This window comes from Chroicocephalus ridibundus, chromosome 6 (assembly GCF_963924245.1).
Source record: "Chroicocephalus ridibundus chromosome 6, bChrRid1.1, whole genome shotgun sequence".
Classification (NCBI taxonomy): Eukaryota; Metazoa; Chordata; class Aves; order Charadriiformes; family Laridae; genus Chroicocephalus; species Chroicocephalus ridibundus.
The window spans coordinates 19,425,028-19,713,385 of NC_086289.1; the positions used below are offsets into that span (position 1 = coordinate 19,425,028).

General features: G+C 40.7%; 6 protein-coding genes and 1 long non-coding RNA gene across 23 annotated transcripts; 4 read left to right on the plus strand and 3 right to left on the minus strand.

Moving 5' to 3' along the window:
• Window positions 1-62,405: 62,405 nt before the first annotated feature.
• On the minus strand, window positions 62,406-102,187 carry KIF20B (kinesin family member 20B). The gene is made up of 32 exons (XM_063338466.1): window positions 102,032-102,187; window positions 101,421-101,507; window positions 101,191-101,307; window positions 100,878-101,016; window positions 98,760-98,944; window positions 97,564-97,612; window positions 96,698-96,892; window positions 95,126-95,237; window positions 94,593-94,664; window positions 93,962-94,108; window positions 91,989-92,151; window positions 90,713-90,964; window positions 89,808-89,947; window positions 88,985-89,135; window positions 87,766-88,033; window positions 87,111-87,172; window positions 86,799-86,918; window positions 85,031-85,196; window positions 80,045-81,257; window positions 78,554-78,692; window positions 77,426-77,548; window positions 76,877-76,937; window positions 76,133-76,258; window positions 75,732-75,868; window positions 74,577-74,732; window positions 73,400-73,576; window positions 72,678-72,833; window positions 69,001-69,204; window positions 66,731-66,808; window positions 65,842-65,989; window positions 63,849-63,991; window positions 62,406-62,546 (listed from the first exon to the last, which is right to left on the minus strand). Exons 1-32 carry the CDS (start codon window positions 102,185-102,187, stop codon window positions 62,469-62,471), a joined length of 5,520 nt encoding a protein of 1,839 aa, XP_063194536.1. The 3' UTR covers window positions 62,406-62,468.
• Window positions 102,188-104,778: 2,591 nt separating this feature from the next.
• Window positions 104,779-152,965, plus strand: PANK1 (pantothenate kinase 1). 4 transcript variants are annotated; one of them, XM_063338483.1, is made up of 8 exons: window positions 104,779-105,019; window positions 118,710-118,822; window positions 133,361-133,713; window positions 142,650-142,903; window positions 145,194-145,370; window positions 145,773-145,896; window positions 150,648-150,773; window positions 151,411-152,965. In XM_063338483.1, exons 1-8 carry the CDS (start codon window positions 104,820-104,822, stop codon window positions 151,468-151,470), a joined length of 1,407 nt encoding a protein of 468 aa, XP_063194553.1. In that variant the 5' UTR covers window positions 104,779-104,819; the 3' UTR covers window positions 151,471-152,965. The 4 variants fall into 4 exon arrangements, with proteins under 4 accessions (XP_063194553.1, XP_063194555.1, XP_063194554.1 ...); XM_063338485.1 differs by lacking the exon at window positions 104,779-105,019 and adding an exon at window positions 113,595-113,685; XM_063338484.1 differs by lacking the exons at window positions 104,779-105,019; window positions 118,710-118,822 and adding an exon at window positions 124,332-124,771.
• A 4,151-nt stretch (window positions 152,966-157,116) lies between these two features.
• Window positions 157,117-163,738, minus strand: LOC134517060 (uncharacterized). The gene is made up of 3 exons (XR_010071544.1): window positions 163,550-163,738; window positions 162,873-163,192; window positions 157,117-157,722 (listed from the first exon to the last, which is right to left on the minus strand). It is a non-coding gene; the product is annotated as an uncharacterized LOC134517060 (long non-coding RNA).
• A 347-nt stretch (window positions 163,739-164,085) lies between these two features.
• On the plus strand, window positions 164,086-204,639 carry SLC16A12 (solute carrier family 16 member 12). 14 transcript variants are annotated; one of them, XM_063338130.1, is made up of 12 exons: window positions 166,498-166,749; window positions 169,016-169,174; window positions 174,389-174,578; window positions 175,461-175,581; window positions 176,598-176,665; window positions 187,737-187,957; window positions 190,020-190,123; window positions 191,341-191,484; window positions 193,902-194,493; window positions 195,589-195,848; window positions 196,972-201,274; window positions 204,509-204,639. In XM_063338130.1, the coding sequence occupies exons 6-11, from the start codon at window positions 187,848-187,850 to the stop codon at window positions 197,232-197,234; spliced, it is 1,473 nt and encodes a 490-aa protein (XP_063194200.1). In that variant the 5' UTR covers window positions 166,498-166,749; window positions 169,016-169,174; window positions 174,389-174,578; window positions 175,461-175,581; window positions 176,598-176,665; window positions 187,737-187,847; the 3' UTR covers window positions 197,235-201,274; window positions 204,509-204,639. The 14 variants fall into 14 exon arrangements, with proteins under 14 accessions (XP_063194207.1, XP_063194197.1, XP_063194206.1 ...); XM_063338134.1 differs by lacking the exons at window positions 166,498-166,749; window positions 174,389-174,578 and adding an exon at window positions 165,620-165,637; XM_063338132.1 differs by lacking the exon at window positions 176,598-176,665.
• LOC134517059 (interferon-induced protein with tetratricopeptide repeats 5-like) lies at window positions 202,560-207,327 on the minus strand. The gene is made up of 2 exons (XM_063338141.1): window positions 207,202-207,327; window positions 202,560-204,602 (listed from the first exon to the last, which is right to left on the minus strand). The coding sequence occupies exons 1-2, from the start codon at window positions 207,204-207,206 to the stop codon at window positions 203,165-203,167; spliced, it is 1,443 nt and encodes a 480-aa protein (XP_063194211.1). The 5' UTR covers window positions 207,207-207,327; the 3' UTR covers window positions 202,560-203,164.
• A 4,960-nt stretch (window positions 207,328-212,287) lies between these two features.
• On the plus strand, window positions 212,288-226,342 carry LOC134517003 (putative lysosomal acid lipase/cholesteryl ester hydrolase). Its single transcript, XM_063337985.1, has 9 exons — window positions 212,288-212,719; window positions 214,485-214,605; window positions 218,087-218,285; window positions 218,687-218,796; window positions 219,419-219,555; window positions 221,028-221,174; window positions 222,366-222,437; window positions 223,512-223,583; window positions 224,342-226,342. The coding sequence occupies exons 1-9, from the start codon at window positions 212,615-212,617 to the stop codon at window positions 224,573-224,575; spliced, it is 1,197 nt and encodes a 398-aa protein (XP_063194055.1). The 5' UTR covers window positions 212,288-212,614; the 3' UTR covers window positions 224,576-226,342.
• A 125-nt stretch (window positions 226,343-226,467) lies between these two features.
• On the plus strand, window positions 226,468-233,591 carry CH25H (cholesterol 25-hydroxylase). The gene has a single exon (XM_063337986.1). It carries the CDS (start codon window positions 232,228-232,230, stop codon window positions 233,050-233,052), a length of 825 nt encoding a protein of 274 aa, XP_063194056.1. The 5' UTR covers window positions 226,468-232,227; the 3' UTR covers window positions 233,053-233,591.
• The last annotated feature ends 54,767 nt before the right edge of the window (window positions 233,592-288,358 follow it).

The window sequence follows — 288,358 nt, forward strand, 5'->3', positions numbered from 1 at the left end:
GTATCAGGACAGATCTTGACAAACAAGCCTCCCAAACAAGTTTGATCAAGGGTACTACAGCAAAGGGAGACTACAGGGTGCAGATGTGTTGCGTTGACCAACACAGGGATCCTTTTTTGTCTTGTTTTTCAGTCAGCTGCAGAAACTATGTTAACTGAAAACGCTGCCCAAGCCTGTCAGATGTCACCCAGAGGAGAAAAGGACATACAAAGAGAAAGTCGCTAATGCCTGTAGCCTTTTGTTTAGTCAAACAACTGAATGCTTCCGAGATAAGTATCAGTGAGACAGGCTTTGGCAATTTATCCCTTGCATGCTCATATTGTGCTAGAAACCGTGCTGAAAAATTCAGTAAAGGCTACAAACCCCCCCGTATGTGGTTTCAGCTTTGCACTGATAATAGTTATTAACTCCTCAGGCTATGCAGCATCTGACAGAGTGATGTTTACCACTGCCTCGCTTCCTTATATATTCAATACATGCTTCATAAGGCAACATCTGCTGTGCCCCATGGATATACCATACACGCATTTATATTGAGGTTTTAAGATACATAACCTGGCTTGAAAATGCAATTAATTTACCACTCAAAGCACAAGTATGTCTCAGCATTTCAATCTTCCTTCTAGAGTGCAGTCCCTGAATACTTTTTCTTCAGAGAGAAGGGAGGAAAAAAAAAAAAAAGAGAGAAAAAAATCTTACATGGATTCTTCAACCAAAAAGGATTATGAAGTGTTTTTAAGCACATTGTCTATTAAATATTGCAGTGATTGTTGATTTTCATTTCTGCAATATAAGCTAGTCAGGAAATCCCTTACTTTCACACCAAAGGGTAGATACTTCTAGGCACTTGTCTCAATACTTCTATGCAGAAATCTCTATTTTTTCCCATACATGTTCTCCTGGATGTATCTAAGGTTATGGTCTGACTGAAAGACGGCTAGGAGGAAGAGGAGAGTAATGACAAGAGGAGGAAATATTTTCACATGCCAGACACGTTCAAAGGTTACCCTAGTCAGTGTTTCCCCAGTAGCAGGACGCTTCGGCTTGCCCTTGTTAGGTTACTCCGCATACACTTAGTTCACACTCAATCCTGCACATCAAAAGAAAAAATTTTTAGGAAGTATCCACATCACACACCACATCGTTACTGATTCTTAAATATCTACTGACTCGCCTCACCACTTGCCATCTTTTATGCTTCTGCAGGCTGTAGTAAATTCAGATAACGGATAATAAGCCAAGGTACGCACCTCCTGGCCCTGAGCAGCTACTGTTTAAAAATAGGCCAGAAAACATAAAAATAGATGTTATGCTTAGAATAAACATTGTTTCATGCTTTTCTTATTCTTCCTCCTGTTAGCCTTTCAGCTTGAAAACAATTTCCAAAAGCATTCCTAAAACCATTAATAGCAGACTAGAATGCAGCAAAAGTGGTCAAATTACCTTCACCACCTCTCACCCAACACATTGCATCCCTCTACTCAATTTACATTGCACGCCAAATAGCAACTATTTTGGAAGGTACTGCAGCAAGGAAAAATGCAAACAGCAAATATAAACAGAGGAAGTCAAAGAGCTGTAGGAAGAAGAGAATATCTTAAGGGTATTTCAGACAGCAGGCAGCTTTCTGCTCTCCATTTTGCTGCAAGCTCACACGAACACACACACGGAGAAAGGAGGAAGATGGACACATCCAGCCAATAAGCTCTAGCTGAAGCCAAACACAGAGTCATAATCACAAGGACTGGACACCCACACATCTGAAGAACGTTTTCAGCTGTCACAGTAAAACATTATTTAGATCAGGATTACACAACCATTCTTCCATCACTGAACTGTGGAATACTCTTGGATTCGCTACAAGCGTGGATGTTTTACTGGGGTTAGACAAATTCCTCAAAACAGACACAGGAAAGCAAGCCAGTAGAATATCTAATGATTGAAACATGATACAGAGCTCATGCCAATGACAAATTTTGCCTTCATAATTTCCACAACTTTAAGTTATGAATTAACTCATTCCTTTACTCCCGCAGCTTTCCTCAGCTACCAGACTACATCTTGCATTAGAACTTGCACATTAAAGAGTCTGACAAACAATTGTCTTTTCAACATTACATCGTATGTTGAAAAGTATATGTTAGTTGTACTTATATAATCAGTCTCCTTTATCTTCTAGATATTTCTTAAGCTAGATCAAAACTAGCAATACATTTAAAAGTCTAGAAGTTCTATACAGCTGTATAAGTGAACCTTAATGAAGTTTCAGTTTTCTTTCAGTGAAAAACAAAACACGTACTTTTTTCTTCCCATTAACAATATCGCCAAGCTATATGAATAGGAAAAAGTAATATGCTCCCTTTCTTCTAACACAGCACTAGAATATTAATCTTCTTTCCAGTGCATTATAGAGCTGTTCTGTTTTCTTCTTTCTTCCACGTAGGGAGGAAGGAGCACTGGAAAAAGCTTCCTTGCCTGCCTGCAGGTCTCAGCCAGGAAACCCAGCAGCATCATGAGTGCTGACAGCACCAATTTCCCCATGGACTTCTGCTTGCCAAAGGACCACGGGACAAGACGATAACTGCATAGAGCACTCCTCGCCCAACAGAAAAACCTGAGCTTTATCCTAATGCTGGCAAAAACCACTCTATGCTGCTACTTCACCAACAATTATTTGATCCTTATTGCTTTAAGCTCACAACTGTCAAAGTTGTTAGCGCTGCTTCAGTCAGCTTCTCCCGAGACACACGTGGTCTCCGCGCACAGAAAAGACCTGTGTCTTGGATCAAGAACCCAAAGATAAACAACTGTTTAAAACTTACACATAACAGTATAGAATAACACTATAAAACTGTCTCAGCCAGAACCAGGGCTCCCCCAAGAGCCCTAAAAGCTTAGATCAGAAGGTTTTTGGTGCCTGGATCTAGAGAAGAGGACTTCTTAGGGCTTCAGTTTTCACAGCTTGCAGTCAGCTTGCCAGACAGGCTGTTAAGAAATCAGCCAGCCCATGCTTCCCTTCCTTGCGCTGAAAGACTGCTGAGCTGACAGCAAACAGGAGCTACCGCCACGATTCACTCATTTCCATAGAGCACGTAGGTTTTTAAGAATTATCACAAACATTTTTGCGATTAAATAACATTGGTAGAAAATATTTCACCTGGCCAAACTGAAAAACAGGGCTCAGCATTCTCTTTTTTTTAAGATGTAAAGGTCAATTATGATAACATTAGGAAACATAAGGTCAGCTCTACATCTATTTCAGTTTATACAGGCTGAGATCCTCCCGCTTTTCCCACTGGCTCAGCTAGAAGTCAAATCCCATGCAGAAGCCTTCTGCAGTTGTTTCCATCATTTAAAAAAAAAAAAAAAAACACAACCAAAAAACCAAGATAAACAAATCCCACAAACAGCCAAACAAAAACCCCCCACCAGAACACTTCTTTATTTTCAGCATTGTACTATAATGAAGGGTGATGCAATGCATGAGTGCACCCACCTTGTAGGTCAAACTTGGAGAACCTGAGTTCATCGGTAACAGTGACTGATGTCTAGCTAGTTTCCTAAAGAACTAGAAAAAACACACAGTGTGATCTACAAGTATAAAAAAAAGCCTTTAACTATAAGCATTAACTACTTCCTGACAAAAAGTTTTCCCAAAAATCTTAATTGTGATGTTGTAATCTAATTCATTAATATCCATAGTATTCATTTAACACCTTGAAGTGATCTGTGGAGAAACACTTTAGAAGACAACATTAATGGAAGACTTTGCCTTATTTTTCTAGGTAACAGTTGCCATAGATGCATATTTCCTAAGCACTAACTTTGTTCCTTTTAAGAAGTTTGGATGATATGAAACATCGTGAAAATTATACTGTATTTTTAATACCCTTAAAAGCAATGTCTTCAACTAAAAATAACAGAATATAGGATGTCTACCAGAACCCACTCTTGGAATTCTTAAATACCAGGGCATGACATTTTAAAGTGGCATGTATTGAATAACTTTATAATTTATTTTTTTAGGAAATCACTAATATAAATCTAGACCTCTGCATCATTAAATAGCATGCCTCAAATATGCCTTTATTTTACAAGAAGCATTGATATTTACACTTCTGTTTATGAGCATATGCAGCCATCATAATTCTTTAGAAGCAAAATGATGGCACGTATTAGAAAATCAACATCGACAGTAGTTCCTAAGACATCCAATATCAGACTATCATAACAGTCTTTAAATATTATAGCAATACAGGAAGGGACTACTGAGATCATGAAATTGAGATGGTATCAGCATTTGTTCAAGGAGGCTAATACTTATTTCAGAAGAACAGAAGATCTGCTCCATGCACTGCACACTCTGCTTGTTAACGTTCTCTCATCCGCTGCAAATCTCGACAATGGGGAAACTAACCCACAAATACTTCGATGGTTTACAAGGCATCTGTTGTAAAGCCAAACACCAAAGTAAGTTTTTCTAGTATGGAGACACAGTGCAAACAAACAGCGCGCAAGCAAACAGGCTAAAATAAAGCACATGAATTCAATTGTTTCCTACAGTCTTCCTTTTCTCGTTATAGGAATGGTTTTGGTAAGTCAAGGAAAGGAGCTTGTGCACTTGAAAACAGAACAGTAACACAGACTTATTACTTATAAAACACATGAAGCAATATTTTAGGAATAAAACAGCGTACTTAATATCAGCTGCCTGAAAGCAAAGCAAGAGAAGTATCACTTTGACCCTTACTTATAGGATTCAGTATGAGAATCACTTTCAAAAAATGTTACTATGCATTCTGGACTCCAGGACAGCTCGTTCAAGGAAGATCATGCCTTGGGAGAAAAAGACCACAAAGTTGGTAACTACACAATATTTGGGAAATAAAATGTACTTTTAAAATAGACTAGGTCATTTTTCAGAATGAAACAATTTCATTACCGAGTGCTGTATTCTTGTAGTTATTTCAAATACATTTAACTTCAGTGGTGATAATACAATTTGGAACTAGCTTTTAAACATCAGTCCTGTATGCACTTGAAGGCACACAACTGATCCCGTTACCCTCTATCCAGCCATGTCTCGTTTCCATCTGCAGAAAATAAGCAAGTACAGATATGAAGATGTGAACAGGGCTGACACTTGACTGTTGGGCCTATCTCCATGATCACATTCATCATTAATGTATCAAACACACTACATTAACTTACCATACATTAGCATCGTTCAGAGCTTTCATCACCTAGACAGAAATTTAAATTATCGCCTGTCTTCCTTCTACTTAAGTAAATATGAAGGCACCTGTCTGCCTTTCTGTGGAGGGGCGGAAGATATAAATGCATTCAGCTTTTCTCATCCTACACACTGTACAGCAGCAAGGATTTACCTTAAAATTTATCAAAGAGACAGCTGATAGCAAATTTATGAACTAAGAATGGCTTAGCTTATACACTTCCATTCGCACTGAAGAGATGCTGCCCTCTGATGCTTCCACCAATATTCTCTTTACCAGTCTCTCCACTAGTCGACTACTGTCTTTGACAGATAATTCTTATTCTCAATATCTATCCTATTTAAGGCCAAAATATCAAGATAGGTACAACACAATACCAGCAACCAAGAGATTTCCCCTAGTGATTTTTTTATTTTTATATATATATATACATACACACACACAGACACAATACGCACAGCAATTAAAGATTTTTAAGCCCTGGGGTTCAATCCTAGATTTCAATCTAGCAACTCTTATCTGCAGTAACCTTGCCAGTCTTTACCAATCTCAGAGGAGCATTTGGGGTTTTTTTACTAGACAGCTCAACAGGACAGTGGAAATATATATGTGTGTGTATGTGCACGTGTATTATACGCATAGTTACAAAATAGTGTACTGCTATCTTCTTAGTAATGCATCACTTCATAACATATCAAGAATTTCAAGACAGCTAAAGAGATTAGAAAAGCATTAAGCAGTTCCTTGGGCAACTTAAGCTAGTTGTAGAGTCACAGATCACATTTGCAATCTTGGGTCACCAGAGGTACATTGTGTCAGTACCTCAAAATTAACATCTTAAAGGGGTTGTACAGGTGTGTCCTGGTTTGAGGTAAAACAGAACCTATTTTCTTTTCCATAGTTTTACTTTTCAGATAAACTTCTTCTAACTAACTGAGCTCTCTGAAGTTAATGGCATAGTTTTCAGACAATGCCTGCCTCTAGCAGAGAGAAGGTCTGCTTACACTTATTGCTGTAATAACCAAGGTCAACTAACTTTGTTATTTGCCCTGTTGAAGGGTTGGAAGTAGAAAAGCACAGAGGGAGGAGCAGACAAGGCAGGGGACCCAAAACTGACCAACAGGGATCTGTACAAAAGCTGAGAGACCAAAGGGGTCAGAGCCTCTTTCTTCAGTGGCAGGTGTCCAAGGAGGACTCTGTTTGTCTGCCTTTGATCCCACTCCGTGCGCTCCTGAATCCAGTTCCTGAGTTCAGCTCCCACCCTCCACAGAGTCCAGTCTGGGACTTCCCCAGTGCCTACCAGTGGGAGCTCGATATGGTTTTGCATATACTTCGTTATTTTCTTATTAATAATAAAAAGATATCAATTATTATCTCATTGAAGTAGTTTAGTTTCTTTTCAACTCGTCTCTCATTTTCTCTCCTCTCTGAAGGGGACAGAGGACAAAGAGAGCATCTGTCTTTCATTCGAGTGGCCCGTCCAGCCCAAACTACAACAAAGCATCTCAAATGCAATCACGCTTCACATTTACACGCCATTTTTATTCTTTCAGTGGCCATTCAGATGGTAGTGTTCAAAACTGACGCTGTCAAACAAGTCATGAAACAGTTGGAGAAGGGATGGAAGTCTTTGCTTTTGTTCACAGTGCATTATTTCTTATGTTGATGTATAGGAAGTAAAAACAAAAAAGCCCTTTGAAAGACTCTTGAAAATTTTTAAGGATGCCAGTGAAGCCATTCTTCATGGATTAAAGCATTTGTCTTTTCCTGAGAGAGATTTTAGTGATGTATTATTCAACTTCTCTCGCTTTAGTACCAACAGTAAATCCAACATTATGCATTGTTAACACAGTAATTACACTTTCCACTTCATAAACCAGCATGTCATCATCTCGAGATCTGCACCATCTGGAGGGCCAGCTGACAGCAGAGTCACCTGGGATCCAGCAGGAAGCCAAGCTCCAATCGCATGCCTCGCTCACATTGCATTATACAAGCAAATAACACATTTCGTCAAGCCATTCATAGTGCCTTGTATTGAAAACAAATTTCGTCAATTAAAATACAACTATGAATGCTCATTCACTTAAAACAAGAAATGAATTATTCATACTTTAACATTCCTTTTTCCAGACATTCTTTGTCTCTTCTCATCTAGAATCATTAGAAGTAGCCTCGACTCCCAGATGAAGGAAGGCTCTGCATGTTCTTATTCTTTTTGGTATTCCTGATGGAAAATAAGATTTTTTTTCAAAAGGACCTGCATAACTTAGAAACAGAATCTACTTCTGGAATTGGAACAGGGGCACACAGGCTGAATTAAATATTCTGGATTATTATACTCCCTTGTCAATAACAGATCTGGGAAATAACAATACATCCAAAAGAGTTACCTCCTGCACCCTGAATGCCTCCCCAACATTGCAATCTTCATGTCAATAACCAAAAAATTAACAAACCCTACTGGCAAGTTTTGAATCCTGCTGTAAGACAGTTTGACATTTCTGTATTTTTTTAATAACGACATGAAAAGTTATCATCATAACATACTTCCCAGTAGGATAAATCAATTAATAACTAAAAATAAAAAATCAGATTCAGAATTTGTCAACCCGTGCCTCTTTGGAACCCACATGATCTGCAAAAGCAGCTGTTATTATGCATGTTCTGGAAAATTAACTAGATTCCTCTACATATGCTTCAGTTGACAGTATAGCTTCTTTTTTTGTCCTCCTATTCTTCAAGTTCTGCATAAGACTATAAGAAAATTTCCTACGTGAAAAGCTTTTAACTGGCAAGTTCTGCTAAGCATGAAGAAAGTGTTGGAGTTTAGCCTTAGGTTACACCTAATTCACGAAATAATTTATGCTTTGGATTTTTAAGCTGATATGACTATATCCAGCCAGGAGTTGACCAAGCAGAAGCCAGAGAACATCTTTTATGACACTCATAGAACACCACTGAAAATTTATACCTGACCTAAAGGACATTGAAACATAGGAAGAATCTCCTTCCTAATCACTGAAGAGACCTGAACACACTAGTAATGATTTTAGGGTCAAAGTTATTCAGTTCAAACCGTAACTATTTGCTCCTACACATTATCAGTCACTATCCGTATTAAATAAGTCCTGTCTGTGTTTATAAAAGAATCGTGCACACTGATCTTTGCCCCAGACTGCTTATAACTTCTCAGTATCAGCAAAATTACTCTTAACTTCTTAAGCTTTACTGTAGACCAACTATTTCCAACATCCCAATAAATTCTCATCTCCTCCAAAAGCTGAGAACATCTCAGCTCAAACTGTGCAGCTTAATTAAACATCAGGAACTATTGCTAAAAGTTAAATACTTGCAAAAGCAAGATTTCAGAAACCACGATGGTCAGGACTGCATTACAGAGGGAGCTCCTTGCTGGGACAGGAATAGCCTGATATTAAACAGAGATGAACGCAAATAGACTGGTATAGCCATGCTTTGAACAAATATACTACCCAGAATAAACCAAGCTATAGTAATAAGGTTGGGGTTTTTTTGTATACCTGCAGCTTCATTAAGAGTTTCGTGAGCATAGGAATATTGATCATGATTTACTGAGTTTCCCCTAGGGAGCAGAAGGTAAAGATGAGGATATTGTCATTTTTCCAGAGTCACTCACAGCATATGCAAACAATTCTCTTGGCCAAAGAGGTATCAACTTTTTCTACAGAGCTCACAGCAGAAGCTTCAAGTAAGGCAGACTGCTGACATGTTGCATTCCCCTCTGATTCTCAGCGGGATGTCTTTAGTACAATTTCTTTTCCAGCCCTTCGGCAACCCAAGGTCTAAGACCACAAGGCAAGAAAGAGGTGAGACCGATTACCTGGTTCTCTTGTACATAACTGCTCTGCAACACGGAGCTTGCACTGTTCCCAAGGAAGGGTATTTCAACCTTTACCAACTGTGAGAGCAAGGTTCCCCCATGATTACATTACTTCTTACCATATGGATTTTCCTCCCTAGCACACCACTGTGATTCAAACTCCTTTAAAAAAAAAAAAAACCCAAAACCCTGGGGTGAAAAGCAAGCGATCCATCTCACGACCAGTCCTATTTTCCTGTCTGCCTTCTATCCCTGCTAACATATACACGTGTCACCACCTCTAGAAATTGCTGGAAGCAAGCTCATCGCTGTAGTACGCTCTGCCCAACATACTCACTGCCGACAGCTCTTACGAACAGCCCTGGGGAACTGTACGGTCCTCCGCTCTGAGCCTGCAGTGTTATAGCAAGAGCTTATTTTAAGGGCAAGATGTTTTCAGTCAAGCAGCCATTATCCCAGAAATCATTCTACTCAATAACTCTCTTGAATAATAGAGGTGTTTGTTTATTACTTTTCAACCTTAGGTTTTTCCTTAAGAAAAAAAAAAGTTCCATCTATTAAGTTTCATTCAATTTGGGGGGGGGGGCGGGGACGGACACAGATGGTGGGACGGGACAACTACTTTGAGAAACAGAGTGAATAAATGGCAATTTTGGTCTGCTTTTTTGATTATGGGTTCTATAGAAGTGTAAGATGAAAAAAGGAGGAGAGGAAGGGAGAATCTAATGATGTTACCAGACAGACATGTCTTTATTGCAGACTAACACCTGGTGAATTAATAAGTCACAAAGAGACTCTCAACTAAGCTGGATGTTCAGAAAACTTTTAGTCATAGATGTGATAGAAAATAAACAGGGGAAAAAAAATTTAGAGACCTCAGTCTTCCGATACATTCACTAATATTGACATTTCCTATAATATTTATTCCACCAGCTCAGGGCTTACTTTTCATGTTCCTAGTTTGTCTTTGGCATCATATTCAAGACAAGCAAGATTAGTCAGTTATTAAAAATAGAGAAGAATGCAGTCTTGGGCAGAAAGCAGTCTTCATATTAAGCATTTGCTGAATATTCAAAACAAGAATAAGGCCGATAGCAAGACGGGTGCCCAAGAAATACAAAGTAACATTGAAATTCCTTAGAAGTTATGATTCCTGACCTCCTTCTGTATAACTCAAAAATCTGAAGGGTTACAGTAGATAGGTTATTGACCCTGGATGTTCCAGGTACAGAACTTTTTACATTAGATTTAGTGAATTTTCATCAGTGAGAACTGTGGTGGAAAAAGACTACTGGGCAGATTTAGGAGGAAGAGGTGGAGACATGCTCTGGTAAAACCAGAGCGCACCATTAGATCTTTTCATAGGTTACCTTTAACATTGTAAAAAAAGTCTTTCTAATGGAGTATACCACAGGGGGGGGAAAGTAAAAAAAAAAAAAAAAAAAAAAAAAAAAATCACATTGCAGCCAGCTCCACAGATCCCATTAAGACAGTCATTGCTTTACATTAATAGTCCCTTTTCAGAGAAATAACTGTTTTGATAATGAATGAGAAAAGCCTTAAATTACACTGAAGGTTTTTTATAGAGCTGTGATTTGCCATGGTAATTAAATTTTACAAGAAAAACTCGCTACATTTTACAACAACTAGATGGCACTGTCCAAATAAACGGTTATGTTCATGCTCATTTATCTGCTCGTTAGACTGAGTTTTCTATTTGTTTAAGCAATTAGTTATATTTAGAATAATAATTGGCAATCTTCACGAGAAGAATTTGAAATAGGGATTTTTGTAATAAGAGATCCTTTGATAAAACAAAGGCTAAACCAAATTTCCTCCAATTTCGAGTATTGACATAGAAATTCCAGCCTGACAGAGCTCCATGGCAAAATTCCCAGGTGACTCGAGCAGAGCCAGGGTTTGACTCATGATGCCAGTGTTCATTAGTAGGATTATATAAGTTTACCCAGCCTTTGGCTTCTTTTAGTCCCTCTCCCCACCACAATAAAACACAGAAACGATTATAATATTGAAAGCAAGAAAACCATTGACATCACCCAGAACACAGCGGAGTTTGATCATGTTCTCTCTCCAGTATAAGTAAGGCAAGGTTCCTAGCTACTTTACTGGCAGCGCTGCTCAGCATTTTGGAAACTGCCTGTTAGGAAGAAGACAGACAACATAATGAATGAACCGCCAGAAACAATTTTCAAAAGCCTTCAAGCAGCAATCTGTACAATGGGATGGAACAAAAGAAGCTGGCACTTCTGGAAGGCCTGAAATTAGCAACGTGAGAGGTATTTTTGAAGAATAAATGTATCGTCTCTATTATTTTTCATATTTTGTGTCTATTTTATATACTTATGAACTTACATATAGGTTAGATTATTGCCTAGTGAGTAATACAGCAAACAAAGGACGGCATTTGATGCCCATGCACAGGATTTGGGAAAGCACTAACAGCAGATAGCTCCCCTTGGCGACAGGCTGACTGGATTGTTAAGTGTCCATCATCTTTAGCAGGAAAGTTTTATTCTATATTAACTTCCAACTTGCATACTTCAAAGCACAAAATACAGTCTCATGAATTGTTACAGTTATGACACACTGCTACTAAAAATTACAACACACCCACTAAAAAAGGTAAACTCAATTTAAAAAAAAAAAATCAACATAAACCTTAGAAAGGTAAATAACAGCTGCAATTCAGTCCACATTGCTCAATAGACCCCATCTCTTGTCACAAGCCTGCCACAGAGACACACAAACCACCCCCAGAACAAGAAAGGGCTTTGTGGATAGTCTTGACGGTCAGGCACAGGGAGGTCCCCAGCTCCCACGGTCACAACGCTCGCCAGGAAAACATACCATGCCTAATTCAGCGAGATAAAGCAGAGGAGGGAAAACCTGTAAGGTATTATAATGGTACTGTTATATTTATACAATAACTTTAGTTGCTCCACGGATAATAAGTATTGATCAATTTTGAGCAGCCAATCGTTGCTCACTGAAGTTTTGCACTGATCACTGACTGTGGCAAGTTTCCCAAAAACACGGAGTTCCTCTTTCTAAAGAGGACACTAGTAGTAGTGCTGTCCCCAGGTATCTAGAAGTCCCTCAGTTGAGGTAGTCGTGCATGTTGACAGAGGTATGAGCTGGGTTCCTTCCTCTGCTTGACTGGATTTGATCCCACATCCTCTCTATCCTGGAAGTGCCCTGACCGCAGCGATGCCGTAAGGTGTCCTGGCAAAATCTGCTTTCAGTATCAATGCTTCGCCTTTATGCTTGTTTACCTTCCCCAAACATACACATGTTGTCTAATAAAAGATATTTTTTCTGTATGCAAGCCAAGGTCTGTCAGGAAAAAAATTAAATACATAATAAAAAGCACTGGAGCAGAGAGTAAAAACCTTGTGTCCTATCTTGAGAGTGCATCCTTGCCAGCAGGCTGAAAAGCTATTCTTCTCTTGTTTTATCTCATCAGTTATTTAATTCTTCCACACAAGTTAGGACAGCTCTAACAGAAGGTTAGGGCACCCTCCTGGGCACTGGAAGGAGATGATTTCAAGTCCCCCGCTTGCCAGGTGGGTACCTTTGCTACCGGGTTATTACACAAAAGAGCAGCCTGTTCCTCCAGCACGGCAAACATAGATCTCAGTTGTCTTTTCTTGCAAATGCACCAACATAAGTTGTTCCACGTGCCACGAGAACTGTTTTTTACGCCAGTTCAGGACATAAAAATAGATTGATTCAAATCTGTTTTGAGTTACTGCCTTTGATTTCTTTTCCTCCACCCCACAGCAGATATAATGCTGCTGAGGGGCGAAGGAAAATAAAAACGTTTATTCCCATAGCCCCACTCACAGGACCCATGCAAATTTCTCTAATGAAACAAAACCCAGTTGGGTCTGCTGAGGTCTCACAGGAGAGCTGCGAGCCAAGGACTCAGAGTACAGTGAATACAATTTTATGGGAAAGAACAGGCACAGGCCTGTGAGCTAAAAAGTTGTATCCACACAGAGGCCACACAAAGGCTCAAAGAAACAGCTTGCCCTCTACCAGACAAATCACATCACACCGATTTGCTTCACTAATCCTTTTACAAACCACATGCTTTCAAATGCGAACACGGTGAACGTTTTAGGGGAACTCTGCTAAGAGTATCCATAAACCAAATACTTCAAGATATTATGTAGATCGCAAATTATTTGCATTTTGATTGACTAATCAGCTTCCTGAATGGAGCTCTCTGTATACTATGATTGCTGTCTTGATTGGAATTCAGCTTTCCCAACCTCCTCTATTTTAATAAAGCCATATATATGTCTTGAATAACAAATATTCTGGAGCTGTTGCCGTGATTGCCGAGTTGGTTTTTCCTTTAAGTTAAAAAAAATAATCATGTGTTGTCCAAGATCGGTAAAAGCTTTTATTTGATTGTGTTTAAAATTAAACATGGTCATATTTAGGCTGGCAACTCCTGTGACACGTTCACAGTTTGGAAAGCATCTGAAAGCTTTTATTTAAGAAGAGTGAATTTTCAGTTTGTACTTGCTTCTGCTCACAGCCCAATTCCGAGGTCCTTTGACTCAGCTCTTGTCAGAAAGAAGAGAACGTTAATCTAGCAGCACTGTTTTCAAATAACCTTCTCTCCTTGAAAAACAATGGCTTTGTAGGAGCAGCAGGCAGAGTGACAAGTGTTTGAAGTGAAATGGAAATGAAATGAGAGTTCCTACTAGCTCTAGGCACCAGGAGATCGAGAAACAGTCTGCACTGAAGAGCTTAGTGGCTCTGGTAAACGGGCTCTTGTTGATTTATCACAACGTTCCCCGCTGTTTACGAGGATATTGTTCATCTCCCTGAGAAAAGTTACCCTCATGCCAGGGCGAATGCTACCTAAGCAAAGCACACCAAGAAATATACACCAAATCTGCTGGAGCATGCTGGGGAAGGGGCAGGGACAACTGTACCAGTCACAACAGGTAAGAGCTAATTTTCTTGATGGGAGAGAACATTTATGATATAATTTGCATTTGCACAAAGCATTGAGTCGATACGTAGACTCCCTTTCCCTTATTGATCAGTCAAGTTACAAATAAGTAAATAAATAAATCAGTAGTTTAACAGTACCGCTGTCACCACCTCTCACGGATGCTCAGACTACTGCTGGGCTCACATGGGTGAATCCCTGCACCCGCTGAGCAGAATCAGGGAGATGATTCTGCACAAAGGAGAACCTGTTGTAGGAGCAGAATCGGGGACATGCCCATCTGATGTACTTTGCTCAGGCTTAGGGCGATGCAATGGAGATGCACGTGACACAGTGACTGCAGTGTTAGCAAAGCACGAACCCACCCCTGCAATTTTCAGAAATGCAGAGGGGATAGAGAGGATGGACTGAAGGGCTCTCGGCACTCTGATTTTTGCACAAAAGTTTTTGAAAAGAAAAATACTGTGTTTTTATTTTTTGTCAGGAAAGAATTAAATGGACACAGTCTGTCTAAAGCTTGAAAGCAGGGTGAAGGAGAACATCTTCTACCTAAAAATTAACGAAAAACCCCACCCCACATTCACAGTAGACAGCTTTTGTTCATAAAACACCAGGTAAATTTTTACACCAATGAAGGAGAAACTTCAGGCTGGATCCTTCTTTGTAGGACACTGATAAATGCAACCAAGTATGTGGAAAACACGGATCATTATCCAAGATATAAATGTATACCCAGATCTAATATCACAATGTCACCAACTTAAAAGCTACTCTATAGATGCTTAATTTCCCACACCATAGCCTACAACCAGCAGCCCTTCACAGCTCTCTTCTGCATGCTACAAACCTTGTGAGCTCCAACTTTCAGATTCTTTCCTGTGCCATCTCTCCCACGGGAAGCCTAAGTCCTATTCCTCTGGTATCCAAAAAAACCGACCAAAACCCCCAACCAACCACCAAAACAAAATAACACAACTTATTTCTGTCCTACCTTTGGTCATGCAGCTGTCCCTGCTGCCAGTACAGTGGGGCTGGCTTAACTAGCTCTTCTCTCTCTCCTGGAGACCTACTACCTGACGTTCTTAAGGAAAGTAGATGGATCGTCTTTCTCAGTCTTTGTTTTGCTAAGAAACAAACCGGGTATGGAGTGGGGAGAGGAGCTTTTTCACCAGGTCATGGCAGTAGCACCTGTAGCATCTCCTTTCAGAACAGTGGAGACATCGAGCAGCTTCTGAAATTTGGTTTGCATCATGAAAATTTAGTTGTCAATTTTCGCTGCAAGTGAAGCTTTTGTCCACATAGTCTAAAGGAAGTCACAGGGAAAGACCAGGGTAGGAAAGGAGAAAGCAGTGTAAAAAGGGAAGAACAGATCCTAACTGATACCAAGTTATTGCTTTAGGTCCTTTTGGGGTATCTCACAAAAAGCTAGGAAGACGAAAAGGAAAAAACACAAGTAAGCTCAAGTGTAGAAAGACAGACACAACAGCTACACGGCTCATCTGTATTAGAGCAGGACCAAGCTGCTCCATGACAATATGTAGAAAAAGAAAAGAACAAACAACAGAAAAGAGTGCTAGAAGCAAAATATTTTCATGAAAATGGGAGCTTTCTCCTCCCTTCTCTATTAGTACTGAGGAACACATCTGGCTTTCCTCACCCAGCATCGCTGTTGGGATAGAAAGACAGCAGTTAGAAAACACCATATTCTAGGAGACAATTCAGAAGGGGAAATTATATGCTGCATGTAAGGAAAAGCTAATTAAGTAAAAGCTGAGAAAAATAACAAAAGGTTCTATTCTCAGCAATTTGAAATAACACAAGTGACACTGAACAAATTAGTCACAGAAACAAGAGATGACCGGTTTTGGTTGCAAGAGAGCTTTTAAAAACCACTCTCAAACATCTGCTGTCGTTATATGATCACTAAAGCTGGAGAAAAATCTTTCCTTCCAGAACCACTTTGCTACATGGTAGTTAAATTACAGATGTTTCTTTAATTTTTTTACAGCATACCTGGATTCTAAAAGGAATGAAGTTGTCATTGAGCTATTTTGTGTTTGGGTTCTTTGTTTGTTTTTAGTTTCACTATTAAGATTTAAGTCTTTTTCCTTCAAAAAATTGATGAAAGTTTTCATAACCTTTGCCTGGCAGCTCTCCTCAAGGCCATGGCAAATTAAGTACAAAAAGCCTTTTTGGATGACACCAGTAACGACACGTGGAACCAAGCCAGCCGAGAAGGCAAACAGAACGCTAATTGTGGAAGTGTAAATTGTGTGAACAAAATGACAGACTTGTGTTTATTAACACTTGTCTACGCTTGGAATTTTATCAGAATAGTTATCCCAGAATAACTGTTTTAGTTGAAATTAAAATAACTATTTCAGAATAATTACTGAGAAGGTTCTTTTGGCATATTTCAAAATATAAGAAAAACCTCAGCTCTTTGAATCAGTTTATTACGATAGAAGATAAACAATTATTATTTTTTAATTCAATGTGTTTGCACATCCTCCAGTACAAGATTACCATTCTATTACAGCCTTTATTCATCCACTGATATAACAAGTAGCGAGACTTTCTGTAAGGGCTTACTAAAACGCACAAGCCGAAAATATAAAATAATTTCAACAGTAGAAAAAAGGCTGAAGAAAGCTTAATAAGAGTTCAAAAATATTTTATTTTACAATTGAGCTACTGAAAAAACCATGTGCATCTGGCATGTCTTCTCTCCCACCAGATCAGGTGCAACTAAAATAGTCTAATAAAATGAAATTGTTCGCAATATCTACAGAAAAAAAAATTGCTCCAGTAACAGCAGGTGTTTCCCCCAAATTGGGCACTGCAGCACTGTTGAAACAAAAAAGGAAGGAAAGTTTTGGCCTTTCTTAGAATTTTCCTGTGTTTTACCACAGCAACAACAAGATCTACCACTGTGAAAGCGTTTTTGTGTCTTTATAAAACAACTGTAATAAAAAGCATACAGAATGATGCTTTGGCTTATGTTTGGGATGGGGGTGGAGAAAGGAAATCAGTGCTACAATAGTCCTTTTCAAGATCAATAGCTTCCAACTGGCCCCCAGCAGAAGTCTTAACACCTCAGTCCCATTTCTACTTATATTTTCCCCACCAGCTTTGAATATTCTCTGAAGACAATCTATTGAACAACAGAAGCTGTGTTAATGCAGTCACCTCTGAAAAGCAAGACTTACCAACAATTGGCAACCCCTTTGTGTTTATTCTACAGTCCAAAGGAGTGCCCACTTTATAGAGAGAAAATTAGTCTGACAGTTGTTAAAACGAGATGCCTTGAAAGACACCAAGATGAGAAATTCTGTCTTGTAATTCTGCCCTAAAAATGCAGTATAGCCAGTGGTACGTACTCTGCTCAGTACAGGGTCAAAGTATTGCTGCCAATGAGGTAGGAACAATGCACCTTCTGCACCATAACCTCTGTATCCTAACAATTTATGGTACAGTCTCCAAACGGAAAACAAGAGATGGACCAAGCAAGTAGAGGTCTCACAGTGAAGTAGTCTGACCCTTGAAAAGACAGGGGAAAAGGCAAGAGTAGAAGAAAATTGGGGTTCAACTGACTAGTCTGAAAAAGCTTAACTTGTGTCACACTGATGAGTCAAATGCGAAGCGTGTTGAAATGGCCCTTGAGGAATGTCACATGCATGAGGAGAGTTTAGCTCTGTCGTAACTTGTCTGCAACTCATATGTCTGTTCCCCAGGAGATGGCTGCACGATGATCTGGGATTCCATAATTGATAGCAGAAACAATAAAAGCAGCAAGGTAAAAAGATTCAATCAACGAATCTCAGAATATCAATACATGATTAAGAGTTTCAAAATTACTTGAGCAGAATTATAAGCCTGTTCAATAGATTTGCAGAACCAGAAGAGCTACTCTCTTTTGTCTTCACTGTGGTCTTGACCTACTTTTGATATAAATATGCACGTTTGAGTTCCAGTCTAATGGTAATAAGCAGGTTACTTCAGGCTTCAAAGCCAGGTTGAACTTGTCTGGGGCAGTGGTGAAGGCCAGCTGGCTGTCTTCCTTGCCTATTGTTGTGCTTCCCTTTGCAGTTCCCCCTTTACAGGGGGGGGGATAAAAAAGGAAAAAAAATATTAAAATGTATATTCACTGTCTAATCAACTATTCCCCCCTCTGCTTCCCTCCAAAGCAGTGAATTATAAAAGAATCAGAATCGATGCCACTGGAACAGATCAACACCGACACTCAGCAAGTGATGCCCTGAACAACTGAGGCCGCTGCCATTTAAAACAGAAAATAACATTGGCAAAGTGTATGTACACCCGTGAGCATCTCTTATTTTGTGCGCCCATTGGCTTTGCTCACACCTGAGGCCGCCTTTGCTTTTAGCAGATTTTCTCCAGGTTGAACATACACATTACAGAGATGCAACCTTGAAGATATGCGCAGCACTGCACAGCTGGCGTAGAATAGAAACAAGCTTCCACCACAAAAAGCACAAATAACCTGCAGTTACACCAGGCCTAAGTCCAAAACTGAAAAGCAGTAACCAATTGGGAGATTTTATTTTTGTAGTTTCAATTAAAAACTTTGTACATTACTACACAAGTTTAAATAAAAAAAAAAGTTGCCAGAAAAACAATAAAAAATGTTATTAAAGAAATAGAAAGCTCATCAGAAAATATTTCTCTGATAAAGCATAGCTACGTGAAGTAGTTTAAAAATTGTATAACTAAGAGAGAGACAAGGGAAAAATATTTTGGAAGAGTTCAGTGTAGTCTGTTTAAAGGGAGAGGGGATGATCAAAGTCAGCAGGGTAAACCTATACATTTTAACACATTTTTCCCCCTCTCACATCACCTTAACCACACAGTCTCTACAGTTCTTTAAGGTGCTCTTCTCCTCAAGGGAGACTACTTTTTTTTGCTGCCCCTTTACTATTAGTCTTCATTTCTATTCTAACCATGGCTAGACATCAACTCCAAACGGGACTCTCTCGTGCTCGGCATCACAGACAGAACCGCAGATAACCTAAGCGCTCCCAGCGCAAGCGTATGGGAGAAATCGGATGGGAGGGAAGAAAGGAAGGCAGAGTAACAAATGCAATGAAGAAGTGACACACACAAAACTAGAGTTTGCTGAGGGCCAGACGTGGCTAAGAAGGCATAATAGAGCCACGGGAAGTGGATGCAACTGAGTGGGAACAGAAGGAAAAAGAAAAAAAAAGAAAAAGAGGGAAACGCAAAGCAAAGACGAAGTGAAAGGTTCAATTCTTGGCAATTCTCCAGCTCATAAACATATGGGCTATAAAACTACAAACCGTGAGTATAAACACCGCCTGCACACAGAAGCTAAGCCTCAGTTCCTATTAATCTCACCTTTTTCCATATCTACGGGACCCTACCTCTGCACAACTGCTGCTCAGACAATCCACTAATAAGTCATATTCACAGTATCCGGGTTGCTTGATAAGTTTGGTTTCAAACATTTCTAGTTTAATCCATTTGAAAACCATTCTAGCGATTATTGTTGCTAGAGTTTTCCCAAGTTTTTCCCTCATGCAGACTGTTTTCTTATCAGAAATGGACTGCCTGCCTCTCACCGTTACAGCTGTAGAACTGTTCTAAGCAGGTTAGAGCATATAGTCCTAAAAACAGAGAAAGAGTTTTTTGCACCTGAATTCTGAAGCCCAGAACATTGTGTTACTGTCTGTGCGGAAGTGGGGGCACCCAATTAAATAAGTTTAAAAAAAATAATTTAAAAGCCATACACGCACATGAGAGCTAGAGAATGGAAACAGTGATTATAGTCTTTTCCATGCCAATTTTAAAGCTTGAATGAGAACAGTACAAAATTCTTCCTGCAATCAACCTGCTATTCTACAGCTCCCTGTGAAGGGACTGGAATAATCCAACTAGTTTCACATCTGCGAGCAAGACCTGCTTGCCTGCGTTAGCCTTTCCTCGGAAACAACGCTGTCACCAGACTAGTCAGGAGAAAGTCATCTGAGGACATAAGACTTGTTCTGCCTACCTGGTACATTGGTTATTCTTTACGTTTGATGTTTCTTTTTTTCAATGGGATACCGTCTACACAAAGTTATGATCTACATCTGCCTTTTCAAGGGGGGGAAGTTTTGTAACGTAACTGGGGTTAAATGCTCTTCACACGCACGCACAAAACCAAGTAAGGGGCAAAGGCCAGATCATTCTCAAGCAGAAAACACTGAAACTGGAATATAAATAAAGTAAGCAAAACAGAAAAACCTCACATAACAGACTACGTTTTAAAGCAAAGAAATAATTTGAAAGATAAGATTTACAAAAGCTAACCCTAAAGTTTGCCTCTCTCGCTTTTAATAAACCAAACTCTCCCAGGATTACCTTACTAAGATGCGCAAAATCTGCTCAAACTTTCAGAGTTTATTGTTTTGCTGTTTGGTTTGGTATTGGGTTATTTTGTTTGATTGGCTTGGGTTTTATTGCTGTTATTTTCAATACATGCATTTATGAATCCTTAAAATGCCAAAGAAATACATCCACATTGAAATCCTCTAAGACTACAACTACAAAAAGCCAATTTCTTGACAATCAAAAGTGTAAGGAATAAATGGTCTTTTAAGTGCCTCAGCTACACCTGACTTAATTGAAAAAGTCACTTGGTAATAGCCCTATATAACAGGGTTTGTGGTTATCAATTAAGTTTCACAGTGAGACACAGTACAAAAAAGAAAAAAAAAGGACATTTGAACCAGAAAAGGAAGAATAATTTTCCAGTGAGTTGCATGGAATAGTGTATATCCAGACCAGACATCCAAACGCATATCCAGGCATAAGAGTGAGTGATATTTGCTGATATTATAGTCCTATCTCCTTAGACAAAATCCCAACAGAGCAGAAAAATCACTTAGAATAAATTCATTATTTAGGCAACACAGGTTAACTTTAATTATGAATTAATCCCCCAACATCCTTCCTTCTTCTGGTCCATTAACAGATAATCCACGATTCTTCACTTGAATAAATGAAAGCCTTATTACAAACCGGGGTGAAATATGTCAGATTTTTTCCAGTACTGTATGACTGAAGAGATGGATTCTGAAGTTAAAACAGTTCATTCTATTTTTCATTTATGAAATATTTTTTCAAGTGACTTCTAATAATTTTATATAAGTTTAATGTCAGCCATTTTACAGTTCGTCATCCTCTTCCCTTGTCATAAACCAATTACTTGGAAAGTGTTTAGAACTTGAAAAGCCTCTAAAATTATAAGTTAAACTATACAATATTATAGTTGATTACATGTGAACTGATTTTTTTTTGTTTTTAAGCAGTATTACTACTGGTTATATCTATTCTAAATGCTATGGTGTTTGAGTTAAAGCTATTCCTTAAAGGCATTTTATCTTGATGGAAGCCCGATATAACCTTTTCATATTTTCATTTTCTGAACTACAAAGAGCATAACAGACATGGGCATCCTTTCTCCTCAAACAGGGAAAGAGCAGAGGCCACATCCAGCCCCATTTAAGTCCATCTTTTCCTTGACATCAATAGGCATTATTGTAGAGGGGTTTTAATTAAAAAAAAAAAAAAAAAACAAAAACAAAAACACCACCCAACCAACCAACCAAACAAAAAAACACACAAGAAACACCCGAATCAAAAGAAAAACAACAAACCCAAACCCCACACTCCATACCCCACAGCCATATTAGTCTTCACATCCAAAGGTGGAAAACGCACCACTGCATAGAACTAAGCTTTCTGGGCATCAGCGAGTCAAGCCTCCGAAAAAAGTCTGTAGGCTATAATCCCATTTGTTTCAAATTCTTTATATAGATTTGACTCATTTTCCCAATATGTTTCCAAAGCAGATTTTTCTGCATGGTTGGAAGGGATACAATTACCGAACCATTTGTTCGGCTCAGCTGTGCAAATCTATTGTATTTCACTGGTTATTTTCAGCAACAGAAATATTCTCTGTTTGTCTTCATAACTCCAGATAGGAAGCAGAGAAGTGTTTGGCAAGGAATATTTGTCAAGACAATGACAAGCATAGCATGATCTTTTTCCACCTCCCAACTCTTGAGCATTAACACTCTCATCCGATGTCATAGTTAATGAAAGTCCTAAGTGCCTTTCCCATGCCCTTCTGAAGCAATAGCTTCATTTGCTAAAACATTCTGAGCCATCAAGTTTAACTAATCAGAGGGCGCATCCTGACATGCGGTGAGCTGACACTTTAAGATATCTGAGGTGGCAAATGTGGCATTGTATTTCAGCATCAATTGTTTTAAAAAATTCAGAGTCAAAGGCAAAACAATCAAAAAAGATTCCTGTGTCAAAACAGCTATTCAGAGCGGGATAACATCATAGTTAGTTTGAAAACCATTTCAGGAGACAATAGATTACAGCTTTATATATACACCTACAAAGCTGCAAGCGTTTCCCTTATCAATAGCCACAGGTTCAGCTGTGAAAGAGAAGCAACTTGGAGAGAGGCCTTTACCTCAGCCATCGATAGCAGCGCACACTTGCATTTACAGACTCGGCAGGGCTCAAACCAGCTGACACCTCACTTGTAGCACGTGCACTATAGACATTGTCCTCTACTGACGGCAGGGCCAGTTTCCTACACCCCATGGAATACTGATAGCATCACCTTTTATTCATGAAGGACTGAGGGAAAAGAAAGCCAACAATAAACAACAGATAGAAAGGTGTCTTTCAAGAACAAAGAGGAAAGTACAAGTACGTTGCAGGGAGCCTACAACAGCAGCCACAACCCTATCAGTAGCTTCTTCAGAAAACTTTGGTCCCTTCTTACACAGATCACAAAGGGTGAAGGCAGAAAGAGTTTTAAGGCAAGGCTTAAAGTTTCAGGGTTTGACACTCACTTTTAGTAGGTTCTTCAGGGGACTCTCCAGTTATTAGGCTATTAATTAATACAGTCAACCAAAACCAGGAGTAAAAGCATCAAAGGATCAGAGCAGAAATAATTTTCATTTCATTGCCTCCTGAAAAGATGCATTTCCAGGCCTACTTTAGATAAAAATCTGAGAAGGTCAAATTATGAAGTTTGTCGCATTCTCCTGAGTTTTCAACTATTGTTTCCAAGGAAGCATAAACCTAACCATCCAGGTAAATAATCCCTAGCTCAGAGCCACCAGAGCGCAGCAAGAGAGCTCTGGCAATGGCAAAAATAGCTGCAGCTTGTTTTGTCCCATGTAGCACAAGACCAGCTCCACCAAGAGACAGAGGAAGGAGAACGGGAAGCGACAGGTGAAAGAAGGGAAGATTGAACCCAGCAACTGAGAAGGCAGAGGAAGAGATTTAACATGTAAAGTGCTACATGAGATCTACATGATCTTATGTAGAGGTCGACATCTTTCAGATAGGCAAGAAAGCAGACAGGTGAAAATCAGAGGAGACGCAAAGAGCTGGCTGTGGTACAGAGGAGAAGTGACCACAATCAGAGTACGTTTGGGAGTATTAATAAGGGATTATAGCAAGGTATCAGAGATGAAGACACGCTTTACATATTAGTTCATTTCTACATTACTTCTACTACAGCCTGGGCTAAACTCACCGTGGCTCATTAACCCTTGAGAGAAGCAAGCATATGATGTTGCGTTGTGATAATGCAGGCCTTTGCAACAGTAAGTCAAGTCACGGATACCATCTTTATCACACTCCGCATGAACTCAGCTATTAGACTGTACAATGACTTTTAATCATAGACCAACCCAATGAGACAGGAGTGATGTTGAGAGGAAAGGGTTGAAAAAAGCAACAGCTAGCCAATTAGGACTTTTTTTTTTTTAAATAGACAGTAGGTACAAGGTAGTTCTCTTCCAAGTAATCGCTCATAACACAAGTCATACCTCTAGTGTTTAAAAGTTAGAGGTGGAATGGCTACTTACCCCCTCTCTCAGTGCTGCTCCCAGATGGCAATCATGTGACCATTTCCACCTTGCAGCAAATTTAGTATTTGTAAAAACTCTTGAAGGGAGACAGGCAAAAAAGGTGAATTGTATTATCAAGCCCTTTATTTACAGATGAAGTGCTGAGACATACAACAGTACTAGTTGTATATGGAAGTACCTTGATGGAACGTTTCCTTTTTCATGTTTAACTTTCCTACCCATCAAGTGATAAATTTTTTTTTTAAACTACCTCTGGAACTAGAAAAGTTAATAAAACACTTTGCCCTAATACCTGTGTCGTGTGCTAGGAAAAGTTTATCCATTTCCCTCCCTGACCCCGCTTCAGAAACATTATTCCCTCACCCCAAGTAGCACACAGAAGTATACCATTCCCCTTTCATTTCTTAGGGGAGTTAGATCTAGAAGTTTGACCATTACACCAGAAAGATATTTTTTTTCTTATTACTAATATACCGGCTCATACCTGTTTACATTACAGTTCTACCAGACTGAGAGCCAGCTGGCTCTGGACTTGTCTGCACCGGAAAAAATTTCCATAATAACCTCCTATTATCTCAGTGTGACTACTTATCAAGTCTTAGTACTAGTACTTTACTCATCTTTGATAGTATTTTTCTACCAAGTCATTTTGCAGTCATTTTCCAATTTGCAGTCTATTTTTCCTTGAGCTGACAGAGTCATATCAAAGAGTTAACTCTTATTGCGAGGATTTAAGATTTAAAATAATGAGATGTGTAGGAGGGAGCTGAAAAGAAAGGGAGTCTGGACCAGCAATATGACAAATGCCTTAGAAGACCTCATTGCAACTGATAAATTATAACTTATTAAAAATAAGTACCAGACAACAACTTATTTTTAATTCTGCTTCTTATATATATGTAGAAACGTGGAAGTTTTTGCATTGTGATGTTTTTATGGCTTACTTATTGAGTCATAGAGCCCCTTTAACAAGTACTTTAGAATAAGTTAAAAGAACAAAATAAAAGAGTACTCACATATGATAACAATCATTATGCAAGTTGGCTCTTTGTGCTATTATCTCCTACACAAAAATGAAGCAGAGGTGGTGAAAATTTCTGGTAAGGTTAAGAACGGAAAACATTGACAAAGTGGCAAATTGCTGAAATTTCTGCCCGCCAAGTGCCACATTCTGGTGCCAACAGCATCATATCACCCTCATCTCCTCAAAGTGCTTTACCAGCATGGGATAACATTCCAGTGGGGCATTGTGGTGGACAGAATTACTCTGAGGCAAGGAAGATTTGAGGAGGAAATTTTTGTTTCATTCTTTCTCATATAAGCTGAAAACAAAGCTCAGCAAGAAACATACAAACCTACAGACCTGCTCAAAATGGACATGAAGCCACAGGCTACCGGCTGAGTCAGAACCATGTTTGCAGCGTTACGTTCTCAGCTCGTGGCTCTTGCAGAGTAAAGTGAACAACAATAATCCTTTTCTATGATAAAGGCACAAGTCCTTACAGAAGGAGAAGGAGAAGGTCCTCGGTGTTCCATCTCGCCATGGTACAAGGTGTTTTAAATAGCACAAAATTTACATAAAGTACTAATAACTCATCATTTACATAGGAGGAATGGAAAATGGCTTGAGAGACCCCTCAGGAAGGCCAAAGCTAATCTTGGGAAAGTTTATAACAAAGCACCTTCTCGCTGCAAGGAGAGCACCCATAATAAAGAACAGCTTGCAAAGCTTCCAGTGACATCTGAAAGGACCAGAGCCCTGCTTTCACCCAGCTTTCTTCATTGACTGGAGTCAACCAAGACTTAAGACAGACCAATGAGTAACTGCTGTCTCCTCACGGGGACTATCAGTCCCATCCCTTCTCATGGCAATGAAGCAATGGATTTTAAAGGTTAGTTTCAGACTGATTAAACACAGGATTGTGAATAATGCGCAATACAGCAAAGACTGGGTATAAATTGGAGAAGACAGAATAGAAATTCCAGGCCAAGAGAAAATGGAACCATCATGGTATAAATAGATATTACTTGGCTGAGGGAGATGCACTTACTCAACAGGGCTAAAATCCAGAGTTATGATAGTAAGTCTTTAATTGGCACATGAGCCAAGCTAATATGTTATACAATTACACAGAGCACCCTCCACAGGAAAGGAAGATGGATATCACTGCAGAGTTCTCTGGTACAAGATGTCTAGAGCCCAAAGCCTTGTAAAACTACACCTTGTGCCTGCTGCTGGCAGGCAAAGAAGCCTTTCCTCATACCTACAGGGGTCCCAGCCTTAAGAATATCAAGGCAAGTTACTGGGGAGAGGGACATCCAAGAAAGTGAACTTTGGACACCAATAGGTGCCATGAGGTTGTCATTTTACCTAGAGCTGTACAGTCCCAGCCCTTCAACTCCTTCACTCTTTACCATCTCATTACTTTCTCTGATGTACAGGAAATCTCAAGCAGAGGACTCTGAGGATACAGGGGCGGAGCTATTTTAGGCATGAAAGAAAAAGGAAGGATCTTATTTCCTCACTCATTTTAATAACGCCAAAATTCCACGTAGTTTGCAACTGGAAAAAAAATGGCTTCCCAAACACAACCCCCAGTTGAAGTTCTTTGATGATTAACATTAGAGAAGTCATTTCCTAAGCTACTCTTGTGCAAAACTGCCAACTGTTATAGCCATGCTCCCAGCTCCATTAGAACTTTTAAAATATTTTTTTTTACTTTAGCAGTTTTCATGAAACACTCCAAATTATGATTTTTTCATAATTGGTTAAATTGAGATATTATTACTGAATACAGTGGTAGGTTTAATTTTATTTTATTGCATTATACTAACATAAATGAGGTACAAAAAAAATGACACAAAATTCATCAGGCACCATAACACTTCTTAGGATGAAGTAAGCACAAGGCAAAACTGAAGTTTTTGCCTGACTTGAGGACCAGGAACATGCAGAGCTAATAGAAACTCTGATCTGTCATTTTTGAGAGTTTAATTTTAGGAGAGAGATCGAAGCTTAGCGAGAAAGTTTTCAGGGGCATTACAGAGCTATCACACCTCAAAAGATAGCAGCCCTAGTCTCTTGGCAGAAAGGCACAGTGCTGCTGCAGGAGGGGAGGAATCGCGTTGGTGGATCCTCTACCATTTTGTAGCTATTGAAATCTCATAGTTCATAGAGGCATATGACTGCAATAGATGACAGACTTCCCCCCTCCGCCCCGCCCCAGTATTAGCTGTGACATACATGGACATAACATAGGTGATGGGAAGCTCTTTAGACAGTGACAGAGCAGAGCTGAATGGTTCTAAATAGGCAATTTACTTACAGGATATAATCAGAGGAATCACACAGAAAAATTAATGCACTTCAGTCAGCAATATCCAGAGAACACGCATTATAGAAACATGTATTACCAACATTTCGAGCCCAAATATAACAGCTTCTGCTGAATGATTTACACATTCAAATTATAGAACTTGAGCACTTGATTGGTTATAAAAATATAGATACACGCACTCTATATTAGCAGGCTGTCCTACTATTTGCATTTGAGCAGTGACAATGCTATGAAGCACAGCAGCAATTATTTACTTTCACCTCAGAGAAACTCTCCCTCAGACTTGTTTGCTTGCTTGCTTTCAATATGAAATTTTTGCCGAGGACATAAAGTTCAGCTGAAATAACTCAAGTAAACAAAGCCTCAGGAGCAGCAGCTCCAGCAGAGCTTTTCCCCCGCGCCCCAGACCAGCAGCCCCGTGGCACCTACAGAGCAGACTGGAGCACCGAGCCCTTCCCAGGAGCACTGACTGCTCTTGCCTCGTACTCCTACAAATCTTCAACAGGCTCGTGCATGTATGCCATCTTCCATAGTGGGGCAGAGGACCAGGAAATACTGACAAGACACAGACAGGAGAAACAAGGCTGAATCTCTATGCCCCAGTGGCTGCGCAGTGGGTGTTCTTCCTCATTCGGGAAGTTGCAGATTTGCGCCATTTCAGATCTTTGCTGCCTGGCCATGACCAACCATTCAGCTTTCCTCCAGCTCCCTGTACCTCACACAGCTGATAAACTTTATAGCTTTTTCTCCAGCTGCATTGCAAACGGTGCTATACTTGAGATGAAAAATGAATGCTCTTATGTAGTACTGATTTGCAGACAGAAAGAGTCAAGAAAGGGGTTACTGATACAGATCCAAGCAACTTCATCCCAAGAGGAAACGCAATCACTATAATTCCCTTTCCTAAACTTAATTAGATTAATTCTGTGTTTAGTAAGAATATTTTTAAAAAGCACCTGCTTAATTCTCTCACTAACAATCCCCAGCAAAACCATATGTATATTAAAAACATACATTGGTATGTGATAACCAGAAAGTTAAAATGTTGATGTGTCTACTTCCACCTCACGCCAGCACACTTGAAGACGCCTTTCGTTAGCCCATCAGTTATATTAGCACTCCTGTCATGCAAAGTCAGATGCCTAGAGGCATCCAGGTGAAAATAAGAGAAAAGGACATAGACAGAGAAATGAGGCCAATTCTAACATTTTAAAAAAACCGAAAGACATAAATGCTAATTTTAAGAGTCAATTAGAAGTATAAATAAATAAATATGTAGCAACAGTAAGGTCAAGTATCATTTAGAATCAGAGCTGTGAATACTGCAGTTACCTAGACAACATCTGCTTCTTTTTCTATTTAGGATTTCCCCCATGTAAAGTGGCATAAAAAGTAACTGAGGTTTTCAAAAGTTATTCGGGTCTCTTTAATGGAAGCCATTATAAATATATATATACACGCACACACATATATATATTAAGTATTGTCTTAAGGGGAAAATGTCAGTTTTCACACACAAAAATGTGCATTTAAAAAACCCCAAAGTACCACTTCACTAATTGAGAACGACAAAAACCCCACAACTTTAACGCACCTGAAGTTAATGCCTAGTCCAAACTAGTCACCAAAATCATTTCAATAGAGTGATTAACATTTGAATAATTTATGTCCTGGATAACTAAAGGCAATTCATGAATGAGTTTTATTCATCTTGGCATTTCAGATTTCTCTGAAAACAAAGAAAAGCCAAACCAAGAAATAAGGTTGCTGCATCATGAAAATCTGTTAGGAGCATCCAAGAGCGTGTCAGATTGGCAGGACCCATTCAGTTTCAAAATCCATCAGGGTCTGCGCCGAAATATTCCAGAGTTAATGGAACGGTCAAACGAACCCCCGCTTGTAACTTGCATAACGGAGCACTGTAGGCAGAGAAATGGTATGCTTAAATTCAGCTTCCTTCAACAGTAATATTTACTACTGTTAAAATCTTTCAGCTTAAAAAGAAAGTGCTCAAAGGCAAATTTGTATCCGGGAAGACAAATTACTGCATTAATTGAAATTCACTAATTTGCTCTTGCTGCAAAATGAAAAGAATAGTTATCAGATTGGAGCAAAGAACAAAATGACATTTCTGAGACATTAATCTTTACAAGATGTTAAATTACTTGTAAAACCTCAAGAAAAACAGAGGAGTTAGTCAGACTATCATTTTCTCAAGAAACGAGAGTGACTGATCTAATTGGATCATGTAACATACTGAGGACATAATTCTTCAGTAAGTTTGGTGAATGAGTCAGTGAGGTTCCATAAGGACAGCTGTCTTGTCATAGACAAGCAATAAAAAGAAGAAAAATACTATTTTTCTCTGTCACCTGTTAGTTCTGCCTATTTCATTTCCAACCTGGTCTTGAGCAATATCTTGCAGTGGTGAAGAGCGTATGAACAGGACAGTGCGTGGGCTTTTGGAGCAAGGTGATAGAAAGGATTTGACTGCAGAAGTTTATAGAAAAATCTCCCTAATTATGTGGAAAATAGAAGCAGCTATTTCCATATTGATATTAAAAATGGATAAAAACTTGGCTTATAACTATACCGGTGATCTCAGCCCATCTGGATAATCACTGTATATATCCTAAATCCAGGATAATCAAATTTCATTGCCTGGCTGTACTTCTAAATCTCAATTATTCATACCAGTCAAATCAGAGACTATTAAAACCTTCACTATGAACTAGTTTTATTTTGCCATTATGAAGAGAAAACACACCTGTCCTTTTTATCTCTTTGAAAAGATACCTTGCTTTGTGTTACTTAAGTGCAAATTATGGGTTGGAAATTGGCTCGTAATCATTTTCCGGTAGTCCTGTTCCATGATTTGTTGGTTGTTGACCAATGACGTTCCTAGATTTTCATTTTTTTTTTAAAAATATTAAGAGTTTAGGAAGCCTTTCCTCACCGCATCTGTTTATTTTCTTGAGACCTTTCATTAAGGATTTTTGCCTCATAGCGGTGTCAACTGTTAAAACCCCACTAGCCACAAGAGCCAGAGTTCCATTTGGGGAGAAAATGGTGGCTTTAACATTTGTTTTCATAGTCTGTCAGAGGGAAAAGGACACTTGAGGAGGAGCAACTTTCCCCACTTCTATGCCCAAAAGTATAAAGGCAAGGAAGTGGGAGCCAGGTGAAGGTGCCCATCTCCCTTTTCCCCCCACCCTGCTCTGCAACAACAGGTGCACCACATCAGCTGATGGCACATCAAAACTACCTCAGCAACGTCTGAAGACAGACATTTAGTGCCTTTCCTAGTCTTCATTTGCTCAGCTACTCAGCTTCATCCCCAGCCTAAAGCTAAGCCATGGCTGCCTCAAAGGGTTCTGTCAAACCACCAGGCTCCATGGTTACTTCCAAAGAAAACTCAGTGCTTCAATTTGGCCAATCTCCTAACATTTCAGAGATGCAAGTTATGTCTATGCAGACCAAACTTCCAGCTCCTGAATTGCAGCTGCACCTAAAATGCTTTGTATTTGCATAGAAAATTCTTCAGCCCTTGAGAGCGAGCAGGAGGCACCCAGGACCAGCCAGGCATAGCCAAGACAGTTACAGTGCAGCGTAGCCATCATATAAGACTAGATTATCGTCAAAACACAGAGGCGAGATCATGTCAGCAGCTTCTCTTACATGTGGGAGCATGCATGAGCATGGTGGGATATTTAAGAATCACAAAAATCACAACATTGTCACAGTTGCATTTTAACCTCACACATAGCAATGATTGACTGGGTGTATTTTCTCCATACAAGGCTTTTCCTTTAAAAGCACTGCCACAGAACCCTAACCAATCTGGCAGTGCAGTCACAGCCAATGCAAAGAGAACCCCCCGCACGCGCCACCAGCTTCAGAGGGTGCAGAGAGAGAGTTGGGCCAGTCCCCACAAGCTTCAGGATTTTCAAATGTTTGGTTCTTGCGGAAACTGATATCATAAATAAGTACAAGCTTTTACCAAAAACCTTTAATACATTTAATGACAGAGCTAGGGCAGATATAGTCAAAGAGCAAAGCATTTTGCATGCACATGTAGAGAGAAACAACCTGCAGGCAAAGGCATCCTTCTGTCAGATCCAGCTCCATCCCTCCACAGGGAGGCAGGTATTTTGGGAAACACACGCTACAGCTCTTAGCTGTATTTCTTTCATTTTGCATCATACACGTCTCAGACAGGTTTTGCTTTAGCCATCTGCTGAGGGTACCATCCACAGGTGTCATGATGGAAACACAGCTGATGAAGTCCAAAGTTTGAACAGAAACACCTGATTTTGTATTGGCAGGGCTCATACTGACAGAGGCCAGATCTACAGAAAGCAGTTGTGGCTTGTTGAGTGTAGCTGGCTTACAGGCAGAGCTTTCCTACCTGCCCAAAGGTTTAATTCCAGCTCTTAGCTGTTAGTACTTCTGCAAGTTCTTATGACACAAGTGCCACAGGAATCACACCCTTCACGCAAACCTCATGTGTTTCAACTAACAAATTGGGATTTCAGACTGCCACATTTCAAGGAAGACTGTTACTTCCCTCTCTCAGCGTGCTTGCAGTAAGAATCAAAGGAATTACAAAATTAAACAGGTTCGACTCAAATCTCAGCAGAAAACCACACTCAAAGTCACCTATGGATCCTCCAGTTCCTCAAGTCATTTACACTTCATGCAATTGTTTCAAGCACATTTCTCCCAGAGCAAAGCATTTGTTTCAAGCATGTCCTTACATTTTATTGTTCTAAAGCAAAAACATTTTGTATCTATACAAACACAAAAAGTCATTTGTCTGCTCAAACTCTCCACAAGGAGCTTCAGCTAACCTCAAGGTCACCTTTGATGTAGGCAGCCCATCGCTTGGCCTCATCTTGTCCACCTGTGTGACATCAGGCCAACCTGCCAGCCCCTACCCTCTCCTTCTAGCTTCTGCATTTGAGCCCTTAGGGAGCATGAGCACAACAATACATACATATAAAAAAAAAAAGTAATTATTTCTTGCCACCTTCCCCAGCAATATTAGAGATGAAAGCAAAAACCTGTGCACTATGCCAAAAAAAATAATAGGCACCACACCTACATCAAACCCACCATCACACAAAGAGAGGGACCTCGCAGCCCCGAGAATCAGTCTGGTCATGGCTGAACCTCACAGTGTTACAGAGAGCTTTGCTGTGCTAGAAACCACCTTTGATTGTTTGTGTTTCAAGACTGAAGTTCAAAACGTTTGGTAGTCACTTGAAGCTGTAGGGCTTGATTTTTGCCTATATTGTCAAGGCCTTGAGATTCCGAGTAACATAGAATTAATCCTTTAAGTCACCTAGTGTTCTGATTAGAAATACTGCAGAGTTATCCATGGAGGGATGGGAACGACTGTACAACTTGAGACTGATGCTGCAAAAACATTACATTTTTCACATTAAAATAGAAAATGCCTGAATTTTATTTGGAGCAACCACACAATTGGTTTTCATTTGCGGTTATGTGAGAAAAGGCAAAAAAGACATTCTTCTTAATATTTGGTTAAATTCATATCCTTTTATGTCTTAACAGCCCCATAACATTTACCTACACACTTATTTAAAAATCTGCTTGCTGAAATACAGACAAAAACAACATATTGCACTTGTGAAAGCCCAGAGATTAACACAAACTTCATGAAATTCTTAGTCAAGTATTCACTTCTACAGCACTGAACATGCAGACCGATGGGCCCGGAAAAGCACTAGGTCTTTTCATCTGTTGCAGAAATAACTGTTCTTTAAAACCGCTCACTTCAGTTCTTATGTAAGCAGAAGACTCTTTGAAGTGAAATAAAGTTTTACAAAACGTAGGCTAAATAAAGATCAGAGAACCTGAAAACTCTCTAGTATTTTTATCTCTTTCTGCACTACAGAAGATAAAGCCTACATCAGAAGCCACTTCAATAACCTCCCAGACAAGCAGCAGAAACGCTTTGCCATTGAGGAAAAATATTAACCTCTTGAGAAAAAGAAGATTTCATAGAAGACGCAAAGAAGAAAACAAGCACACAACTCTTACCTGACAAAGGGCTGAAGCTGCACTGGTTTGTTCAACGCCTTCAGCAGACAGAGCCCCAAAGTTGTGCTCAGCAGCGCAGACCTCCACCAGCTCCTCAAAATTTCTCCCCCATTCGCCATAGCACAGACCAAACACCACACATCCCTTCTCTCTGACCCTCGAAGATATGGCTAGCTAACGACTTCAGCTGCAATTAATGAGCAACTTCTCAGGCATCAGATTACCCCTGCAGAGACACCTGTGAACCCTCACACCTTTCATGAATTTACCTCAGTAAATAACTCTGCTGCGAGTCCCTAAGTAGTAGCAGAGCCTAGCTCGCTCCCCATGTGCTAGAAGACCTTATATTTACCTCCAGAAATTTGTGAGGAGAGTCTGCTTTTGTCTAGAGGTGGAAGAAAGGGACTTTTTCAACTTTTATATGGTTTTCCACTTTCAAACATGTAAACAGAAAGACTCCAAAGTCATACCTTAATCTCTAAATAAGCTGCACTTTAAGGCAGTTGAGCCGTTTGTTTTGTCAAGGCTAAATGTTTTGAACCAGCATCTTATTGAAGAAATTAAAGAAAAAGAATTTTTGAAATAAAAAACCCCAAACCCCAACTATTTCTTCACTGAAAGATCAGTTGAACAAATCACAGCTACCAACAGTTTTCCATCTCCTCATCTGGTTCCATGTGTGAAGAAAAAACTATCAGTGTCTTGGGATCGGTTTAAATGCAAACCCTCAGTCAGCTGTAACTCACACCTATAGAGGTTCAGCACTTGGTCCTAAAGAAAATGGCCCACTGAATTTCTGTTAAACATTGCTAATTCTAATATACTTCAGACTTTGGTGTGTCACTCAGTTTTTATTCCTTAGTGCAAAAGTCAGATTTTATTTCTTCCATTTTGATTTAAAAAAAACCCACAAGATCCTGTAAACTCTAAGTAGTTGTTTTGAACTGAAGGTTTTTCATTGTCAGTCTTCAGCAGAAGGCTGGTACTTAAAATAAAAAAATGCTTCATCTGTGTCTAATTGCTATTACATTACATCTTGCCCACATGAACTCCTCGGTGAGAAAGACTGACAGGTAACTGCTCGGAAAAGCAAGCTCTGAACATGGCACATCAGCAGCTCTGAGAAGGAAAAATATCGAGCCTGGGACTAAGGAAGGGAGTCTTACCTTCAGCTGTGGTAAAACCACATCTTGCTTTCCCGAATGAAATCATCTTTAAATGTTCCCACAAACTTGCTGAAGCATTTAATTCCTGATGGCAAGATTACAGTATAGATATGTATAGCAAGGTTTTGTAGTTGCTTTTCATGTCATTATTTCTAATGTAAGCCATTATTTTAGCTAACATACAGTCTAATGGGTTTGAAGCCCACTTATTGCATTAAAAAAAAAAGCTGTATAGCTATCTTATTACCAAGATAGGGTTTCTTCAATGTATTATCAATTGCAGTGATAAGATTCGTATGATTTACTGCATGGGGACTTTCATCTGTGCGGATTAGCTGGTAAGAAATGAGATCATCCTGCAGCCTTTTACTCTCTCCTCTGCCTGGCCGCCTACTTTCATGAAACCAATGAAGATGTAATAATTTTGACATGTCTGCCTATGGATTAAACAGTTAAGGTGCGGACACACACACACAGTACGGGCGTGTAAAGTCTTCTCTCTTCAGGAAACCAAGAACAAAGCCCCCACCATCTGCTGTATCAGGTTGCAGACATCAGAACTTACCTACAGCTGATCTTTGCCATGACTGCATCCCAGCAGAGCTGCAGGTAACTCCTGCAGGACCAGAGCAACGCATCTTGTCGAAAGGCAGATGTGTAAATCGACTCACCGGGCGAATGGACGCGACTGCCACAGTCACCCCACAGCCATCCGCTGAACATTGGGCTGTTGGGCTGCCCTCCAAGCCACCAGGCACACGTTTGTGAATTTTGAGCCTAAAGAAAGTCCAGGAGTGGTCCCTGACAAGGTGCTGTACCATGTACTGACAGGGGTTTTTAGGTGTCACAAGGAACGCACAGATCTAGATACATTGAATCACAAATATGGGATCTTTCCACACTGCAGCTTACTTTGCCTACTGAAGAAAACAAGAAGGGTTTTATTATTTCTTAGGCAGGCAGCAACATATTTTATGCTGTTTCTTCCTTCTGATGAAAATATATTTTAAATAGTTTTTATTCAAAAGTCAAACTAGGCTTTCAGTCTAAGGCAGAGAGAAAGACCTTAAAAAGAAGTATAAATTGTGATTACGTTTCATGCTCAGGAAATTTCCGCAGTTTGAGACATCTCTAGCGTTGTCTGGACTGACTTGCTGGAAGCTTTGCTTTTCTCTCTGTCAGTGTAACCGGGTGCTGCCCCGCAGCACTCCCCACTCACAACCCCACTACCTCCTGCAAGCAGATATTCAGGCACGAATCACATCGTAAGGAGCATCAGCACAGAGCCTGAAACGTTTTCTTTTGGCATCTAATTCACCCAGAGGTGAGAGGCTGTTGAATAAACTCACAACAACTGCACACCCAATTTTTAAAAAAACTTACTTCCCCGTCAATGAAAGCAACCTGCCAGTGGCAATTAATAATTATTGATATATATAGGTAGTAAATAAGGGATAGACTAACCATAATATGCAAAAACATGTCTTTTCCCTATCCTTGGTGGCACTTCTATAATGAAACTCCCCTCAGGACATTTTTTTCCTTCCTCTCTGTACCTTTGTACAAAAACAAGCCAAAAAAAAAACCAAACCCAAAGAAAAAACTTTGGGTTTAGTCTTGCAGTTTCTTTAGGGAGAGGTAGAAAGACATAGGATGTTTCAGTGCAGTCCTCTTGTAATTTGGCAACCTCTGCAAGCAGCGCTGACCCAATTCAGCCCTTTCAAGAACAGACAGCATTTTGTGAAGCTTTACAATCCATTACATGTGTTTTAGATAAACACGTAACAAAGAAAAAATAAAAAAAAAGAAAAGTCTCGGGTGGCACCTGAGGCCAAAGAAAGAAGCACTAAATGAAAGCGGAAAATTTACTAGAACCTCATCAAAAAGTCTCAGCTCTTTTTCTCTTTATGGAAGAGAATCATCCCCATATATTGTACTCAATTAAACTGTTTTTCAGCCAGCGTGAAAGCTCAGCCTCTTACTTAAAAAAAACCCTTTCATAGCTGCTCAGAAACTTCTCAAAGGAAGCCAGGATCAGCTGAGATAAGGAAATGTGAACATTTCCACCTGTGTTTTTCATCATTTCCCAGCATACTAAAGCCTGGTTCTCCTTTGGATTACCTAGTAAAATAGTTCTGGACTGGTCTGATTTGCCCTTGCTCAACCCAAGAGGCTGTCAGGGCACTCCACCAGTCCCTACAGCCCTGCCCAGCCTCCCCCGGGACCTGCTCCCAACCGTGACATGGGGTAGGCCCTGTCCCGGCATCCCCGGGATCCTACTCGGCTCCCGGTTTTTGCTACACCCCGGCAGAGCCAGCGGGGAGAGAAGAGCAAACCATTGCACTGTTCTGAGAAAGAAAATGCTAATAAAAGCGGAAGGGCCCATAAACTTATTACCAAGTCTTCCCTTGCGCCAGGCACAACACAAATCAAGGGGCTTTCATTCTGCAGAAGCACAGCTGGTTCTGCATCTGCAGTTTAATTTGCATCAAGTCGCTGTAGGTGTCTCACCAGAGGATGTGCCCATAGTGACCTCAAAGAGAGCAGCAAAACTGCAAGGACAGCTGGCACTGCTTTTCTAACTGTACCGTTCCCATCCCCATCCCTCCTTTAGACACCTTTTCCCACTGATTTTTAGATAGTTTTAATGACATATAGGTCCTACTCTAACAACATCATGAAGTGATAGGGCATCTGCCCCCAGGTTCACAGCTGCCAGAAGAACAGCGATGATGATTTAAATGGGAAAAGACACAAACTGATAGAAAAAGGTTAGTGGGTGCTGAAATTTGTAAATCTTACTGTCAAGGAACTGGTAAGTCACCCGGTGAGTGAACAGAACCGGGAGTATCTCTAACCCTGACAATTTCATGCCAGAAGTGGAAAGCAATGTTAAAAAGGGGCCCTTCAAAAAGCAGAATTTTGACAAAAGAGCATCACTGGATACCTGCACGTTGTCCTCTGTTGTGGACATTTCAAACCATTGAACATATGCAACCACTATGCTTGGAAGGTAACTCTTCTTGTGATTCACAGCAACGATCTACATGAAGATCTGGAGGTGGCCTGCATGACCTGCGCACTACCCTTCCCACCACCCGCGGCTGGCTGTCCGTCTGCTGTTCCTTCTCACCCCCACCCCTCCCAGGGAGCGTTTGAACCATCCTTGCAAAGAGGAAAAAAAGTCAATAGGACAAACTGAGAAGGGGATGGTAATTAGGTCTGGGTTGTTTTCAAATGCAGAAAACTAGTGAACCCATAACCACCAGTAAAGTATTAACTAAGGTGATCTGAGACGCGAAACCTCCGCTGGTGCCTCTTGATTTTGTAATGCTAGCCTTCTGTTTCCTTGGCTTTATTACAAATGCTCCCAAATCAAGATGTTCTGTTCTGTGTCAAGCAAAATATTTTCTTCTATGCAGAACAGTATATGTGCTTGTTTATTCCAGAATCAATAAACTCAAAACTGATCTTAGCTGATCTTATTATATTGATCTTCAAGGTGTTTTCACCCATTTGGCCCTCACATTATCATCACATTAATAGCCATATTATTCTTGCAACCTTAGTGCAGATTCACCAAGATATACTCCGTGAGTGTCCAGCTCAGTTAAAAATCACTCTGCCTGTTCATTTTCTTAACCTCAAGCAAGTACCTGACTGGGTCAAGGCCTAAATTGAAAAACAGGGTGATCTTCAGCGCTGGTTTAAGGATAACACAGTGAAACTATACGAAAAAGGAGGGAGGAAGAGAATTATGTCTTCTTCCTTTTACTAAAAAACGTAAAGCTATTTATAATTAAGAGCCACAAAATCTCTTGAAATACATGTATTTAAAAAGACAGTTATTCTAATTGCAGCTTTCCTTAAATAGGGAAGACTTTATATAGACAGTTTATAATATAGTCATTGACACAGAGAAAAATTGATTTACATGATAAAGAATTTATTTTAGTAGCACTTGCCAAAACTGTTTGGCTTTATGAATGTTATACTTGGTTATACCTTGACCACAGCAGGGAACAGATGCCTGCTGTCTTTCTGGTTGCGAGAATACAAACCTCTGAAAGCATTTTTATCTACCACAGAATAGCGGGTAATTTCAGACACATCCTTAATTCAAACTCCAGTTCAGAGAATTCTTAATATAAAATGATGCCTCTCAGGAGAACCTTTCCACCCAATGTTTAATGTACTTGCTAACGCAGTTAAACTTGTGTTTTCTAGACAAAATAATATATACAAATAATAGCTGTATACCATGGCAATTTAAACCAGTTTCTGATTTGTATGAGAAAGATCCAAAAGCAGAGAGCAGAAATTTGAATGAGGCGGTGAAGACATGCATGGAAAGTGTTGCTGCTCAGAAGCTGTGAAGAGTTCAGGACAGATGGATGATGAATAATTATAGAATTGTAGGATTAAAAGAGTTAGAACTTCAATACTGCTCGTACATCTGCCTGCTAATTCAGACTATCTCTCCACATACAGGTAGCCATCTGAAATGCAGACTTGAAAGGAAGGTCAAGGCCCTTTACAAGAAGACGTACAGGCTAGAAACAGCAGAATGATAGAAATGGCTATAATTCTTCTTTATACAGTATGCTCCTGTTCCAGTAAACCAAGTAGCTTGGTTTTCTTAATCACTATTCCCAGCTCTCATGTTTCTTGTGTTGCCTTTTCCACCTTTCATGGTTGTAGAAGACAAGTTCTTTGAGTGGCTTAAACTGATTTCAGCTCTTTGGAACTAGCCACTGATAGTCAATGCCGTGTCCAAACCTGGTCACTCCAGAGCTAACTTAAGCTATGCTTTTCTGGGTGTTGATGAGGCTCCTTTTCCAACTGCGCTGCAAATGCCACTTGCCCTTCTTACTCCCACCCAGGTATTGCTGAGTAGGATCATTTCTAAATATTATCACGTCACAGAATATCTTCTGTGGGCTTCTATTTCTTCTAGTGGACTACTTGAGATGGCACCATGTGATGCTCTGTGGTGACATTGCAGATAAAAGGAACACAGTTACAAGAGCCTTTGCTTAAAGGTCTTTTGCCATTTACCTGCTTCAGGTGTGCAGGGAGCCAAGGCCAGAGGGATCCATACGGAGATCAGACTGACCAGTCCCCTCTCAGTCCCAGGTTTCTTTGAAACTGTTTAGAAGAGGCCAAAGTATTTAACTGAACCCACTAAGTTGCGTTTGGCTAAAACATCTTTTCCAGAAAGGCCTGAGGACATCAAACAGTGAGTTTACCTGTTCCTGGAGCAATATGCTGCTTAAGCCTTCTAAGTCTAAAAAGTGATGCCTAGTTTCCCATTTGAATCACCTTGATCTCTGCACTCCTTATTGCTGATGCAGGTCTTGCATTTTTCATTAAACACAACATATTGGTGTCTGATACGCAACCCCGCAAAGCTACTCAGACACGGTATATTCCAGAAGCATTCCTCCCTTCCGTAAGTGTGACCTCGCACGCCTTGCTGCTAGATGCTGAACTTCGCAATTTTCTGGTGTTTAAAACACATTTCAGCTGAATGGGCTCAGCTTAGCTCTGTGATTTACCTCTCCACAAAACTTAAGAACCAGAAACTTAGTAACAGATTTCATATACCCTTCTCTGTTGTTTATAAAAAACACTGAGTTGTATCAGACCTAGCACTAGTTTTCACAGTTCCATTGGAAATACTGCAGTTCACTGATGATATTCCACTAACAACAACTTCTGGGGATCCGCCAGTCCGTAGACCATTTCTCCTAGGCTTTGCTACTATAGTGATATTTCTTTTTATTTGGTTGGTTCGGTTTGGGTTTCGGTTTTGTTTGTGTGGGTTTTTTTTTGTTAAGTGACACAGTCAAGTCCCTGAATACTTAGAAATTACTGGGATGCCTTTGAGAAATATTACTGAATAGCATCTCTAGCTCTGTTTACAGTCCGTAAGAGAAAGGCTCCTTCTCAGCATGTTCTCTCATATAAAAGTGTGTGGGTGTATTATGATGTAGCAAAATGCATGAACGAGGGGCATCTATAAAATCCCTCATTAAAACATTCAGCATCTAAGTGCTGCTACCACTTGAACCGCCGCTTCGGGCTGAAATTATCCTGCGAGTCCTACAGGCACTTTAACAGAGGACTTGTTACCTGATGATGATTTTGGTTTCGTGACAAAGGAAAACTAGACAGTGCACAAGGATACAGTTGAATTTCTGTGCCTAACATACTGGCACAAAAATGAGAAGTTAACCACCCCGGCTAGTGAAAATGACCCAAGCGTGGTGAGATCAGGCTGCCCCGGGAGAGGTGAGACTTTGGCACGACGAGATATCGAGTGTGGGAACCCAGTGCTGGAGCGTCGGCTACAGGAGCGACACCACGCTGCTCCATACTGCTCCACCTGGTACAACAATGTGCTCTGGCACCCGTGTCGGAGAGGCAGATTGGGAGACTGTCTCTCAACTGTGCAGGGAAACTGCCAGGCTGATCAGAAACTGAATCGAGATGCAATTTTTTCTCTACTAGGAGAATCTTGCTTTGCAATTGTACATCCAGTGATGTCAGATATAAGCTCCAGACTGGTTCTGTAAATTGCCATGTTTCCCCCGTATTTAATAGATTATACTATTAAAAAGTATAACGCTAATTGGTTTACGTTACAGACACTCCCCCAGAAAAGTTGATAATTCTTTGGTGTTTGGGATGAAGCCAGAATGTAACAGCTTCCTGCACCCTCAGCCCCGCTCAGGGCTACAGTGGAAGAAGGCACGTCCCCTCCCGCCTGGAAACGCGTGAGCAGCACGCAGCACAACAGCCATTCCGGACATTTCCTCACTGGCAGGAGTCATCCTGCAGACTCTCTGTGCCCTTCAGAGAAAGATGCACAGCAACGGGCTAAAATCCTCGAGGGATCAGTGCGGAAAATACAGAACAAAACCAATAGTGTGTGTTTTCTGCAAATCCAAAAGCACCCAAGGGACTGGTTGAAGAAGAGGCAACAGAACTAATTTCACACCATGAAGAAAACTCATGCACTGTTTGTGTCTTCCAACAGCCACTCTTTTTCATAAAAAAAATCTGTCTACCGTTCCTTGCATTTGTGTTTGGTTTGAATTGTACTTTGCCTGTTTAAAATGCGCGTGTGGAAAATTTCACTTGATTCTCTGATCCCCATTTCCAGCAGCACTAAGACCCTGTCAGAGCTAGAGGAAACACTGACAGGAAAAAATACAATTGGCAATAGGGCACCTTGGAGTCAATGAAAGGTTTTTTCCTTTCCCTGCACATGTATCACACTGACAAGATGTTCCAGACTCCTTTGTAGCCAGCTTTGGCCAAACACTCCATAGGACAGTGTCCATAGTTCTGACACTGAGGCCAGCAGAAGTCTGCATGAGGAATATCATACCAACACCCACCTTCTCTCTCCCATAGGGGACTCACTTCTGTGGCAGGTTCAAATCTAATTATTTTCCAGAAAAAAAATAGTTGTACCTGGAATTGTTGGTCCAGGATTCTCAAATTCACTAGCAAACAGTGAAATACCACAAAATGGGAATTCTAGATGTTACCAAAAAAGAAAAAAAGAGGTGCATTAAATTTGGAAAGAATTTATGATTTTCAGACAAAGTAAATTATAACACATAGTTACAGCCCCTTTCTAATTGTTTACACCTGATTTTGAGTTCAGGCTGCTTCCTCCTCCATGACATAGAGGGAAATTCTCCTGAAGATCCAATTATACCATATAGTGTAGCAGCTATAATTAAATGAGAGGAAGCCTGATCTGTGCTCTGTGACACTTGCTCGTATAAAAGATTTGTCAGTAATTGGCTTAACTGAGAACAGCTGTAAAATTATGCTAACAAATCAGACAGCAAAGATTCAGCTACCAAAACAGAATTTGGAGTTTAAAAGTCTTTTTCTTCCCCAAATGCACACAAACACACACTTTAATTTATTTACCTTTTTTTAAATGTTGAAACATCCTGAAACATAAAAAGGAGTAATTTAAAGAAAATTCCAATAAATCTTGCCCGTAAACTGCCTCATACTTTTGACACATCAACATTTTCCAAGAATCCTTTCTTCCACTCATTAATGGAGATCTGAATCTCATAATGGAGATTGAACTCTGTGGAGCAGAAAGTGTATCTGAGACTTGGGACTCTCCTAGATTTTTCAAAGGTAGCCTCATGTAGTTTTTCTAGGAGTTTTAGTTAAATTGAAATAAATCCAATTACTGCCAAAGGTAACAAATGATGCTATACCACACACACTTTTTATCTATTTTTTGGCTCAAAGATAGACTTTCTCCTATGTTTTTTGTAAGCTTTCTAAAAGAAAGATATTCACCAAGGTGCACACCTCAGCACACAACAGATTGTAAGGGAGCTGGAGCCAAAAAAGCGCTTTGTACATAAATTGTGTGAAGACAGAGACAAAGTAAGCCCCAAATCCTTTACTGGTGCAGGGGTTTGCATTATAATTTTATTTGTATACCACTTAATGCAAGCTTCTAAAAGGGAGATCAAACAGGCCGAGATGAAGGTGGAGCCATATGATCTCTTTTGGAGTATTTTTGCTTGCAGAGTGAAGATAAGATATTAGGAAAAATTACTTTACTGAAAGAGTGGTCAGGCACTGGAACAGCCTGCCCAGGGAGGTGGTGGAGTCACCATCCCTGGAGGTATTTAAGAAATGTGTAGACATGGCTCTTCAGGGCATGCTCTGGTGCCCAAGATTATTGGTTTGTGGTGGGGTGTTGTGTGTGGGGTTGTGGGTGTGGAGTTTAGTTAGTGGGTGCTTTTTTTTGTGTGTGGTTTTTTTTTTTTTGTGTGGTTGGACTTGATGATCTCAAAGGTCCCTTCCAACCACTAAGATTCTGTGATTCTGTGATAAGTGACCAGGGTCCACATTAGGGACAGTTGTTAGATCCACGTGAGCCCTTAATTTAGCATTGTTCCATGGGCACTAATATATTTGCCTTTTAAGTCCTCAGCTCAAGTAAACCAGCGACCATCAGTAGCTGGATAGAATGGACAGTCCTTGGCTTAACCTCGGTGTAAGGCCGCAGTAAGGCCCTTCAGCTGTCCTTTCCACCGCTCCACCTACCTGTTGGTACAACCAAGGAGAAGCAAAGCCTGTAACCAGGTAGCAACAGGGGTAGACGTATCCCACCCCCAGACACTATAATAGGGCAACCACTCAGCCAAGTGTTATCAGGCAACATCAGCCTTGCTTTGTGTGCACTTTCAAAATACTTAAAGTAAAGCAAAAACTGCATTTGAAGTAAAGGATTTTCTTTGCAGAGTTTAACGCACTTTCTCCCTCCTTCTGCATGTTTGTGTAGAAGGTAGCTCAGGAGACAGCTCTTGATTTATGGCCAGTATAAATCAAAGAAGGGGCCACTGATGGGCTGCACACAACCTAATTTGTCTGGGAACCCCAAAAGGGTTTGCCAAACACTAGAAGATTAGCAGTTCTCACTTACCCTAGGGACAAGAATATGCCTTCAGCACTGATAAATATTCAGAGACTACCCGCTGCTGACCGCCGCTTCTGCAGAACTGCCCGGATTAACTCCGCAGGGGGTCCGAGAGGGACACAGCCTTAAGGGATATAAAGTCTGAGATTTCAGCATGCTGCAGGGACCGAGCAAGCCACAAGTTTAAGAATTCAGGGAGACTTCTCCCCAAAACAGTCGTGAAGGGCAGTACAAACGCTGCACTCTCACAATAAACTGCCTGAAGAACATTCAGAGGTATCTTTCACCACAAATCTACAGTTTTCATTTGTTCATAGCTACATTTCTCTGTATATAATGTTTCTACAGACTTATCAATATATCGCTGCTTACCTGAAGAACGTAAGAACAGATGCTGGTGTCTGCCTCCACCTCAGAAACAGTGTCACAGGGTATCAGCTGTTCCAAGCCAGGAGCACATTAGCTCTCCAGAAACAGTAACTTTATTAACCATTTCAGCACTGAGCACTTTTTTAGAGTTCTTGTCCGTAATTCCAACCCGCTCCCCATAACTCCTGACACAGCAAGGGCACAACTAGTCATCCACCACCAGGAAATCAGCAGGGAAAATTTTTGTTGCCTTTTTTTGCATGAAGCTGTAACTGAAATTCTAGTATGAGTCACTTCAGCTATCTAGAGAGAGACATACAGACAGGAAAATAAAACCAGAGCTGAAAATTAAGTTTAGCCTGGCAAAAAGGGAAAGGGTACGAGCATTAGGCAGATCACATGATAACTTTCCAGGGCAAGGTTATTTCCACTGTCTTTCAATATAGTCAGCACACGCCAAGAAAAGGCTGGTAACACTGCAGAGGGGAGTGTTAGTTTTCACAGAAAACATGACTGATATGGGGTAATCCCCACATTACTCCACTCTGGCTTTTTCATCCTCTTTATATTTTATACCATTTGCTCCCTTGCCAGACTAGACAAATTTGGCTAGATGTGCCTTTGCTGCTGACTGTAATTGTCTTTGTGAAGCTCCAGCCTCAATTCAGAGGCAGAGGTCAGGACTGATAAGCAGAAGAAGACACCTCAGCTTTGTCCCCCTACACTCCTGGCTGCCCCTCTGTTCTCTTATATCACCTGTGGGGACCCATCACCAGCTGATCCTGCTCACTGAATCAGCAGAAACCCGCATCTCACGCAAGGGCACCCACAGCAGGCTATCAGCCCAAACGTCTGGCATCTCAGGTGTGACAAATCAGGATTTGCTTTGTAGGAGCACACTACAGCTGCCCAGAAAGATCCATAGCAGGGCTGCTATGTGTTCTGTGTCTGAAAGTAGAGACACGCAGTTTCTAATGCTGCTCCATCATTCATCTTCAGCTGAAGATGATCATTGAGGTGGAACCTTGTGGACCAAGACTTTGACATTAGTAAGACAAGTAACCGGAGCTATAATTAATAGGCTAACCTTGCCCTGTCCTAGAAGAGTCTGGTGACAGCATTTGCTGAGAACCGAATTTTTTTTCTAATGAAAAGATTTACCTCAAGTTTTATCTGCTAATATTGGAAAACTATGGCTGAAGCACATCTTGCAACTGTTCTTTTTTATTCTTTCTGCAGAGTGAAATTATACTCTGGTTTACACAAAGTAAAAATTCACCTCTTGATCAAGAGAATTTTTATGTTCACTTACAGATTTTATTTACTGTTATGTGTCCCTGGAGAGCCTGGAATCTCATAGTTAAAAACAAATGAAAATTACTTTCTTGGCTTTTTCTTAGAAGCACATAAATTTCATTCCACGTAGCAAATATTTGTCTCTAGAGAAAACACATTTAAACCTCCCCTGAGATTACAAAAGCTCCATTAAAGCAAGGAGCTATTCTGTCACATCCAAAATGACATCTGAGCCCATCCCAGTCCCCTGTGAAGTGGCCAATGCTTCTCACGCCCTCTGAGTTTGACCAGTGGCCCTGTTACACCACAGGACAAGACGTTGCCTTGGAGCAGAGAGCTCTGCCCCTACTCACCCTTTCTAGCCCATGGTGTCAGGCAAGGGATTACAGTACACTGGGAAGAAAGATGCCGGCAGCACCTCCAAATCAATGACCAGCATGCCTGGTCTCCAGCAAGAGCCAGAAACAAGTTGCTGACAGCCATCACTGTTAAATATTTATGTCAGCTATGCTGACACAAACATTTAGCAGCTATATTTAACTCAGCTATGCTGAGGTCCGGGCTGAAAGAGAGCACGGGGTACTGTTCCTCAGCACAGCTGAGCTGATGGACGGGCTCAAGGCCCCATGGACCACTGCTCCTTCTCCCCACAGGCCCTGCACCCAGCCGCATCCTCCCACACCTCTCTGCTCCCGCCACAGCTGTGGTAGTTTGTCCACCCCCTTGCCCAGACGATCCCCCTTCCTCAAGCCACAGAAAGATCCATTTGCTTTGTTCCCGGGGCAGTTGTCTGTGGCTCCCCAAATAGTCTGTTGGGTGCCGGCATCGGCACTGGAAGTGGGAGCGAGAGAGGGACAGCAGGGGCACGGGACTTCTGTGTCTGACAGCAACAGGCCACTAGATCTGCTTGCCTTCATCACTGGGTCCTGTCCTCTGGCAGGGTCAAGCAGAGTGGCCGTGAAGCGTGCATTGGGTCAGCAGAGGAGTTGTGCCCATTTCTCACCCAAGGACTTGTTGTTCAGCTGTTAAAGAATGAGAGATGACACCTGGCCAGCAAAGAGGCATTCACACCTCTGAGAAAAGCAGCATTGCTTAGTCCAAGAACAGCCAAAGCATCTTAGGTAAGGAAAAAACCAAAACAAGTCACAAGTAGGAGACGAGCCCCCCCACAACACTTCAAAAGGGGAAAGGTTGATATATTCTACCAGAACAAGGTTATTTATAACAAATACAAAAAAAAAAAAAAAAAAACAAAAAAACAAAACAAAAACAAACAACCAAAACATACCAGGCAAAAGCCTGGCAGAATCGTCACATCAGGGAAAAATCTCCAACCGGTTCATGAAGTGATGGAGATTCAGCAACTTCTGATTTACTTATGATTAGATCAGGCCTGTCCTTTCTATTTTAGATGTTTTATTTGTATTTTACCTTATCTTTGCTTGAGTTAAGAGTAATTTCAATGTAACTGAATAATAAGAAGCCCTTCCCCAACCATGGATCTTAACTGGCCACAATAAGGCATAAAAGCTCTAAATTCTCATGCAGAACAAGGATTACAGAGAAAATGTCACTTGTTAGACTAGTACAGAGGGAAAAATTAGACAAGCCTTCAGACATGTAAGCCCTTCTTGATGTTATAAAGACAGTTATATCCTTAGACATCATGGCTACTGCAAATCCAGTATATTGGATGGTATATGTGCTCTCTCTATATACCTCCATATGGCATAGAAAATAAAAAAAAATTCTGTACAAAGCTGTAGGTAAAAAGCGGGGCCTGAGTCTGTGTGGGCATAAGATTTTCTGATCTTTCCAGAAATATCTGTCAGCCTAAAAAATATCTGAAAGGTATTGCTTCTATTTACAGAATCTTGTTCTGCCTGTGTCTTTGGTCCTTCATAGGGACAGAAAAATATCACAAGATTTAGCACAGGCTCCAGATCCCCCAGAACATACCAGGCCGTGAAGACCTGAAGCAAGTGGAGCTGGTGCACGATGGTGACCAGGAGAGACCGATCCCTCTTCCCCAAAATGGGGAAAACCAAAGGAGAGAGCACACAGAATGAGCGGAGATCAAGAAAACATGATCTTTCAAGAAAGGCTGAAAACGAAAGAACATGAGAGGCCATCTTCAAATATGTAGAAGTAGTTATAAAGGGGTTAATATCCTATGAGGACAGAACGAGGAATAATGAACGGATATTGCAGCAGGGGCATTTACAGGGCAGCGAAATCTAAGGGTAAAGAGGATGAGCTCTGGGACTAGATTTCCAGAAGGGTCTGGACTCCCACTCTGGAGGACTTTGACACTGGATGGAGCTTTGGTCTGTCATGGATGCAGCGGAGAAACCTGATTCTTGGAAAACTCATCCAATCCAACCCTCTTCCAGTTCCTTATTCCTACAGCTTTTTCTTTTATCTTTCTTCTAGTTCTACACGCTGCCATTCTTTGGGCCATTTTGTCTCCACTCAGTAATCGTTTCCCTAACTTTTCATGGAGATAATCCACCGTGGTTTTCCCTTAGTTTTCAGTTGTTAAGTTTACTGAAACAATCAAAATACAAAAAACACATGAAAGGCAGTTGAAGTCAGCAAGATCAAAACAAATGTGAAACGTTTATACCTAGACATTTTCTGAAGTTTGTGTTGTTTAAAAGGGAAAAAATAAATTTCAGTGATATGCAATGTAGGACCTTTTCTGAAGATATTTAAAGTGTTCAAGGCCAGGCTGGATGAGGCTTTGAGCAGCCCGGTCTGGTGGGAGGTGTCCCTGCCCATGGCAGGGGGGTTGGAACTAGATGGTCTTTAAGTTCCCTTCCAACCCAAACCATTCTGTGATATTTTCCTGCAAAGGCTGACTGCAGCTACTGCTGAGGTTAAAAATTAGCTTTATCCTATCCAGATGTGTGCTGTTCTTTTGTGCTTGTGTTGTAGCCCTCCAAGAGAGATCACAGCTGAATAGCCTGCAGACACTGCTAAGCTCTATTATAGGAAAACTACCTCGTTGACTGAGAAAGCCTGATGGGCAACAGGCAGTATCACTTCAGATTTTTAGCCTCAAGTTCCTACCTTTCCTAAGCTCATGGGTAAATTAACAGCTTTCAGGTAATATCTTTGACAGAATACACATCAGACTGGGGAGAAGCAGGAATTCAGCTTTCTGCCACGCTGGTTTTTGTTCTCACTGGCCACTCATGGAGCTCCATGAGGTTTCTCCGATCCTGTTAGTGCTGACACCATAACTGTGAGCAAGGGAATGCTGATGCTGAATTGTGGAGACAGGCCCGTAGAACTGCATTTTTATCAAAAAGTTTGTGGTATTCACTAAGGGCAGGATGCTAGAAGTGTGGCAGTTTAATTAATTTGTTTTTCATCCCCTCATTGTTTGGAGTGCTACAAAGTGCTGCAGAGACTAAGCACCTGTTGATGAAAAACCTATTAAAAACACTTGTGGTAGTACAACATTTATATTTCTGCTAGTTTTGAGGCTATGCACTTAGTAGCAGCTGCTAACAGCTTCTGCAGTCCTCCTTTACACAAAATCAGCTTGGCAGCATTGGCCTGTCAATGAATCCCTGATAACCCCAGCAAGTAATTCAGTGCTTTAGGAGCTTTTCTTTGATCAGTGTCCACAATAAGGTAACTTTTTTATTGTTTTGGCAGACTCTAAGCCACCGTTTTCTTACTTTTCACTCAGAGGCTATACCTCCTCAAGTATTTGCTTCTCAATACAATCCCTCATGAAGCCACAGGGCTAAATTCTGCTAGCAGGCAAATTTCCATGCAAGCCAACACAGTCGCATACAATTGCATTTAAGGTCAGGTTTTGGCACACTGTAGTTAACATAGAAGTCAGTCAGGACAGCTTGAGTAATGTAGCAGCTCATACAGACATTGTATCTATCACACAGGCAATTTGTTCCAATCCAATTTATAAATTAAATTACCTTCTAAACTGGGATAGGACACACTAACAAAAAGGTACGTACATTCCCAACATAATGATGTAGTCTCCTCTTTCTGCTTTAGCTCTCAGTGTGCAGATCCTTGCGTCACAAAGTTGGAAAGCAAAGCTGTGAGCTATGAAAAAACATTTCCATTATCTAAAATTTTTAAATTGGTACATTCTTATATCAGCATTCTCGGCAATTCCCGTGGGCTAGTTTGTTATCCAAGGACCCAATGCTCTGCAGTGTCTCAGGTCTGAATGTATTTTTGGGGTTTTGTTGATCACTGCATCTATCATGCGCTCTTCCAAATCATCTGCAATTAGTCTTCCTGTTACATGGGCTCATGTTTCAAGTGTCTTTAGTTAACGCAAGAAAAAGTGACAGCAAGCAAGAAAAAAATTATGTCGAAAGAAAGTAAAAGGTAGCTTTCAAATCCTCTGTCCACGGTTTTAATTTAATTCACTGCTGTCCATGTGGTAATAAATTAATTCCTTTTCAGTCATTTGAATGTTGACATTAAAAAAAAATTCAATTTAATGACTCATTGCACCTGTAACCCAGTTTTTGATTTAAACAATAAGATTTTGTTAATAAATAGAGTTTACAAAATATGAAAATTATATGTTAAAAAGATGTGAGAAGTGTTACTGTGCTTTTCTCTAGCAATAAGATCTCTGCCAGAGAAGTTAAAAAGAAAATCAAAATTGATATTTTGATTCCCCATGTGGGCTGGAAGAAAGAGCGAAGTGGATTAACGTTACATAAAAGGGGAACTGAGAGTCACCAGCCCTTTCCAACTGTAATAAACAGGACCCTCAAGTGCTGCAGTCGATGTTTTATTGAACCACAAACCCAAAATACTAACGAAGAGCATAAATCTTTATAAGAGAACAGAATGATCTGTGGAATGACGCTGCCTCTATTTTGAAAGCGGTGGCATATTAGGGGAAAAAAAAAAAAAAAAGAGGGGGGAGAAGGAAGGGTAGAGAAGGTACCTACCAAGAAACTTGTTTCCTCTCAAGATAGCATGACTTCAGTACTTTATAGGCACCTTCCCTTCTCCCTGTCTACAGGGGCAGAACAGCCTCAACACTGTGGGGTTAGTTTGCCTCCCTGCAGCAATTAAAAGTGCTAGTCAAAAAACATTAGCCCTGTCCGGGAGCTACGTTTGGCGAGAAGCCTACTCCTTAAGGCACAGGACAGAGGTAAAGAGGGGAGGCTCCGTGAATGCAGTTGTTCGGACCGGGCAAGCACAGGGGTCTGGGGGCACCGCTGCAGCTCTGAGCGGGGAGTAGGTACCGCTTAGTGGCACAAGTTCATCAGTACAGCTATAACCCCTCTGGTGGTCCAAAACAAGTCCTGGGATCTTATGAACCAAACGTCCAAGCTGGCAAAAATTCAGGTACTGACCGTGCTGTAGCTACTTGAGTTTATGTAAGTTGAAGTCCCATGCCCAGGAAAAAGTATAAGCAAAAAGCTGAGATTCAAGCCAAATTCAGGACATTCTTTCTAGTAGCTTAAAAGATAAATGTCTAAATGCAAAACCCCTATACCTGGGGTTTACATACACCGAAATAATCTTCTCCAAGTCAGTGTTGTCACTGAGCGGCACACGCAGTTTGTAGTTTAGTTACTTAAGCAGCTCATAGCACCCCTCTCCCTAAAGCTTTCTCTCTCCATCTCTGCAAGTCATTTGGACTCCTCTTCCTTTTTACTGTCCTCCTCCCTGCCCCTCTGAGTTCCTGGTTTAACAGGACTCATGTTTGATTGACTTCTGCCACAACATCCTGGGGTGCATCAAGAAGAGTGTGGCCAGCAGGTCAAGGGAGGTCATCCTCCCCCTCTACTCTGCCTTGGTGAGGCCGCACCTGGAGTACTGTGTCCAGTTGTGGGCTCCCCAGTTCAAGAGGGACAGGGAACTGCTGGAGAGGGTGCAGCAGAGAGCTACCAAGATGATTAGGGGACTGGAACACCTCTCTTATGAAGAAAGGATTTGGGTCTCTTCAGTCTGGAAAATAGATGGCTGAGGGGGGACCTTATCAACACTTATAAATACTTAAAGGGTGGGTGTCAGGAGGATGGGGCCAGGCTCCTTTCAGTGGTGCCCGGGGACAGGACAAGAGGTAATGGGCACAAACTTGAGCATAGGAAGTTCCACCTAAACATGAGGAAGAACTTCTTTACTTTGAGGGTGGCAGAGCACTGGAACAGGCTGCCCAGAGAGGTGGTGGAGTGTCCAGCTCTGGAGACATTCAAAACCCGCCTGGACGCGTTCCTGTGCAACCTGCTCTAGGTGACCCTGCTCTGGCAGGGGGGTTGGACTAGATGATCTCCAGAGGTCCCTTCCAACCCTATGATTCTATGACACTGTTTTGGTCTCTTCACCGTGGAGAGATAGGTCTAGTGCTTCCTTTGCTATATAATTTACTGAGGAAGGCAGAAGAGTAGGTCAGGTCATCTTCAGCTTTAGATACTTGGGATCAACTTTCCCACCTTTGAAGAGAGAGTTCTTTGTCCGTTCCCATAGAGGCAGCCTCCCACACTGACTCCAAAGGAGTGGGAGCCAGCACAGGTGATTTCTTGAAGCCTCATCCTAAACCATCGCAGCTCTCCAGTATTAGTGGAAAACCTAACATTAGAGGGCTGCTATTTAAACCACAGGAGGCTGTAAACTCTTAACAGTTTAGGAGCATTTACCAGATCATTCAGCTGCCCCTGCTGCCAGGGAAGCAGGCAAGGGTGCACAACCAGAACTGGTTTCTGTGTCACCTGTCCTAGTTTAATTTGCCAAGGAGTAATTTTTTGGCAGTCGAACGAGTGGTGTCCCTATGGGAAAACCCTGGCATGAGAAGAAACATCCCAGTCTCTTCCGCTAATAGTTCATATGAGCTTGGTGATACTTCTGTTCATAAAAACCTGTCAGTCAGCGAAGGTGAATGCAGCACAACCCTGGTACCAGGTCTCAATCCAAGACTGATCCAGGTGAGCAATCTGCAGACAGCGCATACAGGAATGCTGTCAGACAAATTGGTCCATGTATGAAACGGGCTGCTTAAAGCTGTTCCATCAGCTCTTTGGAAATCTCTATTTTATGAATTTCCTCAAATAACACCACTACTATGCATCCTTAAAATCTTATTGCAAGAAATGGGCCCTTATTGACAGCACTAAGATAAAGTAACATTCAATAGGAAAAGCTGTCTGAAGATACAGCTGCTGCTCCCAGTATCAGGGCGGCAGACAGGCTTCAATCTCACTTCAAATTCTTGCTGATAGAAGCACAATTACTGAACAAACTCAAGAGTTCTAGTCGAAACCGTAAGTAGTCGCATGCTCCCATCAAGCCGTAAAGCAGCACAAAATATCAGGCTTGGGACTAAAACAGACACCATATCCTCGAATTCTACATAGAAGTTACTCAAGGATTATGAGGAGGAATATGAGAGTAAAAGCGTGCAAAAACAGTGTACAGCACAGCACTTAATGTCTAGGAAAGAGAAACCAAATGGAATGATGGAAATTAAAAAAATATGCGTAACATCAAGGCTGAACAGGTAACTGTAAAAGTGAGATGAGAGACAAAACAAAAAGGTCAGAAGAATGAAACGCAGTGAGACAGGTAGATATCAATACTTCTGAAAGGCATTCAAAAAGAGATATATGTAGATAGCATTTGATGCAAAATACAATCTTTAATACAACATTCTTGGCTAGGTTGGAATAGCCTATGATTAGAGAGCCCTCTTTCTTCCCCTAACTTCATTGTATTTGCTGGAGAGGTTAGAGAGCCCATAACCATACCAGTTAGTGTCCACCTTGCTTTTCATCTGTAGACCATTGACCTATAAACAAAATATTTTCCCTAGTGGCTATAACATTAAAGCAATGCAGTGATGAGAAAGGTCATTCTACACAGGATTTTGAGCTGTTTTTCCTAAAGTAAAAAATGAAATTTCAAAATTCTTTGGGAACGAAATATTATCAATGTGTTTCGGTCAAGCAGAAAATTTCATTTCTGTAAATCACAAATAATAAGCAAACACATCTTGCATTTGTCTCTCTCTCTCTATATCTATCTTGTACTGGAACATAGATTTCTGTTTCCCAGAACACTGAAATGTTTAAGATATGAAGTACTTAGCATTTTGGCAATATCTGCACAACAGAAATTTCCGCTTTCATCAGCTACGTTTATTGCATTAGCAAACAGGAGTCACTCCTTAAATGAAATTCAACTTCAGGATTTTTCTTTGAAAAGCTGTCATGAGAGACGAGGAGACTGACTGTACTTGCTATTTCATTTTTTATTACTCATTTGCATCACGAGAGTCTGACTACGTTTATGAAGTTTAATTTACAAGGAAGAGAAAATTTTCTTTGTGTGAGATTGTCCAAGAGATTTCCTGCTGGGAACTTGGTGTTCCAGCTTTACTTAAGCAGCATCCGCAGGAGCAAGCACTTCACCGGGCCTTCTTCCATAAGCAAAAAGTTTAACAGTCAATATTAGTGTTGAGAGTATCTATCTAATCATCTTAACATTATTAACAGACTCTAGAGGAAATTAATGCCATATGGCATTTCACACTTTGACATCATACACTTAAAAAGATGACATAAATTAACCTCAAAGCACTTTCTCCAGAATTTGTTTCAAAATATTGGAAGTCCTTGTTTAAAAAAAACAAGGATTATTGACATTTATTATTTGGACAACAGGTTTTAGCTGGCTAAACTGCTCAGAAAGACATCCAGAGCATCTTGCGCGCAGACTTCCCACAAAGCAATCCCTTCCCTAATTTCAGAATTAGTCATCAAACCACAGACAGCAAACCAACCAAGACTGTTTCTTAGTGACTGTGGGGCGCTTAGTGCTCCAGAAGCTGCATACCAGGAGATTTACGCTTCATAAGGGGAAGGCTTCAACAGGAGATTGGAAAGTAAAAAAGTCTGCTTTTTTCCTCACCTCCCACCACACTTAAGGAGAGACAGAAACACTTTAACGAGAGGGAAGCTGGTATGTGTCAGAGTAAAGCATTTCCTGGGATGTTCCTGTTGAGTTTTTTCCCCCCCCAAGAGGAACGTATCTTATTTAAGTACCCACACGAGCCTCACATTTAGTGATATCAGATCAGGGCTAGTGATATTACTCCCTGCCAAGAGAGGACTAAGTGACTTCTTCAAACACCTGTGAGCCTAGAGGTGTCCCTGTAAAAATGCTTTCCTCAGGAACTCAGTCATTGCCTTCCCTTCAACACCCAGCTACGCTCAAAGCATGAGCTAGATTGCTTCACAGCCACTTTTCAAAGACTTCCCTGCCACAGAAGCAGCCTGCTCCTTCTGTGGGGACCAAATGCACGGGCTTTTTCATCTTTTCTCCAAATACCTCTTCCTCCTCAACATTTTAAATCCCAAATACAAAGATACAGATAAAACACATCTGAATCGTCATGGGTGATAAAGCCAGAGTTTCTTGTGGGAGAAAGGGAGGATGTCAACCAGTGCAGCAGCATCTCAGCTGTCACTGAAACCTGTCTGTTCTCACAGATGATCACAAAGCTTTCTTCCAATAAGGAAACCCTTGGATCTGTGATCATAACATCCATTTCACAGGAGGAGGTTGCAACCTCACATGTGTGGAGCAAAGCCTGAGACCTCCGAACACCTCTCGCATTTAGAAGTCAAATCCCAGTTCCACTGAAGTCAGTGACACAGTTTAAATAATTAATCAAAAATGTGAAAAGTAACATCACGTTAAATGCTGAGAGGCTGGCGTAGCTGGGAGTAAGTGCAGGTAACTTCATTCCACTTACAACTTGGCAATAGGGAGCTCGGAGGCAATGCAGAAGTGACAAGCCAGGGTGTTTAACCCTTCCTCAGCTGATTGCTATGTGGTACCCGTGGCCTGGCTCTGGATGACAACACCGTAGCATCCCGGAGGGTTGCAGAGAGGAGCCAGCACTGACTAGTTTGCTAGGAACACCCAGTAGTAAGCGAGCAGTACCGAAAAATAGTTGTGTAGTAATAAACAACTCTCTCGCCCTCATCACCTCGCAAAGCCTCAGCTCAGATGGAACCCACTGACGACACAGTGTCTTAGAATATTTTCAATAGCTTTGAAAGATAACCCAGTAAGTCACAGCAATTAAATGCCAGAGGTTCTCAAACTGACAAAACTGCTATGTTAAATGTTTCAATTAAAAAAAAAAAAATGAAGCAACTTATTTTCCCTGCTTGTTGTGCATTATGAAAATGCACACAAATAATTGAGACTTACGAAACACAAAGTGACATTTTATAAAATGTCAATTTTGTAGCAATAAAGCACAAGGTCAGTGTAGTAAATGCACTACTGCCTTTTTTTTTTTTACACAGTGGAGGCTAGTGAATTAGGCCGTTCTCATGATAAAAATGCTATTTTCTTAAGAAAATGTTATTTTTTTAAGAAATAGTGCTTCTGTGATGTAATTGTGTATTACGAAGCATTGATAGAGATGAAGGCTCTTAACTTCTTGTGTTCCAAGTTGTTCATTCTCACCCTGACGATGCCTTTGCCTCTAATGTCAGACCGTCAGTAACTCGCAGATTTCTGCAATGGAAATATTTGCCCAATTTGCAGATTGCAGTTAATCAGAATCAGCACCAATGGCCTCACCAGTCTTTTCAAGATATAGTGTTTCATTTTGCAATCTAGTCCTGAGGCATTCTGCTGTCTTCTGGAAGCATTTGCCCAGGTCTCATTAATACTGGAAGGAGAAAACAGTCTTTATCTGATTGGATTCCTTTTTTTCTAGGGGGGTTGGAACTAGATGACCTTTAAGGTCCCTTCCAACTCTAACCATCCTATGATTCTGGATCATTCTATTACCAGCTGCTTTTAAAGCAATTCACTCCTGTCAAACACTCAAGTACTCACTTGTGTCAGCTTCCTTGGAGCAATTGAAGCCGTAGAAGATTGCATGGGGACATAGTGCCAGCCAAGAACATTTCAACTGGCTCATCTGACTACGCCCAAAGTCTTAAAAGGTCACCGAGGGGAAGATTAGTATTTGGGGTTTTGCACAGAACCTGTGCAATCATTTTTACTGTTGCTTTGAGGCATTAACACATGTGAAAGCAAAGATACTATTTAAGGGCTATTGACCACAGATGACGAGGACAGGACATCTAAATCTTCCTTGATGAGTCATGCACACACAAGCATAGCTAGGTAGCTTTCTCCAAACACAGAGTCAGAATTACACACTTTATATGAGGTCTCCAAGATGAAGTATACCTGCCCATAAGTTACACTACTTTAAGGGGATCTAAAGTAGACACACTGTTTAGTGTTCTGAGGTACGTTAGCCACACATCCCCTCCCTTATCCACAGAGGTTTTTTTCGCCAGAATTTTCTATTCTCTCCAATCTGACATGAAGCAGTACTGATGTATCACATTAGCAATTCATCTACAATTAAAAGGACTCCCTTTTAAAAGCCAAACACACTTTAAACAGTTGGAAGTGAACTGAAAGAGGCGCAGGCTCATTTTACTCAATTTTTCTAGCTAATTAATGAATTGAAAAAGCTGGTCTTTCAGTTAAACTCTAAAAAAACTGTCCCCAGATAAGCATTTCAAAACTCATCTTTCAGCAGCAATTTGAGGGCACACGGAGTCTTCAATCATTTTTATGTTATAAAATAAGGCAAAACTTGCTTTTCAGAATATTCCTAATTCCCGTAGATCGTTCAAAAAACAAAACAATGTTTAGCACGACTATATAGTACAACTTTATCCATCAATACAAAGATCTATAAATATTAAATCCAGCAACTTTGGAAGCAAATTCTTCCTTAATGAATCTGATCTCTTACTTTCTCTTAAGCCTTGGAGGACCTCTAATTCTGTCTAATTAATTTTTCAATGGAAATATCCTTTTTATCTTGTTAGAAGTATATAAGCTCCCGTGAAATATTAGTGTGCAGCAGTGCATGAACAGGTTACAGTAGACATCAGTGCATATAAACCAATACTTCACCACAGAATCCTGACCCAAGAAACAAAATCCTGTATGACAGAGCTGTATGCTGATTCCTTCTGCACATAAGTACATCATTGTAACAGGGGGAAAAAAAAAAAAAGATGTGGAGGACTAAGATTTTGAGAAGAGAGTCCAGCAAGGCCCCATTCTGGACTTTTTATGAAGCTTGGCTAAACGGGATGAAAAGGAGGTTAGTTTAAGACAAAAGTAAAACATTTCTGCCCCCTGTACCTGAAGCCGAAATTCTCACAGCGGAGTTTCGAGATCTTAAGCGGTGTCTCAGCGCCAGCTGCTGGGGATTTTGCTGTCATACACGAGACACGTTAACCGGCTCTGTAGAGACCTAAATAGGCACGTTTTATTAAAGTATTTTTATTTTTCTTCTCTTACAAGTTTGATCAAGTTTTAGGAACGTTCGAGTACTTGAATGATCTACAGGAAGCTACCCCGTCACTGAAAAAAATATCGCCCAAAAATATCCTGCTCCCTTTTCTCACTTAAATTCCAGAATCACCTTCAACTTCATGAACAGTCTGATCGAATGGTGCTGCGCTTCCTCCTTGTTTTTTTTTTTTGCTGAAGAGAAAAGCTTAACCTATATGAAGGAGTGTCCTCATATTTTCCTTCCAGAAGCCTTCATTATGTCTGTAATTGGAGTACCATGAGGACAGCAAGAGAAAAAAAAATGTTCAAAGGAGCCGAGGTTGAACAAGAAATAGTCTTTTCAAGATGAAGCTTAACAAAAGTTGGGGCAGCTTGATACTAGTATTGCATCGGCTATTTTCTAAGAATTCTGTCTCACAGCATGACATGCTCAAAAGGAACTACTCAAATCCAATAGTGTTGCTGTTCAAGGCACTTAGCAGAATTCAGGTGTTACACCAGAAATAGAACCGTCTCCTACTATGGAAGAGTTTCCTTCCTTGTATGGGAAAACAAAGCACCAAAGAAGTGAGGACAAGCCTTAAGAGTCTGTTATTAAAGTTATAAGGATCTAAGCTTATTCTCTTGGTAAAAGGAAACTTCACTTTAAGTATCATAAGTTTTCAATGCATAGAAGAGATTGATGCTGAAGTAGGTTGTCCTATTTCAAACAGTTTCAGAAACTAGCTTTACTCAAATTTGGGAAGGGGAGCAAAACAGTGGAAGTCATTGTTGCTACCCCAGAAGATTTATTATTTTTTTTTTTGGTCAGATTTGGGTTCTCTTTACATATCAGCGCTGCTTGACCTAATTTCATATACACAAGCTCCTATTCCCCTCTTCAGTCAATGATGCACAGCGACACATGCATCACACATCATTGTTGGCGTACAACTTTCCTACAGCCAAGAAAGTTCTGAAGAGAACAAGGAAAATTTAAGTATTATGAGATGTCTTCTCTGTGTTAAAATATAGGCCAAATTTCTATTAAATGGTGCTTATCTTAGTCCTGGCTAGATAAAGAATTGAGCTCTCCTCCATTAATGGACCGAAACTATTCTCTTTGCTCTCCAAGCAAATTGGTGAACCGTACACTAACGCAAGAATAAAATAGAGGAAGCATATTCATCCTCAGCTTTTAATTAGCTACAGTACTTACCAGGGAGAGTCAGAAGGCAAACTGTCCTGAAACACTTTTTGCTTTGTTCTCCAGAGGAGCTGCAAGGACAACACCAAGCTAGCCTCAGTCTTGACCAGGAAAAAAGTATTTCCCATTACTTCCAGAGAACTGAAAGTGAACACCTTTATACGTGATAGTATCAAAACACCCCTGCTTTTTTGGATTCGTTTTTTTCCCTTTCATATCACACTCATGTTGTTCCTCCTCAGGAAGTAATTGATAATTCCTGACCTAGACACAGAGTACGACTCATTTTCTAGGCTACCAACATATAGGCTCAAACTCCAAGAGCTGCGGGAAGTACAGATATCACAATCCCTTAACCAAAGCAAAGGGAGCATGCTTTATTTCTGTATATATTAAAAGTCTGTAACAATGGAGTTTGATAAACAAGCTTACACCTATGAAGGAATTTAACTCAGTGCAGTTCTTGCAATTGCAAAGGCTATTCTAGGGGCAAAAGACTAGAATAAGCAAAATAGACAAAGTTTTTGTGCATGTATATGGAGCTACTCTAATTCTCAGATTATATTGAAAACACCCATTCAAATGGCTTCTAGAAAAAAACAAACAGGTTTTCATATAGCCTCAGATAGCTCAGCAACACTGATAAAGTTTTCATACATATAAGAACTTAGAAAAGTTGGCAATAGAGATAGAATTATGTTAGCATTCCTGGGTGTCACAGTGGCTTGACTAAGTTGAGATACTGTACTTCCTAGTTAGTTGCAGAGATAAATAAATTGCAATTTACCAGAGTAATTGAAATGAACTCTGTTAAGTGTTTCGTCACTTGTTATTTACCCATGAAATCAGAAAGAAGCATAACTTATTTGAAACTACGAAGTTTTATATTTGATAGAGAGAAGAACAAACACTATCAACCAGCAATTTCAGAGACATCAAATGGCTGAAGATATTTCTATTACTTTCCACACACTTGAATCAATAAAATCATACATGCGACAATCAAGTAATTCAGCATTCTTCCAATCCTGCATTTACCTTGCAAATGTTTTCTTGGTTAAATAAGAGCTATAAGGCCATTTGATGATTTAATGATAAGCAATCAAACTGTCATTCAAGGCAACGCAGTGGCATACGAAATTCACTGCAGGCAAGCGCAAGGTTATACACAGTGGAAGGAACAATCCAGCTAAACAGGCACATGCTGATGGGTTCTAAAATTAACTCAAACTATTCAGAAAAAACAAGTTAAGGGTCAAGATGAACAGCTGAGAACATCTGCTAAAAATGGAAAAAACCAAAAATGTTAAGAGAAAGACAAAGAATAAATATTCTAAGTACTGTCCCATTGTTTAAGGCTTAATGTGACTTCATCTTATTTACTGCCTCCAGCTATAAGACTTCTATAAAATGAGCAATTTGCACCTCCATGAGATAAGAATCTTCACTGCCATGCTCTTCTATAGCCCTGAAAGAGATCAATCCAGGTATCTGGACCACAGATAGCAGAAAACAGAAGATCTGGGGAAGGACAAAGGGGCTCAAAGTATAAAATCTTACTTGTGAAGAGATATGAAGTGGCATTACATTTATTATTGTTTAGAATTATCAGATCACCACCTGTGTTTTACATTTTTGTACTAAAATAAAAAGAGGGAAGAAAGAAGATGGTAATACCAGGCATGAGCTAACGAAAAGAAAGCCTAAATTCTCATTCACACAGACAGAAGCTGAAGACACAAAGTTGAAGCAATGGAAGAGCTGAATGATTTCTGGATCAGACGCACTTTGTCACTTTCAAGTTAGAAAGAACAAACATCAATCTTTCTTTGTTAAGGACAAGATATGAAAGAGCTGGGTATAGGAAATGGGTACAACTCCACTTTACAGTCATGAAACTAGAGAAGCAACTTAGTGCGAGAATCTGATCTTACAAGTCGGGATCTACAGAACTGAACTACGCATTATCCTTCTGAAGGGACATGTCATGCTCTGATAATCTACTGAAGAACAATAGAGAAAACCATATCAGAGTTTGTTGCCACTAAACTGACTCACAGCATTGTTGTCCACATTTAAGCTATAGTCACATAAAAATTAAAGGAAAGCTACTTCTACTAAGGAAGCAACTAATGACCCATTTTGACACTGATTTGCATTTTTAAAGGTATCATATTTGTTATTAATGCTAAACTGCAACAGCCATTTAAAGTCACTTTTTTCTTTCAAGAAAAGCAATTTTAGTCTCAGTAATAATCAGTATAATCTGATAGTCCAAGCAAAAACAATGTTGTATGGTTGGCACTAATTCAAGAAAATGAAAATACGAAAGCTGCATGAGCACTGAATTCGAGTAAAGGATCACGTACTGGGATTGTCTTGCTTCGTCCAGCGCAAGAGCAGGTCATTGTCAAAGTAATCTCAGCTCTTTCTGAAAGATGACTGGTACTGTTCTTCGGACAATACAAAATCCTATGAAATGCAATCACTGCCTAAGTGACCTAAGTAAATGCTACATTGATGAAACCAAAAGTGTTTTAAATGTTTACTCAGTCACTGATTATAAGCTGAAGCCTTACTATCTAAAAACTAGCTGTTCTAGTTGAGCAGAACTGGATGGTTTGAATAAAATGTCAAGTTTCTATCTGAGAGCGGGTCACTTCTAATAGCAGATTAGAATTATTTGTGGGTATTATAATCCCCAAAGAATATTATGTTTAGAAATTACTTTATTTAGAAGAGTAAATAGAAGACAGTTAAAACCACCCAAGTGACAAAAACCATATTTCGTCACACAGTGCCAATTCCTTAATTTTGTCCCTTCACAGAATTTTTTTTGACTCTTTTAAAAGAATTTAAGGATATACAAATTTTGATAGACACTAATTTTTTTTCCCCACTCAAAGTTATGGTAGGTATACTGGCCACCTGAAAAAAGCAACTTAAATCATTCCACACAAGCATAGTTCTTACTGCACAATGGATAAATTATTAACACCTCTGAAGACACTACTCCTAAAAAAAAAAAGATTCAGAGACAAGCTTTCTTGAACAGTATTTCAGCTTTAATGGAGTCAGAACTGGAAACCATCAGAACAATTCGATACGTCTACATATAGACTTTGGACCATGACTAAGTATCTGTTGCCTCCTGTAATACAACAGAAATATGCCCTAAGAAATAAAAACAAGCTTTTGCAAGATTATTTAGCTAGTTTTGATCGTAGCCGTCGCTTGATGATTAGATGATCACTTTCCTTCTCTTTTTGTTCTATAAAGATCTGAAAAAGACAGTATTTCAAGAGTTATTCAGCATTTGTTCAGAGACAAGTGACAGGTACTTCTAGACCCAGGTACCCAACATGTTTTTTCCCAGAAGCTGTTTTCAGAATGAAATTTGGCTATTATCTTTTAGTCAGAGGTCTCCAGGGTAGAGAGACCGTTTTAGTGCAACATTATTAGCAACAAATACTGGGAACACAGAAAAACCTGGTTTTGCTGAAAAAAACAAAGTCCAAAGGAAAACATGATCTGAAAGCAGCTCTCACTTCTAATCTCTAATACTCATTTTGTGAAACAAAGCGTTCAGAAGACATTTTTAGGTTAAATTGCTTCAGTTTTCTCTGACTTTCCAGGGATTCAGTCTTTCACTTTTCCTTTCACTTCCCAAGCTTCTCAGCTTCTTTTGGTCTGCCATTTTCTTCACCTTCCTATGGACAGCATTTTAGTTTCTGCTGCATCTATTTATAGAATTTACAGAATACCCAGTAGGATATCTCAGTATGGACACAAACACTCACCACAGCAAAGGGAAGAAAGGGTTGAACAGAGTGAAGAGAGGTGCTGCCAACAGAGCAAGCATATGGTCAGCACTAGATAGGATAATTGTCAAAACCGTAACGTTGATTTCAGAAACAACACCTGGCCTATAAGACTTTATAGGCTGGCTTAGGGCAACACAATTTGCCCACCCAGAAGGCTAGATAACCCGTGCTTTGGAAAAGCATGGATATATCCACATCCTAAAGTAACCCAAATATCAGCTGGGCATCAATGGAATCGGAAACTACCTTAGGTGCTTACTTGCCCTGCAAAGTTAATTGTACATGACGACCTTTACCTTTAGTGTTTCAATCACACCGTTCCAAATCTATGGATCCCTTAATGGTCTCTATTTCTATGTTCCTTTTATACTACACTTAAATGAACACCATTTCCATACTGGAAAAAGCAAATTAAGACTCAACTGCTGTAGTAGAGGAAAAAAGTAATCCTCCACATACAACTAAGATATCTATGATTCCAAATATAAAGATCTCTGTGATTGCTGTATCACCTATACAGTAAGACAGCAGTCAAGTACAGAGAAGACAGGTGAGAAAAAAAGAGAAAAATTAAGTAAAACAGCAGGAAGAAAAGAACAAAAGGAATGGTTAGGTAGAATCAAGAAATAAGTCAGTACTTTCAAACCTCTTCCGCAACTTGATCATATCTTTAGGTTTGTTCTGTCCCCCTAATAGTTTATTTTAAGCCAAGATTATAGAAATGCAGTACAGTGGACAGAGCAGTAACTTATGACTTACTGAAGAAGCAGGGATATCTAGAGGGCAAGAAATATCAGTTGAATACAGTTTTCTCTTAGCTCGCTTTGGCTTGAGATCGGTTTCTTTCACACCTTCTGGTTCTGCAGACTTGGGAGAGCTTATTGTCGCAATCAGCTTCTTTGCTAGAAGAAAAAAGTTATTGTAAATCAACGTCTTACTGGTTTTGTGAGCCTCAAAATTAATGAATAAAGCAAACTGTATTAAAAACAATTTAAAGATAAACAGATGCAGCCTGAAGTTTAAATATAAAAATTCAGAAGTGGTATTTGACTGCCACAGTTTTCTGTAGCTTCAGTTGCCAAAAAAAAAATAATCAGTTAACATTCAGATTTCACTGGAAGTTTAGCACTTCAACAGGAGTTGAACAACAGGCTTAACTTCTGTGTGCTGACAGAAGCACAGTGTAGAGTCAGTTTTCTCCTTATACTTGGAAGGTTTTATCAAACTAGTACTAGCACTAGGTCTATAAAGAGATGAGCATATGCATATTATGAGATAGAGGAAAGAAGAAATCCCAAACAACTCAAATTGGTTGGATGGCTGCATCCAGAGGGTGGTGGTTAACAGCTGAATATCCAGATGGAGATAGGTAACAAGTGGTGTCCCTCATGGGTCCATACTGGGACCAGTACTGTTCAATATCTGCATCAATGACATAGACAGTGGGACCAAGTGCACCCTCAGCAAGTTTGAGGATGACACCAAGCTGACTGGTACAATTGACACACCTGAGGGACAGAATGACATCCACAGGGACTTGGACATGTTTGGGAAGCGTGAACCTCATGAGGTTCAACAAGGCCAAGTACAGGGTCTTGCACGTGGGGTCACTGCAACCCCTTGATATCAATACAGGCTGGGGGATGAAGGGATTGAGAGTAGCCCTGCTGAGAAGGATTTGGGGGTATTGGTGGATGAAAAGCTGGAGGCCAGCCATATTCTGGGCCACATCAAAAAAAAGCATGGCCAGCAGGTCAAGGGAGGTGATTCTGCCCCTTCACTCAACTCTGCCAAGACCACACCTGGAGTACTGCATCCAGCTCTGGAATCCTCAGCACAGGAAAGACCTGTTGGAGCTGATCCAGGAGGGCCACAAAAATCATCAAAGGGCTGGAGGACCTCTCCTGTGAGGTCAGGCTGAGAGAGTTGGGGCTGTTTAGCCTGGAGAAGAGAAGGCTCTAGGGAGACGTTATTGTGTCCTTCTAGGACTTAAAGGAGGCCTACAGGAAAGATAGGGACAAACTTTTGAGCAGGACCTGTTGCGATAAGACAAGGGGAAATGGCTTTAAGCTAAAAAAGGGAAGATATAGACTAGATATAAGGAAGAATTTTTTTTTTCCCAATGAGGGTGGTGAAACACTGGAACAGGTTGCCCAGAGAGGTGGTAGATCCCCCCCATCCCTTGAAACATTGAAGGTCAGGTTGGACGGGGCTCTGAGCAACTTGATCTATTTAAAAATGTCCCTGGTCATTGCAGGGAGGTTGGACTAGATGACTTTTAAAGGTCCCGTCCAACCCAAACTATTCCATGATTTTAAGGTAAGATTTGGAGTTTGGATTCAGCTCTTGATATTTTAGAGAGCAGTAGGGCAAGTTTCTGAAATTGCTTTTAACTGTTTTATTGTAAGGAAGAACAATGTAACTTGGACATTTTGAGCTTAACAGTTGTCATTGCTTTTATGATAAACTTATATGCACATATTCCATGCTGTGTCCTTTCATTCCACCTGGTTTACTTTTCACACTTAACCTAAACTTCAGAACTGTGTTGTCCTTGCAGTCAAGATAGCCTATTCTACTCTGCAAGATTCAATATAGCAGGCCTCAGTTCAGACCCCATTATTTTATAAATGAAGGAACAACTTAATGCAGCAGACATGTCCTTATACAACATACACATTAATAGATTACAGTAGGAAAAAGCCATTCTACAATGTGAATGTGAAATAAGCCTTAGTTATTCTGTACAAACCTTTAGAGTGAATAATAGTAGGAGAACTTTGGAAAAAATCTCCAATTTTTTGTAGTGTTCCATCTTTCTTTTTAGCTGACATTTTACTTGAAGTAGATTCTTGCTTTCTTAAGGAGTATTCTTTTCTGAATGACTGTGTAGTAGACATCTGTATAGAAATACAGGATCATTGCATAAGTTGAAAATTGACTTAACTTCAAGTTTAATTCCATTTTATTTGGCTTTCAAGCTGACACTGAGCTTTGCTACTGACACCTCTGTTCGTTATACTAACAATACTACCACCGCAAGCAATGCAGACAATCTCATTTTATACCCAGAAGAAAAAAAACGTCAGTTTCACAGAGTACATTTAAAGGCATAAGTAATATAAGAAAAAAATAGTTTCTTTAAAAAAAAGTAAATTCAAAGTTGTGGAGTATTTCATTAGACAAGCTGTTCTAGTTATAAATAAACAGGACAAGGCTGATGGGGAAAATAAATCTACTACCCACCCTCTGAACTTGCCCAGATTATTACTAAGGCCTAAAATCATCTTTTTACAATTGTCATGACTATACATGATGACATGCACCTTAGTTTTACTTTAAAGACGTTGCCTATAAAATCATATATACTATGTTCAAACTAGTCTTCATAACTATTCAACATACAACATCCTTCCCTTTGAATCATTGTGTGCTGCAGCTAGTACACGTTCTCAGCAAATACAGACTTACTTTACTCTCTTTGGTTAGCTTGTAGAGTTTAGTAGGAAACAATATAAGTGTTTAAGAATCCTATTCAATTACATAGATAAGATACTGCTGCATAAGAATGTTTGCTCCTTTTACAAGTCCACTTTTACAGAAAAGGCCAAATTAACTTCAAAAATAGAACAAAACCAAACCATTTTCTTGTTGCTTGTAGAAGGCGAATTACTCATAGCAGGTTTTGCATTTTTCTTGTTCTCACTTTTCACAAAATCCTAAGAAAATAAATATGACAAATTTTAACTAGGTTTCTTCTGGAAAGAACAACAATTATTTATATTATAGAAGCAGTCACTGTTTAAATGCTATGACTAACAGTAGGGAGGCATTGGCTAATACTGGATGGGGTAACTATTCAAGTGTGAATTAAATGCCAAAAAAACTTGTAGAAGGGAACTAGAAACACTCGTAGTTAAACCATTCTGACATTTACTATGTTCTTCTCTCCATTATTTCCAGTACTTTTGGCTTTAAGATATTTTGCAAGTGAACACACAAATTTAAATTAAGTCAATAAATCTAAATGTAAATTCAGATCTATGGTGACAACTATAAAAACAGGTTCGTCGTTAGCATAGTACCATTGTTAAACCGTCATTGTGAAGTGGTGCGTGCCCAGAGTTTTCAGATAACTGATAGCCATACCAACTGATAACAGTCAAAAAAAAAAAAGAGAAAGAGGATTTGGTTTTGTTTGTTTCTAAAAATACAAGGATTTTTTTGTTTTACTTTTTAAAGATTTCGATGAGTAGTACGTGGTTATTTTAGCACCACAGGTTTCCCCTCAGTCCTTAATTTTAGTGATGAAAAGTGTGTTTTCCAGTTTTAGGAAATTTAAGAAAAAAATTGTGTCTTCAGTAGACTTGTGACAGTTGAAGTTACTGAATCATTTTATAATCTATTTCTGTTTAACAGAAGTAACATGAAAATAGCATTTATGAGCAACACTCAGGTGAATAAACAAGCAAAAGCAATAAGATACTTTTAGATTTAGTTCCATGTTATTGAAAAGTTACTTAGATAAATGTTATCCCATAAGGGTAGGAACATGGACTACTACACTATGAAAGGATTTAAGTGGTTTGGTAAAAAAAGTCTTCTCTAAAAACTTGGGTAACTACGTTAGATGAAAAACATTGATCTCTAAGTAAGGTTCGGTACTTTTTCAGTGCCTTCAGAAGGGTAGTTATTTTTACACCTACATTTCCAGCAGCCTGGGAGAATATGACTCTTGAAGAAAATTGGTCCAAGACACAAGTAGTTTAAATGAACTCTGGATGTTATTCCAGAATGAAGTGTTGAATGCCAGTTGAATTAACTTACACAGTTTTTAACATTACTGTTGCAATCCAGGTTTAACAAAATGAGTTTATTGAAGTACTGTTGATGTACCAAAGATATTATTTTCCTCAACTATTTTACTAAGAAATTAAAAGAAAATATCACTTGGGAATGACAGAATGAGAAATGCTAGAAAAGCATAAGATGGTTCATTCCCCAGCTGAGAGAAGATCACACTCTGAAAGACATCAGTTACCACCTGTGACAGTATCACCTGTCAGCTTCAAAAGTCCTTAGAAGTAGAGAGATTCATAAGCCCTCCGAAGTAGAATTACAAGTACATAAGTACCACCACAATGTGGTCCTAGGGTTTCATAGCCTTTCTAAGTGTCTTAGAGATAGTTATGTTGGTGCTAATGCAGAGAAATGCAGAGAAAAGGAACATACAGTTCAGGTAGGAGCAGTGAAGATTCTTACCAACTTGAACTGCTGTGGAGCTTTAGTCTTACATGTAAACACTACTGCACATTAAGAAGGCTGGAGCAAATAATGAGCACAACTGAAGGAATTAAATAGGAATCATGGTTTATGGAAAACAAGAAAGCTCAGGTGCTGGTACAGTTACTCCCTTTACATACAAAAAGATCAAAGAAAACACAGGCTGTAGACAAAGTCAAAGGAAGTGGTCTTGAAACTCTGAAATGCATTGAATAAATCCAGGGGCTTAACTTGCAATTGCCTATTAGAAGAGATTATAATTGACACCAATGATTGCCTAAAACAAAAGGAGCAATTCTATAGAACTGGTCCATAATCCCACAGATCAAGGCCAGAGACAGGAATAAATCGTACCAGGAGGGAGAGAGAAATGTATAGGGTAAAGAAAAACTGCAAATAAGGGACAAGGGGCTAAAGTCTGGATAAATTGAAGTCTATGACCTTATTCAGCACAGGCCAGAGATCTACCACAGGGCTGGGGGCAGGCAGGGAGATGTTTCAGTATGCCCTAGATATATCCTTAGGATCTCAGTGAGAATCAGAAGATAAGGATAGGATTTCAACAAATGATCAGAGTAATACATCACAAAACTGCACAACATATTTTATCAGTTGGTCTAGAACATACCTCATCCATCTCTTCACTCTTCCGTTTCTTTCTTGGCTTGAGCATTTTAACTGTAACTGGTAAGGTGCTGCCCTGGTGTTTCACCTCTATCTTATTGGGTTGCAGAGGTGTGAACTGGATTTCCATCTCTGGTTTTGGGAACCGACTAGTTTTTCCATTTTCTGTGGACACTTCCAGAGAGTCAAGGACAACTTCTGAATGGTCCTGCAAGCATATGGAAATTTTTAGAAAACAAGTTTTAAAATAACTATGAGTTAAAAAACTATAATGCGTATTCCTCGCCAGTGGATTGCAAAGCAAGCATTCTATTTTCCAGTTGTTAGCTTTCAGGACACTTGTAATAGAAGTGAAGAAATCTACTTCAACTACAGCAGAGCTTAACTTTTGTTTTCTAAAACTTTTTTGTTAAATTTAAAAAAAAAATTAACATTTCTATCTATGATCACAGAACTTAGATTTCCTTGCTGAACTCAGCCTGGTACTTTGTTTCCAAGTCATTTTCCTCAGGAGCAGAGACAGCTAGTCACAGTATTCACAGCTAGCAGTAGTAGAATTGACACCATTTTCTTCATCTTAACTCTGCTGCTCCTTAGGAACTAGGCAGTAATAGGAGCTTTTGACAGGGAAGTATAGTCTTTCTCTAGCTTATCTTTAGGGAGATTTCTTTTCCCCTCCTACACTAGCCAAGTTACTTGTATAAGTAACAAGGTCCAACTGGCAAGCTACAAGCCAAATTCAACCTATGAGAGACTTCTACATCACTATCTGTTCTCTGGAGGAAGAGCAGGCATTCAGGCAGCACTGTTGCCTGCAAGCTGAAGACCTTGTCACAGCCAAACTGCAAGAACTGTGCAGCAAGGGTGGGATGGAAAGGTCAGTTCGCACAACTCTTCTTGCCCAGCAGCACTTACCTTCCACCATCCACCCAACCACTGTTTTTCCTTAGCAAAACCGGCAAGAAAGTCAAAGCTGTAGCCTCCCTGGCTCCCACACCTCTATGGCAGCAGTTCAGCTGCTGGCTGGCACACAAAAATGAATTCAGCAGCTGTTTGAGTGAAACCTGGAAGACAGGCTGCTGGGGTTGTTGGTGGTGAGAAATGGCAGGTGGCTGCTACTACTGCTGGTAGTAGGGTCCCAAACAGACTAGGGGCTGTTGCTTCTTATGCTGGTTCACCCTGCATGGTAACTTCCTCCTCTCAAAAAGGAAAATGATCAAAGCTCACGGAAAGCCAAAAGGTAGTCACCTTCTTCAACAGGCTTTGCTGGGATTCTGAGTAGGAATACCAACAAAACTGCATTCCCCAATATAGACTTGGCTAATAAAAAGTTTTCTTTATAACTGCTACTTCATGAGAGTTAGCAATCAGAAAGTTACATAGGAATGGTTAGTGTCATTAGCTAAATAAAGCTACACACAGGAATCCTGCAGTGGAAGAAAGCAAATCCAATTTCCCCTTCCATTGCTCATCCATTTAAAAGGGTTTATATTTTTTTATTTCAGGTGACTTATCTAATCATCAGCCATTTCATAAGCATTGGTGAGAGGTAAGTTTTCAAGAGCACACAGTTGAAGTCAGATATAATTATTCACATTGTTAAGTTATACAACTTTTATTTCCACCAAAAGTCACTAAATCAGGTGTTCTGATCATCAAGAAAGGGATTTGCAGAATAAAACTTTAGAATTATTCAGGCAACAGGACACATTTTCTTTCTTATTCTGCATTTAGCAAAATCCATACAACTGCATAAGATTTTCAAATTTAAAGTTTTATACCAACCTCACTTAATGAAGAGACACTGCTAGGACATAGAGATAATAAATAATTCTCTTTAACTTCATATCTTACTGGAATACTTTGTCCAGCTATAGCATTAGTTTTGCTTTGTTTTTCCATAAACTGTAAATATTTAGAATGAGTAAAGATTATGCTAGACTGTAAACCTCAAAATATTTTGAATTTTCTATAAAAGCTGAAGTGTAGACAGCTGATGAACACCTGGGCTGAAAGACAACACAAGATTAAGCCAGTAACATCTATTCACAATGTGATCATTAAGTGTGCCCTACTGGGTCTCACCAGCAGTCCAATATTCTGCCTTCAAGACTAGCAAGGGAGATGCTATTTAGGGATAACACGTGTGATCCTGTGGCTGCCTTGTTATCTGTTCCCTCCATAGTCTCCCAGCACTGTCAGTTGTTGCATCAGAAGTGTCAGAGGGTACATTTCTGCCTTATCCTCAGAGTACCCATTTATGAATGCATTTATAGATTTCTACTACAAATTTTTCTAATCACTGCTGGTAGTACTGGTTTCCACCACTTCCAGAAGAACACTAGCTGCTTCATGTAGGAATACGCTGTTTTAACTGTCTTAAAATTATCTCCCAGTAGTTTCATCAAGCGCTGCCCAGTTCTTGCAGGATCTTAGGAAGGACTGTTTTACGTTCTCTTTACCCACCACAACCATGATTTTGTAAGCCTCAGACCCATAACCCTCTGGTTGCCTTGACCTCTCCTATTCAGAGTGCCAGTTTCTTAACCTCTCCTCACAAGGCAGGAGACACATCACCTTGATCACTTTACCCCATTCACTTCACCACCATAACAGTTTCCTCACACGATAATCCTGTTAGCAGCCTCTCCTTATTCATAACATCAAATATTGTTGCTACTGGCTTGAGGCAAATACTTCATCACCAATTGTTCACGATGATTCTTCTCTATAACTAACTTTATAGCAAAAACCTAATTTTATGGTGCTTTCTTAGCTGTTATTACAAAGCTGTATAAAGCAGTAGCCCTTCTGAGCACTATTCTGTCCTCCCTCATACATCACAAGCTTTATCTATAAGGCACTAGCTGAATTGATGAAGTAGCAAGAAACTAGCCAGACGGTCTTATTTAGCAGTAGACAGGAAAGAGATAGAGATGCATTTTGGCATTCAGTCCAGTTCTGCAACAAGAGCAGAATTGTGTCTTCTAGCAGCCAGGGAAGGGACTCTTAGGAAATCCATGTTCAGCCCTGTTCATTGTTAATTAGAAATGGAGCCACATATCATTAATTCAGTTTAGCAGGAGAACTACCTCACTAAATACTGTTTGTGTAGCACACAAGGGTTTGGTCAGAATCAGGAGTGTCACTATGGTTGCAAGCCTTTTAGTTTTTGTTCAGGAAATATATAAAGTTGTGTAAGCTTCAAATATTACTTTGCTTTGGTTCTAAGTTGGATGCAAGATACTGTTTTGTTCTTGTGAACCCCATATAGGCTGGCAGCTGTAATTACAGAATTGTCTCTATTACCACACTATAGATGATATCATGAAAATTGTCTGAGCTGAAATTCCCTTAACAATGACATAACCCAACTGAGATCGCACTACAAATATTATGTCTCCAAATCTCTAGAATCTGGATTAGTTAACTAGCTTTTCCCTCAGGTATGTAGTTTCTATAGTGTATAGAGAGGTGGTATTCTATTAACTAAAGTACTTTTTTTCCTGAGAGTGAGTGTGAGAGAAGGAACAAGAACTCAGAACTGAAGATCTAGTTAAGTATGAAGAACTATGAAAAGAAACGCTTGTGATATTCCCATTGTTGCTGAAACACATACTGAGAAAACAAGAAAAGTTATTAACAACAGGTGAGTACATGCTTTCTATACAACAAACATACCTCTTTGTTTACAGACTGATCTATTTTATCCTGTCCATCAGGTACTTCTACCGAAGATTGAAGACTTTCACTGTTAATGAGTTGTTTCAATTCCTTTATAAAGTCATCTTTCTCAGCCAGCTGTTTTCTTAGTTCTTCTATAAGAGTTTCCTTATCCTAATAAACATAGCAAGAATTGCCACAGAATGCAGGATTGGCAAAAGACATTAACGTGCACAAACGTCATTACGATCACTTGGTCACATCATTTTTAGAACTGCAGACTAAAACAGTCAGCTATTCAACAAAAAACCAATAGTTTCACATATGAGTGGCCACTATTTAAAGTGAAGAAAAGTCATATAACAGCCTAGGAAGATTTAATGCAAAGTTTTTAATTTTACTCTATTTATGTAGGAGTTATAAGAAGTTCACCTCCCATTTGTTCATGAAGGCTATGGTGCTGTGAAAGAGGCAGCAAATGTGACAGTTTTTTCAGATTTCCAGTCCAACTTTGCAATTAAAGGATCAAATACACTTGAGTGTTTATTTGAACTACTAAATATTTTGAAGCTTCAGTTGCTGTTAGAAATAAAATTTTTTTAAGTTAGCTAAAAATGGTTTCAATATGACAGGGTTTAAGAACGAAAAATAAAGCCAAAATGCAAAGCGCAATATAGTGTTTTAGAGCATTAATGGATAACAAAAAAAAAAATCACAATAGACTGAGAAAGAGAGATGACCTTTTCAGAATCCTTTAGTGCAGCCTGTTTCAGTTCTGCTATTTCTTTATCTTTTTGTGTGTTGTTAGAAGCCAAAGTCTTGAGCTGTACTTCCAAAGCTTCTACTAATTTATCTCTTTCTTCACGCCACTTTTGAAGATTGCTGTCCTTTTCTACCAGCTGTGCAGTGAGTCTCTCCTAAATGGGGAAAAAATAGGTTAGAATTGAACACCACTTCTACATGCTATCTAAACTGTTCTGATAGTTTGGTTTCACATAGCTAGTACTATTTTATGCCCTTAGTAAACTTGAGAGTCAATGTAGATCTTAAAAAGCTCACATAGGACTAGCTTCACTACAAATATGCAAAGGCAAACCATGCTTCAATTAGAAAACCTGTGTCTATATTCATATGCTTTGTGAAGAGAATTTTTGGTAAGAACCACCATTCCTGTTTGCTCACTCTGTGATTTTATTACTAACAAGTCTCAGGCAAGCAAAGTAACAAAGTGAAAGTAGTCCTAAGTTCCTAAAATCCTCCTGCACTGATTGCAGGTCCAGAAAGTCATTGCTAACTACTTCTAGATGCAAATGTACTTTTAGATTTTGTAGATTCGTGTAAAAATTTAATATGCTTAAGAAATTACAACCTTGACGCAGTCCAGTGAACAGGCAAGGTATCCACTTTGTTATTTACTATCAGTCACTCTACTTTGAAAGCGATAAGGGAGCAAAACCACCAGCATTTAGACCAAGTATTTTTACTCTACACCTGGAAAGAAGCTTGTTTCTGTCAACTTCTGCTTGCTTTTAGCAAAGCCAAGCAACAAATCTTGTTTTTCAAAGTACGTTTTCTTAGCTTCATGAAGTAGCGATTCATTTAAGTGTAGGTTGCTTATTGGTGTTTTACACACAATACGAAGTTTGAAGAATTCATACTGAGGTGGTGGTGGGGATAGGATAGAAAAGAGTAGGCAGGTTAACTTCCATTACATACTAACTTTTTTCATTTTGCGACCCTCCCATTCTTCCTTTTTCATATTGAGATCTCATCTAGGCTTTGCCATGTGATAAAGTGAGGGGACTTTGATAAAGGCCAGCTACCCTCAAGCACCCACACTGTTAACACTTGACATGAAATTTGCTCTGTACTAAAGACTTACACTAGAGGACTCTGCTGAGACCTCCAGTCACTTACAATTTCTGCTTGTTGCTTTACATGACGTTCTCTGTCCTCTGCAAATTTTCTCATTTCTCTGTTGCGATGGCTCTCAGCTTCTTTTGCTTGACTTATGAGTGCCATTTTTTCCTCCAGCCACTTCTTTCTCTCAGTTTGATACTTTGCCTCATTTTCCTATTTTCATAAAATCAGAAATAAAACCACAGGCAGAGATTAAACAACAACAAAATCTTAAAAACCATATTACCATTAAATGGACTTGTTTCAAAAAGATAACAGAAATACCAGCATGGTTTTTACTCCAGCATATGCCCAAGTGCAAGTATTACATTTTCATTTGTTCTCCTCTATTGAAAAAAAAAAAAGTAACAATTTTCAGCACTTCTTATTCAGACTGGCATGTCTTCATGGAACAGATTTTTTTTTTCCCTCTCAAAAATGCTCTGGGTAAGTCACAAACACTATAAAAGTTACACCAAAAGTAATACTAAAGAGAACCTTTTAATTTACAAATTCCCGATCTTTTATGCTGCCTTACAGGACACATTAGAAAACTTACTTCTACCTCAAGACTGAAAGGCAAAGAATGCAGTAATGTTTGAATAGCAGGCAGAGATAGTAACTATGTAAGAACATCAATCCACAGCAACTTTACCTCCTGTTCTGTCACAATCACACCTGTTGTCAGACTTTTTCCCACATAAGACAGAAGGCACATGAAAAACTGCTTGGAAAAAGAAGGCTACTTTCTAACCCAAGGAGAATTAGAGGTAAATCCTCAGCCTAAGAGAAAGGACTTACAGGTCAACCAGCAAACACAAGATCTTGAAAGAGTTTGATTTAGTTGCCCAAGCAACTGACTGGAAAGAAATTCAGAATGGGTATTAGGAGTTGGACCGGTTAAGATAACTGTAAGAGGAGTCCAGCTACAGAAGCACCACCCATGGTAGCACTCCATTATGGGGCATCGGTGACGCCATATATTACAAGCACACTGCATCCAGACTTTGCTGCGCTGGTGCAATGCAGTTTTTGGAGGAGGCTTCCTTTACCAGTGCAAGAACTTACCATATCATGGCCTAGCTCTTGAAGATAGTGACAGAAAAAAATTTGAACTTCTAAATAAAAGTTACAGCTTTAACATAAAGTATAAGTTACGTCACCATATTTTACCTTCAGTTCTTTTTGCAGCTTTATTAATTCCTTATTTTCATTTATGTTTTTCTCCTCATTTTTGCTCATCTTTTGCTGCAAATCATCGTCACTCTGCTTATTCAGCTCTCCACACTTCTGCTTCCATGCTTCCAGTTCTAGTCAGTACACAAAATGAGGTTACATAAAGTGCAGTTTCAATGCATATTTGACCACGTTCACATCCTTCTACTAAAGTTACTTGGAGTTATCAGCTATGACCACAAATGAACAGAAGCCTTTAACTGTTAGAAGTTTGTTACATACTACATAAGATCAACGTCTAAATCCCAGTCAACAAATAAAAAGAGACATTTAAAGCAGCTATCACAAGACACCCAGAACAATTTTGCCCCCCCACTCCCTTTCAATGGAGAGATTACCCAAAACTAATCTGTTGGTCTCTTCTAATTTGGCTTCAAGCACTTGTTCTTGTTCAATCTGAGTCTGTTCTTGTTCTTCTAGTGTCATCCGCATATCTTCAATTATTTTTTCCTTTGCACACAGATCTGAAGATTTGAGAATAAATTTACAGATGAGACTCCTCCTAGTCCCCACCGTCCTCTCCTAAAATGCCTTCATTACAAGTTGTTTCCCCATTCCCTGAGATCAAAAGCTCTATCAGAAAGAAATAGGGCATCTCTACTGAACTGTCCAAATCCAAAATTCTTAAGTGATTCTCATCAGCTTGATTTAGGCAAGTGTCCCAGTTTTAACGTCAGTCAGATTATGGCTTGTATGATATGAGAAACTAACCATTGTTCAGCTGCTCAATGTTTATTAAACCTGCAGAAACTAGCACTATTATGCTAGGTCATGTTCCAGTGTTTGATTTCATTAAAACAGCCAACTAAAATGGCAAATACCAACATTTAATAAATTAACACAGCAAATACACACTTTCTCTTTTTCTTATTCTGAGACTGTTTCTTTGCTTTCAAATATACCTACTAACAATGATTCAATAAAAAATATTTCCTGACTGTAACATTTTAATGTCTGGGTTGGAGCTTCTCAGTATTTTAAAATATAAATATACAAGACTCTCCAAATTCGCTAATAACATGACAACTCATGATGTTGCTGTTTCACACCAAAAAAATTGAACAATACTGGATTTTGCTGACCTTTACATGTTTTCTCATACTGTTTGGAGATTTCTTCCAGCTTCTCATTATTCACCTGCTCCTAAATATCACATTGAAAGCAAATTAAAGAAAATGTTAAAAGAAAAATATACATGCTAGAAATTAGTAGCTTTTCATTCTGAGTTTTAATAAGTAATGAATAAAGTATTTAAGACAAACAGTCCAGAATAATTCTTTTTCATAGAACGTAAATAAATATTCAAGCTGATTCAAAAAAAGTTTAGAGGAAGATATTACTACTAACATATCAAAGTGTTATATATAATATATACACACATAATCAGAATATCTGCAGGTATTAAAGTATGTATTTACTAGGCAGATTACTCTATTTAAAACAATTTGACAATGTCCTGCACTGAGAAGTTCTTTAAACATCTTTCATTCATCCATTAAAACTTATTTCAGCTGGCTATTCTTATTTTTACCTCAATTTCTGTAAGCTTTTTTCTGGTTGCTTGGAAAGCTTGCCTCTAATGGATTAGTTAAAATAACTAAGAGCAAGTAAAATTCTAAAAAGTTAAATACCTTTTTAAGTTGCAGGATTGTGCGCTGTTTGATCTCTAATTCTTCACTAAACTGGTTCTTAATTTTCTGGAGTTCATTAATTTTGTTCCTCAGGGATTTCTCCTCAGACCGCATCGTACAAACCTGTCACCATGGACAAATACAGCAAGCAAAGCTATCATTTAGCAATAAGCCTTTTACAGTCTCTGCAAGCTATCAAAATAACCAAATACTTTTAATTAAGAGTCAAGTTTTTGCGAGAACCTTAGACAAATTTCAGGGGCAGCATTCTGTACATCCTTCCTGGAAGGATTTCCAGCATAGAGTATTACATTTGGCCAGGGAAAGGGGGGACCCACAAACCACCAAGAAATAGTCTAATCAAACTACAAAAAAAAAAGTTCTCTGACATGTGATCCCATCCAGTCCTTACTACTTCTCAAACAGAGGATTATACACTGAGTGTCAAGTAGGAAAAGGTCCTCAAATATTAGGCGACTGGGGAAGAGAATAATACTTTTTTTAAGGCTTAACTTTCAAGCACAAATTTTTGCAATAGTTTTTTGGATTTTAAGTTCTCGTGATATCACATGAGGTTCTAAAAAATCCTACTACTTGTAACTAAATACCAACAGTTGACATTAATAAAAGCTATTCCATTATTTCATTTCTTCTCCCTGAGCTTAATAGAAAACACAGCTCAGTTTTTAAAAAGTCTCTAGAAGTTAGTGTTTTCCTTTTCTGATTAATCCATCTTTTCCTCCCAGAGATCAGCATTTTCGACAAGTCTGAGGCTTTGAAGTCAGCACAAATAGCAACGTAATGCTACTGCTGTTATAAAGTCTTCTCCATAACCAGATCAGCCATGTTTTTCTTTTTCACAAATCCTTTTCAAGTATATTAATAAAACTTACATCCCCCTTTCAGTATCTGTACTAATCAGTGTTTTGACCTCTGGTCTTATCTTCAGCTTAGAGCTTCAATGGCAATACAACCTAAAATTCACTGTTACTCTAAATACATCACTCGAAATAACCTTATTATGAATCACTTTTAGTGTTTGTAGCTTGAGATTTGTGAAAAGAGGTTTTAATAACAGAACCCCAAGCGTAAACTCACAGAAGAAACATTTGTCCTATGGTTACCAACCTCGTTTTGTACTTGCTGAATTTGTTTCTTGGCATCAGAAAATTTCTCTTTCAAATCTGTATATTCTTCCTCTTTCCTCTGCAAATCTTTTTTCAAACTCTGTACAAGGGCAGAGCTCTCAGACAGATCTTTACGTAGCCTTGTATTAGAAATTAAGAGACATAACATTAGTGTTACACATTTCAAAGAAACTGCTTTTACACATTAACTCAGGCACTCTGACTGCTAGTTTTATTTATTAGTAGAATCTCAGATCCATCAGATCAATGACAAGCTTAATAATTTTACTTGTAGATTTCAGCTTCTTATTATGTGATCCTGAAGTAACAAACCACTCAGATTCACTTTTGAACACTGTAACTTTTTTTGTGTTATTTTAGTAGAGCAACCATTTTTATCATTATGTGACAAAGTAACAAAAGGAACAAAGTTAATATCAATAAGTTTAAACTTGGTATCTACATCCCAGACCTTGTAAGGATCAAAATAAACAAAAATCAAAAGAAAATTAAAAAGACTAATAACATTGCAACATGTACTACTGTTGTAAGAGCTACAAAGAAATTAAGAAGTTTGATGGGTTTATTTTTAAGTGGTCATATTTATTTAAGAAAAGTTTACGGTAAGACATCTTGGATTTTTACTTTAACTAATAAGAAGTTTTTTAGATTCTATACTTGACAATACAAAACAAGGCCACACAAAAGGAAAACCTTTCAAAGCTTTACAAGCTGCGGTCAGGGATCCGCAGACCTTCATGCTGAACTTAAGAGTATACGCAGGTACCCACAAATAGGGCACTAAAAAAAATCCCAGATCAGGAGAAGGGCTACATAGCATCTTAAAGCTATTTTTACATGATTGCTCTTTCCTTATGACATGGGAAATATAATCTCTCAGATATACTTAATCTTTTGTTTTTTAAAGATTTAAAAATTAGAGGGGGGTGGGGTAAGTTCTAGCCTCCTACACCAATTATTCCTTCAAGTTCTTACGGTAGACTGTGTTCACCTAGAACAGCTATTACCAAAATCAGCTGTTTACTCCCTAAGCTTTTTTTTCCCCTTTCTTCTTTTCCTTTTTATTATTCAGTCCTTTCCAAAGAAAACATTGCCTGCTTTTATGCAAGATACAGGATATAACATTAAACTGTATGTTATTTCCTCCAGAAAGGTTATGCAACACAAAACTATTAGAAATCCCCAAATAATTCTTCATTTCTTTGTTGCTCCCGTTTCCCCCTACAACAGTTCCACATGATTTAGATACATCTTTTTGAAAGAATATGCAAACAGGTAAGGAAAATAGAGCCAACAGAATATACAAATATAAAATTCAAGTATGTACTAAAACTTCTTAAAGAAGCAGTTTGGTTAATAAAGCTGATAAACATACAAGTGTGTTATGTCATAATAAACTGATGTTCACATAAGGTAGTTTTAACTTGCGTCTGTTCTCAGAGGGCTATGAGTTATCTCATTGTTTACTCACAATTCTATCGATTGCATTTGCTCATCCTCATTTTTCTCCTTTTCCTGAAGGGAGTGTTTCATGTTCTCCAAGCTACTCATCAACTGCACAACTTCCTCCTTCAGATTTGCTTCTTGATCATTTAATTCTTTCAGTTTTTTGTCTGAATTGGCACATTTCTTTTGCAGAGCTACTGTATTACTTTCTAGATTTAAAATAATAGATTCTTTTTCTTTAAGTACTTCTTCTAACTTGGTTATGCTCTCATCTTTAGCTCTAAAAGCCTCCAATCGGCATTCAAGCTCTCTTATTTTTCCCTTGTAGTTAGTAACTTCTTCCTCAAACCGTGAAATTACTCTCTGATCTCCTGCAGCCTGTTTTTCAAAATCCTGGGTTTTCTTCTGGATTTGCTCTTGTAACTGATTTATGAGATCTTTTTCCTTTACGGACTGATGATCTTGATTAGCAATCTCATTTAATTTTATTTTTAGTTGATTATTATAATTCTCAGTGTCATAAAGTCCCTTCTTTAAGTCTTCAACTTGTTGAAGTAGTTCTTGAATCCGCTGACTTTTTTGTGAAGAAGCCTTAATAATATTTTTGCATTCTTCCCAAAGGCTTTCAACACTGCAGCGAAAGGACCTCTCCTGTCTCAGATCTTCTGTAGAAGCAATTTGGGACTGCATGCAGACAGGACTCATTTGAGCTCTCTCTGGTTCATCTTTTCGAGAGTTTAAGGAATCCTTTAGATTAACTACATCAATATCCATAGCATAAGACTCTAAGTGACATTCATAAAACTCATCTACTTTGGACTGCATTGCTTTGATTTGTGACACTTTATCAATTATATTTTGTTTGGCACCTTCTACTTCGTTATTTAGCTGAATAATCTTTTTTTCTTGTTCCCTATTTATAGTTTTCTGTTTGTCCAATTCAGAAACAATCTTCTGATAGCCAACTTGACACTGCTGAAGTTCTTCGCTTAAGCCAGAAGCCCTTCCCTCAGAAGCAGAGAGCTTGAGTTGTAACTCTGCTATCTGCTCACTGAACTCTTCTTTTTTGTTTTTTTCTCCTTTGCATTGTTCTTCAAGTGCAGCAAGCTGACCTTCCAAGGTTTTAATTCTTTCCTTCAACCCTATTATTTCTTCACAGTTCTCAGAAGTATTTGTTTTCACGTATTCAGTTGTCTTTTGCTTTAGAGAATCATCTTCCCAATTCTCCTTCACATATCCTAAAAAACCACCACAACAAAACATACAGCTCAGGTTGATTAAAATCAATAACACAAGTCACTGGCAATACCAAATAGTAGTTACAATAAGAAAAACAGTCACCATCTGAAAGCCACATGCTCATATCATATGGCATTTTGAAGTCTTGAAATAGTTAAAGTCCTCTGAATGGTTTAACATGCAGTAGATGCCTCTTAGGCTTTTAGACATAGTTTGCAGCAAGAGGTGTTCACAAGCCTTGAAGAACACTTTGCTGCTGCTCTATTCCAGCCTTCTACACTGCACCACCAGTGGAAAAAACTAGCTAGGTTTACTAATATGTAGTAATACTTATGAGCTAGATAACATCCACAGCTATATCTAGTTTCCATCTTCACTGGTTCAACGATCCCTTTAATACAGCCAGCAATCACCCATTCTACATTTAGAAGAGCAATGGTATTGTATACTTGCCTGAGAAGTTTAATTGATACTCAATATCCCTTTAGTTTAAAAATGAAGCTAAAAATCCAGCACAAGCTTTTCGCTTAGTGTTTTGGACCTTCCTCTCTTCTTTTTTCAACTGGTTTCTAAACTAGATATAAGGATAATTATTTATGCTCACACCTAGAGTGTTGCATGTAAATTTCTCCCACAGAGACGTTCAACATTCCATCACAACCCCAAATTTCCATAAATATTTTATTAGCTTAAGACTGTTTTTTCCCTAAGTAGTGAGCAATTCTAACTAAAGTCACAGGTATTTCACCACCTTCCAAACTGACTCCAGCCGCATTTCACACAAGTGTTTTAGAATCCAGCTGTGTCCATTTAGTAGTATGCATGCTATGATTTAGTATTAAAAGTAAGCCTGACTAAGGATTAGCTCATCACAACTATGTACTCCAGGCAGATGCTACAGATTCTTATGAGTACTGCAACTACTCTAAGGTGGAGTTTGGCACTCATCTCACTTTGGGAGCATTAAGTGCATGGGTGCACTTGTACAGCACAGAAACATCCTCTGAACAGATCCAACAAGTTTTGTAGAGTCACTAACTATCACCAATAGTGTTTTCCATCTCAATTCAGATTTTGACTTTTGATTATTTTTAGAGTGATCAGATTCCACAGGACACTTTTTCCCTCCTGCTTTTTTTTTTCCTGTTCTAATTAGACATATCAGTTGCTCCTGCTAGGTCAGACACAACAACAGCTTTACTTTGTCCTGTAAAGCCATGCTTCTAAATCCTACAAGATTGACAATTTTGGATTGGGAGATGGTTTTCTCTGAAGCCCAGTTGTGTAGTCACAAGAAAACATATCAGACAAAGTACTACATAGTTCTCACACTGGACATGAAGTTTACATACTTCACTAGAAGGGAGAGGTGCTGGGGTATCTTAAGACATATTTTGTGATCTAAGGTGTCAAGATGAAAAAAGTAGCAGAGTTTAGCCCAACACCTATACTGAGAAGGGTATGATCATTCACAAGAGGATTTAGAAGTGATCTAGATGCTTTGTACTGACGGCCACAATCATGCAGCAAAGCAGGATGAATATTAGGGCAAGACGACACATGATATTCAGTCCAGACGCTTTCTAGTACTAAGATTTCTAAGTACTAAGAAAGAAAAAGCCCCACCCCAGAAAACAGGATACAAGTCCTAGAGAAGAGAACAAAAACTTGAACCTCAAAACAAGATAACTTATCTTCTCCCAAAATAAACTTTGGTCATAGGCCACTAGCATGTCTAAATTCTACAAGAAAGCCATCACAGTGTAGCTGTGCTCATTATTCTATTGTGCCAGGTACATTTAATGAAAATGGTTAAATGTAAGTATATATATTAATATATATCATCATTATGAAACATCTAACAACTCGGTTATTAAAATCAGATGCCTTACATTCTCAACACCCACAAAAGAAACATTTTTATCATGAGTGAAGAGCCTATTCTTCCCAAGAGAAATCTCTCAATGTTGACATTAATTGGCACTGTTAGTTATCCGCTTTAATTTATTTGAGAAGAGCTGTCGCTTTTCTATTTTTTGTTTGTTCAGACAAGCTTCAGTCTGTAGATAACAAACCTACTACAAGGAGTCTACTTCAGCTTAATTTCCCACCCTTTTCCTGTAACATTTATATAGGGGGCACCATCAAACAGTCATGCTAGGATCCAATATTCATCCCAATCAAAGACAGTAGAGGTAAATCAGAAATGCACCTGGTACAGACAGAAGCTTCCTTTAAAGACCTCAAATGACACTTATTTGAACAAACATCAGAGATGCCCTACTGGATCACACATCGGTTGACATAGCTTAATATTTTACCTCCTTTTGCTACTGTTGGTAGGCCCAGCCACTTCTTACAGACCTTTCCTGACACAGGACAATTGGGAATGATGGAGGAATACAAGACAATACATCCTTGCTTAACCCTTTCAGTATCTACGTATGAACCTGTTGGCTGTTATCTTGTCCAACCACTCCTGGAATCGGAGAATTATCTGCCTCTCTCACCTTATGGGACAGCAAATATTAGAAGTTCACTACCCACTGCATGAAGTGCTTTGTTCCATAAGCTTAAACTGTTCTTCTACTAGACTGAGTGTTCCCTTGTTCTTTCACCGCAGAGTGTGATGAATGACAGTCCAGCATTCAGTTTATTCACTGTCTGTATCCTCAGCTTTCTGTGATCACATGAATTTGACAAGCCTCTTTTTAACCTATTTTATCCCTGTTTATGGGGATAGATATTTTCTACTTCCAATTTTTAATCTTTTTTCTACCCCATCCTCACCCAAACAACGTCTGGAAGATTTTCTTACTTGCACCTATTCTGCAGGAGGAAGGCAAGAAAGTAAGGGACACGAAGAGAAGACCTTTCATTCTCTTTTCATATATGGTTTCCATAGTTCTACAAGAAACTGAAGCCCAGCTGTGTCCTGAAATCAGGTTAGAGGCAGGCAGATCTCACAATTACCATTTTGCACAAGTGTGTCCTGTATTAGTCTCACTGATCAATCAACTTTAGTGAAATGGATAACATAAGTAGTGGTGTCCTTTTAAGTTTCACCCTTATCCATGAAGGTATTTAACTGCAGCTAGTTTAATTCACCTCATTCTAAAGGACTGTAAGCTCACAGATAAAGCAAGGAAAGCAAAAAGATTGGAAGTAAATATGTGAGAGCTGCACAAAATATGCTATCTGTAGACTTAAAATAATTTTACTTCCACTCAAGTGGAAAGCTTTTCTCCTTTGCCAGCACTGTCACCTTGACCAGAGTTGGTGTATTCACTGCATACATACAGAATGAAACATCATGTTTCACAGCATATATTGTATGTCCAAACAATCAGTAAGCCATTGACACCTTTGATCTTGCTTAGACAGTTTTTAAAAAAAAAAAAAAAAGGCAACCTTGAGCAGGAGATGCTACTTCCCCAGAAGTTCAGCAACAGCAAGTTTAGTGCAAAAACAACTGTTAAGAAATTGCTTAAGAACTACAACTGAGTCTGCAAGTACAGTAACAGATGAGAAAAAGCAGCAGAAAGGAAAGAGTCTAAAAACTAACTTTTATTTTAAGCATTTAGGAGTGAACAGTATAGGACATTCTGCAACACAGATGATATTTACATAAGTTACTTCCATTTACAGTTTAATATAGTAGATTTTCTCCTCATAACATAATGTTTACGCTTCACAACTTTTTGCTTTTGTTCCGGAATAATTATCAAGTTTCTTTGAAAGACCCCCTGCTGAGTGATGGTAGAAATTGTACCTTTCTTTGTAGGTGGCTCTTCTTCCACAGTAGGCTTACTTTCAAAACAACGTTTTCTTCCCACTTCCAATACAGTTTCCTCACGATCCTTGAATTGCCTGCTTTCAATCACTTTGCTAGAGTCTTTTTCTGACAATTTCCTTTTAATGGTAGTTACAGTCTTGTCCTGTGTTAAAATAAGATCAATTACTTTGAAGTTTTACAAAGTGAGCACATAAGAGGCTTAGTAATTTTTTATACACAAACATTTTTACAAAACTATCTGGGTAACATGTATAGGGGTTGTCAGAGGAACAAGTCAGTTACACATCAATTACTTGCAGGTACATCTTCAGACAGTAATAAGCACAATGCTTTGCACTGTACAGAAAGCAGAGCAAGAGATTAGGAATCTATAAAATGCAAGAGCAAAATGCAATTGCATGTAAGAGGAGTTTGTTTACCACCTGAAAATAATTTCCAGTGTCAAAAGAGTTGATAAAATTCCTGCTTTGTTCAAAGCACAAATGGTCAGCTCTACAAGTTTGTCACTTTGTCATAGTTAGAGTTGGGAGTTTTAACTGCCTTCAGCAAAGCTGGAGATCATTTTTGTCATGGCAGATCCGATACGATCTGAAAGCCTAGTCAGTTCTGTCATACATACTTTAGACTATATATTTGACTAAGAATAAAGTTTCTTTACTTGCAAGATGACAAGTGGCAAGCCATGCCGGTTGCCAATGAGCAAAAAAAAAATAAAAATCTATAGAACAGACTTGAGGTTTATGGTCATGCTTTAAGCTTCATGCCACACAGCCTCATAGAAACACTGGACAGAGTTGGAGCCTTGCTCTTAGAAGGCATAGTAATAGGAAGCAGTCATCACAACCCTTACTGCTTTCAGAGCACTCATACTATTGAAAAGCTAAGTTGCTGTAGGGCAGATGAAGGGACTCGAAGGTTAAGTAAGGCTTTGACCATAAATTTACAGTGGAAGAGAGAAACAGCTTAAAGCTGTGACTAAGTTTAATTTAAAACGTTCTCAGAACTACTTCAGGTTACTGGACATCAGGCTCAAAAAAAGAAAACTTAACTGCATATTTGATTTTTTTTTAACCTGTATACATTTAGCCAAGCTAGTCTTTCAGCATTCAGCAGCTAGCAGAAGACTAGCCAGTTGCAACTTTTATTAGCCACATCAAAAGCAGAGATAGCCTGGTCATCCATTCCTAGTTCAATTTCTGCTCAATATATTCATATTATTGCTCTTCCTTTGAAAGTGTGTGTGCATGGTGGCGGTGGGTGGAACACACTTATCTTTGTTGCCCACTTACACAATCACTGTCCTCACATTATTAACTTCTAACTTCAATTAAATTTGACCTTTTGCTGCAGCAAAACCTCCTTTCCTTTCTTTTCCATTCAGGCAAAAATAAAGAGACAGTGATGTAAGCCCTCTATTCCCACTGCTTAAATCTTCCCAGTTTGAGGTGTTTTTTGTTTTGGGGTTTTTTTGTGTTTGTTTTTTTTTTTTCCCTTTAGAGTGGCTCTTCAGAGTCTCATCTCAAGTCCTCCAATAATAACTGGAGATCACTGCTTCTGAAAGTCACATTTTCCACACACGCCCATGTGCTGTAACTTTAGTTTCAATCCTGACTTCACCTGCTATCATTTCAAGCAACTAGCAGTTACTTACAGAAAATTCCATTTTTCCAAAATAGTTAAGTCCATTATAAGCATAGATTTAGATTTTTTTTGTATAAAGAAAATTGATATATCTAAGACTTACATAGTCTTTTACAGTTTCTTCTAAATGGGATATCAAATCCTGTAGTCTTGTAATGGCATCATCTTTTTGCTCTACAATGTCCATTAGTTCTTGAATCCTTTTATTCTGTGTATTCATTTTCTTGGAAAGAAAGAATAGTAGTTCATCAGTGTTAAATTGTTGGACTATACCATGAATTTAGAAGCAAGATCAGTTAAGCTGAGCTTGACATAAAAAAAAAAGCTAGAAACATGCTATAACAGCATTTTAAGCTACTAGAATTTTTTATTAAAAGCAAATCATTTTGCAGAAGTTTTTACTTGAGAAAGTTACCTCAGTTGCTTCTTTAAGCTGCTCAGCAGACTCATCCAGTTTAATCATCTGCATTTCAAAGTCTGTAACAGGAAAAGAAGTCTGCATCAAGTAAGCAGCCATTACATAGTTTACTCAGTAATCCATTTTTCCAGATCTTTTGGTACCTCAGTAGCTTTTGAATAGAATAATTTAATTTCATGTTAACTTCTATTAATAGGACACATTTCAAAAGTTGTTTAGGTTTTTTTGAATAGGAGATTTGGGCCTTGCAACCCATAAAAAATATAGATCGCATTAAGAGACATCTGCCAAAATTGTATTATGAGGTATTGCTACTTTTTCCCCCTTTTTTGAATACTCCACAGGACACCTGAAAACACCGCATCAGCAAAATGTAGAGTGCAGGGATTACAATATAACCATAAAACCAAGAATCAATAGTGTTGACATTGTACCCCACAATTCAGAAGTCTACAATTGACAGTTTTGTCTTAAAAATCAAATAACCAAGGCCTGTGGAAATGTTCAACCTGGACGTATAACAAAACAATTGGTTACCACCTCTATACATATGATTTGGTTCCAAAATCCTGCTCAACTGGATTGTTTCTGTTTTACAGTAGTGGGTAATTTCTTTTTTCTGCCTTTCACGTCACACTTACACCCAGCTCACCTTTGGTTTTCTGTGTCAGCTCTTCTTCAGTTTTGGTTAGTTCATTGGTTTTCTTTGTCAGGTCTTGTTTGGTCTTGGTTAGTTCAGTGGTAATTTTTCCCAGTTGTTTTTCAAGCCAACCTATAGCTTCTTGGGGGTCCTCCAGGGACACGATGTATCTGTGTGCTTCTTCTGCCTGCTTTTTGATATCACTGACATCATTCTGCAGAGAATCAATAATGCCCTCAAAATTGATGTTGGTGCCTGGCCCTATGCTATATTCTTCATCCTGAAAGATAATTTATATCCATTTAGAAATAGCAAATAATTACACAATAACCATCATTTCTACAGAAAATTTGGAAGACTGTTATGAATTTAAACATACAAATACAGTTAATTCTAGCTTCAAAGCCATCTTGTGGTTTCATATGCAATTTGATTACCAGCTTCTGACTACCTTCACACACAAGTCTCCAGTATAGCTACTCTATATTTATAGCTTTTAATGACCCACCGTCACATTCCCTTTTATATCACCAGAAAAGCATCGCTTCCAAATTTAATATGAGGTAATTGTTCTGTTGTTTGTTTGGTTTTTTTTTTTTACCAGATGAGAACATTGAATTAATACAGCAAGAGAACAGTTTTAGAAGGAATACATCTGAAATTTTCATATATCAATAAGTTCATAAGGTGAAATAAGTTTGTGGTAACTTATTAAGTTGTACTCAAAACATTAACTTTGTATCTTTCCTCTTTGTTTTTAAAAAACAAAGGGTTCCAAACTCACAAAAGCCAGCCTCAATTTAAGAGTCTAGTTATGGCTTAAGTGTATATACAATTCTCATTGCTTCAGTTGTAGCAACAATAGCTTTAATAGGGGAAAAAGTCTCTGGGATAACTCCAGTACAGTCCCTATATGGGGCCTAGAGAAGTCTGCTTCAAATAGGCACTTAACGCAATAGAGTTCATACCATAATTGCAGCTTTTTCCCCTCAATTTCTTTATATACAATAATTTTCACTTTGTGTTGCAGAAATGCAGAAAACCCCGAAGACTCCTAAATGCATGCCTAAGGCTTAGCAACTATGTCTATTAAGTGTGATAAACATATCTTGCAGAGATACAGGTACACAGCATGCAATTCCTTGAAACCACCCTTCTAATCCTTGAGACATACAATCACCATAACAGGTAGTTAGTAAAAGGGATGTTATTGGGGGAAGGACAAAAATACCAGAGGTCTAGCTTGTTCACTGCAAGGCTCATCCTTTGATTTATTTTCTTCATTTGTGTTTTTAGTATAATCATTTACAAGCTCCTTGAATATTTCCAGGCGTCTTTCAGCATTTTCTTCGAGCTGTTGTCGTTCGTGAGAAAGGCACTCTCTATAGCAGGGAAAATAAATCAGCTAAAAGCCAGCCAGTATGAGCTACTAAGATGTTATTAGTACAGCTGCCTATAAACAAAGATGTTTATTGTGGCCCAAGAGAAAGATATACAAAAAGGTGCTGCTGCACCAAAATAGAAGTATATTTCACCCCCCCGTACCCCTGAAGAATGAGGGGGAGACAAATATATACACAGGTTACAGATAGCACTTAACTACAAGCATTTTTTCTAAGCTTCTTGAGCCAGAATACCAGTTTGGAATATCACTAAGACTGCAGTAACTAAAGAATTTGCAAGTGTCACTCTTTCCATAGACATCCTACCAACAATGCTCTTCTCTTAAGGAGAGCTCTACAGGAACAAACGGTGCTTACAGATGCTACACACACACCCCTACCCACTTCCCAAAAACCAAAGCCTTTCCTACACAGTATTTTCCTGAAATCAGTCCAAACAGAAACTGATCTATTAACAGAAGCAGTAAGTCTAGCAGAAGAGTGTGGTCTCTTATGGCCAAGAGACAGATTTAAGAAGTAAGCTGATTTATTTCAGGTTGTTTTTTGGTTTTTTTTTTGTTTTTTTTTTTTTTTTTGTTTTTTTTTTTGTTTTTTTTTGTTTTTTTTTTTTTTTAAAACTAGTAACTGTAAAACCACTTAAAGCTAACTTACTTGAAATCAATTTCCCGCTCAGCAAAATAGTGGGTCATTTCTTGTACCACTTCTTCACGGATTTTTAGTTCCAGCATTAACTTATTCTTCCTTTCAGTAATAAGTTTGTTCTTCAACTCTTCTACGAGACTCAGCAGCATCTAGAATTACCGTTAGTATTAAGTTTTTCATGAAGAAGTAGTTTCCCAGAAGTGAGATTTTTTTCCCATTCCTCAAACACTACTTCAACACTTCCAGCTGGCAAAAGTTCCTCCAGTTCTTTTATTAGCTTATTCATAAACAGGAAGATTCATGAGTGGATCAAAGTATCTGTTTTGTACTAGCACAGCAATTTATAAGTCTGCACAGAGCAGCCATTTAGAAAGAACATGAAGTTTGTTACAAGAATTCTTGAAGCTGGCCTAAAAAACATGCTTAAGCTCCACAGGATTTAGCTCCTATTTTCCAGGTGCTCGTTTTTGGGGAAATACTAACGAAACCCACACTAAACAGTCTCTAGTCCCTCTGTTCCCTCACCCTTGTCTTCCTTCAAAGAGACTAAAATTGCTGTTCCTTAAAGAATGGTTTCAGAGTTTCCTTGTGCATAGAATGCAAAGGAACAGTCTTCCACATCACTGAAAAACGCAGGTAATACTTGCTGAGCATTGACCATTTGTTACCAAAAGGAGAGGAAGATAGATCTGCAATTCTTACTGCTCCTTCTGTATTCAGACACATTTCATGGAGTTTTCCCACAATAGGCCCTAAGTCATGAGTAATCCCACTTTCAGTTCTTGACACTGGAGTTAGATAGAGTAAAGGTGATCAGGAAAAAGAGAAAAGTGAGAGATGGGGGAAGCTGGGACAAGAATACCTTGCTTCAAGACTCCATGTTACATAATTCTTAGAGTAGCCCTGGCACATACCATATATTCTTCTTTTCCAACAAGAACTTTATTTTCTTCATATTTCTGCACTGATTCTTCTCTTGACATATTACTCTGTTCTTCCATCTCAGCATCATCTTCAATCACATCTTCTAAGCTACTGTCCCATAGGATAGTAGGTCTTTTGTTTGGGATTGGCATTTTAGAGACACAGAGTAGTGATGATTCTCTTGCTGATTTCTGGCTAAGTGACTGATCTTGGGGAAGAACAGACACGTCCATAACTACAACCTACCCAGAAAATAAAGAGCAGAGTCATCAGTATTTTTCAAACCTCTGCTGGCACTTCCAAGACATACCTGTTGCATTTTCCTATAGGTCTCCTGAGCACAGTACTCCCCCAGCCTATCCTCTGTTTAGAGTCACTACTTAGACCAGTTTCCAACTAGAGTACAAAGAAGTCACTTTATAGTCTAACCCTTCTTTTGATCCCAAGAACAAAGTTTCACTGCCTCAACAACCTACAAGAGGGTCGATACCTCATGCACCATCAGGTTTCTGTACTTCCTATACTTTGAGTTTCTAGTTGCATTACACAAATGTCATCCTGCAGATTCTATTTTTTGAACAGCTTTATCACCCTTACAATCTGCTCCTTCTAGTGTTGTACTTAAACTGCTTAGATAAGCCCACATTCCAAAGGCCTAGATCTATTCTTTTGAACATATCTAACTGTCAACACAAGTTTTCCACGGCTTCCAGCACTGATCCCCAGTAATTCTGTCTTCCAACTTTGCCAAGGTTATATCAGTACACTTACTTTTACACATTCTGCTTAACCTTCTCCTTCCCACCAAGGCCTCTATGGACGTAAAAATGACCTTTCAAACTCTCTTTGGTGCTCAACCTATTTTATCAATATTTCAGGGAAGCAGTATTCCAAATTAATATACTAGTAGTATATGGGGCAGCTAGAATTGCTCCTAGGTGAAAGCATGTTATGAGTACAGAAGAAAAGCTTACCTAGATCTCAGGAAATTTCTTCCCAATATAGCAAGTGTCTTGTTAGGCTGGGCATTTTATAGGAATCATGGATTTTCAGTAGGACATGCTCCCACCCCCACACTCCAAAGCCTTTTTAAAAGCTTTACAAGGAAAGAAAGCCTGACTAGGAGTAATTAGAAAATATGATTGCTACATGACACAGGAAGAAAAAACAACACTAACTAAATTCATATTCTTAGAAGTGAGAGAACCTTCTCTTGTAATGCAAGTCATAAGTACTGGTCAACAAGATAAACTACAACATACTTACTTTTTGTGCAATGGCCGAGAACTTTAGCACATTGAGTGTTTCATCATATGCTGAAGCACATTGGCTTATGTTTACTATCATGTATACCTTCCCCTTTCCACTGAAGAATGCTTGAAGGAAATGAGTTAACTTACTTTCCCGAAAGGGTATGTGCAGCTGCAACCTTTAAAAGACAAAAGAACAAGTGACCAGAAGTTCAATAATTTACAGTCAGTGTAAGAGCTATCCAGCCTGAAGACTTAAAAATGTTTATAAAAGCAGTAGTCTTTAAACCAATTAAAATTGTTTGGGACTAGATACAGCTGTTTGTGAAGAGATTGCATGGCTGTTGTGACTGCTGCTTTAGCCATTATCTCAGATAGGCTACAGCAATAGTCAGTGGGAGCACTTAAACCAAAAGCATGTTCAACATCTTGCCTAAGGTAGGTCACATACCCTTATGCTATACCCCATCTCTCTCTCAGGGAAAAGGCATATACCCCACCTCTTATATACCCCACCTCTTTCCACACTCATGGAAAGGACATATCTAGTTCTAGGCATGCAGTATCCAACATTATCAGGGCTCTCTCACTCAGTGTCCTGCCTCTGAGAATGGACAGTAGCAAGCATCTAGACAAGAAAATGAGTATACAGCAAACATATGGAGATACTTCTCACATCTTTTTTTCCTAATCCCCCAGCAGTTTGGCATTTTCTAAACCAGAAGTTGTGCCCTTTAATTTAACAGCTGGTGATGTATGTTTTGATGCTTATAGGAAATTTTATGAGAATTCCTAAAACATGACTAAACACACTGAATAAGTTGCCTGTGTTTCGGACACGACAGCTATTCAGTTATATGAATAGTGCTACAGAACTCAGCAAGATAGTGACAGTCCTGCCAGAATACATATACAGCTCATAAGTAGCTTTGCTACAGGACGGATAAACAAGAATCATTTTAAGAAAGTTATTGCTTCCTATTCAAGTTATGCTTCAGAATGTTTCTTCTATATTGTTAAGATCAGAAAAAGACATTCCGAATACACTAACAGCCCTCTAAGCAGCTACTAGCTTTAATGCATCCTTCCTACCTGAAAATAACAGGAAGATAAGAAAAAACGTAAATTCACAAAATGTAGGGTTAATTGGCAACAAACACTAGCCAAGCTTTTTCATCTTAAAGTGTGATAGACTCTGAATAGCCTCTCAAGAACAGTGTTATGGGGTAAGTGAATTTGGCAAAGCACATCCAGGCATATCAATCAGCAGACTGAGAGTTCATATATAACTTCTGAGACAGAAATAGATCTTCAAATGAGAACCTGTGGAGAAAGCAGTTCCTGGATGGTTACATCTAGCTGTGACTCTATATTGTACTTTTTTTGGACAGCTAACATTTTGTATTATTTCACTATTATTCAGATCCGCAAGCCAGGGCATAAATAGGGGGAAGGCTTTCTTTTGTCTGCATATGGTTAGCTAGATCAGGAGGAGAGAGTTAAAGTTATGTCAAGACTTAGACAAAACAGACAAGTTTTCTCAAGGAGTGCACAGTTATGATAGCACTGCAATATCCTGCTGATGAAAAACGTTACACTAGAAGTATATAGAAAATGGAGTTAGTTCGGAGGAGTAACAAAAGGTTGAAAATTTGACTCTTACTATGATACTAGTAAAAAAAAAAAAAACACACACTTATTCCAAAGTTTGTTTGATAAGCCAAGCTCAGAAGAAGAAAGTTAAACTGCTAAAGTCTACGGTAGTACCTTTAAAGGATGTTAGAATTTAAATTATTTAAATAGAGAGCAAAACAAAGCAAGTTTAAGATAACTTTGGTAGATCAACAAGACTTTACAGTATAGACTTTACAAGTCTATACATCTACCAAAAACTTAGTGTTAGCATTGTGTATTTTAAAAAACAGCTTTTAAACATTGTAGGCAATACCTAAAAACCACAACCAGTTTGCAATTCATGAAAGGACTTACTTTGACTGTTGACTGTTCCTGAGTGTGCTAATACACTTGCCTAGAGCCAGGAGAGAGGTGTTTATATTTCCACTCTCTTTCAATCTGTCACCTTCATTGCGGGTCTTGGTATATCTTTCTGAACCAGCAAGATCACACATTGACAATCTGAAAGCAGATAAGGAAAACTCACTTTATTTACCTCAGAACATGCACAAATTATTCACTTTTAAAAACCATCACTTTCCTTAGAAGAAGAATTTATTGATCTTCATCTGCATGAATGGTTCCATCCTTTTCAATGTTGCTTCCCCATAAGATTTCACACTACTTCCTGCCAAATCCTTTCCCACACACTTCCTATTTCCCCCCCACGTTGTCTTCCTTCTGAGGACTTACATGAGTTCCTGAGCATAGCAGGCTCACAGAACCTTGGGCTGAACAGAGGAGACAAGATACAGAACAGCATTGCAACCTGATGGCTTGAAGGCAGAGGGCCAAGTACTGCACGAGTGTAGGAAGTGGGAAAACCACTATACATGCCTGAGGCTCTACCAGAAAGCACTGGGTGTGTAGTGCAGTACCAGTACACCAACATGGAAGATAATTGACAACTTCACAAAAGAAGAGCAGGACTCTTCTCTGAACTTACTCATTGACTCGGGTCACTCGTGGTGCTCCTGAATCTTCAATTTTCAGTACCTTAATGGTGAATATGCTGTGACTAAAAGGAGAAGTTTAAATCAGCAGAGAAGTGACAAAGTAGACCAATATCTTCAAAATATTTTTAGCCTACTATTTTTGAACATCTGTTCAAAACACTGTTGAATCTGTCAACATATCTAAGCATATACTCCATCAGATACAAAAACTTTTTATTAAAGAGATCTATGTAGCAGTTATTTTGCATTTTCCTCAGACATTTATGTGGAACAAAACCAAGTGCTTTTGGTTGTAGGAGAGTATTTGATAAAATGCTGTTAGCTTCTGTACACCTTATTGAAGGATTGATTCCTTTTGGCTTAAAGCATTAGGTCAAGTACTTCTAAAGAATGCCAAACTGAAACCTAGATACCTAGACCTTGTTAAAGCTTCTTCCCCTCCTAAAAGCCACAAGCCATATTTTAATTTCTCCTTCCTCCCACACCCCATCCAATGCCCAATGTTATTCAAGATCTTTCTCACCTTCTGCTGGAGCAAGTATTTAGTTTCGTGCTTGCAATACTCTGGTTTTTCAACCCCAGTTTTAGAAGTCTAAAAGCTTCTTTAGAATCAGAAATCTGAACCCACTGCAGATCTTAGGAAGAAAAAAATATTATAATCTTGTAAGTATCATAATCAAAAAGAAAGATGGGATTAGGGGGTAATGTATGCACACCAAGAATAATACATTTACTTGAGACATACAAACACTTTACTAAGCCTGCTTCACATAGAAATTATATGATGACAAATAAGATCAAGATTCCTACTTCCATGGGAACAAAGTATATCACATCATTTCATTCTGTTTGGCACTGAAAAGCCAAAAGGTAGGGCCTAATATGAAAGCCCCATGTTCACGTTCATCAAGGCAGAATTTTACCTGGACAGCTTCTCTGTTTTAGCCTATGATATTGGGGGGTGGGGGGGATTTAAAAAAAAATAAACTATCTGGATATCTTTCAGAGCCATCAACTGAAAAACAGCAGTGAAGAATGCAATACAATGGCCGTATGTCATCTTGGTATGTGCTAGAGCAAAAACCTACAACCCTACTAACAGAATTTATAATACGAACATTATAGCCTCTGTTAAATTAGAGGTTACCAAAATTATACTAGCAAAGACAGCAGCTGTGACCAAGAAAAAAAACAAGAAAATCATTAACTGGTTTTCCTCAATAACATCACAAACAGCCTTACACTTTCAAGCTTTATAGGAAAAGATTACACTGAAGCATAACTCAAAGCAGACTATTTCCTACTTCACATATTTTCTAGTCTTTGAAGAAATGAAGGAGTTGGGTTTATTGTCCAATTCAGCTTTTTGAGTCTATAGTTTGGCATATGAAAGAAAAGCAGCAGGTCAAACACCTACAAAAAAGCCTTTCATCTAGAACTGGTGTCATTATTGCTTAAAGAACCTGTAACAAATCAAACAGCTTTCAAACCCTATTTTTTCCATGTCCAGAAACAAACATTGAACTGTTGAGTTCTGTTAACTCCCTGCGCCCCCAGCCCCAAACAAATTACATCATTTCTATGATTCTAAGAGAATACGATTCTATGATTCTATGATTGATTAAAATACTGTAAAGCATAATTTGTAGTCAGACTGAACTTTCTCACATATTCTCTCAAGCCTGTTTATCTACAGAAAAAAAAAAAAGCCAAAAAAACCAAAAGACTGTTGAGCCAATTATAGCTATAGTTAAAAATATTTGTAGTCTTTTTTTTTTTTTTTCAAGAAAATGGATAAACCCGAAACCTAACAAATTTGGCAATTGTTTTCAACATTTCTCCTATTTCAAAAAAATATCGAGGTAGTGGAGCGCATGCAGGCTTTTAAGAGGTACAGCCAAGACTGAAGAGAAAACACTATTAAAGGTACAAGTACTTCTATCTATGCAGATTGTTGCCTTTCATAGTCAAGGTAGACATTTCTAGTGGCACAGTGAATACAGTTAGGACATTTCTAATCTAGAAGGAAACATTATTACAGGAAGACCAATTTTTCAAGTTATACATTTGGCAATTTGCAATCTATTCTAATCACCTTTTACATAAGAACATCCCTTGATGTCTTGAGCAAGGCGTAGTGTTTTTCTTTTCTTGTCATTTGATATAGGAATCAGTAGGTCATAAAAACATTCATTGTAAATCTCAAAAAATGAAACCCAAACAGAAAACTTCACGTAATTTTTCACTGTCGTGCTAGATTGTTCTGAGTCTTTTAAGAGTTCTTCCAAATCTGCCAAGTACAAAATATTACAAGTCAATATAGGTCTCGTAAAGTAAATTTCATTTAAAAAAATTAGTAAATGAAAGTTGATAGTACAGCAGCCTTCTAAAAAACACTTACCCCAGAGAAAAATCCACTGATATTCTCCCCCCTTTCTTAAGTATCTGGAAGTTGCATGCTTACCCTACATACTTGCAAAGAGACACCTACTCTACCACTTCCTTTACCATTCGCAAATTCTATCAAACATGTACAGCTTGGTTGGAATTATTCATGTCTTTTAAATATCTTTAGAAGACAGAGAACTAAACTGACAAGTACACTTCATTCTGACTTTTTAAACCAAAACTAGTATTTAGGTAGTTTTTAAATACTAGAATTAGTTTTATCTAATTACATACAGGTACTCTAAAAGCCTGTGAGGATACCACTAGGGCCCATAGCATAAGTAGTACTATTTTTCCTTGCTTTAGTTTTATCTCAGGTAATGCCTGTTCAGGTATCCTTCTAACCATTTTATCCTTGTGTTTTCTGCTCAGATAACTTGCTCACTATCCAATTCACAACCCATAAAAACACCAAGTAGTCATTTTATTACTAACATAGGCCAGAAGTCACTTATTGGCCTTAAGAAAGCTTCTTTGCCAGCTTTAATTGCTATTATTTAACATAAAACATACCCTTAGAATCAACTGGTGCTTTGTTGCGAGTGCTTTTTTGATGGTCTACCTACAAAAGGGAACAAAGACTTTAAGATATATTGTTGACAGTATATCACCAGTACACCACCAGCTACTTTTCTAACAGTTCTATTGTCCTACTAGATAGGAATACAGCCTAGTTGCAATATGCCAACACAAGGATTCTGGCTACACATCATGCCTAGTTCAGTGTACCTGCACACTCCTATTAAAACGGTTGCTCTTACATTAATACTCGTTCCCAATACTTCCCTTACATCCGGCCCTATCACAGTATACGGCATTTCAGCTTGCTGAAACAGAAGAAAAATAGCCACCGGAAAATAGAGGTGGGAGCCCACAGAGAAACAAGGTGATTTAACAGGATGATTTGCTGGAGTCTAGTTGCAGTTCACACATTACTCTTAACCCAATGAATATAGAGAGTCCTGAATTTTTTTGTTATTAGTATTTTGCTAATTCAGCATTCCTTATCTTACAGCTTACTAGGTCAACCCTCAGAAACAGGGGTAAGCATAGAACACTTGTTCATTTAAGAAATTGAGCAGCTTATTGCTTTATGACACAGGCTGTAGAATCATTTCACACTTGAAATAAAGTTTAGGTTTTAGAAAGAAAATTTTCCTCTGCAGAGCTCTTTAAAAGAAAAAAAGTAAGAGAAAAATTCTACAGCTAGAGCTTATGAGGTTCACACACATACACTCTGTTCCCAGTCTTAGTTTTGGTTGGGGTTTTTTTGTTTGTTTGTTTTTTTAATGTTTTCTCAAGACTATATTTCATATAAAGCTGGAATTCCATAAAAATGTTTCCTGAAATAGTTAAATATTTATGTAATCAAAACTTTGGTCTCTGCATGCAAACATTGCTACCCAATTTATAAGCTGAAGTATTGTTCTTATAACCACAGATTTAGAAATTGGAGGGGACATATATGTGTATTCAAACACACATACGTGACCAGGTTTTTCTGAGGTCCTTAAAGACTGCTAAAGCCAGATTTAAGATATGCCTGTACTTTCAAAGTGCAGTCTTGAAGAATTTTGCTGCCACCTACCTCTCACAATGGAGAAGTCCAGTTACTTAACTCATAGATAAAAATCAAGTTAACAGGTATTGAAGATTGAGCTATCTAAATATGTGTGTACTTGTCAGTATAGAAAGAAGCACTACTCTACCTCTTTTGTTAAACGAAGTATTGAATTTTTAATAGCAATTTCTTCTCTCACTTGGTCTTTAGTCAGCTTTATATAATCTCTACATCGTTGGGGTTTGATATCCATTGCTGTGTATAACTTTCCCTGAATACTTTTAAACAACATATCCATGGTCCTTGGCAGAATACCAACATCATCTTCTGTCCCTGAAAGCAATATACAAAAGAAAAATCTTAATTACTACTGTGAACAAGTTATATGAATAAATGAACACAGAAAGATAAGCAATTCTTATCTCAAGGCATACATGAGGAATTTGGAAGTCACTTACAGGATGAAGCAGTATTTTTTTGTATTTTCAAGGTAAGAGAAGTGTCATTAGAGTGTTTAGGAAGGTATCTGGCTTTCAGCAACAGCTCATGCTCTACCCCTTAGACAGTAAGGGGCATAACATAAAACAAAAACTATTGGGGTATTCTGCATAAGCTTAGCCTTAAAGAAAAAAAATAACTAACAAACCATAACCAACAGACATTTAATAGAGTTTTGCAGTTTTTCAAATGCATTTCATAGGCTGCCTTCACTCTCTCTCTGAAGGAAGAGATCTTGAAATACAGCTGATGACTGATCTCTCAGCTCCAGTCCTGTACTATTTCTACAGACCCTACCAAAAAAGTTCTAGAAATCCTGTGAAGACTCACTCCTTTCCCTGTCCCAGACCCTTTTCTCAGGGAATACAACTTTTGCACTTGAAAGGCAGAAAGGAGTCAAATAAAAGCCTCAGTTCACGCTTGATCTTTCCAAATCCAGATGCAAGTTTAAAAAGGGGTTGCTTAACTTTAATTTCTAAACCAGAGAGAAGAAGGGAAGAGTGGGGAGAATGCAAGAGAAACTACTGTCCTTTCTCAGACTCCGACAGCATCATCTTCTAACCTCTGATAATTTCTCCTACTCCTGAGACAGAAGGAAAGGCTATATTGACAATACTGGAGATAACAGAAGAGAAAATCTGAGCACCCAGCAGGCAACATTCTGCCCTGCCAATTTGTACAACAAATCGATGGTTTAGTCCTAAAACTATAATATCATGAGTCTCGAGAGTCTGAAAAGATGAGAATCAAAAATTCTTGAAGAACCACACAATATACCCCAAACTAGTCAAGCATGGGGGACTGTACGCCTTAGAAATTTTGGGTTTTGTTATTTACCTATTATTTATTAGGACAGAAAAGAGCATTCCATTATTGTCTCAGATTAATGATAACTGAAAGTACTGTCAGTAGTCTGTAGCTATAATCTGCCTAACAAAAGATCACTTAGAGGACAACGTCACATCAATAAAGCTCAATTTCATAGGGCATAAAGCTCATTGTCCTTCTACTACTTCTGTGTATAAAATAAGCAATTGAGCTTCTAGAACTGCTATTTCATTATAGGAGAAGTTGTTTCCATCAACTCTTTTGTTAAAATGCTTTGAAAAATAATTAATGAATGACATCATCTGATCAGAAAGGATATTGAGCTTTAACAGTACAGAAACAGTGCATCAGGAGACAAGGTCTCCTGGGATATTATTGATAAACTCAGAAACTTGAGACAAGACAGAAATACTTGGAAGTAATGAAACATGTTTCAAAAATTTTTTTCTCTGCCTATAATAACTGAAACAGACTGAAACACTATGCTTTATTTGAAGATAGCGCAGGTAAGATGCATATGACCTTTATAATAATAAAAACGCTAGTCTGGTGTAGAGTGACTTACACTTTTCACATCCTGATACATATATATAGAAGATGTATTTTCCTAACTCCCACTCCTCCCTGGGGGAGGATACTTGGAGGAAACTTGGAGGAAAAGAGAAAAGTCACACACAACTGGTCAGCATTATTACAGCCTTACAAAGTAACTATATGTTTATGTGAACTCTGGCAGTGACTCTGTCTGTTGGCAGTTTAGGGATATTTGTTATGGAAGAGACTTTAAGAGACTTACAAAGGCTATTTATTAATATTCAAGAGAAGCCAGTGTATAGGGCCTAAAGTTTAAATAAAGAAAAAAGTTACCATATTTCTGCTATAATTAATCCTCACTTAAAAAAAGGAAGTTAATTTAAGGAGAACATGTTTCTACTTATACCTTGGAACGTGTAGGTTTTCCCAGCATTTGTAACGCCGTATGTAAAAATAAGACGATTATATCCATCTAAGAAATCTTGCACTGGTTCCTTCATGGTACCCTCAAAGAATTCTTCTTGAGTTGTTTCAGGTCCAAACACCTGAGCATTACCAAGAAACATCTTTATTTTTTAAAGAATATTTTAAATTCTCTATGTTTATAATCTTAAAGGCTATTGACAACTTAAAAAATATTATTTAATACCAAGCAAACCAGAAAGTTAAATAACTTTTTCCAGGAATAAATTAAAAACTTCTAAAGACAATTCATTTACTTGTGAGAAAGTGAACTTCTGCATCATCTGTCCAGCAGTTTTTTCACTTAGTCGACTCAAAGATGTTTTGGGGGCCTTCAGTATGATGCTTGTTGAATCTTCAAGTGAAACACAGCCCTATTAAAAGGAAATACAAGCAATGCAGGCATAAAAAGAATATAAAGAGCTCAGCTTACAGGAAAAGAAACCCCATACATTGGAAGTATTTTTAAACTAAATAAATTTCACACCTGCAATTCATTTTCTCTTTCCAACGGTGTAAATGGCCTAACACGCAGGCAAACTTGTATGTGTCCCTTAGGCTCCAAACTGCTCCTCTTAAATTAAAAAAAGGATAAGGAAGTTAGAAATTTGACTAGATTCTTTCTTTGATTACTAGCACATTAAGGCATTTTTCTTTTCGTTGGGATACTTTTAACAGACTTATTTGATGACATTGCAAACTAAGGTAATTCACTACATCAGTTTTTACAAGTACTTAGGTCCCTGCAGACGTTTTCTGTGACTTAGAGTTAGTAACTTAGAGTTAATAATATTGCAGCACATATATATACACAATACATTCAGCGATCTGAACAACTAGATATCAAGAATGAAACCCACAGAAACATCCAATGATTAAGCTGCTTTGAACAGGCAATTAGCCTCATTCACAGAAGACTAACGCACCCCATAAAGTATCAATGCAGTGCCACACAACTTAATCTAATCCCAAGTATCTCCTCCAAATTAAAAACATACTAAAGATGATTTTCATCTTCTCTGTAAAATTCTGATTAGTCTTATCAATGAAAGGACTAAGCTTATTTAAAAAAAAATATGTAAACATAAACTTTCTTACCCGGCTTGTGTCTGAGCTTGAAGAAACTGAAGAAAAAACAGCAGAGAGATTTGCCTTAATATCGTCTACATTTACTGGTCCTGTTCTTTGAGGCAGCTCAACGCTATCAATATAGGACGGTCTAGAAAATGTCTCATTGTCTGAAGTCGGTTCCATCCTGCAAGATAAGACAAAACTATTTTTTGCTCTCTGATCACATAATGTAGGGCTTCTGAAGTCCCTTAAAAGGCAAGTCAATTTGAGACCAATAGCTGGAGTTTCTTTAAGGAGAAAGATTTCTTTATCCTTTTCATAGTTTACATAGCAAGTTTCTGATAGCTGGGGAGACGGTCCGCAAAGGGGTTCATATCATGATGAGACAAGAAGAGCCATTCTTCTTTCAATGAAGAGCAACTGTTTACCAGGGAAAAGGCTTACACATATACTGCAACCCTGCTAAAAACCACATCTGACAAGGAAGATACAATTTATAATATAAAAAAAAAGCCACAAACGTATTGTTCCACAGCCCCTTCTCCATCATTCCATTTGAGTGTCCAATTAGAGTAAAAGCTCATTGCAAGAGTCACGCAAACTTCATGGTTATCTCTGCAAGACCTGATAAATGGTTGGTATTACAAAGATAACACAATGTAGCTTAATATAAGACAGAGTTCAGAAACATTTCTAAGACTAATAGATCATTTTAGCTATTAAAGAAGACATTAGAAAATTAGAAGACCTTGTGTTATAGTACAAGTTATAGTATTGCTTTTTAGTCATTTTGCTGATCAGCAATTCATTTATTAAACCATAATTTAATAACTTTTGTGCATCTCAGAATCTGGACAGTGAAAGTTTGCTACAAAAAATGAAAACAAATCAATTCAGTGTTTATTTTAAAATATTAGTATATTTTGTCTGCACTTTACTCTCCTATTGCCTTTTCCTGTGATATTACAGATGTGATTTGGCAGTTTCTGTTACAGATTAAAAAAACTCATGGGCAATTACCCATAGACTACGTCAGCAAGCTCTCTAGCAATTAGATACCTACATTTTTGAAGCTTTGGACACAGTGATTCAATGGTCTCCTAACACTACATTCCTGCATCTATGCTACAGCAACACATATGCATTGTGTCTCTAAATACTAGTGGAGAACACAGGGTTCATTAAAAGAATGGACACACCAGGGCTGGTTCAAAGTGCCTTTGCTCAGGAAGAGTGTTGCCTATTAAGCAATCATAACATTTTTGTTCCCCCAGCATAAAAACTGAAACATGTTCAGAAGTGTCAAAACACCTAACAGCTCAGTCTTCCTGTCTAGCCTGTAAAAGACAGACACAGAACTTCATGAAGCTAGACAAACACCACCAAGCTGCAAATGAGGTAAAGCTGAGGTAAACTAAGCAGCAATGTTTGTTTCTTCTAATCCACAAGTTTTATTTTTATCAGACAACTGTATGAAAAACAGGAAAAACTTGGCCTGAAACATTATCACCGCTTAAACAAACACTGACCTGTGAATAAGCTACTATTGGGAAGAAACATACCTGTGCTGTCATGACCTAGAAGTCTTTCTCATCAGCTATGCAAAGTCACACTGCAAAACTCCTATCAGGCCTTAACAGGAAACATAGTTGTTAGATAACTGACATTTTAGTTACTTTAAACATAAGCTTATTTTAAAGTGTGATTTGTCAAGATTATGCTCTCAGTCTGTATCATTTTACTTAAGAAAGAAAAAGCATACATTAAGCTATGTATGCAAAGCCAGAACTGAAAGTGTTATATGAGCCCAGCACTCAGACCCACTGACTGCATGCAAAACCCAAGATGCAGACAGTCCATCTGTCTCCATGTTGTGTCATGCTCCATTATAATTACCTTAGAGACTCCAGTGTAAATGGCTATTTTGCTCGGTTGCAGCCACTAAAAGGTAGCTGTATACTGGGATATGTTATTGTAACTCTGCTTATCATGACAACAGAGGTTAGAGCTGCAGACACCCTAAGAGAAGGGGAACCAGAGTGGCACACGCAGCAAAGCACGGTCACAGTAGACGCACAGCCTGTAGCACTGTCAGGCAGCACAAGATAGGGTAGAAAAGGCTCCAAACCTGGGAGCTTATATAAAACACAAAGCAGCAGCTCTTACACTTCAAAATTTTTAAAAGGAAAGTTTTCCATCTGCAAATAACAATCTCTCACTTCAAGCCTTTACACTGCTTTCCCGTTCTTACGGGACACTGCTTTGCCAGCATCACGGCCCTGGGCCGGGCGTTACCCACGGCTTGCGCGGCCCCGCAGCGGTACCGAAAAGCTTTCACAGAGCACCTCGCGACTCTTCACCCGCCGTAAGGCCAGTAACCGCGACGGCAGCAGGGGGCAGCGAGGGGAGGAGGCCTCAACACCTGCCCCACGAAGGCCGCCAGCGCCGCTTCCCGGCTCCACGACCCCCAGGCAGCCACCACCGCCTCCTTCCCACCCCAAACGACAGCCCAGCGGCCCCACAAGCCGCGAGGGCTTACCCGAGAGCTCAGCCCACGCCCAGCGCTGGGCGAAGGCCGCGTCGCTCCCCTCACTCCTCCGGGCAACCGGTACCGGGCAACCAACAACGCGCAAGCGGCACTGCCGCGGCTTCTTTTCAAATCCGACCAATGGCAGTGCGCGGCGCCGCGCGGCCTTCTGGGAGGGCGGGCGCTTTTGCGGCGAAAGGCCTGACGGGAAGTGTAGTCCCGTTGGGGGAGGTAAGAGCGGGGCCCAGCCGGGGGAGGTTTCCTCTCAGGCGGCGACTGGGCTTTGCAATGGGAGTGGGGTATGGGGGTTGGTGTTTACTGAGACCTGAGCCATTGGGGCCTGCCCCCTCAACGGCAGCAGCACCTCGACTGCCATGGGAAGGCGCCCTGTCCCCGCCGGGCCGGCCCCGCGGCCCGCCCTCACCCGCCTGCCTTGCCGTCTGCAGGGCCCGGGCTTTGCCTCCCGCAGGCCTGGCAGCAGGATGCATGTAAGTTCAACCTCGTCCGTACTCCGGGTGGTTACAGTGATGCTAATTCCACAGGCGTTTTGCAGGCCGAGAGGCCTTGCAGCCTGTGTATATAAACAGGATAATCACTGTTTGCAGGCAGTGGAAGGGAAGAAGCCCGGTGACCTGCTCAAGATGCAGGTGCCCTATGTCGGAACAGGGATCCGCAGAATTGGGAAACTCCGGTTTTAAGTTCAGGCTGTGCCTATTCCTCATGCTGGGTTACAATGCTGACAGAGTGACAGCTGTGGAAAACGCTTAGTGAGGTATATTTGCTTAAAACCTTGCCCAGGTGTAAATTATTGTTTGGTACCAGGTTTGCGTGATAGGAATTGAATTTCTTAAACAGCAATGAGAAAAATCCTTTGGCTTTATTTTCAAAACAGTGTCATAATGCCAAACACATTATCCTCTGTCTAAAACTTGGGGCTATAGAAATGTACAGGTTTTGGTAACAAAAGTCACCATAAGTTTCTCTTTAGATGCAGACAGGAATTCTTTGAACCTTAATAAGGAACGTCTGACTGTTTTAAATTGAAATAAAAGGAAAAGTAACTTGAAAGTAGTCAGTAACTACCAAAACCAAATGTTTTTATTTTATTTGAAGGAAAGAATGCCAGATAGGGCAAGCAATTCTGTAAAAGAATAATTCTACATGGATCCTGTATCAGCTGCTTTGATCAGGTTGTCCTTAAGATTAAATCCTATCTTTCTTTAAACAGGGGCTATGTCATATCAATAAAAGATGTGTACTTGATTTCAGTTTGGATGCAGGCCACGTTGCAAGAGTTGGTCTGTTTTAACAACAGAAAGTGGTGCAACCTTGAATTTGAAATTGTTTGCCAAACAAAACTGAAAAGCTCTTGTAGGCATTCTTTAGGACTAAGGCTAACTTTTTGAAAAGTATCTTGGTTTCTATCCTGAACAGAACAGTGAATTCAAACTGCTGAACTAACCTAATGCCAAACCAGCCACATTTTTCATACCGAGGGGGACTGATAGTGGCTCTCAAAGAAAGGGAAAAATTAGCTCCTGGGACCAAACCTAAAAGTTGCTCTCTTCCGCTTGTTGGAAAGGAAAACTGAATATCTTCTCAGAATATTTTGCAAGGTATATTCCTAAAAAGGTTGGGGGCTATTTCCTGCAGAAAATTGTTTTTGCTAAGTCGGGGCATAACAAAGTTCATGGTACAAGCAATATTTTGGTTTTGTTTGAATATTAGATTTCTGAAACTGTTTTTATAATACTGCATATGCTGCATAATTTAAACTAGTATCTCAAAGGACTACCATCAGCATACTAGAAGAGCAAACTAAAACACAATCTAACATGCCCTCCTAGCCTCACACAAACCATGATAAAGAAAACATTATATCAGCGTAACCAACCCAGCCTGTTTTGGAGTGGGAGATGATGAAACTCCATCTATGTAAATAACCTTTATGGCTTTCCACCAGTATATTCTCCTTAAAGTGGTTTGTGCAAGGACAGCCAGTTGCAACAAAAATATCTGCTGCCAAAACTGTTAAATCATTCGCCCATGAAATTTGATAATGTTTCTTTTCAAATTCTCTATAACTTGTGGAGCAAGGTTGCCACTTCCCAAGGGGAAAAAAAATTTTTATAAATGACTTGCTAGAAACTCTCACCATTACCCTTAGAAACTTATGCTCCTTGTCTGAATGATGAGATGATGCCCTGTGAGACAGCATATCTCAGCTAGCTTTTACATTGCTGTCAGAAGTAATTAGAGATGCAGTCAAGACTGCTGGGACTCAGCCCAGCATCCTTCAGCACATCTGAGCAGCAGCCAAACCAGGACTGGTTTCAGCTTCTTTGTGCTCAACTCACCTTCCCTAGGGAATTAACAAAGTACTTCAGTTTCCCCCTCAGCCCTCCTGGTTCTGCTATGCTTCCCCATGCCCTGACAGCTCTGCCTTCCCGACCTGGTTGGAGGCAAAGCCCTTTTTCTGCAGGGTTCATTTGGAGCCGACTGGCACAGAAAGCTCTTGTTTCTTGTCACACAGGTGTCTTGGAGGAAAATGGTGCGTTGCATTATCTTCTTGTTAGTCTGCCATGTCAGCCCCTTTTCACCCCTATCTTTCAGGGCAGTGCTTGACATTTATCTTGTTATTTGCACAGTCACGTGGATGCATTTCACACTTCCTTTAATTTGAACCTATATAGTGGTACCCTCACTGTCCTGCTCCCATCAGTTACCTTCAGGTGACATTATTTCTAATGTATATTCAACTGATTTCATGAACTCGTGACTTTGCAGGCTGTTCATTTGCTTATTTTTCTTTAGGTATGTTTTCATTTATAATCTCTTTTAAGCAATGAGCTACTTCTTCAGTTTCACATTTCCCAGTTCATTCAATATCATTTTTCTGTGGCTGACTTTTGGTTCTTTACCTATTTGCTTGTTTCCTGCTCATCCCTCCTAAAACATCTCCTTTTGGTTTTCTGTAAAAATTGGTGTTGTGTTATCTGAAAAATGAAGACTAGCTTTAAGGTCACAAACATAAGAGAAAAATAGCTTGGATTCATCAGTCTAATTTTTGTGCTTTAGCGTTTAAGCTTTCCCTTGAACTGAGCAGCCCAGAGGTGGTCACCTGAAGGCAAACAAATGTTCACGTTGCCGTCCTGTGTAAGTTGACTGGCACAGCGTTTCTTCCTTCAAACAGACATGAACAGACGTCATATTGATTACGGGAGACAAGGTGACGTGGCCCAGAGCATGAGGCTTGCAGTAATGTCCAGAGTTAGCACCACCACAAAGGCCCTCCCGGCCCCACTCACCCTGCAGCGCTGGTGAAAGCCACCCCAGCAGTGAAGGGTGGCTGGCCAAGATGTCAGGGCCCTTTTCCTGGCGGGGCAGGGGCTTTCTGCCGGCCCCACCTGCAAATGCTACGCTGTTTTGTGGCTAATTTGGTTAATTGAGTAATTGAGGCATTTGGGGCAGGGTGGGAGGAAACCATGATGGTCATGAGGCTGCTCCCTTGAGGTGCTCTGGGAGTATAAAATACAGTCTGGAAAATGAATCATAGACCCACTGGCAAAGAGGGGGCTTAAGGAGCATATGCCAGTGTGCGAGAGCCAGCCAGGAGCTTGGGGAGGAAGGAGGGGATAGCTGATGGCAGCTGGAGGCAAGCTGTAGTGCCTGGTGCTGGACTTGGGCCTGCTTGTCAGGGCTAGGGCTGGCTGCTCTGGCAAGTAAGGTGTTCGGATTGCCTGTGCTCTGTGGTCATGGTTGCTTAAGAAGCTATTCACTGAGGAGAGAAGTGACAGGGACCTCATAGCTGGAGACATGGTTGTGTTAAGACAGCTTGTTTAGGTACTGCCATGTGTGCGTTTCTCATAGATGCTGTGAGGCCACATGGTCCTATGCCAGTGTTGTGTGTAATGAAAATGTGCTACATGTGCTCAGCATATTGTTTTTAAATCTTCATAGCTTCATTTGAAAACCTGTGTGTGGCAAACAGTGTGCTGAGCAGGAGCCGTATTGTCTTACGTAGGAGAAGATTTAAAATACATTTGCTGAGATGTATTTTGATCAGTTTGCATAACTCAAGATTTAGTCTTTGGAAAGAGTATAATTGAGACAAAAAAACCTATTGCTGTTTCTCACTGCTTCTCCCTCAACCTTCTGGTTATTCCTTATTTGAGTTATTGCATAATTCTCTGATGAGCTAAAGGAATCTTTTCAGCTGTAACCAGCGTTTTAATCTTGTAATTAAACCAAGAAGTTTCAAAATCGATTGTTCCCTGTAATACAGTGACATAAATAATCACCCTTTTGAAGGCTGGATCTAGGATTTTGAAATCAGAACCTTCTACCTCTCATCACCAGGATTAAAACATACCTGAAGACATAATTGTGCGTCTAGATCACTATGCTTACCAAGTGTATGAGTGTTCTTAGGTTCCCATGTTATTTTAATTTGAACAGCTCTTTAATAAGCATGTGTAATCGAGTGTCTCATAATGGTAGTGTTCTATGCTGTCTCTAGCAACTAAAGCAAGTGAATGGCTTGGATATTCTGTGCAATTAGAAATGCAGTTTGTTTTTGTGGGTTTCTTTTTTCAGCATTAGTGTGCTGTATATTTTCTTCACCCACCCATCCATATTTAAATCTTTTGTTACTACGAACAGGAAGCTTTTCAAAGCAGGAGCATTAGGGCAGTTGTATTCGTGTTTTTCTAATATAGTGGGATTCTTAACCTTGCAGGGGCTTTTTAACATCATCACAGCATAGGTGATGATTAAAATATTTTTCTTAAATATTTTTCTTCAATGTTTCTATGATATACCCTGCTCAATAGAACTGCTGGTTTGGAGTAAAATTTAGTAGGCTCTCAAGATGAATAATAATTGAGAAATATTTTGTGTATGCGTGTGTGTATATATATATTTATATATGTTTTCCTACCAAAGGAAACTGAAGCTTTACTAACTGGAGGGCAAAAAACAATCTACTTTTTTTTTTTCTGCCTTTTCTAGGGTCTTTCTGTAACTCTGGCAACAGATGCTGTAAGACCAGCAGTGATGACTAAGTATTTTGCTTCTTTATTGCTGAAAGGGGCTGAAGCATTTAAACATGAATCAGCTGATGAGGCCAAACAACACAGTATCATATTAGTCAATATAACAGCAAAAGTGGCCTCTGTTGGAGAAAATGGTAAGAACTGTTTTCACATTGTGATACAAGTATTTATCCTATAAATCAGCTGCTTTGTCTGACTGATTCATAGACATGTAGCAAATAGTGTAGTTAGTTATCAAGTGTTTAAGGTATATGTTGTGAATAGTAAAACAACTGTTGGAAAAAAAAAAAATACGGTCAAAGTTGTGGTTTTTTTTTCTGAAAGTGTATTTATACAAGAAAAGATGACCACTCTTAAATTGTGTGCTGTCTTATTATTTTTAAAAACAAATCTGTATGGATGGCTTTTCCATAGAACTGGTTGCTAAATATAGTTTCTGGGGCATTTGTGATGTACCCCAGAAAACTAACTCCATCCCAGCCATACACAGTATCCTGTCTCACTTTGGGTTGTGATCTTGCTGAATCATGTAAAGCTGGCATTTTTGAGCTACTGGTAATCACATAATTGGAAACCTTGACAGAGAATCCACAGGCAGGAAGACTGACATTGACTAGGTGTCTAATACTCTTCCCTCCTAGTCAATGTTATACTGATGTCTCGGGACATACACTAGAAATGGTTCTACAGCTGGAATAATGAATTGAATCATGTACTTAGAGCTCTGTCAGTATGAGTTTTGCCACTGTTTCATATACCCAGAATCTTGCATCTTCATTTTCCTGTGGATTTCAAGTCCCTGTATCCTTTCGACGTAAAAACGGAGTAGTATTGTTGATGCAGAAGGACAGATGCAGTCCAGGAATGCTGGCTACTTCAGAAAATGTTTTTTATACATGCTCCTTGTATTTCATGAGGTATATTTGAACTGTGTATCCAAATTTCGTTTGGTTCCCTGCAATGCCCCTTGGTTGTGTGGTTTTTTGTTGGTGGTGGTGGGTTTTTTTAGGTTTTTTTTGTTTGGTTTGTTTTTTTGGTTTTGGCTTTTTATTTCTAGACCTGTGCCTAAGTTCTGCAAATATTTGCATAATGTCTTTTTAACTTCAAGTCTGGCACTAGGCCTGTTGCCACTTTTTGCCATACATGATGTTAATTATTCTCTTTGCAGACAGTGTGTTAGCTTGTAACCTCCAGGTTAAGGGCTGGGGATAAATTCCAAATCTTATTAGTAAAACTCTATTTCTCTCCATGTGTTGCTGATTCTTTTTCAATCATCCACAGAACTGTATAAATGCCAACGTGGGTAACCATAACTTAAAAGTAAAATCTCAGGACTGATTTTCCTAAAATGAAACATATGTTTGAGATTTATTTCAATTGAGGTTTCAGAAGTTTTATTTCAGTTCCAGGCTGCTTTTGCAAATTCTTCATGGTATAAGAAATTCAAGCTTTAATGCTTAGGAGTGAGAATACTTCTTTGAGAATACTGTTTCTTCTTTTTAGAGTTACGTAAAATACAGGCTGTAAATAGTTGTGCAATGGTCCCAGAGCCCTCAGAAGAGCCCCAGAAAATTTTACCAAAGACATTCTGTTGATAGTTATATTCTCAACTGTTACTCTGTCATCTTACTAGAAACTTAACAAGATAGATATATTGGAACACGAAGTCAATACATATCTAGAGTAATGCAATTCTGAAATAAGGAAAATGGCCAAGATATATCTAAATATCTATCAGATATATAGCTGATAGCTGAAGGAACTGAGAGCTTTCCAATAAAGTGGGGTGGGGTGTACATATACATATCTAAGTTCTGTGTAGAAGCCAGAAGACTGGACACTTCTGTCTCTCAAAAATATAAGGTGCCTCAAAAAGATGTGATTCAAGAGCAAGAAGCTTACTGCTTATGGAACATGGGCTAAATCCAAGGAGCAGGATACGTTACAGAGTAGCCATTACGGTATTTCAGTGTAGTGTTACTCATCTTTCTGGCTCTGGCACCCAGGACAGAACTTCTTTTATTCTTGGCAAGCGTCAACTGTCTGTCTTGACCTCAGAAACTAGTGCCATTCTCTGACATTATGTACTGTTCCTCGGAATGTCGTCATGGCTTTGGGCACTCAGGGCTTCTCCTTGAACTCATGTGAAGATGTGATTTGAGTGGGACCACGCCACTGACCTTCAGATGTTTAACTTGGACTTCTGGTAGAGCCAGTGGAGAGAAATGCTCAAAATACTTTCAGGCTTAAGTTAAATTCTTGTTCTGGAAGTGCAGTTATGCTACATGGTACAGCTAAGCAATACAACCAGAGTTGGAATTGCCCTCTGGAGGAACCTTGGTTTGTTCACTAGCCTTTTAGTTTAGGTATCAAAATTAATGTCTAGTATGGGTGACACAGTTATTCTACAGCATGATAAAAGGGCAAGGAAGGAACATTTAGGAAACAAATTTCTTAACTAGTTACTTACCTTAAAAGGACTTGAAAATAATGGCTCTCTGTTAATAGCAAATGGCCCAGGACATTTCCTGTTTTGGTCTGAGCTCGTCTTTTGGTTTGGTTTGGTTTGGTTTTTGTTAAAGTTTACATTTTATTAGTATTTCAGGTGGGCATTGCCTGTACTGTAGGAAAAACCAGAAGGCAGGGACCTTAACATGTGCTAGACGTCTGCCCTGCATAGAATGAAGTCATATTCCTAAAAAGAAGAGCCTGTATTTGTGCCATGCAACCAGAGTACAGTGCTCTTTGCAGTCCTTGAAGAAAAACACAGTTTCCTTACCTGAAAGTGAACCAGCAGATGAAAGATGAAGAAAACTCTTGAAGTCTCAGTTGCTTCTCAAAGGGTGGATTAATAAGCAGCTTATTTTTCTAATACATTCTTATACCATTATTTCCAGCTGAATCAGCAGATAGATCTATGTGGCCAAACAGGTGCTGGGACAGCAGAAGAGCAGGCAGAAATGCTGGTGGGATGAAAGGGCAGGGCAGTTTCTCTGTCAGGCGGTCTTAGATTGGCTAAATTGCTTGTGCGGTTGCATCTTTGGCAATTCTTCAGCAAGGAGTCAAATATGCATGTGGCTTGCTGGATTGCAGCCTTTTGGGCATATCCAGACATGCAGGGTAGAGATAGAGAGGATTTCCAAACGTAGTTCAAAATATAGTTCTTAATTTGATGCTGCCCTGCCTGATGTTGTCACAACATACTGCAGCCAAGGATAAGCAGAGTTTTGAAACAGGTCAGGCTTCCCTACTGAAAGTCTGCTCACAGCTAAAATCTGAAGAAACTGAAAGGTTTCCACTGAAATGATGAGTGTTACCAAGCACTGGCTGATCTGACCCTCTGTAGTCAGAATAAACACCATTTTGCAAAAAATGAGATGTAAATGGCGAAATTCCATTGTTAGTTATTCGGTTTTGTGCACCTGAATTTCCCTTTGCTGTTTCAACTGATTATAGGATCTGACTGCAGTTCCAGTCAGGTGCTTTTGTATAGTGTTGCCAAGTACTGTCATGCTGTCACGCTTCATCATATATGTGGGTGCACTGAAGAATACACACACATTTATAAAGCACCATAAGATCTTCCTGGGTGAATGGCATTATGAAATGAAGATAGCTATTCCAACAGTTAATCCAAATATTCTCTATAAAGCAGATTTTGGTATTGTGAAAAGAACCAAAACGTGCAACAACTTAGGGGTAAGGGAGGTATCCTTTTATTTTAAGGATAATTCTAGTATAAAGTTAGAAATGAGTCATTCTCTAGCTCATTTCTAACTGGGTGACTCATGCTCTTGGCAAATTAATTATCCAAGAAAAGTGACTCAGAAATAGATTCTATAGTTTTATTATTGTTTTAGTCAGATGGCTGTTGCTGTTACAAATAAACGTGAGGCTTCATTTCAGGTATAACAAATGTAGCTGTACCCTGCAAATTTTGCCACAGTGCTGCGTAAGGATGTGGTACACATGCCAGATTTCTTTATGTGATTTTTCATTTTCAGTTTTAGCTGGATGGTGTAGTAAGCTACTGGGTTTCTAAAGGAGCCATGGCCCCCAAGAATCTCAGCAGTGAACTTGGGCAAGGAAAATCTAATGTGGTATGTATTTCCTTCTGTCCATGAACTGGGATTTATTAAAGCCTCATCACAGGAATGTCCCTATAAATAAACTTTTCACCTCAGAATTCTTAATAAATTGGTTGATGAATATTATTGAGAACATTGATATGGAGATGATGGGAAGATCCATGCCATCTTTGCTTGGGATGGATATAGTACCATATTGTTGTCTGTAACCCCCTCTGTCTTCTGTTTCTTTTTCTCTCCCTGCCCTCCCCGCTTCCTCCTTGCGTGCAGTTTGTAAGGTGGTATCACAATGCAGGTCTGAACTGATGAAACCACAACTAATGCCAATGCCTGCCCATGATGGGAAGAGAACACAGACAACAAATTTGGGATTGCTGGCCTCTTATTAAGCAAGTTCATTGCTCATCTTCCTCTTCTCCCCCAGTTACCTTTGTTCCTGTCCTTTGTATTATTAACTCGTATCAAAGTTCGGTGTCGCTGGTGGCTGGGAACCCAGTTTCATTTGGCTGTACATACACTCTTCCCTAAAGAAGTCAGATGTTGCCTCCACGTTGGGCCTTCATCATGCAATGAAAATATGGAACACAATTTTATTGTAATAGCTCTGAATGATTTTCAGCTGAAGTAATGAAGAGCAAAGTCTGGTACATTTTAGTGAGATGTTCATTTTTCTCAACTATGATTCTTAAATTGGGAAACTACTAAGTTTCAAAAAAAAACCATTAGAAATCATTCATGTTCATTGCAGGTACCTATACATCCTTATTCTTAAAAAGTAAGCTATTTGCTAGTATAGTTGAAATTATTCCTGTACTGAGAAAGGAGAATGTCTTAAGAAAACCGCATTGAGTAGTACTTTCTATTTCTTTATTTTCTTCAGTTGTAAATAGAGTAGACAACAAATCAGAGAACTATTGACATAGAGAATAGCATAAGTTATTTCAAACAAGGACTTCAACCAGCATGATTTGAGGTCAGTAACCTGTGTGCCTAGAACTTTGATCACGCTGGTAACAGCCCAATGACATAAATTATGTGGATGTACATGCTTTTCACTGAATTTTACAAGCAGAACAGCAAAATGTCAGTGAAGTGAAAATGTATGTTTCTAATAGGTTTAAGGAGCTTCAACAAAGGAAGCTAATACTGATGAGTTAATTTGCTGAAACTGCAAGCAGGGGTGGGTTTTTTTGTTTGTTTTTTAAACCTAAATGAATCCTATTTTCAATAAGCAGCATGAAGGAGGAGTCTTTCTAGGGCCCTGCCATATCAAATGGAAGACAGCATGTTCTGTCCAATGAAATCTTAAGTTTGACTGCTAATTGGCCAACCCAAAGTATTGCTAGATTACTAGCCAATTTTGATGAGATTACAGCTTCTGGGGAACTGAAACTTTTTCTTGAATCTATGATTGGCTGAGAAAAATGAGGATTCCTTTTAAGAAAATTAAGATATTCTGATGTTTTTCAAACAGAAGTCTTTCAGATTTCCAATACAGCACTGACCCTGACTAGGCAAATGAGTTAAAAATCTGAAAATGACTCTGCAACTAAATTTTCCAGTTGGGGGGCATGGTTATTTTAATTTCCATTTTGTGTCAAACTGATCCGAATATGGAGGTGAGACCTGCCTGCAAGTCCTTTCTCAGCTCTGTCACTACTTTTTGGTTTAGCATTATTCCTTTTATTTCTTTAAATGGAAGGTGAGAAGAGCAGTTATTCACAGTTTGTGAAGTATCTGAAGACCTGTGGGTACAGAGTACTACATAAGTGCAAAGTATTTAAATTCAGAACTATGTTAATGTCTTCTTCCTTTTTCCTTATGCCAGTCTGTGCTGTGACTGAAGTCAGTCTGCTTATAATCAAATTTAAACTTGTTTGGTTAATGGGGGGGAAGAGTCGTACACGGAAGACAGTACACGGAAACTAGGGTTCCACTCTGATTTCTCTCTGCAGGAAAGAGATCTCTCTTCTCTTTTTTTCTTTTTTTTTTTTAATGTTTTCATTGATTAGGCAGTCTTTGCTAACCCTATGAAAACAGTAATGATGTGTCAATCCAGTGCTGTTTGCATTTGCCTCAAAATGTGGGAAATAATCTGCTCTGAAAATGACTTGGTTTGTGTAGGCATTGTTTAGTTTGTATGTTTTGGGAGGTTCTAGGGTCTGAAAACTGGCAATAATGAGGAGGTCATAAATCAGAAAACTTTTATTGGTTTAGGATTTTCAGGTCAGGCATATAAATTCCAGTTTTTACTAGATTTCAGTTGTGCCTGTGAATGGAGACTAGACCATGTCATGTAATTTGTGAGAAACCCCTTGTTTGCAGTCCTTGACTGCTGACGCCTTGTAACCGCTACAGCAGTATTTTCCTCATACCTTCATCTGATGCGGTAGCAGTACCTTTCTTTTGGGCTTATGTTTTTGTTCTCTTTTCTCTTTCTTTTCCTTTCCTTCTAAGAGGAAATGGAATGAAGATAAGGTACATGTCTCCTTTGGTATTTAAAGTAACTTTTATAAATGGAGGAAAGGCAAATCAATTGGTGCTTGTTACTTTTAGAGCAGTCAGGCAAAAAATATGAGAGATTGATGTCTTAAGCCCTATGAGTTTTGTTTTCAGTGGATATACAGAGGTTTTGTAAACAAAAAAAAAGGTATCTCTGTCTCCTGTTGTACAGGAGATACACAATGCTTTTGTTTTCTCTTCCCATGTATGAAATGCTGGTGGCACCAAAAGTAGCTCTGTAGCTTCTTTATCTGACTTCCATGTCAAAATTAAAGATAAATACAACAAATTTGGTTATCAGTGTTGATGAGATCAAGGAGTCTGATTTACTAAAAAAGAACAATAAATGTGTATAATTAGGACTTTGTATGTGAGTGTCAAAATAATGCTTTGGTCCCAAGGTGTTCAGTCATATGTTACGAAATAATAGAAAATCTTTTGTGCTCCGTGGTACTTGGCGTGTATGTTTCTTAGACCCTTTCAGGTTAATCATTGATTCAAAGAACTTTTTTTGATGACCCAGATGGTCTCTTTGAGTCTTAAATTCCCGTTAGACCAAGTTTGTGTTCATACTAGTTATGTTGTATTACAAAAAAATAAATATTGGAGACACTAAGGTTCCTGCAGTGAAATGCAAGTTGCCATCTATGCAGGAGAGACCCTGGAAGTTACTTTATATTGGTTTTTTTTCACAGTGTATCAAATGAGAAGACAGAAGTCTATGATTATAGTTCTGGTTTGCTTTTTTGTGTGTGTACATAGTTTGTATTGACCTTGTGAAAACCTGAAAGCTCTAAATTGGCCTCTTGAACAAAACAAAATGCATTGCACAGGACAGACTAATCACTGTAATATTTACTCTGAAAGGTCACCAATCCCAGAAATATCAGAGGATGTAACTATGGCAAACCAACCCAATGTTAGCATAATGTTTGGTTGTTTCCCTTCTTTGTTACTAGGTAGTTGGAGCCTTTAGGAACAAATTTGTCTTTTATAGCACAGCCCCTTCCTACACAAGACTCTTATTCTTTGCAAAAATGGATAAAAAAGGTATTTATAAAAAGATTAGCATTTGAGTTTTATTGTCTGTGGTTTCAGCTTAATCTCACAAGGACATATTAAATGTTTATTCATCAAAAACCTAAACAAATCTTTGCCTTATCTATCCGAAAGCAAAGTCATATTGTTCAAGTACAAAAGTTTAAAATCGAGATTATTTGTGATATTTGAGCTTAACCCTGTGCATAAATGCTCATTCAGACACATGCTTCCCTGCTACTGAAGGTGGTTGAGAAGTACCAAAGCTGTGGTGTATTTCTATTTTATGTGGATTCCCATCTGTGGACTAGTTTGGAAGAAGGAAAATAAAAGCTCTGTGTCCTTTCTACCCTATGGTGGACACATCCTGGGTTAGAGGAGTTACCCAGTTTTGTCTGATTGGAGGTATGTGCGTCTAGCTAGAATAGTTCAGAGAGATGCCTTTATTTCCTCTTTCACATATAGGCATAGAAAGTCCGGCTCCCTGTTGTTACCTAATTTGTAATCATTAATATCCATGGGAATTTCATGTCAGCACTTAAGCTCTGGGAATACAGATCACTGCAAGTGAAAAATGTCCACACAGCTGAGTAGTGATAGGAGAACCAGCTTCTCCTCCTCTTTAGAGTGGCAGTGCTGCATGAGGAAGAGAGCGCCTCTTGTAATTGTCAGTCATTCTGTTGTCTTTCAAAGTGCTTGCTTTGAAACTGTCACTTTCCTCCTGATGGCACTATGAAGGACCATATAAAAATGCTGAATGGGAAGGAAAGTGAAGACATTTAGCCAAGCAAAATGAGTATGTATACACACGTGAGGGTAATTATCTATGGGGAAGCAGTCAGGAGCAAAGGCCATTGTTTTCTCTACCAAATGCTCTGCTACTTGTTGCAATAATTTATGTTTTTTTATGATGATGAACAGTATTTCTCAATCAGTGGGTTGAGAACTTGCATGTTTTCCAATTACATTTTGTATATTTAAGTTTAATAGTTAAAGATAAGCAGTAGTACACTGAGACAAATACTTAGGTATGAGATAGAGTGGAGGGGGGCAAAGGGGAGTGTATTTAAAACAAGAATTTTAGCTTTTTTACATACCTAACAGTTTGAATCCATTACCTGGCTTTTCCTTTTTTACAACCTCTGTGCAAAATAGAGACTGTGGCATGGAAAAAAAGATGATTCACCTCCAACACGTACTTTATATGCACTGGCTTGTACTCCTAAGCAATAATCAAGGACTAGATTTTAAATGTTTATTAATTTGGGGACTTTATTTGAAATGTTTGAAGTAGGGCACTGAAGGTTTTTGTTTCCTATAAAAGAAGGGCACTAACATCTCTGCCAGGGATCAGTTAAAGTTGTGGAGAGTAAATGCACCTGCAAATTGAGTTGTAAGTTGTCTAGTTGAACATAGAGAACCAGAGGTATTGGCAGGGAAGGCTTTAGAAGGAAAAGGTTCTCACTGTTTTGTGACTGCTGCATGCTTTTTTTCAGTTGGGATGAAAAATGGCAACCACAATCTCCAACCTCATCTCAGAACTGCCAGAGAATAACTGTAGAAACCACTTGGACCGCTGCAAAGAGTGACCACAGGGATGGGCAGGCTGGTAAGACCAGACTACGCTTACTTACTCTTCTGACTGTTATTCCCTAGTCCAGGCTATTGTTGTTAGATATTTAAGTCATGTCCCAGTCCAGACAACTTATTCCAGGTAGCATTCATACTGTCTGGCCTGGACACTCAGGCTGGCGCTTGGGCCAGGAAATCTATCTATGCCCTATTTGTCATCAATGAAGTGAAAAAACGTTCTTCCTGAGGACTGTTCAGACCACCAAAGCTCAGTTCCTGCTCAGAGTGCCTTTCTCCATCTTTCTCTCCCATGATGAAAGTGAAGGGGAGATGAACTTCAATTCTGTGCAGGAGAACAGGGCTTTTCTTCATTAAATTAACAGGTTTTATTTAAGTGTCACAGAAGGTATAATTGAAAGGAGCCTGCACCAGGAGGTGGGTAGGGAGGGACGGAACTGATGGTCTCAATATAATCTTTCTTGGCCTCAATCTGGTAAAGATTTTGGTGTATGACTGAACTTATGCCCTTCACTTCCTCTGTCATCTGCAATCGGTTTCCCCTCTCAGATGTGTTAGTATTTGGGGAAAGCAGAATTCTTGTGCTAGCTAGCTGTTGTCATAGTAAGGCTTAGCTTTCCTGTGGTCGCACTGATAATACTAGAGCCCTTCGGGTCCCTCTTTAAACACTCTGCCATTGCATTTTCCAGATAAGAATTGTACACAGTTTTAGAGCGGTTTTGTCACATTTCATTTACACATCTGTCATTTGTCATTATATGGTTATGTTTGACTGTTGGTCTCTTAGCCCTACAATTTAAAGTAAGGGAAAAGGAGCATTAAAATATATTTTAAATGTGCCTACTGAAGGTCCTGCATGTGCCAAAAAAGTATGGTTTTTTTCCCAGTTCTGAAAAGAAATTAGGAAGAAATACTGAACTCCTAGACTTGGCACTTTTCATATGTGTGATACGTCAATATGCCTAAAACAAATCAACAGTATCTGATTTTTTGCAAGAAGTGCATAGTATTTTTATGTTAATTAAGTTGTACTGTATTTGCTTTATTTTCAAAGGGATAAAATTGAATAAGAAATAGTGTGACCTTTCCTGTAATATAGGAACAGGATAAACATAGAAGTAACCTGCATGGAAATACAAACAGGAATGGCAGGGCGCCAGCAACCCCTTGAGCATAAATCCACAGGCAACTATGCCAGAAGTCTGTTTCATTACACTCTTTGCATCGCATAATACAGTTCGTGTCGTTTGAAAAAGATGTGTACATGCTCCTCATTACCACTTCTCTCTAAAATATGACCAAAGCTTTGTAGCTGGCTGGCTTTGAATTAGAATAACACCACTGGTGCTTTGCGAGTTGGTGGGGTTTTTTTGGTTTGTTTTTTTTTTTTTCGGTTCTTGGATAATGGATTTACATGTGGACTGCACCTGTTTGGTGCTTATTTTAGCTTAGCCTTGACCAGGGATATGGGAGCCCCACAGAATGAGGGAGGAGGAACTAATCCTCATAGGTTCCTAAAAATTTCAGGCCAGGTTGCCTGATAACATACCTGAAAGGGTGGGGTTTTGTGTGTTGTGTTTTTTGTGGTGTGTGGGGGTTTTTTTGTTTGTTTGTTGGTTTTTTTTGGTTTTTTTTTAGTTCCATTGGTTTTGAAACTGGAAGGGCTGGAGCACAGCACTTTTGATCCTGTGGCAGAGTATCTTAACCACAAGGTAGTCATTAGTTTGCTGAAGCTGACTCACAGAGTTAGAGAATTGCAGCCTGGCTCTCTGTGTTTATAAACACATAAATAGAGGTGATAAAAAGCTGGGTATCTGCAGTGCAGGCAAGTACGGAATAATCCATGAAGTGTTTGCCATGCAAATGTGTAATAAGCAGTGAGTCAGTATAGCAGACTTGTTCACTGTTCTGAGTCCATTTGTGTCCTGGATTCTTCAGCACACTCTGTGTTTGTAGTCCTTTTCCCACCAGATTGCTGGTTTACAGTGAAATATATAGGAAAATATTTAAAAATAAAAAAGTAGTTTCCACCTACTCCTGTTCAGAAAGGAAGACAGAAATACTGAGTAAACGTTAATACTGGAAGAACTGGAAGCATACTCGATTTTGTTTATCAGTATTGCACCTCTGCCTGGATTGTTGTCTTGCAAGTTAGACTGAAAACTGAATTGGCTCACAGGGTTTATTTAGAAAGTTATGATAAAAGGAAGAGGAAAAACTTACTTTGGTTGCACCAAAGTGTTAGGAACTGAACCTGTAACGCATGCCATGACTTCATTGATGAATATTGTATGTTCCACCCAGTTCTTGATTTGCAACAACTTAAATATGTAGAAAATATACAGAAATTAATATAAAGGGATGTAGAGTAGGCAGTAACATACCAAATGTGTATATATGGTATGAATGCAAGAGAGTGGAGTACCTCTTAAAAATAATACCTGCTTTCAGCCCATTGTGCTGTGATGCATTGTCTCATAAATAACATGGATAAAAAAACCGGCAGACAGCAGGTCTTGAGCCAACTGCTCAACTGTGAGAGTAGCAGGACGCTTAAGTTCTACTTTTTGCCCTGTTTTGAGGAGGTGACATTATCACTTCTGTCATATTTCTTCTGGACTGTCTTTTCTATGACATTCCAGATTTTCAAATACTAAGTATAATGTAAGACCGGTTTAGCCCCTGCAGAATATGAGAAGAGCGCAGGCTGTCTACATCACTGCATCAGGCAGGGAGTTCAGGAAATGGGATGCTGTCGTTCTACCTGATGCAGACTAGGATGAACAGTTCGTCTGCTCCCAGTTTCAATTTTATTAGCGCAAAAGGCTCAGGTCTTTGTCCCCTGAATGCCAAGTGGATTGCACTGTAGTTTGCTTGTGCCCAAAATAAGCAATGCTATACACATCTGAAGACGTGAGATTCCTTCATTTTAAACTCCTACAGATAATCACATAATACATTAAATATACTTTAATTTTATTCCCTTTGTCTTAATTTACATTGCAGAAGAGCTGAAGAATTCTGAAATCAAACATGAAGGGGGTATGTAAAACCTTTCTAAGAGCTCATTCCAAAATTAAACAAATGTAAACAAAAATAATATGAAAAAGGTGGTATTTTGCAGTGCAGAAATCAGTTCATGTGATGTTAATCAGTACAAGATTCTGAAATTGTTTTGATAAAGCAGCACATTGGTTTGAAACTTGATCTTTACACAACACAAAAAGTTTGGAAAGTGTTTTTATCCATTCCTGCTGGAGAGCTTACAAGATCAGGGAAACTACACACTTGGAAGTGAGTCTGTCCCTGTATATAAAACCTGTCAATAGATTTGGACAGTCTTTAACATTTCTCCATTTTTATATTTTCTCCAGCATTATTTGAGGTGACGTTTGTGGTTGTTATGTGCCATTGGTCTACACTGAACCTGAACTTGTCAGTGATTTGGATCATATCCTAACAGTATTTTCCTGACCTACTTCTTTTCAACATAGTCTAGTCCACTTCTATCCTGGGAATAATTGTACAATATTTACAGCAAAATATTAGGGAATCATTTAATTAGAAATAAAAGATTGTTAAGAACCTCAGAAAGATATCTAGGCCATGCCTAATCTTTGCTCTAAGTCAGGATCAGCTCTACCTAGACTGTTCCTCACAGATATTTACCTTTTCCTAAAAATTTGCAGCAATGGCGAGTTGAGTCTTCTGGTGCAGTCTAATGCTTGCCTAACTTCATTCTAGGAAATGTCTGCCTGGAGTCTAAAGTGCCGTTATCCCTTACGGATTCTTTCTGCTTTCTTGGCAACTGTAATGTTATTTCCTTTGCTGTTACCTGTCCCAAAATTGAATATCCCTTCAAATCTTTAATTTCCTAGACTAAAACTTGATGTTTTCGTTTAATCCTTTGTTAGTTATTCCAGAAATTTAGTGCCTAAAATTGGTTATGGTACTTGAAACAGGTACTCTATCCCATTGCAGAGTCAGTGGACAGGCTGCTATCCTACCACAAGGAACTGTGAGCATGCAATTAAAGGTGGTCTTGCTTTTGTTGAAGTTTAAAAAGTTGACACCCTTCAGCTGAGGTACAGTAACTGCCCATGTGTTTGTTCCCAGTTATGCTGCAATTGCAGAGAAAAACAGGTTTGCAGGGATGACCCCCTGTTCTGCATCGGGCTGGTTGTATGTTCAGTCAATTTTTGTGGCAGGGATGGAGAAGGGGACAATCATTGTAAGCTGGGGACAGTAGCAGCCAGGATTCACAAGGAGAGCTCATAAAGCGTAACCAGCCGCCTACAACTGCCAACAAGTGGTATGAAGGTCCCAGCCAGCCCAGGCAGCAGCCTTCTGGTTTTTAATTTATACGTAATGCAGTAAGTTAGGGAGTTCTCAAAGAATTTCACAGTTCTGGAATCACTACAGCTCCTTCTAGCAGTAAATGTATATAGCCTTCCTGCCCTCTTCAGGGACATCGCTTTTGGGCTGGTAATTATAGCAGTTGCTTCTGCATTAGGATACGAGGAAAATTCAGAATGTTTTTATCAACTTGAGAACACTGGTTACTGGGTTTTAGGAGGAAAATTTTACATGTTCTTTGTTCTCAAAAATTCGTTCTTCATTTCCCCAACTTCATGCATGTGTGTTTTCTGTGGCTTGCTCCCAGTTACCTAAATGCAATGTTCTGGTCCCACCCAAGAAGTGGAGCGAATGTCATGTTACCTCTCATGAAGCATTTTCTTAATACAGTATCCCTTTCTGGAGGCAGTTAGAATAGCTCTTCATTCTTTGTGGGTGTTTTAAAGTGGAGGGCCTGTGTCCTGTACTAATTTTAGGTGTAAGGAGGAGCCATTATGTGACCTGTTTTTACTTTAAGGACGATCATCCATGCAGCGACTGCCAGTTTGTATAAAGAAATGACCTTCATGTGCAGAGCAAAATTCAATTAGTGTTTCTTTTCAAGTATACATATGACACTGCAGCACAGTTCACCCAGTTTTATTTTATGTCTGCTTGATATTGAATGTGTTTTTACACTGGGATGTGTCAGTGGTCAGGCAGTAAATCACAGTCACAAGATTATCAGTGCTGCGCAGGGAAAGCCAAGATACTAAAAAAGCACGAGGTCAAACGCATTCAAGGTCACACCGGACCCTCTAAGCTGGTGAGGAGAGGCGTGATAATGTGACAAAAACTTGAATGTTGATGGTGACGCACGAATAACTTTGTGTGGGGTCCAGGGCACACCCGCGATCACACGCACGGAGGTGCCCGAGTCACGCGTGGACAGGCTGAAGCGGCAATGACGGGGCGGCCGGTGCGCGCCAGCCAGCGGGGTCACGGCAGCCGAGTCACGCTGAAATCGCACCGGCTGTCACCTTCCAGCGTGACCGTGCCCGGGCCAGCCCGCACCGGCCCAGCGGGGACGCGCCCCCCGCGCTGCCGGGGCGGCTGCCGGAGCCCCGCAGGTGCCGGGCGCGGCGGTCGGGAACGCGCACGTTAGCGGGGGCGGGGAGGGGGGATCGCCGCGTCCCCGGCGGAGGGCGGCGGCCGCCCCTCTGCAGCGCGCTGCGGACAGGACGCCTGCGCCGTGCGGCGCCGCCGCCGGCGGGGGGGCGGGCGCCGCATCCCCAGCGCACGGAGCTGCGGGCGCCGGCATGAGCGGAGGCTCCGCCGCGCCCAGCCGGAGCTGAGCCGGGAGACAAAGGGGAGGGAGAGGCTGCCGCCATGGGGGAGCAGCTCCGCGCCCCGGCGGGGCCGCCGCCGCCCGCCGCCGCTTCCTGCTCGCTGCTCGGCGGGCTGCTGCAGAACGGCTTCCACCCCTCGAGCCAGCCGCTGAGCAACGGCGGCTGCGGGGAGGCGCCGCACCCGCTGCTGCTCCGCCCGGAGCTGCCGCCGCTCAGCCACGGCTCGCCGGCTAAGAAATGCAGGCTGCGCCGGAGGATGGACTCGGGCCGGCGGCACAGGCCACGTAAGTGATGCACCGCGGGGTGGTCCCCTCCGCGCGGCGTTGCCGCAGCCCGGCGGGCTCGGGGTCGGGCGGCCGCGGGTCCTGCGCCGCCTCCCCCGCAGAGCGGAGCGCCGCCCGGATCCCGCGTCCATCCCCCCCACACCCCCCCCACCCCGCCGCCCCATCCCTCCCGCCGCCGCCGGCCTGGCGGGCGGAGCGAGGGCCGCCGGTGCCGGCCAATGCGGCGGCGGCGGCCGGGCACGGCCCCGTTGCCGCGTGGGCCGGGCCCGCCCTGCGCCAATGGGGCGGCGGCGGGCGGGGAGCGGCGGCCCGGCACAAACGCCGGCGGGCGGCAGCTTCGCGCCGCGCCGTGCACCGCGTTCGGGCGGCCCCAGGGTCCTGCCGGCATCCCCCGCGCCCGGACGCGCCCATGAAGCTGATCGTGCCCAAGCAGCACTGTGAGTAACCACCGGGACGGGGGCGGCCGTGCCTCGGGGGCTCGGCCGTCTTGGTGCGTGCTCTTTCTTCCCCAAACGCTGTTAGAATTAAGGAAAAAACAGACTTTCGGAGCTGAAATTATTGGGGGGGGGGAAAACAAAAAATAGTAATATCCTCCTTAGGAGCTGTATCGCCTGTGGCTTTTGCTTAGTTGGTTTGGGAGGTGTTAGTGAGCTGGCTGCCTACTTTGTGTTTTGTTTTAAGGCTATGAGTCTCAGACATCCATATTTGTAATGTACCTCATTGTATGAGGCTTGTTGATTAATAGTATGTTTTAATTGATCGTAGGTGACTTCTTATATGTAGGTACGGAGCTATGGAATAATTCCACGGTAAACTCTGCAAGTAAAACGATCCAATGGGAAAAAGTACTCTGTTTCTTTGCACTCTCACTTCACTAGTCCTTCAAATAATGCCAACAAATGTTTGCTTCTTTGTTAAAAGTTCAGCATGTTCCGAAAGGGTAATCAGGGATAGTCAGAATCACAGCTACCCACTGCCAAAACTTAAAGATGTTTCTACTCAGTAGGAAGTAGTGTGCATTCATCTACTCTGTTTTTTGGTTTGTTTTTTTTTTCTTTCTTTTGAAACGAAAGCTTAAAAAACTTTTCTGTCTAAGCAGAACAAAATAGTCAGAAACAGCTTTGAAGAGCTGCAGCTTTCACAGGGCTACTTATTAGCCAGCGCCTTCTCTTTTTAAATGTTTTTGCTGAGCTACACATACCAATTTCCCTTAGAATGTTCTCTGTATTGATTAATCATGTCATGTATCTACTGATAGTTAATTTAGTCGTCTACCTAATTAAACATATTGATGACCAAATGATTCTCTGTCACCATCTGATTGTGTAGTCTTTGTCCAGTTTCACACTTTCATTCAGGAACAAAAGCTGCAGAACTTGGACTAACTTACATTTTGATGTGGTGTAACTAAGAAGAGTCAGCACTTGCATATCAAATTCTTCTTCATAGTAAAAACTACTTTGAAGCAAAGAGTAAGGCTTTTAGGGATACATGTAATCAGTTGAATAAGAAGAATGAGGGATTTGGAACCTCTCTCCCATCTTGAGGGGAAAAAGAGCCCATCAGAGTAAAGAGCGTAGGTGACTGGCTGTATTGCCCAAGGTGTATGACAACAGTCTTCAGCTGTGGGGTTTTAATTAAATGAGGCTTTAATGAAAACAGCAGGTGAGGGAAGTGCTTTGTAGAACTATTTGTGGGCAATTTCTCTGCTGCGTAAAATAAGTGAACTCTTGCTGATCTTAGACTTTTTAATTTATATGGTTTATTCTGTACAAGAATAAATTTGCAATTTGGTATTAGTCCTGCAGGAAAATATGATAGCACATTGTCACTAGCTTAAAAAACTAATTAAATTATACTCAAATTCTCCTGGTATTGCATAGCTTTCTACTGTATCCATCTCTAGTGAATACTACCCGTTTTACTGGTTTTTTGTATTTAGTCCTGGCCTTTGTAGATGTTTGTTCTATGCTTAAGGACATGTTGCAAAATGAAGTGCAGTTACCACATGGCATGTAAGACTTCAGTATTGATTGTGGGGTTTGCTCTGCGTGGTGGAAAAGATAATGAGATAATTGTCATTTCCCAATATTTCAACAAATGAAACCTATCTCTCTGCAGCAATTATTCCTTTAAATCCTTGTAAGTTATATGTTTTCGGATTGTTTTTACTTTCTGCCAAAGTGAGGTAGAATTCTATATTCCCAGGTCTTTTTCCCCTCTGAGAAGGGAAGATTCGCTGTGTAACCAGTGTGCTTTGCTGATTAGCCTGCGATGAGAGAGGATCTGGGGACTACCTTAGGTCCTTTTGACTCACCTCCTGCTTTTTCTGCTGAGAAGCTGGTCTTTGCTTTGCTTTTTTTCATGAGTTGGACTAGATGAGTTGTCAGGGATATTAGGTTTAAGTCAGTTTTCTGGTTTCAACCATTAGTGCAGACCTTTTGTAAGACCAGGGTTTACGGTCCCTTTCTGTATCACAGCACTGTGTAATGAATACAAAAAAGTATCTGTTATGATGCCTTGCGCTTTGAAGCGCTCCAGAAGAGAATAAAATACTGAATCGGTGTGAATTCTGATAATTTCAAAAGCCTGCTAGAGTGTCCTGTTGTTCAGTTTAAATGTGATCTTTGAACAGAAGAAAAGGAGCAGTTAAGGGCCTTCATCGATCCCTGTGAAACAGCGTTGTAGCCAAGTAGGGACAAAGATTTCAGCAGGGCGGTTAACTAGACCGGTGCTTCACAGCATTATTCTACATCAGACATAGGGAGTAAGCCAGCTGGACATCTTCATTCTATTGCTTTTCTTAATTTAAGGTAAAGCCTTGGGGTCTCTATTCCAATCAGCATCCTACGTCTTGCTTCAAGTCAGCTGGTAGTTGTTAAGGGTGAAAGAATGTGTAGTGTTGAGGCAGCATGACTGTTTACAAGTAATATGCGTTATAATTGCCATGGTTAATTTCTAAATGCTTCAAGCTGTAGCTTCACAGTAAAGAATGCTTCTGGTCAATATTTAGATTGTTACACCTGTGGTGTTTGGCTGCAGCATGGTTATGTAGTACTACTTAAGGCCAGGTGGAAACTGTGGGAAATCTAAGGTTTTTTTCTTGATGTTAAATACGGAATGCCATGATTATATAGTATATTTTAGTGAAGAATACAGGAGTGAAAATGATTTTGGTCTTGCTATTGATACAGTGAGTAAATATGTTCTCATCAGTTACTGAAATTTTGTCCTAGGCATTGGAATGTCCCACGATCTTTTAATCTTAAGAGTTTCTTCAGGTGATATGCTGTGTAAAGTTAATCTCCAGCTGCTTTTAATGTAGGTGGAAGTGAGGGTTGCCTAATAAATAGGACTGGTCCTAACAAACTGAACTAGCTTGTGTGCTGTGGTCTGGCATCTTGGGAGCTAAAACGGCTTACCTGCCTCACCAAGGTAACACGTGCCCAACAGGAAAGGGAAACTTGCGCAAATCACTTCCGTCAGGCTGGGTGCTGCTACATCCAAGAATGAGATTCTCGATAGCTACTCATTGCTTCTTGTAGCTTTGTAATTTTGGCTTTTATTTGTTCAGGTTTTTTAATGATGCTATACAGGCTATGTAATGACCTGGTCTCCCAGTGCTATCTTCAGAAATCAGTTTGTGGTAATATGACCATGTATGTGTGAATGGTCACAACTGTTTAACAAACAGCTAAGTGCTTTCAGCTTGAAGCTTTTTGGTTTGGGTTGTGGCATTGTTTGGGTTTGCTTTCATTTTCTCATGTGGAGGTAGATATTCAATAAGCCCTTGCTGCTGAAAATGAACTGAAAGACTTCACCTGATGTATGTGCATGAATTATTTACTCTAGCTTTGTAAAGTTTCAAGAACTTCTATTAATGACTAAGCAGATACATTTTTTTTTTTTAAGCTATCTATTCTATTTTTGTTCAAAGGAAAACAAATGCTTCCATTTTGCAACGCGTTTGGATTGCTCAAAATAACTCTGTAAAATAGGAAGAAATAATTGGAAAATATATGCAAGCTCTTATCAAGCTTCTTTTCTAATAGAAAGCAGCTTTCAGAAGCAGTGAGAATACTATCCTGTCTCATGTGTGACTCTCTTGTTTTGATTTCTTTTTTCTGTTCTTATGTTTGGCTTGCTCTCCCCTCTTCCAGTCCCAATTAAAACAGGAAGTTCTTAGGTTATGAAAGCATCAAGCAATGCAAATTAAATGCAAATGAAAAATGTAAATGAAGTAATAGGATTTCATCATATGTGTGTCCAGGAAGAAAAGCAGCTGAACCTAAGATATTTCATCTGAGGTATTTATGACTAAGATATCAGAGTATTGATACCGCTATTCAAAGTATTGATAAAAAACTGAAATACTCTACCTGTGTTCAAGGAAATACAGATCTTGTGAGAGATGTGTAAGCTGAAACAGTTTTGGCAAAAGAAGAAACAGCTGCAAATTGGTCATGGAAAAATCTAGGGTCCAGGTAGAGAGAAGAAAGTTCTAACCAGCAGGATTCAGGCACAATCTCTTTTGAAGAGTTGAGGAGTAAAAGATTCAGCTAAGCTTATGTGGTGGTTGTTTAAATAAACGCAAAGGATTACCCTTGGTTGCCCTTGTTAATGGGGGGAAATGTTACTTAGTGACCTATGGGTTCCCTTTCATTCTTGCTTCCCCTGATCTTGTCCGTGTTGTGATTATACATTTACCCTCCACACCCCCTCCTTATATTCTGTGTTAAGCACAGGATGTTTTTAAAATCAAGCATGTTCAATTCTGAATGTAAAATGCCTTATAGGAATAGCCTTATAGGTTCATACTTTTTAAAGTCTGTGCAGAAACTAGGTAAAATGTGTTGTGGAATTTCTCATGAGTGAACCTTTCCCCCAGATAGCACAGCTGTTGGAGTGCATCAGATTACCTAAGTATGCAATGCTGTAGATACCTTCTGTTTGCATTGTCACATGCTTCTGCAGCTAAATTTTGAGTAATGGAGATTTTTATCTCAAGATAACAAACCGGTAGGTGGTTGGTGCAGTTTAACATAAAGAGAGTTAATTTTCTTAAGAAGATAAGCAGAATCTTCTGATTTATGCTAGGCTTTTAAGAATGCGTGATTCATCTTGATGCTTTCTGTGTCGGCTCTAGGGGACCTAGAACTAGATTTTGTGTTGTTATTTTTTATGACTTATTGCAGTGTAGCAATACAGTAGAATAGTTTTATTTTCTCCATGATAATAGATTGCATTGATCCAATAGGTATATTGCATACTGACTTTGCTGAGAAGAGAGAAATGGGCTCATAAGTCTTATCAGACTATTTTAGTTAAGAAGTGTATTTTTTACGCTGTGAAAGCATTTCTGCAACATATCCAGTTTCTTCATTTTTCATAGTAAATCACACAGAAAAAGAAACCAGACATTTATTTAGGTTATCAGTGAAATGCTGGACTTCCAGTTTAGAACAAAACAAACAAAAAAACCATATAACCCGAAACAAAACAGAAAAAACCCCACAATTTCCCCCCCATTTTCGCTCAAGTCTATGGAGACTGTATCTACACAAATAACCTTTCTTTCTTCATACCCCCTGGTTGTAGCAGTGAAGACCCTAATAATTTCGATGGCCTCTGAATGGTCTTACTGTCTGTATTTGGGGAGGAAGCGAAACCCAGGAGCACCTCGCAGTCTTTGTGCACGTTCCCATTAGCACTGTATTGCCTGGCTTCGGGAAAGTTGGAGCGTATAGGTACCAGCTAAGTTGGGTTATCTAAAGATACTGAAAAGATCTGCTGGTGCTTCAGTGGTGCATTTTGTTTTGGAATGTATTGATAGTAACAAAAGATACGATGAATAAATTTCTAAAATAATCACTGGAATACAGAAATGTTTCTACTGTTGCTCCAGCTGTATGGAACTTACATGAATTTCAGGGGGACTCGTCAGGAACTTAGAGACTTGTTTTTTGTCTTAATTGGTCAACCAGTTAAAATAGTTGTCTTCATTGCAAGTGATTCCAGCAGATAGCTGCCGTTAGCAGCTGTGAAGAAAACTAAGCTGCTGCTCTGCGTAGCTGAAATATCAGTTATTGTGGACTGATCTTGTGTACTTTATTTGTGCTGAAGAAAACTGCTGCTGTTCTGGGAGCAAAGTTCTTTTCTTTCTGCATCTCTCCATTTGGCTCACAACAAAATGAAAGGAGCTTGAATTCAGAGAGAGAAACTAAAAAATATCTGTTATTTCTGCTTGCTTTTTAAATGTGAACATTATGTGTACCTATCCCAAGAACTGTACAAACTTGAAATAACTTCATGGTTGTTTTCTATGGTACTTATTCTTTGTTAATGATTTAGTTATGAGTCCTCAAAATATTAAGTAGTAAATGTCTTGGCAGTCATTTATGAGTGACTCTCAGCTGTTAGCACTTAACACTTTTATTGCTGGGCTTGTGTTTGATAGGAGGATGGAATGCTTCTTTCCTCTCTTAAAGATTAAATCTACGCTATAGCTTTAAAGCAACTATTGGTGCAGGTAGATTGTAGCAGATTTTACGCCCTTAATGTAGAATACTGGAAGTTGGCTTACACTTAGATACAGGCTGGTTCTGTATCACACGGTCCAACCATGCTGCTTTTAAAATTAAACTTCCTGCTTGCATAGTTAAGATACATCTGAGGAGGAGACTCACTGTTCCAGTGAGGTGATTAAAGTTCTCAGTAGTTTAAATAAAGATTTGTGTGAATCGCTAATGGGATTGGTGTCCTGAGCTCCACTGCGTTGTAGTGTTGTACAGCGTTGACCAGACCACTTTTGCTTAAATATTTACTCTGTACTTCCAAAACTGTTTGTGACACAGGTTAGCGTATGGTAGCATATTTTTCTTCTTTAAGATAAAGCCTGTTTTGAAAACACTCCCATTTCAGGGAGCTTTCATGCATCTGCATAGGATTTATCTTCCCAAACCTCAAATTAGACTTCATTTCAGTGTCTTTGTGTCTTGCAGCTTGTAGGGCATGGAAAAAGAAATTAGATTTTGCAACAGGTAACAGTAGGTAGTCTTAGAAAAACTGAACTGTAAGCAAGCTACTTCATGGGAGTTTATGCATTATGCCTGCCTTGTCCTTAGGGAAAGTGGGGAGAAACTGGTGATCCAATTATTTGGCATACAGCAATGGAGCAAAACAACTGTGTTAAACATCTGACATTTAAGGATTGGTTGCCGGGGGGTGTGTATTAATAACTATGAAATTTAGACTTTTGAATTATTTAGCCAGACAAGAATAATGCTGAGGCCCTTGTGGTAAGAAGTAAAAGACTCTAAGCTCTTTTCAACCTGAAGTTGGGTAACTTAGTACTCAGCTGCGATTACCTGTGGAAGAACAGTGCAATCAGTAGCTCCTATGCTGATTAAAATCTTTGTCCCAAGTTGTTTACATTTAGATTCACTGGCAGAAATATTAATAATGCATATGGTGTCCATGGTTTGGAGTTTGTATCAGTGCTAAGTTGGGATGCCATAGATGGTAGAATCACATTTCTAGTCTGCCCAATTCTTCCTAAAAGCAGAGAGGTGACTGCTATTTTAGAAATTGATCTTAGACGTTAGCCACATATTCAGTTCATTTAATTTAATTTCTCTAAGAAACACTACTACCTGTCTCCTCCTGCAGTACCTGTGTATAGATATTGTGTTCTCACTTCTTATTGCTTCATAAAGTTAACTGGATTACTGTTTAAAATGTGTGCATGTGTATATAAGCAGAGCAGGCAGACAAACCTGTTTCAGGTAGTGTCTTCTGGCTGTGTGCTCTGTAGTGATTTTCTCTTGCTATTAACAGAACAAAAGCTTTGGTAGACCTAGGCCAGCCGTGGCAAATATATATATGCTGAGAAGCAAATAGTGACATTTCTTGTATAGTTGTGTGATAGGCTAACACATCTACCGGCAAAGGGAGTCAGTAGGGAGACAGTCAAAGGACTGTCAGTAGTAAATACTGAACTTAAACCAGCATGTTTCTGCTAATATATGCAGGTGGTGTAGTTCCAACAGAGCTGCTAATGCTGGTGGGTTGAAGTCTGGGGACTTCCAGCATAATGGGAGAGTTATGTATTGCTGCTTCTCAAACAGAGCCTTGTGACTATGGAAATTCTGGCTGGTTTTGGAAAGGCAGTTGTAGCTGTTACACAGTGGGAATGTGACTTGAGAAATCCTGTTCTCCTGTTTGGTTGTTTCTTCCTCCTCCCCTCCTTAGTCTATTTTAAGAATTGGTGTCAGGAGTCAGACTGGGTGAAATGCAGTAAATGTGCTCTGTCAAGTGGGTGCTGACTGAAGAGTAAAATGTTTTCCTGGGAAAAAATATTTTCACTTTATTAAAACCTGCTTGTCCAGGGAAGAATATTTTGAGATTATTCTTTTTCTTAACTGAGGCTTTATGAAGTCTTTACTTCAGGAGGTGGTTAGTACATGTGAATTGGACACGTAAGTGACCACCATCTTTCAGGAGCAGATGCTGCAACTGCAGTGAATTGTTATTCACCTGTATATTTATAGTGACTTTCTCTTTCTTCCTCTCCAACCCCCTTGTATTTAGCATTTCCATGGTTTGGAATGGATATCGGTGGAACGTTGGTTAAACTGGTCTACTTTGAACCTAAGGACATTACTGCAGAAGAAGAACAGGAAGAGGTGGAAAACCTGAAGAGCATTAGGAAATACTTGACCTCCAATACAGCCTATGGTAAAACTGGCATTCGCGATGTCCATCTTGAACTGAAAAATTTGACTATGTGTGGACGCAAAGGAAACCTGCACTTCATCCGCTTTCCCAGCTGTGCCATGCATAGGTTCATACAGATGGGTAGTGAAAAGAACTTCTCCAGTTTGCACACTACGCTCTGTGCCACAGGAGGTGGAGCTTACAAGTTTGAGGAGGACTTCAGAACGGTACGTGAACAGTTCATAAGGGTTCAGTGTGAAGTATGTTGGGAAAACATTGTGGGAGTCCTTCTATTAAAACTTGCAGAGAAAATAGCACTTTTTTTTTTTGTCCATCCTAATGGGTTAAGATGAACAGAATCAATTGACATTTATTACTTAGAGGAATTGCTGAGAACACAGAGGGGACAGGTGAAGGGTGTTTTACTGAAGTATTACAGTGCAGAATGTCTTCAGTAAATGATTTTTTTTTTTTAGAGTGCAGCTGTGATGACCAGATGCCTGATAGTCAGTTGAGGGTGTGTTATGAAAACTAGAGACTAGGTACTCATCTTGCAAATTGGGTATTTATTAGAAAACCAGAAATGAAACCATTCAGGCTAGAGATTAGATTCAGGTTCCCTTCCCCTTGTATTAGTCTTCAAGCAGACTTGAGTCAAGAGTCTGGAAGACCAAGCATGGAGCAGGGGGTGAAACAGTGTGTGGAAGCATGACAACAGCAGCTAGCTTTTCTTTTCAATTCTGGGAGCACGTCATGTGAAGAAAGGCAGTTTATGTGGTGACTATGTCCCAGATCCCCTAGAATTTAAAAATAATCTCTGCAGGGAGCTCCAGAAGCTGATGTAAATCTGAAGTATTGGGATGCTGCTGTTTGTATAAACTTCAGCAATAGTCCTAGCTCCCGAACGAGTGCACTAGAGTGCACTGCAGAAATTGATTGTGGCAACGGAGGCATATAGAGCCATTGTACAAACTGCATTAGAGAGAAATAGTCATTTGGGAGCCAGTTGTCTGTTGTGTATGTGTCTCCACGGGGGCATACCTCCATTTATTTTCTGTAAAAGAATGACAAGTCTGTCTGTACCAGAGCAGTCTCACTAAGATTAATGTGAATTATTTACTTAGCTTGCAGGTCTGACACTTCTGTCCCTAGCTTTTGACCTGATCTTGAAGGTGAGGGGTGGCTGCTGGGTATGACAGGTTACATCAGTTGCTTTTCTGTCTCTGCTTCAGTCTAGGGAGCTGATTTACGAACTGCCGTTGACTGCAGTACTTGGCTTTGTATACTTCATTTTTAACTCCAGGCATCCATTCCTGCGGCACAAGAGGCTTTTTCTTTGTCAATACCCATCCCCTACCAGATGACCAAGATCCTAAGGGAGAAAGAGAATGCTGTATGAGATCAACATGAATTCCAGCTGTTCTACTGTCGTGCAACCTTTTTCAGTAAATGTTGGACATGGAAGCAGCTAGTCTAATGAAGGACTATCAAGTTTCTGAATTGCTCTAGTAGTCCATTACTCGTGCTGGATTTCTTGTCCATTAGTCTGACTGCAAGTCCCTTACGTGTTAGGGTCTACTGATGGTTTTTGAGTCCTCAAAAGTTTTAGTTTGTCTTGGGTTGCATAAGGATGTTGGCACCACAATACAAGGCGAGTTCTGGCAGTAGTTAGCTTGGCCTCAGTTCAGGTTTTTGAGCGTCCTTCCATGTGTACAGGGGATGATTCAGGTCATGTTCTCTAGTGACAATGGGAGGTCACTTTGGGACTTTCTGAAGAGGCTGACTGTCCCTTTGCAATGGTCAGTCTTCCCAAATTCGTCTCTCCTGTATCATGTAATAGCAGCTAGAGTTGCTTGCTTAATAAGGAAATTTACGTCCCTCGTTCCCACAGCTGTGGAATTGGACTGGAAGTTACCTGGTGGCTATCACAGCTAGGCATTTCTCTCCATGGCTTTGACTTTATCTGTCGTAAACGTGCAATTTACAGTGAGGGACCAGTCTGTCCTGTCAGCTGCAATGTAGTCAATGTTGCACTGGAAGCCATAGTTGAAGCTGGGGCTGTCTTGCAGCTGTATTACAAATGTATGAGGTCACATAGCAAATTACTGGTAGATTTAGGCATGAATTCCCACATCTTTGCAGTGTTAGTTAACATTTTGTGTGCTGTAACACTTGTAGACAGTTTAAGAAAAACACTATAAAAACTGCCTGGAGTGTTTTGTATGATAGAGCAATCAGTGAAGTGCCCTCACACCTGAGTGAGTGCTTTGGACACCACTTCTTGCAGCTATCCAGTTCCACACCTGCCTTTATAGCAAGTATTTCTTGGCTCAAACTGTAATATCCATAGAGTATTACAGAAGCAAAATACTATCCATTACATGAAGGTTTGCTTGCCTAATCTCTCTCAAAGGGCTGAGTGTCCTGGGTACTGGCACTTAAATTGTCACACTTCATTAGCCATTGTAACAGCAGCTGGCTATTTCAGTGTCTTCTGCTGACTGTAAATTGATGTTGGGCGACAGCTTCAGGATTGTGCCTTCAGAAGCATTGAAATGTCTGTTTCAAATATTTGATCATTCTAATGCACCTGTAGAAGTAGAGAACGTGTGCCAAGTCTAATATCCTGCTGTTGCAGGATTCAGTATTGTATAATGCCTTATATGGAGCAGGCTTTAAACTTTACTGTTTCTGTTACTTAGAAGTGGAAAAACTGAAGTATGTTTGTGAATGTTGTTAATTTCATCAAAAAAATCTGGCTAGATGCTAGGAAACTCATGAAACTGATACAGGTAACATGCTTTTGTTCTGGCCCTCTATTTCCCTGTGTACGTGCTTTTAAGTTATTTTGTCCTTCATGGTATTTCTAAATGCTTATGGGACTTTCAGGATTGCATAGATTTAGGACAAAAGATCTAACATATTGCAAAACAGCATTCAAATCCCAAAGAAGGAGTACTTCTGAGATTACAGCAGCTTTTTCTCCTTAAAATAGACAAGCAAACGTCCTGTTGTTACTTGCCTGTTTCAGTGTCTAATTCTGAATCCCTAAATGAGTTAAATAAGTTTGATCTAGACACTTCTGTTGCTTTTGCGGATTAAAAAAATAAAACAAAATTGGGAGGCATCTTCTGTCTGTCTTCTGTGCCTTAGAAAGGCAACTAAATCTGCAATGTTAGCGAGGTTTAGCTATCTGACCTCCCTCTCACGTGATCCACAGTGTTGGATAGGAAGAGACCTGGAGAAATCTCCGTGGGCTGCTTGGTGACTGCCAGCAGTAACGATCAGTAGCCTGGCAAATCATTTGATTAATTCTTAAGATTTGACTGCTTCCCCTTAAAGTAGGAAAACTGACTCTATTCATTAAACTAGACCACAGAAATAATTTTACTGACCATATGGTTATACTTAATGTTCATTGAAGAGCATCAGTAAGTAATTCACTAAAAGGACTGTTTCTAGCTTAGGGTGTTTTTTCTTGGTTTTGTGTTTTGTTCTTGTTCTCTTCCCCCCCGCCCCCTGTTTCTGAATGATTGATCTTTATGGCTGGCTGACTTTATTTTCAGGTTAACAGTGGTGCTAAGGCATGGAAGAACCTGTTGCCTAATTCTGATAATCCTCCCTCCTTTCCCCAACTACGTACTGTCACCTCGCATATTCTGTAAATGCTCAAGTAACATCACTTCTGTAAAAGTAAGGAGTGCACAGACTTATTTGCTTGTGTACCTGTAATATAAATCTCTTTATACTCTGTGTCCTCCACAATAGCACACACACATTACTTGCACAAAAGTATGTGGTTAATGTAATGAGGAATAAATTCCTGGACTGTCACTCAGTTTTGTGAAGTAACTCAATGTAAAGGAAACATGGGGGGTGAGGGAAGAAAGGAATGTTCAGACTTTTGTCTAAAGCCTGCTCTATTACAAAACTGTCAGTTGCAGTGGCTCAAAGGTGGGATCTTTGTTTTCCTTTCCTGAACAAACACCTACAGACCTATCTTGACAAAAATTTTACTGTTGGCTTCAGTGAAAGCCTGGGCCAAAACCCAATCACTTATTAAAGAACATTCAGGGCAGGGGAGGAAGGAAGTTTGTTACCAACGCAAATTTAAACTTGGGCCGTGACCTTCCCCATAACCTGTAAGAAAAATTCTTTAAGCTTGGCTGTCGGAGAATGACTTCCTTGTGCCAGTTATTAGCTGATTCTAAGGTTTGGCTTTGTAGTATGAACTGAATGCCTGTGGATGACTTGTAGACTGTATTTAGCTCAAAACAAAAAAAACTCACAGTCCTGTGTTGTAGGATGAGTAAGCTGCGTGACGCCTTGCTTGAGGAATCTGGACACCGCTGCTCAGGCCTGTAAGGTGTAGACTCGGCTGGAGTTGAAACTGGCACCCAGAGAACAGATGAAGTAACCACGATACCTTCTGTTACCACCACCACAAGAAGCTAGGAAACTCTTCAGGGGGAATGGGGAGAAGCAATGTGCATCTTTTCCCTGTCAAGAAAGGAAGGAGATCTTTACAGCTAGCTGTGTGAGAGGGCACCTTCTCTTCTGCCTCAGTGAATGTTGGGCTTACCCTTTATTTGCATTAGACTTTGTCTTGTTTGAATGTGAGTGGGTGTTTCTCAGCCTCAGGATGGATGTGGAACGAGCTGGGGGGAATACCTCATCTGAGCTCAGAAAGAAGCAGAGTTGAGGTTTGAGGTGAAGACAATCGAGATATAAAGGAAGCAAAGTATATCTTTATAAAAGTGGAGGAGAGGTAATGGGAGGGAGGTGGAAGGAAAAGCTAGACTGTAAGCTATTACAAGAAATAAAAACTGGAGCAATGCCCAGAAGGCGTATAAAAGCCAGAGTGATATAGTAAATGAGGCTGTTTTAATTGATAATTAAAAACCTGGAAGAAGTTATAGCCCTAACAGTTTCTTACAGAAAAAATTCGTATTTCTGATTGAAAGCCCAAGAGGCAGATGAACTTGTAACTGCGCCTAGGTTTGGACATTTCTGCACTGTGCTCACCAGAACTTGGTATCAGTGGGAAAATTCAAACTGGGTGAAATCTTTCCTGAGCTGGAGCTTCATTGAAAAGGCGTCTGCACAGCAATATTGATCCATTACGCTTCAGCCCTGCTGCACATATACCATGGCTGCCCTCAGCTCACTTCTAGAGGTCTGGGCTGTTTAACATTTCCCCTGTTGAGGTGGAAATATTTACTCACCCATAAAGAAACAAATGTGACCCAAGTCTGACTTCTGTGCTTCCATACTTCAAAGCAGCAGCAAGTTGATACCATGTTTTTTTCCTTTCATACTGTCTGGTACTTGAATACAGCTAAAAATTGTTTGATGTTATGCATATTATTTAAAAAAAAAACAACCAAAAGTAACCATCAGAAACCTTGAAATAAAAAACCTAAACTTGAACAGACGGTACCGTTTTCCAGCACTTCTTGCAAGCGTACAAGAGGGGTGCTTTCATTCTCCTTAAAATAGCATCTGTACACAGCAACAACAGACCTTTTGTGTATCCTTGAAATCAGGTGGGTTTCAGGATTTTGTTGCTAAAGTGTGAACTGTCATGGGGAAACGTTCGTTAATTCCTTGCTGTGTTGCACCTGCTTATAAACATGGTAAAAGTCCCAAGTCCCTCCTTTTGATGGTCGTGAAGAGTTCCTCAAGGCCCAAAGTGTTTTCTTCTGTCCCCTCTCTGTTATTTAAAAAGAACAGTCTAAAATAAAGAGGAATTTCTACAGTCTGGCTATAATGCAGAAAAATGGTTCTTTTAAAAAATGTACATATGGTTTCCCTGTAACCATCATAAATTTTCCCTCCAGGGTCCTGTATACTTCGTTGTTCTGCAGTTCTTCCTCTCATAGCACAGCTTTCTGACATAAAACTTTTCTAGAGAGGCACAGTGCTGAATATAGTTACGGGAGTGCAGAGCAGGCTAAGTTGACCATTATGCTGTCTGCCCTCACGATAGGGATTGTAAAGGGCTGGAAAACATCTGCAAATGCATTTTGTAAAACGTTGCAGGAAAAAGTCCAATTAAAGCATGCTTCTACACACGGCTCCCATTTTTGGTTTGCGTTTCTGCACATAAACTTTGATTCCTGCAAGGAGAAGTGGTTTGAACAACTGGAAGATGAGGACAAGTAGAGTGTGGTAGGTCAGGTGATGGCACCAGAAAAAAAAACCACGTTTGCCTACTCATACATTAGTTACGGTGTTTACAGACACATCTATTTTGTGATGCAGTTTTGCTGCTTGAGTCATTGTGAGCAAAGAAACTAATAGAGAAAATGCAGTTCTATATGCAGGAAAAGGGACTAGGAATTGTGACCCTGGCTCTATCATGGCTTCTTGCACGAGTCTGGGTTACTACATTTCTTGCAACTGTGCCCTAATTTGTGTTTAGAAACAAGAAGAGTGGTGGCTCACTGTTCCGAGCCTCAGAGGGTTGGTGGCTGCAGAGCTTGCAGTTCTCTGAATGAAGGCGGATTGATGTGGAATACTGATGCCAGTCTTGCTCCTTCCAAAAATGAAAACCAGACTGCTGCAACAACGCAGAAAAATAGTTTTTCAGTCTGCTATGAATATCATACATGAAAGAGAGCAGTAATAGAGCTTTTCTGCTTACAGTATATCAGCTGTTAAATATAGCACAGAGCTATAAAAAGCAGAGCAAATTCTAGTGTGCCTTTTATATGTGGAGGGCTGGACCTAATAAAACTCCCATGCTTAGTGCTTGAAAAAGAACCTTTGATTAGTTTCTTTTGTTCTGCCCTTACAAAATTGTTGGGCTGACTGGAGAGTTTGTAGAAACAAGGATTTTGTCTGTGTTTTTGCACTGATGCCAGAAATGTTTTGCTCTTAGATTTGTATTGGTTGCTCATTTCTTGCAAGGTCTCTTACTGATGTTTCCCTATTTACAAAAGGGTAACACGGATGAGACAAAAGCAGCTTGTGGCTGGGTATTTGGCTTATGGGAGAATCGAGGTTTTGACAGTAGGGGCCATAAATCTCCTAATGACTTGTCTTTGTATAGCAGGCTTCTGGTTCATAGTGTCTGTGCGTGCTGTACCTGTGTGAGATGGTGTTTGGTCGTGCTGCATCTAGCTTATACAGTAAGATGAGGAAATTGAGACTGTACAGCACATAACTTAAAGAAAGATCATGGTTAGTATAGAACGTTTCCTTATTTTGACTAGCTATGTGCAACATGAGTTGGGCTTTAACAAAATAAATAAATCCTGTAATGAGTGATGACTTAGTGGGCTCCATACAGTGTCCATTGTGAGAAAGAGTGCATGAAGCATTTATTATGTTAATGCCTTTTATTATATATCTCTCGACTGGAGATTCTCCCCTCAGTCTAATAGCAAGAAATTGCTGAAATCCAAGATATTTGCAAAATAGCCTTAAGATTTTTGCAACAATTTTTTAAAAGCCTTTTCTCCTAATTTGTTTTTATTCTTTCTATTTGCTGGCTAAATGGTTCAAGTCTTGTATGCTGCATTTCTGTAATTGCAATTTGTGTAGCCATGTGGTAACCAAGACAAAAATATGAAGGGATTGCAAAATACTGGAATATACTCGTTTTGGGAAATACTGAAATGAGAAGAAATTATCTCCACCTGTTTCTATTGTCCTATGAATATCTGTATCTATATTGAGGTCTTAGAGACTGCTGGTTTGGGATTTTTTGGGTCTTATTTATATTCTCCGATTCCAGGATTTCAGGAGTAGCAAGTATAACAAAAGGGCAGATCCAAAGAATAGAATGGCTTTCAGTTAAGGCAAGTTAGAGCTACGCACAAGTAGAGGAAAAAAACTTAGGGGAGAGATTTAAATAGCTCAAAAGAATGTAACCTATTGGCCATGCCCGTTCCACAGAAATATCTTTCCTCTTTATAGTGACTTAATATAGCTTCCAGAATTAAAAATAGGAGGTAGTTAACCTCGTATATCTTCTCCAATAGCTGTTATAAAAACATCCTGCAATATGCAAATGCTTGAGAACCAGCTCTGTGCTGTGCCGCTCCCTTTTGTTCCTAATACCCTGTTGCTTTTTCTGCTAGAAAGTGGAGTTAGGTTAGACCTACTTTGCAGGTGTGAGGATGCAGATGACCTCAGGATCTGGACGAGCGTGTTTACTATTTTTTCCTCCCTCTCCTCTCCCTAACACAAGTCTAAGCTCAATGTCATTTGGAAAGGAGACTTTCTACAGACTGTCACTGTATTCTATTTCGAGAAAGGGTTGTGATTTTTATTCTAGTAAACAGAGTTATGGCAAGTAGACATATCTGTTTAAGTACAGTTATGGGTGACCTGTGAGATCTCAGAGGGAATGTTCTTTTTAAGCTCATATAATTGTTGTTCTGCCTTCTGTTACAGTTATATTTTTTTATGAACAGTTTGCTGGGGGCATGGGCTTTACAATATTCTTGTTTGGGTTTTTTTATATTGTTTTTCACCAAACATCGGGAATACCCTGTTTTTCATGAGGCATTTTAAAGTGCTTATCACAATTTAAAGGAATAGATCTCTCAGATTACTGGTGACATATACTAAAAAAAATTGCAGATCTTTTAAGCACAATCCGCTGCATATTTAATGCATATTAACATAAGCATGTGTGCTTTGTAAGGCTATCTTTTCTTTAATTGAAGTTTCTTGGTATTAATGCTTTTATTAAAAATTTCATTGAATTGCTGGGAAGTGTAGTGGGATGATGAGTTAAAGCACGTTGCATCCTGAGGAATGCTGCTGTGCAGGCATGTGTCAGATACTGTCCAAAAGCTGCAGAATGCAGCTCCCCTTGGAGTGGGGGTGAGGGGAAAAAAAATTTATTGCTTCAGAATACCGAGGGGGAGAAGTATTTCCTGCTTGCAGGGCAGGGAATATCTCAAAGGCAAAGGAACTAAACAACGTTACTGCGCAGCGCATCATTGTTTCGGGAGGTACCCTTGGTCAGGCAGATAGTGAGCTCCTTTTATTTCGGACTTCATGCTCAGACAGATCTTTGTACTGTTTAAATAGCATAATGTGTTACTATTAAAGTGATCAAAGTGCTTCAGCGGAGCCTTTTGTCCTTCTCGGTGTTGTATTATACTAGGAAATGTTTGTTTATTAATTTCTTGTTATTCTTTTCCAGATTGCTGATCTGCAGCTCCATAAACTGGATGAATTGGACTGTTTGATCCAAGGCCTCCTTTACGTTGACTCTGTTGGTTTCAATGGCCAACCAGAGTGCTATTATTTCGAAAATCCTACAGATCCTGAACAGTGCCAGAAAAAGCCTTACTGCCTTGATAATCCGTATCCTATGCTGCTGGTTAACATAGGCTCAGGGGTCAGCATCCTAGCTGTGTATTCTAAGGACAATTATAAGAGAGTTACAGGATCCAGGTAAACTTAATTCTATGTTGTTTTAGTTCTAGTTTGTTTTTTTTTTTTCGTATTGAACAGATAGATAGAGTAATTGAACAGATAGAACTAGACAGAGTGACTAGTAGGTGCAGCCCCAAACTGTGCTTGTCTTCCCATTTCTCTTAAAAGCCTACAAGTGGCAAGGCTGGAAATATCCTAGGATTTCTTCGGAGGGGGGAGTCTACATCAGAGAAATCATGGATCCATTCAGCTTTAGAACTGCCTTAGTCTCTTCTTGGTCTTCGTACCTATTTCTTATCTCTTGCTGCAAATGACCAAAATCAAACTGACTCAGTAAATGAATCTCCCTCCACTGCTTTGATTCCCCAGAACAGTCAGAGCAGTGAAATAAAAATGTCTGGGCTAAACAAAAACCTCTTGCCTTCTTAGTTAGGATGTATCCAGGTTTCATAGAATAACCTGCTACTATTGGATTTTGTCAGAGGCATGTTACTAGATCTCCTGTTCCCTTACAGATTGCACTGGTCTTTGGATCATGCTGGTAAATTAAGGAATGCCATTGTGTGTAAAGACTAGAATCTGATTGTCTGTGTTCTTACTTTGTCCTCAGCCTGGGTCAGCTAGTGCTGTCTGGAATGATTTGTAGGGTACAGCTGAGTTGAAATGGTCTCTGGCCTATGTTCAGTAAGAGATTTAGATGCGACTGCTCCGTTTAGGGGTTCAGGAGTTCGGAATTTTGCTCGTAACACCAGCAAAACAGCCTGAGTTATGTTTAAGCTTACTCTATAGACGTGGCAACAGTGCTTGCTTCCAGGAAATGACTTTATTTACAAATGTATCCATCCAGACTAGTAGTAAAAATACCAATAAATCTATTCCACTTTTTCCTCGTATGTGCAAACTAAATTGATATAGTTCATTTTTAGTAATCTTGTCATCTTAAAAACAAGAAACCCACCAAAACAGAAACATTAAAAAAAAAAAAAATCCCCTTCCAAAACAACAACCAAAGAAGCTTTTTGGATTTGCTATAGTTCCTTACAAACCTGCATTCTGTTCTTCAGTGCATGTACATATTAATAAAGTTTCTCCTGTATAGTGCAGGTGGCTGCACATCTGCCTTATCTAGGGCACATCTTTGCCACAGTGGTAGCCGTGAGCCATTTTCTGTATAAAGTACAAATGAACAAAAGCTGAATGGAAGAGGTATTGGTTTTCTTGCAATTCTGGTTGTTTTTCAAGCATAGCCCTTTTGATATCTGTAAACGTGCTTCTGATCCTTTCCACTAGGAAAGGAAAAACATGACTGCAGTGGGTTGCTGACTTGTTATAGGGGATGAAATCAATACTGTCTTGTGACTGGTGTGTGGAATTTCCTACTGTTCAGTTACTGAATATATTATATTACAGTGCTTCTAGATGTGTTCTGAAAAACTTGCCCAATAATCGAAGAGCACTGACTGAATGGTGTTCCTGTCAGACCTCCTGTGCTTTTTCATGAAGTGGAGGTGTGGTGTCTCACTGATCCTCTTGTTTACAGTAGCGCCAATCAGTGCGGCTGCAATCAGTGCAAATAAGTTTACTTTCTCAAGGGTTAAGAAAGAATGAGGAAGGATGTAGAGGTTAGTAAGTTGAAGTTCATGTCTGTTAAAACTGAAGAGTCCAAAGTAGTAGAATTTTAATGAGATGAGTTAGCAACCTGTTATGCACAGTCAAACAGCCCCTGCTAAATTTACATAGTAAATATTGTACGTGAGCCTGTGCAAGGTATTAAAGTGACTGTTCCTTGCTCAGATTTCTTTGGAGGGCTGAGATATCTTGGGCTGATGCTAGCCTTGCTTTGAACAGGAACCAACCAGCCTGCTTCCTGCCGCTAGCTTGGGGGACAAGATATCTCTTGGCTACCTGCCTCTGCATAGATATTTAGCTTTGATCACTGTTCCTTCTTTCATCACTGACTTCAGTGATCTGCTGGCTAATTATTCTTGCACAAGGAAAACTTGCTGGAGTGCTACAAATAGCAAACTGAAGTCTTCAGGGTTAGGTTGGACCTTAATCTCGGGACCCTTTATTTAGCATCATTTCTCCTATTTAATGTTAAGGACCTAAGAGTAGCTCAGTTAAAATCACGCTGGGTGACATTTGTCTTAAATAGGAAGTCAATTTAGGGTGTCTGTTTTCACTTCTATGAGGGAGGAGATGCAAGATACAGTTGGTAGCTGTGTGGACCATGTTGAAAACAGGAGTGTGAGGAGCTGTAGTAAAAGCTGGTTCAAGGTGTTGGTCTGAAGGAACTCTGCTTTTCTAGTCTTGGAGGAGGAACGTTCCTGGGCCTGTGCTGTCTGCTGACTGGCTGTGAGACGTTTGAAGAAGCACTAGAAATGGCTGCAAAAGGTGACAGCACCAATGTGGATAAGCTGGTGAAAGATATTTATGGAGGAGACTATGAGCGGTTTGGCCTTCAAGGGTCTGCTGTAGCCTCAAGGTATGTGTTAATTGTGCTGTTTTTAAGGACTTCCTTGGGAAACTTACTGCGCATGCTGAACTGAGTGTGTAATCCCTGGACTATGCACTATGTCCATGTTTAAATGTCACTCAGAATGTATCATGTGGTTTGTCCTTAGATCTCTCACCTACTTTTTGCTTTTTTTTTTTTAAACAGGTGTAAGCAATGCTTGATGCAGTTTGCTTCCATTTAAATTAGTTATTTTAAAAGTGTCTTTGCGCATTGTTCTGCCTTTCCAATGACATCCCTTTTCACATGTTCAAATCTTTCTCAAATCGATGGATATTAAATCCAAGCAAAGCTTATTAAATTATAAAATTTCTAAGGGCTTTTAGCACTCTGAGATAACTTATAATAAAAGGAATAATCTTCCTCACACAGCTTTGGCCATATGATGAGTAAAGAAAAGAGAGATTCCATCAGTAAAGAGGACTTGGCCAGGGCTACTTTGGTCACCATCACCAACAACATAGGTTCTATTGCTCGCATGTGTGCACTGAATGAGGTAAGATAGCATATTTACTACAAGCTTAAAACCTATAGAAACAACATAGTAAGGTTAACAGACTACAAAAATGCAAATTGTTGGTATAGTAGTTGTGTAACTGGCCTTGGTAAACATGTATATATTTAATGCGGGGTCCTAACTCACGTGATTTGTGTTATGTGTATGCTTTGAGCTTCAAAGGTAGGGAAGAAGGAAGAAAAGTTGGCTCTAAAAGATCTCCTTGAACCATTGATGCCTAGAGCTGTTCAGTTGCTCCCAAGCTGTAGTACATGGATATTAACACCTTTGTAATCCAAATTAACATTCTGAATTACCTTGTAGATACTAACAGATCTTACTGTACTATGGCAGACTTTTTTTTTTTTAAATAGTGTTTTGTGTGGCTTGTTTCCATAGCGTGGTGGGTTTGAATTGTGTATTGTGTTAAATGTTTTGAATAGATGCAAGATCTATTGTATTGGGACAGAGAGAAGAAAAGCATCGTTCATTATTCTGCCTCAAACTCCTATCAGATGCTTGTTACATTCTTTTCTTTAGGCATGATAACTATGGATGGATTGTTCCATTCATACACCTTTCCTGCTTCTGGCAGTTTAAAAAAAGAAAAAGACAAACCCAAACACAAACATTTAGGCACTTGTTTCGAGCTGCAAATTGCATCCTTTACTGTTCTGTGGTAATTCGTCTGTTCTGTCTGCTCTCAACGAATTTACCTAATCTTCTTTTTAAATACAGTGACATTTTTAGCTCCACTGCTTTCTTCTAACCACAGAATGCTCCTCCTCTTTGTTTTTTTTAATCAACGACACACCCACACCCCCCAAGAAAAACCCCAACAAAGCAAAACCAAAAAACTCACCGAACTGCCATCTCATTACTTTATTGGGTCCTATCTAGCTATTACCTTTATGAGAAACACCAAATAATTTATCACTAGTGCTTTTGGTGGGTTTTGTTTTTTTTAATAAACCTTTACCCCATCTCCCCGTTGGTCATTCCAAGACAGAAAATTCTAATACTTGGTCTCCTCTCCTACAGAAGACACACTGTGTCTCTTTTTCACTGTTTCATTTTGTCTTTTTAATCTTTTTATGGTTATAATTTTGAGATCAAATGATCAGATCTTCATGCAGTATTCAGAGTGTAGTTGCACAATGAATTTGTGATGGCATGTTGATAAACTTTGTGTTCCAAGTTCCTTTGCTTACAGTTCTTAATATTTTATTTTTGTGAGAATGGAGCTCATGTTTTTCAGAAACCATCCACAGTCTGTCTTGAGTGGTAGTGGCTAATTTGGAGCCTATTATTGTGTCTGAATACTAAAGTCTTCTCTGCCTCTTCCCCCTTCCATTTGTCGTTTCACTTTTTTAATTTAAACTTCATCTGCCACTTTATTCCTCAGTTACTGGGTGTAAGTCCCTTCAGCATTGCTATGCTGTTCATTTTTGATTCTGACCCTCCTGAATAACTTTGTATGCCAATAAATGTTATGTGTGTTGCTAATATCTCTTGAGCACTTCTAAAATATGTTGAACAGCACAAGTCTCAGTGTATGCCCCTGTCAATTGCTCTGATAACCTCCCTTCATTGTGAAAAGTGGCTACAGATGTTTTTGGTTTTTTGGGGTTTTTTTGTCAATTTGTCTTTTTCAGTCAGGATGACTCTCCGGTGTTCTCTTTGCTTTCAGCTTCTTTACAGTGTTGCCTTGTGGCATGGAGTTCAAGCAGCATTGTACAGGGCTATCAAAGCATGGAGAGTTGCAGCAGGGAACCACATGCGATGTGTTCGGAGGAGGAAATAGGCTACTAGTGAAACTAATGCTTCTGAGTCATTGTGAAAAACTTCCTAACATCTTTGTTCGGTGGGCAGGCTTACTTAAAAACTGAGCACGATCCATAGAATTTTGTGGAGGAATGTGGATTGATGTGTAAAGTATGCTTCATTTCCCAGACAGTGTCAAAGTAGAATTTCTCCAACACTTGAACTAAATTATTCTGTAACTTTAGAGAATGAAAACTTAATTTAGTAGCCTTACATGCCATTATAAAAAATTCAAACACGCTATATCATTGCAAGTAAGCTGATCTCCAGATAGCTTGCTCTCAGGGGAGAAAAAAAATAACGCTGTCATTCTGCTAAATAATCTAGACACCTAAATTGCCTTTGGGAGATATGGCTCTGACTCACCAAGCTTGATGAATGAAATGGCCAAATAAGAGCTTAAAAAACAGTTGAATATGATAATATTCTTTTGTGGAGTTTGTGTGTATTAGCTTAGAGTTCTGGTGAAGCTCACTCCTAGGTTCTTCGACAAAATCAATTTGTGCCCTGAAGCATGAGTTTTGATAAGTTGGGTTTTTTTTTTTTTTTCCAATGATTGCAGTTTTAATATTGTGTTGAAAATTACTTGCATATGTGCAGGAAAAAAATGAGGCTGGGGAGTAAATGAAATATTCTGTCTGCAGAACTTCAAAGCAAAGTTTGCTTGCACAAAGTTGGCAATGGGGTAGAAAAATTCCATAGTCTGGAACCATTTGGCTACACATCATTTGAAACGGTCTGTCCTAGGCAAAGCAGGACTGCATAAAGGAAACCGATCTCCCTGCTTTATCTTTACTAGCGGAACGTGTAAATTGCATCTGAATGAGTCTTCTTGCAAAAATATGCACAGGTTTTTTTATGGCATCTTTGATATAGATTCCCCTATTCTATTATGTGGGTAAATATGTGTATATACTATATTGAAGCTATACTATAGCTTTCTACTGCAGGGTAGTTGAACAATTTAGCAAGACCCCAGAGAGCGAAAGAGTGCATGTCTTTTTCAGGCTGTTGTAATTTGGTTAGCTTAAGTAAGCATTTCATCACGATCCCTTCATCAGCTTAAGACTTCTGTCTTTCAACGTTGAATATATTTCAGCAGTGAACAATTTAAAAGTAGATTGGCAGGAGTCCCTTAAGAGATGAAAGTAGCATTTCTTCGTTTTCCGACTGCTGAAAAATGCTAAAGCTGTTCAGTTCAAAAATCTAGAAAACTGTACATCTTTAACAAAACTTTTAACCTTGTCAAGTCAAGGAATGTTGGAAAATAAAATGATACGAAATTTGCATGTTGATATACACTCTGCTATTCTAGTAGATACAACTAGTATTTTTACATTTAAAATTTTCAGTAGTTTTTATACTTGGTGTTAGGTACTATGTGCTTGAATTTCTGGTAACAGTAGCTTTGTGTGTATATTCAGAAAAAAAATCATGAAAATGAAATGCAAATGTAGATTCTAATCAATTTGATGGTATTACATTACAGGAAATTAATTAGTTACATGTTTGTCCCTCCTTTGTCAGAAATGACTTCAGAAACAAAACTGCCTTGTCAAGAGGATGCAAAGTGCTCTTAGCCATGTTTAATAGCAGCCTCTTGAGAAGTTCTTATTTTCAGCCATATACGCCATATATCCCCATATCTAAGGGGTTAGGAGACTATAAAGCTGAATTATTTAAATAAAATTTCTGTTGATGTGTTTGGTTTGGGGACAGTCAGACATGTAACTCAGTCACCGGAGACTGAATAAATGAATTACTGGATCTGGGTATTGGCACTCTTCAATCCTGCGTATTCAAGTGAGGATGTTCTCCGTGGTATGTCACGTGCACAGTACCAGACATGCCAAAACCGTGGTCTGTAGCAAAGTAATTGCTGCAGAACCAAGTGTTTGGCTTTATAGTGCTATATGAAAGTAGAGAGGTCACATTGGTAGTTCTGGCCTCTATGCAGATTGTTGCTGGTAATTTTCAGCAGACGACTCCTTGAAGATACAGGAGTCTTGAAGGAGCCCTAGAAATGTAAAAGCTTATATCTCCAGGATTTGGCCTTCTACTGAATCTTCTAGACCAATTCTACTGTATGGTGGGCATCGTATGGTACACTGGTTCAAAATGCAAGTGCATTTTTGTGCCTAACAGGCAAAACTGGGCTTGGTGAGATAGTTTTGGGCGTTGTTTAAGCACCAGAACTTTTGCTTGCATGCACTGGTGTGCACACAAGTAAGGATAGCATGTGACTCTCTCACTGACAGCGTAGTGCTGATTGTTCAAAAATCTTTAGGTTCTTTGTGAAAAATGGGTTCAAGTGAGCTTTGAAACAAAGGAGTGCAATACATCCCAAGTATCACGTTGGCCACGTATCGCTTGCTTTCTGAAAATGGAGCCGCAGTCCAGAGAATAGATAATGAAAGATGCTTCTTCCCATCTCTAACATAGTCCTTCTCAGATACTCTTCAGAGGTTCTTCATCTGGAATTAATAATCATAGTGATCTCTGGAAAGTTGCTTCATTTAACAAGCGGGGGGGAAAGATGTCTTCATTGCATCCACGTCATCTACAATTAAAAAATAAAAAAAAAAAAACCAACAAAACAGTCGTAATCCTGTTTGTGTTGGGAAGGTCTGGGCCTTTAAGCAAATATTCACCATCTGTGGTATCAGCCTCTCTCACTTTCTTTGGAATAGAAGTTCTCTCTCTTTTTTTTTTTTTTTTTTTTTTTCTTCTTCCTTGCAGCATCTCTACTTAGTGGTCAGTAACTGCAATTTTTTTTTTTTTTTTTTTTTTTTACTTTTCAGTCTGGAAAATTTAAATGTAATCCCAAATTTCCATTTAACTTCATAGTGGAGGCAGAAGTACGTTTTGAATGAGGCAAATAATGTAGCTGAATATAATTTTTGCTGGTCTGCCTTTCAATTTTGCAGAACATCGACAAGGTGGTATTTGTTGGCAACTTTCTCAGAATTAATATGATTTCTATGAAGGTACTAGCATATGCTATGGATTATTGGTCCAAGGGACAGCTGAAAGCTCTGTTTTTGGAACATGAGGTAAGGAAATACGTGTTGAACATACTTTTATTTGTAAGTACAAAAATCTTGTGGTTCTTGACTTGGTGAAGTTAAAAGGGAGAATTTCATTGCCACTGCTTTGAAGTGAATCCACAAACTAAGTTCTGCATAAATACAATTTAATTGCAAATTCATTTGAAAATTCCCCTTGTTAACTCCCTGGCTTGACCCCTAATCTTGTGGTATTTGTTGCTAAACGCTGCATGTCTCTCAGTTTTGTTTTCTGACCCTAGTACCAACAACGTTCGTTTGTGTGGTCTGGTACATAAACCTCAACTAGAATTAATTTTTGTAAGCATAATTTTGAGGTGACTTTCAGATGGATATGTTCATAGCGGAAACTGCCCTGCCTCAATACAGCATCATTATAGTGGTTCTGTAGTTTCTTATTTTTTGACAATTTTGGAGAACTGTGTAAGACTTCTCCCAATATAAGGACCTTTTTTGGACCTAAACAAGATGATATTAAATCATAATTCAGATATAGTAAATACTTGGCACAGCAGGGCTGATCTTCTAAGAAAGGTCTTTTAATTGCCTTAACAGAACTGAAGATTTCACATGCTCATGCTTGTGTCTTATTTTGGAATTTGTTTTACTTTTGCCTCGTTTAAAGGGTTATTTTGGAGCTGTTGGGGCTCTTCTAGAATTGCTGAAAATGACAGATGATCAGTGATGAAGCTGTCTGAAGAGATTCCTACTGCAGATGCTGCTGGATAAGAGCGAAAACCACTACAAGGATGGAAATGAAGCCATTATGGTAGTTCTACCTGCTGGATTTGTAAATAATTTAAAATCCTTTTAGCTGATCTTTACCTTCTGGGTTTTGAGCTTATACTTCAGAATTCATACTGGGAATAACAAGATTTTGTTTTCTGTACACTGTATTTTTTAGGGGAAAAAAGTGCAAAGTGGCCAAACATACAGATTTTATGGATTTATTTTAAAAAGCGAATACTGTTTAATGTAGGACCTGTAATATGAGGCATCTGCTTTTCTTCTGGGGTTTACTGATTAGTGTGGTAATTTTAACTTCATTTAGTAATCACTCTAGGAGATTTTTTTATCTTATTTTCATGACGTTTCATGATTTGTTCTTGGTTTCAAATGAAACTGCAAAGCTGATGCATTTTACTGTGAAAACTAGTCATTGATTATTTTTTTTTTGCCTTTCCTTTCCAGATTAGATGAGACACTTTTTTATTTAACATCCCCCTACCCCTCCAAAAATAAATTTACAAGCCTTCTGTGACTCCATGGGTTTCTTGGCAAGACTGCCAGAAAACTTGGTGGGGGTAGGAGGTTTAAGACTGTAATTTTTCATTAGTCATGAATTGCAACAGGAACAGACTGCCAACGGGTTTTGCAGGACTAATTCTCCTCTGCGTTAAAAAATTTTAAACAAGATGTGAACTAAAATTTTAATGATTGGCTTGACACTAAAATGAAATCCTGTTTCTGTTGAAAATCTCTGATCCACATTAAGAGTTCTGTAGTACAGATGTTATTTATATGGTACATACTTGGCATTAGATGACAAAGGGAGGAGGTTTGTTTTCATTTATTTGAAGACTTTTCTGTAGTCTGCAATTTTTAACTTTATCTTGATCAAAAACAACTGATAACTGCATTATTTCAAAGCCAAGTTTCTAAAATTAGAAAAAAAACCCAAACCTGACTAATGTATTATCTGGTTTTAAGCTAGTATTAATTTTCCCTCCAGGTCACTAGGATTTGAGTGTTTATTCCAATACAGTATTTCCAACCTTTTTTTGATTTGTGGACCTCTCTAGATTTTACTTCGTTTTCCAGTTGAATTGAGGCCCCTTTGAAATCTATGTACTTGGGTTGCTGCATAGCATGTATAAACTTGCTTTTCTTAGACACCTTGAGGGCTCACAAATCGGAGGCAGAAAAATAGTTCATAAATTCTTTTGTCTTGCAAAACTGTATGTGATGTCACATAAAGTGTAAAGGGCTCATCACGGAGAAACAGTATAAATTTCAGACACGTGTATTATCCAGTATATTTTTGGAAGGGGGTTTATTTCACTTTTTTAATAGTCATTAATTTCCGTATCTCCCAAATCTTGAAATAAATTCATATTAACCGATGTGTTAACTTGTCTAATGGAAATAAAGACCACTACTGTTTTGACGGTTTTAATGTATCTGTGGAGTTCATTTCTTGAAATCAATGATGTGAAATGCATCGCACTGTTTAGTAACACATATGATTAGTTATTTCTATGATAATTCTTTGGTTCTTGATAGGTTTTTTTACTTTGTTGCGTTGTTTTGGTCTTTGAAGCGTTTTGCCTGCTTGAAGTTGACTTTTTGGTAGGCTGTAAACTGCAACATGAACAATTAGCATGTTGTAGTTGATATTTCATGTAATACTGAGCTTGAGGTAAGTGGGGATAGTTCTGTTCAGTGCCTCTAATTTTTCATGGACGAAAAAAAACTTTAATTGAGCTTATTTGCGAAGTTTTGCCTGCAACTAAAGATTGGTTTCTACATTGGGTTGGTATTTTAAGGCAGCCTTCAGAACGTTAAGAGGTAACTGCTCTTCTTACGGTGAACAGTAGAGGGAAGTATAACATCAGCAGTATAAACACACTTTGCTAAAGCACTGGAGCTCGGGGCAATTTGTGGGATGGGTTGGTTTGTTTCAGAGAAAGCTCCCATCTTTTTCTCCCTGGCCGGTTTTCGAAGGGAATTTGATATGGGAATATCAGTCACATAAGTGTTCTTGCATTCTTGGCATTTATAGTTATGTGAACTGAAAGGGTTATGAAGCATTGGAACAGGCTGTCCAGGGAAGCGGTTGAGGCACCATCCCTGGAGGTATTTAAAAGACGGGTAGACTGGTAGATTAATAATGGTTTTTGTCAGAGTTAGGTTGACGGTTGGACTAGGTGATCTGAAAGGTCCCTTCCAACCTAGGCAATTCTATGATTCTTTTAAGATTAAAATCCTCTAGTCCTCAAGAAAAACAAAAAGAAACCAAACAAAAAAAAACCATGAAATTCTAGCCAGTCATTCAGGAAAATATATGTGGGCTATGCAAGACGCTGTGTCATTGAAGAAGGAAAGCACAATTTTGGTAGCCCTAATGTTAGCCCTGAGATTGTAGGGACTGCCAGGTAAGTTGATCACAACAGTTCTAAGAGAAGCATAAAATAAAACTTTAACTTCAAAATGTTGATTTGAAATTTAAAATGTTTAATAGGTAAGTTGCTGTAGCTAAGACTGGCAAAATAATACTCTGGTGTGTATACTACACACAAAACCTACTACATTTGGTTGGGAAAATATTAGCAAACTAAATTAATAGGATGGAGAGCTATGACAAGTCACTAAGTAGAAGAAATTAGAGGAGCCTGGTGTGAGAGGAAAATAACGTAAGCTAAATTCTTCCTTTGCTGAGGGAGAAAAGCCTCCTGCAAAAGTATTTCTTTGTCACCTTGAAATCTACAGTTGACTTTTTTTCTCCCCTCCTTCCCCACTGGCACCATCATATGAATATGCTGGAACTGTAATTTGCTACTTTACCTTCAGGCTTTGCCTGCCTTCACGAGTCCCAGCTTTTGGTTTCCTCCCATGTACCTCCTCCATAATTAAAGTAATGGACAAATGACAGTCTGGTTGATTTTCAGCACCACTCCAATATTTTTACCATAGGGAAGCACTTTGAGGTGGTTCTAAGAGCATCACTGTTGTCTTGAATTTTTCTGATCGTGTTTTGTATCCAGTTGCTGCCTATAGCTGTCTGATGGGAGGGTTCTTTGCCCCGCTTCATCATCCAGAGGTATCTAAAGAGTCTGAGAACAGTCCTGCTCGACTACATAGATGAACCTCTAACTGGTACAAACTGGAAATTTGAGCGAGCAAAGCTCTGTTGCACCACTATCAAAGAGTTGTATTGAGAACCTAGAAACACCCAGATCTGTGGATCTTCTTGTTTTGGGAATCGTGAGGGTGGAGCAGCAGACTTCCGTAAGGAAGATCAGTGAGGTTGCAGATTTAGTATATATTCAAAGCACTTGTTTCAGTATAAATTGATGAGATCTCTTAACAAGCTAGGCTGTGTTAATCCAGCTTCTCTTTCTGAAACATGTTAATAATTAAGGTGAGTTGGAGCAGAATGAATGGGATTCCTTGTGATGGCTTGTGCCAAGGTCTGCTTCTTTTGGACTCAAACATTCGTTGTTGTTGAAACACATGCTGCTCTCCTCATTCTCTCCCCCCCTGCAGAAAAAAAACAGTTTTTAATGGTTTTGACAAAAAAGTCTAATTGTGTCCTGTAGGAAGAAGGGTCTGTGTTTTAAAGTTTTTAGACTAAATTACTGTGAAAAGGTGCTAATAGTGGCTGGAGAGTAAGAGTATTCACTTGATCAGATTTGGTAGAGAAGACCAGCATGGGGTGTGGGGGGACAGTACAAGAATCCTAGGACAGGCAGGGTGTTTGCAGTGCATTCCAACCTCAGCAAAGCTGTCCTGGTGTTTCACTGTTATCAGCACTTATGTTCCCGCTAAGACTGTCACAAGATACTTGCAAGTGATTTTTGGCAGGACACAGCAGAATTTTGGAGATGGGAAAAACATATGGGGTTGAATGGGTGACAAAATAAACATACATGATTGTTTCCAGTCGGATGAGTTCTTCTACTGGGATCTGTTTTTAAAGCACAAGGTGTCTTTGAATTTGGGATTAAATGTAATACAGGCTATGAAAAAGACCACCACCTGGTTTATGTCTTGCTACCTCTCAGTGCCTGGGAGGTAGAGGACATCTGGTTTCTAGAGGACATCTGGTTTCTGGTCCTGGAAAATAAATGCTTGTTTAAACCTAAAAACTGAATCCAGTTTCTGATTCTTTAAGTATTTCTGGTGCTGATGGGAACTTACTGGTTGCATGATTATTAGTGTGTTTGGAGAAAGCGATATAGGGACTGCAATAAGTCTTTTCTTCAAACCTTCCCCTATCACCTCTCTCCCAAAAATCCCAACAAAAAGGGGTAAAAAAAACTTTGGTTCTAATTGTAAAAGTTAGGGCAACCTGTCAACTGCCTGAGGAATTGAGGTTCACTGAGGTGTTGACACTTGGAGAGATGGAAGAGAAATAAGTAAGAAAAGCTGAGGTTTACAAGAGGGGAAGTTACTGAGCCTGGGAAAGTGACACGGTAGCAGCATCTTTAGAGGTTTCTGCAAGGTGGGGTGAGCAGTAAACTGGCTCTTTGTGAGCGCAGACAGTGGGAGATGGGGAGGGCAGGTTGTTTGACAGAAGCGTGTTGTCCCAGTTCGGAGGTGAAGGCTGCTCGGTGGTGAGCTCATGCAGTTAATGGTTACTATGTGGGTCGAACACCCCTGTGTAAAGCACCCAGCGACCTGCGCTGAAGCATTAGGTTTCTATCCAGCTGGAGATGTGCTCTCTAGTGCAGGCAATAGCCTGGTCTCAAAAGCTGCTTGTCTCAGTACGTGAAACACACAGTAGGGGATGTACTGGCCTTCCAATGATTATATTTTTTTTTTTTTACATCAAAACCAATTCTATTGTATTGGCAGGAAGACGGCTCTCTTCTGCTGGCCTGCAGCAGTTCGTGCTGCTGCGTGCAGCTGTGCAAAGCAGCTGGTTGCAGCAAAGGCTTGGCAGCCTCCTGCAGCCTCCCCCCAGCTAGAGCCCGGGCTGCTGACAAACGGCAGGGAGGTGCAGGCAGCAGAGACCCAGAGCAGGGTGCTTTGGGCTCGCGTGTTTTATTTCTACATGCTGTAGATGCACCAAGGTAAAGGTATGATTTACGGCAATGAAGGAAGGCCAACAGCCTGAAATGGGCATCACGTTGTACTTAACAGCAATGTGTCACTCCCTGTTCTTAAGTGGTTTTGCTTATTTTGTTGTGAAGACCAGGGCACTTCCAGCTTCTGAAGTGTCTTTCCAAGCTGACAGCTTCACTGTTTTCCAGCTTTTTGGGTGGATGACCCGTCCATCTCTCCGCAAACTTAAAAGTTTGAGCAAATCTGAACATTGTGTCTAGTACAAAGCAGAAGTTACCCTTTTACTAAGATCTCCATTTGTGCCCGTCCATGAGGATGTGGCCTCGACTAACCGTCTTACCACTTTCTCACATAATGTTAGAATTAATTTTTTTTTTTCCAAGCGGCATACTCTTTGCGTTTATAATCTTTTGTGAGAGGAACTTTCCCTTGCGAGGGAACACATGTTCTCAGCTGCCTTGAAAGCATTGAGGAAAAATGCTTAGAGCAAGATGGAGCCTCATTAAAACCAGCCACTGGTTTGATAATGCAGAAGAGTGTCGCTACAGAGACATCAGTGCTTCAAGCAACGGGATGGTGTGGCTGCTGGTATGTCGAGACTTGGTTGCTTTTTTTGTTGCTGCTGTTTGGGGAACTTTTTTGCGTTCATATGTGTTAGCCAATTGCACAAAATAAATAGCTGGTCCCAGCTTTTAGGAGTTGAGTTCCCAGTGCTAGGCTGGGTGGAAGCGGGGATGTGTGTGCCAGTAAAGGATGAGGAAGTTAGTGCCTCAAGCCTGTAGGAAAAATGTGCCGACCAAAATGTGCTTTCCTACAAGCTTTTATAACAGTTGCATTAGTTGGGGGACGGCAGTTGAAGTACTCTTGTGTAAATCAGTAAATCATTACCAATGGGCAGATGTAATACTGTGTTGAGATTGTAGTATTTTTTTATCTACTCTACTGGATCTGCCCCCTCTGTCCTCCCACTGGCATTACCCCATGGATACCCCGGTTGCCACCATGCCCTCAGCCCAGGGTGCCCCTGAGGCAGCACAGTGCGTGTGGTCTGTGATCACCCGCTGTGTGAAAGGCAGGCAGTAGTACGATGTGGGCAAGGCAAATGAGGCTGTGAGAAGCTTCTCCTCTGAGCAGGTTGCGGAGGCTTCACCTGGAGATTGAAATAAAAAATATATTACTGGAATCCATTTGAATAGTGAGGATGCTCTCTGGTACTTGAAAATTATTTTTACCCTTTTGATATTTTTTGAAATGAACTGTAAAATAATACTTATTAATTCCAATAAACTAAAAGAACAAATGATTTTTCCATTCTCAAAGCTGGCTGGCCAAATGAATCATAAAATGCTGAATGTACTTAAAAGAAACCTTGGTTCCTTTTAGCAGAATTGTTTTGTTTTTTGAGCAAGCTCACCCCTAGTGTTATTTGAATAAGTAAACAAATACATGCTGTTCCTATGTCCTAAGCATGGCGCATGCTGTTACCCAGCTAGCGTTCAGCATGTTGCACTTGGCTACAAAAGGCTGTGCACAAAAAAAAATCCAGAAATATTTACAAGATAAGCCGAAAACACTCCTAAATTACACAGCGTTTTAGTAATTTCTTTTTTTAGCTTAGGAAGTAAGTTATCTCTTCAGATACAGGAGGTTTGAAGTCTTCTCTCCAGCAGGTTTGCCTGTGCAGTGCGGCAGCTCCCTGTGCATCACTGGTTTTGCTCTTCTTTGAAGGGGGAAGAGCAGTGCAAGGGAAACCAAAGCTGCTTGGTGATGATGGCTGCGGGCTGTCCCATAGCCCATCTCACGCTACAGATGTTCTTTCACAGGTAGGGCAAGAAATATTCAGGCACTGAACTTTCATGAGAGTCTTCTCTCCCCTCTGCCCCCTGCTCTAATCACACAAGATATTGCATTAAAAAAAAAAAAAATAAGCAGAAGAAAAGAGGCACCAACCCCTGAAAATGAATTCATCTTCTATTCATGGGAAGAATCATCAAGCTCAGCTTAGCTTCTGTCAGGAAGACTTCTTTTTTTTTTCAATTTCTGATATTTTTCTCCGCTATTAAGAACTTGATTTTTAACCTGCCATACAGCGTATCTCCCTGTTCTGTCTCTCTTAGCTGAAAGGGTTATTAAAATCTTTCTTTGTCAGGTTTCCATGAACACCTGCTTCACAGCATTTTGAGAATTTTTTTTGTTTCATTTTATACACATTACTATAAAGTTCTCAGATACCAACCCTGGAATTTTAAGTGCCTTTATCAGTATAGGAGCAAAAGAGCTGTTACAAATTTCACTCTGTGGAGTCCACTGACTACTGATATGAAGACATTATAGAAGTCTGTCTTTCCTATGTATGGAGATCGTTAGGCTTGGCAATTGAAATCTCTTTATTCACAAGAATAAGAGAAGAACTGTCTTTTCCTTTTCTAACCTAGTTGCCTTGCATACCTGTTCAAGGAAAGAAATTAATTTAGAGACAGTTCCCTTCCAGTCCCTGACCTTTCCACCTACCCTGCTGGGAGGAAGGTGATGGTGTATGACTGGCAATGCAGTGATGGGAGCTTCTGTCCACAAAAAAAAAAAAAAAAGCAAAATACTTTAATTAGTAAAATATTACTCGGACTTGAGTCAGAAATCTATCAATGGAGAGACAAGTTTCTGTCACCAGTCATAAGATTAGCAGCGTTAGCCTTAGAGCAATTAAATGGTAGATAATATTGTTCCATGTCTCTCTACTGTTTTAAATTTCAAGTCTTGAGCAGGTATTAGGCTCCCAGCCTGTATGCAGACAAGTATTCGTCACCCAGGAGCAGTGAAGGATGCCCCTACCCAGCCCTACCCGAAAGCATGTTTGTGCACGTACAGAAGATGGCAGCCCCTTTGGCCTCAGAGGCCCACGGCCCCGGTCCCCAGACCTCGTACAGCGTCTGGCTGGTTTTGCAGCAGGAAAAGGTGGGTTGGTTTGTGCTGGGGAAGCCTGGCTCACAAATGTACTGCTCATCTCAGGGGGGCTACTGGATTTCCATACCGAAAATACCTGGCTGAGAAGCCATGAGGCACTTTGCTTCGCCACTGCTGTGTGTGGGCCAGAGGGAGCCGAGCCGCCTCAGAGTCAAAATGGCGGCGGTCCATCCAGCTTTGCAGCCACAAAGGCAACCCCGATGTGCAAGGCCGCGGAGAGTCAACATCGTAATATTTACCAAAATATCTTACTACACAGAACAGATAGTTTCTGATATACTTTTAGCTGGCTCTGGCTTAGGTCTTTGTCCACGCATGAGAGAAAAAAGCAAGTAAATGGGGGAAAAACCACCTTGCACACTCACAGAGTAAAAAAAAAAAAAAAAAAAACACAATTATTAAAAAATTGGCTGTAAGGTTGTGTGTTGCATAAGTGCCCCTGGAAGTAATCTGGTACATCTCCAAATAAAACAGAAATCTTTGATGCTTGTAAGTTTCTCTCTGGGTGGAATGGCAATAGTTTCTGTGCTTGTTAACTCTGTAAATGTTTGCTGCAGGTATTTATCAATGGGCATATTTTTTTTTAAAGGAGTATATTAAAGTTTAAAGCAAAGAAATTCTTCCCCCAGCCTGTGAACACAACAAATACACCAATTATGTAGTAAAACCTGAATTGAAAGTAGTCCTAGTTGCTAAGCTGTGTGTTTTACAGGTGAGCTGGAGGGAAAATATGTCCGGAGGCACGGCTGGCGTACCCTGGGATGGGTGAGGAGCTCTCCCTGAAAGCCCCAGCGGTCAGCCAGTGCCAGATGGAGTTTTGTCTGAGGTATTGTCAGCCAATTCTTGCCAAGAGACTGGTTTTCTGTGCTGTGGAGAATGGGTGGTGGCTCGCCATCTTCTTTTAGTTGGTTATCATGGTTTGGAGAATAGGAGAAAGGCAACCTGTGCTGCCTTCAGGCTTTGAACCCCAGTTCAGCCTTCTTTAGCCTGTGCTTTTCCACAAGAGTTGGTACAGGGAAGGGTGTCGATGATGAAGCTGCTAACACCGGCTCCACAGAAGAACACAGCAAGCCATACTCGTCATCCAGCAGGGAGAACAAAAACGTAACGCCATGAAAAGCTGTAGAGCCATGGAAATGGTTAGTTCTCCTCGGAGTAGAGCAACATTACAGGCCATATTTGGTGTCAGATTCCTGTATGGATTGAAATAGCCCGAGCCTCTGGTCCACAGTCAAATGGATATGGAAGAGAAACTGGAATGGCTGTGCAAAGGCTTGCTTCCAAGTTCAACTAATTCAAATTTATTATTCCCGTGCTGTGAAAAATTCCAACATGTAATTAAATTTTTTTCTGATGTGAAATGAAATTTAGATATTTTGAAATTTCCTTTTTTTCCACCAAAAAAGGCCTGCTAGCAGGAAGCCCAGCAGGCTGACAAAAGAAAAGCATTAGGCAGACAAGACTTTTTTGAAAGCTCCTGCTTTTGTACAGCTGAAAGTTTGTTAGAACCTTGTTTCCATAGGACACTTGTTTTGATGAATCTGTGTTTTCAAGTGAAATTGTTGCACTGGAAAATTCTGGCTAGCAGGAGTGCTGATCTTTATAAAATACGTGCATCAAAACATGTCCAAAAAGCTTACAGCATGTGCTTGGACCAAGGATTTCAATGACAGGCCAGAAGGAATACCCCCAGATGAACAGCAGCAAGGCAAGAGGCTTGAAATGCGGAAGCTTGTAATCACTAAAAGGAGATGAATCATCCTCTTGTTCAACTAAAATTGAGTATTGATCTGCCTATACTTAGTTTATATCAAGAAGGAGAGGATGTTTCTGTCAGAATTTCCAAAGATTCTGGATGATGATACACTTGTTTAGGCAAAACAGGTTGCAATGCGTACCTGTGTCTAGTTCTGGGTGTCATTAGAAACAAGGCTGTTAAATGCATCTTTTGGTCTGATGCCATATGATGGTCTTATGTTCCAGGAATTACTAATGTCCACGTGAAACACACAATAGCAATTACATGCCCTCTTTTTTCTAGCCCAGGTTCCACATATGACTTAGCCACCTATTTTGAGGAATTCATCATAGTCTTCTTTTTCCAGAAGATTCTGCTAGAGCCCTGCCCTGTGTGTCAGTAACCAACGGTGCTTGACTTCACCTTCAGAAAGGAGCCTGCGGTCACAAGTGGTAAGTGAGACTTCATCTTCTCACCTTGGAGTCAGCAAGATTGGGCTGTAGCTACAGAGGGGGAACTGCGGGAACCATAGGGACTATGGTTTGTACAGCCTGTGATGGCTTTGTCTTGATTTCCAGAGACGTCAGGGAAGCTGCGTCCCCTTGACTATAGGATGCCAAAGTTTGGGCATCCAAATATTAGTGACCAGATCTGGAAATGCTACTCTGAGCGTGCCATTACAGTATATCCCTGTACTGTTGGCTGGCTGTATCAGGGAGGTGGAAGAAGATGGCAGAGGAAGGAAGATAGTGGAGTTTTCAGTTTACCACAGAAAATTGTATATAAAGGTTCAATTAAACAACATACTTTCAGAACATACATGCATAGGAAGGCCACTCATAAACTGTACAGTGGCACCTAATCATCCTCCAAACTGTAAAAGCATTTATCCTCCCCTTTAAATCCTATAGCATTAGAGTTTCTGATTATTTTTGTGGTTTGCAAAGTATAAGAGAGTGTAAAGGTATTGTCCTTGTTTGCATAGGGACCAAACCAAAAGAACTCCATTCCTGGGTGTGTTGTCTTTGCCTGATGAAGCACTCCAGGTGAGGGAATGTACACCTATGATATCGTGATTACAGCAGTTCTAGGGGAGCAACATGCATAGTCCTGCAGCCCTGGAGGGATTAAGGTCATTACAGGTGAGTTATATTGTGTTGCTTGTCAGGCTGACAGATGGAGCAATGCAATGGATTGTTTACCCGGTGTCAGCAGTTAAAACTTGCATGGGAAAAATCTGTTCTAGCAGTGACAAGAGGAATCCTGTCATGAATGTGGAAAACATGAATGTAAACCAAACCCTTGTATTTCTATTATTGTTAGAGTGTTACTCTAAAAAGCCAAATTGAAGTCATGCATGCTGTTTTGATGACATCGCGTTTGTGATACTTCAGCGCTGAAAATGAATTTATATAAAATTTAAATAGCACAGAGGTGTGTTTTAAAGTTGTTGTAGTGCCAATGGCGAGGACAGCAGAGTTATGAGCAGTGTTACTGCCTCTCTGTGTATTCCTGGTATGTACGATACACAAAGTGGTTCGTATGTTCTCCTGTGGTGCCCTGACCATATCCTTCCCACACCACCGAGAGGAAAGCATTACCTGTTGTTGACCCAGATGTCAAAATGTCAGCAGCCAACACAGATAACCACTGTCGCTCCCATCGCTGATGGGGAGTTGTCATAGAGACGCTGCCAACCAGACCTGCAGAGGTTGCGATGCTGAGATCCCCAGTCTCTTCAATGGTAGCTTGATGCACAGGCCATCTTGTTCAGAGCTGTCTGTTATCTTGCAGTGTTACGCAGTGCAAATAAAGCTTCTTGCAGTTACGCTAGCAGCGTATTTTGGCAAGGAAAAATCTTTCAACATGAAGCACAGTTTAATCCAGGTAAGGTTACAAATCTTTCAAAAATATTGCAGGGCTGTGAAAAAGAGGAAAAAAAAAATCAAAATTCCACCATGAAAGTAAGAACTGTACTTATTTCTTGTTCAAGAACAATTTTTTGTCACCCACACTGGGGAAAACCAAGCCCCGTTTCTCTACAGCTGTTGTGAGCTCCCATGCCGTCAGGAGGGGAGCACTTGTGCTCGGGAAGCTGTGCGTGGGTGGTGTGGGCTGCCCCACGCACAGCTTCACCCCACGGCATGCAGGTAAGGAGGGGGAAGCACTTGTACACTCATGTCTCCTAGACATGCCACTGGCCTGTATAGAATAGCACTGACACCTGGAAAGGGGAGTCTTTTCCAATTAACAATCCTCCCCGAAGCTGCCGTCTTACCCAAATTGTGTGTATTTCCTTATGCTGAAGGATTTTGAATTGAGCCTGGGAGAGCTGTGTAGCAAACACCTCCCAGCCACCCTCTCCTGTGGCTCTGCTTACGCGCTCCTGGGAGCTTTGCACTTGCTCTTTATAGTACCACTGAAAGGCCGAAAGATCCCGGGTGAAAGACAGGAACCAGGCCGCCCTTTGTCTGGCGACAGCGTTTGGGAAGGGTAAGAAAAGGTCCCATTTTATCTTTGTTCTCATGGAAAGTGTCACAGGATGTTTAATGTCCCCTCTGAGCAAAGACCTGCTGTTTTCCAGATCTTGTCTGAAAACCCATGCAGTATTCAGCAGGCCACTTAGTTTATCTTCCTTGGATAAACAAAAGGCTGCTGGAATTTGAAACTTGTTCCAAGAGTCTAGGGTCCAAAGCCTGCTGAAATCTGTGTGAGTCCTGCCCCTGGCCTGGGGCTTTGAATTGAGTCTGAAAATTTAAAGACTAGCAAGCAGCGGCAGCACGACTCCTAATGGTGTATGTGACAGAGGGCCATCCGTATGCGCAAGTTTTGGTGTTATTTCCACTCTTCAGCGTTGCCTGATTTTGGATCAGTGCAAAAATACCTTCTGAAATGCGTGAGAGCACTGATCCAGAAATCCCAGTACAGGCTTTGCCTTGATGGGGGGAAAAAAATCGCTCCTAATGCGATGAAAGTGCCCGTGGCACTGCTGAGACGCCCTTCTCACGTTGGCGAAGGTACCACGCACGGAGGGGTTCCAGGTCCCTCGAATGACAGTTTGTGGGAGCCGGAGCCACGGTGAGGGGAAGGGTCCCGCGGAGCCCACCGGGCTCCGGGCCGGCAGTGGCAGGAGGGACGGGGCCGCCGCCCCCGCAGCCAGCGGCTTTTTGCTCGCCAGCCGCCGGGGTGGGCGACCGAGGGGGTCGGGGAAGCTGCTGCGAGTTCTTGAGCTCCGAGATGCACCCGAGCCGCTTCCCTGTCCTTCCTCGCCCCCGTGGGCTGCGGGATCCGCGGTGCGAAGCCCAGCCCCGGCCCCCGCCCCGAGTCCGCGGGAGCCACCGCCCTCGCGGGGGCAGCGCGCACCGGCCGCCCCGCTCCGCCGCTGCGGGGGCTGCAGCCGGCAGGTAGGGGCTGCGCGGGTCGTCCGCGGAGGGACTGGGGGGCAAGCCGGCGGGGTTGGGGTGCGCTGGCCATGTGGGGGGGCGGCTTGGGTCTGCGCGCAGCGGTGCGGACAGGGCTGAAGGCGGGGGCGCGGAGCGGTGCGGGGCTCCCCGGCGGCGGTTCGCAGCGTTCCGGGCGGGCTTCTGCTGGGTCGCTTTCCTGCCCTGCCTGTATCGTGGAGCCTAGAACTGCAGGAACGCTAAGAAAATGAATAAAAATAAATGTAAAGCCCACCATTAAATTAAGAAACTGTATATGTGTGCATGCAGATATACAAGCTGTTGGTTAGATAAAATGCTAGTCAGAAAGTTGAAGAATAAACAGCGTTCCAAGTTCCTAGAAGGTATGAGGAAAACATTCTCTTTTTTTCTGTTGCATAAGCAGAAAAAATATACCTGTTTGGAGACGGCTGTAAGAGCTATCGGAATGAGGGCTGGCTGCCCACATCATGCCAGTGGCACATGGACCCCTCGGCCACTGCCCTTGGCCCCCCCTGGGCCGGGGCTGTGCAACTGGCTCCTAGAAGAGCTCCGAAAACTGAGGCGCAGGCTACTAGGTGACAAGCTGGAATTGCTGGTCTGTGGGCTTCCACAGAAATAGTTAGCTGGGGAAGTGGCTAATCGCAGGGATCCCTATCCCAAATGGCCTTGATACTTCTTCTGGGATACTAACACAATTCATTTCTAGGAGAATACTCGGTCCCTAGCAGGACTTAACCAGGTGTGCAATAATATACTTAGGCCAGGTGGTATTGTAGGCATGTGTCTTACAGGAAATTTTGTGTTCACAGGAAAGCTGAGTAAGTTCAGGAAACTGTTCAATGAAAAAAGAAAAAAAGCGCCAAAATACAAGTGTTACCCTTACCTTGAACTTTCTGATAATTTGCTGCTCATCTATTGATGTGCTCTCTTTAATATTTCTAGGGGTAAGTTGTTAATTAGGTATTTGGAGTGAATTTGGGTTTGTGTGATATAGTGAATTGATTTCATTAAGTTAACAAGCTGTTTGGGGTAGCTGGGTCTGTTTGTTGTTGTAAGTCCACTCCTGCAGTGGCAATGAGGGAACGTTTCCGTTAGCTCTGAGAAATTGGAGGATAACATGAAACTTAATGAAGTGAAACAGCATTGCATTTTGTTCAGAGTCATTCTATTATGCCTCAGTTAGGGCCATATTATTACTCACCTCAAATCATTAGCTGTCACTGCCTTTTCATGTTTATTTTCTGAGCTATACGTAGCTCAATATTTGGTTTTTGGTTTACATTTTTTTTACTTGCATTGTAAATATAATAAAAATATATTTTTTACTTTTCCATCTTTTGCAACTGTGTAACAGAAGCTGTATTTTAATGGAAGGTTTCTCTGGGCTTCCCTTAGGGGTTTCCATATTAATGCCTTTAGAAATCAATCATTAACTTTTGCCTTTAAACTCAGGCTGGAAAGTGACGATGAAAGACAACATAGCACAGTGCGCAACTTAATTTTACAAAGCTTTATCAGAATTGATTTAACTGATATGTAAAGGGGGCAAACCTGAGGAACCTTCTTTTTCCCTAGCTTGCACATTGACTTAAGCTTCAAGCTGTATTTTATTTGCCTAACGAGTGGCTCGCTGCAGTAGATCTCCTGGCTGAGTGGAGTTGCTGGGTTGGTTCTTGCCTGTGGCTGTGAGGAAGGGACTAGGAGACCCCCAGGGATCCCTTCCAGGCCAAGATCCTATGGGCTGGGCACAGGGGGGGGAAGATTTTTCAGATGTTTTGGTGCAAACACAATCACTTCCTCAGGGAGAAATTTGGCACGCGTTTCCTTAGAGAGCTGTGCTTGCGTAAGCAGCCCCCTGCCACCCTCTGAGCTGTACTAGTACAGCCATTTGTGGGGCTGGTGGGGAAGTGCATTGGGGACCTGCCGCGGGTTCAAAAGTGCCTTTTCTTCCTTGGTTATCCATTACTTTTAGCTCTAATCTGTCTGACTGTGTGGCTGCTGTGTCAGGGCTGAGAAAGCGGCCTGGGAGGAAGGAACGTGTGGCAGGGAGCAGGAGGTAAGGGCTGTTTCTGCCGGCATTGCTGCTGCTGAAAGAAGTAATTGCTTATCAAATTGTGGTTAGCAGTAGATGGCATGTGGTTATGGCAGTTGCTTGAAAAATGTAGCTGAATGCTCAGATATCTTAATGCAGTTGTGTGCACATGCAATTAGCTGTATACACGAAGAACTGATTCTGTATTTCGGTTGCAATTCTGTTTTCACCTGATTTTACCTTCATGATGTATAGCAATGTGTTTTCCTAACTTCAGGACATGTTTCCTATACTATTCTCTCTTGCAGTATAAGCATTTCAAAGGACCATTTTCCTGGAAAATAGACCTAGGCATCATAAGGGTATGAGTTTTATTAATCAGATTATGTTCAGCTGTATAGGTGGATGCCTAAAATTCTAAAAGGAACGATTAAACCAACCCTAAGAGGCTACCTCTAATTGTGAAGAGTGTAATTGTTACCCACATGCAATTTACTCTTTTACATGTACATATAATGTTAAATATACTTTTGAATTTAACATAGACCTGCTGTTAAATTCTGAATGGTTAGGCAAGCGGTTAGGCAAACAGCACTGTTTTAATTCGTATGGTGAGACTGAAAAGTCAGGGGAGTGTAAACTTTCTATAATCTGCTAGAATTTATTTCAGTCTGGAAACCATTGATGCTTTTGTGCATTGTTTTAGGACTTGTTCTCATTCTTACTTTAGACACCTTGTTTCTCTGTTATGATCCTGGTGTAACCAGTAAGAAAACACTACACTGACTTCTGCATAGCATGTGTGCATATTTAGAGGATGATGGTACACTTTCTTAGTCACTGAACTTGAAGGAGTAATTACTTGCTATTACAGTCTTTATTCAACAGAGAAAAATCACAGACTTTTTTTTCTTCTAGCCTAAAATAAAAAAAATATGTTACCTTTGCTGTTTGTCCTATGGTGGGTCACTTGCAACTGCAGTTCAGATTCTCTTCGTGGAGTCTCATGTAGATTTTAAAAAAAAAATCTTCATTTTATCTATACTTTCTAAGAGGAAAGAGGATTTTTGCTAGCGGCCTTAGGAAAGCCAAATACATCTTTCATGAACTATATTGTTGCCTGCAGTAATTGACATATATTGATGTATCTGTGAGCAGTAAAAATGCAAGCTACAGCTTGCCTGCAGGCGATAGGCTCACAGCCTGTGGTATGGAGAAATTTGGAAAGGTGCAATTCTTTAAAACTAAAACTGAAGGCACCCAGGCAAAACATTCAGTTTTTCTTCACTGAAAATGAAGGTGTTTTCTATTTGTCTTGTTGAACCGCAAAGATAGTATTATTTTCTTTCCCGGGAGCTGTCTGCACTTGTTATGATGTGGGAAGTGGAAAAACTGTTGCTATTAGAACTATATACCTATAGTATATAGTACTGCTCTGGATGAAGATACCTGGATGGAGACTTTCTTTTTGTGGATTGTCTCCTTGTCTCTCTTAGGCTTGTAGGATGCCGGATGTAACTACATGCAGGGCAAGCTATGATCTGAGTATGAAATCTTTGGAGTTAAAGTCCCCTCCTTCTGCTTTTGGAAGGATTCTCCGTTTTCAGCGTGGCTGTATGCCCAGCTGCTGACACCTGCCTGGCACAATCACAGACACCGTGGTGGTACAGATCAGGATCCTGCAGAATGCAGGTATAGCCGGGAGGCACATACAGCATCTTCCCTTTCGCTGTAAAGGAAAAATCCATCACTTTTGTCTCTGCAGCACTTTAAGCTGTGCAGGCCCCTGAGGCAACAGGTCTTTGCTTTGACAGCAAGATGACTTGTTCAGTGGTAAGATTAGCCAGCAATTTGTGTCAGATTTCTTCCCCAGAGCCTGCAGCAGTTGAGAATTGTGGAACTGGCTTAAGGGAATGAGACAATGTATTTTATTAGTGAGTCGGGATGAGTTTAGTCTTCATTAGCATAACTATCATTTATTTTGCGTACAATACAAAAGCCATTGAACAGTTGTTTCTCAGCTACAGTTCATTGTTGGAGAATTGCAGGTTATCCACAAAGCAGTATATTCTTGATGCTTTTCCTCGGGACTTAAAACAAATGGAGCAGCGCTTTTTGTTATTGTTTTTATGTGTCATATTTATTAGTTTCTACTTGTTTCATTTGATGGGATAATGAAGTGAGAAGGCAGTAAATGAAGTCGTCTTTAATATTTGCTTTTATACAATGTTACCTGTTTTCACTGAAGGACTGTTGGTCTCTCTTTCCTTTTCTGGTGTTTTATTTTAAGGTTTTCTGGGCTTTGGTGTGAATGCTGTCTTGGAGTGTTACGTGAATAACGGAGAAGAATGAAGCAACATCTTTTTTATGTGTTATGTCTGGTCTATGTTGTGGATGTACCTCCACACTTGCACACACCAGGAAACAGGTTTACAAGTTGATGCAAAGTGTAAGTTGGGTAATACCGTATAAGTGAGTAGAGTTAAAATTAATGTAAAAACAGTACATCTGAGATAAATTGGGCTCCTTTTACTATTGAACATTATTTTCTTTAACTGTTCTGGTTGTCACAAGAATCTATTCAGTTTCTGGGGAACTTTGTTCTTGAATGGTAAGTACATTTGTTGCTGCCAGAGGATTGTCATAACAGTGTCTAGAAATAATGATAATGTGCAGCCCTAGGCCATATGTGGATAGTTAGTTATAATGTACATTATTTTTCTTTTAACTCACTGGTAGGTTATTTATGGAGAACTAATTTGTCACCCTTTTCTTTCTAACTCTACAAGTTTATTGTGTGATCTATGAGGGACTGGGAATTATAAATTTTCCTTCTATTAGATGAGAGCTGGCCTGTGCGTGTCAAGAGAAATGTGTCTTTTGGTCTTGACACTTGGTGATACCATCAAATGATAAAGATAGCTTGCCAAGAGACATGACCAAACTTCTGGGATTCCTCAGCTGTCTCAGTTTGTCAGTATCCTTTCCTACACACATAATTTATACTCCATTTCTTCTGGGATAAGCATGTACCTAATGTTTGGAAGCTTCTCTTGAGTTATTTTTAAGTATTAGGTGAGAATGCAGATGAAAACATGGTAAAAGAAAATTCAGTTCTTGATTGCAAAGTTGGAAGCAAAGTTCCAGATAGGAGACAAATAGAAGAAGAAAACATTGTCTTCAGATAGTTCAAAAGGGAAAAGGGAAAGGTGTTTCCCAGCCACTGCAGAAGATCCTAGAGGCAAGTTTTGAGTACAAAAATTGAGGCGGTGTTGTAGCTAACAACCACCAAACCCCTGCATCCCCTTTTCTGAATAGGACCTGAAAGTAGGTTTTAAGTTGGGAATTTAACTCCTCATCTCCAGTACTCAGCAGGGCAGTGCTGACCTCTTTCTCTCCTTTTGTTCAAGATGGAAACAGTCTCCTGTCTTTCACCTTTTTCTTTTTTTTTTTTTTTTTTCTTTTTAATTCAAAGCTTCCTTCCTTCCTGCAGTTTCTGGATTTCTCCCAATGTGGATGTGATGACTCACATTTCCCAGATGCGAAATGCAAATGTGGGAAGTGGGATCTTCCCCCTGCCTCCCTAGGGGTTTCTCGGAGTCTATGGTGCTGTTAGCTTTCTCAATTAATTTGTCCCTCTTGATTCAAATGGTTTTCCTGCTGGCCACAGTGGTTTTGGGGCTGTTACAGTACTTAATAAGTCATATCTTAGAGTGTTCAGTGTACATGCATCTCAAACTTGGTTGGCTTTGAGAGCTTCTTGAAGACCACATAAAACTTCTTAATTTAGTCCATTGACATAGGCAAATACCTCCTCCTTCTGTCCAGTTTAGGGCTTATCTCATCAAGTTGATGTGTTTGATAATATCAAGTTCCTGCGACAGAGGGGTGTTGTTCAGGCAACCTGCGTTTGGTGCACAGTTGAGAAGCTGGTAGTATGGGGCTGTGAACTGCTTGTCTGTGGTCAGTGTCCTAGCTCCTCTCTGCTCTGTCTTCATTTGCTGATGCTGTGATGGGCTATGTGATCCCACGTGAAATCATATGCATTACTCGTATGCTTTCCCCAAGGTGCTGAGGTATTTGGATTGGTAATTTCTTGGCTTTGTGTTTGTTCCTCTCTTTTGGAGGCCCTTGTGATCAGCCCTTCAAGCTCATCACCTTTATTTCCCTATAAAAGTCACTGACAGAACTGTGAAAGGAAGAGCTGAAATAAGACGAGTCAAACTGAAAATGGTTCCACTTTCAAGGCATGTGCCAGCTTCGCCTTTTTGTCATGCTGCATCCAGTCTCTCAGCTATTGAAGTTGAAATTTCCTGGGCCAGGAGCATCACACTCAGCCTTGCCTATACAGACGTGACTCAGTGTCGACATTCAATAAATATCCGTAGTAGGTTTTAAAAAGCGTTGTGGCACTGAACTAGGTGGGTGCATAAGGGCTGCCTTTTTTCATCATATGGGGCTAACTTTTAAGTTTGTAACCTAATGTTTTGAGTTGGCACTTAAGGAATTGTTTTGATGTGGCATTCCCATTTGAATGTGCTGATGATGTTACACTTCTCATTAGAGGCAGCTTCTCATTTTTTAGAGAGAAAAACCAATGGAAGGTGATTCTGCCCCTCTACTCTGCCCTTGTGAAACCCCACCCGGAGCACTGTGTCCGGCTTTGTGCCCCTCAACATAAGAAGGATATGGACCTGTTGGAGCTGGGTCCAGAGGAGGGCCATGAAGATGATCAGAGGGCTGGAGCACCTCTCCTGTGAAGACAGGCTGAGAGAGTTTTTCAGCCTGGAGAAGAGAAGGCTCAGGGGAGATCTCATAGCAGCCTTCCAGTATCTGAAGGGGGCCTACAACAAAGCTGGAGAGGGACTTTTTACAAGGGCATGTAGTGATAGAATGAGGGGTAATGGCTTCAAACTGGAAGAGGGTAGATTTAGATTAGATATTAGGAAGAAATTCTTTACTGTGAGGGTGGTGAGGCACTGGAACAGGTTGCCCAGGGAAGTTGTGGTTGTCCCATTCCTGGAAGTGTTCAAGGCCAGGCTGGATGAGGCTTTGAGCAGCCTGGTCTAGTGGGAGGTGTCCCTGCCCATGGCAGGGTGGTTGGAACTAGATGATCTTTAAGGTCCCTTCTAACACAAACCATTCTATGATTCTATGATACTTGTTTTGGATAAAGGCAATAGACATTTGGGAAGCTTTTTCATAAAGTGCCCTCTGCCTGTTGACTCCCTTTTTCTCTCTTTGCTAAACTTCTGTAATTAGTCTAAATGGTCCTTGGGGCAGCTATAGCATAATACCAGCAGTAGCAAGCAGAAGTACCTTTTTTGAAAGGACTGAAAAAAGTCCTCCTGTGGGCAGAGAGAATATTGAAATGGAAATCAGCTGAACAAGGAGAGCCAGCTGAGAGGAGCAGCACTTCCCCTCTTGAAGGGACTGAGTTATTACAAAGACCAGGTAATTTCTCCACTTTATTGATATTAGTGCTGTGCTCCAGTAGCATCTGGTCTGGCGCTTTTTGTATAAAATCTGTTTTCTTTAGTATGTATAGAATTAATTTTTTCTGTTTCCTCATCTAAAATGGTTCAGACTATTTCTCTGTGCATCTGATATTTTGTATTAGAAGTGGCCCAAGTATTTAATTTGGGAAATGCAGCTGCCATAAAATACAACTTTATGACAGCAGGGAAATTGGCATCAGATGAAGAATGTACTGAATGCAGCATTACAGCTGATCACAAAGGGCCCTCAAACTCTCAGCAAAAATACACAATTTGTGTCATTATGTATTGAAGGACCTGGCTTCCGCCCTAAATATGTGAGAATCTCAGGAGTCAAAGCAGGATGTAATTGGAGAACAGTTAAATTGGTCAAATTTCATTTTCATTTTTGGAAATTGACATGTGCCTGCAATACAAGTTGACAGGGCAAAAAAGCTTTGTAGCAGAGAGATCCCTGTGCATCCCAGCCAGTAGCTGGCTTCCTGTAGAAGCAAAGACTGTTATTTCCATACCCTGTTCTTTAGCTCAGTGGTGCGCAGCACGGATCCCAGGCTTTGAACAGTTACCATTTGGGTTTGCTTAGGGATCCAGATGCAGAGTATGTAGGGCAATAGAGCAAGGGAGCGCAAGAGGGAATGGGAAATTTAGGATGAACTGTGATTCATGCCCTGCCCAATTCATCCTCTCTGCTCTTCATGCAGCCAGTGTTTCCTCTCCTTTTCATTTGTGGTCAGAATTCATTCTATCAGTGTCCATTTATTTTAGCCTGATGAAGTAGCAAGTTGGAAGGAATAAACAGAATTATCCCCACACTAGTTTATTCTTATTGAAGTTAATGGAGTGGAGAGTAATCTCTGAGGAGCTGCAACCCACATGATGTAATTCTGCCTTTTGCTTATGGTGCACGCTACATAGAAACAGCTCACACATGACTAATGGTAAAGTGACACTTGTAACAGTTTCCAAATTCTACTTGTTTGCCGGAAAGGATGGGATAACAAAATACTTCAAATAAGAGCTGTCGTATGGGCATCTCAGGCATATTGGCAAAGGTATTTTGCAGAGGACTCATTTAGTAGGCAACTTTACTCTTTTACTTTTCTCCAAATGAGAAAGTAAATCTTAGGAGACAGTTGTGAAAACCTGGTACACAAAGCTACTCCTTGGACAAACTCCTTGAAAATTAAAAAAGTTAGTTTTACCGCTCCTGGAGAATATACCAAGCATGTGAATGATGTTGTTGGTGTATCAATGCCTCCTGACAGGAAAAGAATATGCAGCTGGCACTGAAGTGCTAAAAAAAAATGGGTGGGGAAAAAATGGAAAAAACCCAGAGGATGTCATGGTGGCAACAGGCAGGATAATGTGTGAAACAAGTGGAGTGTGTTTGAGGGTGGCTCTGAAGGAGGAAAAGGAAATCAGCTGGCACTTGAGGACTGACTAAAAGTTGGCTGGGATTTATTAGTATTTTTTCTTCAGATTAATTTGAAAATTTGTAGTAATTTAAAATTTATCAAATGCCAAACGTGAAATGCCTGCTCAAGAAGAAAAATGATCTAAGGATGCGGCATTTGGAGCTCTCTTAACTGAGAAATAGATATAAATTTAATTTGACCCTAATTTTTATTTATCAGTTCTAACGTGAGATCAAGATTATCCTTTTGGTATTATGGTGTTGATTAACTTATGGGTGAACTAACAGTTCCCTGTAACAACTGTTCTTTGGGATACTCCAGGTTACTCTTTCAGGTAATTCCAAAGGTGAAGTCTAAATAATGCTATCATAATAGTTATAGTTTATTACTTAGATGGGGTGAATTTCCATTATAAATAGAAGGTGTTCTTGAAAAAAATCACTAGGGCCTGTTCTCTTTCATGGAAAAAACTTAATTTCACCTAGAGAAGATTTTAAGGAATATTATCCTCTGTGTATCAAGATGTAAGTGTTGGTTTTAGACATAATTTTTGTTGTCTGATCATTCTTGAGTTATTTTTGTTTCTTTTGTCATCCAGGTAATAATAAGCTGTTTAAAGTGAAACTGATCCCACTAAAAGGATTATTGATAATGGGATCTAGTTAAGGGACAATTACAAAGTTGGTTGGAATAATAGGATAAGAGGATAACTGTTGAGTCCTTTTAAGTCTCTTGTTTTTTGGTTCCCAGGTTGACATGTGGCAAGACTTTGACCAAACCATAGTCGTATGACTGTCCAATCTGAACAGCTAGCAAATGCATTTCTTCATGATGGCTCCTTGACCAGTACCGTCAATAAGGAAGCTGAGATAGAAGAGCTAGGACTACTATTTTATTTTTTTAAAACTTCCTCATAACTCCTATGGGCGCGTGGTACCAGGTTGAAAGCCTATACTTATTTCTACAATCTTTTCCTGATTTTCTTAGTGTTTGTTTTTATAAACTTTCTAATGCAGTGGTTCAGGATGCTGTGATAAATGGCTTGCAGTTGGTCTGTAGGATCCCATGAAGCAGCAGCGCCTGCATAGTTTGCTTCTGAAGTGTTTTCATTTGAGAGTCTGCTGATAGAAGTGTTTGGGTGTTTTACAGGAGAGTTGGCAGGCTGGGATGGATCTGTGGTTGTAAATGCTCTGCTGCTCTCAGCTGCTGTAATTGGGACTGGGTTTAATAGGAGGAAGAGATGGAGCATTTTTATCAATTCTTTTATGACCAGTTCTTAGATAAATTTCTAGTTCTTTTTTTTTTTCTTAGATAGCATCAGTCTCTTTCTCTTTTTTCCCTTTTCAAGTCCTTTAAAATTTCACCTTTTATGGGCTCTCTTATCATTACTGTCTAACATTTAACAAGATGACTCCCTAACATCTTGTCTTGCTGCTCCATATGGGCTCTTTTCTTCTTTCTTTTGTAGCTGTCTGCCTTTTCAGTGTAGCTGCTGAAGAGAAAAGACAAACATGATACAATCTGGGGAAAGCGGTTTCCTGTTTTCCTACGTACTGTCTCATTACTCCTAACGTAACTCCAACTTCTCTTCTGTAAAATTTCTGCCCTCCCTAACTGCAGGTTAGTTTTTCTGCCAGAGGCACTCTTGGGTCCTTTGCTGCAGAGTCCTTGATCTTGTGCTTTTTATAAGTTAAGCTAATCCCAGGCTTCTTGTGGTTGTCTATTTTTCTTAAGCATTCTCTCCAATCACATCTCCGTAAGTTCCTTAAATGTGAACATCAGCATGTTTGAAGACTTACTGTAATATTCTGCTTGCTGACAGTTCTGTGTGTCTATGGAGCCAAGAAGATACAAGCTGAGGAGCTGTATGGGAACACCAGAGAAAATGAAAATGGAAATTAACTTCTAAAGAATTAAAATAGCCAGAAATCTGGAGAGCAAAGGTAAAATATACCTAATAGGACAGGTAGATTTAATTTCTTTTTGGCGTGTTTCATTTACCAAAACAAAAACATTCTCTATCGAGAGAAATGTTCTTTAACATAAAATTGAGAAACTGTATTTCTGAGCTGCAATATTAATTAGCAGAAGGTACACCCTTAAGCAGCATGGAAAGTTCCTGCTGATCATTCTTGAAAATGATGTAATCAAGCAGCTGCACCAGCATTCACTCAGCAAAGGGAATTTGAGGCACTTTTCTTGAAGCTTTAAAGATTTCTTAAAAACTAAAACAAGCTATTAAGCAAGGATCTAGTTGAAATATGTACGGCTTGGTGAGGCTGAATGGAAGACTGAGCGTGAAGAATGTGCTGATCTGCCCAAGACGTGTTGGTTGGTTGTTAACACTCGGTGTGTGATTTCACTAAAATAGATGTATGTTTTCACGATGTGCATGCTGTCAAATACGTTATTCCTGGTCAGAGATTTTTTTTTTTATGGCATGCTAAGCGTTTTTTCTCTTGCCCTCCATCTGTTTCCTTGTCTTTCATTTTAGTATTTGATTTTTCCTTCCCAACTTAGTAGCTTCCCTGTTGTTATTTTCTGAAGTTTGTGTGCAAGCTTTGTACAAGCCTTCTTGTACAGAGAAGTGTTCATTGGTGTGTGCCTATGGCTATATTATTTATATATAATATATATATTATATTTATAAAATATATGATGATATACTTTTTTTTTAAATAGAGTAAATGTGGTCTGTAGAATGACTTCTTATAAATACCTAACCCTGTAAAGCAACATTCATCGGTAGTTGCTGTCAGAAGCCTGTTTCAGGAAACAGCAGACATCCTGGTTTTTGTCTTAAACCGTTGTCTTTCCAGTATTTAGAGATTTTTCTTCCATTTCTGCTGGGGATTATATTACTGCACCATTGTGTATTCAATGATTATGTATTATAATTATTAAAGGGAAAATTAATATTTGGCTTTGAAATGATAGTAAGGCTATCTTAATTTTACAGAGTTCAAGGTTTCAGCTGAAAACCTCCCAAGAAAAATAATGGTCACAGTGACAGTTTGCTATCATGTGGTACGTATTGTCCAGTAGAAGAGCACGTATGGCATTAAGTATCCTAATAGCTTTGTTTCGGAACATAAGCTTGTGTGAATGAAAGGAAATAACCTGCCTTGCCTTTTCATGCCTGATTAGTTTTTGCAAACAAACCTTGCATATTGAAGGACAAGATGATGAATTGACGCTAGCAGCAGCCCTAGAACATCAGATAAATAGAGGCAATCTTCTGGATAGCTTGTTCTGTAGGTGCAGAAATTGTTTTCTAAAATAGTAATCTACTTTCCTTTAGAAAGCACTAGTGTAAGATTCTCATTTTGAAAATTAACAATGAAAAGTATTTTTCTGTGTGAATTGTTAAAAACCCGACAATGCTACTCATGCTCTGAACACTGCAAGAACGGGGGAAAGATGTCTTTGTTTAAGTGCAGTTCCTCATTTTACTAAGACCAGCCAGGAACTTCAAGGACATTATAAACCAAATCAGTTTTGCATAACTTGAATAATTGGAAGGGCTAAAAAGATGGCAACTGTGAAAGACCCCAAAGTACAAGTACGTTTTCCATAAGTACATCCTTGAGATTTCTAGGTGAGAGCATGTCAGTTTTCCATGGTCCTGCCTCCTGCTTTCTTGGCTTCCCCTCTGTGGAGGGATGTCTGAGCGCTGGGTGGCAGCTCTCCCAGGACACCGCAGAATGGTACCAGCACTTCCTCAGGCTGTGACCCACCACCGGGGAGGTATGGTGGAACTGGTGTCCGTCTGCATTGATTTCTTTTCAGAGATGAAACATAAAAGCTGTCAGCAACCACAGCTTTTGGGTGGCCTTTGGCACTTCCAGGTGTGGGCGGGAACACATCTCCATAGTCTTCAGCCCCTTGGTTTTATCCAGACACAGCTGTGCTGTTGGTGCCTGAGCACTACTGGGGTGCCTGATAATATCCTAATTTTCTCTGTAGGGATCAGAAGAGTATTTGCTTGGTGTCTCCTTTACCCAGGTCATCTCCAGCTAATCCAAGAGAGGTTGATTTTTGGGTCATTGTTACCAAAGCAGAATCTGGGCTGCAGAAACTGTAAAAGAAGGGGAGAATAGTGATTTCCACAGACTGTGTAATGGTCTAAGAAAAAATGTCCTATTCCCACACATTCCATGGCAGCTTTGCAGTGGTATTCTTTCTCCGTGCAAGATTTTCCTCAAGATGGAAAAATGAATATACCAGACATAGGAAAAGTGTCAGAGGAAGACCGCTTTGAATAAAAACCTTTTTCAGCATTTCCAAGCAATTATGGTAGTATGTTAACACCTCTTTAAGGATATAATGGGATATTAATAAATGCCTGATGATTCAGAAAATGATTGGACTATCACATACTTAAGTTTAACTGTAAATGAGAATTGCTTCATCTCAAAAGGAACAGATAAATGCAATGTAATTATAAATCAATAAAAGTATAGGTAGCTCTGTAAACAAACAAACAAAAAAACCTTCCACAACTGTTGCCTACCCTCCGTGTGTTAAAAATAGTTATTAAGTCTAAATATTAAAGTATTAAGAAAAAGTATAAAAACTTTAAAATGTAGAGATACTAGAAAAACAAGAAGCATCAGCCAATTCTGACATTCTCTTATGCTCTCACTATACACCGATAAGTCATCAGCAACCCCTCAACACCACAAATTCCAAAACAAGTTCTTAGAACTCTTGTTGTATAATTGCAGTTATTGAACAGCAGAGACTGATCGTTTCCTACCCAAAAGGTTTCCTGATGGTTTTTTGTAACAATTTTTGGCTATTCTCGCGTGTTTGCAGGAAGGGGAAAGAAAGATGTTAAAATGGCGACAGTGATGCTACCGTGCCCCCACCCCCAGCGACATGGCTGTTGGCTATCAGTTAGTCAATTAGTAGCATTCTCCTTTCACAGAGAAGATACGTGTTTGATGGAACACACGCGACCATAACCTTGCTCAGGGTGTGCACGCCGACGGGCTCAGCTCAGATTTCAGTCACAGCCGTGTACTCAAGGAAAGTAGTTGAGCCCCCTATTACTTCCATCACAGTGAAAAGTGAAATGGTGAGCGCTGTGCTTGCTAGGCTAAAAACCTTTCAGAATGCTTATCGAAAATGCACATTTCCAGGTGGGGCTAAGTAGGTTTAAGTCAAGATTTCTGTGCAAAGAAGTTTTCCTACAAAAATACTCCTTTGCAATTTTTTTACCCTTTATAGTTAACATGCATTATTTAAGGACTAACCTAGCCAGAAACTATGTTAAATGATCAAAAGGTTTCCCTTATAATTTCCTTACCCTTTTGCTGTAGACCCCTTCGGTCAGGCTGTTGTTTTTCTGTTTGCCCCATACAATAGTTTCCAGAGAAAAGGGAAGCTGATATTACATTTTTCATCTGAGTGCTACCAACTCAGCAGACAGTAACTATGTCTGCTGGGGCTCTACCCATGCCATTTGGTTTAGCAGTTTCTGGCAGATATGACAAATTAAGGAGTCGGTGTTGCAAAGAGATCGTTGTGGGAGGCCAGCGCGGCTCTTCCTCTCCCAGCGACACGCTTCTCAGTAGGGGAGCGACTAACGGATGTTGTGCCGTTCTATGACCTTTTCTTTTTACCATCTTTTTCATGTTTCTGCTCTGAGTATTTTTGCTCCTTGGTAAACGGGAGTTTTTTCAACTCCTGCCCCGCTTCCGTGCCACCCTGCTCACCTATGCCCTTCTCTGCCACCTCCCTTCTCTACCAGCTGTTTTAACATCCCTTTGGTTTCCATGTTGCTTCTCTTCTTCCCACGTCTATGCTCTGTTCGGTCTGTCCTCTTCAACAACCATCTCCCTCCCTCATACTCACAAACTGAAGCAGATTAAGAACATTTGCTGCTCAGCATAGCGATGGGAGTTAATAAGCTGGACTCTCACACGATTCTTCTTCTCTATCTTGACATATTTTGGATGGCGGGCAAGTTTTATTAGATATTTGTGTGATGCCTAGCACTGTGGCACACACTGTCTGATTAGAAGTCCCAAAGTACTACTAGAATACAAATAGGTTATTAATGTTGCTCTTACTTTGTATAATAGGGAAACCCCTCCTTAAAAATATAAAAGAGGTTAAAGATTTGCAGAGTAAACCATCCGGATTTATGCAGGTGTATTAGAGATGAAAAAAAATGGAAAAAGTTATTACAATCTGTCTTAATATGCTGCTTATGTTAGTGCTGTGACAGCAATTAAAAGTCAGGTTGTTTTTTGTTTGTTTTTAAATTTTTTTTTTTTTTTTTTTTACTTTGGTTCTTGTACAATCCCCCAAATGGACTTTCAGGTAGGTGGTTCTTGTTGTTAACCATTTGTAACAGTGATGGAGAGGTATTGAATTTATGGAGATCTGAGAAGTTGAATGTATATCCTGCTTATATGGGTACACATAATCCTCAGGGCTACTGGCTTGCACAAGAAAAATTTCAGTGGACCAACCTGACAGCCTTCTCAGAAAAGCATGAACTTTGGTTTTATCTGGAGGCTGGACAGACACATCGAAGCAGAAAAGCAAGCTGAGGATCTGGAGTAGCAGCCTTAAGAATCTCAGTGGACTTATTTTTATTTAGGAACATAGGATTGGAAAGGACCTCTTGCATTGTTTTTAAGCAAGTCAAAGCCATAATCATACAGCTCTTGATAAATAGCCCCTGCTGAAATAAAAACAGGCTGTAATTTTCCAGTTAAATATCTGGGTGCAGAATGGGAGAGCTCTTTGTTGGAGAAAATATATTAGATTAGAAATAGCCTTTGAATCCCAAGAGCTGTACAGAATTAAAGAGCCTTTACTTCCCGTGTATTTAAGAACAACTTGGAATTTAGCTGCCTGCCAGGCTGCTGCCTATAGCCCCTACCATGGGATGTAATTGCTGGGGGCGGGGAAGGGAGCAAAAAGAGGCTGAAAAAGTGCCATTTCTTGACAGTCCAGTTGGCAGAAGCTTCTGCAGCTGTCGGTGTCTTCTGCGCTCATATCAAATACTGCGTCCCACTTACATGTGCTCTACTGTATTTGATGAGATGTAGGAAATGAGTTCAGGGGCTAGCAAGCCTCTGGGGAGGACACGGGTCAGGGGGAACAAAAATCCCTGATGCTGTGGAATTAGAGAAACCTGTGACAAGAAGGTAAATGGCTATTAGTTGATAATCAGTGTTCTGCCAGTTTTCTGTCTTCCCTTTAACCTGCTGCTTGGTTTAAGCTCATTTCTCTACCGCGGATTGTTACAGATAAGGCCATCCTTGATCCTTCAAGACCTAAAAAATTAATTCTTTCAAAACATGTTGAATATTTAATCTTACACATTTCTTACGATCCATTGTCACATAGTACATAAAATGTTTCTCTTTGTTAGGTAACATTTTTCTTTCTCTCCCCTTCTTCTATCCTTTGCTTCTGTGCCCTTTTTATTCTTTTTATTCATAGTTCTTTTCTTCTGTTTTTATGGTTTTGGGTTTGTTTGGGAGTTTTTGTTTTGTTTTTTGGGGTTGTTTGTTTTGTTAGTTTTGGGTTTTTTTTTTAATTAAAGATGCAGCAGTCAGAGAAAAGGGAACAGAAAACAGCATATTAAAGCAAGAGGTTAACATGATTGAATGTGGCAAATGACTACAAATAATTGGTGCTTGGTACAATCTCAAGATAAGAAAAGCAAGAAAGATAGTAGAACTGTCCCAGAGCTGCATGAATAGGGTATAGGAAAATATTAAGACTTCCCTAGAGCTAGGTGAATAGGGTGGTAAATGTAGTAAATATATGCAATTCCACTACCTTTCACTCTAAGCGTTAATGAATTTTCTCCAGCTATGCTTAAGCTGCATTATACTTGTTCTTCATAAAATTCATCTGCACGAATGTTCTCAAAGTGACTTTGAAAGCTGTGTATGTTGTTGTTCACAAGAAAAATAGGGTTTAAATTCATTGGTGCAAATGAACCTGTTCTGGGAGTGTGTCCTGGCATTCAGGACACAGAGACTGTCACGAGTTTCTCAGGTCTTGCCCGACTGATCATCACCATGAAGGTAGCAAATGGCACGTAGAGTTTACGTGTATGTATGTATCTTACACTGATCCAGAAAGAAAATTCTAGAGAAATCTCCTTCTCATTCTTCTCTCATGTGCATCTCTGTATTAATCAAACAGGTTAAAAATAAGTAGTGGATTCTGTGCTTATTTATGCTGGCATACATATTTGGGCCAAATCCTTTGGGATAAACTGCACAAAACACCTCCATGGAATTCTGCAAAAAAATTGCAGAGGCGTCTTCATGCAGAGCTGTTTTAATTTTGTGTAGCTGGGACAGCGTGAAGAAGCAGAAAGTAGCAGGATGAGAACCCCCGGTGTGGTCTGGGGGCTGCATGCTCCTGCCATGGGGCAGCTGTGACATAAACCTGACCTTGTGCCGGTTCTTCTATCTGGAGCCGTATTTTCCTACAAACGGAGCATTTTCAGAAAGCATCCAAACTGTTTGGAAGGTGGGGTGGCATTTCTTGAGATGATGGAGCTGCCCAGGTGCATCAACGCTGTACACGGAGCAGCTGAACAAGGTTGGAAAAAAAGCAACTCCCTGGTTCCCTGGGCAGCATGACTGTACCTGCTATTCCTCCGTCCTTTGTCATGCAAATGCTTCACTTCTTTGCTTCACACTGTTGAGATTATCATTATTGAATCAATTTATTTAAAGAAGAAAATCTTTAGGAGGGGCAGTTGGGAGGGGGCAGCGAGTGCTTTGCTGGCTGCGTGCCAAGTTCTGAAAGGTCAGCAGTTCCCATCGCTGTGCCGGCCAGTTGCTAGGCTGCCGTGGATTTCTGTGCTCCTTTCCTCGGCAAAAGGGACCTCGTGATGAAGTGCAAGGTTATAGTTGTGCCTTTTTAGTAACCTCACCCACTCCTTTCTGCTGGCTGAGCAGACCAAGTAAGGGGGATGTTCTCAGGAGCAGTTGTTTTCAGAGTTCTCAAAAACGGCTGCTGAAGTAACTGATAGCCTATTTATCCTGCCAAATTAGAACCTAACATATTAACCTGGGGAACACAGTCACTGTTCAGTGAGCTCTCAGGGCATGCTGGGTAACTGAGGCTTTCTTAGGGATCAGCAGAATTTGTTGCCACCTTCACCCTACTTACGTCTTCTTTGAACTCACAGGAAAGCACATTTACCTAATGCTCAAGTGAAAATTATCTAGCAAAGGTTGCAGAGCTCTTTCATGAGCTTTGCTTTTAACCGTGCTTTCCTTCAGCCTGGTGAAGCAGCAGGAGCTTTTATGCACTGCCAGTAGGGATCGGGCCTTACAGTGCTAAATGTGGAGCAGGTACGCAATGAGAGTCTTATCCTGCACCAAAAAGTTTAAGAAAAGATGCAACATGAGAGCAAACCAAAGTAGGGCTGGGAAGGGGAGGACATGGTTGCTCAGACAGAGTGCGTGCTTTCTGCCTGTTCAACTTCATTTGCAGAGTCCACAATCTGTATAATCCATGACATGGATTATTAGAAAACAGCACCAAGGTGTAAGCAAAGAAAGTTTTCTAACCTCAGAATAAAATGCCATTAGTGCTTATTAGACATGTGCAGCAACAAGAAATGTAATTATTTAACTTGCCTATTACTTTGGTGGCTATGACAGGCACAGCACTCCCTTGAAGCGAGCGTGAAGTCAAGGAGATGAGGTTGCACTGATCCTACTGTGGGGAGTGGCCTATTTCTATGTCGGCCAGGCATTTCTTACAACGTGGTCATTTTCAGTTGCTCTTAACCTCTTTAAATGTTGGCTGTTCATGTAGGTTGGCAGGCAGCATTCTGTGAAAATAACAGCAAGTGATCATGTAACCAAATACCTAATCTATGTTTGCTTAGCCTGGTCTGTCATGAAATTCTTCCCACGTATGTTAAGGTACAGCTAAAATGCTAACTAGGGTCTCAGGCCTGCTCTGAAGCTTGCCTGGAAAGTTGGGCCAGAGATCAAGGCTGAGGTCATGGCACCCAGCTATTGCTGTATGTGCATTAAAATAGTTAGGGCTCTGTATGTGGAAATTGTTGACTCCTCTGAAAGATTTTGGGTGTATTTCTGCTTATTGTAGGGTTATTGTTTTCCCTTCTGCCATTCCTGGAACTTCCTCCTCCACCCTTAATAATCAGAACTTGAAATGAAACCTTCATCCCTCCAGAAGGGCCCGTGAAAGACACTGCTCAGATCCAAAATAAGAAGCCCTGCCTTGCCAAGACTCTGCAAAAGTGTTTCAGAGGTACATCTGAATTGCTCAGGATCTCTCTCGGATGTCTAATGTGCAAACTCCACGAGACGGCATTACTTGTGATTGCCAGGAAACCCTTGAGCAAAATAATTTGAACTTTCAGTGCCCTGTTAATTCAGGTAGCAGTCATGGATTTTCATGCACTATTCAATCATCCAGGCATTTGAACATAAAATACTAAACTTGCAGTAATACAATAAATCCACCTTTGAGTCCCTTTGTGTTAGATGCAAAATGTGGTGGCCACATGGTGCAAAGCACTGGTACTTGCTCTGCTTCTTCACGTGAATTTGGTAGGATAATGTAATGGGAGACTTTATTGCCAAATCAGGGTATAATCTCTTTGTGGCTTCGTGCTAGATTGGATATCAGCTTTTTTTTTTGTGGCTAGGTTAGACGCAGACACCCACAAAAGTGTTGAATTTTATTTTCTATCTAAGTAGACAGGGATGTGGTGGTGGTTTGCATCAAATTATGCTGTTTGATGATCTGGTCATTCACTGATCCAGCATGAAGAATCATGTAACCACTGCCTTAGCCATCAGACAACTTGTTGATCCAACATTTGACATATTAATAAGACAGTCGTTGCTTGGAGCTATACAGAAAGGGATGTATAATTGACCCTATTAGTTAAAAATAAAGAATCAGTCATTACTTCATGTCAGCTTACTCAACATGTAACATAAACCCTGCAAAATTGTCTGTCGTCTGGATGTATGCAACACTCAAGAAGTATGGTCTGCTCACAAATTAGCAGCGCATGCTGGAAGGCAAATACAGAAGGTGTGTGTCAAGTGGCAAGTCCATGGATGTGTCTTCTGTATCCTGTGCTCAGCATCCTCTGACTAACTTTTGACTGCAGGCGTTTTCAGCCTCCCTCGTAGGTTTTGTGAATAATGCTGTTCTTGCCTACACACGTGCTTTCTTATGGTATTGCATTAGCCAACCTGTTGTACCTTTTCCCCGCCCCCCCTCAATTTGCTTGTGTTTGTGTCAGAGAGTTTGTTTCAGAACATAGTCGGGAGGAAAGGACGGTGCGGGTGCTCTGGCAATGCTGTATGTTTGTCCTGAAGCAAACAGGTAAGGTCAAAAAATGAACTTTACACTTCAAGCAAAGCATCACACAGCTTGTGAAGAGGCCAGTGATGTCCTTGGGGTCATGTGGGCAGCTGCAGAAGCCACTCAGAAAGCCCTGTCAGCTGCATTGGCATTTTTGGCTGGGTATAAGAAAGTTGTGTCACAAAAGGCAAACTGTCCTGGTGTCCATTCCAGAGCTTTCATCGATCTTTTATGTACATAAGCCCTATCAGTTGAATACCTCAAAGATGAGGTTTGAAATCGTAAACTCATTCAGATCTCATTTGCTTTGTGTGGCTTTTCTAATCTCTGTAGAAATGAACTTGTAAAGACTACATCCAGCTGGGACCTTTTAAACTCACTTAGGAGCCTCTATGCATGAGATACCGGGTTCGGTGGCTGCTTACAAAAACTGTTGTAACCCCAGCCCTGAATTCTTGTTTGATCTTTGTGAGCTGCTATGGCCATTGCTATATAATCCAAACCGCAGCTATGTCAGATGTCCCAGTTGAGATGTGGCCTATCCGTTACACAGAGAGTGAAGCATATACATAATCAGGCAGAGCGGAGCACTGTGTATCTCTCCAAAGAGCCACAGAAGCGACAAGCAAAGCAGGTCACTAGAGATATTCTCTCTATCATACCCGAGCCCTCTTCTAATTCATTAGTGCAGATTACATTGTAATAGTACTTCATGCTGCAGTGGAGATCCCTATTGTGCTAGGCTCCACATAAACATAGAAGATAACACAGACCTTTCAAAGAATTTCTAATACAATCTAACTTACGATGAAACAGATGTTTGTGACCATGGAGAAGAGAATAACATATACTGTTAGTACGTATTCTAATTCTTATCGTGGGCATTGCTTTGGGATCTGAATCATTAGAAAGCTTTATATAAATGTTTACTTATAAATAAATATTAGCAAAGTCTATTATGCAAAGACAGAAAATAGGACAGTAACTTTTATTTCCAGATAGTGTGCAGCATTTTTGGCCTAAAGTAAAATGTGTGATAACTAACAGGCTGACTAGCACACAGGCACAAATAAATGGTACTTGAGGAGTACACAAAGACCTGGAGCATGTATTTCATGGTAGCTTGTTTAGCTTTTGTAACTGGATGGCAGTATAATACAGTTTTGGCATCTTTTGTGGATATTTTTATTCACTGATATTTTTCAAGGACACCGTTTCAAACATGGTTACCTTAAATCACCGCTCAAAAGTGTTGACAAGCACACATTTTGTTGTGAGGTTACAGATGGTTCTCTTCGCTGTTTGCTTCCCATGGCAGTTCAGGTGCCTCCTACAACAGCACAGCCACAGGCTTTTGAACTTAACACAGGTCTTTGAAAATTGCACTTGGTTTTTCTCTTTTTAACATTTATGGGCTTGTTGTGTTAGCATATATGGCTTCATCATGCCCTGTATGATCAGCTGCAATTCTTGGGCTTTGAAAGCCAAGCTGGTAGATGAGGGTAATGCTTCTTATTCTTTTTAAATAAGACTATCAAACCTTTTTAAAATGAGTCCACTGATTCTCTTGTGCAGGGTATTATTTACAGCCAGGTAGAAATTCAGATAAACTTTCAGTATGTTGTGGTTTTTGTTTGTTTTGTAATTCCTGTTTTCTCCAACTTTGTTCACTTTTAAGTTTGGCAATGTGTATGTATTTTCTTGAAATAATTTTGTAAGCAGCCTTCCTATGTGCTGTAACACGGAACGTTTCCTGGGAAGCCAGTGGTTCTTGTCAGTGGGAATGTTGCATATTCAGCATCTGTCGTAACGGGTGATGTAGAAGCTATTTGAGGTTTCTCTCCAAGCAAAACCAAAAGACATCCCAGATAGTTCTGTAATTTCTTAAGCCTTTGATTCATCCAGGGGCTAGGTGCCTGCTGTTGATGGCATAAACATGATCTGAAACCCATCACTGACAGCCAGCACCGCATGTCCCTGCGCTGAGCAATAGGGGGTGTCTCTGGTCCCTCGGTCCAGCCCTGTCCTGCAGAAAGCACTAAGGGCTGTTGGTCCCATGCTGCCAGTGACAGCCACAGCATTAGCAAAGGTACTCCAAGACACAGGACTCCGTTACTCATCTAGGGTCCGTTGGGTGTCATTTGGTCCCCTCTGGTGTCCTGCAGCACTTGGTGTGCATTTAGAGCCCATGCTATGGGCTGGATGCAGATGCTACTTTGATATAAGTGTCTGGAAGAGGGGGACAGGCCAGATCTCACCTTCAGTGAGTTCTCCACGCTCAGAAAATGGAGTCACCGGATCACAGCCTTCCTCTAAGATGGGGCTTGTGAGAAGAAGGCGGTCATTTCATCATTGTATCTGCTCTGATTTTGCAGTGAATATTCCCTTTTCATACAAAGGTGAAAATTGTGTTCCCTCAAACAAAAAAATTGCCCTAAATTGTGTACAGGGAAGAAGAGCTACTTTGAATGGAGACTGTAGTTGAAAATACAATTCAGGAGAGGGACTGGGGAGGGCCCACTGGAGGTAAATGAGCTGCAGCAATCGGCACCGATAAAGTATGTGACTTACATGTATGTGGTACGGCATTTCTTGGAGAAAAGGGTACCGTGCTAAGGTGTGACTGCTGGGCAATTTACTCTGAAATGAATGATACCGGAGCAGTATGTCCTCGCCCAGCCATGCAGGTTACAGCTCTTGCAATGTGCCCTGATTCCCTCTCTGCCTGTTTTTTCTCTCTCTCTCCCCTCAGATGGCTATTAACCCATGTGCCGGACAGCCCTGGCCCATTCTCGGCATGCCGGCCGGAGTCGGCCCTCGCCACTGAGGTGGGGAGGAGGGAGGAATCGCCCCAGCCTGCGCCATGGCCTCGCCCCAGCGAGCCCGGCACCCTGGCCCTCCCGATGGAGGCTGGGGGTGGATGATCGTTGCCGGCTGCTTCCTTGTCACTATCTGTACCAGGGCTGTGACGAGGTAACGGGGCTGTTTCTTTGTCTTTCTGACCTGTTTGTGGCATTACCCCTTTTTTTTTCCCTTGTAGGAGGAGGATTTGGGATCTCCCCTGATGTCCCACAGCTGCAGGGGTTATTCTGGATAGGTACAAACCTCTCTCCTGCTACATTTTTAAAAGCTTCCTGAAATCCTTAAGGCTGTGGGGATGGCTGAGGGATTATGAGCCCTCTGGTTTTAGTCTCGCCTCCTCTGACAGCTGCCCTATCTCTCAACACCCTCACTGTGATTCCTTGCAGAATCAAAGCCTGGGGCAGGCAGCGTTATTTAAGGCTCTAGTGGTTTGGTCGGGGAGGGAGGAATCATGCCAGGGACTCTTCGGGTCCACTGTGTCCCTCTGACCCCACAGCCGTTCTCATTTTTGCTAGTCCCAGTGGATTTGTTTGGCTCCCGAGCCTATCCGTGAAACCTATACATACCCGCTTCTCCTACTGCAAGCATTGCAGGCACCATCCTTACTGAGAAGGTCCATGACCCAGAGAGGAGGCCCCTCTCTATACCCTTCTGGTATCCAAAGTATGCGGAAAATATTTTCTCAAAAATAGAAAGAACAGGAATAGACTGCTGCCTTGCATAAACACAATGTATACATCTGGAGTGAGATGGCTTCCACAGCTGCTGTTGGGCGACTTTGATGTCGACTGGAGGCAGAGGACCCTGGTGTGTGTGAACATGGACATTTAAACTATATTAAGCAGAGAGATAAGCACCCTGTTAAGTGAGGAACACGAAGACAGCATCTTGTTGGACAGTCAGTATAATGCAAATACAATGTTTCCTACCTAAATTTTATACTACTTTTAAAATGAAGCTGCCAGGTTTAGGGGTCTAAAGTCTAGAGTCAACAGCATAAAAGGGGCGTGGGAACATTGACACAGTGTTAGTTTATGTATGGAAACATACAAATGCCATAATAACAGTAGAGGTTTCCTAGTGCATTTAGTTCCTTTTTCATGTCTGAAATGTGTCACATCCAAGAAATCATCTAATGGCTGGCACGTATCTAGAGTATATAGAAGAATGAAGTACATGCAAGAAAAAGCTGAAGAAAGTAGTCCTTTATTGATTTGCAGGAGGAAAAAAGAGAGGGGGGGAAAAGGGGTCTCTTGCTGATGCAGAAACCAGAATGAAACTATGCAGCCTTTTAATCCGTTCCCCTGCAGAGACTGGTAGAACAGTTACAGTTGTTAGGCAGAGCAAAGTAACCTCTCCTGGAAGCATTTTAATAAACTGTTGGAAGGTCCATGGGCTCCTGCTGTGTTTTCATTCTCTGTTCACGAGAAGTTGCTTTTCACTTGCTTTGCACTTGTGCATCCACGAACACGTAGCTATAGGTGGTGTGGGCTCTATAGGTACTATGCTGGCCCTGCCCTCTGCCAGTTTGTGCAGATGTGAATACCACCATTAGCGAGCAAACAGGTCAGGGAAGAACTGGGGAGCGGAGGCTTTCTGTACCTGGGAAGCAACATCATGATGTGGGCAATCATTCCTGGTGATAATTACAATTTCAGTTTCATTTCAGTTGAAAAATGAGTTATAAAAACCTAGCAGCAGATACCACGGTGAGAAACATGCAGTATGATAATATTCATAATCTCTCTGGAGTAATTATCTGTCCGAATTAGGTTCTAAATCAGCCTACTTGTCTAATCCCACTGTTGGGATAAGAGCTGGACACCAATGTATGGTTTAGTTGTTGCCAGTGCAAAGCAAGGACTCTTCTCTGGTTGAATCACCCTAGCCTAGGTGCCTTACACAGAGTACTGTTGGAATTACTCAACTTGCACACACCATTTCATGTCTTGTCCCTCATGCATTAAGGTAGCCCTTCATTTCCAATATCCCTTAGAAACTGTTTAAAAATTTCCCCATCTCGTTGGGATTTAAGCAAATCACAGGTTTGATTTTCCTGGGAGCTGGAGAGGACCTTCAAGTGGGTACTCTTTATACCTGAAGAGTGAGACCAGTGTTTTCTGAGGCAAATGTCCCATGTTCAACAGGTCAGCATTCATGTTTTCTTTCCTAGGTGCATCTCCATTTTCTTTGTGGAGTTCCAGGCGTACTTTGGGCAGGATTATGCCAGAACAGCTTGGATCCATTCCATTGTCGACTGTGCTACGATGCTCTGTGGTGTGTATTACCCTTTTAAGACTAATGCTGCTGATTTTTTTCAGCTCCATCTGGTTTTACTGTGTTCACAAGTTGGTGGAGTCAGCTTGGAAAGAGAGATGTATCTCTGGGGTATGGTATATCCAAGCTGCTTCCCCCAGTGCAGTTGTGCAGGAAGGGAGTGTCTTCATACTGTAGGAAAGAAGCAGAACTTCGTATTGTCAAATGATCTAAGTTTTCAGAAATGTACTTTTGTCGAGGTCTAGTAGGACAAGTCATGTTTGAGAGCTACTAACGGAGTACTTGTTTCTTTTGCCTTTTTATTGGAATCATATTTGAGACACAGCACAGGATGTACATCTTGCCTTCGGCTCAAGTCACAGTCATCCTCCTTTTAGCAAACATGTGTGTTTACAAATAGTCTTTTCCCTTAAAAGAAAGTTCAGTGTTACTAAAAACGACATGCATCAGTACAGAAGTTGTACCGAATTTCTCATGGGTTTACTTTAAAACTGTATAGCTAGCTGAAAATCCATGCCCTAATCCTGTGGAAAAGGGTTGGTTAATCCCTGAGAATTGCTACAAAGGCACAGGGACACAGTTGGAATGAGACATTAGCTACTCTACTGTGTCAGCCAGGCTATATCTTGGGGAAAAAAGAGAAATAAGGGTAACCTTGCCCTGGTATTGCAGGTAACGGAGAGGGAGAGGGCTGGTGACAACACCCCATGGTAGAAGCAGGGTGATCTGTGAGCCATCAACATTGGAGAAGTGCAGGAAAAGGGGTAGTGGCTCTGGAGATGGTCCAAAAGATGTGAGATCTTTCCTGTTTGGGTCTGACACCTGAAGTTACTGAGGGCTGAAGTGCAAATTCCAGGTGGGGAAAGGTCTCAGTGTCGTAAGCGTGGAGCAATGAACACTGTGGGCTGTTGCTCTGGCCTCTCTTGACCCCAAAAACTGCAGAGTAGCTGTCTCCCATAGTGACTTTGACCTGCTGAAAAGGCTGTTGAGAAAGCTAATGTAAATTTCAGTTTTAGCTCGCTTTCAGGAAAAGTATTTTTAGAAGTTTTTTGGTGCTCCCACTGTTGTGATGGGGGGGATATTGGGAGACCACTCTGGGTAGCTGTGATCACCATTTTCTCCTGCTTACCTACTGCTTCCTTTTCCTTGATGACTGTTGCAACGAACTGTGTGTGAGGACCTGCCTTTAACTACCAGCTTTATTTGTTTCTTTGAAGCCCCGCTTGGGAGTTTAATCAGTAATCATGTGTCCTGCCAAGTTGGTATCATGCTAGGAGGGCTGCTTGCGTCTGCTGGACTAATTTTGAGTTCATTCGCCACCAGCCTGGAACATCTCTACTTATCATTAGGAGTCCTTACAGGTAGGAGGCATTCAGCCCCTTTGTTCCTGCCATGACAGCAACACGGGAACGTTAAAAATTATGGTCCTCCCTTTCAAGAGGGGTGATCTCTTCTTCATGTCATATTGCCACCTTGCTGATGGACAGAGATACTCAGACCTGTTCCCTTCATTGTAAATGAGAGGCTTTGGCTGCTCCTGCGAGGGCTGCAGCACTCGTTGGATCTCATACAGCCCAAACGCAGCATGCTGCAAAAGCAACTCTCTGACTTCTGTTAAAGATCGGAAAACATTGTGAAATTATGGGAGGTCAGGAAGGACTTCTGTTGTAGGTGATACACAAAAAGGTTTCCTTTTTTGCCTGTGATTTGGGAGGAGTTTGTTATGGTAGGAGTTCTAAACTGCCCCAAAATATTTGCATATTAAAAAAAAAAAAAGTTTAAACCATAACATAAGAGCAGGTGGGGCGAGCAGCACTGGGTGAATAGCCGGTACCTCAGCTGTGCACCTTATTTTTGTCTGCGTTACATTCCATTTGAAAAGCACACAATCTCCTGGTTGGTAGCGTTGCTGTAGCAGCTCCTCCATTTGTGTTCAGGTATGGTGGCGACAAATGTCTTCGCTCTGTCCTATCTCCCTGTCTTTGGTGTGCACAGAGGAACTTGAGAAGTGCCCATGGTCACACTGACATTCCTTCCTCATTAATACTGACCTGGTAGCCACGGTGATATAAGCCCTTGTACTTGGTCCCCTGCTGTTTAGTAACAAGTTGGTGGAATTACTGCAGTTCACATGCTGCCAGCAGCTTACTTGTTTAAAAAAAAATAAAATAAAATCCTTATTGTAGTGCATGTCACTCCTGTATTACAATGTTAATCTTTGACAAATGTGTTCATTACAAATAAAAAGGCTCCTTTTTAAAGGACTGTGCCACATACCATGCTAATGCCACTGAGGCTTCCTTAGTGAGAACCACTGGGAATACTGAGGTGGAAAAGCAGTTGCACTTTGTACATGGAGTTCTAAAGAGCCAGTTCAATAAGGACTGAACTTCTAGTCTGTGGGATTGATTAATGGAGAGGTGAACTGTTGGTAAAGGCTAGAGGTGGTGCCTGGACCCAGAGAGGAGGTGGGAGCGTAACTGGTGAATGTTCAGGGCTGCAGGACCTGAAACTGTGAGGAGTGAAGCAGAGGTGAGATGGGGGAGTGGCAATAAATAGAGAGCTCCTTCTAAGAGGTATGAAAATGTTTTCAGCCACAAACTTTTTGTTTACACTTTTCACATGACATTTATTGGCTTTTTGGGGACCTATTTCTCCCTGCCAACTCACTAAAAAATAAGTGGCATGTACACGAAATAGAGTATGATTTTCACAGCTCTCGAGTGATGATGTCTAGCTCAGGGCTCCAGCTCTGCTGCCTACACAAGTCCAACGCCAGCTCTCTGCCCTGCTGCTCCCCTCGCCTCCTGAGGGGTGTCGGAGCGGGCATCCACCGCCTGCAGTCCCTCTAATCCACTTATCCCCTCCTGGCAGGCTTTGTGCCCGCTCGGCACAGTGCAGCCTTTGAGGAGGATGTGGCAAGCTGGTTACGGCGCCGGGAGATTATCTCCTCTATTGGCAAGTTCTGCCAAAGGCAGTGGGGACTGGTTTACCCTCGATGTAGGACATGCTTCAAAAACCTAGTCAGGAACTCATTTCTGCGGCTGAATCAGAAACATATTAGTGTTAGGGCAACCATTTGGTGATTAAAATCTGCTCTCTGGTTCTGCAACAGAGACCACAATCTTTTTCCCAGTCCAAAAGATGGATATTTGTTTACTACATTGGACATGGCTTTGTTTTCTGAGGTTTTTCCCCCCTCTTTACTTACTGGCAGGGATTTAAAATGGTCAGGACTCCAAGCAGCTGCTGCGTGGAGTTTGTTTAGCTGACTAAAAAAGGTTTATTGTAGAATATTAGTAACAGAGACAGACTCTTTGTACTGTGCTTCAGAGACCTGAAAATTAATGTTCAGGGTTGCAACAGACCGAAACACAAAGTGGTGCCTCATCAGAACAGTGTGCCCAGTGCCAGCATCTGCACAGACCCTGGGGCAAGAGCTCATCTTGCATCCAGGAGAGGCTAACACACCATTTCTCTGATGTTTATTCATCAATCATCCTCATTCTTGTTATTAAGCAAACCCCATCACTTCTTTCTGAGCCTTGTTATCTTGGATTAATGATGATCCGTTAGGTTTGTCAAGTCAGTGACCACGACAGTGGGAGAAAGGAGTCATCCTGGTCCTCTTCACACCATGACTGGGCTGCCTGATACAGCACCAGAAAAAGCTTCTTATTTGTTTGTGCTAATGAAAGTAGGTTATGTGATTTAATTTAATGTCTTCCCATGTGTCGTGCTTAGTATTAAGCCATCTGCACTGTGCTTTCTCTTCTAGGGCTTGGGTTTGCACTCTGTTATTCTCCAGCCATTGCGATGGTGGGCAAATACTTCAACAAAAGAAAAGCGCTGGCGTATGGAATAGCCATGTCAGGAAGTGGAATCGGTACCTTCATCCTTGCCCCTGTGGTCCAGCTCTTAATCGAGCAGTTTTCCTGGCGTGGAGCTTTACTCATCCTGGGAGGTTTTGTTTTAAACCTCTGTGTCTGTGGTGCCTTGATGCGGCCTATTGCTCTTAAGGAGGACCGTAAAACTGCTCCTGAGTTTCTTGAACAGGATTATGTCCCCAAAGCACAGAAACGAGACTTAAAACGAATGTCCGTCTGTTCACCTTTAATCAAAGCGTGGTCTCATGAATGTTTATGCTACTGTTCGTGGAAGGAATATGACTTTTTACTGATGCCGGGCTTCATGGTGCTGGCAGTGTCAGTTTTATTTATGGCATATGGCTGTAGCCCTCTTTTCGTCTATCTAGTGCCTTATGCTTTGAGCGTTGGAGTGAGTCATCACCAGGCGGCCTTCCTCATGTCCATACTTGGTGTCATAGACATCATTGGTAATGTCACCTTTGGATGGCTAACAGATAGAAGGTAATGGCTTACAGCTAAGCAAGTGTACGCTTTAGCTGGTGGGAGGCTGGGTGCAAGTGAGGTGTAATACACATAAAAGTTAACATTATGGACTTCTTCTGTAGCATGCATAACATTTAAAAGAAGAAAACAAACCACAACAAACCAACACACGGTCTAACTATCAGAAATGCTTACTATTTAATGTTATTGTTTTTTCTGAGTTTGTTCAATTCTGCTGGTTCCGTTTCTTTTTTTCCTGAAGAAATTATATTTTTGTGCAAAGTGGAAATGTAACACCCTGCCTGAAGTTGTTTGAGTGCGATCCTCTGTACCCGTTTCCTAGAGGATCTCACTCTGCTTTCTCTGCCTTTCCATCTCTTTTGTGCTGCTGGGGAGGCACAGAAGTTATGGAAAAGGGTCAAGGGTCTGGCCCAGTGCTGCCAAGCATATACTCAGACAGACAGACCTAAAAGCGTTAACGTATTTTCTAGTATGTAAGAGCTCACCATGCTTTGCTAACTCAGCTCACTCAACCATCTGTGTACAGCACCTGTAACATCAGTAGACGCTGGCTAAATTTAGAAGGATTTTGATTCTAAAGGACGTGTTCTTTGTGCTTATTCAGTTTGTGGGAAAAAATCAGTTATTGCTTTTGTGGGGCAGAGAGAAATGGAATTTCTGATGATAACTCCGGTGTTTAAAGGCTGATGTGAAGGATGACAACTAAGCGAGGTATACTGTAATATCTTTGCATAATACTGGGAGCACCTTGCTGAGCTGGGATGTAAAGCCTGATGGAATACTGCTTTGAACATTGAAACTTTAGTAGGCTGCAAAATCCTGTCAGTGGAGTGGCTCCCCTCACTAAGGGCAGCCCGAAGAACACTGCAGGCAGCATGGGCTGCTGCTTTCCAGATGCTTCTGCAGCTGTAGGTGAGCAGCTTTCCCTACCTGGGCTCGTCAGTGTTGAGCTTTTCATTTTGAAGACTGTGTATGGAAATTGACTTAAATTTGAGGTATATAAAAGAGACTGAAGGGCTGCATGCCAGGGCATAGAAACTGAGATGCTGTGTTCAGCGATAATCTTTTTCTTTTCTGTTTTGAAATTTGCAGGTGTTTGAAGAAGCATCGGCACTTTTGCTACCTCTTTGCTGTGGGAATGGATGGCCTCTGTTGTCTTTTCCTGCCAGTTCTCCAAAACTTCCCCTTGCTTGTGCCTTTCTCATTTACCTTTGGCTACTTTGATGGAGCCTATGTAACGCTCATCCCTGTCGTGACGGCAGATGTAGTGGGAACTTCTTCGTTATCATCAGCACTGGGGGTTGTGTATTTTCTGCATGCCATACCATATCTAGTGAGCCCACCTGTTGCAGGTTCGTCACAAATTACTTTCCTGTACTCTTATCACTACTTCAGATTTAACTATTGGTGTGATGTAGAAGGAGAGAAAGGACAGCAAATGCACGCTGAATGTGGATGTAGCCCCTGGGCAGGAAAATAACACACCTAGACCTTCATAAGAATCTAGATCCCACTTATTCCCTGTCTTGATGGGATGATTTCTATGTATAGACCAAGTTGAAGTTTAAAAAACAAACCAGTACAGAATGAGGCGTTTGAGAGCTGTTACATCATGACTTCATGTAGCTCAGAAATCGTGCAAGTAGAAGGAACAAAAGGTTTCACTGTGAAATTACATGGTTTTCAAAATGTAACCTAAAGAGAGTTTCATTACAACATGATTTTTTTTTTTGTGCGGGGGACTTGATTTTTTCAACTCCAGCCTGCTTTGAACAGGTGGGTGAGTCAGCTTTGCTATTGTTTGGTCACGGGCTCATCGCAGTAATATCTAACCGTCGTTTTCCCCATCAGTTCGATTACCGTGAAGTAAGGATGAGAGCCGTACTCCTATTATTCTTTAGAAAGAACTTGACACAGTTTTGAATATTGTGGAGGGACAGAGATCTTTTTTCAAACAGCCATGTCTTGCCTATTTTGTCTTCTATTCACATCAATTCCCAATTAATCTCTGCTTCTGAAGGCTTTAATTTAATTTTCCATAGCCAAAACCATTGCAAAATGGAATTATTTTAAGTGATGCATGAGCCTAGGGCATAGCTCACTAGATGTTTCTGTATGAGGATCTCATGCACAGCGTACTTAATCTCAGGGCTCTCTAAGCATGTCTAAAGACTGCCAGTTAAATCCATGCAGTTGAAAGATGTTTATTTAGGATTGTGGTGATGACTGCTGTGCCTTTTCTCGTGGGTTTGACCGCTAAACAAAAGCCCATCAAAATCTTATCTGCCTGCTGAGGACAAATGCCTCCCTGCCCCAGGAGGTAAAAGTATAGTGACGGTGATGTAAACCCGTATTGTTTGATTGTATTTATATGTGATAACTCCAGAAGCTTATAAAACTCCTGTTGATCATGGGATTTGTAAATTATCAGAATTTTGACGGGCCTTTAAAAACCCATGATTTGCTCTCCTACAGGTTGGCTTGTGGACACAACTGGCAGCTATACTGCATCATTCCTCCTGTGTGGATTTTCTATGATTTTTAGTTCAACATTATTGTGCTTTGCAAGACTAGCAAAGAAAATCAAAAGAACACACTTGCGGTCGCTCACCAATGATACTGGCACCAAACAGCACATCTGGACAAATGGAGCAATAGCTTATTCTGTCGCAGCAGAATTAGACCAAAAGGATGTTGAATTTTTGGCTGTGGATACAAACAGCTACGGCAACAGATGACAAGCACCGTCCGGATTCAGCACTGCACAGCCGTGACTGAGATGGAGGTGGCTCTGTAGTGTTACACTGATGGTACTCCTGCGAAACAAGGCATCTCTCAATTAGATTCTTCTTTCGTGTTTTTAGTTGGCTAAAATCTACATACAGCAACAATAATATCAAGTTAATGCAGTAATAGAAGAAAGCTAGACTGAAAATAAAGAGTTTGCAGATACAAATGTTCACAGATTTATTGGAAATGCAGTATGTCGACTCCACAGATAATCTCAAAGATGATAATTGGCTATAATAAAAAAAAGACTATAAAGTAATCAGTCACCAAAACTGAACAATAAACTTTAACAACAGTAAGCTTTTTGGTGTTCTGGTCTATTATGTTTCAATGGACTAATCACCACCAAAAAACCTCCACGTTTATCAGTCTGCGTTAAACTCTTTGCAAATAACTATTTCAAATGCCAAAGCCATTTTATTTAGAAAATCTGACAGGAAACTGTGATTTATGCTCAAAGTATCTCTGGAGCAGCTTTAATTTTTACAGTGTGCCTGAATTTTGTACATAAGTTGCAATTTAATTTCAAGTATGGTTTTAGACTTACTTTCCCAAGCCTCCTACAGCAAAATGTTGAGGTGGCTGCTGCTTTTCTCCTGAAGATCTTTAAAGCTTGAATTTCTAAACATTGACATTCCAGGTATGATCCTCCAACTGATCCTTGTCTGGGAGGGTAGAAGAGGTGCTGTGGCTCATCTACTATTTGAAGAGGAGTAAATTTGTGCCAGGGGACTAGGTGTGCTGATGGACAAACCTGGTTTAGCTGCATTAGTTTGAAGAAGCTGGAACGCAGCCCGGGAGACAAGAGGAGAGGCTTGGTTGTTTCCGAATACAGAGCCTCTTCCTCCTGTAAAATCAGCAGCTGTTGACGAAATTTAGAGTCTGTGCAAGCAGATGACTGAGAAACTGCCCACTCCACAGGCGATACGTAAAGAGGACATTGGCAGACAAAGTTTTTTCTGCATATTCCAGTGGCAAGTCTGTCTCTTCTTGGACCTGGGAACTGTATCTTCAGAATGTGCAAATTAGTCATTTGTGACACCTGACGAGCTGGTCAGGTCACTTGTCCTGGATGGCCAGAACACAACAGCTGCGATTCACCCCTGGTTTCCTGCTACTTGTGTGAGGAATATACTACAGCTGGCTGCTCAACCAGAGCTACGGACCAAATGTAGCTCATGGGGTAAATTACTGATGTGGTGAACTAATAAATAATGGGATGTTTCCCACTACATTTCCAAAGTCATCGATGCAGGATTTTCACATTCGGAAATGCAAATAATTTCTGTGTTTTGATGCTGTATAAAGTTGCATTCTGTTCATTAGCAAATTGATCAGAGTTCGAATAATTGTTATCAACGTTGAACTAGTCATTTTGTTATTCATCTGCAGTGTATTAAATGGCTGCTCATGGCGTCCTGCTCCCGTCTGTGCCTCAGAGGGGAAAGCAAAATAGACTGACATTCACAAATTTTATTTAGATCAAGAGTACAGCCATAGGGGTATAATGTATTTTTACATATATATGAATAGTATGTGTGTCAAGTAATTCTATTACTCATGCATATTTCAACGTATTAAAATTGTTTGACTTCAGTTGTCTGTGCTCAAACAAAGCATTTCTCATTGCCCTGCTTCAGAAGTGTGGTCAGAGCCAGTAGCACGATTTATGTGCACAGACCACAGATTAAGACATGGGAGTGCAAAAACTGCTTAAAACTGATGACGTAACCTTTTGTTCCGCTCTGCGTGGCAACTGAGTCCTGGGCCCTAATTTTGATTTTAAAATATATTCTTAAAAATTCTTAAAAAAAGACAAAAATTATCCATGAGTGTTTCTTAATGAGTTAGGAAAAATAGGCACATTTGAGAGGAAAAAAAGGTGGCTTTATTCATTAGTAGTGATGAAGATACTGTTCTAGATCTTAATGCAAAATTTTATATCAAAAAGTAGAGAATAGTGTGGTCTACAAAGAAGATAAGCTATTTCAACAAGTTGTAAGTTAGTGCTGTCATTTACTGTACAAAAATCTAATTGCATTTTTTTACCACATCATGACATGTCGGCAGCTGTTCATGCTATAACTGCATATTATAGAAGTCTGTTAGAATAATACTATATGCATTTTTACCCTAGTAAATCATACTGTGTAATATGTTATTAGTGTTTTTTGGATTTTTTTTTTTAATTTCAAGATATTTTTTCATAGGCTTTTCTGTTTTGTGTTTAACTTATAATTAAGGCAGTATTTCTTGTTTTAAATATCTAATTCAGCAGAAAACATTCAACTAGTTTTATACACAGATCTTTTGTAGGGAACGATAGAATGATTTCAGGGTTTTCTAACACTGTTTCTGTGCTGAATTAAGCCAATGGATAAAAGCTTATATACCAGAATGATGCTTTCTGTGTGTAAAACACACTGTGAAATATCAGCCCTGTCATGAATTTCCTCACAGAGAAACAGAGAAGGAAGGAAGCATAACAAGAAATGACCTGCGAGTGGAAGAAATGACAGTAAAATCCAAGGTTTGCGAAGTCTCATGCCAAACTTCTACCCCCTGGTCCGTACAACCTAAATTGAACACCTCATCTTCATCCTGCCCTGTGAAAGGCTTCAGGCAGCGTATTATAGACGTCTCTGGATTATACCATATTTAAAAAAAATGTTTTATTGTATCTACAATGGTTTGGGTTTTTTGTTGTTTTTGTTTTGTTTTGTTTTTTTCAGAGATTATAATATTCAGGCTGTTCTCCATAGAGGATATTTCCTGGCATGGCACGGTGCAGTGACGGGCAGAGAACTCTGGGCTAGCTGGGCACAATTTGCCAAGCTAACACTGCGTGTTCCCACCAGCCCTGTTGAGCACTGGGGGATACGAGCTTGGATGCAGCACTGCATGGCTGAGCCTGCCTGGCTTCCCGGGACAGCGTGGCCTCACTTGGCTGGAGTAACATCTGCCCGAGGCAGAAACAGAGGGATCCTATCTCAGGTGAATCCTGCCTGGGATAATACTCTATTCTGTGCAGTGAAGGGGAATTCATTGTTAGTAAGTGCAACCGCTTACAGCCGCTGAAGGTATCCCATCTGTTTCCATTGCATGAGGTTTGACATGAGGAAATCCTCATTCTTTTGAAATTGCTTACATTGTAGTGAGAGTTTTTATCAGGTCAGTTTTGGAACCTTTAATAAATTGTACCTTGAAAAATTGTGTGAAAACGGCATTGGAAAAATCAAGTACCTCCTGCTGAAAAATAACCCTGTTTTCAGAAAAAAATTTTTGAGCCTGAAACGTTTCTGCCAACTTGGATGACAATTTATCTCCTGAAAACCAAAGGTTTTCTGGGCTACTATATGGTGAATATATTTCATATTGCCACAACAGTTCCTTGTTTGCTTTCTAAAGTGTTATGAATTTATGTGAGAAGGAAGAGCTTGTTTTAGTTAAGCTGTAACAGTACTTCATGGTCAGCACAACAAAGTCCTTAGCCAGGATTGCCTCAATAAATAATTCCCTCTACGAAGTGACCGTTCTGGTGTATTCCAGTAGTTTTCTGTATAATTTAGAAGACGCTTTTGATTCATTAATGTATGCTGCAGGGTTGTCTTCACTCCCTTTTTCCCTGCATCGCCAGCGTAGGCTCCAGTGATGTCTTCATACTTGGGTGCGAATGAGAGGTGGTTCACCCTCTGTGTGATTCTGGTTTTGCCCATTGGACTTGGAGACTGCAAAAGGTGTGGATTTGTTTTTTTCCGCTTCCCGAAGCTGAAGCTCAGCCTCTTCCCTGTGCCGCCACGCCAGGCAATGCAGCAGCACCACCCTGTGGGAAAGACCATTTCTCCCCATTTACAAGACACTGGGCAAGAACTGGAAGGCAGAGTTTGCACGCAGCATCCCCGGGCAGCACCGCGGCCCAGCCTGAACCTCCAGAGACTGAAGAAGGCAAAGTGCAAGAAACAGATTTCTCGCATCTCTGCACCTCACGGTGAGTTTCTTCGCTGTGGCGAAGATCGAGCCACTCTGACTGTTCTAAAAAGTTCAGGCTCGCATTTTTCTCAAAATATTTTACTGCTGCTCCTTATTTCTGCAAGGTTCGTTTTCCAGGAGCGAGGCAGGAGAGGCTCTGGTGGCAGGGCGTGGAGGGGAGCATGGATGTGCCACCACAGCTTCCTGACTTCAACCCTACTGTTGTTCCTACCAGCTTTCAGCAGTGGTGTGCCAGTCCTGCTCCCAGTCCTTCCTGTTCTCCTCCCTCCCCACTCTTTCCCTAGGTAGGGCCACCTTTCTTTGTAAGAGAAAAGCTGGCGGGTGGCTGGAAAACAAGAATGGATTTTGCCCCAGCCCTTTCTTAGGAAGAAGGTGTGGTTGTATCATGTACTCCTGATCCTTTTACTTGTATTATGAAATATTCTTTGAGGGAGAGCTGACATGGGGGAGGTTTCTTGATGTTTTGTGGTCTGGCATCATATTTTACACTCCTTCAGGCCTGTCACCCTGTCTGTACACGGGACTGCTGTGGCAGGGGCAGGAATGCTCCAGGATGGCTGGAAACAAAAGGCCACATCCCTCCTGATGGGCTCTGTCACCAGTTTGCTTCATTCTACACCACCGGCTAGTGCTCAGAAGTGTATTGAAAGTACAGCGTTAGTTTTCCCTGAGCACCATGAACTGCTATACCAAGGTACAATGCTATGGAATTAGGCCAGCCTGTTGTAAAGAATACTGACTTTTAGTTGGACAACTGAAGACAATCACCTCCTCCACCCGTCCTCTCTGTCCTTTCAGCCCTTTCTTCCATTCATGTAGACTCTGTGGGCACCCACCCCACTTCCCACAAGCCCCTTGCTCTCTGCGGCCCTGTTCTCCAGTGCTCATGCAACTCCTTGCTCTGGCAGCGCTCTGCCCTCCGTGTCCGGTTCAGTACGTTTCTTGTGTGCGTTTTCTATCCCTGGCTTGTTTCACAAGCACGGCCACAGATAGATGTCTCTTTGGCACCTCAAAGATTGCCTTTCCTTCCTCTCCAGATGTTTGCTGCAGCGGTTCCTGAGAGTGTGATTTTGGGTAAATTAGACCGACGTCATTTTGTGCTCAGTTTAATTCTTTGGTGCAACACTTCTGAAGCCACCTTTGTTGAGAGTTTGGGAAAATAAATGGGGCTACCTCCTGACCCTTTCATATCCTGCCAAAACTTTATCCCTGTTACTTTTTCAAATGGCCGTTTCCTTTTCTTTCATCTACTAACATGAGGATTGGTCAGCAGAGAGGTACCAGAAGTGACAGTTGATGGATGCAATGCTCTTTAATACAGGTTTTTTAAGCTTTCCAGGGAACTAGCCATACAGTAGTTATTTTTCATAGTTAAACAACATACAAGCTAGTAAACCAAACAAGTCTTCAACAAAAGCGTCTTCTAAATAACACTAAAAAATACATTTTTTTTAAACATATGAAAAAGCATCAGAAATTCCATTTGTGTATAACATGGCTTTCAAGTGGATAGATGAAATACTACAATGATTCCCTTATCTTTTTCTCAGTAAACGGTAATATCTAATTTAGATATCATTTGATTAGAAGCTCTCTGTTCTGCAGATCATCACTTAAACGCAACTTTTATACCAGCATTAGCATTGAAGACCAAGATATCTTAACTGCTATTTAGTCTTCCCAAGCACGCTCTCTGTGGGTGAATGAACAAACAAATGAACAATCATAATCTGCAGTTTCTACATTATCACCAGAAAGCGATGCCACCAGATGTTTCATCCGGTTATAACATCAACCTTAAAAAAAAAAAAAAAAAAAGTGGTTTTGAAAGTCTGCTAAAATGTCCTTGGGTTTGGGTTTTTTTTGGCGTGAAGGATCTTGGGGAGATTTAGCTTGAGATGGAAAGTCGTAGCTCACATAATGCACTCAGATATTCTTCATTGTTGGGACACAGTGCAATGGCTTTCTCGTAGCACTCAATTGCTTTGTGTTTTTCACCGCTTAGCTTATGAACAAGTCCAAGTGTACCAAAATCTGCTGCGTCTTCTAAACCTCTCTGAATTCTTTTTTCCAGCAATTTCTTGAGAGCATTTCTGCACGCAATTCTTCCATAAGACTCTTTATCAATTTTCAGCCCTTCTAGGTAATACCTAATGGCTTCAGATTCCGATTTCATATGAAAACGCTGAAAATTGCCATAACGGTAGTAATATTCTTGTTTATCATTATCGAATAGAATATTTATCTGAAACGCTTTCTGAAATGTCTCTTCTGCTTCTTCATACCTCTTTCCTTCTGCATACATGTTTGCTAGTTCAATGTGGGCAGTAAAAAATTTTGCCTTTTGGGCAATCGCTGTTTTAAGATGAAAAATGGCAAGTCGGATGACTTCCTCCACTTGCTCTTGAGGTGGATATCTTGTAGTGTTTTTCAATTGATACAGCTTTCCTTTGTAGCAGAGTGCTAGTTGGTGATGCAAAAAGGCAGATTTTGGTGTCACTGCCAGGGCCTTTTTCAAAATCTCCACCGCTTTGTCCACTTCTCCTTTCCTTCTGTAAAACTTAGCGGCGTATCGCTGGACATAAGGAAGATCAGGGGTTATCTGCATTGCTTCTTCAATGTACCTCTCCCCTTCATCAGCTTGCTTTACGTCTTGAAGTTTTAACGCGAGTAATGCCATAATGAAAGTACTCTTTGGATTCAGTTCCACTGCACGCTTCAGGAGCTCAAGGGACGGGATTATTTCTTCACATTGTCTGAGAGAGAAGTCTTCCAAACGATACATTACTATTGCATAGCCAGCATTAAATCTTGGGTTATTGGGTTCATTCTTCAGAGCAGTTTCAAAACAATCCTTTGCTCTCTCATAGTATTTTCTCCCAAACTTTAATAATGCCCATCCTTGCTCAGCATAGATCTCCGGAAGTTGAATCTTCCATTGGTCAGTATTTGAAAGCTTTTTGCAGCTGTTTTCCACTTTGTTTATATAAGTTTGAGCTTCTTCATATCTTTTCATGTGGTAATAGATCCAGGCATAGTTCCCCCAGGTAACAAGAATTCTCCAGTCAATTTCATCTGGATGATTTTTTTGAGCTGCTGCTTCAGCTTTTTGGAGATTTCTCAGGGCTTCCTCATTTGAACCCTTTAGGTGGCATACATAGGCTAGTAGATTATAATTTGTGATGTTGGATTCTATGAAAAACTCGATCTGATCATCTACTGTTTCTTCTAGGTGTCCGAGATCCACATCCTGCTTCAGCAAGGTCCATGTAAAATGACATTCTAGCTTCAGCAGGGAGCTCTTCAAGGAATTCATGGAAATGGCACTAGAAGAAAACAAAGAAAAATGTACTTACACTCCACTGGCTTTTTGCTACTCTTGTTTTTAAACCAGGCATGAGGTACTTCAAAACCAGGCAATACCTCACCTAGTGCCACAAGTCAACAATACTTCAAACAAGCCAAAGCTCTGGGAAGCCATTGGTCTAAAGAGCGGAATAATTATTTCAGTAATTCTCCTTGCCAGTATATGAGGGCATCTCTTACATAGCAACAGAGCTGGTGGTCTGGCTGTCAAAGAGGAGGGCTAATCTCTCTGGTAAAGCTGGCACAGCTCTGGGCCTCAGGAGCATACTTCCTATGCCAGGAACAATTGCTGAAGCCTACCCAAAAGAGGTAATCAAATAACAAAGCTTCCCCTAAAATATAGAGAAAATGATACAGTGCCTTTCCCATGTATCTGTATATTTTATGGTCTGGATTATAAATTTCATTTTGCATTTCCTGCATTTGTAAATCCTTGTTTGTTAGATCATAATACCGTTTTTATGATTATACTAATGTATCCAGTAGCTGGCTCCTGGATCCTACCAGTCTCCCCAGTTGCTGGCGCATGGGTGTACAGGACCCCTGAGGATGCAACCCCACTGCGCTTGCTGGTACCCACCACACGCTCACTCACTGACCCTGTGGATCCCCAGAAGGTGGCTTTGGACATCCCGTAGCTGGTCAGGGATCCTCTCTCTACCCAGGCTCCTCACCCCTAGACGCACGCACACTGACCAGACCCTGTTTGCATACACCCGGTCCATAATACCCCTTTGTCCCTCTCTATTTTTAATCATTTGTTCCTTCCCAAATCACCTAGGTCACTCGTTTCCCTGCCTTTGGTCCCTTCCCCAGACATCCCATAATGTCTCACACAATCCCCAAATGCTTTTCCCTGCATCCCATAAGGTGTCCCACATCCTTAAGCACTGCGCTCCCTTGGACCCCTAGCGTGGGGTATCCCCTTGGCCCGTGGGGGTCCCCTGGGAGGGCCAGGTGGGAGCTCGTGTCCCTGAGCCCCGGGGGGAGCCCCCGCCTGCCCTCCTGCCTCTGAGCTCCTCACTGTGCGTGGGGATGGGCTGATAGCTCTGGGAACAAGCTTGGGAGCAGCCGGGGCAGGGTGGCATTTGGGGTCCCCCTCCTGCCATTGCCTGCCTGTGTCCCGGTGTGGACATGCAGAGCAGCTTTTAGCACACAAACTATCAAGGACAAACCTTTACAGCCCAGAGAAGGTAACACCCTAGTCCGTATTGTGCCCTCCCTTAAAGAAGGAATTATACGTGACATTATAATCAAGGCTTCTCAGTCAAATCCTTCTTTGTTAGAAAGACTTCTCTGCCCCCCCTCCTCTAAAGCCCAGAGGGTCTGACAGCCTGTGTGGTACCACGCGTGCTGCCGCTCAGCTCCACAATCATGTAAAAAAAGAGGCATCTTTTGGGTAAAAAAAAAAAGAGTGAGTGGAAAGACTGAAAATTATGAGGAGGCAAATCAAGGAGGAATCCGTCAGCAATTCTTACAGGTTCTGGGACAATGGGCAGGACACTGGGGAAAGCAAAACTGAATACGCTTTCCCACCCAAACCATCTGACCCAGAGGTACTGGAAGAAGTCAGACAAAAATGGTATTTATAAGTGCTGGTAATGTATAAGTTTGTCTTACAGACTTCTTCGCCTTTCTCAAATAATCTCTTCTGCCTAACTGAGGTTTTTCGTCGGTATTAACAGCCGTTCCTAATTAGAAAGCTGTGTGTGAGGTAACTACAGTTCTTCTGGGATGAAGAGGAAGTGAGAGCGAGTTCCCATTATTGTCACTCTCTTGTTAGAAATCTTTGGCTACCGGTGAATACCACGGAACAGATATTGGCTCCCAAATCACCAGTTCAATTAAAAATGTGGCGTGTGTTTTTTATTGCCTCAGCCGAGAACCCTGACAATGTCTAATGTCCACGGCTGAGAAACTAACAGAGGAGAGTAATTAATGAGAAGACATTTGTGGAAAATTAATATTCATGAATGTCACAAAAACAGATTTGTGACGCAAATTAAATACAGTTTAGTTTAGTTCAACACATAACCGTTAAACGCGATTTCCAAAGTTGTCCTGCCATCTTGGCTTTGCCCCATTTGCGTGCGCGCACAGCTCTGTGCATGCGTGACGGTCTTCAGAAGGTGTTATCCCCCCTCCCCGACCCCCGACAGCTTATGCTCCAAGGGGCAGCCCAGAGCCTGTGCTGCCCTCTTTGCTGGTCCTGGCAGTAGTAGAGATCAGAAAGTAAATTCTCAAATGCATCAGCCCCAGGCACCCATTCAGCCGGGCACCAGCTGCGGCTGCAGCCTGGGTGTCACCCCCGAACTGCCCACACACAGTTTTCCTGATGGCCAGTTCTGCTCACAGGGCTGGCCCTTGTCGGAGAAGTGATAAAATTACAATATTCAATAGAACCCTTATTTTATTTTGATTCATCCAGTAGATATTCTGCAAAATATTTTCTGCTGTTTGGATCCCCATAGTCCCTCCCTGCTTACGTTTAAGTAAATAATAAGCATTATTTTCCTGTGACATAGCAAAAAAGCACCTTTCAGGGACTGGGTTGCTCACCTCATGGTTTTCCTTCTCTGCCCACTTAGGTTAAGGTAGCTTTGAAGCCGAAGGAGTGCTGCTCTCCGTTGCTATGCCTTCCCTTTTATGTGCTCCAGCCCTCACGTGGTCTGTGAGTAATTTAACGGGAACCAGAAAGTGAAACTTCAGCTCTGCCTGGATCTGCGAAAGAAGCTGGAATAGCCGCCAGTAGGGGAATAGAAACCTAGGAGTGAGTAAACTGCTTTTTTTTCAGCCTGGCTCTGTGCCACACATTATGTTGTGTTGTGGAGAATGTGGCAACAGCTCCTAGTAACTCCCAGCGTTTACTTTGTTCAAATCCAGAGGCATCTAGGACGCGGAGAATATTTCAGGCCAGTATAGGCTGAGCTGGTTATCATGCGCGGGCTATAGGGAAGGGTCCTTTTCCCCTCCTGCCTCTGCTGATGCATCTTTGCACAGTTTTGTACCATGCTTTAGGGTCCTGTTTTGTTGGTACTGTGTCATCCCCCTAGTCCTACCCCACAACGTCCTACCGCCCCTTGCCTCCACTCCTTCGTCCCGTGTCTCCCCATTGCAAGGTCCCTGCTGTTGTACCAGGCCTGTATTTCCCCACGCCACGGCGTTCTGGAAGAGCACTAAACATCTCACCCCACCCGGAACGACTGTTTGTCGCTGCTCTCTCTGTGAAACTGTGGTTGTACTGCCCCAAGAGAAACGAAAGTGAAACAGGTGAGATACAGTCAGTTGGAGAAATTGCCATCGGGGTTGTGCCAAGAAAAACAAAGCTGCAGGTGGGTCAGGGCAAACTCAAACAGAGCACCCTTGGTGAGCCGCTGGCCCGAGGCCATGCAAATTTATAGCCTGTTGCTGTCATTGGCGACGCCATAACAGGGCATCACGTTAATCAAGGGATGGGGCAGGGGTTGGGTACTGTCCCGGTTTTGGCCGGATTGGACAATCAGAATGACAGATGGCCGTGCCCCTGCCTCTCTGAAGAAAGAAGAAATAAGGAGATTTATGAGTTTAGAAAAAGAACTAAACTACTTTAATGAAAATATTAATAAATAATGATAATAATAATAATGTATACAATATATAAAAAACAGTATCCAGCTCACAGGATGATGATCGCCTCACCAGGGAAAAGTCCCAGACTGGAGTCAGCGAAGGACAGAAGCAGGATTCCAGATCTGGAGTCAGGAATGCTTGGATCGGGATCAAAAGCAGAAGAACAGACAGGGTCCTCCTCGGACGTCAGCCACTGAAGAAAGAGTTGACCCTTTGATCCCTCAGCTTTTATGCTGAGCATGAGGCAGATGGGATGCAATACCCTGTGGGTCAGTTTTGGGTCACCTGCCCTGTCCGCTCCTCCCCACAGGTGCGACCCCTCTGCGCTTTTCTGCTTCTGACCCTCCAACGGGGCAAATCATGAAGTGAGCTGGCCTTGGTTGTTATAGCCATAAGTATAAGCAGGAGCCTCTGTGCATACCATCCCTTGGCACAGTCAGGTCTTAACACTCTGAGAGTGGGCAGTTTCTGAACAATAAGCTGTTAATTTCAGGCTTTGGTCAGTTAGAAGAGGCCCAACTAAAAAGTAAAATTACAAAACAGAAAATTGGTTCTGTTTTACCTCAAACCAGGACAGGTACCGGAGCATCTATGGGTATAAACAACTCGCTGATGCTTAGGTTTTTTTTTTAAATAAAGCAAAACCAAAGATGCAGACCTGGCTTCATAACACTGATTTTACAGGTAATAAAGAAATCAAAGAAATAGTATCTAACATATGTAAATATACATATAGGCAATTCAGACATAACCTGAAGCTGCAAACCAGCGAGGAAAAGAAAGGTGTAAAAGTGCATTTGCCAACATATAAAAATGACCCAAAGTGGATCCTGGGGAGAGGAAGAAGAAACCACCACTATTAGCACCATGTTTCTCCCGAGGACGGACGCCGGTGGCTGATGGTTGTTGGTGTTACTGCCTCCAGCAGCCTGAAGCTGCTGATCTGGGCGCCCAGAGCAGTGACCTCCAGGGGAAGAATTAGAAACTAAGAAGTGTCCACACACGCTCGTGTGTGCGTGCGTAATGATTTTAACCATAATATTACTATTACTGTGACTTTTCCTGTAAATAAGTGCTTCAACCACATTATTATTCTGTTTTTGTAATAGTTCTACACTAATTCTTCCATTAGACTGTTTTCACTATACTAACAAAAAAATCTTGTCTTTACCTAACTATATAAGATTTGCTTCCCTTTTACCTGTAAACAAGATCTTTTAAGTAACGTCACAGAACCTCTCCCCACTCTTGTATCCATTCCATTTAAAAATGTGAGAGTTTAATTAGATACTGTCTGATGTCCTTTCATAATATCTGTAGAATTTGAGTCCCCTCCCCCCACATTTTGTAGGAATAAGCAAATAAAAATGCATATAAGGGTGCCTGGTTTCAGTTGGGATAGAGTTAACTTCCTTACTAGGAGCTGGTATAGTGCTGTGTTTGGGATTTGGGATGAAAGCGATGTTGGTAGCGCAGTGGTGGTTTGGGTTGTTGTTAAGCAGTCGAGGCCTTTTCTGCTCCTCACACCGGCCCACCAGCAAGTTGGCTGGGGGTGCTCAAGGAGTTGGGAGGAGACACAGCCAGGACAGCTGACCCCAGCTGGCCAAAGGTCTACTCCATACCATATGACTTCACACTCAGTATATAAAGCTGGGGAAAGAAGAAGGAAATTTGGAGTTATGGCATTTGTCTTCCCAAGTAACCGTTACGCGTGATGGAGCCCTGCTCTCCTGGGGACGGCTGAACACCTGCCTGCCCATGGGAAGCAGGGAATGAATTCCCGGTTTTGCTTTGCTTGTGTGCGCGGCTTTTGCTCTGCCTATTAGAATGTCTTTATCCCAACCCACCATTTTTTTCACTTTTCCAATTCTCTCCTGCGTACAAACAATCTTACACTTGAGACCTTCTGGTTTCTGCAAGAAATTGGAGAGCCTTAGTAACACACCCTCCCTTCTTGTGTCTCATCTAAGTGATTTTTTTTTGGGGCGGGGGGTTGTTGGTTTTTGTTGTTGGAGCTGATGTTTCAGAGCTCAGGAGAAAGGTTAGTACAGCTACTACTCTGAGCAGCATGCAACGTTGATAAGTGGTGAAAAGAGGCAGTGAATTCAGAAGGAAAAAGAATTAGGGTATCTACATGGATTAATGTATTTTATGGAAAATAAAGGTTGCAGGTAGCTGGAGAAAAATGTATTTAAAAAAGATTCCTGCAAGGCCAAAATCAAATGTGGGCACTAATGATTTACAATGCTGCTAAGTACCTATGAGTTTCTTGTCTCTGCCTCCGTCCCTGGTGTCTGTTTTTCTTGGTACATTGCTTGGTACCTAGCCTGGGAAAATGCAGGAATTTTCCTTCTGGAATGCATAAATTTGCCCTAGTATCTGTATTTTTATAAATGTAGTTTCATCTTTATGCTTTGTTTTGACACAAATGCCTATTGAATAAAATCAGCGCGCGGAAGTGCTTAAAACTGAGTAAGGGACAATAAGAGAACAGTTATGCAACGCCTGTCTGCAGCCATCTTTGTGGCTGGCTTGGCACAGCACAGGAAAACTCCGAAATACTTCTACAGCCCCGCTGCTTTCACTGGAGGGGGAAACTGCAGCTGGGCTGACTGGTATCAGGGAGAGCCGCGTCACGCAGCGGCAAAAGCAAGAGCTTCTTGGAAAACACTTGTCCAGAAATGGGCAGGAAACAACAACTGCATTCATATTTAATACAAAGACTTTGTTTACTTGAGTGTTCTGTTCATATACAAGAATAGGGAATGGCTTCAAAAATAATTACTCATTTTAGGGAGAAAAACTCGTATCTGTGCATTTTCTTGGAGCTGAAATGGATACCTGCTAACAAAGAATTCTCCCCTCCTATCATTACCCAGCCAAACAATTGCCTGAAATGCAGTTTTCATTATTAAAATAATGCAAATGAACTATACCACGGTAAATAACAGGATCGCCTTAAATACCGTATTTTATGCTGCTTTCAATTCAGCCTAGTTTAGCATATAATTACTATGTTTGACAAGAGCAGTTGTAGCATTTTATAACCTGGGTTATCCTCTAGGTGTGAAGAGTACCTTGTAATTAATTTGGCAGAAAACCCAAGTGAATAACTGAGCAATATTTTTGCAACCCAGGTTCTTTAAAACCAAATAACCCTAAGAAACAGGATCCAGGAACGCAAAGGGTCGCATAGAGTCACCTATATGGAGTGATGTATCCACGTATCAAAACAAGGGGATGCTATGAAAACTTCAGTGATTTTTTCAATTAAAATCTTCATTGCTTTCTAAAGAAACTGAAACATTTCTGTTCTTGACACACTCCTGCTCTACCGCTGTGTATTTGTATCAGGTTTCTGTATTCTTCTGAGGGTATTGCTATGGACCCGGACTTAGTAACGTGAATGTTTATATTATAGGATTGAATTTGGTCCAAGTTTTCGCAAGCGTGGCCACACGTCCCCTGGCCACCGGCACGCGTCTCTGCCGCTATGCGACGCGGTGCCAATGAGTTGCCTCAGAGCGTGCAGACAGACCAGGTCTGCAGGGACTGCAGCGCGTCGGTGTCAGAGTCGATATATTTGGGCTGGCGATAAAAGCGATGGCTGGGCGATCCGCCCGTGTAAGAACAGCAGCGATGGCTGACGGCGCTCCGCAGCCCCACCACGGCCCGGCCCCTCCCCGGCTGCAGGTGCAGGGGGTCCCCCGGGACGCTCCCGCCGTCGCGGTGGGGGCGGCCTCACCCCCTCCATGCCGCCCCGCCGCCTTCTCCCGGGAGACCGCGGCGGGACCGGGGCAGGACATAAAACCCACCCTGGCAGGGCGGCACTGCGAGCCATGACCGGAGAAACGCTGAATCACGCCGGCTCAGGCAGCCCGAGGCCCGCTGCCGGGCACCGGGGGCTGCGCCGGGGCTGGGCGGCCGCCGCCCCCGCGCCGGGGTGGGCCGGGCGGCCCCCGCCGCCGCCGATAGGCCGCGCCGCATGGCCTGAGCCGCGCCGCCGGTCTTGCGCCCTCCTCCCGCCGCGGGCCGGTCCCCGGCGCGGCGGCAGCTCTGCGGAGAGGGCGGGCCGTCCCCTCCCGCCGCCGGGTGGGGCTCCGCCGGGCCGCAGTCAGCGGCGGGGGGAGGCGCGAAGGGGCGCGGGGACGCACCCGGGCGCCCCAGCCCGGCCGCCCTCCCTCAGAACGGCTCCGGGCCGCGGCTGCCGCCCCGCCGCTGACAGGAGGGCGGCCGCCCGCGTCCTCGCCCTGTCAGCTCGGCGGCCGCCCCCGCCCCCGTCACGCGGTACCGCGCCGGCGGCGGCACATAAGCCGGGTTCAGCTCCGCCGCGGCTTCCCGCCTCCTCCCCGCAGGGCCCAGGATGCGGGGCCTGGTGGTCGCCGCCTTCCTGCTGCTGGGCATCGCCGGTTCCGGAGCCTTCGCCGGCGGGAGGAGGAATGTGGACCCCGAAACCAACATGAACATCGTGAGTGGCGCGGCCGGGAGGGAGGGGAGAGGTGCCCGGGGCCGCCACCGGGTCCATAACGGGGCGAGGAGAGGAGAGGAGCAGAGGGGTCTGGGCGGCCCCTCTCCGGCTCCGCGGGCCCGGCCCGGTGCCCGCCGCCCTCCGCAGCCGCCGGGGGAGCCCCGGGAGACTCCAGGCGCTGGGCAGCCGCCGGTGCAGCCTCTGCCCGCTCGCCGTCTGTCGCGTCTCCTCCTCCCGGGTCCTCCTTGGTCCCCTCTTGCTGGTGGCGGATATCTCTCGCGTATTTTCTGACCCAGACCTGTGTTTTTGCTAGTGAGGACGCTGTCGTCTTTAACTGCTAGAAAAGGGCGTGCTCACCAAGCGTCCTTGCGCTGCTGGCACAACGCTCCCGCGGGCTTGCCCACAGCTGCTTGTCTTCCCATTTGGGATTTACTGTCTTAACTCTGTTCTCCTGCTGCTGCAATAGGCGACTCCAGGAAAATACTTGCTATTAGTAACTGGTGTTAGTTGCTCTTTCCTCTGCCCCATCTAAACTGTGCCATTATTTTCACATGTGCGAGAAGAAGGTATTTCACTTTAGAGATGCTTAGGGTCTATAAGAGAAGAAATGCTTGAGTCATCAGTATCATCTAAATATCATTTTGAGGACTAAATGTAGTCATTTAGTCTGAGGCTAGTAGCATTTGAATGGAATTTAGTCTTAAAATCATTTTGGAATGTTAATGTCACTGTGGAAGATTAAAGATATATTTAAAAGAAATAGCATGTTTAATTAAATGCTCCTTCTCTTCCTTGTCCAGCAGCCTATGAGTAGAACTCCAATGATGTCTTGCATTTCTTACATATTCTCAAGGCACGGTTGGTGTCATAAACCCAATGAAAGAGCAAGTTCTCTGTCCTGATGGAGTTGCATCAAATGAAAATAACATGAAGCTAGAGATAGGAGATAAACCTATTAATGGAGTGGGGTTTATTATTATTTTCTTGTTTGGCTTGTTAGCGAAGTCGCTTAAAAGCTCTGCAGCAGACATAAGGTTTGAGGAGAAAGGTGAGTAAGAAATGGCATATGAAACTAGGAGCTGAGGTGACAATGTCAGCAGCTCGCACATGTAAAGAGTGTGACTTCATTTTTTAAAGCTGCTGTGTTTGTGGTTCATTTCAGCACATTGCCTAAACATGATTGTGTCCTCTGTATAACAGAGAATTTGGCATAAACTTGTGATATAAAACTGAAGTTTTTAAAGAAGCCTCTCCCTTCAGGAGAGATGAACTCTTCCTTCCTTCTCTTCTGCCGTATGCTGCTGTGGTGCCAGTGGCTTTTTGCTGTCTTTGCTTGCGCACTTGTGTCCTCCCAGTACCGGAGGGTACTGCTGTACTTGAGAGCAGGCGGTAGTTTCAGTTTTTGTCTCCCAAACTCGTATCTTGGTGTTTTGCCCTGTTATCATCATTTTTTCAACACTTCAGTCTCCTCTCTCACTGTAAGCAGCATGTGAGTAACAAACATGACAGTGGGCAGGGACAGGCTAGGGAGCCTCCCAAGTTCCTAGGGTAAGGTTTGTGCTCTGGCTAGTTCCTGACTCTGTGCCGGGATAAGTCTTAAAAGAAAGCCTGTCTGCGTTGAACAGGCGGCTGGCATGGCGAGCTCCTACCGCATCCTTTAATTTCACATCGAAGTCTTTGGAAGGAACCCGTAGTACTTTGCACATGTTAATGAACTGAGGAGGCTGGCAGTCTGACTCCAAGGCGATTCCTTTTCTTTCTTCAGAGTCAAATTATTACCTTCAGGGGATACCCTAGTGAGGAGTACGAAGTGACGACAGAAGATGGGTATATCCTTTCCGTTAACAGAATTCCTTATGGAAGAAAAGGCCGTGGGAGGAGCAAAGGTAAGATTTATGTCTGCTTGGAAAAATAGGAAGTCATGAAGAAGCTCTCTCTTTGATTTATAAAACTTTTCTTCCTGTAATAATCCAGAAAAGGATTAAAATATATGACCTGTGCAGTTAGAATGTTTTATTGGTGAATGTTATGGCCAAAACAGATTAGGCACATGTAGAGTGACTTGAGTAAAGGAAGGGAGAAAGAGTTAGAAAGCTCTATTTTCCTGCCATTGCCCTGTTGTGACATTAATACCAGCCCTTCATTGGTGTTTGATTTCATAAGGGGCTGAGAGGCCTGGATTTTCTAAGAAATGGAAAATAAGGGTTTTAAGTAATAAGGCCTTTTGAAAAGAGATTGATTGTAACATTGTTGGGTTATTTCAAACCCCATTTTTAAAAATGTTTCTATTATAATTAAGTTTGTTAAAAATGCATGACCATTTTCAGAAGTAGGGGCAGTTCACATCCCTTTCTTGGTGAGATAAAACTAAACTACAAGAGTTCCCACTAGAGTGTTTACAAAATAATTACTGCCTGATTTCTGCATAAAAGAAGAATTTGTTAATTTTAACCTCTCTGAAGCTCCCTTTGTGGTAAGGTACAAGCCAGACCAATAGTACATGCTACTGGGGTGTTGTATTTGACATAGCTGCTTAAATAGGTAAAACAATATAATAAGATAATACACTGCATATGGAATTAACAGTGTATTTGAGCAGTAGTGGCTGAATTTGGTATCAGTCTTGTCACCACCCCTTATAAAATATCCTGCAGACAGTCACATGCATACAACAGCAGCCTGTTTGCATAGAAACTGTATGTTTTCGAAGGACCGTCTCAGAACCCTTTGGACTGAAAAAACCTAGGGTGAGAGGTAAAAACATGGAGCTCGCAAAAGAAATCAGTGATTGTCCTATAGCCTTGGGTGTGAACAAGAACCTGTGGAAAACCCCTCTCCTCTGCCAAAGGCCAAGCAACAGTCTTCCTGGCCTTATCTGTCGGTTTTGTATGAGTTAGGATGTTTGCACTGTCCGCTGTGTCTTACAAGGTGGGTGTGTAAAGATCAGTGCATGGACGAGGCCGGTCAAACCTGGCAGGTGTCTTTGTACTTAAGAATTTCAGAGAAGCCCACAGGAAAAAGACAGGCTGCCCTTGTACCTGTTGATTTTTGTCCAATCCTTCATCGATGACATAAGCAAACAGAAGTTTCCTGACCTGTGGGAATTCTCCACATTCCCCTTGCCACACCCTCGACCCCAAGTTCATGTTTTGCAAAGTGCTGTAATTTAAAAAAAAAAAAAGGATTACTGAGCACATTTGGGGAAGTATGATCTCCTAGAAGGATGGAGATTTCAAAGTTCATGTTGATCTTAAGTTTTTATAGACTTGGTATCTTTTCTCAGAAAGATACCAATGATGTGTCACTGCTGACTTAGCATATATATGCCATATTTCTTCTTTTGCAATACCTACATAATGTGAATAGGATCCCTTGGAATTATGTATCACATGATGTTTTGGAACAAAACCTACAGTTCTTCAGTTAAAAAAAAAAAAAAGGGGGGGGGGGAAATGTCCAGAGAACGTAAAAGCAAAACATTGATGATTTTTGGTTTTAGTATTAACTAAAAATCTAAAACAGCTGCATAGCGTGCGTAGGAAGGGTGTGGAAGTAAGTCTGTCTTCAGCTTCTTGGGGGTGCACGCAGTGAAGAGAACAAAATGTTCTATAGCAGAAATGGAAGTTTAACGACCAACCTTCCTTATTCCCCCTCTGGGGTTTTTAGGATCAGAGGTGATACAAAATTATTATTGTCCAAGTCAGTTTGTCATATGATTGTGCAATTCACGTGCAGATCTGGTGACTGCTTGGTAAAGTAAAAAAAGGAACTGGCAGAAATTGAAGGCTGATAGGAGAACAGAATTAAAGCTTTAAAGCAGTTAATCAGTTTTCCCCTTCCTGTCTTATGAAACATGCAAGTAGCAGCTTGAGGAGAGCCTGTTCTTCAAAAAAACCAGAAGTTAGTTGATCTGGTTAAGTAAAAGGGAAGAAGGTATCAAAGCTGAAAGTGAGCATTACTGAAAACAAATTTAATGTTAGGGTAGAAAATCCTGCACACTGTTCAGATGGCAATGAATTATTACTGCAGTGACGTAAGCAGCACTGTTGAACTGTCCTGTCTCCAGACGCGGTTTGGCACTGCTGGAGATTTGCTCTGGTTGCAGGAACAGTATGCCACGACGTGTGGGTTTGTTTGTTTGTTTTTTTTAACAAAATGTGAAAAGCAGGCACTGAAAACGTTCCTTGTCACAGGTGTAAAGGTTGCCAGGGGGAAAGGATATTGCTAATTTGGATTGTGGAACTCGCAGAAAACATCTATCGATGTGACTTGGAATGGAGCGTGTAGGTGACTGAAAGAGTTGTGATTTGGCTGTTTCTGCTGAAAGATCCAAGTCTAAATTATCAATGGAGGAAGTATTGCGTGAGTTTAGTATCATAGTAGAATGATGTGTTATTGGAGGAGGTAAATTCCTGAGTAATCTCTGGCATTGACCTAAAGTTAGCATGTTATCAGATTTCAGTTATTAAAGCAAGAAAAAAACCTCAAACACCTGTGCTACTGCAAGATCTAGAGTCAGGTCTTTGGATTTTCTGAAGGTCATGTTCCTCCTAAAGGATTATATGTTGATTTACTTTCTTTGTGTAGAAGCAGGAACCTTCCATTTTTTAAATCTACATTCCATATAAAGGTGTCATTTGCCCTTTCAGAATGGGGAAGTCAGGAGAGAGGCTTCCTACATTCCACTTGGGTCTTCACTGTGGTTCTTTTAACTATGTAAGTCAAGAGGAGAAAGTCCTTCGAAACATAGATTCCCTTGTTGGTTGCCCATACTGCTCTTCAGGTTCTGCCACCGCTTTGGTAGTGGAAGGGAGTTGCATAGAGATATCAGTACCAGCTGCAGAGATTTCCACAGTTCAGCGCCCTCGTTTGGGATTGTCTTAACTGGAAAAGAAAGATCTCAGTAGCACATAAATGGGAATGCCTTCCTCAGGTTTAGGAGCAGGGCGAGAGTCATAAGTAGTTTAGCTGTCTCTGTGTTTGGGCCACTTTGCTGAGTACTTGTGAGCTTGAAACAGCTGTGAGGGCTACCTGTATTTTTCTTGTAGCTTCTGATTTTTCTCATGTTTGCTTATTGCACATTTGCTGTCTGTTTTGAACTTCAAGGAGTCTTTTGCTCTAGTTAGGAAACTAACAAGTTGCTACTTTAAAATTCTTAATGCTAAAAAGTAGGTTTTTGTGAAAACGTGATTTCGTGGCTCTGAATAGTATACAAATTGCTAATCTTAATAGATTAAGTCAAGTATATTAAATATTTCAAGTGCAAATCTAAAGCAGACTTTCAGTAACTGGAATTATTCTTAGGCATTCAATTCCAAATGAACAGGAAGATAAATGCTTTATGATGGTAAATGCTTTATTTTTCAGGTCCAAGGCCTGCCGTGTTTCTGCAGCACGGTTTGCTTGCAGATGCCAGCAACTGGATCACAAACTTGGATTACAACAGCCTCGGCTTTATGCTGGCAGACGCTGGCTACGACGTATGGCTGGGAAACAGCAGAGGGAACACCTGGTCCAGGAAACATACACACTTCACAGTGAAGCAAGAAGAATTCTGGGTTTTCAGGTATCTTTGTCTTCTAGAGAAACTATAGAAACTGCACACGCTGTTTGCAGACAGGCTTCTCTTCCTCTCTTTGCCCATCATCTTAGTTCAGTCACATTGTGAATGTACAAGATTATTTTTTTTTTTCTGGTTACGTGTGCTGTCACATATGTAGGGACAGTAAAGGAGAGTTTTATGGCCAATATAATGTACTGAGACAGCCTTCATACGTGGTCAGTAGAACATTAATTGCTTTCAGCGGTGCTTGGTGTGAAGACTCAGTCATCAGAGCGTTCTGCTTCATCCAAAGGAAGCTTTTCTTTATGTCCAGACAACTGATCTGCAGTGCAAAAAAGCTCAGTGCAGCTGTTTCACACTGATAACTTTGCTTACACAACTGACTTTTTATCTCTGCATTGTAGCTTTGATGAAATGGCCAAGTATGACATTCCAGCCTCAGTAGACTTTATTTTGAAGAAGACCGGCCAGGAACAAGTATTTTACATTGGCCATTCACAGGGCACCACCATGGGTATGTAAAGAATATATTTGTTAGAATATACATATATATATATATATATAAAAGAATATATCGTGTTTGAAATGATACCAAGTTCCACATATGTGGTTTAATGGTGAAAAATTGAAATCTGGTGCTTCTGGTTTTTAGCGACTTCCTGGAATATTCATCAACATTAAAACCAAAATACTTAACCTTTCTGTGTTTACTTAAAGTGGGAAGCTGTTGAAATGATAAATTGTAGTTGCAGGTAGCCACTAGTGCAGTTTCTATTGGAATAAATTAATGGACTGTGCATAATAAAATTAGAATTATCAGACATGTAGATTAAAGACTCCTATTTCCAGAATATTTTGCTGTATGTAAGGCCTGCCTCAGGTGTTTTTAGACCTGTGGCTGGAAAGAGCTGGAAGAGTGTTGGTTAGTTAGCAAAAACTTGTTTTTCAGAAAAAGAAAAACCCAAATCCTTCTGATTTGCCTCATTTAATTTGTGTTCCATAGTAGCTAGATTAATTTAAAATATCTAAACTGATCCTAGAGACAACAGTCAAACTATTAATCTAAAACCACTTGTGCATACTCAACATATACTTGTGTCAGTGGGATTTGTTAATTATTCTTATATTATTTACAGCTTTCGTTGCTTTTTCGACTTTGCCACAGCTGGCTAAGAAAATCAAAATGTTCTTTGCCTTGGCACCAGTAGCTACAGTCAAGTTTGCCACTAGCCCTCTTGTAAAATTGGGAGTGTTTCCTGACCTGCTACTCAAGGTTTGTATTTGAGTGTAAATGTTTTAAGCCAAATGAGGTGTTCCCCTTTCTAGTTTAAAATAGCATAGCAAAGGATGTTAATAGCTGTGATTAGATTAACATGTTTGACAAGAATGCTGGGCCAGTTTTTCCAGAATAATGCTACAGAAGTAAGCAGTGGCTTTTCTGGCTTTACTGCTATTTAATGAGACAATTTGCATCAGTTCAAAGTAATATTTTACAATTACAACTTAATAGATGGAATAAAATTATGTTTTTCCATTTACATGTTTCTAGAACTTACGCTACAGAAATAACATGATTAATTCAATAGTTGGTCTGTTTTAGAAGACTCCTATGATAGCTTTATATAGAATACTTTTGAATTATCATGAACTTTAACAGATTTGTTTCACAATTAATCTTTTAGTGTTAGAAGAGGATCCTCCAGAGGAGGGTGATTAAGAGCAGCAGCTTTATTTAGATGCTGTGAATCATCCTCTGGAGGAGTTTACCTTTCACCACTAACATCAGAGGGAATGTAGGCAGACGGGCAGGCTGCAGTAAGTGCCTGAAGTCAGACATTGTGAATACCCTGCTATGTGTCATTTTTAACCATCACTTTTCTTTCCACCATCCATGGAGATTCCCACACAGAGCTGTTTGTTCTGTGGGATAAACCCTTCTCTACCTTACCTTGTACAGATTTAATACGTGTCTCTTTGCATTATTAGTTCCCTGCTCCAAAGGCAGTTAACCTAAAAGTGGTGCTAACAATTGTGATCTCCCATTCTTTGTGTAATGAACTTTGTCTAATGAGAATAGTAGCTGATCAGTGCCCTGTGCAGATGTTCATGTTGTGCTGAGGAACTTGATTCTCATGGTGACTTGCAAAAAAACTGGAGAGCAGAAGTACATGACAGTGACAAACCCACAGGTCAGGCATATCTCTGAAGAGCTGTGTCACTTTTAAGGAAGTTCTCAGTGGGCTATTTTCAAACCCTTGGACATTCTAAAAATACCCATCAAGAGGAAGTGGCCATCACAGCTCATGCAACTTGTTTTTCTTACATGGTGTGAAGAGAGGAAGTTATAGGTACAAGGCCATTTCACGTTAGCAAATGCAGCTTAAAATACTTAAGCCTTAAACAATTCTGATGACAGGAAGCTGCGTAGTAGTCCTTTTAAAATACTGTATTTAAAACTGATTAGAATTTGAGGTTAGGCTTGGGATTCTTTAATGATGGTCCCGGTTCCCGTGTGACTTTTGTGGGACTAATGGACTGCATCATTTGTAGCAAAAGCACTAACCGTGACTTTCCCATTGGACTGTACGCAAGGTTGATAAGGAGATAAATCATTTTTGTACGACACACCCATCCCATCACCAGTGCAAATGGAAACAATCACCTCAAGAATGTTGCAGTATAAAAACTAAAACCAGGTCATTCTATGCAACTACATATTTGTGCTATGTGTTTGTTATTTTGTAGGACATGTTTGGAAAGAAACAATTCCTCCCTCAGAATTATTTGCTGAAGTGGCTGGCTACCCACGTTTGCACCCACAGAATACTTGACGACCTTTGCGGCAACATATTCTTTCTTCTGTGTGGTTTTAATGAGAGAAACTTGAATATGGTATGTTTTGGTGACTCTTAATAGCTGAGTTATTTTGAACTCTTACCACAGTATTGACTGTTTGTGGCTGTACTGATTGTCCTTTACATGTAATTAGAAAAAAAAATAATGCTGCCTTCATCATACTGAGTTTGGATTAATATATTTCTGTGGTATAGATGTAGTTGCCCAGCTTGGATGGATAGAATTAACCTTTTAAAATGTTATTGGAAAGCTAAAATGCATTATTTTAGATCTGTTGGGGGAGCGTGTAAGAGGAGTGAATTAATATGATGGTGCAAGTATTTAATTCCTTTTGCAATGAAGCGAAGAATAAAGATACAACCATTTTCAAGAGACCTGTTGAAATTTTCTGGTCTCTTGGTGGACGTGTGCAATTATTTTCTCCGGGACCAGTTTCTGACCTTGCTGATGGTTTCATCTGTGGTTCTAATTCCAAAGGACTTGTTTTTTTATCTAAAAGCTAGTTAACAGCAACTGGCATGAGACCACCTTTTTTTCATAATGCTTCTTAAAGTGTTTCTAACTCTCTGAAATCAGTAGAAGCTGCTATCAGTTTACCCACAGGTGGATGAAGACTGAGGATTTTTTGTTGGAGTGAGATAGAATTAGCATTTTTTTTTCACCATTCTGTGTGCAAAAATGTTAACTTTCTGTATTTTATATGAAGGTGAAAGTGCAGTTTTCTGTTTTCTTGCACAGCACATACAGTTTTCATGATTTTAATGGGGGATAATAATTTTTTTTTTTCTGCCAGGATTTAAGTTTCCCCTGGGTATTTTGTACTTCTAAACTCAAAGTGTATAAAGTTCTGAAACACTTTGGACTGACAGCTACTAGTTTAGGTGTAAAGTAATGCAACATTTCTCTGGAATTCCATCTAAATATTGGTTAATGTGCTCCCAATTCTTACAATACCAGCACTTTTAAAAAGATATTCTGAATATATAAAAAAATGTTTAAAGGATATCACTATCAGGTTTAAAGTTCATCTTTAAATTTCTGCAGTTAATTGTAAGTAATCCCAAAAACATTTCAGCCTTTCACTTCATTTGTATATATGGCTCCAGTTACCTTTTGTTTATAACAGTTTTAAGAGGAATGGAAAATTTTCTGTTAGTTGTTCAAGAAGCAGTAGTGGTTGCCCTGTTGCACTGTGAGGAGTAAACCATATTAATTATCTTGTTGCAGAGCCGAGTGGATGTGTATTCAACACACTGCCCTGCGGGGACATCTGTACAAAACATGATCCACTGGAGCCAGGTAGAGTTTACAGAATCTAAAATGTCCATGAGTCTAGCTTGTTTGGAGAATATTGATGTCTGTGATATTTAAATGGAATAAAATGCCAAAATATGTATGAAGCATAGCCCAAGTGAAATTCTGGAACTGCCAATTTTCAGAATGGCAACTGTTCACTGCAGCTGCTTTGATGATACTGACTTACGGTGGCTTACCCCTCTCCCCTATTTCTTTGAAGACAGGGTAACGGTAAGTACTTCAGGCCAACAAACAATACAACAGAATACCTTAACTCAGAAATGCTGTAACAAGTATTTGCTCCCCTTTCAGCAAACCCTGTTTTGATTACAAGTTATATTTTTTAGCTAGTGAAAAGCAGCAGGCTTTCTGTTCTGTTCTGTTTGGCGTCATTTTCTAGTTTATTAGTGAATTTTGAATTTCACCTCAGGGCACTGTTTCGTGCCTGTAATGCTATTGTGCCTGAAGCTTGCTCAGCAGGCTGCCAAAGATGAGAAGACATTTGCCATGGAAGCAGTGGTCGGTGCTACTTGTGATCTTATAACTGGTCATCTATTCAGAAGCAATGTGATCTGCGGTACATAGCTCTTCAAGCGGTGGCTTGGAAAGAAATTAATGAAGACTTTTTTTTTCCAGATCCCTGTTATATAGACTTCTGTTTCTGAAAAATAATAGGTGGTAAATCATAGAGAGTAGACTTTCTAGGAAAGCTCCATGCTGTATTCATATTCACGGACACTTAGACAGCAAGGTGAAGATTTCAGAAGTAAGCACAGAGCTGCCACATCCTGGCTTTCGATACACTGAACTGTTTTCCTTAATCTTCCCTACCATTGCTATGAAAGAGTGTGAAGTCTTAAGGGGCAAAGTCCAATGGTACTGAATGTTAATGTTTCCCACTCCTGTTACACTGGGCAAAGTAGTGACACTTGCCCTTGTTAATTCTTGGCATTTCACTGTTTCTTGTGTCAGTTGCCTTTGCCGGTTCTCCAGATGACCTATACTTTTTTTTTTTTACTCCTGCAATAGAAGTGTTGCAGTTCTTCTTTGTATGTGTGAATATTTGTGTATTTCTAGGCTGTGAAGACTGGGGAGCTCAAAGCTTATGACTGGGGAAGCAAGGCTGCAAATATGGCTCACTACAACCAGGTATACATCTTTTATGGATATGTTATAATTCTTGAGTGTCACAAAAAAAAGCCCTTGGGCACTTCTCTGGGTACTGTGTTTATGCTGCATGCTAAAGAGCCACTAGTGTTGCCCAGTAACCAGACTGCCTTCTCAAAAAAAAAAAAAGGCAGCACAGGACTATAGAGCTCTGAGATATCCTAAGTCGGGACAGAGCCCACTCTCGGACACGAAGTTGTGATGGCACACTGTTTCTCGAGGGTGGTCCTGCCTGCCTACATCATGAGATCACACTGCACTTCTCACAATAAGGCACAGACTGTTGATTCATGTGTATTGCTTATCTTCTGACTGTTTAAACTTCACGGGTGTTTGTTTCTAAATTGCTGTGTGCAATACTAAAAATATTTTGCTTCTTGTCACTTGTGACTGGGAAAGATTGCAGTATCATACTTTCAGAGTAGCAATCACTTCTGCTATTTGATTAGGGTTTAGAAATAACTTGAATGGGATGCATTCTTTGAGACTTCTGCTACCCTGCTGTCTTGTAAACTCCTCAAACCACATCTTTACTGCTTTGCGTGCTATAGTATTGCATGACTTTTGGAGTTACATTTTCTGTTGAGGCAGGACTCCACCTCTAGCTGCCCAAGAGAGGAAGAGAAAATGAGAATCGGACACATTCTTCTTGCCTTTGCTAGTGTGTTACACTGCAGTGTAGTATCACACTGAAGACTTGTTCTTTCTAATGCTTTTGTTTTCCCTTTCCCTCTCCTCAGTCTACTCCGCCTTTCTACAAAATAAAAGAGATGACTGTACCAACCGCGGTGTGGACTGGTGGACAGGACTGGCTGGCAGACCCAAAGGATATTGCTATGCTGCTCACTCAGATCACAAACTTGGTTTACCACAAAAACATTCCAGAATGGGAACATTTGGATTTCATCTGGGGCCTTGATGCGCCTTACCGCATGTATAATGAAATAATTAACATGATTAGGAAGTATGTCTAAACTGGCTTAGTATTTCAGAGTATTAGTTCACCAGTATTAGTCTCCATCTTTTTTGGAGTATGTGCTTTTCTGGCAACAATGTTACCTTGCTTATTTATGATGCATTTTTAAAATGCCAGCAATGACTACTGAAGTGGATTCATATTTGGTTTGTTTTTCTTAGTATTATTTCTCTCCTCTGCAGAAATCCTCATTGTATCCTGCTGATTTTGCACACAGTAGCATGATACTCAAAAAACCAGCAGTGTGACTCTGCACAAACGGAGTATGTCATGTGCATATAAATTTAGTGACATGTCTGAAAGACAAGTTAGTCCATTCAGCACCTCAGGTGCTTGACAATTAAAACAGTAAGTGTTTCACTGTGCATAAAACACTGCCATTTCTCAGTACGTTGCCATTTCTGAATACCTTTCAGAAGTACTCCTTGTACTGCAGTGACCCATTTGGTGCTGGTACTTTAAAAAGCACTTAGTGGCTTTTTGCTGCGTTCTTATTTTAGCTGTCACATACAAGCCAGCTACACCAGATGACTTTCTTTTTCAATATTGCCCAGAAGAACTATCACGAAGCCAGAGAAGATCACCACTGGCAGTTGAGAACTTCTGTTTTGGGACTGATTCATTGCTTCATTTCTATTGATTTAATGGTGTCCCTGAAGCCTTTCATGTTTCACATACCAGCTATGGATAAGGGTTGTTATTTGTCCTTGCACGTTCCTGGAACAAGAGAAACAGTTAAAAGAAATACCACTTTCAGTTAGCTTTGTCAATAGGTTATGGCTTTCAAGGAGAATGGTGTAACGGACTCGTGTTTTTGCTATTTTTTTTTTTTTTTTTTTTTTTTGCACTGACCACTAGAAAACAAGCTGCCCCATTATACTACTGGTGAGGGAAGAGCCAAAGCATTACTTCTATAGCTCAAGTCACTTAATCTGTGTGGGCTTTCCCCCTTAATCATCTGCTGCTTTGAAGATCTGTTTGTTTAGCTGCTTATATGGTGCTTGCCACTATTGTGTTCGGGATCCATACAGCACCTTGGTGAAGCCTGCCAGTATTAACAGCAGTTCCCATTTGTCTCAGTTTCCACTTCAAAATGGGGCTAAGCCCCCATTTAATGGAGGAGAGGATTCACATCTGCTTCAGGGGTCTGACTTTGGAGCTGTAATTGCCTGTGGTATAGGTGCCTTGCTCTTTCCATTGACTATGCCGAGGACGTTGGCTCCTCTGAATTGCACAGAAGTTCCATGCCAGCTGTAGATGTATGAACCATCTCCAGAGTCAGCTGCCTCTGTCCAAGTGATGAATTCTGTGCCATGGTTGCATTCAACACAGATTTCTGTCAGTAATCCCAGTAGGATAAAAAGCCTTTTCTACATGGCATAGAAAATAGTGCATTTTAAACTGAGGTGAACGTTTTTGTGTTTAAAAAAAAAATCAAATGCAAAACGATGCATAAGCCATAAATTGGAGTTTGTTTGGTGTTTTTTTTATTCCTAATTCAGACTCAGGGAATCCTCAGGCTTTGTTTAAGGAAAAAGTGGTTCATGATATTTCAGTTATGATTCCTAGCAGGACCTCTAAGTTTGCTTTATATTTGTAGCAGCCATATTTGCTTCACCTTGCTGTGCTGAAAGGAAGTTTCTGTAGGAATCTGAAGTCGCTAGTTTAGCAGTTGTCAGGGTATGTGATACAGCAAGAGCCATGTGCATCATGTCTGTTAAGCTTGAGATATTTCAATAAACATGAGACCTGCTTGGAGTTTGGAGCAATGCGTTGTGTTTCACTTCTTGTTTTATGAATGCATGTGAATCTTTGGGACAGAATCCATAAAGCCAAGGCTGTTTTTCACAATTATTCATCTGCAGAACAAGCACAATAAAAAAGTAAAACAGCCAAATAAGCTTCTGTTTTACTTTTGTCCTGAAAGAGGCTTTTCCTAAGCCTAAAAGGTCATTCATGTTGTCTTGGGGGACTTTTCTGAGACTCTTAAGTAAGGTACCAATTGTAAATAACTGCTCGCGAGACTGAGTCATTTTCTAAGCCTTCAGGTGAGGCTCCTTTCAAACCACTGCCATGGTGGAAAGCTTCTTGTATCACGTTCTTAAACCTTGGATAATTGGATTGCTTAACAGACTGCCTGGTAATCTCATAAATAGCGTTTAATCACGTAGTAAGGCAGGGAACTAATAATTGCTGTGGTACATTTAAACGTGATTCTGACCTTTGGCATCTTCAATAATAAATATGCTCAGGCTGTACCTTTCTGTACATTCTGAATACAGTAGATGTGCAGGGTGTAATAAATCCTATGTGTTGCCAGCTTTGTCAGCTGATGAACCCCCAGCGTGCCTGGAAATAAAGCCAGAACAGTAGAAGCTTTAAACAAAAGCCATTATGGAGCTTCTCTGCTTCACTGGAGCAGGGATGGCTATGGGAATTGTGAGCTGCTGTTCCCTCTCTGGCTTGCTAAAGTTATAAGCACTGTGTGACACAAACTTGGAGAGGTGGCGGTGGAAAGAAATGTGCAAAATAAGACACCCTGAACACAGAGGAGAAGATCAGTAAGCTTGGTCTAATAAGAACGCGCAGTGATGAATGGTGTATTTTTCAAAGCAGATCTTACATAGTGCCTGTTCTATAGACATCTTGGTGTTATAGGTGTATATATATACGATGTTGAAAGTTGGCTGAATGTCAGCTTTGGGTAATACAAAAATGTACTAGCACAACAGAGGGCATCAGACACCTTCTGCTGCCGTAGTCTCAGCTTTTAGTGACATGACCAAACTATGCTAGAAAGCCAGAAGAAAGTAGTCCCTGTTCAGCTGTTGGATTGCCAGACTCACAGACCTGTGTGCATCTGAAGTGAATGCACAAGCCAGGGCTTTGACTTAGAAATGTACAGCACAATTGGGTATATGAGGGCTTATGCAGATGTAAGGGCACGTGTTTTTTTCCACATGTTGTGCTTGGACCTAGAAAATTGTTTTTTTATAGTCATCTGCAAGTGTATTCACACTGTTCGTGTCATGCAGAAGGCGTCAGGGAGGTAGAGTGCGTGTACGTTAGTGGCACGTACTGAATGATGCACTAGCTCAATGCAGAGCATTTTTACACTATTTAGTGATTCTGTAGCTAGCGATAAACACTGCCAAAGGTTTACACATCAACTCAAACAACATAGAAGCACCTCAGCAGAGGAAGTGGTGGTAAAACATTGCTCCTACGCCCTTGGGACCCGTAAGAGAAACAGTTTTGGCAGGTTGGGAACAAAATAAGCCAGTTTTCTATCAATTACTCTTTATGGTGAATGTGCCGTACAAAAAAAGTAAACATTAATACCAGGAAAAGTCACAAATTACTCTAATCTAGAAGATACAAGAGAGAAACCTTGATGGAGGAACAGGTTTTCTGATATATGATAAAACATGGATCTTTGTGGAAGATTTTCCTATAATGAAAGCATTTATAATGTCTTCGCCCTCTCAATGCTGCAGCATTGCCTGTCGTGAGAGTGCTAATAATGGCATCTCTTCTCTCGTTGCCTATTTTCGAATAACTTTATATGAATAAAACCCTTCTGACATTGCTACCCTGCAGTCAGATTTCATTGAAATCATCAATGAAATAAAAAATTAAGAATGCTGGACGGACAGTAGCCACACCTGTAACACACCTGTAATGATTGCCTAAGTCTTATTTTCTGAGGATACTGAGCTGAAAAGTATCTGTATTGTATTCTGACTCCTCCAGAAATTATGAATATGTGTACTTGTAGAAGATGCAAATCAGTTTCTCACTACAGAATTATGAATTGTGAATGAAAGAATTTTAGGATCTTTTACTGATGGTTGCTATTTTGAAAACTGAACCTGGTAAGGTAAAGCTTGAGAATTAACAATTTACTTCACTGGCAGCTTTCCATCCATAGGCATTGTTAGGAATTCATTAAAAACCCTTCAATTAAGCTTTCTTTCTGTGTTGGCTGGAGAGGTTTTTCAGTGAAGCTTGGTTGGGCAGGTGGAGCGTTGGTATGAAAATACTTTGATGAAGAAATATGTTAGTTCTGTTAAGAAAAGTATTTTGTGTTTAGGCTAAGGTTTTTCATCAAAACGGAAGAGGAATGTGTTCTTCATCTTCATGTACCCAGCATAGCCATGGGTGCAAGGGTTCAGGCTGCTTACCTGGGACGTGAGGAGCAGAGGCTCATGTCCCTCCTTTGGATTCAGATCCTGGATCTCAGCATGCCTAAACCTAAGGAGACGCTAGGTTGAAAAGACGTAAATACGCAAACCTCCCTCTTTCCCCCCAGCCTGTAGGTGTAACAGGTCCTGCTGCAAAGCTGTGTGTATTTTGTTACCCCTGAAAATTTTAACAACGGCTAAGGAATAATTCCCGAGAACTGTCAGGTTGACAGGGAGCAGCCTCTCCGGGGCCGTGCCGCGGGCGCGGTGCCTGCGCTGGGGGGCGCCGTTGCCCGCGGAGCGGGGCTGTCGCCCGGCGCGGGGGGGCGTAAAGACCCGCAGCCGCGCAGAGCTGCTGTGGGCACCGCTGGCCACGGTGTCCCCTTGCACCCGGGCTCTTGGAGAGAGGTGAGTTAGGATGCGAGCACCTCAGATGTACTGTGCTTTTCCCCAGCACGGTAACGATTTCTTTTAAAACGGGAGAAGGGGCTGTCTCTGCTTCCTTTGCTCTGGTTACTGTCCTGCTTCCCTGCTGCCGCCCTCAACGAGTTACAGACCCTCTTCCCCGGCACCTTTTTTCTGGTAGAAGGCTCAGCATGCACTGGGACGTTGCCTTATCTCTGGTCCAACAGTAATCCTACCATACAGCGGGGGAGAAGAGGAGGAGGTAAAAAGAACTTTTGCCTCTGCTGCTGTGACATTAGTTTTAAGTGTGTTGATCCTGGTTTTCCCTCCTGCTACTTTTTCCTCATTTTCCTACTCGCTTTGTGTTTTGCTGTTTACCTTATAGCTTGTACCTAACTGCGCAGCCGGGGGTAGGTGCTTGCGTCTTGTGCTCATGTGGAATCTATTTAAGACCCTTTGCGGGGCCTCATTCCAAACTATGTGCCCTTCAACCTAAACTCTGTAGCAGGAGTCTTGATTTTTTTTTGAGAACCATTTAGAGTCTTGTAACACATGGGAAAGTTTGGCAGCATCGCCAGTTGAGCGAAAAAGGCTGGGGTTGTATTGCTGAATTAAGCACAGAAAGGATTTGCGTGTACTTTGTCTTTTCTTCACGTTGTACCTTGCGCTGACAAAGAAACTGGAGTGTGGAAAGACGTGATAAGTGCTTTGCGGTGGCAGAGCCAAACAGCTCGGACTCAGTTTCTGGAGAATAAGGGTTTGTCCTCTCTGGTGCATGAAGATTGGTTTTGCAGAGCCTGCCTCGGTAGCCAGCCAGGGTAGCCCAGCCCGCAGAGCCCAGCAGATGGGGTGCCAGCCCTGCAGTGTGCCCAGCCCAGCTCCGGGCTGCAACAGGAGGCTCCCAGGTAAGTGGTGCTTACCTTGTGCCTTGCTTTGGCTTTATGTTGCGGGATATACTAGTAATAAGACTGCAAAATTCCATTATTTTTCCTTAAGGGATTTAAGCATATTTCTCTATGATCTAATCTGCAGGCAAAATGCCCATTCTTTAAATTTTAGCTTATAGGCAGCAGTGGTTCTAAAGCTTCTTGAGACTTCACGTGGTTATTAGGAATTAGTTGGAGGAGTGTCTTTAGGGCAGCTGAGTAATTTCTGTCAATCTCCCTTCAGGCAGATTTGGAATACATTCTAGAATAAATTCGGTCCCTGCATAATTCTATATAAAATAGAGATTCACATATCCCACCTGGGAGGCTTAATTTCTGACTGTAACTACATAAATCAACAGAAAGCATCTCTCACAAGAATATTTTCTGACCCAGACGGTGATTGAGTTACAAATGCATTTTTCATGTCCTTATTGTGAAATAGAGGTCAGGATAAAATACAATCAGAAGATTGAAATGCAGCTCTTGGCTATAGATCCTCATTCATTAAATTAGCATCTCTCACTGGGTTTTAGTTTCTCTACGTTTGACATTCTGAATTAACTGAGTTCAACAGAACAGTCTCACAACAGCAGAAAAACTGAATCTATTTCTAAAATGTATACACAACAGGTAGAGTCTTTGAAGGCTGTATCATACCTGTGTCCAACAAATAACTTCAGATTGCCTGAATGACAGCACAGATAATGTTACTGTTTCAGTGAACTCCTTGAAGTCTAAGAAGAGCAAAATCTGCACTTCCTTAAGAGCAGAATCTCTTGAAGAGAAGATAGTTGAGATTGAAAGCAAACGTATTAGAAGTCCATGCATAGTTCAGAATAATTAATCATTCTTAGTTATTGAGAAGCAAGGAAATTCTGTCTTCCATTTCCCCCCATCATATTTCTTTTCTGAATAGCAAAGAACTAAAATCGTCTGAACAAGCTAATAAAGTCATCCAGGAAGTTGAGCTCATTTCCAATATTAGAATAAGTGCTGTACCTACAAAAGAGGTGAGTTCATAGGAAGCTGATGGCAAGCTCTGTTTCCCTAAATGTTCAAAGCTTTGTTTGTCTCTTTCTAAAAGCACAAAAGAAGTGATGTCTTAGGGGTTAAATCAAAACCTCCATCATTTACCCCTAAAATACAGTTAGCAAAATAGAAATGTTGGGAGTCAAGCCTGCTAGCTTCTGTCTGCTGTGTGCTTGCCTATGGTCAAAGGAGATACTTTAAAGGACCTAGGTCTAACCAGCAGATCTTTAATTACATAAGTCAGTTCGATACTTGAATAAAGAATGATTTCCACGTCATACTGCTCAACGAGCTGTTGAGATGTGGAGTGAATACTGTAATAATGTCACTAAGTATCTGTTTGGAAGCATAATGAGATTTTGCCTTGTATTCATCCCAGCAACTGGGGGATATTTTGTTCTTCAAAAGTTGTTGGCTCAATTTTGCATCTAGTCAAGTCAGGTGGATCTTGCCATGTCAAGAAGATACAGGAGCATAAAGGAGAACGTGACCTCAAAAGTAGATGGAGATAAGTCACAGCCACCACATTCAGACTGGAAGTACAGTGTAGGTCTCCTTAAGGTTTTGATTTAGCCTGTTGTATACCCAAGGCACCATTACGAAAAAGTGTGTTAGCACACATCCATTGCCCACCAAACATCCACAGGTCAGAACTGGAGTTTAGGTACATATACATCTTTGGTAGCAGTCACATAAAAAAAATCAATGGTAGGTTGTATTTCCTTACCTATAAAGGCAAGAGGTTAACAAATGATGACACAATTTAAAATTAGAAAGAGACAGCAGTTCTTCAAGTGTGTGCAAGTTTTTCAAGTGGAGTGGAAAATGTTCCTACCCTCTTTCTCTGAATTCCAGTGTTAGAGTTTGCATTTCTGCTTATTTTTCCTATCGTGCAAGTCTCTTGTAGAGCACCAGTGATTACCCTGGCCAGCTAATTCTGTTCTGAGATTTAATGCATTATACCGCTTCTGTATAACAGGAAAGGCAACTTCCTCTTTAAAGCTACGTATTACTAAGTAAGGATTTCTGATGGGCGGAGCTTTCCCTCGAGCAGGCTAGATAAAGGCTTGCAGGATTTACAGACCTCTCAGACTGCAATCAGCATGAACTGCAGCCTGCCAGACAGCGTGCTGCTCAGCTACGCGATGGATGGACTGCGGGACAGATTGTGCCTCCAGTCTCTTTGGGACTTTATCACAGCAAAGGAGCCATTGATCAAGTCACCCTTTTTTCCAGTGCTGTTTTCTTTTACAGCATACATGGCTTTCTGTCTTCCATATATTGCACTGGACTTTTTAAGCACTAGACTAACAAACCTGAGAAAATACAAAATCCAGCCGCAGAACTATCCGACTCTTGGAATGATGGTGCCTTGCATTATTCAAAGTGCGTATCACCATGTTGTTTTTATTTTCCCGGTGACATTTCTCCACTGGTACTGGAGACCAATGAATCTACCAGTGATAGCTCCAGAGCTGCCTAAAGTCCTGCTGGAAGTAGTAGTTTGCCTGCTTCTGTTTGATTTCGAGTACTTCCTGTGGCATTTGCTTCATCACAAGGTGCCTTGGCTCTACAAGACCTTCCACAAGGTGCATCACAAGCATGTGTCAACATTTGCTCTTACTACACAGTATTCCGGTGTGTGGGAATTGCTCTCACTGGGATTTTTTGCTGCTATCAACCCAGTGCTCCTCGGATGCCATCCTTTGACAGAAATGATTTTCTTCCTTGTAAACATTTGGTTGTCAGTGGAGGACCATTCAGGATACGACCTTCCATGGTCAACTCACAGACTTGTGCCTTTTGGTTTGTATGGAGGAGCACCACATCATGATCTCCATCATCTGAAATTCAAATCAAACTATGCTCCTTACTTCACCCACTGGGACAAACTCTTCGGGACATTCACAGAGTCGCATTCTAACTAAGGATATTTACCTGTGGATGAACTCTTATTTTTTTATAGACTATACTGGGACATTACTTTTTCAAATACATTCAGAAGATTGTATATTTGAAGCTGCCTATGAAAGCAATAGCTATTTATAACAAATCCTCTTAATATATGTGTATTTGTATGTATTGTTGAAACTGCCTATGTTAAATGACTGCAAATGGGAGGGTAAATATCTGTTGCTTAAATTTGTTTGAGTCAAAGGTGTAAGGGAAGCATTAAGAGACATTATCTCTTCTTTCCTTCTTTCCAGCTTTCATAAAGCATGTATTGTATTACTGTATGATGTTTTATACATACGCCAGAACAATTATCTTACTGTTGTAGGATGATTTATGATGTAAACAGAAAAGGTACACATCATGGATTTTGTGGAGTTTAATCTGACAGAGCATACTATTGCACAGTGATGTTAAATATTGCTGCCAAACAAAGCTAGTTGGCTAACTGTGCAATAATCTTGATATTTATGTTTTAAAGCTTGATGTACTATCTGTTTTTAATAGAAAATAAATATGGTCATTCTTTTAAAATTATATTCTGTTTCATTTTATTCACTTTTCTGTTCATATTAGGAACAGGTATGATTCCTTTTGCATAGGTGTCATTTGAGTTTCAGAGTTTCAGACTTTTCTTATTAAAATATTGTTATGTTATTTCAAAAGTGAACTATTTACTTTTTCTCCAGAATAACTATTTTAAAGTAGTTTTCCATTTTGTAGAAACCGAATATTGAAGAACGCAGTTTGAAAAGCCACAGTGAAATTTTATTATTAGCTTTGTGAGAAGCTTCAATAATTTTCACTAAATTTATGACGTGAGAGCAGAACATTAAGCAGCCTCTTAATAAAAGGGAGCATTTGTCCTTCACAACCACATCTATTAGTTGTTACTTGCGTGCAAAAAACCTGGCAAGGAATGTAAACAGTGTTTCTACAAAAGAGATGATTCTTTCAAGCAGATTTCAGAGGAATAGAATCATACCTTTGAGGATCCTAAACCATAGAAGAAGCCAGCTCCATGTTGCTGGAAGAACAGTTATATGTAAAACATTGCCATGAAGTCTCACAGAAGCCACATTGAAAAAAATAAGCATGAAGGAGGTCTTCCATGTCTCATTCAGCAGAGATCCGTATGGACTTCTCGTGTCCATTACATAACATTTTAATGCTTACAGTCTTCTAGCCTGCATTAGTAATGAACTTCTCAAGATAGTGATGGGAACAGAGAAAGTGCAAATAACGTAGAGAGTGTGTGTAATGAACGCTTGTGCATCATCATGCAAAAATGTCTTTGTCATTATGTTATGTCTAGAGGGTTGTGTGACCTTACAGAGGCTGTTTGTCCAGGAGAAGAGAGAGCCCTTAGTATTTCCAACAATATGAACTTATAACGGGAACAGCACTTTTGGACACTGCATCTTTTCGATAACAGGGAATAATTTTCGTAAACATCTTCCTGAACAGTATGAAATGCTGCAATCTTAATACTTGCTTTCTGGATACCACAGAAGGGCAACCCTTCTTTTCAGTGGTAAGAACATGACACATCCTGAGAGCAAAAACTGAGGCTTAAAAGAATACAAAACTGGAATTTTTGCCATGGATCTATTTGGATGAAAACACAATTCCCAATCTTTCTGATGATTATAATCTTAAGTATTTTGGGGTGTGCTGCAAAGAGAAGGAAGTATTCTTTTTTTTTCTGGCAAATGCAGAAGGCAAAATACAGACTCTGATTTCTTTGAGCTGCTTAGCCATTTTGAGCTATCACAAAGTTTCCCTCTCAGTTCTAGAAATCCCACTTAATTCAGCTTGGCAAATACTGAGCATCTGATGGGGATGCTCTGTGGTTTCAATGAGTTATACCTTAAACTTTAACTGTATGTTGTAACTATACACTGTAGCAGTCTGTTTCAAGTACTACTGGCTCTCTAAGTAAGCAAGGTTAAGGCTAACTGGTACTTGGACATGTTGCTATAGGAAGCCTACGAGCAAATCCCACAAGAAAGGTTGTAGCTGAACCCACAGGGGCTATTCTGCTTTTTTGTGTGAAGCTTAAGAGTTGATGTAACAAATACTTTACTACTGAAGAAAGTGTCATAGAACGGTTTGGGTTGGAAGGGACCTTTAACGGTCATCTAGTCCAACCCCCCTGCAATGAGCAGGGACATCTCCCACTAGATCAGGTTGCTCAGAGCCCCATCCAACCTGACCTTGAATTTTTCCAGGGACGGGGCATCTACCACCTCTCTGGGCAACCTGTGCCAGAGTCCTAGTCAGCTGCAGGCAAAACTATGCTTGCTCTTGTCGAGTCAAGTGAGATTGATAGTCTCATTTGGCATTGACGGTGTGGCGTAACAGGGGTGAGGATGATCCAAGTGCTGACGTAAGGAGGCGATGTACTGCATGATGATCCTGCCTGCTCCTCTCCTTCACATCCTCGGCGTTTGCATGACTTCAGACGCACACCAAAAATGCATTTCCTCCAATATGGAACTTCCCCCAGGTTATATTTGTACTGAACCTCTTGCCAATCAGACCTGTAATCTCAGTTTAAAGGCTCATTATTGCATGAACATGGAATGCTATAAATAAATAAATAAATAAACTAGTTGTCAAATGAAAATTTGACTACTGCATGTCCAGAATGGCTTATTAAATTCCATGCTAGAAATATCTGTATTTCATTATCATGACATAGCCCTAGCATCCCTTGTCCCTGTTTCTCCAATGCTTTGAAGGTAATTTAGGATCTAAACCATGAAACCACTGGTGTATTTTGTGTACTTTGAAGCACATTCTGTAACAGTGTCCTATAATGTAACTTTAGGTGTATGTATGAGAAAAACTCACAAGAAGACGACCCAGACAAACGTGTAACTTCAGGTCTTTGCAATTAGATGAAAAGCAAAATATAGACCAAAAAAAAAAAAAAGACAAAAACATATACTGAAGATAAAGCAAATAAGAGTTGGTTTCGTTCCTGTTTTCATTGAAAGTTCAGTGTATACTGTACCATTGAGTGTGAAAGCACAGTGAGTTCTGTGCATTGATGGTGCTGAGATTTTAAAACAGGATTTTACAGATGTTACTTAATATATTTGCATTTCCTCATGCTTTTTACCACAAGTCTTTACCAGACAAAGAGGATGGCAAGACACTCTATTATAAGGGTCTATGTCAGAAAACCAAAACCAACTTTCTCTGTTCTGTTCCTAAGTTCTCCTGGCTTCCTTCCTCATTATGTTGTGACATGATGTGCTACACAGACTTCCCATCTAATCTGCCAAAAACTAATCTGTTGTCATTTGTGCGTAGAGTGTGTTTGAGATGAGTTTGCACAGACCCCTGAAGCTCTTAAATGAGATTTTTGATGCTGCTATTGTCCACTTCATATTTTTAAAAATTCTAATTTAACAAAGGTCAAAGAAGTAAGATTTTCTGCATTTCTCTTTGTAACTGTATCTTAGTCCTTAGACACATGGTTAAATATTGAACTCTGTCTGATCTTACAAATTGCAGGAGTTTCCCAATTCTTGCTGGCAATTTACCACTATACTTCTCTTGAAATGTGGGCTAGATTTTTCAAATGATACCCAGTTTGGCAATTTTGAGTACATAACAGTATACAGCACTGCAAAGGGACGTTTTTTTGCTAGTGGGTGTGTTTTCAGTGCTGCTGGAAAGTGTGCTCCTCAGGTGCTTCAGAGAGAGCAAATGAAGTTTAGAGACACACTGCGTCAATATTCACTTCTGGAAGGCTTTGTCCTTATTCGTGTTGATCAAATGCAAGTACTTTACAGGGGAAAACCAACACCGTCTACAGCTTTTTTGTGATTTGAAGATTTTTTATGATTTGAAAAATAACCTATGTCATTAATGGATTTAGTGATTCAGTTAATATCATGTGTTATCTGGATTAAATGAAAAACTAGTATCTCTTTGGACTATCAGACTATGCTATCTCTAAATAAGTTTTGAAGCAATTCGTAATGACAGAACACTTAATTGTCATCCATTGCCCCTCAGTGTTATTGGAAGGAGTGAATAACTCTTTGATGTGGCTTCAGCTTAGTGGACTCAAGCAGTTACTTCTGCAGTTTTACTTATTCTTGCTTTCATGTACAAGTATTAAGCTTCCACTATTACCTGCCTACACCCTTTTGAACCAGTTACAGTTCTGTATCTGAAAAAAATCTGTCATCTTGGACTCTCTCAATATACAAAACTAGTGTGGATTTATTCCCAGATTACCTTGGTTGAAAGATTAATCAGTACGAATTTACTATCCCATTTACATGTAACCTGCGTCTAAGACCCTGGCTTTGTGTGCTGGCCTTGGCTGATGTGTATATTTAGGCTGGTCCTGCATTGCTCAGTCCAATCCAACCTGAAAGGTCTTTGTATAGCACAGTCTGCAGTTGTGTTTGCAGTATGTTTTTCTCATAAAAACAACTGCCAGACAATTGTTTTCCAAAACTTCAATGTGTTTCTAATTTATGGAAATCTGAAGCTGCTTAGGACACAGAAAAAAACCCCACACTCCCCAAAACCAACCAACACAAGCATTCCAGACTTTAAAGGGAACAGAATTAATGCAGAGGGCCCTTTAGCTGTGGAAAACAATGCTGAGTTTTTTTAATTCTTTCTTTACAGTAGTTCTTCTTTTTAAAAAGAAGATTTGTGAAGTTTACTAATCACCTTGTCCCCCAAACTGCAAAGGTTGCCATGATCAAGGCTGTAGGTGTGGACAGAGGGAGGAGCGAAAAGAGAAAGGTGAAGGAACTTCCTGTGTCTGCAGGCACTTCCATCCCTGTCCCACGGTGCAGCACACACCACTCATCAGGTACGGATGGAGCGCTGCTCTGATATATCCTCCCCACTGTGGGGAGATGATTTCAGCCCTCGGGTTCTTACTGCTGGATTGGTACAGACTCTGCACCGGCACACAGCTTTTCCTTTCTGTTATCCAGTTCTGGAAATTCCCACGGCAGCAAAACACAGCAACCTGCAAGAGGGAACTCCGCCTTCGGTCAGCATAAATGCAAACATACTTTCATGTCATCAGGCATAAGATTAATTTTAAAAAAAATAATCTGCAGGCACATGGACTGGAGTGTCTCTTCCATGCTCAGTTTTGTTATAACGGGTGTTACGTGTGGGAAACCAAAAAGCTAATAAACCAAGCTGGATGGTTAGTAGGCCAGGCAGGCAGAAACATGACTGCTCTGGTTTCAGTCTATTGAGAGAAACTTCAGTACTACAGAGAAGTGATTTGGAGGGATGCGTTACCTATACTTCCAGGGAGAGTTTAGGTGGCAGGTACCTTCATTTGTCCTCAGAACTAAGCAGCAAACGATTCAGGGGATTAAGTAGCCCAAAATCTAGGTTAATCTATAGAAAATCTGTTTTTAAGGTGACCAAGATTTACTCTCTTTATCAAAAGGATATGAAAAAGCACTGCTAGAAATCATGTGGATGTAAGGTTGTTTACACACCTCTTCAAACACTCACAGAAGCTGTGGAAGGTTACACCCCTAAGAAACAACACACGGGTATTTACAAAGCCCTTTTAAGTGTTTTATTTACAAAACTTCTGGAGCTAGTCTAAATAGCTGACACAACAGAATTTGTCAAGCTATCCAGAAAAATGAACGTAGGAAATATATATATATATATGTATACACACACACATATATATACCTAAGCTAAGGGCTGGAATAATTTAATACTGTGTGAGCCCTCTGACTCTTGCAGCTTACAAAACCTGTAAGCTGGTCAGGTGAGTTTACGGCAAGAGCAAATGCCTGTCAGCTGCCTTATCTCTCTCTCTCTCTCTCTCTCTTTTTTTTTTTTTTTAAATCCTAGCGATCTTCTCCCCTGTATTCTCTTTTCCTGATAACCCCAAAATACTTCCCTTGAGCAGCTGCTGATGGCCTCCTCCCCTCCTCCTCCTCCCTTAAAAGAGCTGGTGGAGTACTGCCAGCTGCTTTGCCAGGCTCGGGCAACCTGATGAGCGCTCCCTTGTGCTTCCATCTGTTGAGAACCCATCCTGCTGCAAACGGAGGCTTATCCCTCACAACCTGTCCTGGAAAACTCCGTCTGAGAAGGCAAGCGTTTTAACTCTCCTGCTCGGCTCCATGCAGGGTGGCTTGCACATCAGGTGCTTTCTCTCTAGGGCTTTGCCCCTGTGGGGGAGTCTCTCGTTACCTCCCCACCTGCCTCTTGTTACCCTCCCACCTGCCTCTCTGGAGACCATCCTGCCCAGCTCATCCCAGCCCAAAGGAGGGGCAGAGAGGGCTTTCCTCTCCTGAATCCTGCTTCAGGGAGGTGTTGGTCTGGCTCGCTATGCTTGCTGAAGGGACCTTAACTCACGCTGGGCTTCTCTGCTGTGTGGTAAGTGTGTTTGTGGGTGGTGGGGAAGCTTAAATGTTCCAGTGTGTGGTTTCTTCTATGGTTGAACAGCAAGTGCTGGGTCCTGAGGGGAGGCTGGCGGGTGCGTGAGGGGCCTGGGCTCGCCCTGTGAGGGGCCTGGGCTCGCCCTGTGAGGGGCCTGGGCTCGCCCTGTGAGGGGCCTGGGCTCGCCCTGTGAGGGGCCTGGGCTCGCCCTGTGAGGGGCCTGGGCTCGCCCTGTGAGGGGCCTGGGCTCGCCCTGTGAGGGGCCTGGGCTACCACAGAGCTGCAGGATGTGGCCTTTGAGGACCTCACAGGTTCTCCAGCGTGACCATGCCCAAAACAAAGCTGGAGCCTTAAGAAAGTGAGTAGTAACGGCTTAGTAGCTGTTACTAACGTGGTGAGGTTAGTTTCCTCACACTAACGTGGTGAGGAAAGCAAAAGGATATTTAATTACTCGCTCTGTGGGGTTGATTATTTCCAGCTAGTGCCTTTCCTCTGTTTCCACAGCCATGGCTCATCCTGGACGCTGCAGGGTCTGGTGCTTGTGCCTCGCCTGTGGGGAATTGCTTTTCCGGTTTATGACGCCTCCATTTTGTATTGTGTAGTGTGCACGCTTCCCAAGCCAGAAAGCTGAAGCGAAGTCACTGGCTGGCAGTCAGTGAGTGTGCGTAGCAACGCACGCTCTTTTGCAAGTACCATGTCTGATAGCTTACTATTTTATCTGCTTTCTAGCAAATCCCGACATTGCATTTATAACCAAAACCCCCCTCCCACCACTGGCCCTGAACCTACTGTTCTGGGTCCTTTTCTTTCTGAAAATTAATTGCATAGTTTGGCCCGTATGCTATATGTGTTTTTTGATATTTTTTTTTCTCCTTTCCTTTTGTGACTCAGACTTGTATCTTGAGTAATTGAATAATTTTTTAGAAGAAGGAATTTAATTTCCCTCCACACTTGGCACAGCTAGCAGAACAGCACTGGTTTTCTGTGAAAGCTATGGACAAATGACAAAAGAGCAGACCATGTTATATGTGGAAAGGCACATGCACTCAGCCTTATCAGCATAACAAGCTGCTTCTCTGTTTTATTTCTTTTGCCTATTCAGTTTACTGTTTCCCTGCTCTCTTCTCAGAGCTTTTAATCATAGGGTAATGGGATAAATTAGCACTCATGTACTAGCACCAGTACCGTTTCTGGATGGTAACCATCCTGATAGAGCCTAATAATTTGCAGTTAGCACTATTTCAAATATATAATATAAATATATATAATATTGTATATAATATCCATGATACATAATATATATTTATAATAATAGAAATAGTTCAAATTTATAATATAATTTTGAAACCCTGGCCAAACTCCAGGTTCCAGGTGCTCTACGAACAGAGGAAAAAGCTGTCTCTTAGGAGGCTAGAGGCATAGTACGGACCTTCTGCATTCAGAAATGACTTATAGCACCTGTTTCTTGCTGCCAAACTTTCTTCTGAGGCCTATGCATTCCCTGAGGATGAATTATGTTTCTAATTATTACAGTTGCAGAAAAGCCAAATGAAGAATAAAATCCATCAATATACACGTTCTTCATCTGCTCTGAGCTAATGTATTTTTCCCACTAGGTCTGAGAGTAAGAAATAAGAACTAAATTTATAACCACAGGAGGTTTTTAACTCAGAAAAATATGATGGTAGCAGTGGAATGTACATATTCACTCTTTTCCTTCCAAGCATTTTAGCAGAAAAGTTCAACTGTATGCTTTACCCTGCTATGCCAAACAGCTTTCTTGGTACCTACACCTTCCTGTTGGCTGCAGTGCAATTGTGAAGTAAGAGTGAAGAAATCTATAATGTGTATTTTGTGAAAGCTGTATTCACTTCTTTGTTAGAAGAATTTAATCACAACTTTCTCAATAGAAACACCTAAATTTAACTTGGCAGTATTTGGTCCTTTCAGATACCTGAAAACCTGAAGGGTGTGTGTTACCTACAAAGCAGTAACATGCCAACAAAAAAAGTAGTGGAGCTTTATTATTTCCCAGTGCTGTTATTACAAATCTTTATTATTTAATGTAAATGTAACACCTACTAAACTTCTAGCTGATTGTGGCAAAGAGAGGGATTTAGAAGCTCGTTTTTCTTGTTGCAGTACATGTGATCAAATGTGTAAAATCCAGTGTTGTGTAAGGGTTTTCTAATAATTATGCTGTTACAGCTGTGCACTTGCTCTACTTCTGCCTTTTAATGTAAAAATTCCTGACAGCAGCATAGAAAAAACTTAACATAGGATCCAAAGCAAGGCTTGGACTCAAGTCACACAAAGGTAACTGGTGTTTAGCCTTACTACCTTTGCCAGTGGCTTTCAGGGAAGAGCTGCATTTTCATTCTGTTTGGTAGGAATTCCAGGATGAGATTATTAGAAATGGATGTGTGGCACTTCTGGTGATTGTCCAGCAATATGTGATGTAGCTCGTGATAGTGCATATATAGCTGTTATATATAAAAATAATTTCAATATATATATAAACAAAGCCCCATTGCTTGTTTTGTTTCAGTATTTATATATATATACACACACATATACCACAGCTTATATACCACGGGTTTTTATATAAGAAAGCTGTAGATGACAACAAACCAGAGTTGTGGCTGGTGGTTTGATAGAGGCAAACCTCTCCACAGGGCACCATGAGGGAGCACTGATGGGGGGATGTGGGCATGCATGCTCAATCTCAGGAGCAACCTAAGGGTTTTTCCCCAAGTCAAGAGATGCTGACAGAGAACAAGGCAGCTGATACTTGTGTGGTGGGTGATAGTGTCATTTTTTCCTGCATTTCAGAAAGAAACAACCATTACGCAATTGCAGCGTTTGTTACTGTCTTCCAGTAATTTGTGGACTTGTTACTCAACTCAGCAGAACTGGAAAAAGCAGGAGAGGTCCAAAAGATAATGCTCTCACGTTTTATGAAAATCACTAACTGGGCAGAGGCGAGAGATATTTACACCATTTCATTTGCCCGTTTACAAAGGGGCAAGGAGGAACCAACCCGGGGTTCGCTCTGTGTCACTCTGCTGGCCCCTGCGCAAATATGCAGCTCTGATTAATGGCAGTCTGTACTGTCTGTTCCTTAGCTAAAGGCCAAAGGAGACAGAGGAGTGACGTTGTGGTGTGGGTGGGTAGTGAGCTTTGGGGACATGGGAGAGGACTGAGGATTTTGTAGAGCAGTATAGAAAACCTGGAGGTAGCTGGAGATACTGCTGCATCGGGGGGACATGGCAGAGGTTCTGTGGTTTTTGTGGTCATAGTGTGTAATGCATAAAGACAATAATTCACAGGAAACAAGGATTTACAACTCACAAGCAGTTTCTTTGATTTGAACTATGCCCCTCTTTTTTTATGTTGAGAATGGTGAAGAGAAATGTGTCAAAACCAGGGAGCCGACTCATGACACACTGAACAGCTCTGTAGAAAAGACCTAATGATGAGCTCAGCAGTGTCACTCTTCTTCAGAAGAAGGTGAACTCCAGAGCTGTGACCCCCTACTTGCAAAAAGGGAGAGCAGCTCTTGCAAGAGATGCTGGTCGGGGCTGTTGGAGAAGAAGTGATGGCAGACTGACCACATGGAAAAGCAAGTGGTGGGAAGAATGGAGTGAATTCTAGAAGGTAGCTTGTATGGCAGACATTCTATGCATACTAAACACCTATTTGTACTTATTTCTGGAAGTCTGTGTGATGTGTTATAGTACCAGGAGTCTTTTATGCCAGCAATCTTCTTATTTTAGCTTTCATTGCAAAGAGAGGACTGGCAGTTGGTAAAACTATGCTGCTGTGTTACTTATTCTGGCTCTCACTGCATGTTAACCTATTTGAATTAGCGAACTGAAATAGTGCAATGAATTATAGACACAGTGCCCTTGAATGATTTAATGTATTTGCTGCTGGTCTTCAAAAAGGCTGATGTATTTACGGTATGAATATGCTGCCTAAAAAGAAGCTCAACCAGTGAGGCTAAATAACAAATACAGGGCTGATTTAAGAAAAGAGGAGAGAAAAAAAAGAAGAAATTTAAAAAAAGAAAAAAAGGAAAAGAAAAAGAGAAAGAGAAATAACATGCCTAGGGATGCTCAACTTCCGAAACCACACTGAGGGTGGAACAAGACAGAAACGTGACCAGGAAGATCAGTGGAAGTTTGAGTGGCTAAAAACACTGGGAGAGTTGCAGTTTACATGATGTTCACTGAGAAAGGTAATTTCAACCTTGACTAAATAATCTTTGTCTTAAAACCAAGTTTGGAAGGACTCCTGTGAACTTCAGAGCCCACATTATTTTAAGACTGATAATTGTAGCCAATGAAGTTTTGCTATAGAATGGCAGCAGTTCTAAGTGAAGACACAGAAATATTGTGGTTTAGTTGCATGAATATGCAATTTTCTGTATTTTTAATCATCACTGACCACGAAAAAAATGTTTGGAGTATCATTATTGTAAACTTTTTCTAGGTCAATCACATCTCTCTTAATTTATCTAGTTTAGATGAGTTTAAGACCCAAGAGTGCATGATAGTAATGTAAACCATTAAAAATTCTGGGAGCAGAGGTTAATCATCAAATGAGGTAGCCTTTTGGAGAAGAAAGGTACTCCACATTAAGTAGAGATGGAATTGCTATGAAGAATTTTCCCTGAAATTGCAAATTGCTTTTATTTGTCTCTAAAACTGTAAGGTCTTTGAAAATTGAGTCGATGAGTCAGGAACTATGTGTAGGTTCAGTTCATCTGGCTTTTTCTTCCCCTGTGTGACTGTCCTGTAGATCCAAACAGATCAGTCTGTCCCAAACTGTGTACCTTGGCCACCAGCCTCTTTGTGGCAATCCATACTGTCCACTCCCTTCCACACATGATTTTACAAATATCTGTGAATCCTGTACCCTAGCAAAACCAGCCCAGCTTCATCCAACTCAGCTGTCCCCCCCAGTTCTGCATTCCTATTTCCAGAAAGCTTCCTTCCATAGGGTAGTTCCAGCTCTTTCCCCATACTCACTTTCTCCTGCTCTTACATGGCTTAGTGCATCCCTGCACATCACAGAGAGAACAAGCCCTGGAACGTATCTGAAAATGAAAACACTCCAGTGCTTTTTTTTTTTTTGACTCTCTTCCTTTTTTTTCTTAATTTAGTTTCTCTTTACCATTCTGCTGCCAGCTTGAGTGACAGCTGGCTAAAACATCGTGTTACCAGTTCCAGAAACGCTTCCTCTTTTGGAGAATCGTTGAAAAGAACTGCGTTTACTTTGTTTGAGCAATACTCTGAGAGCATTCCCCGTCACCTGCAGGTATCGCATTGATCAGAGTTGTGTCATCCCAGCTGGTGTAAGTTGTTTTGCATCTGGAATGGAAAGAATGGGGAAAAAAAAAAACAACCTGAGCGGGCCCTAATCCTTCCTCCCACGTACAAGCTCAGTTTAGGCTTGCAGCATGTCAAGATGAAGATTAAAGCTCCCCTCTGAAAAAAAGGAAGTGCTGATGAAGACTTTAGCAATGTTTCCTATGAGCTGCAACTAACATCTGAATCTGGAAGGAGGGGGGAAAAAAGCTTACTCAAAAGTACAAGGATCTGAAATGTTTTCTGGGGTTTTCTCAACTTTGTGGTACAAAAGGGGAATAACAGTCTATAAGGACAGGAAGAGAGGAATTTTTCTTGTGGTAAAGGGGGAGTTTCCTGTCCATGTGAAATCCTGTGTTAGACCTCAAGCAGCACTGTGAAGGTAGAACAAAATCTGTGGAAATTAGTAGTCTAAACACTGGCTAAGGTTAACTATCTTCGTCTTTGCAGCAAGGAGAATTGCTCTGTGTTGAATAACAATATTTTTGTACTTGTAGTTCTCATTCATTCTCTCTTTCTCTTGGGTGTGTCTTTTTTCCCCTCACCTTTTTTTTTTTTTGTGGCCATACTACTCTGTAATGGTAGTTTCGTCTCCAAAAGTTTTCTGCCTCTTGATCAACTTTTTTACTGTACCTCCTTTTAAGGGAACGAAAATTGAGAGATTGTCAACAGTCAGAAGTGATGCTAGTTCACAGTTCTTCTAATCACGTGCTGAGGACAATATAATAATGTGTGTCAAAGCTTTTCATATATCAGGATTTTGGGAGTCTTATTTTTATCCGCTGTCAGCCTTGTTTTAAGAAAAAAAAGTCTCACTCATGAGAATGTTTTGGAACATTTTTCTGGAAATTGGGATAATGGAAAGGTTTTCATGGAGATCTGCACAACTGAAGAAAATTACAAACTGTACTGAGGCTGTTGGGTGGCTGGACTTCATTTGATTGATGTTTATTCCTGATCCCTTAGGAAGTAATGAGGAACACAGATGCTAAATCTTAGTTGCATATGTTCTGCATAGATCTAGACTGCTATCGTGTACAAGTATTTTCCTTTAAAAGAAGCAGGTTGGCCACCGGTGGAATGGAAAGGGTAGACTCAACTTTGAAGAGTGTTGTGCAATGCTGATGTTGAAGACTCTGTGATTTTTCTAGGGTTGTGTAGGAAAACTAACCAGTCTGGATAAAAGATTGAGAAGAAAGAAACTCACAAGTGGTCAGCTTCTAGTGGTGGACCTGCTTTCTGTCTGGACAGTGAAGCTGCAGCTTGAGCACAAAATGGGCCTAGCATCCAGTTTGATCTCTTTTTCTAAGGGTTGCACAAAGAAAGAGCCTGTCTCCCTGCTCTTTTCCCAGTCATGAGAGCTGAGGACTAAGAGAATAAAGCTGGCTGATACTGGGACGTATCAGCTTAATGACATGCAAATATTCTGCAATAAACTAGAATTAGATAAATTGCATTTATCTAATGTAATAATTTAGATAAATTACATTTATCTAAAACTTGATCTGAAGTGAAAACAGACTTAACATTATGACCTCCTTGAGATGCAAATCTCTGGCACTTCATTTCAAAAGTACTTGCTAAAAATATCTTATTGCTTTTTGGGTGGGTTTTTTTTCTCTCTTCTTTTCATCTTATCCCATCCTGTACTGTTTTCCTGTACCATCTCGACATTGCTCACAACAACCAGTTCTACAGACTCTTATTCCTTTGTCCTCAAACTGTTCTCCTCCTTAATGTCTGCTGTTTCTAATCTAAACTCCCATGTCCTCTCAGAACCCACAGTGCAGTGTAGCCATAACTCATGGCGGCTCTGCAGGAGACAGCTTGATAGCAGCAGAGTTGCTTATAAGGGGGACACGTTCAAGACTGGAATGAAGTGCAGTGCTCTGGTGTCTCCACCTGCCTCCGCAGGGGCAGAGCCTCGGTCTCCCTCCTCTGGGGACTACACGGGAAGGGGCACACAGATGTGCAGAGCTCTCGAGAAACAGCTGTGTGCGTCACAGAAAAAACAGAGCTTTCTGTGACTTTAATTGCCTCACTTGGAAAAGCAGTCATTTGGAATCAAACCAAGTGGGGTATTTTTCTTTCCATTTTTAGAAGGGAAGCTATATTATCTATTTCTCAGTATTTTTAAGTTTTGTGTTAATCCAAAATTATTAGTTTAATTTGGAAACAAAACTAAAAGGATTTAATTTTGAAAAATGGAAATTAATCATATAGATGTGTTACTTCAAAAAATTGATTTTTAACCCCAGGAATAATAATATAAATTTCCTAGTTGTTTTTAGTGATTCAAATATGCATCTCTTCAGTAATAACAGTTTAGTTTTATTCTGAAAAAAAAATCACCTAGTTGCTGTGTAAGCATTTGATGCATGACATCATCTCTGGAGGATATGTTCTTGTGTTTCAACTCTGATATCAGAAGATAGTACATTTTTCTTTCTTTATATTGCCTTACCCTGGCTTATCTTTTTAGTGTTGTATAGCAACCAGGAAGGCACACCAGACATCTATTTTCTGCATATTATTATGAATATTTTATCTAATAACCTAATTAATGAAAAGCTCTTGCTAGTTGGGCTACTGACAGTGTGTATTGTGGTTTACTGAATATTTTAATCCTGTAATTTATTTGGATGGATGATTTGATGTCACCAGGGAATGAAAAATGCAGTCTGTTGTGAGGGTACTGTGCACAATTTCTATGTTGAATTTGCATCAACGAGATGCAGAAAATAATGATATTCCTACCACTGGGCTCTCATTTTACTTGGGACTTATTTTGGGTTTGGAGATTATCTGGAAGCAAAGCCTGTAAATGCAGCTTCTGTTTTCTAACAGCGAGAGTAGAAACCTGCATCCCGACACTCCTAAAAGCAATTGACCGTTCGGCACTTTGCATCTGAATCATCCCTGGTGTATTTTTTTTACATATGCTCTGAAGGTTTTTATACCCTAATTGCTGTGGGTTTTCTTATACCCAATAATTATTTTGTCACATACAAAGCGATTTCATTCCTGCTTGCTTAATCTGTTCTGATTACGTGTCTTCTAACTTGACAGGAGTCATAACCATAGGTGCTAGATCCCATAGAAAATATCACATATAATTCAGAATTGAAACTAAATGTTAGCTCTTCACTGAAGAGGTCACTAAAGCTTGTACGAGTTTGGTCTAAAAAAGTCTTTTGTTGAATTCTATTCTTTTCTGAAGGCCAGTGTAATCTCTATGTATCGCACGAATGAGGGTGAGATTGAGCAAAGAAACTCCCAGTATCATGCTGGGCAAAGCTGGCTTAAGCAGATGTAGAGCCTCAGCCTGTTGGAAATGGGCTGAAGGGGAGGGTGGCCTGTATTCCAAAGACCTTAAAAGTTACATAGAGTTCAGCTGCTTGTGACACCACTTTCTGCAAAAAGTGTGGTCAGAATCAGAGCTGAGACTCCTAACAATGCTCCACAACTTTTAAAGATCTTTTGAATGTGAGACTGAAGAAAGACTCTGTCTCCTGGCATCATTGTCTTTTATTTTCTTTACAAACAAAAGCCCCACAGAATAAAGAAGAAGGAAAAAAAAGCTTCTGTGAAGGAAGATTTAGTAGCTTTAAGTCCTACTGTTTTCCTTAGGGAGAAGGGAGACAAAATCATGATAGAGTATTTTGATGGGGAAACCAGCTGAGCCATGGGGGATGTGGAACCAAAGGAAACCACAAACAGGGAGTGGAACTGAGCATGGTGTGGAAGGAAAGCAGGTTGGAATAGCAGGGATATAGGTTGTGATTTATGAATGAGGAGGAAGATGGCTTAAGGTGAGCTGCTGAATCACCAGTGAGGGTGGGGAAGAGGCTTGTAACAGTTGGTTACAATTACTGCTAAATTGCCTAAGGTAACACTCATTTCCCTTCTTGTGGGTGTCCATGACACAACAAGAAGTTATCTACAACGGTGAGTAATTTTTGAGCGCACATAGAAGCATTTTCTCCCTTAGAGGTTAGAGATGTGTTTCCTATCAACTCAGTTTAATTAGAAATGTTCCTCTCATATATTAAAAACTTAGAAGGGGATACTAAATATTTGTCAAAGAAAATAGATCAGCACCGTCATCTCACTTTTAAGGTCCTTGTCACTATAAAACTCTGACTTCATACTTCTTGGAGAAAACTGTTGATACTTTTAAATCTTCATGTTCTGGGAAATAAGGCTTTTTATGGCTCCTCACTAATGTATTATTACATAAATCATTATAAGACAACGGAAGATCTTTGATGGTACCTAGCATGGGGCCCAGGTCTGCCAGGTAACTTTCCAAAGGAACAGCAGAAGATTCACATAAGGTTCCCAGCATACTTTGCTTTTCCAGACAAGCTTAGAGATATTGACAAGGAAAAACAACATATTACTGATAAGGAGTATGAGATGACTCATTGCCCAAACATCAGTTAATACTGCCTAATAACAGCATAGCAGCAGGACCAGGAAATTAACTGACTTTGTTGGATCAATCTGTTCACAACATTCCTGCTGATACTCAAACAGTGACGTAAGATATAAATTCCCAGACTTTTCTGGGGGAAAAAATCCTACTGCTCCTACTCCCTGATCAGATCACTTGTGTCCTCACCCAAAGTCCAACTCTCAACCCACTGTCTGCATACATTGACTTTTAAAATTTATTTTCTTTTGTTTTTCAACAAATAGAACAGCAAATCCTAAGTGAATCAGTACATACCTGTGAAAGTGGATTTGGACAACCGTATTCTTTATGGGCTTCTGAAAATCTAGGTCAGAGTGTATTCAAATTTAGACTGATGTAATCATTTCTAGTGGCAGAAAGTCTAATAGAGCAAAGCTGTTTGTACTTGAATGTCAACTCAAATGCTTCCCATACCGAGGGTTTTGATGTCCTCCCCACCCCCAGTTCCTTCACGGGCAGTGCTGATATTGAAGAAGTCTGGGACACAATGTCTTCATTGTGCAAATGACTCTTGGCTCTTTGTCCTTTTATTCTTGCACACAGATGAAGAGGCTGCTTAGCTTTCCAGCAGATAGTGAACTGCATCTGGCTGAAGATGCAGAGAAGGCAGAAGGGTGGAGGAACAAATGTGTGTATATGATGGAGGTTTCCCCAGTCCCTTTGATTATGGCAGTATAGACTTTCACATGGTGTGTTGTCTGGTTTAAGCCACCTTCTCTTTCTGTTACTACAAGCATATGACTTCAGCTCAGGCCTTGAAACCCATGAGCTGTTGGCACAGAGACAGGAGCTCCCTGAGGTCTATGGGGGCTGTTTGAAGCTAGCCCTGCTGTGAGCAGGAGGTTGGACTAGGTGATCTCTGGAAGTCCCTGCCAGCCTCCAAAACTACAAGCCAAAATTGAAGCAGACAGCTTAGTGCTGGTCTGTGCCAGGCACTGAAGTTCCTTGGGGGAGACAGGCAGCTTCTGAATTTTCTCCGGTTCTCCGTTGTCCCCCAGTATTTCTCACCCTTACCAGTGCTCAGCCTTCACAGCTGGAAGAAGAGCAATGAACCCCAGCAGGACCACTACCCCCCCTGCCCAAGTGCAGAGATTTCTACATTACTTTCTGCTGGAAGGTAGATGAACTTTTTTTTTTTTTTCAACTATGACAGTGTTGTTCAGAGTTACAAAACTGGCTGGCAATGCTCCCTGAGAGGAATCCTGACCCCTTTCTCCCCACTCCTGTAGCAATGTGATGCAGCGGCACCACTCTTCCTCCTTTTTGGTGATGTAGCTCTGCCAGCTGCCTTCCCCTAGTGTCTGCAGCAGGATCCCTGCACCCTGTGAACTTGTTTGCAGCCTGTCAGCAGAGCATGCATAAGGCAGGGAGCCCAGTCATCTCAATAGGAGATCACTTACTGGGGAACTTTCCCTCCTTCACTGCAAGTGCTGGAGCTCATGACACCCGCTCAGCCAGGAGGAGCCCTACTAGCGTCAGTGCAGGGGTCTGCTCCAAGTCCCCATCTGCCTGGGAGCTTTGTCACAGCTTTGACTGCTCCTGTGTGGTGGGTGGGAGCGGGGCTCAGTGCTGGGGACACTGGGAATGGCCTCTTCAGGGAAACCAGGTTGGAAGGAGAGCAGTTAGCAATTGTATGTGAAATCTGCACTGTGCTGGAGAGAGATTCGGCGCTTGCAGCCTGGGTCAAGAAGCCTGTCTCTACCGGGCATGCTGTTCCTATTTGTTTATTATCATAGTGTCTAGGAACTGCGCTCATGGATGAAGACCTCTGTTGTGACTGGGACTGTGTAAACATATGGTACCTACAACATCCTCCCTTCCCCTTCTCACACCCCCTCGAATACAGTGTACACGTGGAATGTGAAGCATGGGGTAGCAGGAAGGTCCAAGGTGTTGGACGGAGATAGGGAGGCAATTTTATTCAGCACTCTTGTCTGTGTATCCTTGAAAAGAGTTGTGTGTCCTTAGAAAAGGATAGCAAAATGCTTTGGTTTAATGGCAGCTCGTTACAGGCGTGAGTTTTTGCAAGAGATGGCTTCCTGAGACTGACAGTGGTGACAAATAGGCTGGAGCTGGGAGCTGGTCTTTCTGTGTAGGTGGATAGATAGGCAGAAAAGGCCTTGAAAAGGAAGAAAAAGAGCTTCATTTTCCTGTGGTATCGATGGGGGCCAGCAGTGGAAGGGTGTGATGAAGAAAAGATGAGCATGCTGATCTTTGCAGCTCCTTACTAGGTGTATTGGAGCAGGACAAGACTGTGCTTAATAACTCCCAAGAAAAGGATGTCGCAATGAGACATGAGAACATGGATAGGATTTTTGGCCGGCTGGCTGGGGTAGGAAATGTCTTAGACAGAAAGAACGGCTGCAATTTAGCTGTGGGCTGAACCTGAAGGCTCAAAGAGAAGCCAGTCTCCAACTCTTCCCTTGGTTTTGGGTAGACAAAAGGCATAGCTTCAAGTGAGGAGACAGGAGAATAAGAGGAATTAAAAGCTTTATTGAGGATGCAAATATAGTAATATTCTTTTTGCTTTTTTAGGAATACTTTGCAACAGACATCTGAACTTCATTACTCCTTTCACAATAGCCCCCTCATTATTTTTGAGCTTAAACGAGCCATTTGGTGAGCTACTTAGTAAGGGTTTCTTCTCTTTGTTGTCAAAAGCAGAAGTGCATTAATTAATGTACTTGTTCTAGTTAGTTTTACTGAAGCTGCCAGTTTGTAGTGTGGAAGCAAACACTTTCTGTGACATCTAATGTTGGATGACTGATGAGTTGGAGAGTTTACATGGGGTTAATTGGGGAAGTGGTTGCTAGCTCTGAAAAGCACGCAGGGGGAAAAGAGGGGATTGATTTAGATTAAAAGTTAAGCATGCCTGGATAAAAGTAAACAGTTGGATTGCAGCTCTTATTTTACAGAAGTGTTTTTTTTATAGCTCTTTATTGAATAGTCTTGCCCATGGTCTGCATTACAGTTCATTGGCACTCTGGCATGGCACATTCTTAGGGGTTTTTATTAGGAGTTTGTCTTTTAACTCATTTCCCTTTTCCATTATACATTAACTCTATTCTCAGTTTTATGTACATTAGATTGCAGCTTGTCAACAAACTTCTGTTATCTTTCTAAGTTGTCTGGTAAAATTATGAGGCCAGATAACAACACTTGGAGGCAGAGGATAGGAACTGGCTATCAGGGTGTGCCCTGTACATAAAGGAAAAGGAACGAGGGATGGAAGGGAGGTCAGACCTGCTGAAAATAGACTGTGGTTAAAATAGTGACTCATAGGAATATGGAAAATGACAAGGACTTAGTATATAGGTGGATTGAGCAGGCTAATTTTGTTAGAAGTGTTACAGGTTTTTTTTTTCCACTGAGGATAAAGTGAGACGCAGGGGGCAGAGATAAGCAGAGATCATGCAGTGTGAGCCAAGAGTTTAGAGAAAACAGTGGAAGTCATGAGATGGAGAGAGAGAGAGTTCTGAACTACACTGGAGCATCTGGTCCCCAGTAATGAATAAAACCAAAATTAAATGTATTTTTGTGTACCCCCAAAATTCTGTGTTATGTTTGTTTGCAGTGCTGAAATATCACTTGTGAGAGTAAAGAAGATGTGTTTTTTTTTTTTTAGGATTAGTTTTATCACATTTTGTTTCCCTATGTTTGATCTGGACAAATATAATGAGAGTGAAAGTGTTAAAATGTACCTCAGGTTATTTGTAGTTTATCAGATACCAGTCAAGGCTAAGATGAATCAGTGCTGAATGGTGCAATGACCCACTCACTGTCTTCCTAGCGGGGCTCAGTTTCTCTTTAGTAAGGGTTTGTCTTTGTCAGAGGTACTGCTGAGAAGATGATAGCTTGTCACAGATAAACATACTGTTACAGGAAGCTCTCTGTTCTGCAGGAAACTTGGAGGGAAGTCTCTTGCATCAGGCAGACCGTCTGTGCCTCATGTATTGGAATACCCAGCATCATTTCCACCCCCTAAACCAGAGGGTGGAATACATCAATCCTTGGTTTTCATTTAGAGACAATTACTGTGATTTTTATCAAACATTTAAAAATTTTTTCAATGTTTTAGAACTTAAGTGTTATATTTTAAGAAGGTTTGGTTTGATATAAGCATAGGTTTTTTAGCCCCAGAAGGTTTTTCAGTTTTATAATGGATTTGCATGTTTGTTTGTTAGTTTGCCAGATGCATTAGAAACTTCTAAAGTCTAGAAACTTCTGACAGATGGAAATTAACCAGAGGCCGGTGCTGCTGGGATGTTTTCACTGTAGTCCACAAATTCTCCCATACGAGAAAATCCCTTCTGTGCCTCATGAGAGTCTGGCGATTGAAGTATGTGCTGGTGTTGTAGAGGGATCAACTCATGAGCTAGCAGCACATGTGAGTTGTAATGGGATATAGCCAAAAACATCCACTCACCCACAGGTGAGTTGAAATAGGGGTTTTTTTTTTCTCCTCCCCCTCATCTGGCATGCAGATTCCAGGCAGGCAATTAATTCCTTATGGCCCTGAATTCAGCAGCCACAGGAGGTGTCTCCCATCTCTGGATGACATGTGGGGTAGTCCGGTCACAATACAAGGAAGGATGATGACATGAGGGAATAAAATAGGGCAGCGTGTTTCCTCCTTTCCCGTGCTGGAGACCAGAGCTCATCAGGGCAATGGCATGAGCATGCTTTAGGCAGTCCCATGGGCAATTCCCCTTCCCTGCTTTTTTTGAGGGGCTGCTAAGCTGGGAGGGATGGTTCCCCTCCCTGAGGCTGGGGCATCCAGTTTCATTTGACCTTCTGAGTCTGAACCTCATTTCACAGTGGGAAATTTTTTATAGATCACAATTAGACCCGGAGTGTGTAACTTTTTCTTAATGATGATGAAGTAGTCCCATTAAGTGCAAAAAACATAATAAAGGTTGAATTTTGATCAGATTTTTGAGATTTTTGTGCAGAACACTGCACAGAAACACAAAGCTACAAAATTAAAAATATAAATGAGAATCAGCTCACAATGGTAAAGGCTAAAGTATAAAAAAATCAAAGTACATGTTTAGACATATTTAGACATGTTTAACACTGATATCTGAACAATTCACACAAACCAGATTGTACGTAAAGCCATTTGCTATAGAGACTGGCAAATTCCCAAGTACAGACTCTAGCCTTTATCAGCTCAGCAACCACAAGGAACAAAGAAACTCTGTAATACCTGTTTTTATTATAAACTAAATGGGAAAAATTACAGAGCCAAACTATCAGTGTAACTTTTTTTTCAGTTTGACTTTAGGGTGAGCTTGACTATAGAGAAAGTACTCTGTCTGGTTGGTTTCCTCTGATGACAGTGTAGCTTCTTTTACAGTGAAAGAAGAAAATATCTTTTAAAGGAAAATATGAGCGTAAACCCGTGAAACCCAATGTGGGAACTTTGGCAGGTATAGCACATAAAAACTACATCTAAGCCATTTCTTGTCATCTGTTTTCACCCTGACTAGAGTACTTACTGACTGTGCTGCTTTTATGTTACATTTCCTGCTATGGTTTTCAGTGCACAAGCTGTAGGAGTTTTTTTAAACAAAAATTTCCCAGTAGTAAATTGTGGGGGGAAAAAAAATCAATAAATTCTTCTACCCTTGCAGTTAGAGTATGCAGTACAAAACAGCGAGAAATGGCGATTTCATGAGCAGAATTTCACAGCCAGCTCTTGGAGGGTTCCTGGCAGCTCAGGGAACTTGAGATCTCAAGATCAGTGCAGTTTTTCAGAACGTGGGTTTGAATGAATCACCTGCAAAGGACCCGAGCTTTGATCTTGACATATGTGTACTTTAATCCTGATGTGTATGCTGTTAAATTTCCTTTTTGCCTTGCCTTGTCCAAAATTGTCACCCACTTGTCTCAAAATAAAGACTCCACATATGGAAGACAGGAATATATCTTGGAGAAGTCACCAGTACTTGGTATATCTCAATGCCTTTCTGGTCTTAGGCTGCTGGCATGCAGTGGACCATTAGTAAGATGGGTCAAATAGAGCATTGTTCTCTTCTCCAGGCTGAACAACCCCAACTCTCTCAGCCTGTCTTCATGGGAGGGGTGCTCCAGCCCTCTGATTATTTTCGTGGCCCTCCTCTGGACTCCCTCCAACAGGTCCATGTCCTTCTTATGTTGGGGGCCCCAGAGCTGGACACAGTACTCCAGGTAGGGTCCCACCAGAGGAGAGCAGAGGGACAGAATCACCTCCCTTGATCTGCTGGCCACGCTTCTATGGATGCAGCCCAGGGTGCGGTTGGCTTTCTGGGCTGCGAGTGCACATTGCCGGCTTATGTTGAGCTTTTCATCCACCAGTTAATTACCACTGGGTAATTAGTTCTGAGAAAAGTAGCTTGGGAAATGGAAGTGAAGCTTGAGGGGAGAGAATCTGGAAGAATTCCTGTGGGAAACACTGCTTATGGATCTCATGGCTGCAATCCTAATCTATCTCCTGGGGTTTAAAACCTTACATCTTGCAGGAGAACACCACAGGCAGTGTTGCACACAGAAGAAAACGTGAGCAGTGTAATTGTACCAGTTCCCAATCTCCAAGGGGTCTCACCAATTCCAGAGACTTCCCTTGTTTTTCAATCTTTGTTACATATGGCATGTAAAAATGTAACCAAAGCTGCTTTTTCCCCTTTCCATTCTGTTTTTCCTATTTTGACCTGTTGCATATCAGACGATTCTACCTTTTGTGAGCACATTTATTTAGAAAAAGAAATGCACATTTTTCTTTCAGGAATAAATATAGTTCTGTTGATTAATCCTTTTTTCCAAATTAAGCATTCATTTCCAAAATCTACAGGCGTCAAAAAGCAAGACTCACTTGCTATTTGCTGTGATATTTAGCTACTATAGAATCCTAATTCATGATGCAGTAAACAATTCTAGTTTTTTGTCAGATATGTATTTTGTACTTTATTATGTTGTCTTCCTTCAGTGTTGTGTTAGTATTGAAGACATACCATAACGCTCCTTAATGCTAAAATTTTTACAAGCGTGTCTGTCATACACACTCATTTCCTATCTTGAAATTATTGTTTTAGAAAATTTCGCCTTAGTAAAATAAAATAATGCAGAAATAACCCTTTCAGACTAAAGATTTTAGAATTTCCAGAACAGCTTAGCAATAATGTAGTTGCCAAAACCACAATGTCTCGCAAGTAAGGTCACAGCTAAAAAATGCAAACCAAACAAGCACTAGTCCCCAAAGGCTGTTTTCATTTAAGAGAAAATTCTCCTCTCTCTCATATCAGATTTCAGATATGTATAAAATAAAGGATATTGCACCCTGCAACTAAAATAAAGCTCCTGAATGCCCCTTATTTTGGAGAATATCACCTATTCCAGTACCAAAATTACTTCTGTTCCATACAAATCTACTGTTCCTTCACCTTTATTATCGATAATTGCTTATTTGAAGAACTGTGAAACAGGGTTTTACCATGCTCTCACAGGATAGCTCCTAGAGGAATTTACTGCTGTGGAGAACCAACTCTTTTATGATCACGTGTGATTGCATCCGAAGTCTTCCTTTTGAATCACATCCAACTTCTTGGCCATGGAAGACTGAGAATTTTAAATGGAAAAAAAACCCCAGTTTGTCTCAACACGAAGGGATTAATTATTCCTTAGTTCAAGCTCAGTGAGTAGAGATATATCTTGTGAATGCTTTATTTGGTTGACTTCATTCTTTTCCATCTAACAAATCTTCTGGTTTGCATTTCATTTGTTGTTATTATTAACAGCAATATTATTGCAATGCCAGGAAATTGTAGTAACAGAGGAGTTCTGTTTTTATTGTAGCACAGAGTAAAAGGGTCTCTGCCTCACAAAGCCTGCAGTTCAGGTATAAAACCCCCAAAGTGTCCGGACGACCTATGTGCAGAGACAATAAGGCAGTAGTGATCACCAAAAGGGACTGTGGTCATAATATGCCATTTTTTTTCCAAGATTCTGGAAGTATTGCATCAAGGGAAGGTTTTTAAGCAGGTACTTGAAAGAGAATAGTAACTTTCATTTTGCAAATATTAATGGAGAGATCCTCCAAGTTTGAGTGCAAAGTGGCTATAAAGTGTATATAAACACAAAGGCAGAAGTTTAAAAGTGTGATGATTAGGCAACGAGCATCACTGGCAGTGAAAGTTTAAATCTGACCTTGATAGTATATAAGAGATGGCAAATACAAACGGATCGTGTTATGAAAAGTCTTGAAGGCAAAGATCAATGGTCTGTGTGTGATGTACTACAGCAAAGGAAAGATGCAAAGAGGACTGAGAAGCTCAAACAGAGAAAAGAAATTAACTTTGAAATAGCATGTAGGCCACATCTGAAAAGGTCAAGAATATTCTTTTTAAGGAGAAAGACATTACAGTGATGAGACAACTACCTGAGGAGCAAGTCTTAGATATGTAAAATGGATATGTCTTGGTAGTGTTGTATGAAAAGAATTGGCAAGACTTAGATATAGCCTCAATATGAGGACTTAAGGACAAGGCAATGTCAGAAATAGTGTCGTGAAGGTTTTGGTAATGGCAATGCATTTTGTCCATTCTGCCTGAGAAAAAGGATATTTGGAAGGGAATTATGAGCCCTTTTTAGATTCTGCTGGGCTTGAGATGTCATCTTAACATCTATAAGAAGATGCTTGACACGTAGAAGAAAGCTTTTGTTGGGTCAAAACCTAGTGTTCAGTAGTAGATCTGTAGACTAGAGATGGGAGCTGAGTTTGTAAATCTTATGATTTACTAGACATAAGGTATAAATGGGCTCAGGCACTGTTGATACTGGAGAACTGAAGGCATGTTGGAGTCTTTAGAGGAAATATTCAGAAATAATTGGGAGGAAATGGAAGTGACATGACTGCACGAAACAGATCAGGGGACGTTCTCAAAAGGGAATGGTGGGAGCAAGTGAATTAACTGAGGGAGAGATCAAATGAGAAACTCTGGTGGCTCTTCCTTTTGCATGTAAACTAGAGGGCTTTATGTCCTAGGATATTAATTAAACTTTGTATTTGTGAATGAAAGTACACGTAAATAGGATTTGTATGCATCAGTTTACCTGGGTTCAGCAGTTAAAACTTCCCACATGCAATTGTTTTGTATGCAACGTGGACATCTTAAATATGGTTCTGGATCTGAAAAAAAAAAAGACTATCTTGTCTGCTACTTTCACAGCAATCCAGCTGTAAGGGGTTAGTTGCAAAGACTAGTTTTTACACGCATGAGTTCGATTCCCAATACTCCTGTTATAGCCAAGGGGACATGATTCCTACAGAAGATCCTTCAGATCCCCTGCAAGACTCCTGCTCTGAATGAGACACTTGAGTGGAATCTATGAAGGCAACCTTGAGACGTTGCTCATCAGTCTTTACAAGAGGGAATTTTGGAAAATGTTTGTGTACTCAGGAAAAAAATGCACTATGTGATTTAAACTGTATCTGAATATAGAAGCACCAATACATAGATTGCTGAGAAATTTCTTGAAAAATTTGGCTTAGATTCACCATAATGAAAAAAATAGTCTTAAACCAAAAATGAATGTGGAGAATTAAAATTCAAGCTTGCTTTCACTATTGGGTTCAGGAAGGATGGAGGTGATGGATTGAGTCATGAACAATTAATTTTAGGAAAAAGAAGGGAAGGAAGCCAAGCAGACTACAAATTACTTTAACTGTTATAAAAATGAGTAACCTTTGTGACATATATTATATGTTATATTAAATACTATATTATTTATAATAATACTTTAAGTATTGCTTTAGTATATAAATTAATAATTATAGTAATTATATTAATACAAATATAGTTATATTGTAGTAACAGTAATATTTGATATTAATATTGTACCTTATAATATTAAATTAATATTTAAATCTATTTTAATTTAATGGCTAATGTACTGAAACTTAACTTACTGGCAGTTAAACTTAGCTTAGCTAAAACATGGAAGGGATGTTTTACAACTTACGAAAAACATCAGGAGAGATTTATAAAATTGTGGTTGCTGTCCCAGCCATGACAGGTAAATAACCAAAATGTAGAACAAACTCTCTTAAAAAAACGTGAGTCTCAGAAATGAAGTTTCGTTGAGCTTTTTGTTTTTTGTTTTTTGTTTTTTTTTTTCATTAATGACTTGACAGGAAGTTTCCTAGCATGAATGTTCTTTCATTCAGTCATTTTCTTTCAAGTGCAGTACAAAAGCTTGGCTCGCCAAATATAATGGGAAAATGTAATCAGCAACGTGAACCTTGATGAGGAAGTGAAATTATTGTCATCCAAGTTCTGAATAGCATTTCTTTCTCTGCCTTTCCATGAATGGAAGGACACTGTGATTATATCATTTGTCTAAAGTTAACATTGACATCATCATATGAGCTGGCCCCTTTCCTGTCCCATCTCTTGTCTCTCAAAGTTCACCCTTGAAAGTTGGATCTGCTGCCATTACATATGTGTTCCTAGAAGACCCTGCCTGACTGATAGCGGTGTAGCTTTCTCCCCTCAGGTCTGTCTCGCTCACGTGAGAAGGAAGCCTGTACTGCCTCTAAAGATAGGCTTTGAACTTGTACCAATGGGAAAGAAAGGTTCACGTTCAGTTCAACGGCCAGCTGAGATACCTATGTTAGACCTAGGGATAGTGTGCTGTTTGGGATTAGGTTTAGTGTTTGAGGCAGCTGGAGTTGGTGAGGAAGGCTTACTGGTGGAAACTCTAGAAACGAAGGGCTGACTGACTACTTCAGAAAATATTTTATTTAGGTCTGGCAATGACCGAGATTGCTTAATCTCTGGCTATGGAGATGAGTAAATTAGGGTTGCAGTTGGAGAGATGGTTGAAGAAACCCAGGCCCAGAGAGGAAGTTTTACTGCTGGATATTGTCAGGTAGAGCAGGATCCTGAGAACCTGGGAACAAATACCTTATGCTTGATTCTTGGACATGTTGTAATATCTGCAGTATATGTAAAAAGCTGAGTTCAGGGAAAGCATTTGAGAAGCTAGGGCTGGGAGAGCAAAGTTTGTTATTGGATGCTGTATAACACCTGTGAAGATAAAAGGAAAACTGGGATCTCTGAAAGCAAATGGCTTTCACTGCTTTCTCAAACTAACTGCAGCCCCAAAACACGAGGTAGCTTTAGCAGCGTATGGTACCTCAGTTAGCTGCAGAAAACAAAATCTAGAAAGGGGGCCTGCTGACGTCATAATGTCATAATGTTTTTATTCTTGGCTTTGAGAGAAGTACAAGAGGTGTTCTGAACACCCTACTGCCATAAAAGATTTCTACTCTGGGACCTGTGCAAAAGGCTATTCAAATTGTGTGGTTTTATGAAATGAAGAGTAAGCAAAGTTTTATTAATATGTTCATTTGAAAGGAAAGGCAAAGTGTAGTGAGGGCAGCAAGCTTTCCCCCCTCTTGTTTCTGGAGTAGCAATTACTTCAAAATAATTGTCTGTGGAGAGAACAATTTATTAGAAAACAATCTTGTATGGTAAACGGTTCATTAGTTTTGCCATAATGATTTCCTAGCAATGAATTTGTCACCACTATTGCTATCACTATTTTATTAGCAATTGCTTCCTGAAGGCATTGTTTTCATATGCTTAATCTCAATTAAAATATTATTTGTGTGTATTTGCATAGAATTTGTGTGTAATTTTGTAGAATTTCCTCTACCCTTAAACAAGGTTATCTCATGGACATAAGGACTCTGCAGACTCCATCGCTGGCCATCAGAATGGGTGTCAAGGAAAACGAAAAGCATAAGTACCGATAGCACACATTTATTCTTAAATTTTTAGCATGTCCCATTTTTTCCTACTTAGTGACATCAAAAGCTTTTGGCATTGATATTCCATTTAAGGGTCTCACAGTTGCAGAAGACACAGCAGATGTCTGTCTGACTTCCAGGTGACATTCTAGACACGATCACAAAAGCATGCTTTTTGTCAGAGTTTTACTTCCCTATTCTGTTTCTTAAGGAAATTCCAAGGCTGCTGACATGTAGGATATATATGAGACCTATAGTATTGGATCCAGGCTCATAGTCTCAGGTATGTTTTAGTAGCGTCTTCTATTTGCTTTCCTCTTGGCAAAACATTGATGCAGTATGCCACTTTTACTCAGAAATATATACTGTCAGACTATAATGTTATTTGATTAACAAAGTTCCCTACAGTGTTGTTTAATTTTATTTGGCGATGCAAAATCTTGTATTCATTTTCTTGTGGTCCTTGCAGGCCCATTTTGGAAGCTCATTTTCTGTAGGTTGGCTCCCTGGTGATAGTGTTGTTGCAAGAACGATGAGTGTATTCAAGGCTAATATGTGGTTTTTTTAAGTAGAGGATGATTTATGCTATTAATGGTTTCACGCAAGCCAATAACAAGTCTCAGTGGACAGGCTGTTATGTAAATACAGGAAAAGCTAAACTTTACTGCATTTTCCTATAAAGGCAATGTTTACTGACAAACTGGATGCCTTTATTTAAATAATAAAGTATATGGACTGTAAATGAACACAATATTTTTGAGCAAGTCCTGCATGAAACAGCGACTTGTATTGTGACTAAATATTTTAACTTACTAAATACCATATAAGTTCCTGTTTCTGTGACGAAGCTTTCCCCAGAGCACAGCAAGTGCTTGGGGAAGTTGTAGCCGACTCCATGTGTGAACTCCAACTGTGTATTTCAAAGCTGCTTTTTCGGAAATGATGTTCTTTTATTATCCAGTTCAATAACCCATAGTTTCCAACTCATTAGAACAGTTGCTTCATTTCCAGACTTTCTCCTACTCATATGAATGTATGCCCGTGCAGTGTATACAGTAGAGATGACTGGTTTCAAGTTTGAAGTGCTCTTTTGAATGGTTATGCTCTCTCTCAAAGCAAACTACAGGGTAAACTCAGGAGCGAGAAGAGGGAGCCAGGGAGAAATTTTAAAAGAATAATTGGTCTGCATTGCTATCAGCTTGCAGGGGGGCCTGAGATTTGCCAGGTGTTCATCACAGTGTGCTGAAAAATCCATGGTGCCATTTATCAAGCAAGTTGAGCGCAAGAATAAAGTGGGTTTTTTTCTATAGTGATACCCATTGATATGATGAGAAAGGTGGTGCAGGTGCTCTCCTGATGTGTCAGCCAGTTCCACTCTGACAGCAGTGGACATCTCCTGGTGCAGGGACAGCAGGGACAACTGAAATGTTAGTGTTCTTTTGTGAGAAACAGCAAAATAAGTGGGACCAAATCACAGAAAATATTTGCAGAGTGGTCAGTCCAGTATAAACAACATTTGGGGAGAGCTGTAAGTCAGTGCTGAACTAAATTTCATTTGAGAAGTGAAGACTGAAATCAGAGAAATCTGTGTGCATTTGCTTCATTTGTAGCTTTCAAAGATTCATGGTGCACTCAGCTATTTCTTCTTGGTAACAGTATTAAATGTTATCAAGTCTGAGCTGAGACAGAGCAATTTGGCCAGTAAGTCTTGAGATTTAGAAAGTGAGAATAATTTTGTTTCAGTTTTCACTGTACAAAACCAACTCCCATTGTTCTTAAGATTAAGTAATTCTGATAATAAAAAAAAAATAATAATAAAGAAGTTTCCCTGGCATATGTTTATCTCTGACAGATTCTCTGTATTACTCACATATTGTAACACGTATATTTATTTTCTTCACCAAATATAACTAAGCTAATACTTCTTGGGAAAATTAGTCTTTCGCTAAGAAGACTTTTGTCTTCTTACGGGAAGAAGCTAGGCTTGAAAGGTTGTTTTCCAGAACCAAACAAGGTAAAAAGCCCTTGATCTGTCCAGATGTTTCCTCTAGGGACATGCCCTTCTCTGGGATCTCAAAGTGTTTGGTGAGTCATTAAGTTGTCTCTTTCAGTGTTCATGCCTTTGTTAAACTATTAAAGGTTTCCTTTTTGGTGAGAGCTGAGTAATTGGAATGTACAGAGGAAAGTATCTTTTGAAGTCAGGATAAGTGTTTATTCTCATAAGGTTATTAATTAGATATTTCCTGATTCCTGTATTAGCCATGTAGCATTTCCTTAGCTGAGGTATTCACCATCTGTGCTTCTGACACCTACTTTCAGGACTCAAACCACTTCTCAGGTGTTAGGTTTTGTGTCTAGCATTAAGCTTTTAGGTTTTTCTCTTTTCCTCTTCTTTCAACTTCTACAGCTAAAATGCATATAAACATTACAAGTTTTATCCCAGAAACTAATACTCTATGGTTTTTTTCCCCTTAAAATGCTTTAACTCCTCTTCTACTCTTCCCTTCAGAGCAGTTTCCCAGAGAAACAGGATTTCTCCATTCCTTAGGTGGTCTCTACGGGCATTTTCCTTCCATTGTGTAGGTCCAAATTGCCGAAGACCTGTCTATGTCCTACCTGAGCTGGCCAGCCCCAGAGCAGCCAAAATCTTTGGGTGATCTTGAGACTGGTGCTTCATTTCCATATTGCTCCTTTAGGCAGTTTGCACTATGCCCATTATTGATGTTGCAAAACATGTACCTGCATGGCAGCCAATGCTGAGGCATTTCTAGGAATTGTGTAGGAATGATCCTGAGCTCTCCTCTTTGATGTCAGTCACAGAACATCACTTTAATAGTGGCTGAGATAAATAGGGGCCAAACAAGACCATCTGATGTACTTATACAAAATCTTTTGGGGAAAATTGAATTACTGCGGAGCTAGCCCCATCATATAACAAGAACATAACTGTCACCTTGAGCTAGGCTTTGGTAGTTCTTGTATCTGTGTATGATTGTCTGTAGCATTCACTGAGAACCAGTGCCTGGTAAAAAATTTGAAGTTCATTATGGGATAATTTTGGAGGTGGAGCGTCCACCTACCATCTCGAAATAGCACCTTGATGTTACAGAAAATGCCAGTGTTGCTGTTTTTGGAAAGGAATATTACCTTGGTATATGATGGCAGTGAAAACATGTCACCAGGACAGTACCACTCTCCCGCTGAGCTTTAATAAATGGTAATCCCTCCTAAAATGGCATGCAATCCTCCCATATTCTTCCCCATGCCTTATGGTTGGGAGCGAGCTGTAAGGCTGAAAGCCTCCGTAGAGTCTGTCTCGCTGCAAATACAAGCTGAGGATTAACATGATTGCAATACTGGTAAGGATTATGCTATGAATGTGGAATGATGGGATATTTTGTCAGCCAGTAAGCACTGGCAAAGAGGGAGAGAACTCAGTTCAGGGGTTCCAGTGCGCATCCATCTAACTGGACTCCTGGGAACAGCAAGAGCAAGAAGCAGACATGGATGGCTGGAAGCAGGATCAGCAGGTTCATTTTACTCTTTAGGGGAAGCTGGGCCATGGTAAACCTAGCTGGATGCTTCATTGCACTGCATGCATTTTTGGTTTTAGTAATGGCAGAGGTGTTCAGTGGTGACAACAAAGCAATTTTTAGACATAAAAAGAATAATTAGCATGGCTGCAAGTGGGAATTGGATGAGCTGAAGCAGGCTGTAACTCTTCGTCTTCTCGCAGGAAACACTTCCATGAGATTATTTACTTTGGGGTACGTTTTATTTTCAGGGTGTTTGTTTTTAAACATGTGAAGTGGTAACAGAATCAAACAGGAGTGAATATATTAAGAATAGGATTGTTTCTCAAAAGAGTCTAAATTAATATAATGGTTTTTGAATGTTGAAATTAGTTCTGCATTTTTCTTTCTATTAAATTTTATTTTGTTTGAAAGGTTTCTTTTTTGTTATGAATCTGTATCAGATAAAACAAGTTGGCTGAAAATAGTGGTAAGATTAGCTGTAGTGTGTCTCCATTCATAATTTTTTTTCCAAGAAACATATACATCAATACTATACATGTCAGGTTCTCCCTCCTACACAGGGACCAACAGAGAAGAGAGAATTTAAATAAACCAAATCTAAGAGCTCTGAGCCTTATGCCTGCATGTCCTAACACAAGGGAAAGAATGTGGGAGCATTCCTCTCAGTTTATAAGGGATTCCCATTTCTTGAAGCTGAATAGATGAATGGAAATTTTACTAACGAGAATAGTTATCTACCCACGCTTCCACCCAGCAGTGCCATTAAAGTCACCGGAAGACCTGCGTGTTAGACTTGTTTCTACTAGCTGACGTCAGGTGATTGAAACTGAAGTAGGCCTGTGGACTTTCACTAAGTGACATATAATTGTTTTGCACTCCTACGTGTACTTTGTCAGCATTCGGAGGCATTCATACTTTCCATTCCACCAGTGAGGTGCTCCAGAACCTATCCTTCCCCCCGGGGGGCACATGTCTGCCAAATAACCGTGCTGCAAAATTCTCCTTGCTCTTTATGAAAAATTACAAAGCTTTTGAAATAGTTTACTGATGCCAAATCTCGCCTTCCTTGTTCTACATTATCCCCCACAGGTTTCTTTTTTTCACTAAATAGTACCATAAATATGTGTGGAAGCTGTAGTTCTTATACCATTTGGAAGGTTTTTATGGATGATTCTGTAAGCAATAAGATACTATGGGACAAGAAACTCCACAAATTAATTGGTTGCTACTTAACCATTTCAGTTCACGTCATATATACTGGCAGCACTTCTTTTAGCAGTGCCTATTTGAATAAAATATAAAAAGTACATGGTAAATAGAGTGCTGATGCTGCAGTCATGGCTTTGGTCGCATTTAGTGTGAGAGGACCAGGGCTGTACCACATGCAGTATGCGTGGTAAAGCCAACTGACATGAGATTGCAACAGCCATTCCTCAAGAAATGCTGTCATGTGGATAACTACTGGAATAATAATATGAACCAGAGATTTTCAGGACTCGACTGGACAAGGCCCTGAGCAATTTGATCTGACTTGGAAGCTGACCCTGGCCTGAGCAGGTGACTTCCAGAGGTCCTCTCCAACTTTGGTGATTCTAACTGTACATTAACTGATCTTTTAACTGATTAACTTCTTCAATGATTTCATGAGAACTGATGGATGAAAATGGAAATATTCCATTGTCATAATAGCAGGAAGCTAGAGAGGGTTGTCTGGATGAAAAAAACCCATGTCATAAGCATACTTAACTGTAATGACTGAAGCACTTTTATAGGTAGTTGAAGGGGATCCTTTTCAGCTCACTAAAATCACCTTTCAGAACAGGTATAACTAGCCAATAATTTTCTTGATTAAAAAGGCACTTGCTCCTTTTTCTCCCCTCCCCTCCCCCCTTTTTTTTTCTTTCTGTGTATCTACTTAGAATTCTCTAGTTACTTAAATTGAAAACAAGTTTGGAAATATGATTTATTTTTTTCTTGCCAGGAATATGTAAAAAAGATAAAGTAGGCTTTTCTGTTTTCCTGGAAATGACAGGATGTCCTCCAATTGTTAAACTCACTTCTAGACTATAGTTTAGAAACATCTTTCACATTGTTTTAACAATATTCATGCGCTTTTGAATGACACTTTCTACTGTTTCCTTTTGAACACTATTAACTGCTTACCTGTAAAGTATCTGACCTTCCAGTAGATCATGTGTTGCTGCAGTAAACTGACCGCGGTGTTACTTTTAATTCTATAACCATTTTTTTTTTTTTTCCTGGTATCTCCTTGTATACTGCTGATTTCAGTGACTTCATCTGCAAAATTCTTCCGAGCTGAGCCAAATACACACTTGTAGCCACTGCTCAGACCCTTGTTATGCATTTTCTCCACATCAGTGAGAAGAAAAGTAGGAAAGAAGAACCGAAGACTAAGAGTAGTCAGCTTAGTTTAAATTCAAGTCCTAATAAGCTATGAAACTATTTCTAAGAAGATCAGCGTATTTCCCTTCTAAGACTTTGTGTAACTGGCCTTGTGAGCATGGAGGAAGGGGTAAGTTTCAGATGTTTTTGATTCTACTGAGGCTTTTGATGCCATTCAGACCAGCAAATCAGGGAAACGTGGTGTAGATTAATCTACTACAGGATGGATAAAGTGGAAGAAACAGGTGCTTCAAGAGCATGTCTTGTGTCCGGTAATATTTTCAGTAAATTGAAGGACAGTAGAATTCAAAATGATCTTGACAAATTGAAGAATTAATCTGGTAAAAACAGGACATGATTTTATAACAAGTCAACCAATCTGTCGCAGGTTTTGGTGGGGAACAAGTGGTTAAATGGCAGAAAAAGGACTGAGTAGGCGAAAACATGAAAATGCCTCAACAGTGCGGCTACTTTGCAAATAACAAGTGCTGGGTCATATAAACACAGAGCATAGCTTGCAGCATAGATCAACGTCTTCCACTTGACACTAGCAAAATGTTAGCTGCATCATGATGTCAAGTTGAAGCAGCATGGCTTTAGAAGAATGTAGACTGATTGGAAATAATTCAGAGAAAAGGAATAGCAATATGGAGCCTTTTAGGGTACAAGATCTATGAGGAAAGGTGGAAAAAAAATGGCACTCTGGAGTTGCTTAATCAAGAAGGAAGACTAAGGGGAGACATACTGATTTTCAAATGCATAAAGGGCTGCTTCAAAGACAGAAGCAATAGCTTTTTGTTTTCTGTATACTTACCCTAAGTTGGATAGAAATAGTAAGTTTCAACTGCAATGAAGGAAGATGCAGTTAGACATTAGGGAAATGTAAAGTATTAGTAAAATGTGTGAGGGTAAGTATCATGAAAGGCTGGAAGATGATTCTCAGGAGGGTTTTCAGTCACCATCATCAGAAACAGCAGTTCAGAGACACCCATTAGGATCCATATGGGTTCATGATTCTACGCTAAAACAGTGAGTGTTAACAGGCATATGTTAACAGGGTTCTCCTCTTGCTCAATTCTGTAAAGTCCTGGGAAAAAACAGAAGCTCGTGCCTGATTTGAGCCAGTGGCACAGATCTGTTGTATGCTGTGTGGAGCATCTTTCTGCCCTGTCAGCAGCTCACTGTTAACCTGTGCTTGAACTCCCACTCTCTACCATGTCCACACGTTTACCTCCCTCCTTTTATCTCATGGCCACTTTCAGTTCAGTTCCTGGTGAACTGCTCACTGTGCCTCTATGTGAAGGGAAAACATGCGTAAACTATAAATAGAATTACTAGTAAACCAGGAAAGCTAGTAGTTCCATTTCAGATAAGGAAAAACCAAGTGGGCTGGAAGAGAGCCCAACTGTGTTATGTGAGTGCTGATGTGATTTAGGCAAACAGATTTGATGTAGTTTGGAAAGATGGAAACAATAGTCTCTTGTGAATTAAAGTCACTTTCTCTACTGACTGGATTTTGCAGGTTTCTTGTGCTATTTCTCTGCACTTACAATTTCTTATTCGGTTGCTAAAAATGTGCTGCTGGCTAATGATATATATTATAACTGTCTCCCTTCTGTTACATAACGTATATTTGCTTTTGAATATGAACAGGGAGATAGATGGACAAGACGTCCTAAAATCTTGGGAAATTCCTTGTTCTATTTTGTGACTGTTTCTGAAACCTCATTTTATTACCATTGTAGTAAAGAAATGGGAATCTTTCAGCGGCTTTTTAAGTGACCTTTTTTGTTTCTTCTCAAAAACATCTGTCAGTTCCCAGCAGTGTCAAGTGTAATCTGTCTGACCTTCCTCTTGCTTAAATACTGTAAACTGTCTCTGCTGAAAGCTGGAAATGTCTTCAGATTTCGTTTGAGAAAATTATTAGGGGTTCTACACTTCGATGTCAAGAAGGACTGTGTAGACGACCATTTACCGTCGTAGTTGCTCTGTGACATGAAGCTTTTACAGCTTGCACTGAGGCCAAACTTCAACAGTTCTGCTCTGCAGACCACACACCAAAAGCAATTGTACTTCAGCAAGAATATACACATAGAATATACACATATCTGTGCAAACATGCATGACGTTATTAATTAAGGACATCAAGAGTCTAGTCAGAAATGACATCCAAAATGTTGTACACTTTGTACACAGCTTTACATAGGACATGTGATTTCTTGCCAAACTATGCAGCACTGCAAAATTGACGGCTTTGTTTTTGGTAAAAACCTTAAACAGTAAAAGTCATGAGCTAATCCCTTATAAAGTCATTGCACAAAATGCAATGCTCCAAATACCTTAATCTTAATTGTTCCCTAAGATTTGGAGGATAAAACTGAGAATAGTTAAGGACAGTGGATTAAGTCCCATAACAGATAAACAAAAGGGATAAGTTTACAGATTGAGAATGAGTTTGTTTGCAATGCTAAAACTATTTTGATGATACCTTCTTTCAGGTGGTCTCTTGCCCTTGTGTGTCAGACTAGGGCCTCAAATATCAGCAGAGGGTGACCTTTGAATCTGTGACAAGCATGTTGCTTTTTTCATTAGAAAAGTGTCCCACGTTTGGGCCACTGACAAGTAGCTCAGCTCTAGCTTGTTAAAATAGATCAAAATTTTCTGAAGGTCTCTTGTGGCCAAGCATGCTCGGTCCTTTCTGACTCATAAGGGCAAAGGGACTGTGAGCTGGTTCCCCAAGCTTGATTTGAATGTTGAGGAGTCAAGAGTCAGATGAGATGGCAGGGAGGAAAAAGACACAGGAGTGAGATGAAGAGACTTTAATGCTGTGGTTGGTGGGAAGAAGAGAAAATGTGCCTTTCTTTTGCCTTTTTTTTTTTTTTTAACCCTCCTGTCTCTGAAACATGTCTTGGTATGTCCTGAGAGAACCTGGGTGTTTTCCACTGGCCTGTGAAAACTATGGTGTGGAGTTTACGTCATTAAATACGCTCAGCATGTTTTAAAGATTTTTGGGAACAGTCACCCCAAACTAATGATCATGCTGAACTGGTTGGGTGCATCTGGACTCAGTCAGGGGCAATATACTTTAATCACATTTAAAAACCAAATCATCTGGATATCGGAACAAGGATTTTCTGATTCCCTCAGTAATTTCTGTAAAATCTACAGATTTCTGTCTATCTTGGATGCGATGAACAAATGCTCTTTTACCTCCATTTTACCTTTAGTCTGACCTGAGTTTGGTGTTGGTTTAAGGTGTCTCGGGGTCTAGGGTTTATCCAACAGTGAGGCTTTCCTCATCCATCTATTTAGGGAACTGATGAGCTGGGACATGGCCTTGGCACAACATCTAACCTGCTTTCTCTAGCGCATTCTCCCACCTAGCCAAAGGGCGAGCAGTGCACCCTTGTTAGCCTTGTGGCTAGCTGGTGGCCTGGGATATCCCAGAAACTCTCCAGCATGCAGCTCGGTGCTGGTGCGTGTGCTTGAACAGCAAGGGTTGCAGAGCCCTTCCCAATGCCGCTGGCCCACATGTAGATGAGCCAGACCGACAATTTCTGAACTTTTAAGTTCCTGATTTAGCAATTCCAATACTTGTTTTAGACCCGCGTGTCACAGTCTAAGTCATCTTTCTTTGCTTTGATAAGAGCATCTAGTTATAAATTATATCCTCTTTCTGGTCTCATTGCCTTTCCTTCTTGTTCTCCCCCAACACAAATCTGTAGCCTTATTATTTTATTTTTTGGTAAAATAATAAGTTTGGTCTGTCTCAAAAAGCTTAACTGAGACACACAGAGGAACTTAGGCACCTAGACCTTCACTGAAATAATTTAGATGTTTGGTAGCTAAATAGTAATTTGATGTTTATTTAAATATGTCTGTGGACTTGATACTTGAGTGCCAGTGAAGTATAATAGGTGGAATACATTTTCACTATCTCTGCTCCCTACCTAGATCCTCTCATTGTCCCAAAATTATATAAAAATATAAAAGATTAATTCTGGGGCAACTACCACAAGTCACCATTCTCTGTGTCGCAAAATGGGACTATGGCAGAAGACAGATGAAGATATTGTGGTAATGCTCCAGTGACAATACCAGGAGATATACTGACCAATTAATTAATTAAAAACCATGGGTTTGGTCATCCATCTGCTTTGTTGTGTTGTTTCAGAGAGTTGAAACAATACAAATACCTTTCTAAGGCTGGATAAGGTAGAAGAACAAGCCCTCCTACTCGACCAAGAGAGGACATCAACCAGGAACATCCTGTTTGTGAGGCTCTATGGCTTTGAGACATATGTGTGCAGGGCAGAAGTGTGTACAAGAACAGTGACTGTTCTGATGCCTGTGGCAGCGTTCCTGGCAAACCCAGGCATTCCCTTTTGGAATTCCTGCCTGTTAATGCAGGCTGAATAAGCGTAAAGTACCCAAGATCTGATCTGCAACTCAGTTCCTGGAGGGATAAACAGAATGCTCACTGAATGATTGAGTGGCTTGCCACAGTTGAGAATGGGTAGCTGGAAGAAGATATGGCAGGATCTGCATACCATGTGAAAGTCCAGAGATCAGTGAGGATGTGCTCTTATGAGCACTTATAAAGCGTGCATGGCAGACCTGCCAGTTGAAAAGTTTTGAGACAGTTTAAGGTGTGGTTGTAGTTGAATTTGACTCCTTTTGTCCCAGTAAACAAGAACATATGACGATGATTTTGCGTTGGGATAAGTTAGGAATGTATTATATCATAGATTTCCTGGCGTTCAGTCTGTTCCCTTGCGGGGATTTTGGGGCAGTTTTCTTGATGGTTCAGCCTTCTCTTTCTCAGATCAGTTACTGTCTCAGGAAGTAGCTTTTCTAAGCAATGTCAGAGCTAGTCATAATTTGCATCTTGTCATTGTGAAAGTAATGTTCCCCTTTAACCTCCTACCAAGAACTACCACGGAATGCTGCAGCAACCCTTGCAGCATGGATCATGGATCTTGCGCAGAGCAAAATATGTTGCTGGCCAGTGTTAGGCTGTATGCAATACAGAAAGATTGCAGAGCTACAGTGTTGGTTTAAATCATAGATGGAGTCTTGCCGATGCTCAGGCACGAGGTATGTCTTGCAGCCTGCTGTTGGTCCACCAGATCATGGATCCTATTGTGTTAGAGTGTGTGCTGGAGGTTTTAGCAGAGATAAGTACAGATCTTGGAGAGGTAAAGAGATGACTGCTCCAGGGGTCTTATTATCACTGCACTGCATCTCACACAGTCTTCAACATTGTCTTGCCCCATGCTGCTCCCATTAATGCTTGTGTGCAAGACCTCGGGGCGCTTGTCATGTGTTCTGGTTCATGGCAGCCACAGAATCATTCAATCCACGTCGTGGTCTGAGAGAGTGGCTTCCAGTCAATTCTCTGTGCCTGGGCAATGTGGCCGTAGATCAGCTGCTAGTGGTCATCCAGCTTTGGCTGAGGCTGACAATACTCCTGAAGTGAGAAATAAAACACATCATTTTCTCCCCATTGGCTCTTCATTCTGCTACTTTTGCTCGAAGTGCTGCAGTTCTCTGCTTGGGCCATCTTTTGAGGTGGTTGGCACTTACTGATCGGTCCTGACCAGTGCTGATTCTGTGCAGAGTATGTCTGGGGGAAAGTGAATGCTGCTTTTCTGGAACGTGCACAGTTTCATTGTAGCTTTAGTGGTACTGTGATCCTTGGGCTGGACCTCTTGTGTGAGCAAGATGGACTGATAACACGGGATCCAAGGAGCAGAGGAGTCAGATGCAATGGAGAAAGAAGGTTCCACAAGTATCTTTTTGCAGGCAGGACTTGCCCAAGACAAGAGCAGATGGGTCATGGCTACATGGACAGGGAAAAGTGTCCCCAGAGGGTTAATGAGGATGCTTGCTGTCCTGGTATATACTGCATCCTTGTCATAAACCACTGCTCATTAAGCTATTGGTGGGGCTGTGCCTGTGTTGTGTCTGCATCTCTTCCCAACAAAGACCATCCAACTGGCAGTGGAAGCCAGTAGCATGCAACTAGAGTATGTGTGGCAGGGAGGAAGGCTGCTGGGAAGGCATGGTGAGAGGTAGAGCCCTGGGACCTGCTCCAGTGGTGGGGCAGAAATGAAATCTGGGACCAGAGTGTATTGTGAGGCCAGGCTGGAAGTTGTCATGGAGGATGCAGCACTGCTCCAGAGGCTGAGCAGGCACAGAGGCAAAGAGGCTCAGGCCAGAGCTGGCTAGGAGAGGGGAGCAGCAGCACTCTTTTGTGTGAACCTTTTCCAGCTGTGAGGCTAGAAAGTAATGAGAAAGATAAATAGGTGGAAGGACAATCTTTTTGTTAGTCATGTAGCAGCTTGTATTGCCCTTCAGTTATCTCCTGGGGTTACTGGGGAACTGAGGTTATTCTGATTCCCAAAAGCCCAGCCTTTATCTATGAGAGATTTCTTCCTCCTTTCCTTACAGTTCTCCCCCATAAATCCTTCCCCCTCCTCCTAGGTAGACAAACTATCCCTGAAAGCCCTAAAATTCTCTCATGAAGTCCTTGGGGCCTCTTCAGGACCCATGGTCCCACTCAGGATGTGGTTAAGCTCCCAGGAGTGCAGGCAAGATGCCTTCCCCTTGTGTGCAGCCATCCTTGGTGTCCCATGCTGTCCTAGACCCTGATCCCACTTTGGGCTCTGCTCTCTGCCAACCCCCTTTGGCCCACACGCTGAGCCAACTGTGTGACACTACAACTTGTTGAGGCCCCCAGCCACCTGGAGGTGTCCTGCCATATTGCTAACAAGGTCTGTCAGCTCCACTGGGTTCCCATGTGGGGCTCATGGTGTGGGATGAGATCCAGAAGAAGGATAAGCCTCTGCAGGGCAGAGGGAGAGGTTCTAGCTTGGAGCTGATGGTTATGCTGTCACATGGCATGCTGGATGCAAAACCAGGGGCTGGAGAGGGACTGAGGCAAGCAATAGTCATAGAAGAAATCTGAGGTCAAGATCTGGATGTAAATGACTAGAAATTGCATGAAAAATTGAAATGGAAAGCACAGGGCATAAACTTGTGTTTAAAGAAGAGCAGAAGGCACCAGAGGGAAAGAATGGGTTGATGGAAACACACGCAGGGGAGCCCCTGGTCACTTGGGCAGCACCTACTTTCATAAATCCTGGGGTACAGCTGCAAACCAGCAAAACTTTTTGGAGATGTTGGGATGCTTCTAGAAAGGATCAACAGTTTGTTTGATCCACCAGTGGAATGCTCCATCTGACAACAGAAGGCCACAGCTGGCTTTTGCATATATTCAAGCAGGAGCCCAAGGCTGTAGCTTTACAGCAGGAAGAGCCCTGAATGTCATATCAGTGAAGATGTTCTTGCTCCAGGCCCCAGGCAACTGGGGCATGTTGCTGCTCTTTCAGGAGCGCTGGTCCGTGTGTTTTCCTAGCTATCCTGCAAGCCACTTCAGGAAGTTGATCTGCCCTGGAAAAACAACTCTGGGGAAAAAAAGAGAAAAGGTCATCTTTGGTTTACCTTTTGTTTTTTGTTTTTTTTGAAAGTCAAAGCTGTTCCTTGATATGGTCTGGCATGGTGACGGGGGCCATTGTGCCAGGAGTAAGCAGCTGGCAGGCCTGAGCAGGGCTACTTTAAGGCACTGTTGCTACCAAAGCCTTATGTTACAAAACCATAATATGAATTTTCCTACAGATGCTGGAATGGCCATGACGTGATGGTGGATAACCACACTGCTTCTCTGTTTTTACTGATTCATTATAATAACCTTTCTCCTTCACATAAACTTCCTTAAAGGCTCAAAAGAGCTGATTATATGTTTGATTATTTACTGCATGTCTGAGCAGAAAAAGCAGAGGAAGGCAGGAGCCTGACAAACAGAAAGAAGTTTTCTACAGAGTGCAATCCAATATTTACCGTACAATGTATGACTTTCCCTGATGCTGTCGTGTTTTAAACGGAGAACTCTTGAACAATCTTCTGCTTGCGTAAGAACCTTGTACTGCCCTGAAAAAATTATTTTAGTTATGTTTGGGTTCAGAGAAAGCTCTGTGTTTACAGAAGCTGCTTCATAAGTAAACACTTCTAGAAGTAGTTTTACTTTTTACCAGTTACTTTTGTTATATTTTGGTAATTTTTGTCTAAACAGAATTAGGTTAGTGACTAATACAGTTTGCTATTTACTCGCCCCCTTTTCCCAACAGCTTCCTACCCAGCCTTTGGGCATTTTCAAGCCAATCTGATGGTGGCATAGTAATCTTAAAGACGACAGCAAGTTTCTCCAGGTGTGAAAACACCATGCAGTTAATAACTGATTTTGACTTCCTGTACTGGTGATGTGCCCACTTTCCCCAGATAAATAACCAAAGGGCTGAGTGCTCCTGCAGGCATGTCTGTCAAGTGTTGCACAAGCAGCAGAGTTAATGGCATGCCGGTCTCGCTGAGTCATGACTTGTGCCTGGATTCCCCAATGTCTAAGTGGCATCCACACTTGTAGCCCTTTCTTCATTATAAAATCTCCCTTCTCCTTGTCTGCTTTTCTTCAACCTGGAGAACGTCTTTTCTTTGGCTGGTATCCTATTGTCAGATTTGCTTGAAATTGGTCAGAGAGCCAACCGCATGAAAGACAGACCAACCGTATGAAAGACAGACCAACCGCCATACGCTGGTAGAGTGATCCTATAAACCTTTGTGTTGAATGTGACAGTTTTACTGCCCTGTGATGGGAGGAAAGGGAGGCAGAGTGGAGGGTGGGGGGGGTTGCTGCAGGAACAGCTGCCCTGGCTATGCAGGTGGCACAGGAAATTCTGCCTTTCTGCTTGTGGGGAGGCTTCTGAGTACTGAGGAGCTCTCATCTGCAGGAGGGCAGGAACCCTTAAATCTTTGTTGCTATAAAGAGGAGGGAACACTGGTGTTGGAAGAGTCTGCTGACTTTTCCCTCTATCTCTTTCAGGAATCAAGAAGCTAAAGGTCACTCCATGGAATTCCTTCATCCCCAGAAGCCCTTGCCCTGGGAATGCAGCCACAGGATTGATCCCTTCATGAGCAGCGTAAGCACGGTCGTTCTGAACGTCTGTTCTCTCTTATCTCTCGATGTTTTCCTTTGAGATTAAATAGCCTATTACTGGTATTTGGATGGATTTAATTTGGGTAGAGTGGAAGAAGCCAGACTTTATCCTTTCATATAACTCTAGCCTAGCCCTGAGGATAACTCTGAATCCTTAGGGACTCTGCTGGCTTCTCTTCATAACTGGTTCCAATCCTCTGCGTTTCTTGTTGTGCATGTGTGAGACTAGTAAAAATGAAACACTGATTACAAGTTTTCTGATGGTGGTAACTGAAAAGGCAATGTGATGTGTAGGAATTATTTCCTATTTCACACATTTTTTTGGGTATTTTTTCTTAGTATCAGTTTGCTTCTCTGCCATACGATCTATAGCTCCTTGTCTTATAAATGTGAATTTATATGCACAGCAGATCCATGGAGATCTCCATGGACCAGGAACAGCACACACAGCACCTGCCAAGACCACAGACGCATTCCCTTCATAAAGGCTGAATAGGAATTGAGGAAAAGTTTCATCATTTGGTGTTAGAACAATAGCTAGTGCCTAATGAATTTCCTGTTGGCAATGGCTTCGCTAAGGGCAAATCATGCCTGACAAATTTGGTGGCCTTCTATGATGGCATTACAGTGTTGGTGGATAAGGGAAGAGCAACTGATGCCATCTACCTGGACTATTTGACACTGTCCCACATGACATCCTGGTCTTTAAAATTGGAGAGAACTGGATCTACTTGGTGGTTAAGGAATTGGCTAGATCATAGAATCTTCATGGTTGGAAAGGACCTTTGAGATCATCGAGTCCAACCATACACACACAAAAAAACCCAAACCCATACAATCTCTGCCACTAGAGCATGCCCTGAAGTGCCAAATCTACATGTTTCTTAAATACCTCTAGGGATGGTGACTCAACCACCTCCCTGGGCAGGCTGTTAGAGTGCCTGACCACTCTTTCAGTAAAGTAATTCTTCCTAATATCTAACCTAAACCTCCCCTGCCGCAGCTTCAGACCATTTCCTCTGGTCCTGTCATTATTCACTTGGAAGAAGAGGCCAGCACCCACCTCTCTCCAACCTCCTTTCAGGTAGTTGTAGAGGGCAATGAGGTCTCCCTTCAGCCTCCTCTTCTCCAAACTAAACATGCCCAGTTCCCTCAGCCTCTCCTCATATGACCTGGTCTCCGGGCCCATCACCAGCCTGGTAGCTCTCCTCTGGACGCGCTCCAGCACTTGAATGTCCCTCTTGTACAGAGGGGCCCAGAACTGAACACGGTACTCGAGGTGAGGCCTCACCAGTGCCAAGTACAGAGGCATGATTACTTCCCTACTCCTGCTGGCCACGCTATTCCTGATACAAGCCAGAATGCTGTTGGTCGCCTTGGCCACCTGGGCACACTGCTGGCTTATGTTAAGCTGGCCATCCACCAGCATCCCCAGGTCCTTTTCGGCTGGGCAGCTTTCCAGCCACTCTTTCCCCAAGCCTGTAGCGTTGCTTGGGGTTGTTGTGACCCAAGTGCAGGACCCGGCACTTGGCCTTATTAAACCTCATACAGTTGGCCTTGGCCCATCGATCCAGCCTGTCCAGGTCCCTCTGTAGAGCCTTCCTACCCTCAAGCAGATCAACACTCCCACCTAGCTTGGTGTCGTCTGCAAACTTATTGAGGGTGCACTCAATCCCCTCATCCAGACCATTGATAAAGATATTAAACAAAACTGGACTACTTGATGTCCAAGTGGTGACCAGTGACAAGTGGTGTTCCTCAGGGGTTGGTACTGGGACTAGTGCTGTCTAACATCTTTGTTTGTGATGTGGACAGTGGGATTGAGTGTACTCTCAGCAAGTTTGCCAATGACGCCAAGCTGTGTGGTGCGGTTGACACACTGGAGGGAAGGGATTCCATCCAGAGGGACCTGGACAGGCTTGAGAGGTGGGCCCGTGCAAACCTCGTGAAGTTCAACCGAGCAAAGTGCAAGGTCCTGCAGTTGGGTCAGGGCAATCCCAAGCACAAAATACAGGCTGGCCAGAGAACGGGTTGAGGAGAAGCACTTGGGGGTGTTGGTTGATAAGAAGCTCAACATGAGCCATCAATGTGCGCTTGCAGGCCAGAAAGCCAACGGTACCCTGGGCTGCATCAAAAGTGTGGCCAGCAGGTTGAGGGAGGTGATTCTGCCCCTCTACTCTCCTCTGGTGGGACCCCGCCTGGAGTACTGCGTCAGCTCTGGAGCCCCCAACATAAGAAGGACATGGACCTGTTGGAACGGGTCCAGAGGACGGCCATGAAGATGATCAGAGGGCTAGAGCATCTCTCCTGTGAGGACAGGCTGAGAGAATTGGAGTTGTTCAGCCTGGAGAAGAGAAGGCTCTGGGGAGAGCTTATAGCGGCCTTCCGGTACCTAAAGGAGGCCTACAGGAAAGATGAGGAGGGACTCTTTATCACAAAGTGTAGTGATAGGACGAGGGGCAATGGTTTTAAACTGAAAGAGAGGAGATTTAGATTAGATATTAGGAAGTGTTCAAGGCCAGGTTGGATGGGACTTTGAGCAACCAGCTCTAGTGGAAGGTGTCCCTGCCCAGGGCAGGGGGGTTGGAACTAGATGGTCTTTAAAGGTCCCTTCCAACCCAGAACATTCTATGATTCTATGAAATAGGCTGCCGTATTACCCTTACATAATATTGTTGATGTTATTGCCAGCTAAATTGGACAGAATTAAGGGCATATTTGAAGACAAATACTCGTGGCTCTTCCTATAATTTGAATGGTATGTCCACAATGACTTGCTGAGACAACGTTTTGGAAAAAAAAAAGTATGCAAGATTAAAAACTAAGCAGCCTGACAACTTATGGGCACCTGTGCTAGCATTTGCAGACTCTTAAAGGATCCTGGCAGCACAATAGCTTCAGGAAGGTCTAAAGGTAAAGTTTTGGGCTGTGCCTCTCTGGTATGCAATACAAAACTTCAGGCTGACTGAGCTGTGTAAGCCTCATTCATATTCTTCTGGGAGCTGGAGGAGACCTGGGTGTAATTCAGTAAAATTGCGTGTTTATGTAAGTGGTGATTTATGGTTCAGAATAAAACCTGGGCATTTCATTGTATTGTCTGCTGTGCAAATGGACTTTCCTACCCTATGGCTGTGCTCCCTAGAGCCAGCGCTGAGGCAATCCTCACCAATCCAAAATTGGGAATTTTTTTTTGCCTTTTGGCAAGGTAGGGGAGATGAAAATTTCTCTTCCACAGGCTTTTTAATGTTTTGTGCACAACAGTAGAATTTAAGGCATTCTATTAAAACAATGATTCTTCACTAAAAAGGTTTTATTTTTGCTTACAGTTAGGGAGAGTAGATTTGGTCTATTTCTGCTTCCAGGGAACATACTGGAATTATTACCACTGAATTCAGTGTATACAAGATCAGACTCGCCTGACTGTTCCAGAGAGTAGAATACTTTTGTTTCTGATGAGACTTCCTGGTCAGGTCATTTCACTTGAGATAGAAAACATACCTTCCAGTCACATTTTCATTTAAATCTATTAGTTTGCTATGGCAAAGTTCATAAGTAGCCACTGCTGCTTCCTGATCTTTGACTAAATGTTTTAATAGTTTCCCTATTAACAGTAAGCAGACGCAGAATTTCTAAAGGTACTAACTTGGCAACAAGGATTACGTTTGGGGGTGTTTTTGTTGTTTGGTTGCTTTATTTTTTTCCCCCTCAGGGACTGTTCTTACTCTGTATGAGTTTCATATGAGAGAAAAAAAATAGCACAGAAGATGAATTGATACATTAATCAATAAAGAAAAATCATGATGTTAATGTGCCATCAAAAATTGTTCCTAAGAGAGTCTCTGAGGTGGGAAAACATCTCTACAGTGCGGAGGCCCGAGCCTCTGTGGCTCCTCGTTGCAGCTTTTGGAGAGATCACTGGGTTAGATCTGTTTATCATGGTGTTAAGAACTAGAGTGTTCTCAGTAGTGGCCGGACAGAAGATTTACATTTAGATTCTGATGATTCAGATAAGTGCCAGCCCACAGGTTTAAGCAATATGGGCAGCAAGTTTTCTCATGCATCAGTGCGTAAGCATTGAATTCAGTGGAGCTTCTCCTATTTAATCCATTGGGAATTTAGATTCTTCTGAATTTTGAGAACTTTAAATTATTTTTGGGCTTACTTCTGCTCTTGATTGCTGGGAAAGTCTTAGTGACTTCACTGTGAGTTCAAACTACAAATGAAAGTAAAATTTGCGTATAAGTAATTGCTTTTATAATAGCTTAGTATGTTTTGGTATTCTGAAATTTTTTTTGGCAGTGTCTACATAGTTTTGTTCCTCCACATTCTATATGTACAGATGTAGGTCCACTGCCCTGTAGGCAGCCACAGGCCCTCTGGGTCAGTGAGGGGAAAAGCTGCACTTTGAAACACGCAGCGGCTGGTGGTGAACCCTGGGGAGGTGTTGGTACCCCAGTTTCTGGTGGGAGGACAACTCCAACCTGAAGTGCAAAGAAAGCAAGAGGGACTTGGTGGAAATGGCATCTGTGGTGAGGGTGTTTGTTGGCAGCTTCTTGTGAAGTCAGTGAACCAGCGCTGCAGTGCCAGGCCAGTGCCCAGTGACTTCGTGGTGCCTTGCCATGCCAGGGGCTTCAGCAGCATCTCTGGGTGCATGGCATCCAGGGGCAGGGAGCTGGCACACCCTGCAAGAAGATGAAAGAAGAAGTCTTGCTTAGCTTGTGGTGAGAGGAAATAAAGCAACTGTTCCCTGATTTTGAAGGGCCTTATGCAAGGTCAGCTTAAAAAAAAACAACAACAAAAAAAAAAAAACCAAAAAAACCCAAACAAACCAACCCAAACATTAACTTCCTGTAACACTAAGATGACTCTGCTGCAGTGTGTTAATGTTCGTGTTTGCACCTGGCCTTAAGAGAGCTCAGACTGGGGAGGAAAGGGATACAGCTTGTGCATGGCTTTACAGTGGTCAGAAAAAGATGTGCGCACCACTACAGTAAAACCTCTGCTTAGGATGAGAATTTAGAGTGGAGAAAACAGACAAACAGAGCAAGAAAATGACAAGCAAGTAGCCAGACAAAACCAAACCACTTCCATATAAACACTCCTGGAAACTGTGGCCAGTATGTCATGCCAATTTTGGAGGAAGAGGCAGCATGTGAGAGCTTCACAGACTGATTCCATGCACAGTGTCTTACTTCTCTTTCCTTTTCAGCCACATCGAGTGGAATATCTGGGGGTAGAAGAGCCTGTACCACCAGTGCTGAGGGAACAGGGAGACGATTAAAAAACCCTGCCCTGGAGGGGAAGTGAAAACTGGTGGAGTGGGAAGATGGAGGGACTTCGCTAGCTCTGGTTAGAGGGACCAGATGTGTGGTTTTTAAGGGGCAGAAGGGGGAAAATCCTTCTTACATCTTTTTAAGGAAGAGGAAGATATGCTGCTGGGTCAGAGGAGCAGTGGAGGAGCTTGAACTGAGATCTGAATCTCCCCGTCGTGAAATGGTGGAAGCAGGGTAAACACGCCTGGCACTGCTGCTTAATGGGTGAACACTGCATCTTGTTGGTAAGATGAGAAGACACAAAATCCCAGGGCTTTTTGTCAGGACGGCAGGGCAGTCTACATCCTCTAAAATTGTCCCAGTCAAGGGGTATAGCTGATTCTCCTTTTTTGCAATGGTCTGTCCATTTCTACAGCATCTCTGTTAGCTATTGCCACAGAAACATGACACAATCAGTTGTCATCTTTTGCTGTTTACTCAACTCACTTTCTCCCCATCTCTCTCCAGAATGCTTGCTCTGACCCTGTTTCACCTGATACCATCAACTTCAGCTGCTCCCCAGACATACCCTGTCTATATTTCATCTCACTGGTGTTAGCCTTGTTGCTCCCACTTAGCGTAGACCTCTTGAGACCATTTTACTGAGAAGGCAGGGAACAAGATAGTTATGGCAAAAGCCATATGGAACAGTTTCCAACAGTTATGGAAACAGCCTATTGTTTCCTCTCCAGCAAACTCCCTCTGTGCAGCAGTGCGGGGGATAAGCTCTTTTTGTGGAGCACTTTTTAGGAGATGCATTGGTGGCATATATCATGGTAGATTTGGCAGGCACAGAGAGTCACTGCCTTTCCCTGTGGGGAGAGAGCAGAGATGCATGCCAGGCTGTCACAGTGGAGAAGCAAACATCTAGATGTGCTTCATAAAGGTGCTTGATATCTGGGCTATTTCCCTTGGGTAAAGGTGGATGCTATGTGAGGAACCAAGTGCTGTAAGCAATGCGTCCTGAAAGGCAGGACTTCTGCTGATCCCTTCTGCTAACTAGGACAGAAAATCTGTGGGCTTGGTAGAAGTATATTTTCTACCAAGCCCACAGCTTTTCTGTCCTAGAATATACCTGTGACATAGAAGAGAAAATGAAGAACTTCAAGGAAAGGCTGGTAAAATTCCTCTTCTTCCAGGGGCAGTCTTGCAGGATCAGTGGAAAGTTTCTGTGCAAAACAGGGTCCTTGGCAAGGAGGCACTGCTGCCAGGTGAGAAGCAGATGCCCTCAAGACCAGGCAAAGCATCCAACGTTCTTCTTCCTGTTTGCCGCAGGTATATCTCAGCAGGTTGTGTGAACGAAGCTGTGAACTGTCTCCTTGACTGTCATCCAGAACTGCACATGGTGGTTTCCGAGATAGAAAAAGATGGGCACACATCAGATAGGAGAGGCTGAGGAGCTCAAGGTGGCCAGGTTCAAGCTATTTCTGCTGCCAGAAAAATTCTTTGTCTCAGTCCCTGTGTGCTCTCAGGTTACTCCTGAGGAAGAAGGTGGCTGGCAGTAGCTTGCACCAATTTTTCTGGAAGTGGCAGCCTGTTCCTTGCTGGTGTCCTCCTCAAGCATGCACATGCTTCACTGGGTGGCCACAGCAGGCCTGAACAGTAGCTCCAGTGCTTTCAAGGAGTATCACATTGACTGTGTGTGCATTGCACACCCAGACTGTGTGTGTGCACGCAACAAATCCGATTTTCTACAACAGCAGCAGACCCACTGTTCTTGCAGAAATAGGCTGTGCTGTTCCAAGGGCAGCTGATGCAGTCGTGTGACAAAGCAGAGCGGCATAGGGGGCTAAGGGTTGGGCACAGCTGTGCTACACAGGGATGTACAGGGCTGTTGGTCCTGCTCTTCCAGGAGAGGAGTGGCAAGGAAACTGAGGGCTAGACAGCTGCACCTTAGGGAAAAGGCACAAGGCTAGCATAGGACTTTGGGGGCTTAAAGGTACAACTGAATTGATGAGCCCTAAGTAACATTGACCAAAAAAAGCTTAGATGTTCTGATGTATTTCTGTCCTCAACACCAAGGATGCTGGAGGCCATGACAGAAATTTAAGTATAACCCAAGAAAAGAGATAGCCTGAGGTTTAATAGGCAGGTGAAGGATAGGGAGAAAGACTTGTGTCCGTATATGCAGTTTGGCTATTATTTTTGACACCTTCATTTAACAGTGAAGGAGGAAACCCAAATTTTTGCAGCTGTAGCCTATGTGAAGCCACTGTCACTTTGTTTATCATGCAAAAATTTTTATCTTCTATTTGAAGTGGTACGGCTGCAGCTGTTTAAACAGTCTAGCTTTCTGAAAGACAGTAAAATCTTTGTGCTGTTTCATTTTTTTTTTTAAACTTAAAAAATGGGAAAACTGAATATTGATATTTATCCAATTAATAAAAGCAAATCCCAAATATACCTTTCAATTTAAATTTAGGTCCTGGAATTATTTCAGGTCAACACCTCATAAAGTATCAAACTTGTTTGTATTATATTTCCTTTTCCATTCTCCTTCTATATTAGATAATAGGAAGTTCTTTTCCTGAGATTTACCACCATGCAACACACCGTAGCCTATGGTTTGGGCTTCTTCCTATACATGTCAAAACCAGAGTCATCTTCAGTTCTCTATTTTCATTCTTTCCACACACCGATGGAACCGAAAGTTACTGCAGCCATTGCATAATGCCACAGGCAGCCATTAGATGCTACCAGCTGTCTGGAAGATCTAGTTTGAGTCCTGTGGTAAGAAGACGTCATCCTATTACAACTCGACTACACATACACTGGTAGAAATTAAAAGTAACTCTGTTGAAATGAATGAGTTATGCCAGCCATCTAAATGTGAGGAAAATTCAATATATTAGTTTCCAAGGGACTCTTCCCTTTTATAAGCTAAGGCTTGATTTAGTGCCTGTTGTAAACAAGGAAGCGCCTTTTTTTTTTTTTTTTTACTATAGCTAGATATCCAAAATTGTCTGTGTTTAGCTGTATTACCTAAAGGAATGGCATGGGAAATACCTTATACTGACATTGGTCAGACTAAGGCAGAAAACTGACCATCAAACATACAGGCAGCTGTAAGACCTGTTGCGTTTTGTGCTGCAGTAGCATCCCTTACTTTCATCCATTAATTTACATATATATATATATTTTTAATACATTACCTACTTACTTATGCTTTTTTTCTCATACGGCCTCCATATTGCCATGGATCAGATACCAGCCCATGGAGCCTCCATCAATATCTGCAATTTTCTGCCACATCTTGAAGCTGCAGGCTCTGGTCCTGGACCTGCTTCGCTATCCAGATCACCCACTTGTCTCTAACTCCTCGTGGCAGGGTAACTACCCCTCTTCAGCCTCTAGGCACTCCACGTGGAGCCACTCTAGGACATATGAAAGTGTAATGAGACTTGTGCATGTAAGGCTGCCACAATTAGGATGCTGAAAAGTCCACCGCAGTGCAGAGTAAACCTGATGGTATCAGCAGTTACAGTGCAGTTACAGCAGTGCTCTGGGTACTTGTCCAGTTCACTGATGAACAGGGCCTTGAAATCCTGAAATCTGTCACTTAGTTGAAAAGAGCCAAATGCCACTATGCTCAAGGCAATCCTTATACTGGCCTCAGGGAAGGTGGTTGTGTAGATATACAGGAGACTTTCCCAGAGGAGATCAAAGTGCTGTTGTCTGGCTCTGACATTAAGGCAAAGTTGAGAAGTGTCCATCAGTGAATTTGGGGTGCTGGACTGGGGTGGAGCTGTAGTGTGGTGCCTGCACAATCTCCTCATGGTTCTGTTTAGTCAGCATTTTCAATCTTCAAGTGATAGCAGTGCATGTTCCCATGAAAATACAGGCCTTTTTTGCGAATCTGTTGGGACTCCCCTCTCCTGTATCAGTCGTCTTCTCAGACTGGTTTCTGGTCAGGTCCTTTCCTGCTTCATCTTAGATTCCTGCTTGCATCCCATATGTAATCAGCTGTGATTTCTAGCTGTGTCCCTGCCATGTATTTACAGTTCTTCCTAATTATTAGGATTGTCTCCCTACAGTCTATCCTATATCTGCTCTATGATGATGTAATCCTGAACACCCAGAGAGAAACCTGCTGTCTGTCTGCCTGGCTGTCACCAGCCCTGCTAATCCCAGGGGCAGGTGGGAAGGCTTTAGGTCAGTGTTGTGGTACCAGTGGCGGTGTTTGTGATGCAGCATCATCTTTAGTTGCTTTCACTCTGGAGTAACAGATGTGCAGATGGAAAAAGAAAAACAGGTTTCTAGAAGCACAGTTAATTTTGACATGTGTTGCTGATGTTCCGGACATCTGTACCACTGTGTCCACGTAAAGCCATTGCATGTAAAGGACAAAATATGACATATCTATAAGTCTGGAGTTACAGTGCATTTACAGCAGTGCTCTGCGTATTTTAACGTGGCTGTTTAAATGCCACTACAAAAGTAGAGCTTTGGCAGGTTAGTGGGTGTGCAGAGAGGTAGCTGAGATGAACTTATGTCAAATGCCACCATATCTAAAACTGCAACATACCTGTGCGTCCTCAGAATGACTTTCTAGATGTTGGTCATGTTCAGTGATTGACTGTTCTGATGAACTGGGCTGTTTTTTTGGTTTATGATAAACGTTGTCACTGACGTGCCAGGTCCTGGAAGCGTTTTAGCTATGTGACCACTGGCAGCCCTCTAGCACTGTGCTCTTACAAACATTTTTCCATTACTGCGGCACATGCTGTTTGCTTTATTTACATACAAATGGGCTTTCTGTTAAACGTTTTCCATTTTTATTTTCTTTTTCTTTTTTCCTTAATTAATCAGAATGCAGCAAGGCTGACTACTGGTGTAGGTAAAGGTACCAAAGGAACCAGTGCCCAGTTTGGGTCACAGAGCTTACCTCCAAGCTGATGAGTCACATGGCATCTCAAATGATGCGGATACAAATGGCAGATTAGATCCCTGTCTAGGCTTAAGGTCCAAAAATTGTTTGGAATCCAAAGTTATACTGGTAACAAACTGGTTCACCAGTGTCATCTTACAACTGATGCTGATCATCTTCAGGGCAGAGATAGACCACAAAATAATTACATCTGTAGGGTCTTACTTGTGGGATCAATACATGAACTATGTTGGCAAGCCTCTGACGTGAAAGGAATCCCACCAGTAATGAATGGCATGCAGGACATACGGGTATGTGAGATTTAGAGAATGTGATGCCTGTTTCACAGTAGCCTCCTCCTCCTTTATTTTGTTCATCTAGATTATCGCACAGTGGGATTCACTCTCATAACCCATTTAGAATATATTTACGTACAAAACAATGCCCTGGAGTTAGGGATAGAAGTACTTATGTTGCTTAGTTTAAGGTGTTTAGTATTATGGATATCTAATTATCTAATTTAGATTAAGTTTTTATTTTAGTGATAAGATATTTTATAAAGAGTTTCCTCTGGCACTGAGCAGTGTTCATGCTGGAGTTCCCATCTGTACACATCCTGAAACCTGCTTTGAACAACAGTGTCTCAATTTGTGTGTTTAGGGAAGGGGTTCTTTCCTAGGAGGTCGACCATTTGTAACTGATCTTCAAGAGAAAACTTTGATTTTGAGTCTAAAGATATTTCTATTTCATTTGTTTCTCTGTCTTATTTGTTATTATTTTCTATAACTACTGTAGCTGTGCTGTTGCCAGCAGAGTAATGATATCTAGTGGAGCATGGTGTGTTGGCTACCCTGTGAGGATGGCAGCAGTGGTAGGGCATACCAGGAGTTATGCCTTGAAAGAATGGGTCAGCACCTTTTTTGACTGCCTACAACGTCCCAACAGTGGAGGAGCTGATTAATTATAATGATTCAGAAAGTCATTAAATGATTCAGAAAGAGGAAGTCACAAAGACCATAAGAGTTATGTTGAAATAAAATTTTTAAAGACTAATTCCAGGAAAGAACTGATTTTAAACAAGTCACAATTAGATTAATTTTTCTGGTAATGGCTTGGCTGTATCTTGTAACAAAATATGAGAAAATGGGTAAAGTGGCAAAGCTGTCATGGCAAGCACTCTGCTTAGTTGACATCTAATGTTAACATCTTCTTGTGATTTTTGAAGTCATAACTCCTAACATTTTCAGTGATTTAATGATCCCGTAAAAGTTAACAATTGCATTTGGGACCTGACCTGGTAACAGAAAAGGGCATCCATTTAGAGAAATAAGCTGCATGTTTGTTGCCTTGTTACAATAAGGATGAGGCAGGAAAGAGAGAATTCCTCAGCAGACCCTTAGCATGACAGCAGAATAAAGGAAACAGATGCACAGAGATCATATATCTAAACTAGGTGAATACAGATTTCATCCTGATGAAAGCAATGTTTCCCCTGGAAATGAAATCCAAAGCATTGTAATACCCAACAATTTTGTACAGAGCCCAACTCCATGGGGCTCCTCACATAGCAAAATTTTAGAGGGTATATGAAAATGAGCCAGAATAGGTCACGTTCTGGTTGTGACAGCAAACTTGGTCATGTGTAAAATATCTTCATACTTGCAAAAGGTGCCTGGTTAGGGGCCGTGGAAATTCATTTCGGCCATTATGTTTTTGCCAACTCTTTGTGGAACTAAAGCACTAACTGCATAAATTCTGCTTTTGCTGAGGTGGTAAAGAACACAGGAGATTTAGCCAAATTAGATTGAAATTTTTTGAGCATAAGATTTTCAAAAAGAATCCTGTACTAGACATTTTATACCCCTAAGCATAGATACTGCTATGTGAGGGAGAGTCAGAAGTCCCTACTTGTTTAACTCTGGATTGCAACGTACACAGAAATGTATGGATCTTTAAATATACTCCTACTTTGGAGACGAATTAGCAAGTTTCAAAGATAGATAACCAAAGGGAAATTCAAGGGTAACTGAACTGGCATGCTTAATCATGCTAATGTGATCATGCAGAAA

Excerpts from the sequence above, each read along its gene's own strand:
- KIF20B (XM_063338466.1), bottom strand. The coding sequence starts at position 102,187 with ATGGAACCGACTTCAGACAATGAGACATTTTCTAGACCGTCCTATATT. Across the intron at positions 96,893-97,563 it reads AGCACCAGTTGATTCTAAGG|ATTTGGAAGAACTCTTAAAA; the intron begins GTATGTTTTATG and ends TGTACTTGGCAG. Across the intron at positions 69,205-72,677 it reads ATCAGTCTGTAAACAAAGAG|GACCATTCAGAAGTTGTCCT; the intron begins GTATGTTTGTTG and ends ATATGCTTGCAG.
- PANK1 (XM_063338483.1), top strand. The coding sequence starts at position 104,820 with ATGGGAGTGGGGTATGGGGGTTGGTGTTTACTGAGACCTGAGCCATTG. Across the intron at positions 105,020-118,709 it reads GGCCTGGCAGCAGGATGCAT|TTGGGATGAAAAATGGCAAC; the intron begins GTAAGTTCAACC and ends GCTTTTTTTCAG. Across the intron at positions 133,714-142,649 it reads TTGAGGAGGACTTCAGAACG|ATTGCTGATCTGCAGCTCCA; the intron begins GTACGTGAACAG and ends ATTCTTTTCCAG.
- SLC16A12 (XM_063338137.1), top strand. The coding sequence starts at position 187,848 with ATGGCCTCGCCCCAGCGAGCCCGGCACCCTGGCCCTCCCGATGGAGGC. Across the intron at positions 187,958-190,019 it reads TGTACCAGGGCTGTGACGAG|GTGCATCTCCATTTTCTTTG; the intron begins GTAACGGGGCTG and ends TTTCTTTCCTAG. Across the intron at positions 195,849-196,971 it reads AGTGAGCCCACCTGTTGCAG|GTTGGCTTGTGGACACAACT; the intron begins GTTCGTCACAAA and ends GCTCTCCTACAG.
- LOC134517003 (XM_063337985.1), top strand. The coding sequence starts at position 212,615 with ATGCGGGGCCTGGTGGTCGCCGCCTTCCTGCTGCTGGGCATCGCCGGT. Across the intron at positions 218,797-219,418 it reads TTCACAGGGCACCACCATGG|CTTTCGTTGCTTTTTCGACT; the intron begins GTATGTAAAGAA and ends TATTATTTACAG. Across the intron at positions 221,175-222,365 it reads ATGAGAGAAACTTGAATATG|AGCCGAGTGGATGTGTATTC; the intron begins GTATGTTTTGGT and ends ATCTTGTTGCAG.
- CH25H (XM_063337986.1), top strand. The coding sequence starts at position 232,228 with ATGAACTGCAGCCTGCCAGACAGCGTGCTGCTCAGCTACGCGATGGAT.